At 38.8% G+C, this 206,649-nt stretch overlaps 1 long non-coding RNA gene across 1 annotated transcript; it reads left to right on the top strand.

Moving 5' to 3' along the window:
- The first annotated feature begins 54,102 nt into the window (after positions 1–54,102).
- On the top strand, positions 54,103–175,663 carry LOC100579340. Its single transcript, XR_001114203.1, has 6 exons — positions 54,103–54,233; positions 67,689–67,879; positions 68,969–69,352; positions 161,582–161,697; positions 174,711–174,928; positions 175,484–175,663. It is a non-coding gene; the product is annotated as an uncharacterized LOC100579340 (long non-coding RNA).
- The last annotated feature ends 30,986 nt before the right edge of the window (positions 175,664–206,649 follow it).

Here is a 206,649-nt window from a genome sequence, read left to right as displayed (position 1 = left end):
ATGTACCGATTTAGTCATGTTGATCAAAAAGTGAATTATTTGTAAAGCTATTATATATATATATATATATATTTTTTTTTTTTTTTTTTGAGATGGAGTTTCACTCTTGTTGCCCAGGCTGGAGTGCAGTGGTGCATTCTTGGCTCACTGCAACCTCCGCCTCCAGGGTTCAAGCAATTCTCCTGCCTCAGCCTCCCTAGTAGCTGGGATTACAGGCACCTCCCACCATGCCTGGATAATTAATTATATTTAAAATATGACTCCTAAAAATAAGAACTTTTTCATGAAAAAACTGATGACTGTTTTCATCATAAAGAGAGTTAGGGTTTTAGTAATTTTAGACTCTTTAATATTGTTTAAATAAATGATAAGGATAACACATGTGATTATTCAGGCCTTTACGATTTTAACATATCTTTGGTATATTTTTTCTTAACATATTTTATACAAGATATAACCTCTAAGTTCTATTTAAAATCCCCAAATTATTTGTCTGATTCAGTAAAAATGCATAGATAAGCACTGCCATAATACTCTTAATATAAAATAGTCATAAGCTGTTTCTATTATAAGATGGAGGTTTACCCAGAGTGACACTTTATCCTTTGTTCCTTCGTTCAACAAGTATTGTGGGAGTAGTTTCCAAACAATAGTGTAAGTCAATAAGTAGAAGAAATGTCAGCCTATAGTTGTTAGGCAGTATGCCTTTGGGATTTATTATCTTCATTGATACAGTTTGAAAGCCCTATTAGAGCTGTTGGAAATCCTTGCAAATACTGTGCTAATTCCATATGTTAAGGGGGGCCCAGTAATCTGCATTTTGACACGTCCTCCAGGTGATCCTAATGGAGGTGAATCCTGGACCTTTACTTTGAGGTCTCTGAAGGCCCTGACCTAGCACTACAGTGAGAAGATAGACATGACTTCAAGAACTTATGATCTATCAAGGTAAGCAGAGACATGAAGAGATTTCTGATACAATCAGGTAAGTGCTAACATGGACTATAAGGTAGTATGGCAAAAAGCTGCCTATGACAGTAGGATAGCTCTTAATTTTACAAAGTAGCCAATTTTCTAAATATAACTTGGTATGCTGGAATAATTGGTTACCTTAGTGAAATAGACTTCTTGATTGACACACTATGGATTAATCCATATGATGGTTTTGGCTCGATTTACATGCAGTGTTTGATGCTTACCAATGATACAAATAAATATTAGCTATTTACTTACCCTTGTTAGGTATTTTATCCTCTTCTAGTTTTGCAGACGAGGATCTTCTGAAACAATGATTTTCAAAGAACATTTTTGCTTTTCGTGGAATGGAATTGGTATGCACGATAAGAAGACTGGCCTCCCTCAAAGACAATAAGTGCTGTGGTTTTGATTATGCAAAAGCTAAACTTATAAAAATGCTACTCTAATTCTCCTTGTCTAGATTTTCTCTTAGCCTGCATTCCTTCACGTATGAGGTAGGGTACTGAACACGATTTATGCTTTATCTTATATGTCATCTGAAAAATAATGTTTCTGATTTTTAAAAATTATAGATTCAATGAATTAATTTAGCCTTGGAAAGTGGTTTCCCTAAAAGTTAGAATTTCTACCCCCTTGTGGTTCAGATAGGTTATTATATACATAATTTATTTAGTTTTAATTCTTAACAACTATTCAGTGAAAAGTAAATGGAAATATAAAAATGAAATCAACCAAATACTTTCTTTCCCATAAAGCAAAACATGACCTCTTCTGCAGTAGCACTGGAGAAAAATGCAGAAATAAAATCCTGCAAATTCAGGGAATGGTGGAAGAACGCTGTGATATTTGAGAGAAGGTCCATGGGCACCTCGTAGCCATCTTCCGGCAACATCCCTCCTTTCTTACTCTTTTCTTTGCTGGTTCTCTTCTTCTTTATTCAACCTCCCTCCATGGAGGCTCCTCAGGTCTCTGACCTGGGTTCCTTTCCCCCACCCCACCCTCTTTTCTTAGGTGACTCATTTATTCCCATGGCTTTTAACATCTTTATGACTCCAAAGTATATATCCACAGTCCAGACCTCTCCTCTGAGCTCGGAACTCAATTCCACTTCTTCCTTGACATCTCCACTTAGTGTCTTGAAACTTTAGCATGTCCAGGATAAAACTTTAGATTTTTCTTAAAAATTTTGTTTCCTTCAGTTTTCTGTGGCAGGAAATGGCATCACAATTTCCCTCACTGCTCCTTCACCTGCTGCACCAAATGCATCAGCAAGTTCTTTTCACTGTATCTCCAAACTACTTCCCCAATATGGCCCTTCTTCTCGGTTTCACTGTCACATCTTCACATCTCTGGGCTGCTGCTCCTTCTTCAGCTCCTGCCCTCCATTTTGGACTGTGAAAATGCTATGGCAGGACATGAGGGTGCAGCATTTTTTTTCCCTAAGTGAGAGTGTAAATGTCTCATTTCTTTCTTCTCTGGAAGGACTTGATATTAAGCCCCTCTGTCTCTGAGGGAAGGGACACTTGTTTTTGGATGATTCATCTTCTGCCACTGGAAGGGCCCACAGAGTCTACTGTGATAAAGCTGGAAGGATGGAGGAGGCAAAAGGAAGAACTTTCACAGGTGTAGACTAAAGGCTATAAAGAAGCGTGTGTGTGTGTGTTTAGGATGGGGAGAGAGAGTGATGCCTTTAGACATTCAAATAGAGGAAGACTTTCTCATTTTTTCATAGGCATATTGTGGCCACATAGAGTGTTTAGACAGACAGAACAAAAGTCTTCAAAATATTCCTGATCTCTCAGCATGGCACAAAACAGAAGCAGTAAGACCGATAGTGACCAGAGTGAGGGGTGGTGTTTGAGCACTGTTAGGGTTCTCAGAAACAGAAACAATAGGATGGAGATATACATACAGCTCCAAACAGAAACAGTAGGATGGAGATACACACACACACACACACACACACACACACACGTGTATATATATAGATACACATATAGATATACACACACATCTCCACATATATCCCCACACAAAGACAAATATATAAATATGAACATTATAGGAATTGGTTCACATGGTTATAGAGGCTAAGTCCCCAAAAGTCTGTTGTCTACAGCCCCGAGAACCAGGAAAGCCAGTGGTGTAATTCAATGTGAGTCCTAAAGCCTGAGAACAAAGGTGAGGATTTTGTCAGCAGCCTTGCCTGTGCCCAGCAGGAGTGTCACCCCATCAGCCTAGACTTTTTTGGTGTATATCTGTGGATGCCCCATTCCCAGCCTCTTTATTTGCAATGACATGACCTAACACATGTAAGACTTAGAAAAAGAGAGGTGGTTCCCTGGACACCTGGTGGAATGGTAGGGAAGCCTTTGTGCCTGCACTTGGGAGGCTGACCTAAACTAGCATGAGAACCCTGTCTGGGACATGAGAGAATGATCCTTTCTGCTACATGTTAATGGGATCACATCCCTCCTCTTCAAGCTTCTTTAGTGGCTTCTACAGCCCTGTCCACCCTGTTGCCATGCTCCCCCTAGCTCTATGCCCTGGATAAATTGAATTTCCTTTCACTTTCAAAATCTTACCTTTCTCAGAGCTTTTTTGCTTGCTGTTTTGTCTGCCTTGAACACCTTTCCTCTTTTTGCATGGCCAGGTCCTTGTCTTCCTTTGGCTATTAGCTTAAATGCCACTTCTTTGGAGAAGACTTTCTTGATCTTCTCCCTTCCCTTGTTCTCTGTGTTCTCGATTTCAGCCCTTGTTTGTTTCCATCATAACACATCGCTGTTTGTAATTATTTTATTAGTAGGCTTTCTATGCTATTCTCTACTCGAATACCATTCTCAGGATGGGATCATTTCTGTCTTTCTCACTGTCGTAGCTGCAGCAATTAGCATGGAGCCTGGTGTATACTGAACACTAAAAAAAGTTGTTGATGAGGAACTTCAAATATTTGTTGAATGCTTACTGAGTGTCCAGCACAGGAAATGGATCACCTCACCTCATTTTTACCAACCTTGAAGTAGGTAATGATTACCCCCACTTTAAAAATGAAAAAACAGGCCCAGAGAAATTAAATTATTTGCTCTAGGGCACGTATTTGGTTAGTGGCAAAGACAGGATTTGAACCTGGTTTTGAGTCCTGAATTCTCTCCAAAGTTGATTCTGTTAATATTCTACCAGAACAATGTAAATTGTACTAGTCACTTGACTAAGAAGGTTGAGTAGGGGATTAAAGCCCGGAGACCAAAGTTGTAGATTCAATTAACTGCTCTCTACAGCCTGAGTAAGGGAATAGCTTCACAGCAGTCAGGCCAACACAAAGTAGATTTAAATGCTTATGTGATGGATTTTAGTTAGAAATCATATGCTCAAGGACTCTAGTGATTCTTTAGGTTTGAAAATATTAATATTAGTAATTATTGTCTGGAACTTTTTAAAATACTGTGATCACTGGCGTAATAAATTCTTACTAGTATGACTTAAGGAAAAAGATTAAGACAAGAAAGGTCCTGAACATTTCTTGGAGAAGGAGGACGAAGGCTGGCCTTAGAATCCTTCCAAGCTTCTTCTGGTTAAGGTGATTTCATGGTTTAATTGATTTGACTTGGACAGTGGATATTTTCCTTTCTGGAGTCATTATTGTTTATGTTTCAGAAAAGGATGATTTCAGTGTTCTTTAGGCTTTTTTATGATGGTATGAAAGAAAATTTTAAGAAGTAGCAGCTTGTTATCAAATACTTTGTGTGCCATTTACCATTTGAAAATGGCATTAGCATTTGAGGTTTCATGGACCATGGAAGGTTATTAACTATTTATAAAATTCTGAGATATTTAAGTTCTGAGAAATGAATTGGGAAGTTATATTGCTTCAGAAGCCCACTTCTGGACTAAAACTCTAATTTGTATGCCGAAGGGGTGAGTTTGTAGAGATGATTCTAGATTCCCTTAATATATTTCCTACTCAGTGCTTTCCTATACATAAAGTCAGCCAATTTCAACATATTAACTTGTGAGTTAATGAATAAGGAATACTCATGAGGCTTCCCTCAATATTGAACTCAGACTGTAACTGTGTTGATTTAAAAAATGAAATCAATCATGTTCCTTTTCAGAAAATCAAATATTCATTTGTAATGGGGACATGTTTATTGAATTCCAGTTTGAATGAGGTCCAGGAAAATTCTGAAATAGGAAGATAGACTGAAATAGAGACAGTGGCATTTTAAAGAGGGCTTATTCTGAAATCCGATGGAGTGTGTCTGTGGTTCTCCTTTTCGACTTTTTTGATAAACATAATCACTTTGGTTCATTCTTTTAAAATTAAGTGGCTATATTCCAGAAAGGTTATTGCAGATGACCTAATGTTTATTTCACTAATTAGAAGGAGATTTGCCACTGTGTCACAACACCAAATGGCCTAGTATGGCAGAAGTTAATTCACTAGGCTATTTCTTTTTTCTACCTTGGCTGACCAGTAGGTGGCATTGCCTGCCCTGGCTGCCACTTCAAGTCTTCTGTCCGCTTGGGAACCTGAATAGCCAGTCAAGCATTTGTTATGTTCTTGTATCCATTCTGATTTGTCCAGTCTGATATTTGAATTCATTTGTGATCCTGCTAAGGATCGCCCCTTGACAACTAAAGTGTCTTTGATACCCAGATAGCTTCTTTTCCAAATCTTGGGGATTATAATCACGTAGTCCCAGATGGTATTCAGAGTGAATGACTAATTCTGCCTAACCAACCAAGGTTCCTCTAGACCTGAGAGGTGAAGAAATAACTGAGTGCTGCAGTGCTTCAGAGGTGGTTATGGTTAATATTCTATGAAAGTTACAGATGACTTCATATGAAGCATAAAATTAAATAGGTACATTAATAACTTTAAAACCTTATTCATGACTTTAAAACTTTTAAATGAGATTCAAGCAAACAGTTGATTGTGAATTAAATTGTCCTTTGCTTGGATAAAGTTGAACTTCTTTGCATTTAGTAATCAATGTTAGATGATAAATCATATCACAAAAGCCTTTATTTTATTGAGATAAAATTATGGCCAGACATCGACTCATAAGATGACTGTTTTGGCAGCTCTCAGTTGAACTAACTTTTTCTTCTTTCTGATTTTTTCAGATTCAAGTAAATTACTAACACTTTTGAGCTATAACACTGCGTACCCCTTTACTTATTGTATATTAGCTCTATTATCATCTGCTCTTACTTGGGAGACTCATTAGCTATAGTTAAATGACATTTGTTAGAAACAAGAGTTTTTAAAGTTAGAACCATAATGGTTTCTAAAAATTATAAAAATATAAAACTTCTTCCTAATTGACCATATTTACCAGTTCTTGATCTAGGGACTGTATGAATGACTTCGTGCTGCTGTATGAGGTAGAGTTGCCTGTAAGAGAAGAAACTGAATCAGTAATCAGTACCCTCAAGTTAGAATGATTTCTCTGAGCTTTATAACGGGATGTGGCATATTAGAGGATTACAGGGAATAGCAGAGACATAAAAGCAAAGGGGAAGTTGAAAGGAATCAGTGGCTTCTAGAGAGTTTCCCTTCACTACACCTACTGAAAAGACCTGTTGTAACTATTGATCTTATTTTAAATGTCTGAATTCTTCATATGGCTTTGATAATAAGGATTTCATAATTTCTGGAGCTTAGTAATTGGTTCCAGGAGTAGCACAGACAATTAGGTGGTGAATGTCAGACATTAAATTTTTGTTAGATTTATTAACATAGCAGATTTGTGGCTCATTTTTACACCACTGTTTGTTTTCTCTGTCCACAGTGTTTTATTAGGTATGGCATGTTCCTCCTAATTGGAACCAAATATCCCAACCAAACATCAGAAATGGATTTTAGTAGCCTGTGAGAAATCATCTTCTCCTAATGGACAGTCACAGGGGGCTATCTATGTGCCTCATTTTCTGTGGATCTGGAGAATTATGACTCATCTCTTTGAAGCCACAAAAAATCTCCACTTTGGGCATCAGTCTCATTGCCCTTGAGAGGGTATACTTCTTTTGATGATCTTGGGACCTCTTATTGTTTCTGGGCCCAATATACGGAATTGTATAAAAACCATCCTGTTAGTCAGGATTCAGTGACAGAGAACAGAATCTGCCCTGTTTTAAGCAGGAAGGGATTTAGTATAGTTTATATTAAGCAAACCCCGTAATTATTAGTAGGACTCAAGAGAAGATGCTAAGCTGAGAAGACAGACACTAGGATGAATTCCCAAAGCCTTACTCCCCGGGTGGGCTACTGAAGGAGCTGCTGCTCTGGTCAGGAAGCTTCTGCTGAAGTGGTACCAACTCTGGGACCACACCAGTTCTGTCCTGTCTGCATGAGCACAGGCAATGCCTCATACCTGACCTTTCTCATGATTAACTCACTTCTGAAGTCAAGTCTTGAGTGCATGTGACTGACAGAACTTTAATCATATCCAGAACCCATAGCTGCAAGGAAATCTGGGAAAGGTAAGGGAAAGAAAGGAATAGGTTTTTGGCCATGATTGTATAAGGATAACAGGAGGAGACTGGATTAGATGGTGAGCATGCCAATCCACATTTTTTTTTTTTTTTGCCATTACCAGTAGTCTGTATTTAAGTCAGACCAACTCAAACTTACTTTCCAAATTGGTAAAAATCTATTCATCCAGACTTTCTTTTTTGGCATGATGGATAGTAACCGGATAGCCAGAACATATTTATATAGGTTGGTGAACTATTCGTTCTTTAAATGTTGTTATGCTTCTCCTTTTAAATAAAATCAGTACTTTAGTGAATAAGAAATAGCTAACATCTCTTGTTGAGGCATATGTGAAAGTTGGTGAAGGTAACTATTGGACACAGGATAAAACAGTACCACCCAAGCAGACACCATTGCCTTAAGACAACATCATCTATGTTAGAGGATTTTATTCTTGAAGACATGAAGTAAACGTGAACTTCAAAGATTAATTGTTTTGGTGACTATAGCCTTAAGTATAGTTTGAAATCAGGTAGTGTGATGCCTCCAGATTTGTTCTTTTTGCTTAGTCTATCTTTGGCTATGTGGGCTCACTTTTGGTTCCATATGAATTTTAGAATTGTTTCTTCTAATTCCGTGAAGAATGATGGTGGTATTTTGATGGGGGTTGTGTTGAATTTATAGATTGCTTTTGGCAGTATGGTCATTTTTCACAATATTGATTCTCCCCATCCATGAGCATGGGATGTGTTTCCATTTGTTTGTGTCATCTTTGATTTCTTTCAGCAGTGTTTTGTTGTTTTCCTTGTAGAGGTCTTTCACCTCCTTGGTTAGGTATATTCCTAAGTATTTTATTTTATTTTTTTTTTGCAGCTATTGTAAAAGGGGATGAGTTCTTGATTTGATTCTCTGCTTGGTTGCTGTTGTTGTGTAGAAGCATGGTACTGGTATAAAAATAGGCACATAGACCAATGGAACAGAAGAGAGAACCTAGAAATAAACCCAAATACTTACAGCCAACTGATCTTTGACAAAGCAAACAAAAGCATAAAAGTGGGGAAAGGACACTCTTTTCAACAAGTGGTGCTGGGATAATTGGCTAGCCACATGTAGGAGAAGGAAACTGGATCCTTATCTCTCACCTTAATCAACTCAAGATGGATTAAGGACTTAAATCTGAGACCTAAAACTTAAAAATTATAGAAGATAACATTGGAAAAACCCTTCTAGACATTGGCTTAGACAAGGATTTCATGCCCAAGAACCCGAGAACAAATGCAATAAAAACAAAGATAAATAGTCGGGACTTAATTAAAAGAAAGAGCTTTTGCATGGCAAAAAGAACAGTCAGCAGAGTAAACAGACAACCCACAGAGTGGGAGAAAATCTTCACAATCTATATATCTGACAAAGGACTAATATCCAGAATCTACAACAAACTCAAATCAATAAGAAAAAAACAATCCCATCAAAAAGTGGGCTGAGGACATGAATAGACAATTCTCAAAAGAAGATATGCAAATGGCCAACAAACATATGAAAAAAATGCTCAACATCACTAATGATCAGGGAAATGCAAATCAAAACCACAATGTGATACCACCTTACTCCTGCAAGAATGGCCATAATAAAAAAAAAAGAAAAAAAAAAAACAATAGATGTTGGTGTGGATGCGGTGATAAGGGAACACTTCTACACTGCTGGTGGGAATATAAACTAGTACAGCCACTATGGAAAACAGTGTGGAGATTCCTTAAAGAACTAAAAGTAGAACTACCATTCAATCCAGCAATCCCACTACTGGGTATCTACCCAGAGGCAAAGAAGTCATTATACGAAAAAGATACTTGCACACGTATGTTTATAGCAGCACAGTTCGTAATTGCAAAATCATGAAACCAACCCAAATGCCCATCAATCAATGAGTGGTTAAAGAAACTGCGGTATATACATACAATGGAATACTACTCAGCCATAAAAAGGAATTAATTAATGGCATTTGCAGTGACCTGGATGAGATTGGAGACTATTATTCTAAATGAAGTAACTCAGGAATGGAAAACGAAACATCGTATGTTCTCATTGATATGTGGGAGCTAAGGTATGAGGATGCAAAGCCATAAGAATGCTACAGTGGACCTTGGGGACTGTGAGGGGAAGAGTGGGAGGGGGATAGGGATAAAAGACTACAAATAGGATACAATGTATACTGCTTGGGTGATGGGTGCACCAAAATCTTGTAAATCAACACTAAAGAACTTACGTAACCAGATACCACCTGTATCCCAATAACCTATGGAAAACACACACAGACACACACACACACAGATTGTTGAGTTGTGTGGCATGTGGCATCTTGTTGGTAGACACCTTTCTCTGCATTTCTCTTTGGTGATATGGCACATATCAGGGCTAGTTTTAGTTTGGGACTCAGTGGGAAACCATCCGCTGTGTTTTTGTTTTGTTTCAGTTGTATTTTAGTTGCCTTATAGGGTGATTGAAGTGTTCCAGTTTTCTTTTCTTTAAAAAAATCCTTTGTTCTGATACAAAGTCTTTTACTTGAAAGAATTTTATTAGGCTGACTTCGTTATTAGAGTATCTCAATGCAAAGGATATAGAAAAATCATATTAAAGAACTAATAGGCTTTTAACTGATTTAAATGAACAAAGGCCTTTTTTTGCTTCCTGCTTGTCCATGCTCAAGCATCTTCCCAATCCCAATAAATTACATATTTACTTTACAAATTGGATTTCACAGGCAATGGTAAATATTAGTGATATTTTCCATTATTTACTGTAAGAACTGATCCAGTTGAACGCTTTTTTTTCTTCAGTTATTCTAGACACTGTTAATTAGTGAAATTGTATCCCTGATTATTTGATTGTCAAGGCACTAGTTCAGCCGTTCTCATAATGGATATTTTCACTTTTGTTTTAAAATCCGTAGATAATGTAATGTTTTAAATGTCCTATACACTGAGAAATTCATACTGCTGTAAATCTCTTGGCTGTAAGATATAAAAGGAGCAGTGTAAGTGAAAATATCATTGCTATATCATTTAATGTACTACAGAACAAGCCCTGCACTTAGAATTTCATTTTGGCAAGAAAATGTTGTATAACATTTTAAAACTGAAAATGCACAACATTTTCAGTTTTAGGAAAAGTCTGGGATTTCCGAAGCCTATGCCTCTTGACACATTATGGTGAAGGTTTTGGTATCTTTTTTTTTTTTTTTGAGATGGAGTCTCACTGTCACCCAGGCTGGAGTGCAGTGTTGCTATTGGCTCACTGCAACCTCAGCCTCATGGGTTCAAGCAATTTTCCTGCCTCAGCCTCCCAAGTAGCTGGGATTACAGGTGTGTGTCACCATGCCTGGCTAATTTTTCTATTTTTAGCAGAGATGGGGTTTTACCATGTTGGCCAGGCTGGTCTTGAACTCGTGACCTCAGGTGATCCACCCGCCTCGGCCTCCCAAAATGCTGGGATTACAGGTGTGAGCCACCGCGCCTGACCTGGTTTTTGTATCTTATAGATTCCTCTTTCTGTAGGATCTGTAAGATCCTGTAGATCTTATAGAGTCCTTTTTCTTCTTTTTCAATTCAGACTCTTTCACCATCTGTTACAGGTGAGAGAAACATTTGTAAACATATCCAATTAAATAATACAGTGAAGAATGGCAGAGAGAGAAATGGCTCATAATGGGAGACAACATGGCATCACAGTTAAGGAAATGGGTTGAATAAATTACTTAACTCCTCCAATATTCCATTTCCTCAACTCTTAAATGGGACTAATACCACCTGCTTGTTATGAGGTTGTTGTAAAGATTACATTAGGTAATATACCTAAAGCTCTTAGCACAGTATCTGGAACATACTAAATATTCAATACATTTATTTATTACTGCTTTTGATACTCTCTGGGCAGACACTGAGTTTTCAAAAGCTGGTGGAGAGATTTCTGAATATGATGGCAGCTACCTAGAAGTGCCTGATTTGTCTTCTCCACCTTCTCATTTAAATAATCTTGAAATACATTGAAAACTAGAATATTCAGCAACAATCTGCCTTACTTGAGAGGAAATTTTGACCAATAAACAACAGAAAAAAGCTATAATTTTCTGAAAAATATCCTCAAATTGATTCACTGTGAGTAGAAAACCTGAATTATTCAATGACCCTGGGGGAATTCCCCCTGACCTTCCTAATGATGCTGTGTGCAAATAGTTAGAAAAATGGGAATTTTTAAGTTTTGGAAAAAGATAATCTTGTTTTATAGAGCTGTTGCAGAGCACAGACATATCATGCTGACATTTTATCAATTAATTTACAAATGTAGTGTGATGCTGACACAAAACTTGATAAAAAGGGTTTAGAATACTTGAACAGAAATTTGGGTCAAAGAATGATCACTGGGTTAGAATATCATTAAAATACTATGTTTGCAAGACATTTAATGTCATGAGAAAATGTATTATGTTTAGTGAAAAGGGATGGCACATATCCTTATATTCAACAGGATCCTTTTTGTTAGTAAAAAAAAAATGTAAATATTAGCTTGGTGCAAAAAATAATGGTGGCTTCTGCCATTACTTTTGCACCAGCCTAATGTTAACAATAGTAAAACCTGGGTAGTACAATTGTGAGTGACTTTTGTGTTTTTCCTTGTGCCTTTGTCTATTTTTGAAATTTTCTACAATGAGTATGCATTATTTCTATAATTAGAAAATGAATATTATTTAAAAAGAAGACTCTGGCCATATCAAGATGGAGGCAAGAATATTGCAAAATTAAATTATTTATGAAAAAAGATTGGTTAGACAATTTCCCATGGCTAACTTTGTCCTTAGTAAGCTTTGGGAGGTTTCACTTTTATTTCTTTTCTTCATTTTCGATTTAGTCCCTTAAAACATTTTTTTTTTTTAAATGGGTGAGTTCTATCTGCTCAAGTTGTGAAGGACACCTAATTAGAATGTAGCAGGCAGAATATTCCTAATTGGAATATTCCCTAGGTGGTGTTTTAGTGATGAGCTTTCTGTTTTAATTTTTTTGTCTTCTTCCTGTAATGGATCAAAAACGGAAGAAGGCTGGTTTATTGAACATTCAACAGCAAGTAACTTATAACAAAAGTTTAAGGTATATAAACAGAAATTCAATAAATTAATTAGAAAACACTGTTGGACTTTAAAAATAGGAAAACTTTACGTGCTAACTTGTATTTACATTAATATAAAACTAACAAATTGAATTTAGAACTGTAGAGGTCTCTCCCTGCATACAACAGATACTCAATAGTACATGAAAAAATGAATTTGTTTTTAAAACTTTATGAATTTGTACTCCACTTATCTCTCATGCCCCAAAGAGATTTCATCAAGGATTCTAGAGTATTCCGTCTCCCTTTTGCTCTTAGTCTTAACAGATTATATTCTTACTGTGTAAAATCATTGTACCATTCTCCAATGTTCTACATCTTCAAAAAATCCACTTATATCACCTGAATTTCAAAATAATGTAGTATTTTAAGGATTGCTTAAAATTCTACTAGGAATTTGTGAATAATGTTGGTCACATGTATTAATTAAATATCAGTAATACATATATTTTAGATATTGCTTTGAGAGGAGAGAAAAATTTAATTTATTAATTAATAAAGTATTCAAATTCTGAAAGTATTGTGAAAAGAAAGAAAAATCACTTGAGATTTTTAATACCCAATGATAAATGCTGTTAATATTTTGGTGTGCATACTTCTGGTATTATTCCTATCTGTTTGCTTATATATTTTAACATATTGGGATCACATTATACATATCATTTTAGATCCTGATTTTTTTCATTTAACCATATAGAAGGCATTTCTAATATAATAAATATTCTTCTACAGCATGATTTTAATGATTGAATATTATCCCATCTGATGACTGTATCATGATTTATAGTCTTCATTGTCTGGGCTTATTTGTAGCCATCCTTCTTGGGAAGGATTTCCACATATTGGAAAGAACTTGAGTGTTGTGATCTAAGCTGTTTCTCCTTTAGGGGCTACCCCAAGCCCAGTAATGCGGTGGTTCTTGCAGACTCGTGGAGGTCTGCCTTGATGCCCTTGGACAAGATCTGGGAGAATTCTCTGTATTACTAGGCAAAGACTCTTTTTCTCTTCCCTTTCTCCCAAACATACAGAGTCTTTCTAAAGCTGGGGGTGAAGTGACACAAGCACCCCTGTGGCCACCACTGCTTTGACTGTGCTGGGTCAGACCTGAAGCCAGCATAGCATTGGGTCTTGTCCAAGGCCTGCTGAAACCACTGCCTGGCTACTGTCTATGTTTGCTCAAGGCCAGGGGCTCTACAATCAGCGTCCCAAGTAGCTGGGATTATAGGCACCTGACACCGCACCTGGCTAATTTTTGTATTTTTAGTAGAGACAGAGTTCACCATGTTGGCCAGACTCATCTTGAACTCCTGACCTCAAGTGATTCGCCCACTTCAGCCTCCCAAAGTGCTGAGATGACAGGCGTGAACCACTGCACTCAGCCAACAGGTGTTTCCTCTGTGTAGACAGTTGTTAACTTGGTGTCCTTGTGGGTGGTGGGGGGCATAATCGGTGGAGCCTTCTACTCTGACATTGTATCTGCCTCTGTATCATGATTTATGTACACTGAAAATTTAGGTTTATAAAAATAGCTTGTTGGTATTACAAACGACATGGAAGTTTTTCCTTTTCCCACTAAAGGGATATAAGATTCCTCAGACATACACAGCCCCCCAGATCCATCAATTTATCATCATAAAAAGACAATTCTTGAATGATTTATTTTATCCCAAACTTTAAAGTGTAAAGCAGAACACTTGATTTTTATTGTATTATTTTTATAAATTTATAGACTATGAAGGAAGGGAAATTGCAGGCTATAAAAGAGGAGGACTGATGGTAAGGTATATCAGAGAAATGGAAAAAAAGGCTAATTGAAAAGCATGATGTGGTAGGCAGACTTCAAAGATGGTCCCTATCTTCTGATATTCATGCCCTTGTGTGATCTTCCATCCTTCATTGCAAGCTGACTTAATGACTTGTGTCTAGCCAAAAGAATATGACGAAGGTGGTGGAATGCTGCTTCTGTGATTAGGTTATAAAATATAGTGCCTTCTGTCTTGCTAGCAGATCCTCCCTGTTGTCTTCTCAGCTTGCATGCTTTGATGAAGCAAGCTGCCATGTGGAAGAGGTGCATTGTTAAGGAAATGAGGCAACCTCTGGCCACTAGCTAGCAAGGAAGTGAGGTCCTTTGCCTAACAGCCTGTGAAGAACTGACTGCTATGGACAATCACTGCGTGAGCTTGGGAAGTTGCTCCTTCCTCAGTCAGAGCTTCAGATGAGACTGCAGACCCACATCAACACCTTGACAGAGACTACAACCCAGAGGACCCAGATAAGCCATGCCCAGACTCATTTCCCATAGAAACTGAGATAGAAAATGTGTGTTGTTTTAAGCTGCTAAGTTTTGGAGGTAAATTGTTATGCAGCAATACACAATAATACAGATTTGACTAGAAGAAGGAGGCAAGAGCAAATTCAAAGGCCATGAAAAAGATGCATGTACTGAAGATTGTAGAAAATATTGAACTTTTACTTTTTCAGGATCTCTTTTGCTGACTGGATGATAGTAACTATTTTCTTTATGCAATTATTTTAAATCTAATAAAATAATGTTCTTATAAAAAAGCTAAAAATATGGAAAAGTTCAAAGTAAAAGTAAAAATTACATAATTTCATCACCCAAATATAATTATAATTATTAATTATTATTTTGGTTTATCTTTGTCTTCTCCCTGCCTTTTTTTTTCCTGCAAAATCAGGATTGTACTCTAATAGTGTTTTATATCTTTTCTTCTAGTCTACCACATATTACAGACAGTTTCAATTTCATATTCTTCCACAACATCTTTTACATGGCTGCGTGGTTGCCCATTGTCTGATGTTTTATAATTTATTTAATCACACTTCTATTATTAGACACAATACTATATTTAAATACACAAAATTGGACTACCCCAGAAAATCAAGGTTACATGGATGACAGTTGTGTTTTGTTTCAGGCTTTGCTTTATCTCAGAGACATGATATATTTTCAGAGCTGAAGGAAGACATAATTTTTAAAGCCAGTTCTCCCAGGTAGACTGCACATTACTGTCTAGAAAGTCTCATCAGGGCCATTTCTGTCTCGTGTTAGATGAAAGGACTCGATAATTGAACCAAGTGACTGACTAGTGGTACCAAGTTTGGGAAAATATTTAGCATCTATGACCTCATTATTTAAAAAGTCTTAGACTCCAGGGGAAAAGGTGTCACATTGTGAAATCTAGCTGTTGTAAAGCCAAAGGAAATGTCAGAATAAAATACCTGCCTCTTGTCTGCTTTAGTTGAACTTTAAGACTCAAGCAGTTGACCAGGCCAGTGGGACAGAGATCCCACTAGAACCAGGAGGGACACGTGCTTGTGACCATGATTTTCACCCTTTGACAGAGAAGTAATATACATGTGATATTTTTCAGTTTTTTTTCTGATTTTTAATCTTGTCTTTTTCAGTGTTATCTAAAATCAGTTTCAAAACAGATGTTTTAAAATTTAAAAAACATATATCAGAATTTCCCAAATAACTATTTTCCTAAGTATCATACTGTACCTCCTTGGGTTTTGGCAAGTAATTTTTAAATTGAAGTTGGATGTAAAATTGCCAGCAACTTAACAAATGCTAAATTCAGACTTTCTTTGCTTATCTCCAGATACATTTCATTAAACATAAAAAGTTAACAAAACATGGATAGTCAGGCACCTGATGCAGTGTTTTGCTCTAGAATCTAGCTGATATGTTAATGCCTGCCCAATTCTAAATTTCTGTGATTTTATAACATCATCAGTAAGAGTGGTTAGAAACATTACTGTGTGACACCTAAGGCTGGGGTTAACAGTTTTCATTCATCTCTGACCACACCTCAGTCCTAATGAAGTCTCCCTTTTTATATCTGCTCCTAGTGAGTTGACTTTGTGTCCACACAATTTGACTTTGATGATTCTTTCAAAAAAGAGATTTGAAGAATCTCAAGGCACTTTTTCCAGATGCAAAGTTCTGGACCCTGTGTCCTGGGCTAGCAATTGTGCTCTTGTTCTGAAAGCTTTGAGATGAAGACTTTATTTAATTGATGCTGTACATGTATTGATTGTGAAATTTTTGGATTTCTTCCCAGGAAATGTACCATATGAAATGGAAAGATTTTTGTATTGCCATAAATATATCTGCATGGGAATTCTTGTGGCTTTGAAGAGTGTCCGACGTCTGATTGCATCAGAATTCCCATAGTGCTATACATAAAGTAAAGCTGACCTTGCATTTCTAATTAGAACTGAGAGGAACAGAAATCCTAGTGTGTGTGTGTCTTAAAAAAGATTTTTCAAGCTGAAGACAAAGCCCAAATATTTGAAGGTGGTAGAAAGAAATGTCAGAAAAGGACAATTTGAAATGAATATTATTTTCTCCTAATTAACCTAGAAAGGTTACACAACTTTTTAGGGAAAAAAAATGCCAGGTGAATGGGGGATGTATGTAGTAGGGGTTCTTAAATATCCAATTTTTGATATATTCTATTGCCATAGGGAAGATTTAAGTATTTCTTGAGCTAAAGAAACATCAGGCTTTGAGAACTTGCTAATTAATAATCCAAAGATAAAATTTTGGAATCTCAGCTTCTGTGCCTACTAAGCCTGTAACCAAGCCACATGACATGCCTGGACATCACATGCCTTTCTTTTACCTTCTATTCCCTTCTGCTAAATTACCTTTCTAAAAGTATCCATTTTTTTTTCCAGCTTCAAAACAATTTAATGAGCACTTACTATGTAGGTTTGCATTATACCTCATGCTGGGGTCATAAATGTGTGATCCCTGCTCTCAGGGGAAACCTAACTCAGACGTAGACTTAACTCTAACTGTTAGCTCTGAATGTAGGATATGGTCGTTTGTTTTAGACATCACTTTTACAACCCTGAAGTTTGATTTCTTTTTTTCACCAGGCATTTTATTTGCTGCTGCTTGTAATTTTGGCAATAATCATCACTACCTGATGTAAGTTGTCCTTTCTGCCTCCTCAGTACTCATTTCCCTCACTCAGGCATTTTTCCTTTGTCTTTGTCAGTATGGTAAATACTTAAGTAAGATATTTTATCAGAAAGATTAACTCTGAAAGAATGAATGTCAAATTTATGTCTTAGTAAGTTAGAACATTCCCTGAGGACATAGTAATTGAAAGTCTACATTTAAATTAGACTTCAAATGTAGACTTTCAATTACTAACTTTGAAAATAAGAGATACAAATGTAAATAACATCCCTAATTGCTATAAAAGGAATTGTAGGTTCTTAAGAATTTGGGACTATAAAGTACTACTATTAAATTCCAGACTAGTAAAGTTACTATAAGAAAAAGAGTTGAGAGAAAAGTTTATTTTAAAATGTTATGTATGGCAATCTTGGCTCACTGCTACCTCCGACTCCCGGATTCAAGCAATTATCCTGCCTCAGCCTCCCGAGTAGCTGGGATTATAGGCACACGCCACCATGCCCAGCTAATTTTTGTATTTTTAGTACAGATGGGGTTTCACCGAGGATCCATTCCAAGATGGCCGAATAGGAACAGCTCCGGTCTGCAGTTCTCAGCGTGATCGATGCAGAAGATGGGTGATTTCTGCATTTCCAACTGAGGTACCTGTTTCATCTCAATGGGACTGGTTGGACAGTGGGTGCAGCCAACAGAGGGCAAGCTGAAGCAGGGCAGGGCATCACCTCACCTGGGAAGCACAAGGGGTCAGGGGATTTCCCTTTCCTAGCCAAGGGAAGCCGTGACAGACTGTACCTGGAAAAAAACAGGACACTCCCACCCAAATACTGTGCTTTTCCCAAGGTCTTAGCAACCAGGAGACAAGGAGATTCTGTCCTGTGCCTGGCTTGGCGGGTCCCACACCGATGGAGCCCTGCTCACTGCTAGCGCAGCAGTCTGAGATTGAACTGTGAGGCAGCAGCCTGGCTGGGGGAGGGGCATCCACCATTGCTGAGGCTTGAGTAGGTAAACAAAGCAGCTGGGAAGCTCGAACTGGGCGGAGCCCACCACAGCTCAACAAGGCCTACTGCCTCTAGACTCCACCTCTGTGGGCAGGGCTTAGCTGAACAAAAGGCAGCAGACAACTTCTGCAGACTTAAACGTCCCTGTGTAACAGCTGAAGAGAGCAGTGGTTCTCCCAACATGGCGTTTGAGGTCTGAGAACAGGCAGACTGCCTCCTCAAGTGGGTCCCTGACCCCTGTGTAGCCTAACTGGGAGACATCCCCGAGTAGGGGCCGACAGACACCTCATATAGGTGGGTGCCCCTCTGGGACGAAGCTTCCAGAAGAAGGATCAGGCAGCAATATTTGCTGTTCTGCAATATTTGCTGTTCTGCAGCCTCTGCTAGTGATACCCAGGCAAACAGGGTCTGGAGTGGACCTCCAGCAAACTCCAACAGACCTGCAGCTGAGGAACCTGACTGTTAGAAGGAAAACTAACTAACAGAAAGGAATAGCATCAACATCAGCAAAAAGGTCATCTACACCAAAACCTCATCTATAGGTCACCAACATCAAAGACCAAAGGTAGATAAAACCACAAAGATGGTGAGAAACCAGAGCAGAAAAGCTGAAAATTCAAAAAATCAGAGGATCTCTTCTCCTCTAAAGGATTGCAGCTCCTCGCCAGCAATGGAACAAAGCTGGATGGAGAATGACTTTGACAAATTGACAGAAGTAGGCTTCAGAAGGTCGGTAATAACAAACTTCTCTGAGCTGAAGGAGCATGTTCGAACCCATCACAAGGAAGCTAAAAACCTTGAAAAAAAGTCAGATGAATGGCTAACTAGAATAAACAGTGTAGAGAAGACCTTAAATGACCCGATGGAGCTGAAAACCATGGCATGAGAACTTCGTGATGCATGCACAAGCTTCAATAGCCAATTTGATCAAGTGGAAGAAAGGGTATCAGTGATTGAAGATCAAATTAATGAAATAAAGTGAGAAGAGAAGTTTAGAGCAAAAAGTAAAAATAAATGAACAAAGCCTCCAAGAAATATGGGAATTTGTGAAAAGACCAAATCTACGTTTGAAAGTGATGGGGAGAGTGGAACCAAGTTGGAAAACACTCTTCAGGATATTATCCAGGAGAACTTCCCCAACCTAGCGAGGCAGGCCAACATTCAAGTTCAGGAAATACAGAGAACACCACAAAGATACTCCTTGAGAAGAGCAACCCCAAGACACATAATTGTCTGATTCACCAAGGTTGAAATGAAGGAAAAAATGTTAAGGGCAGACAGAAAGGTCGAGTTACCCACAAAGGGAAGACCATCAGACTAACAGCAGATCTCTCGGAAGAAACTCTACAAGCCAGAAGAGATTGGGGGCTGATATTCACCATTCTTAAAAGAATTTTCAACCTAGAATTTCATATCCAGCCAAATGAAGCTTCATAAGTGAAGGAGAAATAAAATCCTTTACAGACAAGCAAATTCTGAGAGATTTTGTCACCACCAGGCCCGCCTTCCAAGAGCTCCTGAAGGAAGCACTAAACATGGAAAGGAACAACTGGTAACAGCCCCTGCAAAAACATGCCAAATTGTAAAGACCATCGATGTTAGGAAGAAACTGCATCAATTAATGAGCAAAATAACCAGCTAACATCATAATGACAGGATCAAATTCACACATAACAATATTAACCTTAAATGTAAATGGGCTAAATGCCCCAATTAAAAGACCCAGACTGGCAAATTGGATAAAGAGTCAAGACCCATCAGTGTGCTATATTCAGGAGACCCATCTCATGCAAAGACACACATAGACTCAAAATAAAGGGATGGAGGAAGATCTACCAAGCAAATGGAAAGAAAAAAAAAAAGCAGGGGTCAATCCTAGTCTCTGATAAAAACAGACTTTAAACCAACAAAGATCAAGAGACAAAGAAGGCCATTATTCATGGTAAAGGGATCAATTCAACAAGAAGAGCTAACTATCCTAAACATATATGCATCCAATACAGGAGCACCCAGATTCATAAAGCAAGTCCTTAGAGACCTCCAAAGAGACTTAGACTTCCACCTGCCTTGGCTTCCCAAAGTGCTGGGATTACGGGCGTGAGTCACTGTGTCCAGCCGGTTCTTAACGCTTATAACATGAAAATGTTTTAAAATGTAAACCTTTAAAAATTATTCCATCAACTGAGAAAAAAAATAGTGGAAAAGAGCTTCCAAGGTTTCAGGAACATTTTAAAGTGAATTTATTTAAGAAACTAAGGCTGAGTGCTGTGGTTCATGCCTGTAATCCCAGCCACTAGGTGGGCCGAGGTGGGAGGATTGCTTGAGGCCAGGAGTTTAAGACCAGCCTGGGCAACACAGCAAGACCCTATCTCTACAGAAATTTAAAAAATTATTAGCCAGGTGTGGTGGCATGCGTCTGTAGTCCCAGCGACTCAGGAGGCTGAGGCAGAAGGATCTCCACAGAGTGAGATCCTGTCTCTTAAACAACAGCTGGGCTTGGTAGCTCTCACCTATAATCCCAGCACTTTGGGAGGCTGAGGTGGGTGGACCCCTTAAGTCCAGGAGTTTGACACCAGCCTAGGCAATATAGTGAGACCCCATCTCTACAAAAAATACAAAAATTAGCCAGGTGGGACCCATGCCAGTAGTCTCAGCTACTTGGGAGGCTGAGAGGCTGGAGGATTGCTTGACCCTGGGAGGCTGAGGCTGCAGTGAGCTGAGATTACATCACTGCATTCCAGCCTTGGTGACAGAGGCAGACCCTGTCTCAAAAACAAAAGCAACAACAACAGAGAAACTAAAGTATTACTCAAGGTCCCCATCCACCTCAGGTGAAATTTGGCTTGAACTCCATTTCCAGAGCCTTATAACGCTATAGCATGCAAAGTGCCGTTTGTTTTTCTTTGTTTCCCACTTTAATTCCTTATATTTTGCTTTATTCCTACTTTTTCTTTTTTTGCTGTCTGGGAGAAGCCCTGTGTCAAATCCAGAAGCTCAGCCTTTTAACCATTTTCCACAAAAAATTTAACCATATACAGAATTTTATGATTGTGGAAATTTTCCTGAAGCCCTGAGAGATTCCATTGCTTTCCATACAGCCTTAGGCTGTCTTACTGGCTCTACCCCTCTCTCTTCTACTCAGGGCCTTTCAAAACCCATGCTCCTACCGTGATCCCTGCCATTGATTATGTGCCCCGCCCTGGAAAGTAAGGCCCCTCCCTCCCTCTGACAGCTTCTACCACAGAGTGTGTCCCTGGGAGATTAGCCTGCCTGGCTTCCCTAACCTGCTGACATTCTGTTACTCATCAGTAAAGTATCCACGTGTTCATGTCAAATGGTAGTACATATGAGTTAGGCATATCATGTGTACAATCCATAGACAAGGCTTGATGTGAGTATGTATTTCCAGGTCTTCTTGTAATAATTGCAGTGGCTTCTAGGCCCTAGAACCTAACTGATTTGGGATCACTCCCCCAAAAGTCTACTTTCAATAAATTTTTATGGAGACATTATGGATTTATTTATCTTTTCATTCTGGTTTGCTCTTGTCTTAGTTAACTAAATCCTAACATTTACCCAAATGAGACAAAATTTGTACATATTTTTATTTTCCCTAAATTTGTCCTCATTTAAACATTAAGTGTATTTCTCCTTCTTTATTATATTCCAGATCTTAGTAAACAAATTTGGTTTACTTCAATATTTTATAAACATTGATCTTTTCTACTTTTGGCTTTGGCCCTTCTCTACTGAATAATGCTGATTTGTCTATGTTTTAGCTTCCAGCACTCTTAAAGCACCAATATGGGAACATTACAGATAGTCAATATTTCTTCCCCATTCAGCTGCCTGAATGTTAATACTGTTTGCTAATGGTGTTGATATTAGAAAGGGAGGCAACTGCCCATTTTCCCCTTGCTGGATTTTGTAAGAGAATGCTGACATGATGTTAATAGAGATTCTTTTATAAAAGATTGTTTTGCAATAAAGAAGACTTGGAACTTTCAATCTCTTTTAATCAATAAGCTAAGATATTGGCTTATTGGACAGTTTTAATTTTTGTTATACAACTACACACTATTTGGAACCAGGAGTGTAGCACTATTTTTACTTTCCTTGTGCACCCTCACTTAATTCTCTTACAAAATTGCCCTCCTTCCTTCCCCAGGAAAACATCATATATCACCCAACAATGAAGCTCTTAGCCAAGGAGAGGGTTGCAGTGTTGTGTGTAGATTCAGTCTCTCCAGTGGCTTTTGAATTTTACATTCCGACATTCAGAAAATACTTACTGAACGTCTACCATGTACCTACAAATTGCTATACTTGATACCGGAAGTATAAGACAGGAATAGAAACACTCCTGGTCTTCAAGGAGCTTATGGTTTAGTGTAGAGATCAGACAAGACCAGCAAGTCAGAAAATAACTATGATGCAAAGCAGAAAGTGGTAACTTCCTCAGAGACGCAGAGAGAAAAGGAGACTCTAAAGAAGGGAAAAGATACACCCCACTGGAACCAGGGAAGATTTCCTGAGTGGAATCTTAGTGGCTCTGTAAACAGGGGTTAGCGATAGGTCAGGGAGAGAATTCGAGGCAGAGGACAAAACATGGAAGTGCAAAAGTGCAGGATAGGTCTAAGAGCAAGAAATCATGTGAAGAAAAGTAATGGAATTCCAGCCTGCAAAGGTAGGTTGGGTCCGATCAAGAATGATCTTCAGGATGAAGTTAAGAAAGTTCAGTTACCTCGGATTCTCTCTCAACCTCCATAGATCTAGTGAGTCCTATTTTTATAGTAGCATGTGCCCTTATGGTTAACCTGTTTATGTGCCTACCTCTTGCATTAATCTGGGAGCGATTTGAAGTCCTGGTTGATCATTTATTTTTCTTTTTTCTTTTTTTTTTTTTTTTTTTTTTGAGACGGAGTCTTGCTCTTTCACCCAGGCTGGAGTGCAGTGGCACGATCTCGGCTCACTGCAAGCTCCACCTCCCGGGTTCACGCCATTCTCCTGCCTCAGCCTCTCCGAGTAGCTGGGACTACAGGCGCCCGCCACCACGCCCGGCTAATTTTTTGTATTTTTAGTAGAGACGGGGTTTCACCGTGTTAGCCAGGATGGTCTCGATCTCCTGACCTCGTGATCCGCCCGCCTCGGCCTCCCAAAGTGCTGGGATTACAAGCGTGAGCCACCGCGCCCGGCGATCATTTATTTTTCTATCATAGGCACCTATCAGAACACCTGTCACACAGAACGAGTTTGGTAAATGCGGCCTTAATTGAAGCACCATTTCAGATTTTGTTTTGTTGCATGAATACCATTTATTACCTGAAAAAATATATATCTCTCTGATATACACATGCACACAAACACACACACACACAAACACACGTGCACACAGTTTCATGAAGAGGCAGATATTACACATTGGGAGTTTTTCTCTGATAGTTACTGATTTCTCAATGAATTTGGCAGGACTCATTTGATACGAGTTGCAGCTTTAACAGACTGCAAAGGTTGTTGTGAGCGTGGCGATTACATTTTTCACATTTTCAATTTTAGGGGGGCAATAGTGTGTGAAAGTTTAGATTTTTAATTGCTTTAGAAGAGGCAGATTACTGGCAGCATTTACTATAGCAGTTTTAAATTGAAGAAAAAACACTTTTTTAAGTGGTCCCCATTTTCTGTAGAATAAAGTCCAAATCTTTGCATGGCCTTCAAGACCTGCAGTAATTTTCCCAAAGGAATCCTTGAAGCTCATCTTCTGTCACTCTGTCCCTCATGTCTAGAGAAGTCCTCACTCTCGTCAGGCTATGTCATGAATTCCAGTCTTCCTGTCTTTACCCGTGCTTTTCATTCTGCTTGTATATAGATTAGGGTAACCTAGCGATAAACTCCCAAATCTCAGGGGTTTAATATGGTTAAAGCTGATTTATTTTTTGCCAGATAGTAGTCAAACGCAGTCACTTCTAGAGGGTGGCCTTTCTCCACCCTCAGGGACTCAGGTTTTCAGGGACCCAGATTTCTCCATCTTTGGATCAGCCATCTTCACACCGACTCCCAAGATTGTCCTAGCCATCTCCAGTGTAGCCACTGGAAAAGAGGGCACAGAAGGTCATGAGTCAGAGGCTAAGTGTACCAGGCCTGGTACATTTCACTGGTCAGAGCAGAGACACATAGCATGGCAGCTGCAAAGAAGCCTGGGAAGCGTAGTGTAGCAGTGGGCCTGGGAGAAAAAGGAAGTGGTTTTTGGAGACTAGCTAACCAGTGTCCTCCAAAGCCTTTCCTTCTGGTCACAAATGATCTGTTCTTCCTCTCTTACATAGAACACACTCACACTTTCCCCAGGGAGGCAAACCCAAGACCTGGAGAGGCAACCCCAAAACTCATGAGGTCAGTGCAGCTGCAGCAGCAGCAGCAGCACAAAGTTCAGGGTCTGCATATGATGCTCCGTCTTCTCCATGGTGTCTGGATGGGGCTTCTGGTGGCAACCTGTGAATAAAAAGACAGGCTATTCATCCCTTCCTCTCTCAATACACAGTGGTGGAGCAGGGGCAGGAGGACTATTGCAAAAACTATCTTTTATTTTTATTTTTAAGACAGGGTGTCGTTCTGTAGCCCGGGCTGCAGTGTAGTGGCAAAATCATGGCTTGTTGCAGCCTCGCCCTCCTGGGCTCAAGCCATCCTCCCACTTCAGCCTCCCTGGTAGCTGGGACTAGAGGCATGCACCACCATGCTGGCTAAATTTTTTCCATTTTTTGTAGAGATAGGGTCTCACGATGTTGCTAGGCTGGTCTTGAATTCCTGGGCTCAAGCGGTCCTCCTGCCTCGGCCTCCCAAAGTGCTGGGACTCTAGGTGTGAACCACCATGCCCGGCCAAAACTGTATTTTAGAAAAGAGAAGAATGAAAGACACTCAGCAATTACTGGTCGCTGGAACATATGGAATCCTATCAAGCAGGCATTATGAAGGCAGTCTATCCTGTGGGTGGGGAAGTTCCTTGACTAGATTCTGATTCTGCTTTCTGGGATGGACTCCCTAGCCCACGGCCCTTGGTCCATCCCTGGGAGGGTCTTCATGTCTTGTCCTCCATGGCCACATCTGAAGAGGCCCTTTGGGAGTGTATTCTTGAGGGCCTTCCTGTTTATGTAAGTGTGGGGTTCTGAGGATTGCTTTAATGCTCAAATAGTCAAAGACTTTTTCAGGTTGGGATCATATTTATTTGGTGTACAATTTACTCAGAAACTTGGGAAGTTTCTGACCTGTTGGCTTCCAGTCAGTTCCCCGTGCCGGTAAATATATCCAAAGTTTGGCTAGATGTCATTCCCAAGTCCGATTTATTTATTTGCTTCCTTACCCCTATGCCCTTCTTTCTCAATTTAATAGTAGTTACCTTGAGGCCAGTAGGTTCGGGTGGAAAGGCCACATCTTTAATGTAATATTTGCAACAATGCTGAGGTTTTTAAAAAATTTTAATTATCCTTATTTATTGCTAATTTTATTACAGAGAGTAATGCAGTATTAAAATATGTCATCAGTAAATTAGTATTTACTTAAAAATCTGTTACAGGTAAAATGTAGCATATAGAACGTTCATTAAACATAAATTTTAGGAAAATTTTAAGAGTTTTTGAGAATGGAAATTGTAAGTTTATGCTAAAGAGAATTCTACTTTTTGTTAAGATGTGTCTTAAAATATTATGAAAAATATTTTTATCCTGAAAACTGCGTCATGGAAGACTACCCAGATTCCTCTAAAACCGTGGTTTCTAGTCATCCAATTGCTGTTTTGGTAACATTAAGGAGAAAATGCATTTACAATTTTTATACTGCAACCATCTTTTGAGAAATTAGGATAGAATAAATGTTGAAATATACATCAGGCTTACCATTACTTGTAATTTTAAAAAAGAGATGCGTTTTCTTTCATTTAATCTTTAAAAATGCACAATTAAAATGTACACTTAAATCTTATTCTAATATTCCAAAATGCTTGGAAACATTTTCTTGTAGCACTGAAAATCCAGCTTAATTCTTTTAGTAATAGTCATTGTAACCAAATGAAGTTAGTATTTTGTGGGGTTAATAGTTCACAGGACGTAATATATTTGAAAGTGTGATGAAGTGGCCCATCTTTCCATTTGTGTTTATAGTCTGAAAATATGGTTCTGCACAATGGACATATTTTCTGTTAAACCAAGGGGCACTGGACTATTTATAAAATGTTTGTGAACTGATGGGAAGAATAAGCTTCTGAAATTCCACCTGACTATTGAACACATCTGAACAAGCCACTCAGTAACTTTGTTGCATAAAAAATATTCACAAAAACCTATTTGAAAGTTCCAGATAGCCAAAAAATCCAAAAACTTTAAAATGAGGTAGAATAAAGCTGGTCATATCCTGAAAATCTATCTAGTTATATTACCAAACTCTCCATAGCCAGTAAGGTAGCAAGACTACAGCGGTGTGGGAACAAAATTCAGTAATACTGACATGATTTTTCTAATAGGCATATACCAGTAAACCCTCGGATTTAAAAAGGCATGATGAAATAAGGCATCAATATTATTCTCTGTAATATGATTAGCAATACATAAAAAGAGCCTATAAAAAGAAATTTTAGAATGAAGTCTGTAATTCCAGTAATCCAAAGTACTTCCTAGACGCTCAAGCGATCCAAAGCAAGATATAGAAAGATTAAGCTGCCAGAAAGTGACTTGGAATGAAAGAGAACAGAAGGTCCTGCTAAGAATACCAGTAACCAAGCATGCTGACTTTGCGCACCTCTCCTTTAGAAAAGCCTGATTTACAGTGCTTTTGTTTGCATGCATAAATGTTGTTAGAAGCCGGTTCCAAGAGAAATTTCTTATATTTCTGGAGCTTGGATTCTCAGTACATTATTTAGGTGTGGAGTTTAGCTAGATACAAACGTCTCCAAAACTAAGGTAACAGTTTCACCAAATGTTTCGCCTGTGTATAATATGGGCGTTCATTTTTACAGCTCTGTTATAGTATCCTCTGTAAGTCTTGAAATCAAATGGTGAAAAGTCCTTCAACTTTGTTCTTTTTCAGTTGTTTTGACCAGCATAGGCCCTTTGCAGTTCTACAAGGATTTTATTTTTCTTATTTTTTGAGATGGAGTCTCGCTCTGTCACCCAGGCTGTTGTGCGGTGGCGCGATCTCTGCTCACTGCAACCTCCACCTCCCGGGCTCAAGCGATTCTCCTGCCTCAGTCTCCTGAGTAGCTGGGATTACAGGTAGCCACCACCACACCTGGCTAATTTTTGTATTTTTAGTAGAGACTGAGTTTCACTGTGTTGCCCAGGCTGGTCTTGAACTCCTGACCTCAAATGATCTGCTTGTCTCGGCCTCCCAAAATGCTGGGATTACAGGCTACATGGATTTTAGAATAATATTTTCAATTGCTCAAAAAAAAAAAAAAAACTGTGTTGGGATCAGGAAATGAAGCTGGGAAAGTAGGGGGCTCAGAAAGTAGAGTTGGTGAATCAAGGAGGAGTGACTAATAGCCCTCTTGAAATACTGGCCTGGTGTACTAGTCAGAGCTCCATGGAATCTGCTGGGCAGGGACTGCAAAGGGTGCCAGTGTAGAAGTCTACAGAAGCTTGTGGCCTGTCCTAGCTGTTGCCTCTGTGGGTTTGCAGTAGGCATCTGGTCATGGGTTCTGTTGGTCAGCAGGGTTGGCTGATGGGAAGAACAGCTGGGTGCAGAGGCAGAAGAGGATGTAGAGTTGAGAGGAAGATCAAGGACAGGTTGATCCCTGCTGGCACCTGTGTCTGTCTTTTATCACCTTTAACAGTGATGACCTTAAGAGTGTAATGGCTACTGTTTCACTTCACCTTACAAATCTTGTACAATTTTCTCTTTTGGCTCAACATAACCCAGATTCAAATAGGGAAGGAGATTCTAAAATGTAGTTCCAACTTAGCCAGACTGTTACAAAATGAAACTACCTTATCTTTGACTGCTGTCTTTGCCTTACTGTCTTCACTTAGTCATCAGTTCCTGTTGATTCACATCCTTAATATCTCTGGATTATGACTCCTTCTCTTCTTTGCCATCGCCCTCCCTTAGTTCAAACATTCATGCATTTTATGCTTGAATTACTGTATGCTGTGGTTTGGATTTGGTTTCTTTGTCCCTACTGAAACTCATGTTTTAATTTGGTTCCCAATGTGGCAGTGTTGGGAGGTGGAGCCTAGTGGGATGCATTGGTTATGAGGACAGATCCCTCATTAATGGCGTGGTACCATTCTTTCAGTAGCGAGATCTTGCTCTTAAGAGACCAGATTAGTTCTTGAGGGAAGGATTAGTTCCCCAGAAAGTGGGTTGTTATAAAGCCAGGAGCCCCCTCAGGTCTTCTGCTCTTTGCATGTGTCAGCTTTCCATTTGACCTTCAATGCCATGTTGTGAGGGAGCACAAAAGCCATTTTCAGAAGCAAGTGGCATGCCCTTGAACTTCTCAGCCTACAGTACCATGAGCTAAATAATCCTCTTTTCTTTATAAATTACCCAGTCTCAGGCATTTTGTTATAGCAACATAAAATGGACTAAGTCACTGTAATAGCCTCCTAACTTGCAGGTTCATGAAGTATGGCTATGTAGGTTGTGCACTGCATAGCACCAGGAGTTGCCATTCACAGACCGCAATTTAATGGCTCTTCCTAGAGTTGTACAGAATACAACATGCAGATGCATAAATAGTGGTCCTGTCTAAGGTCTGTCCCCTCCCCTTACCTCCAGTAGTTTGGACAATCCTTTAAAAAATAAAATTCGCCATGTCATTCTCCTACCTGAAATCCTTCTTGTTCTCTCGTCGCCTTCAAGGTAAAGTTCAAATTCCTTAGTGTAGCATAAAATCAGTTCATGATTAGCAGATGAGCCTAGGCTCTGGAATCAGAATTTCTAAGTTGTAATACTATCTTATTCACTTGCAAAATATATGACCTTGGATAAGTCACTTAGTCTCACTGGGCTTTTTTTTTTTCTTTAGCTGTAAAATGGGGAAAGCGAGGATAAGAATAATGCTTTTTCGTCATTTTTTGTCAGGATTCAATAAGATATAATGCACTTAGTAAAGTGGCTGGTACATGCTAAGTTTTCAATAATATACGTTGAAATAGTATTATTATTCTTTCTATAGTGCAGTCTCTCACCATTGTCCATCCCCAGCCCAACTGTACTTCAGCCAAAGTAAACTTCTTGTAATAGTTCTCCATATTGTGGCCCATTCTGCCTCTGTGCCTTCTACCTGAAATACCCTTTTTTTCTTCTCCTGTATAGAATCTGCTCATTCTCTAGGACCTAAGAACTCATTGTCACTGGCTTTTGGAAGACTCCTTTGATGTTTGGTTTCTCAGTCTCATTTAGTGGCTGCTACCTTGGACTGTCAGTCAGTGTTTGATGACATTACAATAAATTATATTTTTCTGTTACCTTCTTAATTCCCCCCACTATATAAATGTATTAGTCAGGATTCTCCACAGAAACAGAACCAATAGGATATAGATGTATAAGGGGAGATTTATTGTGGGGATTGGCTCATGCACTTGTGGAGTCTGAGAAGTTCCATGACATGCCATCTGCAAGCTAAAGAACTGGGACAGTTACAATTTAGTCTGAGGCCAAAGGCCTGAGAACTGGTGGGCTGCTGGTGTAAGTTCCAGAGTCCAAAGGCCTGAGAACCAGGAGCTCTAATGTCTAAGGGCAGGAGAAGATGGAGGTACCAGCTCAGAGAGAAAATTTGCCCTTCCTCTACTTTTTTATTTGAATCACCCATCAGTGTATTGGGTGATGGCTTGCCCTCAGTGGTGGGAGCATCTTCTTTATTCAGCCTACTGATTCAAATGCTAATCTCCTTCGAAAACACTTGCAGACACACCCACAAATACTATTTTGCCAGCTCTCTGGGGATACCTTCACCCAGTCAACTCAATCCCACAAAATTAACCATTACAATAAACTATAGACTATCTCTTCTACTAGACTATGAATTCTGGACAATGTTTTCCTTGAGGGTTAGAACTCTTTTTGTCTTTGTATCTTTAGCTCCAAAACTATACCACAAAGTTCTCCTAAATGTTTGCTAGCAAGTTCTTAAAAATGTTTATTGAATTAATGAATGGTGATAAATGATGAAGAATCTAACAGGCATTGATATACTTGTTGAGAAATATGAACACAATGCATAATGGCAGGAATTTTTAGAATTCTGAAATGTGATGATTTAGTAGATTTTGAAATATAATTGTTTTTATTAAGAATGGAAGTTCTCTTAATAGAAATAATTATTAAGGAGTTTTTTTGTCAAGGTATTGTTTATAGAATTTGTTCAATATCCATTACTTTAAGGCCTCTTACAAAAATATTGGATAATCCGTAAAAATTTCTCTAAGAATATTGTGTTTGTTAGTGGTCAATTTTAATACTTAAAAATATAAAGTTGCTATCCTTGGCAATCTGGATCAACATCTTGGCAGCTATCTGTTAATTATATAATATCTGTATGAGCTCAATATTTTGACAAGTTACCTTACCTCAGTCAGTAGTTTATTCTTGAAGTTTCTGATGATAGTCTTTTAATAAAAAAACAAGTAATTACTTTCTGAGGTATTTTTTCCCTCTCAAATGTCGATTTCCATGTACTGAATATGCTTGAAATAAAGTACATACGTAAGATGTTTTTATATTAAAAATGTCTGAAGCAAAAATCAGTAACTTAAACTCTGGAATAAAAATGCAAGTGTATAACTTGATATCAGAAGATATTAAGTCTAAGCACTTTTGTGGGCTGTAAATCTTGACCTCTTCTAATAACCTGTCTTTTCTTCAAATAGGTTCTTGCATTGGTAAAAGTTTAAAGAAATATGAATATATATGACTGTGACAATGAGAAAATTAAATCACTCTCAACAGCAGTACTGTTTTTTGTTAGGCTCAATGATTCTAACTGCCAGCCACCTAATGCATCAGAATTCTAAGATTAAGAAGAGTGAGTTGCGCGGGCGCGGTGGCTCACGCCTGTAATCCCAGCACTTTGGGAGGCTGAGGCGGGCGGATCACAAGGTCAGGAGTTCGAGACCACGGTGAAACCTTGTCTCTACTAAGAAAATACAAAAAATTAGCCGGGCGCGGTTGTGGGCGCCTGTAGTCCCAGCTACTTGGGAGGCTGAGGCAAGAGAATGGCGTGAACCCTGGAGGTGGAGCTTGCAGTGAGCCGAGATCGTGCCACTGCACTCCAGCCTGGGCGACAGAGCGAGACTCTGTCTCAAAAAAAAAAAAAAAAAGAAGAGTGAGTTGCTTAAATATTTTTGCATCTTACAAATGAATAAGAATAAATGAAAATCTCATTAGAGAAATGGGCAAGGGCATATCAAAGGAGTCAGAAAAGAAGAATAAAAATGGCCCATAAATATGTGAAAATATTTTATTTTATTTCTATTTTTATTTTTTAAAATTAATTTATTTTTATTTGAGACGGAGTCTCACTCTGTCGCCTAGGGTGGAGTGCAGTGGTGCAATCTCGGCTCATTGCAACCTCCGCCTCCAGAGTTCAAGCAATTTTCTTGCCTCAGACTCCCAAGTAGCTGGGATTACAGACGTGAGCCACCATGCCCGGCTAATTTTTGTATTTTTTTAGTAGAGACGGGGTTTCACCATACTGGCCAGGCTGGTCTCGAACTCCCAACCTCAGATGATCTACCCGCCTTGGCCTCCCAAAGTGCTGGGATTACAGGCGTGAGCCACTGTGTGCAGCCAATATATGAAAATATTTTAATCTTACTAGTAAAGAAATGGAAGCTAAAACAATGTGAGATAACATTTTTAACCCGATTGCAATAGCAAAGTGTTAGAAGACATGGACATTTGCATCCATTGCTTTTGGGAGTGTAAATCTGTAGTCTTTCTCTGCAATTTGATAGTATATATGAAAAGGTTTAGAAATACTGTTAGCTTGGCCTCTGGAATCTTCTAGAAATTTATTCAAAAAAAATAATAGGACAAATGCACACATGTATACATTATAAGATATTCACTGCAACATTGTTTATGGAATGATATTGGGTAAGTGATCTCCTTTTGTCAGGTACCCTGTTTCTGTGTGGAAGAATAGCCACTTCTGTAATGCTTCTGAGCCCACTCTCACCACACAATCCTCTTCAGGGGAAAAGAAGTAACTTGTTTCATTGATGAGTCAGGGCTCTGCTCTCTCCATTCTTCCACTTTGGGATCTGTCTGCTTGCAGACAGCTGTGCTCTCATGGACTCCCTGCAAAGTGAAGCTTTTATAGGGAAGGCCTCCCTTTATGGGAGAGGGCTGCAGTTTTCCAACTTTGCCTGTGCCTGTGTGGAAAACCCTGTTTCATTGCAGGTACCGTGTTTGGGCTGCACACCTGAGACATACCATCCATCCAACTTTTATTTAAAAAAAGGCTGATGTTTTGATTTCCATTCATCTGACTCCCCTCTATTGCTCAGCTGATATTGAACCAGGGCTTCTTGACACCCCAAGAACTAACCATAATAACAGCAAAACAAAAACTGGATATCCCAAAACATGGGATTGATTAAAACGGTATGTCTGTAAAATCGAATAGGATTTCTCACTTTTATAGGAGAAGAACTGGTGATCAGAGAGGTTAAGGGATTGTTCAGTGTCACGCAGGTGAAACTGAGTACATTGAAGTGAAATTGAAATTTAAATCAAAATGTGATTCCAAAACTTTGACTTGTTTCCCCTCTTCTGATGCAGATGATACTGAAATCAAAGCTAAGCCTAAAACTTGAACTTTGAAGTGAGATTTTATTTTAAATATGTTTGTTTTATGAAGCACAGATAAAAGTATACCTTGGCCGGATGTGGTGGCTCACACCTGTAATCTCAGCACTTTGGGAGGCTGAGGTGGGCAGATCACGAGGTCAGGAGATTGAGATCATCCTGGCTAAACGGTGAAACCCCGTCTCTACTAAAAATACAAAAAATTAGCTGGGAGTGGTGGCATGTGCCTGTAGTCCCAGCTACTTGGGAGGCTGAGGCAGGAGAATTGCTTGAACCCTGGAGGTGGAGGTTGCAGTGAGCCCAGATCACGTCACTGCACTGGGGGACAGAGCGAGACTTCATCTCAAAAAAACAAAAACAAAAACAAAACAAAAAACAAAAATTAGCCAGGCATGATGGTGCATGCCTGTAGTCCCAGCTACTTGGGAGGCTGAGGCAGGAGAATGGCTTGAACCTGGGAGGCAGATGTTGCAGTGAGCCGAGATTGCACCATTGCACTCCAGCCTGGGAGATAAAGCAAGAATCCATCTTAAAAAAATATATATATATACCTTATCATGAATAGAAATGATACTAGAGGGCGTTTTGGACAATTGGGGAAATGTTTTTGGCTGTTTGAGGGAATGCTTGAGACATTTAGTGGGCAAAGGCTAGGGCTGCTAGAATGTTGCAATTTGCAGGGCAGTCCTATACCAGGAAGAGTTATTTAATGTTCTGCATAACTTGAATGCATAGCTAGTGGCTCAGGTAAGTGAAAACTTATTTATAATTATGAATCTGGAATCTAATTACATTTTACAGATACGTCCACAGTATTTTTTTGCTTGCTTTAAAAATAGGCTGAATTTTCCGTGACTACTACTTTGTAAATTGATGAAAGTATATATTTGACTTTTATTGTAAGTTTACCAAGAGTTGTTCCCTATTTTGGCAAACCATATTACCCAAAGACCATGCTGCTTTTGGCATTCCAGTCACCAACGCAACACACCTAAATCAGTATGCATTTGTGGATGACAAATTCCCACTGATTCCATGTGTAGATGCATTGGCTACTTCACTGTGTCTTCTGGAATAGCTGTGCCTGAGCCTCTTGGCATATGTATTATTTTATCATAAATTCCATTCTTTTCATTTCTCATTTGTACTATAGTCAGGGCATTACACTGTTTTGTTAAATTATTTGTATATGCAGGTTACAGTGTTTTTTTTGATTCTCATTTTAGGACAGTAAAGGGAGCATTAAAAAAATTTGCTACAGAAGGGGATGGGGCCTCATTGACTGAGAACCAATGAGGTCAGAGACATAAAATTTGGAATCAGTGAAGAGCAGATTTCCTTTTGCAAGAAAACCTGGATTATTGAACTTTCCCCATAGGGCTTATTGGCTATGAGGGCAATATTCTTGGGCTTGATGTGAAAGGGTTACTAGATAGATCTTTCAAGAGATTATATTCTGTGTGTTAGGAGTCAAGATGCCTGACACAATTTACTCAAGGAATTGGACTTTTCAGGTGAACTCCTTTTTTTTTATATAAGTTAATTTTTGGTCTCGGCTGGACAAAAGAACTGTATTTTTCAGTTGAGGGAATAACCTTGGCAGAAAAAAAGAAAAAAACCTATTCTGAATTAATTTCTGGAGAAAAATATCCCTTGAGAGGTAAAATAACAACTGTGTGAAATATTCACATTGAAGCCCGAAGGGTCCCTGTTACTAATTGTGAGGAGGCTGAAATCAAAGAGCTTGGGGTAAGATGTCTGAATCTGCTGAGTTTCCTGCAGGACCACTTTCCTTATGTAACCCCAGGATTCTGTCCTTTTTGTATAAGGGAGCATGTTACTGCCTATTATTAACAATGCTACTTTTGCCAGTCAATCATGTAAAAAATTGCTGAAAAGAAGGTTAAGAAAACCCACAGTACTTTACTTTGGGTTTTAGTCACATCTTCCAATCAGGGGGTTAGTCCAACTCTAGAATGACTGCTCTGCTTGATTTGACTTAGTCACCTGCTTAAGGACAGTGAGTGTTACGTTCTAGAAACTTGGGGTCATTTTGGGTAGTGACCTCTGTAATGGTCATTAAGGAAAACTCTTCCTCTCCCTCCTTCGTCCCCTCTCTGTAGGATCTCCCCCTTCCCCACTTGCTGCAATGTCTCTTTGGGCCCTTGAATGCTTCCTTCCCCAGACACTTGTCTGTTAGTCATCTCAGTCTCTGGTCTGGGTGATTGGTCAATCTGGTTGGAGAAAAAAGTGGGATGGGAAAATGCCTGTGGATTTTTCAGGCAGAGTTTTTATGCCATAGTAGGCAGTTTAGTGTCATGTTTAAGAGCCCAGTCTCTAGAGCCAGACAGCCTGGATTTCAATTAATCTGGCTCAACAATGAATAGTTGTGTGACTTAAACTCTCTGTGCTGCAGTTTCCTCATCTATAAAATATAAATTCAAATAATACCTAATCCTAGCGGTTGTTATAACGATTAAATGTGTTTATATACAGTAACTAGGAAGCAAGAAGAAAACAATTTTTCTGTGACACTTAGACATTTAAACAGAGGAATGTTTTGTTTGCCTGTTTCCTAGTTGGTGTTTTATGGAAGATTTTTTAAACTTAATTGATTTGTTTACTCTTTTGGATGATGGGACTAGGAGAACAACGTGATAATGCAAAGTAGAAAGAGTAATCAGATTGGGCTTTAGATTTATGAGTTGGGCTTGTGAAGTCTGCACCCCAGGTGGACCCATCTTAGCCCAGATGAACTAATGATTACAGAAAATGACTGAGCTAGTGAAGTGTCATTCATTTTACTTGTTCAAAAATATTTATTGAGCATCTGCAACATTTCAAGCACTGTGCTAAGTAAGTCCTGTGGATACACCAATGAATAAGGCAAAGGGAGTAAACAGACCATAAATAAATACATAAAAAACTAAACAAGATAATTTCATGAGGTATGAATACTTTGAAGGCTATAAACCAAATTTATGTGATATCTAGTGACTGGGGATAGGTGGCTACTTTAATTATAGGGTTTAGAGAAGGTCTAATCATCCTTGAACTGAGTGGTAAATATAAAGATCTGGGAGGAAAACATTGCAGGTAGAATGAATACCAAGTGTAGACAAAGTCCAGTAGATGTGGGACTAGTCAGATTATTATTATTTTTATTTCCAACTTTTAGGTTTGGGGGCATGTGCAGGATGTGCAGTTTTGTTACATAGGTAAATGTGTGCCATGGTGGTTTGGTGCACAGATTGTCCCATCACCTAGGTATTAAGCCCAGCATCCATTAGCTATTCTTCCTGATGCTGTCTCTCCTCCCACCCCCGACCCTCTGACAGGCCCCAGGGTGTGTTGTTCCCCCAGTGTGTCCATGTGTTCTCATTGTTCAATTCCCATTTATAAATGAGAGCATTCGGTATTTGGTTTTCTGTTCCTGTGTTTATTTGCTGAGGATAATGGCTTCCAGCTCCATCCATGTCACTGCAAAGAACATGATCTCGTTCCTTTTTATGGCTGCATAGTATTCCATGATGTATATTTACCACATTTTCTTTATCCAGTTTATCATTGATGGGCATTTGAGTTGATTCCATGTCTTTGCTATTGTGAATAATGCTGAAATGAACATATACATGCATGTATCTTTATGGTAGAATGATTTATATTCCTTTGGGTATATACCCAGTAATGGGCTTGCTGGGTCAAATGGTATTTCTGGTTCTGGATCTTTGAGGAATTGCCACACCATCTTCCAGAATGGTTGAACTAATTTACATTCCCACTAACAGTGTGAAAGCATTCCTATTTTTCTGCAGCCTTTCCAGCATCTGTTTCTTGACTTTTTAATAACTGCCATTCTGACTGGCATAAGATGGTATTTTATTGTGGTATTGCCTTGTAATTCTCTAGTGATCAGTGATGTTGAGCTTTTTTTCATGTTTGTTGGGCACATGTATATCTTCTTCTGAGAAGTTCTGTTCATGTCCTTTGCCCACTTTTTAGTGGGGTTGTTTTTTTCTTGTAAATTTGTTTAAGTTCCTTGTAGATGCTGGATATTAGACCTTTGTCAGATGGATAGATTGCAAAAATGTTATCCCATTCTGTAGGTTGTCTCTTTACTTTTTTTTTTTTTTTGAGATGGAGTTTCACTCTTGTTGCCCAGCCTGAAGTGCAATGGCGCAATCTCAGCTCACTGCAACCTCTGCCTCCTAGGTTCAAGCAATTCTCCCGCCTCAGCCTCCTAAGTAGCTGGCATTACAGGCGTGTACCAAAATGTCCAGCTAATTTTTGTATTTTTAGTAGAGACAGGGTTTCACCATGTTGGCCAGGCTGGTCTCGAACTCCTGACCTCAGGTGATCCATCCATCTTGGCCTCCCAAAGTGTTGGGATTACAGGGTGAGCCACCGTGCCTGGCCAGTTGTCTGTTTACTCTGATCATAGTTTCTTTTGCTGTGCAGAAGCTCTTTAGTTTAATTAGATCCCATTTGTCGATTTTTGCTTTTGTTGTCTTCATTATGAAATCTTTGCCTGTGCCTATGTCCTGAATGGTTGCCTAGGTTTTCTTCTAGGGTTTTTCTAGTTTTGGGTTTTACATTTAAGTCTTTAATCCATCTTGAATTGATTTGTGTATATAGTTTAAGGAAGGCGTCCAGTTAAATTTTCTGCATATGACTAGCCAGTTCTCCCAGCACTGGGAGAATAAAGAATCCTTTCCCCACTGCTTGTTTTTGTCCTGATACATAAATAGTTGTACACAAGCATTTATAGTACCTTTATTTGTTAATGGCCAAAATCTGAAATAACTCAAATGTTCATCCACAGGTGAATGGATAAACACAATGTGAAATAACCTTTGTCAAGGATCAAATGGTTGTAGGTGTGTGGTCTTATTTCTGGGTTCTCTATTCTGTTCCATTGGTTTATGTGTCTGTTTTAGTACCAGTACCATGCTATTTTGGTTACTGTAGCCTTGAAGGATAGTTTGAAGTTGGGTAGCGTAATGCCTCCAGCTTTGTTCTTTTTGCTTAGGATTGTCTTGGCTATGCAAGCTCTTATTCAGTTCCACATGAATTTTAAAATAGTTTCTTCTAATTCTGTAAAGAATGTCAGTGGTGGTTTGATGGGAATAGCATTGAATCTATAAGTTGCTTTGGGCTGTTTGGCCATTTGCATGATATTGATTCTTCCTATCCATGAGTGTGGAATGTTTTTCCAGTTGTTTGTGTCATTTCTGATTTCTTTGAGCAGTGGTTTGTAGTTCTCCTTGAAGAGGTCCTTCACTTTACTTGTTAGCTGTATTCCTAGGTATTTTATTCTTTTTGTGGCAATTGTGAATGTGAGTTCATTCATGATTTCACTCTTGAGGTTATTTTTTTTTAAGTGAGCTTGGACAATGTGACTTTCAAGAAATTTTTCCATTTCATCTAAGTGGCTGAACGTGCAACCCAAACTATACTACAAGACTACAGTAACCAAAACAGCATGGTACTGGTACCAAAACAGATAATATAGACCAATGGAACAGAACAGAGGCCTCAGAAATAACACCACACATCTACAATCATCTGATCTTTGACAAACCTGACAAAAACAAGAAATGGGGAAATGATTCCCTCTTTAATAAATGGTGTTGGGAAAACTGGCTAGCCATATGCAGAAAACTGAAACTGGACCACTTCCTTACACCTTTTGCAAAAATTAACTCAAGATGGATTAAAGACTTAAACATAAGACCTAAAACTGTAAAAACCCTAGAAGAAAATCTAGGCAGTTCAATTCAGGACATAGGCATGGGGAAAAACTTCATGACTAAAACACCAAAGCAATGGCAACAAAAGTCAAAATTGACAAATTGGATCTAATTTAACAAAAGAGCTTCCGCACAGCAAAAGAAACTATCATCAGAGTGAACAGGCAACCTACAGAATGGGAGAAAATTTTTGCAATCTATCCATCTGACAAAGGTTTAATATCCAGAATCTACAAAGAACTTGAACAAATTTACAAGAAAAAAACAACTCCATCAAAAAGTGGGAAAAGGATATGAATAAACACTTCTCAAAAGAAGACATTTATGCAACCAATAAACATATGAAAAAAAGCTCATCATCACTGGTCATTAGAGGAATTCAAATCAAAACCACAATAAGATACCATCTCATGCCTGTTAAAATGGCGATCATTTAAAAGTCAGGAAGTGACAGATGCTGGAGAGGATGTGGAGAAATAGGAACGCTTTTACACTGTTGGTGGGAGTGTAAATTAGTTCAACCATTGTGGAAGACAGTGTGGTGATTCCTCAAGGATCTAGAACCAGAAATACCATGTGACCCAGCAATTGCATTACTGGGTATATACCCAAAGGATTATAAATCATTGCACTATAAAGACACATGTACACGTGTGTTTATTGCAGCACTGTTCACAATAGCAAAGACTTGGAACCAACCCAAATGCCCATCCATGATAGACTGGATAAAGAAAATGTGGCACATATACACCATGGAATACTATGGAGCCATAAAAAAGATGAGTTTCTGTCCTTTGCAGGGACATGGATGAAGCTGGAAACTATCATTCTTAGCAAACTAACACAGCAGCAGAAAACCAAACACCGCATGTTCTCACTAATGAGTGGGAGTTGAACAATGAGAACACATGGACATAGGGAGGGGTATATCACATGCTGGGTCTTGTCAGGGTTTCGGGGGCTAGGGAAGGGATAGCATTAGGAGAAATACCTAATGTAGATGACAGGTTGATGGGTGCAGCAAACCACCATGGCACGTGTATACCTATGTAACAAACCTGCACGTTCTGCACATGTACCCCAGAACTTAAAGTATAATAAAAAAGTACATATAGTTAGCAACTTATCTAAATAATTAAACATATTAAAAAACAGAATATAGACTTTATTTAGTGTCTATATGCAACATGCCACAGCAGCCATAGCATATGTTTTACTTACATTACCTCTTTTAGCCTCCATCACAATCTTGCAATATGGCTACTATGACCGTTTTACATATGAAGGTATATAAGCTTTGAGAGGTTAAGGAGTGGCTTCAAGTTCACTCAGCTATTGTATATTAATTTTCTTTGTTGCATAATGTGTTCCTACAAACTTAGCAGCTGAAAATAACACCCATTTATTAGCTAACAGTTCTGTAAATTAGAGGCTTAGTCATGGTAAGGGTGGTTTTTCTGTTCACATTCTTGAAAGTCTGAAATCTAGATGTTGCCCAGGCTGCCATTTCTTTTCTGGAGTCTCTGAAAAAGAATCTGGTCCCAATATCTGTCTTGTTGTTGGATGAATTAAATTCTTCATGGTTGTGGCTTGCTGTCAGCCGGGGCGACTTTCAAGTCCTATCTTCTGTGTTCCTTGCCACCTGGCTTCCTCCATTTTCAAAGCTATTAAGAGAGACTCTCCCTTGTGTTGAATCCCTCTCATGCTTTGAATCTCTTGCCAGGGAAAGCTTCACCTTTTTAAGGTTTACCTGATTAGGTTGGGCCCACTGAGAATAATTTCTCTTTTTGAAGGTCAAATGTGGTATGTAATATATACCAATTAAAGAGAGGCTATCCTATCATATCCCTAAGTCCCTCCTACACTCAAGGGGACAGGACTATGCAAGGATGTGAGTCACTAGAGGATCATGTTAGAATTCCACCCACCACAAAGAGGTAAAGTCAGTCTTAAATTCATATATATTGGATTCCAAGGCCCATGCTGTTTCACTAGGGTAGCCTGCATGCGAAGACAAAGACCTTTATTTTTTCTCAAAATAATAGTGATGTAGTCACAAACATGACTATATCATTTTGCTATTTTAAAACCTCTGAGGGATGTCTTCTTATCTTATTAATGTCTATTTAACATTGAATTCCTGGAGGCATTAGTATTAAAATAATAAATAAAGCAAAGATGCCTACTAATTACCATTTTAAAATTTAACATTGTTTTGGAAGTTATGGTGAATTTAATAAGACCTGAAACAGAAATTAGGGATGTATATACTGAATTGGATAATATTATTATATTCAGAGGATATTATTGTGCACCCAGAAATTCCAAGAGAAACAAAGTTGTAAATAATTGGGATTAGAGAGTGAATGTTTAGTACAGTAGCTAGACATATCTATCAATAGGTAAAAAATCCAACAGGAAAAAGCATCCCAACCGAAATAGTTTTAGAAGACATAAAAATATCTTGATGAATAAATAGAACTTGCATGAAATATATTAAAAACTCTTCTGAGAAAAATAAAAGACAAATAATTAAGAGATATACATTGTTTCTTGACTGGAGTACCAAAAACTTTGAAGATATAAATTACTTCAAATTGAGAATTTATAGGTTTATTATAATTTAAATCAAATACCACAATTGAAATTTTTAAGGAACCTTAAAAAAACTGATTTGTGGCGAGATGGCTGACTAGAGGCAGCTAGGAGGAACATCTGCCACCAAGGGTCAGGACGCGGGGAAGATTGTTGCAGTCCAAGCAGATCTTCAGAAAGGTGGCATTGAGAGTAGATGGAGGCAGGACACAGACACTGGGCTAAAGGGGGAGGAAGGTGTAACCCTGCATGGGGCTACTGTAAACCGGGACTCATTCCTGGCCCCGAGTGACTCCTGGGGTAGGGGTGAGTTGAGCAGACAAAAAGCGACCCACTCTCCCCATGGACCCTCTGGAATCTGGGCAGCAGGTGAGTCATTGGGTCAAAAACAAAATCTAGATGGAAATTAAAAAATTATTCAAACTGAATGACAATAATGACACAACTTATCAAAATCTCTGGGATATAGCAAAGGCAGTGCTAAGAGGAAAGTTCATAGCCCTAAATGCCTACATCAAAAAGACTAAAAGAGCACAAACTGACATTCTAAGGTTACACCTCAAGGAACTAGAGAAACAAGAACAAACCAAACCCAAACCCAGCAGAAGAAAGAAAATAACCAAGATCAGAGCAAAACTAAATGAAATTGAAACAAAAAATACAAAAAAATAAATGAAACAAAGAGCTGATTCTTTGAAAAAAAATAAAATTGATAGACTATTGGCAAGATTGACCAAGAAGAGAGAAAATCCAAATAACCTCACTAAGAAATGAAACAGGAGATATTACAACTGACACCACAGAAATACAAAAGATCAGTCAAGGCCACTATGAACACCTTTATGCACATAACCTAGAAAACCTAGAAGAGATGGATAAATTACTGGAAAAATACAATCCTCCTATCTTAAATCAGGAAGAATCAGATACCCTGAACAAACCAATAACAAGCAGTGAGATTGAAATGATAATTAAAAAGTTGCCAACAAAAAAAATCCAGGACTAGATGGATTCACAGCAGAATTCTACCAGACATTCAAAAAAGAATTGGCACCAATCCTTTTGACACTATTTTACAAGATAGGGAAAGAAGGAACCCTCCCTAATTTATTCTATGAAGCCAGCATCACCCTAATACCAAAACCAGGAAAGGGCATAACCATAAAAGAAAGTTACAGACCAATATCCTTGATGAACATAGATGCTAAAATCCTTAACAAAATACTTGCTAAACAAATCCAACAACATATCAAAAAGATAATCCACCGTGATCAAGTGGGTTTCATACCAGGGATGCAGAGATGGTTTAACATACGCAAGTCAATAAATGTGGTACACTACATAAACAGAATTAAAAACAAAAATCACATGATCATCTCAATAGATGCAGAAAAAGCATTTGACAAAATCCAGCATCACTTTATGATTAAAACTCTCAGCAAAATCAGCATACAAGGGACATACTTTAATGTAATAAAAGTCATCTATGACAAACCCGCAGCCACCGTAATACCAAGTGGGGGAAAAGTTGAAAGCATTGCTTCTGAGAATTGGAACAAGACAAGGATGCCCACTCTCACCACTCCTCTTCAACATAGTACTGGAAGTACTAGCCAGAGCAGAAAGAAATAAAGAGAAAGAAAGAAAGGCCATCCAAATGGGTAAAGAGGAAGTCAAACTGTCACTGTTTGCTGATGATATGATTGTTTACCTTGAAAACCCTAAGGATTCCTCCAGAAAGCTCCCAGAACTGATAAAAGAATTCAGCAAAGTTTCCAGACACAAGATTAATGTACACAAATCAGTAGCTCTTCTTTTTTTTTTTTTGTGAGATGGAGTCTCACCCTGTCACCCAGGCTGGAGTACAGTGTTGCACTCTTGGCTCACTACAACCACCACGCACAGCTAATTTTTTTTTTTTTTTTTTTTTTAGTAGAGACGAGGTTTCACCGTGTTGGTCAGCCTGGTCTTGAACTCCTGACCTGATGATTCACCCACCTCAGCCTCCCAAAGTGCTGAGATTACAGGCGTGAGCCACCACGCTCGGCCACAAATCAGTAGCTCTTCTATACACCAACAGCGACCAAGTGGAGAATCAAATCAAGAACTCAGCCCCTTTTACAATAGCTGCAAAAGAAAAATTAAAAAAATACTTAGGAATATACTTAACCAAGGAGGTGAAAGACTTCTACAAGGAAAACTACAAAACACTGCTGAAAGAAATCATAGATGACATGAACAAATGGAAACACATCCCATGCTCATGGATGGGTAGAATCAATATTGTGAAAATGATCATACTGCCAAAAGCAATCTACAAATTCAATCCAATCCCTATCAAAATACCACCATCATTCTTCACAAAATTAGAAAAAACAATTCTAAAATTCATATGGAACCAAAAAAGAGCCCGCATAGCCAAAGCAAGACTAAGCAAAAAGAACAAATCTGGAGGCATCACAGTATCTGATTTCAAACTATACTATAAGGCCATAGTCACCAAAGCAGCATGGTACTGGTACAAAAATAGGCACATAGACCAACAGAACAGAATAGAGAACCCAGAAATAAACCCAAACACTTACAGTCAACTGATCTTTGGCAAAGCAAACAAAAACATAAAGTGGGGAAAGGACACCTTTTCAACAAATGGTGCTCGGATAATTGGCTAGCCACATGTAGGAGAGTGAAACTGGATCCTCATCTCTTACCTCAAGATGAATTAAGGACTTAAACCTAAGACCTGAAAGTATAAAAATTCCAGAAGATAACATTGGATAAACCCTTCTAGACATTGGCTTAGGCAAGGATTTCATGACCAAGAACCCAAAAGCAAATGCAATAAAAACAAAGATAAATAGCTGGGACCTAATTAAATTAAAGAGCTTTGACACAGCTAAAAGAACAGTCAGCAGAGTAAACAGACAACCCACAGAGTGGGAGAAAATCTTCACAATCTATACATCAGGAAATACAGTCTTTTCTTGTTTTCAAGAAGAGGTGATGAGACTTGTGAGCATCTAGCTGGTCTGCCACAGTGCTTTATTACTACTCAGCCATAACTATTAAAGCCCTTTTGGAACAAATAGGGATCTTAGAATTTGGATCTTACCAACCTTCTTTATAGGTTAATTTTCCTCCTCTTCTATCTTTTCCCAACTTACTCCTCACGTTCCAACAAAAGGAGCTATGTGCTCTTCCCTGAACAATCTTCCAAGTATGTAGGATTTTATACTATGCCAATTTAGCTGAACTATAACTATGAATCTCAGGATTAACTTCTGTATGGTTCTGCATTAGAGTTGGTTCCAAGAGACATTTGTGCAGGATTTGGGAGGTGGAAGCAAAGCAGCAGGCATCACGCTCAGCAGGGCGATGCAAGGTCCAGAGCCAGCTCACCTGGAAGCTGTGGGACAACTGCTGGACCCACAGCTCCTCCAGCTCTTGCCACTCTTTCAACGTCTCTGAGCCCTGGGCCAGGAATAAGTATGTTTTGTGGTGAAGAATACCAGTTTCTTCCACACGGCACCTGCACTGTTAGTTAGAGACAGATGCTGGTTGCACTTTGTATGTTCCAACTTGTTTTTAAAGGTCTTCTTTGTCTTTGTACCTTAAGGTTTGTCCTTGCTGTCTCATGATTTATATCCTGTTTTTTTTTTTTTTAATCTTCCACACCTGATGACCCACAGCGACTTTAGACCAACCACTAGACACAGAGACAACCACCTTCCATTGCTTTTTCCATCAGCTTCCATTTTTGTTGTCTCTGATCAGTGACTTTTCCCTGACCCTCCATTCTTCCCCTTCCAGGCTTTTACATTCCTAGCTTCTCCAACAACTCTGTTAGGTTTAATTTCTACAATAAATCTCTTATTCCATACCTGTCATACTGCTTCTGCTTCCCTGATGGAGCCCTATATGAGGGAATGTCTCTGAGTCTTTGCATGTACTGCCTCCTCTATCTGGAATGTCTTTTTTCTTTTCTCGGTTGTGTTGTAATTCATACTTCGAGGTTTAACATAGATATCACCTCTTTTATTAGTGTGATACTGTTCCTCTTAAGGGACACTGTTACTTCTTCCTCTGAAGTTCTACAAGGCTCTGAACACACTTATGTTAGAAACTTCTGCTGTCTTATAATATCTTTATTAGTTCGATCGTATTTTTAAAAGAACTCTTTAAAAAATTCTTAAATTTCTATCCTTGAGAAAAAGCAGGTTTAAACAGAGAAAATAAAGAAGTAGCATTGTACCCAGGGTTGTAGAGTGGCTCTCACACAGCTCTAGCGACTTCCTGAGGTTTGCCTATTTTGTTGTTGCAGACGTCCCTGGAATCCTTGCATTTGGAGTTGTCCAGAAGTGGCATTCCTGACCTTTGATCCCCAGCCTTCCAACAGTGGTGTACATCTTCATTTCTCTATGTTAAACATTTTCTTATTAAAAAATTGAGTGTGGTAGAGGACTGACTTGGTAAAGGATAGGGGGACATTATGTATTTTGGTTCATTTAGCAGATATTTTTGAGCTCCTACTAACTGCTAGACACGGTGCTAGATCTTGCATAAACCATGATGAACCAAATAGCAAGATACTTACTAGCTTCGTGGAGCTAGTGTGGAAGTGAGTTAAGCAAATAAACTCATATGGGATATATCTTTGTAGAGAGTGGCCAATGCTTCAAAGGCAAAGAAAAGGGTGCAGTAGGAGAGCATAGTGTGGGAGATGGGCTTGACATTAGTGGTCAGGGAAGGCCTCTCCAAGGAAGTAGCACTCTTAGGCTGGGACCGGCTGGATGAGGAGACAGCTGAGTAGGGGATATGCTGGGGAGACTGAGGCAGATGGAGTGAAGGGTTTAACCTGAGAAAAAACTGGCACATTTGAGGAACCAAAATAAGGTCACTGCAGCTGGAATGTTGGAGTGAGTGGACTTTTTTTTCTTTTTTTAGTGGCTTGCAATAAATCAAGGTAGTCAGGTGGCTGGGGAGGGGAGTTGGGGAGAAAAGGCAAATCATAGGTAGCTCGAAGCTAGATTAAGAAGCACAGATTTATATATTAAAAATCCGACTCTTGAACATAATTTTCCCCCTCATGTAAATTTTGTTTGTATTACTATCTGTCATTTGATCAAGGAAAATAGTTAAATACTTTCTGTAGGTAAGTATTCAAAGATTATCTGAAGTCAAAATGCTTTCTCTGATTAATCTCGTTCAGTTATCTGATTGTGGCAGAACATTTTGTGTTGCACAGTTATTTGCATGCTAGTCACCTTCGGACTGGGTTATTTAATATTCACAGAAACGAATGCAAGACAGTTTGTGTGCTTGAAAAAAGTAAGTGGGAAAAAATGTTACAATTTTATAATTAACTCTTGGTTGTTGTGTAGCATTCTTGAATGAACTATAGAAATGATCCCTGAAAGTATAGTCTTTGTGTAGGATTCTCTTTGATTAAATAGTATCATACATAATTTAAAAATGTTCCAGAGATTTTTATTTATGAAGGCCTGTCTGATATTCCTAATTATTTTGAATTTATGATTCATTAAAAACTTGCACCATCATTGAACCAGAGTTGCAACATTTTGCGTTGCTATGTCTATCTTAACTGTCATCAAATTCCTTTGGTCAAAGGATTTTTTCCCCTCATTTTCCAAGGCTTACCTTTTTTTTAGTCTTGCCATCTTGTATTTTGAAGATATGTTTTTCATTCTTTCAAGTGTGTTCATTAGGTATATTGATAGAGCCTAATTTGAGGACCATGTAGTATGGTTAATGGTATAGTGGAAATAGCATTGGCATTGGAGTTAAGCAGACCTGGGTATGAATTCCAACTCCTCTATTTACTTAGCTATATCATATTTGTTTAGTTATATATATTTTGAATCTTAATTTTTTCATCTATAAAATGGAGACAATAATCTCTTTCTCCTAGGGTTGGCAGGACCAAGAGAGACGATGTACATAAAGCACAGCACGGTGCCTACCGCTTGGCAGGTGCTAGACTGTGTATGTAGTCTTTGGCAGATCAGATAGCATTTCTTAGAATTATAATTCAAATAGAAGAAATAGATCTGCACTGATTCTTCTGTGTTCTTTTACCTTTATCTTTATGTCCAAGGACACATACTTATTTCTCACTTGGGAAAAAGAAAAGGGTTACTGCATGGAACACAAGGCTGGCTGTGGCCAGGAGGGACAAGAGAATGTCACACTACCTTATTTCAGAAGGCTTTACAGCTGCAGTAGGCTGCTACGGGAAGCCCAAGCCAGTGTTTAAGCAAAAGTGTTCCCCAATCTTAGGAGAAGAAAGTGTGGTTAGAAGCTGACTTAAAAAGCAAGATCCAGGGCTATAGCCAAGAAGCCAGGTTATTCATTACAAAAACATTGATTGGGAAACTTCCATGTGTCAGGCACTATGCTAAACACTGGGTTTACTGAGTGGGGCACAGTGTGCCAAAGAGTTTATGATGTAGAGAGGAGTCCAGTAATTAGAACACAGGGTGGCAAGTGCTATCATAGTTATGTGAAGCAGGGAAAGGGCAGGAATCTGAGAACTTGAAGGCAAGATGGCCATTTTATATTGCTAGGAAAGGGCTGAGAGAAAGGGCTCAAGAAAGCCACATGTAGGCCAAGAATAAAATGAGAAGTTGAACAATAAGAAGATAAATTGTGGGTCACTTGGTGAAGAATGGGTTCTGAGCCACTGTGGTTTCTGGTCCCTAAAGGGGGCAAGGAGTAAAGCAAGCAAGGTAATGAGATTGATTCCGATAGCACCTATGGGATGCTCTCTGGAGGGCCAGACATTACTCAAAGAACAGAGAGATGCTGCCTGGGCCATAGGAAACCAAAACCTTGACCTTGCTTTCATTGACTTGAAGTAGAGATTATTTAAACAGTGCCTGAAATAGTTTGTATGTAAGTTCTGTTGGATGTAGCTGAAAAGCAGGATAATATTTACTTACAGGGTAATAAAAGTTGATATTGATTTTACAGGATGGGAGAAATGGCAGTGAACTACTTCTTATTCTGGAAATTATAGTGCACCAGTATATTTGGGAACATTTTTGAATCTTGGTTAAGCATTCTAAATCCTAACTGGAATCTCCTCATTAAGGATTTTTTTCGTGGTTGTGGGAGACTAAGAGATGGATTAAATTAGTTTATTTCTGTTCACCTTGCCTGGCAATGTCTGGCTGCACAGATGTAGTGCGAATGTGTCCTCCAGATGTTGATGTACAAGAGAACACATAGCTCCTCTGTGGGAATGGAAGGTCAGTCATTAGTTCAGCACTGGTTATTGTAATTCTATTTATCTTTTCTTTAAAATGCACTCTCAGGAGTCCTATCTCTATGATTGCCTGAGGAAAGATGCAGCTGAGAGAGTAATGGTATTTACCAGAAACTAGAGACATTTGGCATCTTTCTCTGCAGACAAAGTTTGTCAGGTTGATTTCCTAGCAAAGATTCACTTGAGAATAAGCAGGAATACTAACTTGCGTTTACATTATGAATTTCAGAATAACTGCATTCCAAAGTGTTCTCAGTATCATAATTCTGGGAAAGTGAGGATTTATATAGAAAATACTTGATCTACTTTTTACTACAGTCTATTCCTATAATTCCTATGGTTCTCCATTCTTACATTTTATAGACTACTATTTAAGGCAGTAGATATCTGGAAATTATTTGAGAGGTGAAGCACAGGTACTCACTAGTTGAATTATTAAAATCTCTAAATGTAATTTAAAAACCATTACGGGATCTAAAAGTCACCATTTCAGCACATCGCTTCTTTCTGATTATTGCATAGGGAACTCTGTTATCTGGCTTTTGTTTTAAGCCACCGAGTTTTGGGGTAATTTGTCATGCAACAATAAATAACTGAAACAGTGGATCAAATAGCACCTGGTTTATGATGGGTAGCTGGAGTCTCGTTCAAGCATTTTATTTCGGCTATGCCCAGTAGCAAGCAGGGGGCTATTTCTTAAAAGGTAAAACTGGAGTTATCAGCAGAGGAGAACCCCAGGGGTGCTTGCTGTGATTCCTTTATTAGGGATTGCCAGAGACTCCCTGCCACGTCTTTTACCACAGGCACATGGAGTTCCCCTGGATTTCCTGGTCATGAGGAGTGGGTAGCAGGATGAAGCGCCTCCAAGCTTGGACCTCCTGCAGAGACTTCTCTAGTTCTGGCCCCACTCAAAACTAGCAGTCTTAGGGCTATTCGGTAAATGAGTCAGAGCAACATATCAACATGTGAGATCAGTTGTCTCCTATACCCAAAACAAGGCTGAATTGCTTTCCAGGGGTTATAATTTATTCTCCCGCTGGCAGTTTATGAGAAACCCCAGCCCTTCACATCCTTACACATGCTGGTTATTGTGCTATCTTTTAATGTTTGCCAGTCTCTTGGGTGTCAAATAAAATCTCATTGTGTTGTTGATGCATTTTGCTGGTTACTAATGAGGCTGAACCTCTTTTTTACATTTTTTATTGGCAGTTTTATTTCTTCTTGTTGGAAACATCTGTTTATGAATTTTACCCCCTCTTTCTATTGGATTGTTCATCTTTCTTATAGCTTTTTTGATGTCATTTATATATTTTGAGTAGAATCCGCATTTGCTTACTTTCTCTTGGCTAGAAAAAATAAATGGTGAGCTACAGTGAAGAAGATTCCCTTGTCAAGGGATCTACTGTATTTTCCTGGCTGCTACTTCCCTTTTCCATCTACTTATTGCTTCATTGAGGAGATTAGTGAATTTTCCCAGGACTTTGTCACCTCACCTTTTGCCCCACGTATTGCTTGAGAATGGGTTTGGTGGATTGACGAGGTTGGGAGGAGAGTGTAGTGGGAGGAAACATAGCTTGATTTCTGGAATCTTTCTATTTCTCTTTGTCCAGTCATTGTTTTAAATGTTGCCTTGAAGTTGTGTCCCTTCTTTTGAGTGTGCCTGGTTTTTAACATGTATTTGGTATTCATTTTGTTAGGTTTGACTGGGCAATGGCCTGTATTCTGGCTTTATTCTTCCATTTGACCCTGGAAGTCTCTGGGACTACTTTTGAGGCTGCCCTTGATGTTAATTTTAAATGGACACTCTCAAGGTAACAATGTTGGAGAGAAGAGATTCCTTTTACCCTTGGCTCTGTGTTTCTGTAGTATGGCCCTGACAGTGGATGCAAGACTCAACTAGAAGATGTTGGGGTGGAGACGGATTTCCCATACCATAAACTTGACTGTGTAAAAATGAAACCTCTCCTTCCCTCTCTAACTAAAAATGTCTAGCCTGAACCCCTATTCTATCTGAGGCAGAAATCTTAATCCAACAACTTAGCAATAGTGTCAAGCACTTCTGACATTTTTTCTTACATATTTCAGGTTTAAACTTAGTTAACTTTAAGATTTTTAACACTCCTGTCTTCAATTTTCTTGCTTTTGGGGTTGATGCTAAGCTTGGCTTGGGGAGGGGTGCAAATGCCATCTCAAATAGGTAGGAGATTTCTGCATCTCCTTTAAAAGCATCTTGGTCTCTGTTGCTGTCTTCTGGGAATGTGCTGTCTTGCTGAGCCTTGATTGTCTCACCCAGGCTACCCATTTCCCATCCAGTGCTTAGCCCCATGACCCCATCTCTGCATTCTCATTCCTAGCTGTGTTTATTAGTTTTCTATTACTACGTAAGTGACTGCAAACCTAGTGGTTTAAAGCAACACCCCAATATTATTTCACAATTTCTATGGGTAGGAATTCTGGGCACTGTTGAGCTGAGCCCTCTGCTTAATGTCTCATAAGGCTGAAATCAAGGGGTCAGCCAGGCTGTGTTCTCACTCAGAAGCTCTGGGGAAGAATCTGCTTCTACACTCATTCAGGCTGTTGGCAGAATTTATTCCCTTGTGGTTGTATGACTGGGCTTTTTGTCTTCTTGCTAGGAGCCAGTTGGGAACATCTCTCAGCTTTAGGACAGCCTTCAGGGCCTTACCTGTGGCCCTCACAGGCTTCCTCACATACCACCATTGGCTTGTTCCAGGCCAGCAGAATAATATCTCTTACCTTCAGTCTTAGGGCTCATCTGATTACATCACACCCCCCAAGATAATCTCCCTTTTTATTAACTCAAAGTCAACTGATTAGGCACCTTAATTACATCTTCAAATTCCCTTCACTTTTGCCATGTAAGATAAGCTAATCATACTTGTAAAATCTTGTCACATTCACAAGTTCTACCCACACTCAAAGGCTGACACCAGGGGCTGGGAATCTTGGGACTATTTCAGAAGTCTGCTGACCCCACTGTTGGACCCTTGAAGTTATAGTTTTTCTGCTAGCTTTTATATCTCCCTTGGCTCTGGGGCATGGGAATTTCAGACATTGTGCTGTGCCACTCAGGGACTTGGAGGAAACTCAGAGCTCTTTATACTCCTCTTTCTTGTCTGTAGCTGAGAGAACTGCAGGGCTGGAGGCCCTCTCACTGAGGTCCATCTCATATCCTCAAGCTTACAGGAGAACCACCTCCTTTTAATCCCAGAAGTCTCTGGGTGGGGTGGGCAAAGAATAGGACTCATCTTTTGCTTTATCTCCAAACTCTTGCTACCTCCTCTAATTTGTAAAGGTTTTATTTACTCTTCCCATTGGGGGATGGGGAGGGACAGAAGGCATGGCTAGTTAAATAGTCTTTGAAATGTATTGCTTATGCCAAATCTTCATGTCTGGAAGCTTAAAAGCTAAAAATTAACTTGTTTTGCCTCAATTTGCATTCTCTATGGTCTAGCTTTTCTGGGGGCAGCAGAGGCCAGGATTAGTTTAAAGTGGGGGGTGGGAGCTACAGGGTAATCAAAGGGATTGCAAGGCTATCTCATGTCTCCCCCTCCCCTGTTGTTTGTGGGTTAATACTTCATAAACAACCTGCCACAATAGTTTTGAAAACAGTCTAGGTTTTCTTAATCATTTTGAGAACTGGATTAGTTCCATGTAAATGTTTATGCCTCATCTACTATATTCTTTATCTATGAACATTTTTTCCCTTTCTCAGAGAGAGTGGAAACCCCAGAGAAGGGCAAATTGAAACAATTCCAGAAATTAACAAAATGTTAGTTAAGTTTTCCCTTGCTGAGGGGAGAGTAAAGTTTGGCAGTGTTTCAGAGACGATAAAGGACTCGTGCTTGTACTAATTAAGAGTATTACTCAAGTGAAATAATTGGAAGTCAATAGAAACCCCAAAGCTTAGTAAATATAGAGAACGGTGTTGGGTTGGAATCAAAATGGGTAAAAGATATGTCCAAAAAGCAGTTGGTATTTTTCACCAGAATAGTTATGTTAGGGCAATTTTGCACTTAGCTACTAACCACTACTTCTCTCCATCCCTACCCTCATTACCCAGGCCTGATTGTCACATAAACAACCTGCTAATCTATAGCCATGATGGAAGTCATGGAAAAATCTCAAAGGAGCACACTTTAAACTCAGTTGGCTTGTTTTCTCAAAGCCACATAGGAACAATTTCAGGCTGTTAATTCACCAGGCAGAGCTTCCACGGCATTGCTCTTTTTCCTTTCCCATTTTCCTGCCCTCCTGACTACCTTCTTCATGTTCTTTCATCCAGTTTCTAAAAGTATAGGTTTATCCTGGGAAAAGTCTATCTCATTTCTACATGGCTCGTTTTAGAACCCTCATAGCTTTCTGATTTTTAAACTACATCTTTTTTTCCCTTCTGAATCTTTCTTTGCTTTACCTGGATAGTATTACCTTACTCTTGAGGAGTAAATTTTTATCTTTGTATCTCCAACATTGATATGAACATCTGGAAAATAGTAGTTGCTAAAATATTTGTTTAATATGAACTCATCAATGAAAGACGTATCACTTGTCTGACTGTCTCCCCACTAAACATAACCACTTTGAAGGTAAGGACCTGTTTTATTCATTTTTGGATCCCTAGTGCCTAACATAACACTTGGCGTATCATAGATTCTCAGGCAAAGTTTACTGAAAAAATGAGTAATAATCAGGAGTTTATACATGTATCTCAGTATACTATAAAACAATAATTAGCTCTGATGTTATAATTTCAGAATATACTACTGTAGAAGTAGGTAAGGAAAGGTGACTGCATTGGTCTTCAAACAATTGCTGTGAAGTTAGACAGAAAAGGGATGCAATGAGAAATAATTTTAAAGAGATTACAGGTGAGTATTCTCTCTCTATGCAATCTTTACAAAATCAAGCACATTTCTGATCCAAGGCAGAGAACAAATATGTCCTTTACTTTCCTTGAGATGAAATACAAACTTTAAATGCTTCCTTGAAAATTATGAAATCCTTTCAACCAAATGGCTGCAGGGAGTTGAAATCTGAGCTGGCGTCTGAGTCAGACAGTTGGAATAATTTTCATGAGTAGTACTACTTGTGCCATTGCTGACTTGGTAACCACCTCAGAGTCTATCCTATTTATTCCCAGCATGGACCTAAATCCACTTCAGCCAAAAATGAACAAAGAAATAATGAAGAACAGAGCCTGTTTCTTTCTCAGTGGTGTACTCAGGTTTGAAAATGAAGACAAAATGATTGTCTGCTTTTTTTCTGTTTCCCTCAAGTCTCTGAAAAGTCTTAACTCTTTCCTTTACCTTTTCCCGTAGTTTCCTATACATTTTAATTATCTGGATATAGCCATCGTCCTGCCATGTTGAACCTTGTAGAGTTGGCTTTTCTCTGATATTTCTAGATAATTAAGGTGGTAATCAGTTTGATTCCAAATGTGCTACATTTTTATGCTTATCAATCAAGATGTCCAAATTAATAACAACATATCCAAATTTGAATGGTTTCTCAATTTCTTTGGAGTAGTGTTACAGGAAGACTGTATGTTTTAGAATCATACATATCTTTTTGAATTCTGTTTTTGTTACTATAAGGTATGAAGTCTTGAGTATATTTCTTAATATTTCTGAATCAGAAAATGTGGAAAATAACTATATCATAGGAATTGCTTGAGATTTAAATAAGTTAAAAGGCCTTAATAAATGATACATGGAATTAGAAAGGTTAACAAGATGCAAAGTCCCCATAGACCCAGACCTGAGCTTTTGACTCCAAACCCAATGCACTCACCAATACTCCAGACAGCAGCTGGAGTGCCGGGGAGTGTGAGGTCTGTGGCTCCGCTGCATCTGCTTCCTGTCTTTATGATGCTCTAGTCCCAAGCTTATATAATAACCCCATTGGTATCAATTAATGAATTCTTGGCATCCAATGAAGCTGCCTGGAAGCCATGAGGGTGTTCTGCCTAGCATGGGTCCAAGCCGTGGGCAGCTTATCCAGTGTTCACGCTGGGAGCAGCCTCTTCAATTAGGAGAGGGGCCAAGGGATCTTTTAGGCTGATACAGAACCTACAGAAGCTCAGCCATAAAGTCTTATTAGAAGGAGCCCCCATGCCTCAGCCTGCTCAGTGGTCTGTTTTCCTGTCCTATGAAGTAGAAGTCAGATTCTCCAATAAGAAAACAACATTAAAATGTCCAGAGTTTGTTTTGCTTTGTGTTTAGTACCACAAAGTTGAGCAGAGGAATAAACACTGTTGTTGGGCAGAAAAACTTCCTTTCTTGCTTTGTACACCTAACTGCATGTTATTCCCTAATTATTCTAGGAAAATGCTTTTTCTTTCTTATACATTTTTGAACTTGTTGGAAACTTCCAAGTGACGTGAGAGCTTTTTAGGGATGAGGAAGCTCTGGCAAAATTGAGGAGCTGGTGATACTTGTTTCCTTGATTTGTAGTGTAGTGGAAAGACCGTGGTACTTTGGACCATGCAGTAAGAACATGGGCTGAGTTATTATCTCAGCACTTTCATTTTTTGGCTGTATCAACTTCAGAAATATGAGGACTTCCTTGAACCTCAGTTTCTTCAAAGGATGGTTGTGAGGATTAGAGGAAAGACAGGTAATACAGCAGGCATAGCCTGGCCAATAATTGGCCCTCAATAAATGGGAAATATTATCATGATGGTTAAATACCCTTTCTTCTGAGGAGTCAATACAAACTCTAGTATTTCCTCTAAGCCTGACCTTTCTGGCAACACTATTTCCTCTAGATCTTTACCGTTATCATAAATTTCTTGTTTTTTTTTTTTTTTTTTTTTTGTCCTCCCAGCTAGGGCATTTATGATTATTTAATCTACAAATACTAATTTACAGTCTAGCTGGAGAGATAGGATATAGGTAACAGGACAAAGTATAACAAGTGTCAATGAGTGACATAGACAATTGGTGCTATAGTATTTCAGATGAATAAAATATGACCGTGGGCTGGGATTTTTGAGGATTTGAGCAGATACAGTTGATAATTTACACTTGAATGGGTAGTTGGGAAGGGCTGGAACTGGAACGAAACCTATCTAGGTAGGGATGGTGGACAGGGGGATGAAAGAATAACAAAATTTTAGATATTAGTTTGCAAAACATGGTGTCTCAGTGGTAATGGAAATAGATCAGAGTCCTAGCAAGTAACTGGCAAAAAGGTCAAGATAAAGCACCAGGACAGTGACCAATGGTGGGGAGTTTGGGAATGGTAATATTCAAAAGTTGAGGTAGTCATGCACAGTAGGTCCTCACTGTCTAAATTACACTTCCTTTGGCAGGAGACTTGAAGGATTAGCCCAGCCATTGAAGGTTTTTAGGGTCCAAGTCTATGGTGGTAGTGGTGGAGAAGGGTAAGATACAGTGTAGATTTTTCCAAGACTCAGTGCACCTGTGGATCTTAAGATGGTATTTTGCAAAGTTCCTGGACCACATGCTTCAAAATCACCTGGAAGGCTTGTAATAAATACAGATTACCAGAATATCTGGGAATAGACTCTGAGGACATCCATTTTAAATAGGATTTTACAGAATCTTATATATGTTTAAGTTAAAGAACACTGGATAATTCATATTAGATTCCAGACTTCAGAGACATGCTGGAGAGTCCTGAAACAAAAAATCCCATGAAGAAATTGGCTTTTCCTTACTCCATAAAGAGTAGTTTGTAGGAAGTCTGGTTGTACTGAAGAAAAATTTGGGGACAGGGCTTTTGTCCTGGTAGTGAGATTGCAAGATTTGTCTGAAAAGAAAGTTGGGGTTTCTGAAACAGGAATCAAGGCAAAAAGAATCCCAAGAACAAGAAATGGAGCAGAGAGACTGGGAATTGGGCAAGATATGATGAAGGATTTGCAACAGAGTTGTTGTTTACCTCTTACCCTCCTCAACTAGACTGTGGGCTCCCTGAGGGCAGGGCTCTTAACTTCCTCATCCTTATTTCTTTTGTGCCTGATATAGGGTCTGGTGCAAAGTAGGCTTTCAGATGTTTTTTAAATAAGTTAATAAGTAAATGTGAGATTGGCAAGGGTGATTTGATGCTGAGCTCTGGAATGTGGGCTGGAATTACTTGGTCTGGGTGACTCAGTTCATACCGGGTCCTGGGATTTGGAACTGGAGTTGCACTTGTAGATTTGGAGTTAAGAGAGGGAGGAATCAGACTGATTCAAGACATTGGCTGAGGCTACAGTTAGGATAGTTTAGGGTGACTTCTGAAAGGTGTGATTTGAATCTGGCTTGAAGCAAGACAGATATTAAATAATTCAATCCAACTAAATGGACATTAGTTGGGCATCTACTCTGCACAATGGCTGGCAACCCAATGGTGAGTAAAATACAGTTCTTGCCTTGTAGGAGACCAAAAGGCAAAGAAATGACTGAAACATAGTGTTATATTTGGATGGGGAGGTATGGGATGTGAAAAGGAAAACTATGGAGGAAAATTGAGAGAAGGGATAATGTTTACCTGGGCCTTAAAAATTAGTCAAGCTTTGTTCTACAGTTAAGGCAGGGGAGGACTTTCAGTGGAGAAAACAGCCAGAATAAGAGTAGGTAGGCTTGAAAGTGAAGGTGACCTGGGAGGTGGCCTCTGTGGTTTGGTGGATGAGAGCACAGGTTGAATTATGGGTAGGGGGTCTGGACCTCAAATAAAGGTTAATGGGTTAACAAGGGGGGGTTTAATTGGGTGTTAATGGGTTAACAAGGGGGGATTTATTTTACGAACATTTAAATTTGTCAAAGTGTTTGTTTTAAGCAGAAGAATCACACAATTCAACTTACATTAGGAAGAGAATTTGGGCCAGAGGGTGAAAGAAGGCCTGCAGGAGAGGAAGGCCAGAGGGGGGAATCTGGGCAGGGCAGCAAGGCGAGCCACACTTCACCTAAACTAATTCCTGCTGAGATACTAAAGTAAATAACGGCTTAAGACAAACTCCCTCTGAGTGAGCTGTTTGCCTTTGAATCGGCCCCTCCTCACCTGGAGGAGGTGTGACTTCTAGTGGATAGACTTGCCAGGCCACTGGGAAGATTTGCCAATTTTTGATTCATTCTTCCCATGCCCATAACTGGCTCTTACTAGCTGTTCGGCCCTGAATATGAAATGCAGTTTTGTGACCTGGCTGAGAGTTCACAGGCCCTAGAGCCCAGATTGCTTTATGATTTACAAAAGAAAAAAAAAAAAAAAAAGTTCTGGTAAGAACGCTTAACATGAGATCTGTCCTTGGAACACATTTTAAAGTGTGTAATACAGGACCGTTAGCCATAGGCACAATGTTGTACTGCGGATCTCTAGAGCTTCTTCATGCTGCACAGCTGAAACTTCATGCCTGTTGACTAGCAACTCCCCATTTCCCCTTCTCCCCAACCTCTGATAACCACCATTCTATTCTCTGCTTCTATGAGTTTGACTATTTTAGATACCTCATATGAGTGGAATCATGCCGTATTTGTCCTTTAATAGAACTACTACATGATTCAGCAATCCTACTTCTGAGTATTTATCCAAAAGAGTTGAAATCAGGATCTCAGAGAGATATTTGCACTCTCATATTTGTTGCAGCACTATTCACAATAGCTAAAAGGTGCAAACAAACTAACTGCCCATCAATGAATGAATGGATAAAGAAAATGTGGTATATACAGCTAGCTCTCTGTATCCACAGGTTCAAGCAATCATAGATAAAAAATGTAGAATAAAAAAATCCCCCCAAAATAAAAATAATACAAATAAAAAATAATACAGTATAACAACTATTTACATAGCATTTACCTTGTGTTAGCTATTAAAAGTAATCTAGAGATGATTTAAATTATACCAGAAGATGTATGTAGGTTATATGCAAATGTGATGCCATTTTATATAAGGGTCTTGTACAACCTTGGATTTTGGCATCCTTGGGGCTCTTAGAACCAATCTGGGGTAGATACCAAGTGACAACTGTAAATATGATATTACTCAGCGTTGAAAAAGAAGGAAATACTGCCATATATGACCACATAGATGAAGACATTATGCTCTGTGATTTTAAAAAAATTGACCAACATATGGTGGGAATGTAAATTAGTTCAACCATTGCAGATGATAGTGTGGCGATTCCTCAAGGGTCTAGTATCAGAAATACCATTTGATCCAGTAATCCCATTACTGGGCATATACCCAAAGGAATATAAATCATTCTACTATAAAGACACTTGCATATGTATGTTTATTGCTGCACTATTTACAGTAGTAAAGACATGGAACCAATCCAAATGCCCATCAATGATAGACTGGATAAAGAAAATGTGGTACATATACACCATGGAATACTATGCAGCCATAAAAAAGAATGAGATCATGTCCTTTGCAGGGACATGGATGAAGCTGGAAGCCATCATCTTCAGCAAACTAATACAGGAAAAGAAAACCAAACACCACATGTTCTCACTCATAAGTGGGAGTTGAGCCATGAGAACACATGGACACAGGGAGGGGAATAACACACACTGGGGCCAGTTAGGGGGTTGGGGGCAAGGGGAGGGAGAGCATTAGGATAGCTAATGCATGCGGGGGCTTAAAATCTAGATGATGGGTTTATAGGTGTGTAAAACCGCCATGGCACACATATACCTATGTAACAAATCTACACATTCTGCACTTGTATCCTGGAACTTAAAGTAAAATTAAAAAAAAAAAGATTGAAGAAAATTGACCAACAGGTGTGTTTACTCTCTGTACCCTGAAGAGTGCTTCCTCACATCAAAGCCATTCCAAATGAGGATCCCCTAGAAGATCTCCAGCACACCAGTGCTGAGGGCACAGTCAACAACTTGTCTTTGCCCCAAATGGTGTTCAGCCCAGGAACCAGGACTTATAAGCCCAATTATTGTTACTACATGGATTCTTATCATCAAAGTTCTGGATGTCACATTTTCTCAACTGTAAGAAAAGCTGTTGTTTTTAGTGTTAGTAAATGCATTAGAAAGTTCTGTGAATTTACAATAGCACAGACATGGACTCCACCCAATCAATGGTGGACTGGATAAAGAAAATGTGGTCCATATACAGCATGGAATACTATGCAGCCATAAAAAAGAATGAAATCATGTCTTTTGCAGCAACATGGATGCAACTGGAGGCCATTATCCTAAGTGAATTAACAGGAACAGAAAAGCAAATACTGAGAGAGGGAGGAGGCCGGGGCTTGAAAAATTACCTATCAGGTACTATGTTCACTATTTGGGTGACAGATTCAATTGAAACACAAATCTCAGTATTACATAATATATCCGTGTAACCTGCAGCTCTAACTCCTGAATCTAAAATAAACATATAAAATAAAATACAAAAAAGAAAGTTTGTGAATTAAAAGAAAGTTAAAATGATATTAAAACTGCTCTTTTTTTCCATTCTTTCATTCTTTTCTACCTACTCCCTTCCTTACAAACCCAACAAACATACTCTCTCTGCCAATAAACTGTATGTTTTAGAATAACAATAGATAAATCCTATGGTTTGATTCTGTCCTGGTTGTGTAGTAATGACATACTAGAAGGAGCATGTTAGCTCAGAAATAAAAGCAATTGGGTATTATTCTTTTCAAGGGCACTAACTGATGTGTATCCTGGGGTGATTACTTCACTTTTCTATGCCTTCATTGCTGTAACAAGAGGGAGTTAGACTGGGCTCTATCTCCACAGTTCTGTCTGAGTCTAAGAATCACAGCTTCTCTAAGCAATGCAGGAGTGTTAGAATACTTTTTTACATAGCGGAAAAACTTGAACACTGCCTTGGAAAGTTGATTTACCTTTAAAATGGGTATTTGTTGATTGCTTCCTTGGTGTCTGCTTCTTCATTTCTTTAACAGACTTGAGTTTTTGTCTTTAAGGTTGGGTTCTGCTTTGCTCAGCTATGCATCTGGCATGGACTGGATACCACATCTGGTTCCAGCGGTGGATCCTGCCTGGCTTAAACCAACCAGTACATCCCTTTCTGGCAAACGGTGAGATACAGCCAGGCAAGGAACCAGATTCTGCCTGTCTTTGTGGACCACGTGAAGGAATTTGGGCTTTATTCAAAGCAGAGTGGGCGGCCTCTGCAGGGTTTTAAACAGAGGAGCAACATGATGAGATCTGCATTCCACTTGGACCACGTCTGGCTCAGGGTCGTGAGATCCCCACTCCAGTTTTGTTCCTCTGTGTGTTTGCACTGTTCCCTCAGCTTCCTCTCTATCTGCTGCCTCTTTGCTTTTAAAACACCCTTAAACTGACCGGAGAAAAGAAGGAAATGGGCACTGTGTGTTCCTAGTACTTGTTCCAGCACTCCCTTTGTGGCAATTTGTTTTTCCCGGTAAATATAATTTGCCCTTTCTTAATTATGATTTGAGTTTTTGGTAGCTCTGACCTGTAAATTGGCACTAATTTTCAGCTTTTTCAATCTTAAAAATGGGATCCAGCAGTGGAGGTGTGGGCTTTAATAACCTTGTCTGTGACTGGCTTCCCTGTGGCAAGCAGCTGCCAGTGGGGCTCATGCTGTGGCCCTTCTTTGGGATCTTGTTTTGTGCCGCCAGAGCACAGTCTCACCCAGAACTTATCCCACCAGCGAGGAGCTGCACAGACTGACTCGCAGATATCTCTGTCCTCACTCCTTCCAAAGGGCCTTCATAATGGAAATAAAATTTAGCTTCAAACAGGATCACTTGAAGCCCTTAGTCCCCTCTTGCACGTGTTGGTTACACCCCAGAGCAAGCTCATTCCTTTGCTTGCTTTCACTGTAAAGGGTTGAACCTTCTTTCTGGGTCTGCTTGTAAACTCCTGGAGGGGCTGGGGCCCTTCCAGTTGCTTCTTCCACAGAGACCTCTGGGCACAGTGAGTGCTGGGTAACACCAGTAGAATGAATGAAAAGGCAGAGAAATTAAAAAGTTCTGAGTCTGGATGTCTTTTTTTTGTTTTGTTTTTGTTTTTTTGAGACAGGATCTTGCCCTGTCACGGAGGCTGGAGTGCAGAGGTGCGATCTTGGCTCACTGCAACCACTGCCTTCCAGGCTCAAGCAATCCTCCCACCTTAGCCTCCAGAGTAGCTGGGACTACAGCCATATGCCACCACACCCGGCTAATTTTTGTATTTTTTGTAGAGATGGGGTTTCACCATGTTGTCTAGGCTGGTCTCAAACTTCTGAGCTTAAGCGATTCTCCCACTTCGGCCTCCCAAAGTGTTGGGATTACAGGCAGAAGCCACTATGCCTGACCAGTCTATGTGTCATTTGTTTGCTAATGAGGTAGCTGGGGGCCCCGAGGTAGCCTCAGAATGGGGCTGGTCACCCAGAAAGACCAAAGCATGATTAGAGGGTTGGGACTTTCAACCCCTACTCTCAACCCCCTGGTATGGTAGAGGGGCTAAAGGTTGAACTGATCACCAATAACCAATGATTTAACCAGTCATGCCTCTGTAATGAAGCCTCCATAAAAGCCCAAAGGACTGAGTTTGGGGAGCTTCCTAATAGATCAACTTGTGGGGGTTCCCGGAGGGTGGTATGCTGCTTGATCCATACCTTGCCCTGCACATCTTTACAATAAATGGGCAAATAAAGTGTTTTCCTGAGTTATATGAGCCACTCTAGCAAATCAATTGCACCCAAGGAAAGGGTTGTGGGAACCCTGGTTTATACCCAGTCAGTCAGACGTAGTGACAACCTACTACTTGCCACTGGCATCTGAAGTGAGGGGCTGTCTTGTGGTACTGAGCCTTCAACCTGTAGGATCTGATACTATCTATAGGTGGACAGTGTCAGAATTGAATTGAATTAGAGGATACTCAGGTGGTATCTGCTATAGAATTGCTTGCTTCTCATGTGGGGAAAACCCCCACAAATCTGATGTCTGAAGTGCTGTATTGAGTGGATGACAGAGATTAGGGAAAAGCAGTTCCTCCTCCCTTATCTCTCGTAATAGATTTTTCTGCTTTATCTTGATTATTATTCACCCTGGCTCTCTTTTTCCCCCCAACCTTGTTTTCTATTTCTCTATAGCACATTTCACCATGAGACAATATTGTATATTTTATATTTTGCTAATTTACTTGTTTATTATCTGCTTCCCTGCACTGGGGTATAAACTCCACAAGGGAACAGAGTCCGTTCTGAGCTGCATTCCCAGCACCACACAGTGCTTGGTACGGGTGCTCTGTAAATATCTATTGAGTGAATCTGTCCCACCTTTGAAGACGGTTTATTCTTTGGATTTTGCCCTCCTTTTCTCGACTCTTCTCTAGGGCTGGAGTTGTCTGGTAGAATGCTGTTTGGACTCATGTTGCTTTTCTCTGTCGTGATTTGAAGATCACACTATCAAGGTATCCAGGTACTTGGAAAGAAGGCAAAGTGGCATCAGGCCAGCAGCTCGCCAACAGTCTTGAAGATTTTATTTAGATGAGAGCTGTTTGGTTTATTTGGAACCCACTGGGGGTACTTTTTTTCAGAAATAATGACTTACTGGGCTTGCTGTGTACTGTACTGAATACCTTGCCTACATTTGCTTGATCCATTCTTACAATAAATCTGTGAGGTTCGTATTAGTACCTAAATCTTACAGGTAAGAAAAATGAGGCACAGACTGGTTAAGAAAATCAAAGGTCACACAGGGAGTTAGTGGCCATACTGGGAACTGAATCCAGGTCTTGCTGACTGCAATGCTCATTTACTTAACCGAGAGGCTGTTTGGACTTGCTATTAGGGGCTTCAACTGCATATTTGTACCAATTCTTTGATTTGTTCTCATTGGTTCCTGAGGCCAGAGGTTTTCCTGCCTTGCAGACATTCTTCACCTTAGTGATGGAGCATATTTTAAATAATAAAGGATGGCATACAGGATTTTATGTTCAATATCACTGTAATTACTTCCAATAATTTAAGTGATCAGATAGACACATAATGCTTAATGCAGTTAATGTTTGTTTCAAAACAATATATATTTCAAAATGATGTAGAACAGTAGTTCTCAAACTTCAGAGTATATTAAGGTAGAGCTTATAAAAATTGAACATGTTGACTCTTATGCCCAGGGATTCTTTTCTGTTTTGTTTTTTAAAAAAATATTTAATTTTTTAAAAAATTGATAAATAATATTTGTACATATTCATGGGGTATGTAGCAATGTTTTGATACATATAATGTACAGTGATCACATCAGGGTACTTAGCATATCCATCATTTTAAACGTTTATCATTTCTTTGTGTTGGGAGTGTTCAATATCCTTCTTCTAGCTATTTGAAACTATATAACATATTATTGTTAACTATTGTCATCCTAGTGGTGTAGAACACTAGAACGTACTTCTTTCTAGCTGAAGTTTTGTATCCTTTAACAAATCTCTTCCTATTCCCCCCTTTCCCCTACCCTTCCCAGCCTCTAGTATCCTGTTTTTCTTCTTACTTCTGAGATCAACTTTTTCTTTGTTTCTACAGATGAGTGAGAAGATGTGATGTTTAACTTTCTGTTCCTGGCTTATTTTACTTAACATGATGTCCTCCAGTTCCATCCATGTTATTGTGAGTGACAGGATTTCATCCTTTTTTATGGCTGAATAGTATTCCATAGTGTATATATACTACATTTTCTTTATCCATTCATCTGTTGTTGGACACCTAGGTTGATTCTACATCTTAGTTATTATGAATAGTACTGCAATAAACATGGGAGTACAAATGTCTCTGTAATATACTGATTTCCTTTCCTTTGGATAAATTCCCAGTAGAGGGGTTGCTACATCATACGGTAGTTCTGTGCAGTTTTTTGAGGAGCCCCTGTACTATTTTCCTAATTAGCTGTATTAGTTTACATTTCCAACAGTGTAGAAGAGTTCCCTTTTGTCCGCATCCTTGCCAGCATTTGTTATTTTTTGACTTTTTTGTAATAGCCATCCTAATTAGGGTCCTAATCTCCTAATTAGAGATTCTGACTCAGCTGATATAAATGTTTAACAAGACTGCTCAGGTGATTTTGATGTCAATGGTTCCTGATCACCATTTAAGAAATACTAACAGGTAAACATCAGGAAAAACACAGGATCAAGGAAGTCTTATACGTAGTCTCAGACAGGGGCTAACAGACTTCAGAGCTCTATTTGCATGAGAACTTGACAGGTGCCCTGAAAATATGGTAAAGAAAATTTGGAATTGTCGATTGATCCTCAAGATAAGGGAACTAAAATTCTCCAGTAAGGTGTTATGCAAGGCTGTGTGTGTGTGTGTGTGTGCACGCATGTGTATGCTTGTGTGTGTTGATGTGAGGTATATGTGGGGATATAAAATTGTCTCTCTTTATCTTTGGGGATCCACTTCCAAGACCCTCACCAGATGTCTAAAACTAAGGATAGTACTGAGTTCCATATATACTATGTTTTCTTCTATACATAAATACCTATGATAAAGTTTATCATGTAAATTAGGTACATCAAGAGATTAACAACAATTACTAATACTAGAATAGAACAATTATAACAACATACTGTATTAAGAGTTATGTGATGTGATCTCTGTCTTTTAAAATCTTATTTTCCGTACAGGCATATTTGGAGATATTATAGGTTTGGTTCTAGACAATTATAATAAAACAAATATCTCAGTAAAGTGAGTCACACGTTTGTTTTTTTTTTTTTTGGTTTCCCGGTGCATACAAAAGTTATGTTTACACGACACTGTAGCTTATTAAGTGTCTAGAAAAACAATGTATATATCTTAAATAAAAAATAGCTTATTCTTGGCTGAGTGTGGTAGCTCATGCCTGTAATCCTAGCACTTTGGGAGGCCGACACGGGCGGATCACCTGAGGTCAGGAGTTCAAGACCAGCCTGGCCAACATGGTGAAACCCCGGCTCTACTAAAAATATGAAAATTAGCCAGGTGTGGTGGTGCACCCTGTAATCCCAGCTACTTGGGAGGCTGAGATGAGAGAATCACTTGAACCTGGGAGGCAGAAGTTGCAGTGAGCCCAGATCACACCACTGCATTCCAGCCTGGAAGACAAGAGTGAGACTCCATCTCAAAAAAAAACTTATTCTTAAAAAGTGCTGACAGACATGAAGTGAGCACATGCTGTTGGAAAATTGGTGCTGATAGACTGCTCAACACAGGGTTGCTGCAAACCTTCAATTTGTAAAAAAAAAAAACTGCAATATCTGTGAAGCAAAATCAAGTGGGGTTTGCCTATAGCCATTTATCTTTGGACCACAGGTAACTGCAACCATGGAAGATGAAACTACAGATAAGAGGGTACTACTGTACAAAAAGTATAATGATACTCACGTATAGGGCGAGCTCAAGATGCCTAACTACCTCGGTGGAACAGTAACATCATCAGTGGGAAGAGACTCGTTGAGCAGGTTATTTAAGCTGCCACTCAAATATTTTCTGACTTTGCTGAGGGGGTTGCTTTTCTTGAGTTATTTGGAAGATAGTTTTGAAGGAAACTAACAGTAAGCTACCCTTTATGGGAGATTTATTAAAAAAGGGAGAGATCACGGTCACACTTAAAGGTCTGGTAAAAGGTTACGACAATGATAGAAAGAGAATCCTCCCTTCTATTTGAGAGAGCCACAGGATCAACTCAGGAGACTGAGAGGGCAACATTGAGAGGCTGGAGAAGGCAGTGGTGAAGGCATTCACATTATTAGGGTGGCATCACTAGCAAGACAGGGCAGCGTCAGCAGGGCTGGTGGGGAGTGGAGGGAATGACTCTTCAGTAGGAGGAAGGCTAGGCCTTGGGTTCTCAGTGATCTTTCTGGGTGGTGGCTTAGAGCCCTGTTAAACCAGGCTCTTAATAATAACTAACACTTAGTAGAGTACCTTCCTATGTGCTGATCCTTATCTAAATTGTTTGTATTATTACTTGAATGAGAAATTGTTTTTCTAGTTGATCTAGCAAGTGGCAGAGGTGGGAACTGAACCCAGACAGCTGGCTTCAGAGTCAGTGTGCGTAAGTGCTGAGCTATATGTTTTCTCCTATGTATATAATGCCAGTTAGTGTTCCCCATTCTGGATGTGCAGATCATGTAGGTGAGATCCTGGACAGCTGCTTTTCAAGCACGTGCCATTACTAATTGGTGAGGTAAAAGTAGGGGTTCATTATAAACTTCTACCTGGAAAATAATTCTCAAAGAACATCCCTTGCCCATACCAGACCCATAGAAGCTAGTTGATACATGTTTACTTGAATGAAGAATGAAAAAATCCTGCTTATAATGGTTTGAGAATGTAGTCTTTGAGTACTATACACTAAACAACTCATTCTAATGACAACAACCAGAGGCCATTCATATTCATAAGCTGAACTGCTTAATGTAGGCTGAAAAAAATAGACCTTTTTTATTTCACAGTCAGAAAAATGACTTTTTTGACAAAAATAAAAAACCCAAAACAATGTTTTCTTGAAAAAACAAAAAAGTCCAGACCCTGGTATTCTCCTCCTCCCCAGTTCTGGGAAGGTCTGATTTAAAAAGAAGCCCTTTACTCCCCTAACTGGGTTATTTTAATATTATATCAATATTTTACAATGAACCACCTATACTATGCTTCTGTCCATGAAGAACTTATGTTCCATTCAGAGGAAAAAATAAGTTTGTTTACTCACTTTTCCCTGTTCTCAGAGCTTTCTAATACTGATTCATTTCTTTTTTTGCTCAAGAAAATAGGATGCAAGAGTAGAAGCTGATCCTCGAGGCTTGCAAAAGTGGGGTTCTTTCTGAAAGTGAAGCCAGCAGCCAAGAGCCACCCTTCGGAAGATAAAAGGAAGAGCAGCTGCATGAGCGATGGCCACAGCAACGCATGGGTCCTGTCTGTCCACGTAGTCCTCTCTATCTGCCTGTAGCTTGCCAGGTCTCCTACCCACACTGGAGAAGTTCCAGCTGCCAGCCCTCTTTGGGTTGCACCTCCCCTTTTTGCACAGGGCTCTATTGGGAAGGCAGCTGTCATGTGTCTATTTGAAAGACAAGAAACCAGTCTAGTTATAGAAAAGAGATTTAGATTACATCAGAATAACAATGCAAATCATTTGTGCAGTTCTTAGTACAGAAAACAGATTTAGGAACAAAAATTGGGAGGGTTAAAGAAAGTGGTTTTTTATTCTGTCATCAAAATTGTTTTTTAAAAACGTCACAAAAAAACATATCTGTAGTAAGATAAATAATTGTGTGCTGACTTCATAAACAGAATGAATGATTGAATTCACACAATGTTATTTACTGTTTCAGGGCACACACACGTGGTTTCCAAGTGGTTTCTTGCCACTTTGGCCTTCAGCTGGCCTTGCTATTTTCCACTGAGGGGTGTCTGACTGTCTCCACCACAGCCCTGAGTCTAAGCAAAAGCCCATGGGTTGGTTGACTGGTGTTCTTGTTGTCCTTGGAAGTGGACAGACTGGCAGATGTGGGGCTAGTGGGGAAGATTCTCATAAACACTTTATTTGTTGTAAGAACTCCAGTTGGAATGTGGCTTCCAATCATGGGAGGAGGACTGCTTTAGAACAGGTTAGAGAGAGAGAGTGTGTGTGTGTGTGTGTGTCACATGCTTGGTGTTGCTGTTTTGTATCATTTCACCCTTTAGTCTGAAATAGAAACTTATTTATTGAGATTTGTTGATTCATGTTGCTGATGATACATGGTAGTGCCACAAGTATGGGAAGAACTTCTAAGTGTGTGGTAATTCAGCCTTTTTCTTTTTTTGGATGCTCTTTCCCTCTGCACCTTGGTCTTGAAAAGCCTGGCAAGGAGTTTGTTCAGAGACAAATCTTTAAAGGCTCTCCAGACCTCAGCAATATCATGTTGTAAATAATCCTCTTACTGGTGCTAAGCTTTTCATGAAGCAGTGAAGAAAATAAGATGTAAACCCCAATCAAATGAGGCCTTGTTGCATAGTGTATCAGAAAACAGCTGAGAACTCAAACAGCAGCTGCTTTTTCTTTTTCAGGAAACTTTCTATAATAATACCAATACAACCAAAGACTATTATTCTGAACGGAAAACAAGAAATACAGCTGGAGCTATTTCCTATCTACCTGACGAAGGGCACTACCAGGCGGTCACTCTGGCTCTGTCCACTGATGCCTGTGCCCACTTTGTGCGACGTAGCTTCCATGGAGACAAGAGCAATGGTAATGGAAGAAGAAAGTCTGGATGTACTCGTGCAGAAACAGAAAGCTTCATGGAACAATATTAATCTTCTGGTCATCTCTGTGCTGGTCTAGTTGTCCATAAAGTTGTCAGATTGACTTTGGATTTAAAGCCTGAAAATGAGTCCCAAGGAAATCCGTTGACACGAGGCCCAAGGAAGACAGTTTTTGGAAGGGGCAAGGTAGGAAGGATGGTTTGGTCACTGTGAGGAAGAGGATGGTAGAAAAGCATCAGGACATCAGAATCTTTAGGAAGTGGCTACTGCCAATCAAGCAGCGCTTTCTCCCTGTGGGTCTCTATCCATTTAGCGGCTTCTTGTGCTAAGCAACTCAGTGACTGCCCTCTGCTCCAGATGTGACCTTCAGTCTCCACTGCTCCTTTCTGCTGGCAATGCTCAGTGTAATTTCAGCCACAGAGGAAAGGAGGTGAAGTGAACATCAGTGGGAGCCTAAAAAGTTAAACAACAGACGTGTTTTCCCAGTGTGGAGAAAAGCTTGCTTCTCAACCCCAAGGACTTTGTGCCCTGCTCACCTGGAAGGTAAGCAGCAAGCTGCTGGGGCACGAGAAGCCTGTGAGTGGCTGAGAGCAATGACGAGCTCATCCCCTCCTTTAGGCACCTCACCTTCCACTTCAACCATTTGGGTTGTTTCTTAGATTGTTTCCCTGCCTTCTATTTTCTCTTCTCATTCAGAGTTCAGTCTGAGGACAGCCACTAAATTAGTCATCCTCAGGAAGAGCCTGGGTCATGCCTCGAACTCTGCAGAGGCTCTTGAGGGCTCACTGAATGATGCTCAAGCCCCTTGCCTGCCCCTCGAGACCTGGTACAGTCGGGCTCTGCTTCCCTTTCCCCATCTGTGCTGCTTACACTCCGTTGGACCCTTCAGGTGCATTCTCTGCCCTGCTCTGGGATTTGGGGGCCTGGCTTCTACAGGCCTCACTGGGGCTTCCTCACTCTCTGGCTTTTCATTGGGTTTGGCCACTGACAGAGGGAGGTGGATGTCTGGATACTTATTCCTCCCCTCTCTTCCTGCCAGTCCTTGATTCTGGCAGTAACCAAGTGTTTCTCTACCCAGGCCACGACTCCCATCAAGCAACCCCTCTTTCACAGGGTTCTGGTAACTCCACTTCTTTTGCCCCTTCAGATCCATAGGCAGAAATGGCCGCATGCTGTTGCTCATCTCTGTTGGCTTTGGCATCCCAGGGTGGATACTTTACCTTGCCCATTCCTCTTAAAGAATAGATTTATTCAATAATTTCCCTTTACTTTCTTGGGTGTGTCACCTCTTTCTTGCTGAAATCCTATCTCCATCCTGTCCTCTCTTGTCCAAGCAAAAGAGCCACTTGCTATTCCTCGAACATAGCACTTTCTCTTCTCTGTGACTTTTCATTTCCTAGCTTTCTTCATCTAGTCCCAAGGAAACTCAGGTTTGGAGGATCCTATTCAGCGGTCCAGTAATCAGATGCTTCAATTCTCTCTGCATCTCCCACTAAATGATTGTCTAGTCTTTGGTTAAATATTTGTAAGGCAGGAATTCATTGCCTCTTAAGGCATCAGTATTTATTCATTCAGTTCGTTCAGTGAATATTGTTGCTGCCTCCTACCATATGCCAAGTGCTATGCATGGTGTCTCTCCTCAAGAAGCTCAAAACAGTGAGGAGATGAATGTATGAATAAGCAATTTTGGGACAATGTGATATGGATTACTTTGGTATTATTCAGAAGTGCTTTGAGAGCACAGACAGCTGAGATGGGATGGAGTGGAGTCTTGCTGTGTTGCCCAGGCTCATCTGAGATGAAATGGAGTCTCACTCTGTCCCCCAGGCTGCAGTGTGGGGCACGATCTCAGCTCACTGCAACCTCCGCCTCCCAGGTTCAAGAGGTTCTCCTGCCTCAGCCTCCCAAGTATCTGGGATTACAGGTGCACACCACCACACCTGGCTGTTCCTTGATAGGTTTTTAAGCTCCATGAGGACAAAGTCCTTGTCTTGATTATCATGGAATCCCCTTTATTTAGCATTTTATGAGGCTGAAATCAAGGTGTCAGCCTGGCTGAATTTTTCCCTGAAGGAAAGTTTTTTTTTCTAGAGGAAAAGTCCAGTTCCAAGCTCATTTTTGTTATTGGCAGAATTCAATCCTTTGCATTTGTGGTACTGAGTTCCCCATTTTTTTAGTAGTTACTGCCAGCCAGAGAAGACTCTGCCTTTAAAAGGGTCATGCAATTAGGTCAGGACCACCTGGATAATCTCCCTTTCTAAAGTTAACTCTGCCATATAACGTGACCTAATCCTGGGAGGCAAATCCATCAAACTCCCAATCTAGGGGATTAGGTGGAGCATGTACATCAGAGGAAGGAGAGGGAAATCTTGGGGATAATCCTAGAATTCTGGTAGAAAGTGACGTAAATTGAAAATAGTATACATGTTATGTATACTATGTTGAATCAAAATAGTCACGCTTAATCAATGGTTTCAGAAATCAAGACAGTAATGACCCTTAGGGTCCAGGAGGGAAAGAAACAATAGCATATATGAAAAGGAAGTATTCAGTCAATGGGTACACACTCATTGCCTTCCAGATGCTAAAGAGAACCTAGCCATGCCATGCTGGACTTATGGCCTACAAAACTATGCACTAATAAGTGGGATTTTCTTTTTAAATGTTACTTTAAGTTCTGGGATACATGCGCAGAACGTGCAGGTTTGTTACACAGGTATATATGTGCCATGGTGGTTTGCTGCACTTATCATCTAGGTTTTAAGCCCCACATACATTAGGTATTTGTCCTAATGCTCTCCATCCCCTTGACCCCCATCCCCAACAGGCCCCGGTGTGTGATGTTCCCCTCCCTGTGTCCACATGTTCTCATTGTTCAACTCCCATAAGTTGGATTTTTTAAAGCTGCTAAATTTGTGGTAATTGTTGCTCATCGATAGAAAAGTAATACAAGACCTCAACTCCTGACCAGTCTGTGGGTAGTAATCTCATAAAATAAGTTGCCTCATTATATAAACATTTGCAGCTACTTTATTACAGAGGACTCATCAGGAAGTTACGTTGCTTAAAACTAGGCATTTTGTGGACACTTTCTTAAGATTGATTTATGGCCAAGATGACCTTTAGTCTATACCAGTTTTATCAGATTTCAAGAATAAAATGATTCCATCATAGTAGTGTTTTTTTTTTTTTTCTCTAAGCTTGACTATTAGCTCAAATGATTGTCAAGAGCTCTGCATTTACCTGGAAATATAGAAATGCTGAATTCTAGGTACTGGTCAGCCAGTGAGTTTGAAACCTGGCTTTGCTTATTAGTATATGTATGCCATGGACAAGTTACCCGCTTAAAAACTTAAGTTTTTCATTTGTAAAATGGGCATAGTAGCTCCCACTTTTCAAGCTGTCTATAAGGCTTGAAGATGGGGTATATAAAGTGCTACTCTACTTCTTCATATCCTCTCCTTCATCTTTCCTTGATCTTTATCCCTTTCTTTTTTTAAGATGCGATTTTACAGAAAGATACTAAAAATAAAGGAAAGAAAATGTTAGGAAAAGCCTTTTAGGTTTTATCGTTAACTTCTTTTGTGAGTTCACTTGTCTATAAAGTTATACTTGGTACCATAAAGAACACTGAGGAGAAATGTTTCCTGCCCGAAGGGGACAGACATTCTGAAGGAGACGGGATGGCTTCACATAAGCTATCTTTTCATTTTTGTGTTGGCTCAGTATTCTCTTTTTCTGATTACAAGGGTGTGGTTCTTTTAGGAAGTGGGATTGCTCTAGTGTATTTTATGAGACCAGTGAAGTAATCTTTCCACTGTGACCTATCCTTGGATGGGAGAATGGGAGGAAGAAATGTGGATTTTTTCAAGGTAGTGGCACATGAGCGACAGCCTTTGCTGCTTGTGGTGTACGGGATGTTTCCGTAACAGAGCATATAAACACAACATTCATGACTAAATATTTTGTAGAATGGAAAAATCAATGACTAGACTAGAAAGGAAACCATCATTATGGACAAATACCATGGCTGGTGTCAGTTGCACAGAAGGACCATAGATCTGATGCAGGCGCTGTTGAAGATGCCCAAGTTATTCAAAAGCCATTAAAAAATCAGTTTTAATTTTTCCAATTGTTTCCTGAAACACACAGATGAAAATCCTGTGTGGTTGACTTTGGCTGCTGTTACATGAAATTTTACAAAACTTAGGAGATCTTTTTTTTCCATAAAAACCAATGGAATTCTAATGTGACACTTGGGAATTGTGTTTGAATTCTGAATGTGTGTTTATGTCTCAATTTCCCATCAACACAGATGTTTACTTCAGAAAGACAGTCACTCTAGACATTTCCTGGACTCTCACCCAAGTTTTTCACAAGAATATTGTATCATTATGTAAGAGAGCAGCTGCTGGTATCTTTTACACTTTTTGGAAAGTTCTTTAATTTTTTTTTCATGGGAGTTTCCACAGGGGTGGAATCATTTTGTTTTAGTGTTAGAATCTATTGTCTTTGAAGGGAAGCTACTTAACTCCTATAAGCCGAGGGATGGGAAAGAGAGTGGATGTAGAACTGGTGTAGCTGATGTTGCTAAAATAGATTGCTGTCGTGGTCAAATGGGAATGAACATTGAAATAATAAAATATCATTCTTATTCCACAATAGAGAGAAGAGGGTTGGCCCCTTGGCAATGGAAAGGAATAACGGAGAAAAAACAGATGAAGGAGAGTGTGAAGTAGAGTAGCACTTTATATACCCCATCTCCAAGCCTCACAGACAGCTTGCAAGGTAGGAGCCACTGTGTCCATTTTACAAATGAAAAACTTGAGGTTTTTAAGGGAGTAACTTGTCCATGGCATACATATAATAAAAAGCAAATCCAGGTTTCAAGCTTACTGGTTGACAAGTACCTGGAATTCAGCATTTCTATGTTGCCAGGTTTCCAGTATCAGATGGAAATAACCGTGTCTAATCAGCAATAAATGAGACAAAATTATACTCCTTACCATATAAGGCTTTCTAAACATTAAGTAAATTGAGTAAACTGAGACTCTAGTAAGCAGTCTTAAAGCATTTGACTCAATATAATTCAGAATCATAGTATAGTTTACAGATATTTTTATCTTTCTAATTTCTTCATTCTCTTTGCATCAAGTTAGAATGAGAGGAAAGGCCTTTATCTAGTGCTCAAATTAAGAGTTTATTACAGAGAAAGTTGGTAGGCATTTTTGAGCAAGGCTTTTGGAAAGATTTGGAACAGAGCTGCGGTTCTGAGAAGAATGAAAACGGTGAGTGAATCCTGTACTGGCAACTGAGGTATCCAGGTTCTCTCATTGGGAATGACTAGGTGGCTGGCATGACCCACAGAGAGCCAGGAAAAGCAGGTTGCTGTGACAGCCCACCCAGGATCTGTAAGAGGCAAGGGGAGCTCCCATCCCCAGGCAAGGGATGCAGTGAGTGATTGTGCTACCTGCCCAGGAAATGGGCAAATTTTCCATGGATCTGTGCAACCTGCAGATCAGGAGATACCCTCATGAGCCAATGCCACCAGCACCTTGGGTTCCAAGCACAGAGCTATGCAGACCCTATTTGGCCGATCCACTGGAGACTGCCTAAGACTACTGAGTTCCTGGGAGGGTGGGACAGCCGCCATCACTGTGGCTACCTGCTGCCTAAGACGACTGAGCTTTTCGGGGGAGGAGTGGCAGCCATCACTGCAGCTCCAGTTTGCCGTTTTCCCCTGCTGGTGCCAGGGAGACTCAGTGGTTTGGACCCAGGAAGCATTCCCCACAGCACAGCACAGCACAGCGACTGTGGCAGATCACGGCCAGGCTGCCTGTTTAGGCCGAAGTTAGACCCATCTCTCCTCATTGAGTGGGGCCTCCCTGTGGGAATTTCAGCAACTCCAGCCTAGGGGTTTACAGACAGAACTCTGATATGCCTGGGATGGAGTCTGTGGGGTGAGAGGTGCCCATGGTCTCTGGATCAGTGAACTTAGTCTTTTCCCCTGCTGGCTCTGAGGAATCTGGGCAGTCCTGATGAGCAAGATTCCCCCAGTGCAATGTACCTCCTCTATCAAGGGGCAGCCAGAATGCTTTGTTAAGAGGGTTCCTGATCCTGTGCCTGCTGGCTGGGTAAGATTTCCCAACAGAGGTTGCCAGACACTTTATACAGGAGTGTTCCTGCTGGCGTCAGGTCTGTCTCTGGGACAGAGCTCCCAGAGGAAGGAGCAGGCAGCCATCTTTGCTGTTCTGCAGCCTCCATTGGTGACACATCCAGCTGCAAATAGGGTGTAGAGTGGACCCCCAGAAAACTGCAGCAGCCCTGTGGAAGAGAGGGCCGGCTGTTAAAAGAAAAACGAACAGAAAGCAACAACAACAACAATTGACAAAAAAGTCCCCACAAAAACCCCATCCAAAAGTCGGCAGCCTCAAAGATTGAAGGTAGATAAAATCACGAAGATGATAAAGAATCAATGAGAAAACACTGAAAACTCAAAAAGCCAAAATGCCTCTTTTTCTCCAAGTGATCGGAACAATAAGTCTGAAAAATAACCAGCTAGCATCATGATGACAGGATCAAATTCACACATAACAATATTAACCTTAAATGTAAATGGTTTAAATGCCCCAATTAAAAGACAGAATGGCAAGCTGGATAAAGAGTCAAGACCCACCAATGTGTTATATTCAAGAGACCCATCTCATGTGCAAAGACACACATAGGCTCAAAATAAAGGGAGGGAGGAAAATTTATTAAGCAAATGGAAAACAGAAAAAAGCAGGGGTTGCAATCCTAGTTTATAACAAAGCAGGCTTTAAGCCAAGAAAGATAAAAAAAGACAAAAAAAAAAGCATTGCACAATGGTAAAGTGTTCAATTCAACAAGAAGAGTTAACTATCCTAAATATATATGCACCCAATACAGGAGGACCCAGATTCATAAAACAAGTTCTTAGAGACCTCCAAAGAGACTTAGACTCCCACACAATAATAGTGGGAGACTTTAACACCCCACTGTCAACATTAGACAGATCATCAAGACAAAAAATTAATAAAGATATTCAGGACTTGAACTCAGCTCTGGATCAAGTGGACCTGATAGATATCTACAGGATTCTACACCCCAAAATGGCATAATATACATTCTTCTCAGTGCCACATGGCACTTACTCTAAAATCGATCACATAATTTGAAGTAAAACAATCCTCAGCAAATGCAAAAGAACTGAAATCATAACAGTCTCTCACAATCAAATTAGAACTCAAGATTAAGAAACTCATTTATAACCACACAACTTTATGGAAATTGAACAACCTGATCCTGAATCACTTCTGGGTAAATAATGAAATTAAGGCAGAAATCAAGTTCTTTGAAACCAATGAGAACAAAGAGACAATGTACCAGAATCTCTGGGATGCAGCTAAAGCAGTGTTAAGAGGGAAATCTACAGCACTAAACTCCCACATCAAAAAGCTAGAAAGATCTCAAATTGACATTCTAACATGACAAGCAAAAGAACTAGAAAACCAAGAGCAAACAAACCCTAAAGCTAGCAGAAGACAAGAAATAACCAAGATAAGCATGGAACTGAAGGAGATAGAGACATGAAAAACCCTTCAAAAAAATCAGCAAATACAGGTTGTTAAAAAAATTAATAAAATACACCACTAGCTAGACTAATAAAGAAGAAAAGAGAGAAGAATAGGCACAACAAAAATGGTAAATGGATGTCACTACTGACTGCACAGAAATACAAGCAACCATCAGAGGATACTATGAACACATGTATGCAAATAAACTAGAAAATCTAGAAGAAATGAATAAATTCCTGGACACATACACCCTCTAAGACTGAACCAGGAAGAAGTTGAATCCCTGAATAGACCAAAAACAAGTTCTAAAATTGAGGCAGTAATAAATAGCCTACCAACCAAAAAAAGCCCCAAACCAGACGGATTTACGGCTGAATTCTACCAGAGGTACAAAGAAGAGCTGGAACCATTTCCTCTTAATCTATTCCAAACGATTGAGGAGGAGAGACTCCTCTCTTACTCATTCTATGAGGCCAGCATCATCCTGACACCAAAACCTGTCAGAGATACAACAGAAAAAGAAAACTTCTGGCCAATATCTCTAATGAACATTGATACAGAAATCCTCAATAAAATACTGGCAAACTGAATTGAGCAGCACATCAAAAAGCTTATCCACTATGATCAAGCTGGCTGATTCCTGGGTTGCAAGCGTTGTTCAACATATGCAAATCAATAAATGTAACTCATCACATAAACAGAACTAAAGACAAAAACCACATGATTATCTCAATAGACAAAAGGCCTTTGATAAAATTCAACATACCTTCTTGTTAAAAACTCTCAATAAACTAGGTATTGATGGAACATACTTCAAAATAGTAAGAGCCATTTATGACACACAGCCAATATCATACTGAATGGGCAAAAGCCAGAAGCATTCCCCTTGAAAACTGGCACAAAACAAGGATGTCCTCTCTTACCACTCCTATTCAACATAGTGTTAGAAGTTCTGGCAAGGGCAATCAGGCAAGAGAATGAAATAAAGGTATTCAAATAGGAAGAGAGGAAATCAAACTGTATCTGTTTGCAGATGACATGATCTTATATCTAGAAAACACCATCATCTCAGCCCCAAAGCCTCTTAAGCTGATAAGCAACTTCAGCAAAGTCTCAGGATACAAAATAATCTGCAAAAATCACAAGCATTCCTGTACACCAGCAATAGACAAGCAGACAGCCTAATCATGAATGAACTCCCATTCGCAGTTGCTACAAAGAGAATAAAATATCTAGGAATACAGCTAATGAGGAAAGTGAAGGACTTCTTCAGGGAGAACTACAAACCACTGCTCAAGGAAATAAGAGAGGACACAAACAAATGGAAAATCATTCCATGCCTATGGATAGGAAGAATCAATATTATGAAAATGGCCATACTACCCAAAGCAATTTATATATTCAATGCTATTCCCATTAAACTACCACTGACATTCTTCACAAAATTAGAAAAGCCTACTTTAAAATTCATATAGAACCAAAAAGATTCTGTATAGCCAAGACAATCCTAAGTAAACAGATAAAAGCTGGAGGCATCATGCTACCTGACTTCATACTATACTACAAGGCTACAGTAACCAAAACAGCATGGTACTGCTACAAAAACAGACATATAGATCAACGGAGCAGAATAGAGAACTCAGAAATAAGACCACACATCTACAACCATCTGACCTTTGATAAACCTGAAAAAACAAGCAGTGGGGAAAGCATTCCCTATTTAATAAATGGTACTGGGAAAACTGGCTAGCTATATGCAGAAAATTGAAACTGGATCCCTTCCATATACCTTATACAAAGGTTAACTCAAGATAGAATAAAAACTTAAAGGTAAAACCCCAAACTATAGAAACCCTGGAAGAAAATCTATGCAATACCATTCAGGACTTTGCATGGGCAAAGATTTCATGATGAAAACGTGAAAAGCAATGGCCACAAAAGCAAAAATTGAAACACGGGATCTAATTAAACTACAGAGCCTCTGCACAGCAAAAAAAAAAAAAAAAAAAAAAAAAATATATATATATATATATATATACACATCAGTCCACAAAGATGAAAAAGAACCAGCACAAGAACTTTGACAATTAAAAAAGCTAGAGTGCCTTCTTTCTTTCAAACGACCTCACTAGCTCTCCAGCAAGTGTTCTGAACCAGGTTGAGATGGCTGAATGATAGAAATAGCATTCAGAATATAAATAGGAACAAAGATCATTGAGATGTAGGATTATGCTGAAACCTAATCCAAGGAAGCTAAGAATCACAATAAAACAATACAGGAGCTGACAGACAAAATAGCTGGTATAGAAAAGAATGTAACCAACCTGACAGATCTGAAAAACACACTATAAAAATTTCATAATGCAATCACAAATTTAAATAGAATACATCATGCTGAGGAAAGAATCTCAGAGCTTGAAGACTGGCTTTCTGAAATAAGGTAGTCAGAGAAGAATAGAGAAAAAAGAATGAAAAGGAGTAAATAAAACCTTCAAGAAATATGGAATTCTGTAAAAGACCGAATTTATGGTGCATTGTTGTCCCTGAAAGAGATGGGGAGAATAGAAGCAACTTCGAAAATATATTTCAGAGTATCATCCATGAGAACTTTCCCAACCTAGCTAGAGAGGCCAACATTCAGATTCAGGAAATGCAGAGAACCACAGTAAGATACTTCACAAGAAGATTATCCCAAAGACACATAAGGATGAGATTCTCCAGGGTTGAAATGAAAGAAAAAATGTTAAAGGCAGTTAGAGAGAAAGGCCAGATCACCTACAAAGGGAAGCCCATCAGACTTAACAGCAAACCTCTCTGCAGAAACCCTACAAGCCAGAAGAGACTGGGGGCCAATTTTCAACATTCTTAAAGAAAAGAAATTTCAACCCTCAATTTTTTTCTTTTTTTTTTTTTTCAAATTATACTTTAAATTCTAGGGTACATATGCAGAACATGCAGGTTTGTTACATATGTATACATGTGCCATGTTGGTGTGCTGCACCCATTAACTCGTCATTTACATTAGGTAGTTCTCCTAATGTTATCCCTCCCCACTTCCCCCCACTCCACAATAGATCCTGGTGTGTGATGTTCCCCACCCTGTGTCCAAGTGTTCTCATTGTTCAATTCCCACCGGTGAGTGAGAACATGCAGTGTTTGGTTTTCTGTCTTTGCGATAGTTTGCTCAGAATGATGGTTTCCAGCTTCTTCCATGTCCCCACAAAGGACATGAACTCATCCTTTTTTATGGCTGCATAGTATTCCATAGTGTATATGTGCCACATTTTCTTAATCCAGTCTATCACTGATGGACATTTGGGTTGGTTCCAAGTCTTTGCTATTGTGAATAGTGCCTCAGTAAACATACGTGTGCATGTGTCTTTACAGCAGCATGATTTATAATCCTTTGGGTGTATACCCAGTAATGGGATGGCTGGGTCAAATGGTATTTCTAGTTCTAAATCCTTGAGGAATCGCCATACTGTCTTCCACAATGGTTGAACTAGTTTACACTCCCACCAACAGTGTAAAAGCATTCCTACTTCTCCACATTCTCTCCAGCACCTGTTGTTTCCTGACTTTTTAATGATCACCATTCTAACTGGTGTGAGATGGTATCTCATTGTGGTTTTGATTTGCATTTCCCTGATGGCCAGTGATGGTGAATATTTTTTCATGTGTCTGTTGGCTGCATAAATGTGTCATTTTGAGAAGTGTCTGCTCATATCCTTTGTCCACTTTTTGATGGGGTTGTTGGATTTTTTCTTGTAAATTTGTTTGAGTTCTTTGTAGATTCTGGATATTAGCCCTTTGTCAGATGGGTAGATTGCAAAAATGTTCACCCATTCTGTAGGCTGCCTGTTCACTCTGATGGTAGTTTCTTTTGCTGTGCAGAAGCTCTTTAGTTTAATTAGATCCCATTTGTCAATTTTGGCTTTTGTTGCCATTGCTTTTGGTGTTTTAGTCATGAAGTCCTTGCCCATGCCTAAGTCCTGAATGGAATTGCCTAGGTTTTCTTCTAGAGTTTTTATGGTTTTAGGTCTAACATGTAAGTCTTTAATCCATCTTGAATTAATTTTTGTATAAGGTGTAAGGAAGGGATTCAGTTTCAGCTTTCTACATATGGCTAGCCAGTTTTCCCAGCACCATTTATTAAACAGGGAATCGTTTCTCCATTTCTTGTTTTTGTCAGGTTTGTCAAAGATCAGATGATTGTAGATGCGTGGTATTAATTCTGAGGGCTCTGTTCTGTTCCATTGGTCTACATCTCTGTTGTGGTACCAGTACCATGCTGTTTTGGTTACTGTAGCCTTGTAGTATAGTTTGAAGTCAGGTAGCGTGATGCCTCCAGCTTTGATCTGTTTACTTAGGATTGTCTTGGCTATACAGAATCTTTTTGTTTCCATATGAACTTTAAATTAGTTTTTTCCAATTCTGTGAAGAAAGTCATTGGTAGCTTGATGGGGATGGCTTCGAATCTATAAATTACCTTGGGCAGTATGGCCATTTTCACGATATTGATTCTTCCTGTCCATGAGCATGGAATGTTCTTCCATTTGTTTGTGTCCTCTTTTATTTCCTTGAGCAGTTCAACCCCAAATTTCATATCCAGCCAAACAAAGCTTCATAAGCGAAGGAGAAATAAGATCCTTTTCAGACAAGCAAATGTGGAAGGAATTTGTTACCACCAGACCTGCTTTACAAGAGCTCCTGAAGGAAGCACTAAATATGGAAAGGGAGGATTGTTACCAGCCACTACAAAAACACACTTATGGATTAAATAAATTTATGGATTAAATAAATGTTTGTGGGCTGACCTGGGAATCTAAGTTCCAGTTACAACATGTTTCTAGGTGAAAGCATTGTGGGATGCTGATGCTTATTTTCAGCTGCAAAATGTTAGTTCTGCTCCAAAATTCTGAAGGATCCATTGCACTCTTCTCAGATTGGCATAATTCCTCTTGGGTTCAGTGGAAGTCATATGCCCATGGGAGAGAATCTGGCTGCCTTTGAATAGAAGATGTTGGAGCAACACTAATAAATTTCAGAGTGAATACAATTTGCATATGCAATAGCCTATTCCCATAATTGAGAATTTCCTGAGTGACTGAGAGGCTCTAAAGGTAGAATACATCCTCAATCATTTCCACACAGTATTCAGTTGTTGCCAAGTTCTGACCCTTTAAATGTCTCAAACAACACCCAAAGATTTTGGGAAGAAAACCTATTCAATTTACTAGTATCATTTTGCAACGTTTATAGGTCATGATTCTTTAATGTAGGGGGGATATTGAGAATGTGTAGTTGACACATTTTTCTCATGAAGAACACCCTTATTTTTCTTTCCCCTTAGGTATGAATTTTTCAGTAGTGATGTTGTACTGGTGGGTCCAATTTAATCAAAGTTTTCCAGGATCTTTCTTGCTAAAGAGTGAATCACCAGGTTTTCTGGTAATTATGGGAGGAACATCTGTGCATTTTCAAGTTTGTGGTATGCAGTGAAACATACTGTAAGTCAATCAAGTGAGATTTATTTATTTATTTATTTATTTTTTAGAGTCAGAGTCTTGCTCTGTTTCCTAGGCTGGAGTGCATCGGTGTGATCATGGATGGCTCACTGCAGCCTCAAGTTCAACTATCCTTCTGCATCAGGCTCCCCGGTTGCTAGGACTACAGGTACATGCCACCACACCTGTTAATTAAAAAAACAACTTAATTAATAAAATTTATTCTTAATTTTTAATATTTTTAATATTTTTTGTAGAGACAGTGGTCTTGGTATGTTGCCCAGTCTGGTCTCAAACTCCTGGCTGCAAGCACTCCTTCTGCCTTGGCCCCGGCAAGTGTTGAGATTTTAGACGTGAGCCACTGCACCTGGCCAGTGAATGGTTTTCTTTACCAGTCCTTTGCAATCTGTCTTCGACATTTATTGAAGAGAGCAGCTTCATTTTTTTTTTTTTGCTTTTGCACGTTGAACTTTAATGCCATAGTACTTGATATGTCTCTTGAAACGTCATATATAGTGACTGCAGCAAAATTATTACATAGAAGGGGTGTAGGGTAGGTGATCTGGTTGGAATAAAGGACTAGATCTTACCTTGAAGTTTCATTTGTATAGCGAGCCTGCTGTTTGTACATAGAAGGTGTGTTTCTCCCTCGTGGTGACTCTAGTCTTCTAGTATCCAAGGTCAAGATCTTTGGGATTATCCTTGACTCATCTTTTTCTCACTCTGTGTCTTCAGCTGTTTTGTGGGACCCACCTTCAAATATATCCATAATCACATCTCTTCTCACCTTCGTAGCTAGCACCTTGGTCTAAGCTGCCATCATCTCTTGCTGAAATTGTTGCAATCATTTCCTTCCTAACTAATCTCCCTATGTACATCCTCCCTCATACAGTCTGTCTCCAACATATCTTTTTGAGTTTCATCTCTTGTTTTCACAATTGTTGGAGTGATCCTGTTAAAAAAGAATCAGATTATGTCATTCCTCTGCAGAAAACCCTCTGAGAGAGTCCCATTCTCACTCAAAATAAAAGCTATAGTTCTGAAAATGGCTGGAAAGGTCTTATACTATCAGGACTTCTGTAACTTCTCAACTCCTTTCTTACTTCCCTTGCTTGCTCTGTTCCAACCACATTGGCCTTCTTGCTGTTCTTTGAGCATGCCTGAAATGTTCATGGCCTTTGCATGTGCTTTCTTTTTATCTGGACTGCTTTCTTCTTGGTACCCCCCTGGTACCCCTCCAACTCTATCATCTGCTTCAATACTTTACTTATCTCACTTGTCCTCTGTGCTCTATAACATTGCTCATGGTTACCCACTTCTAAAAATGACTCTTGCTTCTGGACACCACATCCTCTTGGAATTATTTGTGACTATTTGACCATTCCTCCCTTTTAAAAAAAATTTCAACTTTTATTCTAGATTCAGGGGGTACATGTGCAGGTTTGTTACAAGGGTCTGTAGCTTGATGATGAGGTTTGGGGTATGAGTGACCCTGTCACCAGGTAGTGAGCATAGAACCTAATAGTTTTCAAACCTTGTCTCCCTCTCTCTCCTCCATCTTGTAGGCCCAAGTGTCAATTGTTCCCATCTTGTGTGTATGAGTACTTAATGTTTAGCTCTCACTTATGGCTGAGAAAATGTGGTCTTTGGTTTTCTGTTCTGTGTTAATTCACTTAGGATAATGGCTTCCAGCTGCGTCTATGTTGCTGCAAAGGATATGATTTCATTTTATTTTATGGCCATGGAGTATTCCATGGTATACATGTGCCACATTTTCTTAATCCAATCTACCACTGATAGGCACTTAGGTTGATTCCATATCTTTGCTATTGTGATAGTGCTGCAATGAGCATATGAATGCATGTGTCTTTTTGGTGGAATGATTTATTTTCCTTTGGGTATATCTCCAGTAATGGGATTGCTGGGTCAGATAGTAGTTCTAGTTTTAGTTCTTTGAGAAATCTCTGAACTGCTTTCTACAGTAGCTGAATTAATTTACATTCCCACCAAAAGTATATAAGTGCTGGCTTTTCTACACAGCCTTGCCAACATCTGTTATTTTTTGATTTTTTAATAATAGCTATTCTGACTGGTGTAACATAGTATCTCATGGTTTTGATTTGCATATCTCTGATAATTAGTGATGCTGAACATTTTTTCATATGTTTGTTGGCTGGTTGTATGTCTTCTTTGGAAAAGTGTCTGATCATGTCCTTTGCCCAGTTTTTATGGAGTTGTTTGTTTTCTGCTTGTTGATTTAAGTTCTTTATACGGCCTAGATATTAGACCTTTGTTGGATGCGCAGTTTGTGAATATTTTCTCCCATTCTGTAGGTTATCTGTTTACTCTATTGATTGTTTCTTTTTCTGTGCAGAAGCTCTTTAGCATAATTAGGTCCCACTGTCAATTTTTGTTTGTGTTTCAATTGCTTTTGAGGACTTAGTAATAAATTCTTTGACAAGGCCACTGTCCAAAATTGTATTGGTTTTCTTCTAGAATTTTTATAGTTTGAGGTCTTACATTTAAGTCTTTAATCCATCTTGAGTTAATTTTCATATCTGGTGATAGGTAGGGATCCAGTTTCATTCTTCCGCTGCATGTGGATAGCCAGTTAACCCATCACCATTTATTGAATAGGGAGTTTTTTTCCCATTGCTTATTTTTGTCAATTTTGTTGAAGATCAGTTGATTGTAGGTGTGCAGCTTTATTTCTGGGTTTTCTATTTTGTTCCATTGGTCTATGTGTCTGTTTTAGAACCAGTATCATGCTGTTTTGGTTACTGTAGCCTTATAATACAGTTTGAAGTTGGCTAGTGTGATGCTTCTGGATTTGTTTTTTTGGTTTAGGATTGCTTTGGCTACTTGGGCTCTTTTTTGTTTCCATATGAATTTTAGAACAGTTTTTTTCTAATTCTGTGAAAAATGACATTGGTAGTTTGATAGGAATAGCATTGAATCTGTAGATTGCTTTGGGCATTATGGATATTTTAACAATATTGAGTCTTCCAAATCCATGAGTATGAAATCGTTCTCCGTTTGTTTGTGACATCTATGATTTCTTTCAGCAGTGTTTTGTAGTTCTCCTTGTAGAGATCTTTCACCCCCTTGGTTAGATGTATTCCTAGGTAATTTATTTTTTCGTGGATATTTTAAATGGGATTATGTTCTTGATTTGGCTCTCAGCTTTAACATTATTGGTGTATAGAAATACTACTGATTTTTTACATTAATTTTGTATCATGAAGTTTTACTGAAGTAATTTATCATGTCTGGGAGCCTTTTGGTTGAGTCTCTAAGGTTTTCTAGAAATAGAATCATATTGTCAGTGAAGATAGATAATTTGACTGCTTTTCATTTATCAAGTCTAGGAGCCTTTTGGTGGAGTCTTTAAAGCTTTCTAGATATAGAGTCATATTGTCAGTGAAGAGAGATAATTTGACTTATTTTTGTATTTGGATGGCTCTTCTTCTTTCTCTTGACTGAATTCTCTGGCTAGGACTTCTAGTACTGTGTTGAATAGGTGTGGTGAGAGTGTGCATCCTTGTTTTGCTCTAATTCTGAAGGAGAACATTTCCAGCTTCTGCCTGTTCAGTATGATGTTGGCTGTGGGTTTGTCATAGATGGCTCTTATTATTTTGAGGTATGCTCCTTTGATACCAAGTGTTGAGGATTTTTATCATGAAGCGATATGGAATTTTATCAAAAGCTTCTTCTGCATCCATTGAGATGTTCATGTGGTTTTTGTTTTTAATTCTGTTACGTGGTGAATCTTATTTATTGATATGTGTATGGTGAACTAACTTTTAGAACCCCAGGAATAAAGCCTACTTGATCATGGTGAATTAACTTTTTGATGTGTTGCTGTATCCAGTTTGCTGGTATTTTGTGAGGATTTTTGTGTCTATGTTCATCAAGGATATTAGCCTATAGTTTTCTGTTTTCATTGTGTCTTTGCCAGATTTGGGTATCAGGGTGATGCTGGCTTCATAGAATGAATTGAGGAGGAGTCTCTCCTCCTCTATATTTTGGAATAGTTTTAGTAGGATTGGTACCAACTGCTCTTGGTTTGTCTGGTAGAATTCACCTGTGAATTCATCTGGCCCAGGGCTTTTTTTGGTTGGCAGATTTTTTTTATTACTGTTTAAATTTTGGAACTTGTAATTTTGACCACTCTCTCCTGATCTCTTTCATGAGCTTGTCTTCTTCTGTCCATCCCTTAACTGCCACTTGTCCAGTTTTAGTCCTCTGGAATTCTTGCTACCTATTTATTTTCTTGAGCAATATTATCTTCTCTGAGGTTTTAAATTACCATTTATATGCTCATAAACTCCCAAATTTCTGTTCTGAGCCTAGTTCTTTCTCCTGACATTCAGATGCATAGGACCCATTATCTGCTGAACATCTCCATCTAGGTGTCCCAGGTACACCTCAAACTCAACATGTTCAAAAGGTCGTCATCTTCTTTATTACACTGGATCTCTGTTCATGTTCTCTATCACAGCATATGGCACCATCTAGATACTTTAGTTATGTTACTCTTGACTTCTCTCTCTGCTTTGCTCTCCACAGCCAACTAATCATCAAGTTCTGCTGGCTATACCTCTCAAATAGTTCTGAGTTTTGCCTCTCTCTCTTTTTGTTTATTACTTATAATGGGTCGAGTGATAGTTCTTAAAAGATAAGTCCACACCAAATCCCTGGAACTTGTGTTCCTTATATGGAACAAGGGTCTTTACAGATGCCATTGTGAAGGATCTTGAGATGAGATTATACTGGATTTTCTGTGTAGACTCTATATCCAATGAGAAGAGAAAGGCAGAGGGAGAACTGTGGCATAGAGAAGGGGGGAAGAGACAGACACACGGAGGAGAAAGCAATGTGAAGGTGCAGACAGAGGCAGTGATTGCAGTGATGTGGGCATAAACTAAGGAAGACAAGGAATGATGACAGCCTCCAGAAGGCAAAAGAGGCGAGGAAAGATTTTCCTGTATGGGCATCAGAGTGAGGGCCCTGCCAACAGCTTGATTTTCATTTCTAGTTTCTAGAAATGTGAGATTGTGAGAGAATATATGTTCCTTGCTTTGAGCCACGTAGTTTGTGGTAATTTGTTATGGCAGCCACCAGAATCAAATGCACTCCCTTTGCCAGTTCAGAAACTTGTCATCCTTGTCTTGGATTAGTGAGAGAGCTGCCCAGTGGTTTCTCTGTCTCCAGTCTTAGCCCTTTTGTGTTACATGTTCTATTCTGCACCCAGAGTAGTTCTAGTCAAAACTCAATTTGGCCCTGTCCCTTCCATGTTTAAATCTATCTAATTCCCTCCACCTATCATATAGTCTCTCTTGTCCTGTAGCTTCAATGCTTGTTTAGCCTGGAAGCCTTGGCCCCATTTTTTTTTTGTCACTCCATTGGTCCTGCAAATCCTCAAACATGGATCAATCCCACTATGTACTTTGTCTACTTCTACATTTAGCTATTAGGAAAACTGATATAATTGTGTGGATTTTTTCCCTCTATACATTCATAGTCCCCAGTCTCAGGTAAGTCTTCAAAATGGTCCAAAAATCTGGCCAGCTCCCTCTCCTAATTGTCCCCAGTGACTCCTCCAAACCTTCATCATTGCCTTCTAAGCTCTTCCACTTTGTTTCATGCTGCTCCCTTCCTTGTCCTTAATGGGAGAAACTTCAAGGTTCTCAGGGATAAAATTCCTCAGATTCCTGTCCCCATCCCCGCTAAGTTTCATAGCTTTACCTCAGTTGTCTTCCAGTTTCTGAGAAAGACACACCCCCCTCATTCCTTCTGTACTGTTGACTTTTTCTGTCCATGTTCCTGAGGACTCAGTTTATTATTTCCTCTTCTATTATATTTTTAGCTCTTTCTATGGGATCCGTTCCCAGTGCTGATAAACATGCTAACATCTTTTTTGTTTTGAACAATACCAAGTACTCGACACTTTTAAAATTATGTGACCTGACCTGTTAAAATGAGAACAATTTTGTAGAGATAAACCAAGCTGTCTTAAAAAATGATACACCATCAATTGTCTTTGAAAAGAGTTCTGAACTTTCCTTTTTCTCTCTCTTCCATTTTGATCAAGGAGAAAAATAGACAAATTAGAAGCCCATGCTGAAAGTCTGCCAATGTTACTAGCTGCTTGCTGATAATGATTTTTCTTCTCCCCTGGCTGGAAGGAAGGGTACATTAAATATCTCTTAGTGACAATCCCCTACCCCTGCCAGGCTGATTTACTCAACACTGGCCCCTCCTGGCATCATCTGCTGCTATATAAAGCATGAGTTTGTAACTTGTCTTTGTCCAACCTGGTCAGAAAATGTGGACTCTCATCATGGTCATACATAGCATTTAAAATCTTTTTCATTTTTATCTTCAATAATTTATAGATGGAAAATCCTAGGGTATTCATACGTTTAATTAAATGTAGAGTTTCTTTTTATGCAATTGCTGTTTTTTTTTCTTTGAAGAAAATGGACTTTTCTCCTTTTCATATCTTGGATTGAATTCTTTTTCACCCTTTTCCTTTTCATGCTTCTCAGTTGAATTCCTGTGCAACATGAACTGCTGGCAGTGAAGCATTCCAGATGGAACCACCTATAGTTTTGAGGCATGCAGCCTTGCCCACAAAGACAGGGACTTGGAGAGGAAAGATGCATAACCAGTGAAAACAAAGGTAGCAGTGCTCAGCTGTAATCTTTTAGAAGTGACAGTGTTATACTTATATTCTAATTTTAACTGAAGAAAACCAATGGAAACTATAAATTATAATACAATTCTAATTTTCCTTTCCTCATTTGTTGTTTTTCAGATTCTTGTGTCATATTTCCTGTCACTGATAGAAAGTTTAACATTATATACTTATTGTTTCTATCAAAATTTGATTCAATTTTTAAAAATATTTTTTCTATGACTGAGTGTGATAGACAGAATAATGGCCAGCAAAATAAGTTTATGTCCTAATCCTGGAGCCTGTGAATCTGTTTGTTACCTTACATGGCAAAGGTACTTTGCAAATGTGATTAAGTTAAGACCTTGATGGGAGATTACCTTGGATTACCTGGGTGGGCCCAATGTAATCACAAGGGTTTTTTATGAAAGGGAAGCAGGTAGCTCAGAGTGAGAGCAAGTCAGAGAAGGAGATGTGATGTTGGAAGCAGAGGTCAGAATGATGCCATTGCTAGAAGAGGCCATGAACCAAAGCACCCAAGCAGGCTCTAGAAGCTGGAGAAGCAAGGAACAGATTCTCCCTGAAATCCTCCAGGAGGAGCACAGCCCTGCTGATACCTTGACTTTAGCCCTGTAAGACCCATTTTTGGACTTCTCTAGAATTACGAGATAATACATTTGTGATGTTTTAAGCCACTAAGTTTGTGATAATTTGTTAAAGCAGCAATAGGAAGCTAAAATGCTGGAAGTTTCAGTAAAAAAACACAACATGATTTTCATTCTTTTAACCTAAAACTTAGTGAGAGGTCCTGTCCAGGGAGCATTGTCACTTTAAGAAGCTATGATAGTCTCACCAAAGCAGCCGGGGGTTTGCTAACCCAAAAGCCACAAAGACTGACTCATTGTCTTATGGGTTTGATCTTGGGTCCCTCTCTCCCTGCCTTCTTTACTTCCCTCCATGTTCTCTGGCCACCATGCCTGGTCACTGACCTGCACCCAGGGTTATGATCTAGTTTCTCACTATGATTTAGTTAATGAGCCTTAGAATCCTCAGCTTCTCCTCTACCTGGTTTGAAGTGATGCACATGCCAGTCCTTTTTGGCTTACCCTTCCTGGCCAATGTGATAAGATGCCTGACTTATACATACAGGCCCTCAACTCTTGTTTGGGCAGTGTTCAGATGCATTTGTTCCTGCTTTGGTTTGCAGACGTGCCCGAATGTTTGGCTCTGTTCGCCTGCCTATTCACCTATTCTTTAATAGTAACTTTCTGAACAGCTACTCTATGCAAGAACTGGAGTAGAAACTAGGCATGAATAGATGAATAAGATATGGTCTGCATCTTCAAGGAGTTCATAGTTCATAGGAGACCAACATAGAGAGGTAATTAGTAAAAGAAAAGATAAAAATATGTATGGTCTTTTACTGATCCTAGGGGAGAGAAGATATTCTGGGGTAGTGCGAGTGGGGGAAACTTCCTAAAAGGAGTAGATGGCTGAGTGGGAAGTTAGAAAGAATGAGTAGGAATTATCCAGTGGCAAGGAGGTGTGCATGGGGGATGGTGTGAATGGAGGAGATGGCACAAAGTGATAGGAGTTCAGAAGAGGGAACAAATCAAGCAAAAGCATAGGAAGTAGAGGAGTATGAAAAAGAAAGTTGCAGGGAGAAGATGGAGAGGTAGACAGGGGCCAGACCTCAGAGTATCTTGCATGCCCTAGAAGGGTGCTTCAACCCTAGCATTCTGGCTGTTCATCTTATAATGCATAAGATTCATTCATTAAACTCATCAGCACTGTTCAAAACCCTGGGGATCAGATGTAAACAAGACAAAACTGCTGCCCTCTTGAAACCCAGTGTATCACAGGAGACAGATAACGTGAGTAATCACAATGCTAATCACATGGTAATCACAATGAGAGGAGGCATTAGGGGTAGCTCACAATCCAGATTGAAGGTCCAAAAAGATTTCCTTGAAGATACAATATCTGCTCAGGTGGCTGAGGCGCGCGCACACACACACACACACACACACACACAAAATGATATAATCTCTGAACTGAGTCTAAATAGATGGGTGGGATTACCCAGGATCTTTTTTTTTTTTTTTTTTGAGATGGAGTCTCCCTCTGTCACCCAGGCTGGAGTGCAATGGCTCAATCTTGGCTCACTGCAACCTCCACCTCCTGGGTTCAAGCGTTTCTCCTGCGTCAGCCTCCCCAAGTAGCAGGGACTGTGGGTGCATGCCACCACACCCAGCTAATTTTTTTTGTATTTTTAGTAGAGATGAGGTTTCACCATGTTGGCCAGGCTGGTCTCCAACTCTTGACCTCAGGTGATCCACCCGCCTCCACCTCCCAACGTGCTGAGATTACAGGCATGAGCCACCGCGCCCGGCCAAAGATCTTGTTAAGAAGGGAGATCTCTTTAGCTCTCAACCTTAGAGAATTTTATTGCCTAGGTCTCGGGTAGACTTAAAAATCTGCATTTTACAAGCCTACCTAGTAGTTTTCATGCAGTTAGATTCATAGAAGGGTTAAATTTTTTTGCTTCCACGAAATGAGTCTCACATGTTGGACTTCTATGTAACCTGATTCAGGAGGTTTGAACCATGAATAGCTTCACTGAGATGTGGTAATACTCCTGATACTTAAGAAAAACAGTATTGCAATAACTTAGTGTTGTTCTACCCACAACTAGATGGCTCTTGAATGATTCAGAGGGAAACTTTGGATGGGATATATTAGAAGCAGTTTGGGAAGTTCCCTTTGAAAAGTCGAATGATATGAGAACATGCTTCCATAGATGACTGAAGAATGGGTGAAACTTTCTTTAATTTCTCTACCAGCTCCCATCAACTTCCTGCCTCTGACCCCTAATGCTTTCCAAGAAAATGGGCTCAGCTACTTAATCCTTAGGCAGGGTTGAGCTGAGGATACCCACTCTTCCTGTTTAGAATTAGCTGCTCTGAAAAACTTCCCAGATTCTAAATCATTGCCAACGTACTTAGATCTTTTCATTCTAAGATGCAGGGTAGTATAAAAGAAATTTATAAGTAAAATTTGAAGTCAGGCTTATCAGTGAGTATTTACATGCTTTGTAAATATCTGAAGTATTGAATTGTTAGATACTCAGCAAACAAACAAACAAAATCCTGGTCCTGCTCCGTAGAAGTTCACTATCTAGTAAGGGAAACAGATAATATTTATAATAATGTAGTAATTGAAATGAGAGAACTGACAAGCTACTGTGCACAAGAGATTAGACATTTGGCTAAGCCTGGAGTGAGGGCTTACAAAGAAATAAGCCCTCAGTTAGGCAGCTGGGAAGAAATTAGCTGGGAAAACAAGGTGAGGTTAAGGCACATATTATTTCCCTCTCTTGAAGCCTTTCTTACCACAACATCTCATAATGGTCTATACACAGTAGATTTGTGGTCTGAAATAATCATCATTTACATATCTTCATTAACTTCTTATGAAGTGGAACGAAATAAGATCACTTAGTACTGGATTGGATGACCCAAATCAGCAGTTTACTCAAGGTTTCTTAGTGAATCATGTTCAAAGCAAAATACATTTATTTATAAGAGCCTTGTCCTTTGAGGCAATACCCTGTCACTGTATTAGATTTGTTTGAAGTCTCATCAGTGCACAGTTGGCTTTGGAATGCAACATGGGCAGGGTGCATAACCATAGGTGTGGTGGTCTATTTAGGACCAGTCTAACTGTTAGAGAATGGTAGATGGCCTTGCTCAGTTCCTAGACAATCACAATCTCTCCCCATCTCCCCCGACCACATTCTTTTGACAGTTATTTACTACCCATCAAACATATTTACTAGACACTTTGAGAACCTGAAAAAAAATCAAGACTCTTTAAGAAGAAAGAATGCATGAACTAGGACAAAAATGATTAATGTGGGAATGCTCAGAGATTTTCCCCACAGCTTCTCTGCCTAATAGAATCGTCAGTTTACGTGAAGCAATTTTTCTCTCTCTCCAAATATTTCTTTTTGCAGAAGAGAAGCAAATTTGATGTACCTGGTAAAGTTCTCAGAGAGAAAAGAAAGGGCTCTCCTTCTGATGGAAGAAGAAGGCAGTGGAGGAGTGATGGAGGAATATTTCTCTTTGGGGGTTTTGAGGAGAGAGATGCTGAAATATCTCTAGGAAAAGAGCAAAGTGAGCAGGAGAACAAAAGATTTTAGCAAGTGCTTTTATGGGTTTTCTGTTGGAATTCCTTTGAGTAATATGAGTAAACCATGGGATTTATTAATTAGTTTTTATTTATTTTGGCTATTGCACTGTGCTTCTTGGATATGATGGGGCTTTCAGACTAAATTACATTATGGGTACGTATGCATCCTCATGTGATTCTATAAATACAGCATGTCCTAACCTACCTGTGGGTTCCAGGTTAAGAATGTCTCTTTTGGGGTCTAGATTACTGAAATAATCTCCAAACTAATCTTCCCATCACCACTTTTCTTCTTCTCTATTTTTTTCTGCCATACTACTCTTAAAATGCATATTGGATTATGTCATTTTCTTGCTTAAATCCTCTTAATGGCTTTATTTGCATAAGTGTTATGGGCTCCATTGTGTCCCTACCAAATCCTTATGTTGAAGTCCTGACCCCCAGTACCTCAGAATGTGACTGCACTTGGAAACACATTCTTAAAAGTGGTAAACAAAATAAAATGAAGTCATTAGTGTGGACTCTAATCCAATATGACTGGTGTCCTCGTAAGGAGAGTTGGGACACAGATGGGTACAGAGGGAAGACCATGTAAAGACACAGGAGAGCACTGCAAAGAAAATAATCAGCAAAATAAAAAAGTAGCTTTCCTCCCCCAATTCCCAGTGGGAAAGAAACATTTGCAAACCATTTATCTGATGGGTGGTTAATATCCCAAAATTATAAAGAACACATACAACTCAACAGTATAAAAACAAATAACCTAATTAAATTGGCAAAGGACCCTAGTAGACATTTCTCCAAGGAAGATTAAAAATGTCCAACAGATGAAAGGGTGCTCAGCATCATTAATCATCAGGGAAATGCAAATCAAAATCAAAGATGTCACCTCACACCTGTTGGATTGCTAGTATCAAAAAGTCAAAAGATAACAAATGTTGGCGAGGGCGTGGAGACAAAGGAGCCCTGTACACTGTTGGTGGGAACGTAGATTGGTGGAGTCATTGTGAAAAACAGTATTGAGATTTCTAAGAAAACAAAAATAGAACTGTCATGTCAGACACTGAGAACAATGAGTATAAAAACTCTGAAACATCAGAACAATCCTATCATCAAGGAATGTCTAGAAGGCCGTAATTGCTGGCATTTAAAGAAGAAGAGAAATTTGGGCAGGACATAATCATAGGGTTTTGTAAGACACAGTAAAAAATTTGGATTTTACTTACTGTATTAGTTTGCAGGGGCTGCCATAACAAATTACCACTGTGGCTTCAACAACAGAAACTTATTTTTTCACAATTATGTGGTTGTTTTTTTTCTGAGGCTCTTTCCTTGGCTTGTAGGTGGCCATCTTCTCCCTGAGTCTTTATTTTTAAATAAATTTTATTGTGTATATTTAAGGTATACAACATGATATTAGGCGATGCATAGAAATTGCAAAATGGTTACTATCATGAAGCAAATTAACATATCCATCATCTTGTTATCCATTATGTTTGTTTTTGTGGCAAGAGGAGATAAAATCTCATTTTGCAAGAATTCCAAATACAGCCCAATGTTATTGCCTATACTCCTGATGTTGCATATTAGATCTCTAGAGTTATTCATTCAACCTATCTGGTATGATACTTTGTATCCTCTGACCTACATCTCTTCAATTCCCCCTCCCATCACCACTGTTTTATTCTCTAACTCTGTATATTTTACTTTTTAAAAAGATTCCACATATAAGTGAGATCGTGTAACATTTTTCTGTGTCTGGCTTATTTCACTTAGCATGTCCTCCAGATTCATCCATGTTGTGGCATATGACAAGATCTTTCTTTTAAAAGGCTAAATAATATTAGCCGTGTTTCCTTTATCCAATTATCCATCAACAGACACTTGGGTTGTTTCCATCTCTTGTTCCTACAGTAGCTTGTCAGTTCTCTCATGCTGATTATCGCGTTGTTATAAATATTATCTGTTTCCCATCCTAGATTGTGAGCTTCTAAGGAACAGGACCAGGATTAGGGGTTTGATTGTTAGTTTCCAACTGGAGAACATCTTCAGAATTTTGCTCCTGATGGGCACAAGCTAACTGCCATTACTATTATGGGCTATTAGTGTTATATGATACTTGCATTCTGTTGCTAGGGGATAAAATTACTTTAAATTCCTGATATTTGTCTGGTTTTAGCAGTATTTGATTAGATCAATAATCAGCCCATATCTCCTTGTATTATAATGAACGGATTTTTTTGTCTTTCCTATTTGATTGGGATATCTTTGAGGGTAAGAATTATATCTTCTGCATTTTCAATTAATTTTTAGTTGCAACTAGAAATGCTTTATTGCAGTTGAGAGTCTGTTGCTGGGTAGCAGTGTGATGCAATCGGTATGGGTTGACCTAGTTAGAGATTCTCGGCTCTGGCTGAGAGCAGCCTTTCCCCTGGTTTATATGTCCAGGCAAATTAGCCCTGACCTAGTGCCTTATCACACACTGCATTTATTGTCATTGTAACCTCTGTCTCCCCAACTGATTCTCAATCCACTGTGGGTGCTGAATACATGCTTTATGAGTGAATAAATGAGGGTGTGTGTGTGTGAATACCTAAAATACCTCTTGTGTTGGTTTTCAAATTTTCTGCCACTGTAGTCTCCTTTGAAATCTAAGCATTATCTGACAAGACCCAAATGAACATCCGTTATGTGGGAGAGACATCACTGTCTTTCATTAGCAGGTCAGCAGAGGGTACGTCTTGTAAAGAATGATGCAACTTAGAACAGGTACAATTTGTTATGAGAGGCGAGGATGGGGAACTAGAAAGGCCCAAACTGGGGGTCCTTCCTCAGGATGCCAGGCGGGAGTGGGCTGCTGGTGGGGTTGGTGACCAGGGAAAAATATGAGAATCCTGAGTACTGGAGAAGTTTAGGGTATTACTGAAAGAGAGAGAGTGAAGAGGAGAGGAGGGGTTGCTAAAGACTAATCAAGCTTTAAGGTTTCGCATAGGGAACCCTATTCATCCTGCCCATAGTGAAGCTTGTGTCTGTAATGAGATCATGAGTGCAGTGAAAACTTACTGAATTCAAGTCACTTGGTGGTCTGTGGGAGTCCCAAATGCCTAATTTACTCTCTATTTTAGGAACTTCTATAAAGAAGGAACAAGATAATTCTGGGAACAAATAAACAAAAAACCAGAAAATACCCCCATATCTAATTGTCAGCTTACTGGATACTCATAAACCAAAAACTTATGTGCTTTACTGTGTATGGAGCAGAATTGACAAACAATGCTGATACCTTACACACGGCACTTCATAGTTTATAAAGCACATTCATGTATATTATTTCAATCTTCCAGTAAAGCAGGTGGGTAAGTTGTTATCCCCCATTTACAGATAGGAACACTGAGACTTGGAGAAGTTATTTGACTTGCAGATGTTTATGTAACTGGTAAATGGTGGAGGTTAAGACCAGAACTCAGGCCCCCCTGGCTAATCTGTGTGGTCTTCTGTGCCAGCCTTTCTTTTGAAACATTCCCCAGGACAGTGGCTCAGGCTGAGTTGCCCAGGGCCTTCTATTGTCTAGCCATCCTGACCCAAACATTTCCAGAATTACTTACGGCATTCACTTATGATTTTGTCAGTATTAGTAATTTAAATAAAGATTGCAAAGTTTTGTCCTGGTAAGAAGTAAGTAAATCATCATTTCATTTTTATTTTTCATATCTGGTGATTATAAGTTTTCCTGGCCATAGCCAAGGTTATGATTTCTATACAATGTCTTAGTTTGGGGACAGAAACAGATTATAGTTCTGAGAGGCATTTATGCTGCTTATAGAAACTTGAATTCCTATTGTTATTTTGACCACGTTGTGCCTCTTGGATCTTTGTATTCTGGAAAAGAGAAGTTACCTATGGAAGTATATAGCACCGTTAGGTTGAAACTTGACTGTTGTCAGCAACTACTCAAGGGTGCTCTACAAATCAGGTGGGTGGCTCTCAGCATGGCCTCAGCATGGGATCAGCTCTGCTTACATCAAGTAATTAATATTATTATTACTACTAATTAATAATAATGGGCATTACTTATTGAACCCCATCTCTGTGCCAGGCATAGTGCTACACACTATATATACATTATCTCCAATTCTGAAAATCGTCATATAAAGCAGACATTGTGATCTCCATTTTATTGGTAATGGCCTCAGAGAGGCTAAGTAACTTACGCAAGTCCTAAAATTAAGTCAGTCAAAACCTTGTCAGTTTCATTCTTGTATTTGAAATGTTAGTAATGTATGATTCTATAAAAAGTTTTAAAAACATACAGAATTTTATTAATTCTTCTTGTACACCATGATTGATAACTTAAAGACCATTCCCGGTGAAAGTGCCTAATTATGGGGCCTTTATGAGCATGTGATTCTTTCCCAGGCCTTCTACTTTGGGGGTTGTAGGCACATGTGGTGGCCAGAGCCGGGAGCAATTCTTTGGCAGAGGCTAACTTTGGTGGGGACAAAGCAGAACTACCCTGTGCAGCCTGGACCTTAAAAGAACCCCTTTGAGCACCCCATTTTGGTTGGCTGAACTTTTCATTTCCTGTATCACTTCTGGATCAATGAGCTGGAAGTGTTCTTGTGTGTGCTAAAAGGTAGACTTAGATCCAAAGGATTTATTTGCCTTGGAGCACGCCCTTCAGGAAGGCATATCTGCTCTTTAGATGAGACTCTTAGAGTTGTTTGTAATAACTGCTAGTCTGCTTTCCTATATGAGTAATTTATCTCAGGAAGTGACTTGAGTCTTCAGAAATCTGGCGCAATGCACATCAACACATGTGGGCTTAGGAAAGGTTGTGTGGGCAAGGCAGCTAGGGTGGAGTGGACTTGACATGGAATGAGAAGACTAGGCTTCGGCCCTAGCTTTACCAGGGAACCAGGTGTATGACTTTCACCTAACCTGTATGCAAGGCCACTTACCTTATTAGTGCCTTGATATCCTTAATTTAAACTTGCGTATGTAACTATGTACAAGGTGGGGTGCCATGTGGGGTCTACCTTTAATAACCAGACAAGTTTGTTAGTGTGTTTTTCCCAAGGGAGAAAGAGCCTACTATGTGGAAGAAGTGTTTTTTGTTGTTGTTGTTGGTTTGATTTCATAGCAATTGGTCTACTCTATGAAGGTATTTACCTTGGTAATCCCCACAGTTGGTGCTTCATGCAGTAGGCAGAGGGACTATTCTCAATGCAAGTGAGGTTGTGTCTCCTCCTTTTCTTAAAACTTTTAATAGCTCAGAGTAAAATTCCAAGTTTCTTATGTGGCCTTCAGGGCCCTAACTGCTGCTGCTTTGTTTCCCCATCTGACCTCTGACCTCTGACCAGCCATGACCCTTCCCTCACTGTATTTCAGCCACAGTGGCTTCTTGGGACCCACCAAGCTCCTTACCACCTCAGGACCTTTGCATTTCCCTCAGGTAGCCTGTAACTGCTCTCACTTCCTGTGGGTCTCTGCTCAAATGTCTTGGAATCAGGGAGACTTTCTGTGACTGCTCTGTAAAATTGTACCTCTCCACTGTTCTTTGTACTAACATATTATTAATCATTTGTATAATTACATGTTCATTTTTTGTCTCCCCACACTAGAATGAAAGCTTATGGGACTAGAATTTACTTTTTCCTGACTTACTGCTCTTTTCACATATCCTATAATAGTACCTTGCATATAATAAGTCTTGATACATTATTTTTTGGATGAATGAATGTATGCATCCAACAGATACTTCTTGAGCACCTACATGTGCCAGAGTCTGTGATATCAATCTCTGCAGGTTATATTGTGAGAATTAGTTGTGCAAAGATCCTTTCTTAAAAGCAGAATGTTGCTCAGACGTGGGGGTGTGTTTAAAAAGAAAAAGCAGAGTGCCCCCCAAGGGTAAAGCATTCTTACTTCACTTTCCCCATTTCCTCTTTATTTTGTCCATGCCTCTAGGTGCTCAAGAGGCACTCTAGGTTCTCTGTATCAGGAATTGGTACACTTTTTCTATAAAGGGCCAGGTGTAAGTCTTCTAGGTTTTGTGGGCCTTGCCTTCTCTGCCTCAACTACTCAGCTCCACTCGGCTGTTGCAGCACAAAAGCAGCCATAGGCTGAAGTCAAGGCATGAGAGTGGCTGTGTTCCAACATCTCTGGCTCACAGACCATGGTTTGCTAACCCCTACTGGAAAGAATAAAAGCTCCTTCACAAATCAACCCCAAATTAGTTAGAATTAGAGCACAGTGTGACACCCTTCTTGCAGTAATTGACATTTAAGGAGATCCTGAGGGCATAGGTTTCTCTTAGCTGGAACCAACGACTTGTAGTGTAGTTTGTAGAATCAGCAAAATGTTAGAGGGAAGATCATTTTGAGGCAGAGGGAATTTTCCCAGCTGACCACAAATTATATTTGTTATGTTTAAGTAAGGCCCACCCTGTTCCTAAATAAGAGAACAGTCAATCTAAACAGATTTCATACTCAAAACAAATAGGACAACAACTACATCATTCTAACTTCCACTAAGTTCAAAGTGGTGTGAAAAGTAAGCAATGTTTTCATCTTTTGTGAACGATCAGATTTATTTCACGAAAGATCAGGTTTTAATACATTGTCTAGTGATGATCTGCATCATGGGACAACTTTAGGGCTCCATTTCCCAGGATTGTCATACCTCTCTTAGGAAGTGTGTCTCTAAGTAGCAAGCTGGACTACCATTCTGGCACTGGATGGCTGCATCTCAGGTTCAAGTTCCAAATTGTCCTTACAGTTTATTTTTCACAGCTTTCTTTGCCAGCAAAAGCTGTTTGGTGAGCCCGATTGATAATACTGTTCAATTTCAGGATCTGCAGATTGCCTCAAACCTTTGTAGCCATAGGAGAAATTATATTAATTTAGTTGTTAGGTGATAGGCAGTCAGTATGTTCCATATGTTTGCCGTCTTATGCCAACTCTTTTAATGGGAAACACACTGATATCTGGCAGAGCCAGATCAAATTTTTGGCTACTCAGTATGTATGTGGATATGTGTAGGGTTTCTTTCTTTTACAAAAAAATGCTAAGGGGAAAAAGAATTGATGAGTCAAAGTATTTCACAAAACTGAGTTTCCACATATAGGGTACAGAGAAAATGTACCTCATTAGTGAGATGCTGTTGTATTTTAGTGACCAAAATTAGAAACATATTTAAGAAATGTTCCATTGCTTTTTCAGGATTCCAAGTTCAGTCTGGACTATTTGTTACTTTTTTTTCTTAAATTTTTATTCTTCTCAATGGGATTGTTTGTTTTTTTTCTTACTGATTTGTTTGGGTTTGTTGTAGATTCTGGATATTAATCCTTTGTCAGATGTATAGATTGTGAAGATTTTCTCCCACTCTGTGAGTTGTCTGTTTACTCTGCCGATTGTTCCTTTTGCCATGCAAAAGCTCTTTAGTTTAATTAGGTCCCAGCTATTTATCTTTGTTTTTATTGCATTTGTTTTTGGGTTCTTGGGCATGAAATCCTTGCCTAAGCCAATGTCTAGAAGGGTTTTTCCAATATTATCTTCTAGAATTTTTATATTTTCAGGTCTTGGGTTTAAATCCTTCATCTATCTTGAGTTGAGTTTTGTATAAGGTGAGAGATGAGGATCCGTTTTTTTTTCTTGCTTGTGGCTTGCTAATTATCCCAGCACCATTTGTTGAAAAGGGTGTCCTTTTCCCACTTTATGTTTTTGTTTGCTTTGTTGAAGATCAGTTGGCTGTATTTGGGTTTATTTATGGGTTCTCTATTCTGTTCCATTGGTCAGTGTACCTATTTTTATACCAGTACCATGCTGTTTTGGTGACTATGGCTTAGAGTATAGTTTGAAATCGGGTAGTGCGATGCCTCCAGATTCATTCTTTTTGCTTAGTCTTGCTTGGGCTGTGCAGGCTGTTTTTTGGTTCCATATGAATTTTAGAATTTTTTAAAATAGTTCTGTGAAGAATGGTGGTGGTATTTTAATAGGGATTGCATTGAATTTGTAGATTGCAAATTTTTATTCTTCTTGAGTGATAATCAACTTTTAAGATGATGTCTCCCAATGAAACTTCGAACAACAATAATAACGTTAAAGATTTATTTTTTTAAAACTAATACAGAATGAATTTTCTTATTATGAAGCTGAATGAAAATACAGTTTGGAAGCACACATTTGGTTAAGAAGCAAGGACACTAGAAGGGCTATACCAGAAAAGAAAATTTATTTTGGAATATTGTCTTGTCCGTCAGAGGAAAAAAATTGGGGGAAGGTAGAGAGGACATTTTGTGGAAAGAAATTACTTTCTTAGCTTAAATAAAATTAGCAAACATTATTCCAAGGAGTTATATAGAGTTGTCTGTTGGCCTGATCTTTTTTCTTTGGCTTGTCATATTAGTTTGTAATAGTAAGTTAGTTTGTAGTTGTAAATGTTTCTGAGAAGAAAATACTTCCAATTTTATTTCTCAGGAAAGACATTTCTGTGCATTTCTAATCATGAGATTACAAATATATAAACGTCAAATGGGAGTTTATCTGTCAAACTGATTCACACACCACATTTCAAATCATTTTTACTTCTTTCTCTTCTGCTGTTTCTTCTTTACATCTTCTTTCCTTTCCCTCATCCTCTCTTTCTCTTTCTCCTTCTCCTGTTCCTCTCTTTTTGCTTGAATCTGTTATGAAAAATAGCAACATTAGACCAATATTTAGTTTTAGAATGAGATTTTAATATAACTAGGCAATTCACATAGTGTGGACATTAAATGCAAAGCCAAATAGTTCAGTTAACTTGAATACATGCCCTTCCTATTTCTGGAACAAGATTTATTACGTAAAACCCTGATTGTTTTTCCCTTTTACATCCAAGTTAGCTCTATTATGTTAGTATCTGCAGATGGGTTTAATTTGAGTACTTTTTCACTTTGGACCACCTCATGATTTTTCCTGGGAGCCAACAATGACAGTGATCTCATGGAAGAGATTGCATAAATGCTACTCATTAGGGTTATTTAAGAACTCAAATAGATATTTCCAGTTGCTTATAAAACTATAAAATAGGCAATAATTAAACATGGTCAAAAACTCTGCCAAATCTCTTTTCCATATGACGGGATATTACGATAAGAGCTAATCATATGTTTTGATTAATATCTGGAATTTAAATTTTAGAGCAGATTATTTTTTAACCAAATCTTACCTTTCAAATTATATGTATTTTCAACAACATATTCATTTTCATTCTGATTTAGAGATTTAACACCATTTTCATTTTTATTATTTAATTTGCTTATCAGGCCAAACTTTGAGACATACTGCCCCTGGTTTTCTGAACTAGCAGCCCCCAAGGGTTAATTCAATCACTTGGCTAGTACAAGTTAAATCAGAGCTGGAAACCAGACAGGACTGATACTCAAATGTGACTACTAGGTTGTGACTTTGAGTATATGTTGTGTTTTGTCTGTTTTATTTTAGAATGAATATGAGGTGGTTGCTTCTCTAGTCTAGATTTAACCTAATGAAAACATTTGAAATAGCTAAAATATTGCATTCCTATTACAGACAGTTACTTAATATATTACTAAAAGTTACAATGAAAAAAAGCTGATATAGCATCTTGCTTTCTTAAAACAAAGAAAAATAATTTCAGTGAAAACTTTCCACGTTGAAAACTATTTGTTGAGTCATGTTGTTGATATGAAGTTTGAAGACACCCATGTTAGACGTTTCGGCATGTGATTCTTACCCTCTCCCTCTGATCTTACAGGAGGGACAGTTCTCTGCTCCACTGAAGCTAGGTATGGCCATGTGACCCGTGTTGCCAGTGAAACAGGAAGAGAAGGGACATCTGGGTGGAAACATTTAAGAGTCAAGTGTATTTCTCCATACTCTCTTTCTTTGGCTTTGGCAGTGATGAAGGTACGTGTTGAGACGGAGATGCCATTAAACTGAAGCAGCTGAGAATGCCCAGCCAACATATGGAGGAAAGCTGCCCTGGAGAGCATCCTGGGCCAGTGATGGCTCTGCTTGAGCAAGAAATACACTTCTGTTTTTTACATCGCTGAAATCTTGGAATTATTTGTTACTGTAGCAACCTATCTAAACTGACCAATTCAAGATGAAACTGAATTTACTGAGTTAACATGGCTTATTTAATTTCTGAAAGGTTTCCATGGGGCCGTGTAATGCTATTATTCCCCCAACTTTTTCTTAGCATGCTCTTTTCCTCCTGCAGCACCCCCAAAATCAATATTTTTGAATATTGTGACCATAATATCAGAGTTATTGAATAACAAATTTGTAGAGTCTGGAATCATGAAAGACAAGTTGTTCAAAATCTCTTTTAAATTATTCTTTCAATAAGGTCAATCCAATTACAGTTGATTCTTGAACAACAGAGGTTTGAACTGTGTGGGTCAGCCTATACATGGATTTTCTTCTGCCTCTGCCACCTCTGAGACAGCAAAACCAATCCTTCCTTTTCCTCCTTCTCCTCAGCCTATCCAACGTAAAGATGGCAAGGATGAAGACCTTTATGATGATTCACATCCACTTAATGAACAGTAAATATATTTTCTCTTCCTTATGATTTTCTTAATAACATTTTCTTTGCTCTACTTGTTTTATTCTAAGCGTACAGTATATAATACATATATGATATGGTTTGGCTGTGTCCCCATTCAAATCTCAACTTGAATTGTATCTCCCAGAATTCCCACCTGTTGTGGGAGGGACCCAAGGGGAGGTAATTGAATTGGGGCGCCAGCTTTTCCCTGCTATTCTCGTGATAGTGAATAAGTCTCATGAGATCTGGTGGGTTTATCATGAGTTTCCACTTTGACCCTTCCTCATTTTCTCTTGCTGCTGTGTTGTAAGACGTACCTTTCACCTCCCACCGTGATTCTGAGGCCTCCCCAGCCATGTGGAACTGTAAGTCAAATTAAACCTCTTTTTCTTCCCGGTCTTGGGTATGTCTTTATCAGCAGTGTGAAAATGGACTAATACAGTAAATTGTTACCAGTAGAGTGGGGCATTGCTGAAAAGATATCTGAAAATGTGGAAGCGACTTTGGAACTGGGTAACAGGCAGAGGTTGGAAGAGTTTGGAGGGCTCAGAAGAAGACAGGAAAATGTGGGAAAGTTTGGAACTTTCTAGTGATTTGTTGAATGGCTTTGACAAAAATGCTGATAGTGATATGAAAAATAAGGTCCAGGCTGAGGTGGTCTCAGATGGAGATGAGGAACTTGTTGGGAACTGGAGCAAAGGTGACTCTTGTTATGTTTTAGCAAAGAGACTGGTGGCATTTTGCCCCTGCCCTAGAGATTTGTGGAATTTTGAACTTGAGAAAGGTGATTTAGGATATCTGGTGGAAGAAATTTCTAAGCAGAAAAGCATTCAAGAGGTGACTTGGGTACTGTTAAAATAATTACATTTTAAAAGGGAAACAGAGCATAAAATTACAGAAAATTTGCAGCCTGATGATGCAGTAGAAAAGAAAAACCCATTTTTTGAAGAAAAATTCAAGCTGGCTGCAGAAATTTGCATAAGAAGCAAGGAGCCTAATGTTAATCTCCAAGACCATGGGGAAAATGTCTCCAGGCCATGTCAGAGACCTTCATGGCAGCCCCTCCCATTATGGGCCTTGAGGCCCAGGAGGAAAAAGTGGTTTCATGGGCTGGGCCCAGGGTCCCCATGCTGTGTGCAGCCTAGGGACTTGATGCCCTGTGCTCAGCTGCTCCAGACATGGCTGAAAGAGGCTGGTGTACAGATTGGACTGTGGCTTCAGAAGGTAGAAGGCCCAAACTTTGACAGCTTCCATGTGGTGCTGAACCTGTGGGTGCACAGAAGTCAAGAATTGAGGTTTGGGAACCTCCACCTAGATTTCAGAAGATGTATGGCAATGCCTGGATGCCCAGGCAAAAGTTTGCTTCAGGGGTGGGGCCCTCATGGAGCACCTCTGCTAGGGCAGTGTGGAAAGGAAATGTGGGGTCAGAGCCCCCATACAGAGTCCCTACTGGGGCACTGCCTAGTGGAGCTGTGAGAGGAGGCCCACTGTCCTCCAGACCCCAGAATGGTAGATCCAATGACAGCTTGCACTGTGTGCCTGGAAAAGCTGAAGACACTTGATGCCAGCCTGTGAAAGCACCTGGGAGGGAGGCTGTACCCTGCAAAGCCACAGGGGCAGAGCTACCCAAGACCATGAGAACCCACCTCTTGCATGAGCATGACCTGGATGTGAGACCTGGAGTCAAAGGAGATCATTTTGAAGCTTTAAAATTTGACTGCCTCACGGGCTTTTGGACTTGCATGGGCCCTGTAATGCCTTTAGTTTGGCCAATTTCTCCCATTTGGAATAGCTGTATTTACCCAATGTCTGTAGCCCCCACTGTATCTAGGAAGTAACTAGCTTGCTTTTGATTTTACAGGCTAATAGGTGGAAGGGACTTGCCTTGTCTCAGATGAGACTTTGGATTGTTTGTTCTTTTGGGTTAATGCTGAAATGAGTTAAGACTTTGGGGGACTGTTGGGAAGGCATAATTGGTTTTGAAATGTGAGGACATGAGACTTGGAGGGGCCAGGGGCGGAATGATATGGTTTGGCTGTGTCCCCATCTCAACTTGAATTGTGTCTCCTAGAATTCCCATGTGTTGTGGGAGGGACCCAGGGGGAGGTAATTGAATCACGGGGGCCAGTCTTTTCCCTGCTATTCTCATGATAGTGAATAAGTCTCATGAGATCTAATGGGTTTATCAGGGGTTTCCACTTTTGCTTCTTCCTCATTTTCTTTTTCTGCTGCGATGTAAGAAGTGCCTTTAGTCTCCTGCCATGATTCTGAGGCCTCTCCAGCCATGTGGAACTGTAAGTCCAATTAAATCTCTTTTTCTTCCCAGTCTCGGGTATGTCTTTATCAGCAGTGTGAAACTAATACAGTATACAATATACAAAATATGTGTTAATTGACTGTTTATGTTATTGGGAAGGCTTCTGGTCAACAGTAGGCTATTGGTAGTTAAATTTTTGGGAAGTCAAAAGTTATATGTGGATTTTTGACTGCATGGGGGTTGGTGCCCCTAACTTCTGCATTGTTCAAGGGTCAACTGTAGTTTACTTTTTGAGAGTTAAAAAATTATATAACCAACTTATAAATCACCAATCACATCTTGCCATTAATTATCAACAATCTCCTTTAAGATAAAGTATATATGCCAATGTAGTGTAAAAGAATGGAAATTTTGATGCTTACAGCACTTGGCTCGTGCATTTGTATCAAAATTTGCCTGACTCTTTATGAGGGAGGCCTGCTTTTCACACCTCAGTTTATTTAATACAAGGCAAGTTGAAAGACAACACTCATTCTAGGTGATTCTGTGGTGCCATAAAATTTAAGATAAATTGGGAAAAAGGATTAGTCAGTTTTAAGCAAGAGTCACATCTTCTGAGCTTTTGATTATCAGTGTAGTACCTGACTAAAAATGAAGTAATACCCTTAACCATTTATAATTTCTAGTATTTCTCTGAAGGATCGTTTTGGGGACAAAAGTGACTTGACATGTACAATTTCATTTCAAAATAAAAAGCTAGCATCTTTAAATATCTCAGATTGCTTGCTTATAGATATAAGTAAGAATTATGGAGAAATGATTCCTTTTAGAGGATTACTTTTTTCAATTTTGGTTTTAGTAATCTAGGCTTTGCCTGTAAAGAATACAACGATGGATTTTAAATACTGTTTGTAGAATGTGTTTAAAGGATTGATTCTAGAACCTTTGTATATTTGATAGCATTTCTAACTTTCATTTCCTTACTGTTTGTGGTTAATGTTCATGTTCTGCTATGCAATCATTTATTTGCACATTTCTTTAATTTTTTAAGATTTTCCTGGATATATAGTTTAAACAACAAAAAATCTATTTAAAACTGCAGCAGTAGTTTGCAGTTCCAGCAAAGAGGAAAGTTGTGGGGTTAAACTTTGTATTTTCTTTCTTATAGAGGCTTCTAAAAAGGTATTTTTTATATGTTCTTTTTAACAAATATTGTGTACAATCTTTAAAACATCAATGTTTGGATCAAAACAAGACCCAGCTTATTTTCTGCTTGCTGTAAAATAAGCAAACATGCTATAATAAAAACAAAATGGAGGGAAAGAAGTATATATGCCAATGAACCAACTCAAAGCTGGTTATGTATCTTATATAAATACACTTATAGACATATACATGCATGCACATATATATTTGAGTATTAAAAGTGGTGAATAATTTTTTTTAAATTTTATTATTATGCTTTAAGTTTTAGGGTACATGTGTACAATGTGCAGGTTTGTTACATATGTATACATGTGCCATGTTGGTGTGCTGCACGCATTAACTTGTCATTTAGCATTAGATATATCTCCTAATGCTATCTCTCCCCCCTCCCCCCACCCCACAACAGTCCCCGGGGTGTGATGTTCCCCTTCCTGTGTCCATGTGTTCTCACTGTTCAATTCCCACCTATGAGTGAGAACATGCGGTGTTTGGTTTTTTGTCCTTGCGATAGTTTACTGAGAATGATGTTTTCCAGTTTCATCCATGTCCCTACAAAGGACATGAACTCATCATTTGTGATGGCTGCATAGTATTCCATGGTGTATATGTGCCACATTTTCTTAATCCAGTCTATCGTTGTTGGACATTTCGGTTGGTTCCAAGTCTGCTATTGTGAATAGTGCCGCAATAAACATACGTGTGCATGTGTCTTTATAGCAGCATGATTTATAGTCCTTTGGGTATATACCCAGTAATGGGATGGCTGGGTCAATGCTATTTCTAGTTCTAGATCCCTGAGGAATCACCAAACTGACTTCCACAATGGTTGAACTAGTTTACAGTCCCACCAACAGTGTAAAAGTGTTCCTATTTCTCCACGTCCTCTCCAGCACCTGTTGTTTCCTGACTTTTTGATGATGGCCCTTCTAACGGGTGTGAGATGGTATCTCATTGTGGTTTTGATTTGGATTTCTCTGATGGCCAGTGATGATGAGCATTTTTTCATGTGTTTTTTGGCTGCATAAATGTCTTCTTTTGAGAAGTGTCTGTTCATGTCCTTTGCCCACTTTTTGATGGGGTTGTTTGTTTTTTTCTTGTAAATTTGTTTGAGTTCATTGTAGATTCTGGATATTAGCCCTTTGTCAGATGAGTAGGTTGCAAAAATTTTGTCCCATTCTGTAGGTTGCCTGTTCACTCTGATGGTAGTTTCTTTTGCTGTGCAGAAGCTCTTTAGTTTAATTATATCCCATTTGTCAATTTTGGCTTTTGTTGCCATTGCTTTTGGTGTTTTAGTCATAAAGTCCTTGCCCATGCCTATGTCCTGAATGGTATTGCCTAGGTTTTCTTCTAGGGTTTTTATGGTTTTAGGTCTAACATGTAAGTCTTTAATCCATCTTGAATTAATTTTTGTATAAGGTGTAAGGAAGGGATCCAGTTTCAGCTTTCTACATATGGCTAGCCAGTTTTCCCAGCACCATTTATTAAATAGGGAATCCTTTCCCCACTGCTTGTTTTTGTCAGGTTTGTCAAAGATCAGATACTTGTAGATATGCAGCGTTATTTCTGAGGGCTCTGTTCTGTTCCATTGATCTATATCTCTGTTTTGGTGCCAGTACCATGCTGTTTCGGTTACTGTAGCCTTGTAGTATAGTTTGAAGTCAGGTAGTGTGATGCCTCCAGCTTTGTTCTTTTGGCTTAGGATTGACTTGGTGATGTGGGCTCTTTTTTGGTTCCATATGAACTTTAAAGTAGTTTTTTCCAATTCTGTGAAGAAAGTCATTGGCAGCTTGACGGGGATGGCATTGAATCGATAAACTACCTTGGGCAGTATGGCCATTTTCACGATATTGATTGTTCCAACCCATGAGCATGGAATGTTCTTCCATTTGTTTGTATCCTCTTTTATTTCATTGAGGAGTGGTTTGTAGTTCTCCCTGAAGAGGGCCTTCATGTCCCTTGTAAGTTGGATTCCCAGGTATTTTATTCGCTTTGAAGCAATTATGAATGGGAGTTCACTCATGATTTGGCTCTCTGTTTGTCTGTTATTGCTGTATAAGAATGCTTGTGATTTTTGTACATTGATTTTGTATTCTGAGACTTTGCTGAAGTTGCTTATCAGCTTAAGGAGATTTCAGGCTGAGACAATGGGGTTTTCTAGATATACAATCATGTCATCTGCAAACAGGGACAATTTGACTTCCTCTTTTCCTAATTGAATACCCTTTATTTCCTTCTCCTGCCTGATTGCCCTGGCCAGAACTTCCAACACTATGTTGAGTAGGAGTGGTGAGAGAGGGCATCCCTGTCTTGTGCCAGTTTCCAAAGGGAATGCGTCCAGTTTTTGCCCATTTGGTATGATATTGGCTGTGGGTTTGTCATAGATAGCTCTTATTATTTTGAGATATGTCCCATCAATACCTAGTTTATTGAGAGTTTTTAGTATGAAGGGTTGTTGAATTTTGTCAAAGGCCTTTTCTGCATCTATTGAGATAATCATGTGGTTTTTGTCTTTGGTTCTGTTTATATGCTGGATTACATTTAATGATTTGCCTATGTTGAACCAGCCTTGCATCCCAGGGATGAAGCCCACTTGATCATGGTATATAAGCTTTTTGATGTGCTGCTGGATTCGGTTTGCCAGTATTTTATTGAGGATTTTTGCATCAATGTTCATCAAGGATATTGGTCTAAAATTCTCTTTTTTTGTTGTGTCTCTGCCAGGCTTTGGTATCAGAAATGATGCTGGCCTCATAAAATGAGTTAGGGAGGATTCCCTCTTTTTATATTGATTGGAATAGTTTCACAAGGAACGGTACCAGCTCCTCCTTGTACCTCTGGTAGAATTCGGCTGTGAATCTATCTGGTCCTGGACTCTTTTTGGTTGGTAAGCTATTGATTATTGCCACAATTTCAGAGCCTGTTATTGGTCTATTCAGAGATTCAGCTTCTTCCTCGTTTAGTCTTGGGAGGGTGTATTTGTCGAGGAATTTATCCATTTCTTCTAGATTTTCTAGTTTGTTTGCGTAGAGGTGTTTTTGTAGTATTCTCTGATGGTACTTTGTATTTCTGTGGGATTGGTGATGATATCCCCTTTATCATTTTTTATTGCGTCTATTTGATTCTTCTCTCTTTTCTTCTTTATTAGTCTTGCTAGCGGTCTATCAATTTTGTTGATCTTTTCAAAAAACCAGCTCCTGGATTCATTAATTTTTTGAAGGGTTTTTTGTGTCTCTATTTCCTTCAGTTCTGCTCTGATTTTAGTTATTTCTAGCCTTCTGCTAGCTTTTGAATGTGTTTGTTCTTGCTTCTCTAGTTCTTTTAATTGTGATGTTAGGGTGTCAATTTTGGATCTTTCCTGCTTTGTCTTGTGAGCATTTAGTGCTATAAATTTCCCTCTACACACTGCTTTGAATGTGTCCCAGAGATTCTGGTATGTTGTGTCTTTGTTCTCATTTGGTTTCAAAGAACATTTTTATTTCTGCCTTCATTTCATTATGTACCCAGTAGTCATTCAGGAGCAGGTTGTTCAGTTTCCATGTAGTTGAGTGGTTTTGAGTGAGTTTCTTAATCCTGAGTTCTAGTTCGATTGCACTGTGGTCTGAGAGACAGTTTGTTATAATTTCTGTTCTTTTACATTTGCTGAGGAGAGTTTTACTTCCAGCTATGTGGTCCATTTTGGAATAGGTGCGGTGTGGTGCTGAAAAAAATGTATATTCTGTTGATTTGGGGTGGAGAGTTCTGTAGATGTCTATTAGGTCCACTTGGTGCAGAGCTGAGTTCAATTCCTGGATATCCTTGTTAACTTTCTGTCTCGTTGATCTGTCTAATGTTGACAGTGGGGTAATAAAGTCTCCCATTATGATTGTGTGGGAGTCTAAGTCTCTTTGTAGGTCACTCAGGACTTGCTTTATGAATCTGGGTGCTCCTGTGTTGGGTGCATATATATTTAGGATAGTTAGCTCTTCTTGTTGAATTGATCCCTTTACCATTATGTAATGGCCTTCTTTGTCTCTTTTCATCTTTGTTGGTTTAAAGTCTGTGTTATCAGAGACTAGGATTGCAACCCCTGCCTTTTTTTGTTTTCCATTTGTTTGGTAGGTCTTCCTCCATCCTTTTATTTTGAGCCTATGTGTGTCTCTGCATGTGAGATGGGTTTCCTGAATACAGCACACTGATGGGTTTTGACTCTTTATCCAATTTGCCAGTCTGTGTCTTTTAATTGGAGCATTTAGTCCATTTACATTTAAAGTTAATATTGTTATGTGTGAATCTGATCCTGTCATTATGATGTTAGCTGTTTATTTTGCTCGTTAGTTGATGCAGTTTCTTCCTAGCCTCGATGGTCTTTACAATTTGGCATGTTTTTGCAGTGGCTGGTACTGGTTGTTCCTTTCCATGTTTATTGCTTCCTTTAGGAGCTCTTTTAGGGCAGGCCTGGTGGTGACAAAATCACTCAGCATTTGCTTGTCTGTAAAGTATTTTATTTCTCCTTCACTTATGAAGTTTAGTTTGGCTGGATATGAAATTCTGGGTTGAAAATTCTTTTCTTTAAGAATGTTGAATATCAGCCCCCACTCTCTTCTGGCTTGTAGAGTTTCTGCTGAGAGATCAGCTGTTAGTCTGATGGGCTTCCCTTTGTGGGTAACCCGACCTTTCTCTCTGGCCGCCCTTAACATTTTTTCCTTCATTTCAACTTTGGTGAATCTGACTATTATGTATCTTGGAGTTGCTCTTCTTGAGGAGTATCTTTGTGGCGTTCTCTGTATTTCCTGAATGTCAATGTTGGCCTGCCTTGCTAGATTGGGGAAGTTCTCCTGGATAATATCTTGCAGAGTGTTTTCCAACTTGGTTCCATTCTCCCCATCACTTTCAGGTACAGCAATCAGACATAGGTTTGGTCTTCTCACATAGTCCCAAATTTCTTGGAGGCTTTGTTCATTTCTTTTTATTCTTTTTTCTCTAAACTTCCCTTCGCGCTTCATTTCATTCATTTCATCTTCCATCACTGATACCCTTTCTTCCAGTTGATCACATCAGCTACCAAGGCTTCTGCAATCTTCGCGTAGTTCTCAATACTTGGCTTTCAGCTCCATCAGCTCCTTTAAGCCCTTCTCTCCATTGGTTATTCTAGTTATCCATTCTTCTAATTTTTTTTCAAAGTTTTTAACTTCTTTGCCTTTGGTTTGAATTTCCTCCTGTAGCTCAGAGTAGTTTGATCGTCTGAAGCCTTCTTCTCTCAACTTGTCAAAGTCATTCTCCGTCCGGCTTTGTTCTGTTGCTGGTGAGGAACTGAGTTCCTTTGGAGGAGGAGAGGTGCTCTGCTTTTTAGAATTTCTAGTTTTTCTGCTCTGTTTTTTCCCCATCTTTGTGGTTGTATCTACTTTTGGTCTTTGATGATGGTGATGTACAGATGGGTTTTTAGTGTGGGTTTCCTTTCTGTTTGTTAGTTTTCCTTCTACCAGGCAGGACCCTCAGCTGCAGGTCTGTTGGAGTTTGCTAGAGGTCCACTCCAGACCCTGTTTGCCTGGGTCTCAGCAGCAGAGGCTGCAGAACAGCGGATTTTCGTGAATAGCGAATGCTGCTGCCTGATTGTTCCTCTGGAATTTTTGTCTCAGAGGACTACCCGGCTGTGTGAGGTGTCAGTCTGTCCCTACTTGGGGGTGCCTCCCAGTTAGGCTGCTCGGGGGTTAGGGGTCAGGGACCCATTTGAGGAGGCAGTCTGCCAGTTCTCAGATCTCCAGCTGTGTTCTGGGAGAACCACTACTCTCTTCAAAGGTGTCAGACAGGGACATTTAAGTCTGCAGAGGTTACTGCTGTCTTTTTGTTTGTCTGTGCCCTGCCCCCACAGGTGGAGCCTACAGAGGCAGGCAGGCCTCTTTGAGCTGTGGTCGGCTCCACCCAGTTCGAGCTTTTGGGCTGCTTTGTTTACCTAAGCAAGCCTGGGCAATGGCGGGCACCCATCCCCTAGCCTTGCTGCCGCCTTGCAGTTTGATCTCAGACTGCTGTGCTAGCAATCAGCGAGACTCCGTGGGTGTAGGACCCTCCGAGCCAGGCGTGGGATATAATCTCCTGGTGTGCTGTTTTTTAAGCCCATTGGAGAAGCGCAGTATTAGGGTGGGAGTGACCTGATTTTCCAGTTGCTGTCTGTCACCCCTTTCTTTGACTAGGAAAAGGAACTCCCTGACCCCTTGCGCTTCTCGAGTGAGGCAATGCCTTGCCCTGCTTTGGCTCGCGCACGGTGCGCTGCACCCACTGTCCTGCACCCACTGTCTGTCACTCCCTAGTGCGATGAACCCGGTACCTCAGATGCAAATGCAGAAATCATCCGTCTTCTGCGTCGCTCACACTGGGGGCTGTAGACCGGAGCTGTTCCTATTCAGCCATCTTGGCTCCCTACATCAGTGGTGAATATTTTATACATTGCTTATAATATTTAGACTGTATACAAATGACCATTGCAAGGGTTTTCTGCTTTTCAGAGGAGTGGCAGCAAACTAGATTATAAGCTTTATGCTTGCACTGGCCATACATATTTCAGCTCCTTATCCCTGAAGCTTACAGTGCCAAGCACATAGAAGAAACTTAAATATTTTTAGGAGAAATAGACCAATGGCAAGAATTTGTCTAATTGTGCCATCATAGAAAGTGAAAAGGGCAATGTGGATGCCTATAAGTCACTCCCACCTTTCTAAAACACCCTGAGAAATGAGGCATCAGAGCCCAAGCTACAGGTGAATGTATGTTTGTGGACAACTGAGATAACTCTGTGTAGATCATAGGAAAAGCATTGCATTTGGATTCAGAGGATCTGGGTTTGCATTTCTGTTAATCATGTCCCTACCTTAAGAAAATTCATTGACTCCTTTAAGGCTCATTTTTCTCATAGCAGAAGGGAGCTAGTAATCTATCTTACAGGATTTTAACTTGGGGTCTACTTGGAATCCCTTGAAATTATATGCAATTTTTGGATTTGCACACATATATATCAATTTTTCTAGGGTTAAGAGTGAATAGCTTGCAGTTTTCTCAAAGAATTTAACGAACCAAAAAGGTTAACAGTAATTGATAAAAGCTTGATATTATTAAACTTCTAAGTCCGAGAGTATAGAGTTTGGAAGTAACAAGGTATGTTTATCTCCAAACCTCATTTGTTTTTTGTATCTTTAGCGGCTAGTTCCAAGTACCAGTTTTAAATGTAGAATAAAGTCAATATAATTCATGAATGATGACATTTACAAACATTTGTAGAGTACACATGGTTTTTAAAGTCTTTACCTATATCCTGTTGTGGAGACAAGCCATAAGATTAGTCTCATGAGTTGCGTTAGAGATTGATTTAGAGCTACGTGATTTGAATTAGTTGGGCCAGGAGTCCCCTCTTCCTTCTGTGACAGTGGCTGTTTCTGACTTCAACTTCCCTTAGCAAGCAGTCTGATGTGGTTTTGCTCTGTGTCTCCACCCAAACGTCATCTCAAGTTGTAATCCCCATCTGTTGAGGGAGTGGCCTAGTGGGAGGTGATTGGATCATGGGGGTGGTTCCCCATGCTCTTCTCATGATAGTGAGGGAGTTCTCACGGTGTCTGATGGCTTAAAAGTGGCACTTTCCCCTGTATGTGCTCTCTCTCTCTCTCTCTGTCTCTCTCTCCTGCTGCCATGTAAGACATGCCTTGCTTCCCCTTCACCTTCTACCATGATTCTAAGTTTCCTGAGGCCTCCCTAGCCTTGCAAAACTCTGAGTCAATTAAACATCCTTTCTTTATAAATTACCCAGTCTCAGGTAGCATATTTATAGCAGTGAAAGAATGGACTAATACACAGTCCTCCCAGCTTCCCAAATGTTCTGGGCAGCCACTGTTTTCTCACAAACTTCCAACCAGCTGGCACCTATGCTCATCCTGCCTGCTGCCAGAGCCTTGGTGTTCATTTTCCCTATTAAGGATATGCTTATGCTTGTCCCATAAAAGGAGAGACATGGTGGGGTCCCACAGCAGCAGCATAGCTCTATGGTACATCTAGTTCTGTGCCAGTCCAAGAGTGTCACAGGAGGCTGCAAGAAAGGAGAACTTGAGACCCCACTGACCCTGAGGCCTATGCCTTCCAACCTGCTCCAACGTGATATTTGCTGGTATTTTCCCGAGATGATTGCCTGACATCTGTCTCAATTAAAAATGTAATCCTAACAACAGATCTGTGAGGGAGATATTGCCCTCTCTTCTCCAGGAAAGGGGGCTCAGGGTACTTAGCTGACTTGTTACAGTTTGTAACTGGCAGGCCAGAAATCAAATGCTAGCTATCCAACTCAAGCCTGGAATTCTCTGCCCCAAAGCCTGGCTCCTTCCCTCATTTAATAGTTTTGAGCCTTTTTTCCTCATGTGTAAGACATATTTGAAATAATCAGAGGACCACGATGAAAGGGATATGAGAAGTGTTGCTGTGCATTATGTATCAGATTCTTTTAATGTCCTTCAGGAGATGTAAGTAAATAATGGAATTTCTTTAAACTATTTTCTAAGCTCTTGGGCATATGCTATTTGAATACAACTTTGCTCAGGCACTGATCTGTAGGTTATGGGCTCAATAGGGTTGCAGATGGCTGTCATTTGTCAGAATTCTAACCAGAGCCTTGAAGTTAATGCTACCATGCCATCATTCTTCTCTTGTGCCAAGACCCTCAATTCAAGCCAATACAGTTGTCTCTGAAGTGTTAATGTTCATCAGAATACCACTGTGTGCTTTCTGCTCCCAATGCATATTTATTTGCTTCCATCTCTGGCAACTTTTTCCATTGTGTCTTTTAGAAATACCTTTTCTTTCATAAAATCTTGGCTCTGTCTTGAACATCTTTACAGCATCCTATCTCTATTTCTTGTTTTAACAGAAACCTACTTTTCTCACAGGAACGTTGCCTCTCATTTAGGGTCTCCCAGGCTGAGTATAATAATGTTCTCACTCTGCAGGAAACACAAGAGGTGATTATGACTTGCTAAAAGCTCAGGTGGTCACTAGCATTTTTTAGCAATGAAGTATTTTAAAATTAAGATATACATTCTTAGATATTAATTTAATGCTATTACACAACGAAGAGACCACAGTATAGTATAAACATAACTTTTATATGCACTGGGAAACTAAAAATTCCTTGTGATTTGCTTTATTGTGATAGTAGTTTTATTAGGGTGGTCTGGAACCAAACGTGAAATATCTTTGAGGAATGCCTGTATCCCTTTAAATCTCCCCTACATGTATCCCTCAACTCAATGTTCCCTTACCTGTATCTCAAAGTTCAGGGAACATATATTACTTTTATAAATTCTTACAAATTTTATGAAAATGTCTGATTCTGGAACAGATTCATAGAAGCTCTGAAAATTAAATGTTCATAGCTTTAATAATCTTCTTGAGCATCAGCAAAGACGATGGAGAGGGAGGGGTTAGGAAAGGAGGAAACAGAGAAATGGTGGTGAAAAGCTGAGGATGGAGAGAGTTTTAAGAAGGAAGTAGCCATCATTGGCATATTCCACAGAGAACCTAAGCAGGATAAGGACTGCAAAACATCTTGGTAGATACAAGGCCATGGCTGACCTCACTGTACATGGGGAAATATTTGATTAGTTTGTGTCTCCTCTACCAGTCCTTCTAGAATAGCTCCTGAAACCTACAAGAATAGAGAAGGTCATGCTTTTTGATGGCAAATATGATTAGCTGTCTTCAGATGGAAGAAGCTTCATCTGGCTTCTTGCTCTTGAGAATGTTCCCTAAGACGCGGTGGATCAAGCCTGTAATCCCAGCACTTTGAGAGGCCGAGGCGGGCAGATCATGAGGTCAGGAGATTGAGACCATACGGTGCAACTCCGTCTCTACTAAAAAATACAAAAAATTAGCCGGGCGTGGTGGTGGGCGCCTGTAGTCCCAGATACTCGTGGGGGAGGCTGAGGCAGGAGAATGGCGTGAACCCAGGAGGCGGAGCTTGCAGTGAGCCAAGATCGCACCACTGCACTCCAGCCTGGGGGACAGGGCGAGACTCCGTCTAAGAAAGAAAGAAAAAAAAAAAAAAAAAAAAAGAAGAGAATGTGCCCTAAGAAAGTTTGGGAAACAATTCTACTACAATGAAGACCATTGTCTCATTTGATAGAGAGTCCTGAGAGCTGCTATCTACATAAATGACCCCACTGGTTAATGTGTGACACCAGGTTTTTGTGGATTTTGCCCACAACAATTTTACTTGAAACATGTTGACTCCCTCCCCCACATATTGTGTTTTTCATCTCTAGAAGTCTCATTTGGATCTTTAAAAAATGCTCTCATTTTTATCTACCTCATGTTCACGTTTTCCTCTCCCTCTTGAATATATGAATCATAGCTTTAATAGCTAGTAGTTTAATAGTTATTTTTATGCTTTTTGGATCTTTAAAAAATGCTCTCATTTTTATCTACCTCATGTTCACGTTTTCCTCTCCCTCTTGAGTATATGAATCATAGCTTTAATAGCTAGTAGTTTAATAGTTATTTTTATGCTTTTTTCTTCTAATTTCATCATTTTATAATTTCTAAATTAGTTGCTATTGTTTGATTCTTCTCTTGGTTGTTGGTCATACATTACTGGGAGTTTTTGATTGGGTGCCAGACTTTTGTTTTATGTTGTTGCATGCTAGATTTTTGTCATATTCCTTTAAATGTTTTTGGGCTTTGCTCTAGTGCGCAGCTAAGTTACATGAAATCAGTTTGATCTTTCTCAGGCTTGCTTTTAAGTTTTATCGGGCAAATTGAGTGCAATATTTAGTCTAGGGCTAATCTGGCGATACTCTTCTGAGGACTCTACCCAAAGCCCTGGGTATTGGGACATCTTTCCATTCTGACTGGTGGGAAAACAAAATATTCCTAGCCTTGTGTAAGGTCAGGAAATTGTTTGGTCTACTGATTTTTTGCTTGGCCTGGGGCATTTTTCTCTTAGCCATGACAAGATGGTCGTAGTGCAATGGTCAAGATTGGAGGTGACCCCTCTACATGCTCTCCGTGCAGCTCCCTCCTCTTTAGTATTCTTTCCCACAAATTCTAGCTTCCTTCGCTTCCCTATACTCTGAACTCTGTCTCTTCAACCCAGCAATACCATCAGTCTCTGTGAGGGTCACACCATCTCTGCTGCAGCATGGGAATTCATCTAGGCAGTAAGTAGAATTTACCCCATTTGTTTCCATTTTTGCAGGGGTCAAGTCTCATGCTGCCTGTTGTCCAATGTCTGAAAACCACTTTTTTTTTTCATATGTTTTGTTTGGTCTTCTAGTTGTTTAAGGTGGGGCTGTAAACCAGTCTTTCTTAATCCATTTTGGCTGGAAGTGAAGGTTCCCCACGTGTTGATTTCTGATTGAGGGCTAAAAGTAATATGTTTCTGCACAAGTATTCTTAGAATTTATTGTTTCTTAAACATATAAATTCTAGGCCATGAAAATAACTCGTTTGCTACCTCTTTCCAGATCTAAACCTCCCACAGTGGAATATTTTTCTCCTTATTATAAGTGATTTTTTTTAAATGAGGTAGTTTTCAGGAAGATCTACAGGAAAGTAGATTAAAAGAGTAAGAATTCAGTTATGATAACCCTTGGCTTCTTGAAAGAAATATCTCTAACTAGTTTTCACTGCGGAGTAGTTTTTTCCTGCGAGATCTACATTGGTTGTAAAATGAGTTGATAAACAAATGCAGGCCTTTCATATGTCGCTTAGTTTATCCTGATATTGCCCTCCCATGTTATTGTAATCTATTAAACACAGACAACTCATCCAGCCAAATGTGGAATCATTTTCATTTTATGTGTTCACCGACTATGAAAGTACTGAAACACACTGTATATTACCAACCAGCAGCTTTCTAATCACCATTGTACCACTGTCACTGTTATTTGTACAAGCGATTCTGCTTCTGGTTAACTTTAGGGTAAGAAGCAACAGAATGAGAGATTTTAAAGCAGTAATCTCTGTCCAACTGCCAACACTGCAGATGTGTGTTTTGAAACTGGAATAAAACATCTCTAAAGGTTGAAATCTAAAGAATTATCCATGTGAAACTTAAAAAAAATTGCACCATTTTAGAAACATATTTAATGGAATTCAAACCTTCTGCTCTGGCTATTTTTATACAGAAATTTCAGAGTAAAAAATTTACTAATAATATAGTTTTGAAGAAATCTAAGGCAAGAAAGAGATTGGAATTTCACTGAGGAATCATGACAAAGAAATCTTATATTGTCCAGACACAAAACCGTCCTTCATTTATTTGCCAAATGAGTATTGAGGGTCAACTATGTGTGAGGCACAGTGGTAAGACTGGGAAATGAAAACCAACCAACCAACCAACCAACCAACCTTACTTTCTCAAAGAGAAGTGACTGTTTTTAATTTTATTGTATTTTGAGGTATTTATTTAATGCTAAACAGTATACCTTATTTTTTCCTTGATTTATAGAACCATGTGGGTGCTACAGTTTGAATGTCACCTCCAAAAATCATGCTGAAATTTAGTTACCAATGTAATAGTATTGAGAGGTGGAGTCTTTAAGAGGTGATGAGATTATGAGGATTCTGCTCTCATGAATGGTTTAATGCCATTGTTGGGGGAATGGGTTATTTATTTTGGGAGTGGTCTTGATAAAAGGCTGAAGTTTGGTTCCATTTCTTTCTCTCTGTTTCCTGTGTTCTCTTGCCATGAGATGACTTCCTTCAGGAGATCATGCAGCATAAGGCCTTTGCCAGGTGGCCTTGCTGTTGGCACCATGCTTTTGAACTTCCCAGCCTCTAGAACCATGAGCCAAATAAACTTCTATTCTTTATAAATTACCCAGTCTATCATATTCTGTTATAGCAAAAGAAAATGGACTAAGACAGTGGGACAGAAGGTAATTTATCATATGACAAATATTGATCTTCAAGGTTCTGTTTTCATCTACCACTACCATACTAAACTTGACTCTTTTTTGACTCTCTAAAAAGACACATTATTTTTTTTCCATTAGCCATGCTTGTTAAAAATTTAGGGCTATTTTTAGGGTTCAAATAAAAGATGGATTATATAACAACTTTTTTTTTTTTTTTTAAGATACTAGGTTTCCTTGCCTATTGTTTGGCATGGTTCTGCTGGGAAATACTGTTTCTCTACTGGCCTTAGCTTTCTTGTATCCTGATATCATCTCTGATCACCCAGTTTTGACCTACAATCCGTTTTTCCAACTTTTTATCTGCTTTTCCAGTTTGAGCCCTAGCTCAGTTAAATTCTTTTGGCTCTTGGATCTCCTGCATCACTTCCCAGTCAATGATTTCCTCACAGATACCTGCTACCATGCCCAGATAATTTTTGTATTTTTAGTAGAGACGGGGTTTCACCATGCTGGCCAGGCTGGTCTCGAGCTCCTGACCTCAAGTGATGTGCCCTCTTGGCCTCCTGAAGTGGGGGGATTACAGGTGTAAGCCACCACGCTTGGCCCTAAATTATTAAATTTAAATATGAGTTAATCATCTTCTTTATCTCCTTTGGGTAGGAGGATATTTCTTTGTTTTTACCTGAAATTGCAGATTTTCTAGTACTTTCATATTGGGAAGCCACAAAATGGCACAAAATGACACACTTTCAGATTTTATAAAACAGAAAAAGATTAATAAAAGGGTAAAAATGGTAGACTTTACTGTGTGTCATGATTGAAGGGAGAAAGGTAACTTAACTTTTTAAATTTATCTTTCCACTCACCATGCATAAAGATTGAAGGGAAAATGGTAATAGCTTTTTCCTTTATCTTTCCATTTAAATACTGTCCAGAATGAGCTTGCATGACAATGGGCCAGATGTCTGTTTTTTTGCGATTTAATCAGCAGTACAGGTACTTTTCTGCAGAGCTTAGGAACCCAAAATTTAATTACCTGCCACTGGAGTCCTATGTTTTCTTGGGAATTGCTTACGTTTATGTATCTTTAATTACCTTTGCATTTGGTAAGGTCAAGTCAACAACTGAAATACCAAAGTGTTTTCTGGAGTCTCAGGTAAATCCACTGTAGACTACGCCTGGCCAGCAATGTGTTTTACCTGAGCTGTCCAGTGTTGGGAAAAATGGAATTATTTGCCGATGTTAAAAATTATGTGTGTGTTTTTTAACCTCAGGTGTATTTTTGGCATCTCTTAAAACAGCAGGCTATTTGACAGTAATGGACCCACATTTTTGGGTCCCAATTATTGACAGGAGGTGAATCCTGGAATTACTCCAGACTCTGCCTCTTCATGTGATCTTCACACTGAGACTGAGCATGGGTCACCATTTACTAAGACAGAAGTGAAACATTTCCTGTATCCTGGTCTATAGCAACAGTGGCACAATAAAAGATAGACCAAGAAGGCTACACAGGCAAGAAAAACGGAAGAGAGCAAGACGGAATATTTTGTATGTGTGCATGTAAGGGAAAAATATTCCATGCCTTTAATATTGAAAGCACATCTGTTTTGAAAGACTACAACTCAAGAAAGTCATTAGGAAACAAACCATCCTAGGACTATGACTGATATAATTGATAAAAAAGAAAAACCTGACGCTCGGTTAAAGAAACTAAAATTTCAGTAGGGCTTGCTTTGGAATGTAGGTGCAGATGCCGTAAAATGTAATTATGGGTTAACTGAAAAAATTGACCAAGCATCAAAACAGTTGCAGATGGTGAATTTATAAGATTAACTACTGAGTGCAGCAGAAACGGTCTTAACAGAGGCAAGCACTTACAGAGAGAAGCCTCTTTAGAAATATCGTTTCTTGGTATGTTGAAGGTATGCATAGGACCATTTATAGAGTCCTTTTTAATTGTAGTTGAAGAGAACATAGATATAAATAATCCCACACAATATTCTATATTATCTTGGTATTGATAAAAATTTAGATGTGACTGAAGAACTTTCGGATATAGTGCCCATGACAAGTATATCATCAAAAAATGATGTATTTTGTATGTTGAGAATACTCTTCCAAAATTTAATATAGAATGATCAAAATTTGTTAAGTGATGGGACTCCCACACAATAATAATGGGAGACTTTAACACCCCACTGTCAACATTAGACAGATCAACGAGACAGAAAGTTAACAAGGATATCCAGGAATTGAACTCAGCTCTGCACCAAGTGGACCTAATAGACATCTACAGAACTCTCCACCCCAAATCAACAGAATATACATTCTTCTCAGCACCACATCACACTTATTCCAAAATTGAGTACATAGTTGGAAGTAAAGCACTCCTCAGCAAATGTAAAAGAACAGAAATTATAACAAACTGTCCCTCAGACCTCAGTGCAATCAAACTAGAATTCAGGATTAAGAAACACACTCAAAACCACTCAACTACATGGAAACTGAACAACCTGCTCCTGAATGACTACTGGGTACATAATGGAACAAAGGCAGAAATAAAGAAGTTCTTTGAAACCAATGAGAACAACGACACAACATACCAGAATCTCTGAGGCACACTTACAGCAGTGTGTAGAGGGAAATTTATAGCACTAAATGCTCACAAGAGAAAGCAGGAAAGATCCAAAATTGACACCCTAACATCACAATTAAAAGAACTAGAGAAGCAAGAGCAAACACATTCAAAAGCTAGCAGAAGGCAAGAAATAACTAAGATCACAGCAGAACTGAAGGAGATAGAGACACAAAAAACCCTTCAAAAAATCAATGAATCCAGGAGCTGGTTTTTTGAAAAGATCAACAAAATTGATAGACTGCTAGCAAGACCAATAAAGAAGAAAAGAGAGAAGAATCAAATAGACACAATAAAAAATAATAAAGGGGATATCACCACCAATCCCACAGAAATACAAACTATCATCAGAGAATACTAGAAACAGCTCTATGCAAATAAACTAGAAAATCTAGATGAAATGGATAAATTCCTGGACAGATAAACCCTCCCAAGACTAAACCAGGAAGAAGTTGAATCCCTGAATAGACCAATAACAGGTTCTGAAATTGAGGCAATAATTAATAGCCTACCAACCAAAAAAAGTCCAGGACCAGATGGATTCACAGCAGAATTCTACCAGAGGTACAAAGAGGAGCTGGTACCGTTCCTTCTGAAACTATTGCAAACAATAGAAAAAGAGAGAATCCTCCTAATTCATTTTATGAGGCCAACATTATCCTGATACCAAAGCCTGGCAGAGACACAACAAAAAAATAGAATCTTAGACCAATATCCCTGATGAAGGTTGATGCAAAAATCCTCAATAAAATACTGGCAAACCAAATCCAGCAGCACATCAAAAAGCTTATCCACCAAGATCAAGTTGGCTACACTCCTGGGATGCAAGACTGGTTCAACATACACAAATCAATAAATGTAATCCATCATATAAACAGAACCAAAGACAAAAACCACATGATTATCTCAATAGACGCAGAAAAGGCCTTTGACAAAATTCAACAGCCCCTCATGCTAAAAAGTCTCAATAAACTAGGTATTGATGGGACGTATCTCAAAATAATAAGAGCTATTTATGACAAACCTACAGCCAATGTCATACTGAATGGGCAAAAACTGGAAGCATTCCGTTTGAAAGCCAGCACAAGACAGGGATGCCCTCTCTCACCACTCCTACTCAACATAGTATTGGAAGTTCTGGCCAGGGCAATCAGGCAAGAGAAAGAAATAAAGGGTATTCAATTAGGAAAAGAGGAAGTGAAATTGTCCCTGTTTGCAGATGACATGATTGATTATTTAGAAAACCCCATCTTCTCAGCCCAAAATCTCCTTAAGCTGATAAGCAACTTCAGCAAAGTCTCAGGATACAAAACCAATGTGCAAAAATCACAAGCATTCCTATATACCAATCACAGACAAACAGAGAGCCAAATCATGAGTGAACTCCCATTCACTATTGCTTCAAAGAGAATAAAATACCCAGGAATCCAACTTACAAGGGATGTGAAGGACCTCTTCAAGGAGAACTCTGAACCACTGCTCAATGAAATAAAAGAGGACACAAACAAATGGAAGAACATTCCATGCTCATGGGTAGGAAGAATCAATATTGTGAAAATGGCCATACTGCACATGGTAATTTATAGATTCAATGCTGTCCCCATCAAGCTACCAATGACTTTCTTCACAGAATTGGAAAAAACTACTTTAAAGTTCATATGGAACCAAAAAAGAGCCCACATTGCCAAGACAATCCTAAGCCAAAAGAACAAAGCTGGAGGCATCATGCTACCTGACTTTAAACTCTACTACAAGGCTACAGTAACCAAAACAGCATAGTACTGGTACCAAAACAGAGATATAGACCAATGAAACAGAATACAGCTCTTGGAAATAATACCACACATCTACAACCATCTGATCTTTGAAAAACCTGACAAAAACAAGCAATGGGGAAAGGATTCCCTATTTAATAAATGATGCAGGGAAAACTGGCTAGCCATATGTAGAAAGCTGAAACTGGATCCCTTCCTTACACCTTATACAAAAATTAATTCAGGATGGATTAAAGACTTACATGTTAGACCTAAAACCATAAAAACCCTAGAAGAAAACCTAGGCAATTCCATTCAGGACATAGGCATGGGCAAGGACTTCATGAATAAAACACCAAAAGCAGGGGTGGAGCCAAGATGGCCGAATAGGAACAGCTCTGGTCTACAGCTCCCAGGCTGAGCAGCACAGAAGACGGGTGATTTCTGTATTTCCATTTGAGGTACTGGGTTCATCTCACTAGGGAGTGCCAAACAGTGGGTGCAGGACAGTCGGTGAAGCGCACTGTGCATGAGACGAAGCAGGTCGAGGCATTGCCTCACTCGGGAAGCGCAAGGGGTCAGGGAGTTCCCTTTCCTAGTCAAAGAAAGGAGTAACAGACGGCACCTGGAATATTGGGTCAGTCCCACCCTAATACTGCGCTTTTCCAACGGGCCTGGAAAATGGCACACCAGGAGATTGTGTCCCGCACCTGGCTCGGAGGGTCCTAAGCCCACAGAGTCTCGCTGATTGCTAGCAGAGCAGTCTGAGATCAAACTGCAAGGTGGCAGTGAGGCTGGGGGGGGGGGGGGCGCCCGCCATGGCCCAGGCTTGTTTAGGTAAACAAAGCAGCCAGGAAGCTCGAACTGGGTGGAGCCCACCACAGCTCAAGGAAGCCTGGCTGCCGCTGTAGGCTCCACCTCTGGGGGTAGGGCACAGACAAACAAAAATTCAGCAGGAACCTCTGCAGACTTAAATGTCCCTGTCTGACTGACAGCTTTGAAGAGAGTAGTGGTTCTCCCAGCACGCAGCTGGAGATCTGAGAACGGACAGACTGCCTCCTAAAGTGGCTCCCTGACCCCTGAGCAGCCTAACTGGGAGGCACCCCCAAGTAGGGACAGACTGACACCTCACGCGGCTGGGTACTCCTGTGAGACAAAACTTCCAGAGGAACTATCAGAAAGCTGAATTTGTGGTCTCATGAAAATCCGCTGTTCTGCAGCCACTGCTGCTGACACCCAGCCAAACAGGGTCTGGAGTGGACCTATAGCAAACTCCAACAGACCTGCAGCTGAGGGTCCTGTCTGGTAGAAGGAAAACTAACAAACAGAAAGGACATCCACACCAAAAACCCATCTGTACATCACCATCACCAAAGACCAAAAGTAGATAAAACCACAAAGATGGGGAAAAAACAGAGCAGAAAAACTGGAAACTCTAAAAAGCAGAGCACCTCTCCTCCTCCAAAGGAGCGCAGTTCCTCACCAGCAACAGAACAAAGCTGGATGGAGAATGACTTTGACGAGTTGAGAGAAGAAGGCTTCAGACGATCAAACTACTCCGAGCTATGGGAGGAAATTAAAAACAACAGCAAAGAAGTTAAAAACTTTGAAAAAAAATTAGAAGAATGGATAACTAGAATAACCAATGGAGAGAAGGGCGTAAAGGAGCTGATGGAGCTGAAAGCTAAGTATTGAGAACTACGTGAAGATTGCAGAAGCCTCGGTAGCAGATGCGATCAACTGGAAGCAAGGGTATCAGTGATGGAAGATGAAATGAATGAAATGAAGCGAGAAGGGAAGTTTAGAGAAAAAAGAATAAAAAGAAACAGACAAAGCCTCCAGGAAATTTGGGACTATGTGAAAAGACCAAACCTATGTCTGATTGGTGTACCTGAAAATGATGGGGAGAATGGAACAAAATTGGAAAACGCTCTGCAAGATATTATCCAGGAGAACTTCCCCAATCTAGCAAGGCAGGCCAACATTCACATTCTGGAAATACAGAGAAAGCCACAAAGATACTCCTCGAGAAGAGCAACTCCAAGACACATAATTGTCAGATGCACCAAAGTTGAAATGAAGGAAAAAATGTTAAGGGCAGCCAGAGAGAAAGGTTGGGTTACCCACAAAGGGAAGCCCATCAGACTAACAGCTGATCTCTCAGCAGAAACTCTACAAGCCAGAAGAGGGTGGGGGCTGATATTCAACATTCTTAAAGAAAACAATTTTCAACCCAGAATTTCCTATCCCGCCAAACTAAGCTTCATAAGTGAAGGAGAAATAAAATACTTTACAGACAAGCAAATGCTGAGAGATTTTGTCACCACTAGGCCTGCCCTAAAAGAGCTCCTGAAGGAAGCACTAAATATGGAAAGGAAGAACCGGTATCAGCCCCTGCAAAAACATGCCAAATTGTAAAGACCATTGAGGCTAGGAATAAACTGCATCAACTAATGAGCAAAATAACCAACTAACATCATAATGACAGGATCAAATTCACACATAACAATATTAACGTTAAATGTAAATGGGCTAAATGCTCCAATTAAAAGACACAGACTGGCAAACTGGATAAGGAGTCAGGACCCATCAGTCTGCTGTATTCAGGAAACCCATCTCACGTGCACAGACACACATAGACTCAAAATAAAGGGATGGAGGAAGATCTATCAAACAAATGGAAAACAAAAAAAAGGCAGGGGTTGCAATCCTAGTCTCTGATAAAGTAGACTTTAAACCAACAAAGATGAAAAGAGACAAAGAAGGCCATTACATAATGGTAAAGGGATCAATTCAACAAGAAGAGCTAACTATCCTAAATATATATGCACCCAACACAGGAGCACCCAGATTCATAAAGCAAGTCCTGAGTGACCTACAAAAGGACTTAAACTCCCACACAATAATAATGGGAGATTTTAACACCCCACTGTCAACATTAGACAGATCAATGAGACAGAAAGTTAACAAGGATATCCAGGAATTGAACTCAGCTCTACACAAAGTGGACCTAATAGACATCTACAGAACTCTCCACCCCAAATCAACAGAATATACATTTTTTTCAGCACCACACCACACCTATTCCAAAACTGACCCCATAGTTGGAAGTAAAGCTCTCCTCAGCAAATGTAAAAGAACGGAAATTATAACAAACTGTCTCTCAGACCACAGTGCAATCAAACTACAACTCAGGATTAAGAAACTCACTCAAAACTGCTCAACTACATGGAAACAGAACAACCTGCTCCTGAATGACTCTTGGGTACATAATGAAATGAGGGCAGAAATAAAGATGTTCTTTGAAACCAATGAGAACAAAGACACAACATACCAGAATCTCTGGGACACATTCAAAGCAGTGTGTAGGGGGAAATTTATAGCACTAAATGCCCACAAGAGAAAGCAGGAAAGATCCAAAATGGACACCCTAACATCACAATTAAAAGAACTAGAAAAGCAAGAGCAAACACATTCAAAAGCTAGCAGAAGGCTAGAAATAACTAAAATAAGAGCAGAACTGAAGGAAATAGAGACACAAAAAACCCTTCAAAAAATTAATGAATCCAGGAGCTGGTTTTTTGAAAAGATCAACAAAATCGATAGACCGCTAGCAAGACTAATAAAGAAGAAAAGAGAGAAGAATCAAATAGATGCAATAAAAAATGAAAAAGGGGATATCACCACCAATCCCACAGACATACAATCTACCATCAGAGAATACTACAAACACCTCTATGCAAATAAACTAGAAAATCTAGAAGAAATGGATAAATTCCTCGACAAATACACCCTTCCAAGACTAAACCAGGAAGAAGTTGAATCTCTGAATAGACCAACAACAGGCTCTGAAATTGTGGCAATAATCAATAGCTTATCAACCAAAAAGAGTCCAGGACCTGATGGATTCACAGCCGAATTCTACCAGAGGTACAAGGAGGAACTGGTACCATTCCTTCTGAAACTATTCCAATTGATAGAAAAAGAGGGAATCCTCCCTAACACATTTTATGAGGGCAGCATCGTCCTGATACCAAAGCCTGGCAGGGACACAACCAAAAAAGAGAATTGCAGACCAATATCCTTGATGAACATTGATGCAAAAATCCTCAATAAAATACTGGCAAACTGAATCCAGCAGCACATCAAAAAGCTTATCCACCATGATCAAGTGGGCTTCATCCCTGGGATGCAAGGCTGTTTCAACATACGCAAATCAATAAATGTAATCCAGCATATAAACAGAACCAAAGACAAAAACCACATGATTATCTCAATAGATGCAGAAAAGGCCTTTGACAAAATTCAACACTTCATGCTAAAAACTCTCAATAAATTAGGTATTGATGGGATGTGTCTCAAAATAATAAGAGCTATCTATGACAAATCCACAGCCAATATCATACTGAATGGGCAAAAATTAGAAGCATTCCCTTTGAAAACTGGCACAAGACAGGGATGCCCTCTCTCACCACTCATACTCAACATAGTGTTGGAAGTTCTGGCCAGGGCAATCAGGCAGGAGAAGGAAATAAAGGGTATTCAATTAGGAAAAGAGGAAGTCAAATTGTCCCTGTTTGCAGATGACATGATTGTATATCTAGAAAACCCCATTGTCTCAGCCCAAAATCTCCTTAAGCTGATTACCAACTTCAGCAAAGTCTCAGGATACAAAATCAATGTACAAAAATCACAAGCATTCTTGTACACCAATCACAGACAAACAGAGAGCCAAATCATGAGTGAACTCCCATTCACAATTGCTTCAAAGAGAATAAAATACCTAGGAATCCAACTTACAAGGGATGTGAAGGACCTCTTCAAGGAGAACTACAAACCACTGCTCAATGAAATAAAGGAGGATACAAACAAATGGAAGAACATTCCATCCTCATGGGTTGGAAGAATCAATATCGTGAAAATGGTCATACTGCCCAAGGTAATTTATAGATTCAGTGCCATCCCCATCAAGCTACCAATGACTTTCTTCACAGAATTGGAAAAAACTACTTTAAAGTTCATATGGAACCAAAAAAGAGCCCACATCGCCAAGTCAATCCTAAGCCAAAAGAACAAAGCTGGAGGCATCACGCTACCTGACTTCAAACTGTACTACAAGGCTACGGTAACCAAAACAGCATGGTACTGGTACCAAAACAGAGACATAGATCAATGGAACAGAACAGAGCCCTCAGAAATAATGCCACATATCTACAACTATCTGATCTTTGACAAACCTGACAAAAACAAGCAATGGGGAAAGGATTCCCTATTTAATAAATGGTGCTGGGAAAACTGGCTAGCCATATGTAGAAAGCTGAAACTGGATCCCTTCCTTACACCTTATACAAAAATTAATTCAAGATGGATTGAAGACTTAAATGTTAGACCTAAAACCATTAAAATCCTACAAGAAAACCTAGGCAATACCATTCAGGACATAGGCGTGGGCAAGGACTTCATGTCTAAAACACCAAAAGCAATGGCAACAAAAGCCAAAATTGACAAATGAGATCTAATTAAACTAAAGAGCTTCTGCACAGCAAAAGAAACTACCATCAGAGTGAACAGGCAACCTATAGAATGGGAGAAAATTTTTGCAACTTACTCATCTGACAAAGGGCTAATATCCAGAATCTACAATGAACTCAAACAAATTTACAAGAAAAAAACAACCCCATTAAAAAGTGGGCGAAGGACATGAACAGACACTTCTCAAAAGACATTTATGCAGCCAAAAAACACATGAAAAAATGCTCATCATCACTGGCCATCAGAGAAATGCAAATCAAAACCACAGTGAGATACCATCTCACACCAGTTAGAATGGCCATCATTAAAAAGTCAGGAAACAACAGGTGCTGGAGAGGATGTGGAGAAATAGGAACACTTTTACACTGTTGGTGGGACTGTAAACCAGTTCAACCATTGTGGAAGTCAGTATGGCGATTCCTCAGTGATCTAGAACTAGAAATACCATTTGACCCAGGTATCCCATTACTGGGTATATACCCAAAGGACTATAAATCATGCTGCTATAAAGACACATGCACACATATGTTTATTGCGGCACTATTCACAATAGCAAAGAGTTGGAACCAACCCAAATGTCCAACAATGATAGACTGGATTAAGAAAATATGGCACATATACACCATGGAATACTATGCAGCCATCACAAATGATGAGTTCATGTCCTTTGTAGGGACATGGATGAAACTGGAAAATATCTTTCTCAGTAATCTATCGCAAGGACAAAAAACCAAACACCACATGTTCTCACTCATAGGTGGGAACTGAACAATGAGAATTCATGGACACAGGAAGGGGAACATCACACTCTGGGGACTGTTGTGGTGTGGGGGGAGCGGGGAGGGACAGCATTAGGAGATATACCTAATGCTAAATGACGAGTTAATGAGTGCAGCACACCAACATGGTACATGGATACATATGTAACAAACCTGCACATTGTGCACATGTACCCTAAAACCTAAAGTATTATTAAAAAAAAAAAAGAAAAAAAAAACACCAAAAGCAATGGCAACAAAAGTCAAAATTGACAAATCGGATCTAATTAAACTAAAGAGCTTCTGCACAGAAAAAGAAACTACCATCAGAATGAACAGACAACCTACAGAATTGGAGAAAATTTTTACAATCTACCCATCTGACAAAGGGCTAATATCCAGAATCTACGAAGAACTTAAAGAAATTTACAAGAAAAAATCAAACAACTCTATCAAAAATTGGGCAAAGGATATGAACAGACACTTCTCAAAAGAAGACATTTATGCAGCCAACAGACACATGAAAAAATGCTCATCATCACTGGTCATCAGAGAAATGCAAATCAAAACCACAATGAGATACCATCTCACGCCAGTTGGAATGGCAATCATTAAAAAGTCAGGAAACAACAGATGCTGGAGAGGATGTTGAGAAATAGGAACGCTTTTACACTGTTGATGGGAGTGTAAATTAGTTCAACCATTGTGGAACACAGTGTGGTGATTCCTCAAGATTACCATTTGACCCAGCCATCCCATTACTGGGTATATACCCAAAGGATTGTAAATCATGCTAGTATAAAGACACATGCACACATATGTTTATTGCAGCACTATTCACAACAGCGAAGACTTGGAACCAACCCAAATATCCATCAATAATAGACTGTATTCAGAAAATGTGGCACATACACACCATGGAATACTACGCAGCCATAGAAAAGAATGAGTTCATGTTCTTTGCAGGGACATGGATGAAGCTGGAAACCATCATTGCCAGCAAGCTATCACAAGGACAGAAAACCAAACACCGTATGTTCTCACTCATAGGTGAGAATTCAACAATGAGATCACCTGGACACAGGGTGGGGAGCATCACACACCGGGGCCTGTCAGGGGGTGGGGGGTTGGCGGAGGGATAGCCAGTGATGAGTTGATGGGTGCAGCAAACCCACATGGCACATGTATACATATGTAACAAAACTGCACGTTGTGCGCATGTACCCTAGAACTTAAAGTATAATAATAAAAAAATTAAAAAAAAGGAAAATATAAAATATTTCTCTTTAGACCTGAGGTTATTTTTAGGCTGGCCCATAGAAACAGGTCCAGATACATTGTCTAAAAAAGCAAAATAGGGGTGGAGCCAAGATGGCCGAATAGGAACAGCTCTGGTCTCCAGCTCCCAGCCTGAGCGACACAGAAGACGGGTGATTTCTCCATTTCTGCTTGAGGTACCGGTTTCATCTCACTAGGGAGTGCCAAACAGTGGGTGCAGGACAGTCGGTGAAGCGCACTGTGCGTGAGCCGAAGCAGGGCAAGGCATTGCCTCACTCGGGAAGCGCAAGGGGTCAGGGAGTTCCCTTTCCTAGTCAAAGAAAGGGGTAACAGATGGCACCTGGAATATCGGGTCAGTCCCACCCTAATACTGCGCTTTTCCAACGGGCCTGGAAAACGGCACACTAGGAGATTGTGTCCTGCACCTGGCTCGGAGGGTCCTATGCCCACGTAGTCTCACTGATTGCTAGCACAGCAGTCTGAGATCAAGCTGCAAGGCGGCAGCGAGGCTGGGGGAGGGGCGCCCGCCATTGCCCAGGCTTGCTTAGGTAAACAAAGCAGCCAGGAAGCTCCAACTGGGTGGAGCCCACCACAGCTCAAGGAGGCCTGCCTGCCTCTGTGGGCTCCAACTCTGGGGGCAGGGCACAGACAAAAAGTCAGCAGGAACCTCCAGAGACTTAAATGTCCCTGTCTGACTGACAGCTTTGAAGAGAGTAGTGGTTCTCCCAGAACACAGCTGTAGATCTGAGAACGGACAGACTGCCTCCTAAAGTGGGTCCCTCACCCCTGAGCAGCCTAACTGGGAGGCACCCCCAAGTAGGGACAGACTGACACCTCACTCGGCCGGGTACTCCTCTGAGACAAAACTTCCAGAGGAACTATCAGACAGCTGAATTTGTGGTCTCATGAAAATCCGCTGTTCTGCAGCCACCGCTGCTGACACCCAGCCAAACAGGGTCTGGAGTGGACCTCTAGTAAACTCCAACAGACCTGCAGCTGAGGGTCCTGTCTGGTAGAAGGAAAACTAACAAACAGAAAGGACATCCACACCAAAAACCCATCTGTACATCACCATCATCAAAGACCAAAAGTAGATAAAACCACAAAGATGGGGAAAAAACAGAGCAGAAAAACTGGAAACTCTAAAAAGCAGAGCACCTCTCCTCCTCCAAAGAAACGCAGTTCCTCACCAGCAACGGAACAAAGCTGGATGGAGGATGACTTTGACGAGTTGAGAGAAGAAGGCTTCAGACGATCAAACTACTCTGAGCTACGGGAGGAAATTCAAAACAATAGCAAAGAAGTTAAAAACTTTGAAAAAAAATTAGAAGAATGGATAACTAGAATAATCAATGGAGAGAAGGGCTTAAAGGAGCTGATGGAGCTGAAAGCCAAGTTTCGAGAACTATGTGAAGATTGCAGAAGCCTCAGTAGCAGATGCGATCAACTGGAAGCAAGGGTATCAGTGATGGAAGATGAAATGAATGAAACGAAGTGAGAAGGGAAGTTTAGAGAAAAAAGAATAAAAAGAAATGAACAAAGCTTCCAAGAAATTTGGGACTATGTGAAAAGACCAAACCTACGTCTGATTGGTGTACCTGAAAATGACGGGGAGAATGGAACCAAGTTGGAAAACACTCTGCAAGATATTATCCAGGAGAACTTCCCCAATCTAGCAAGGCAGGCCAACATTCAGATTCAGGAAATACAGAGAATGCCACAAAGATACTCCTCGAGAAGAGCAACTCCAAGACACATAATTGTCAGATTCACCAAAGTTGAAATGAAGGAAAAAATATTAAGGGCAGCCAGAGAGAAAGGTCGGGTTACCGACAAAGGGAAGCCCATCAGACTAACAGCTGATCTCTCAGCAGAAACTCTACAAGCCAGAAGAGAGTGGGGGCCGATATTCAACATTCTTAAAGAAAAGAATTTTCAACCCAGAATTTCCTATCCAGCCAAACTAAGCTTCATAAGTGAAGGAGAAATAAAATACTTTACAGACAAGCAAACACTGAGTGATTTTGTCACCACCAGGCCTGCCCTAAAAGAGCTCCTGAAGGAAGCACTAAACATGGAAAGGAACAACCGTACCAGCCACTGCAAAAACATGCCAAATGTAAAGACCATCGAGGCTAGGAAGAAACTATCAACTAACGAGCAAAATAACCAACTAACATCATAATGACAGGATCAGATTCACACATAACAATATTAATGTTAAATGTAAATGGGCTAAATGCTCCAATTAAAAGACACAGACTGGCAAACTGGATAAGGAGTCAGGACCCATCAGTCTGCTGTATTCAGGAAACCCATCTCACGTGCAGAGACACATATAGACTCAAAATAAAGGGATGGAGGAAGATCTATCAAGCAAACGGAAAACAAAAAAAGGCAGGGGTTGCAATCCTAGTCTCTGATAAAATAGATTTTAACCAACAAAATCAAAGAGACAAAGAAGGCCATTACATAATGGTAAAGGGATCAATTCAACAAGAAGAGCTAACTATCCTAAATATATATGCACCCAACACAGGAGCACCCAGATTCATAAAGCAAGTCCTGAGCGACCTACAAAGGGACTTAAACTCCCACACAATAATAATGGGAGATTTTAACACCCCACTGTCAACATTAGACAGATCATCAAGACAGAAAGTCCACAAGGATATCCAGGAATTGAACTCAGCTCTACACAAAGTGGACCTAATAGACATCTACAGAACTCTCCACCCCAAATCAACAGAATATACATTTTTTTCAGCACCACACCACACCTATTCCAAAATTGACCCCATAGTTGGAAGTAAAGCTCTCCTCAGCAAATGTAAAAGAACAGAAATTATAACAAACTGTCTCTCAGGCCACAGTGCAATCAAACTAGAACTCAGGATTAAGAAACTCACTCAAAACCACTCAACTACATGGAAACAGAACAACCTGCTCCTGAATGACTACTGGGTACATAATGAAATGAAGGCAGAAATAAAAATGTTATTTGAAGCCAACGAGAACAAAGACACAACATACCAGAATCTCTGGGACACATTCAAAGCAGTGTGTAGAGGGAAATTTATAGCACTAAATGCCCACAAGAGAAAGCAGGAAAGATCCAAAATTGATACCCTAACATCACAATTAAAAGAACTAGAAAAGCAAGAGCAAACACATTCAAAAGCTAGCAGAAGGCTAGAAATAACTAAAATCAGAGCAGAACTGAAGGAAATAGAGACACAAAAAACCCTTCAAAAAATTAATGAATCCAGGAGCTGGTTTTTGAGAAGATCAACAAAATTGATAGACCGCTAGCAAGACTAATAAAGAAGAAAAGAGAGAAGAATCAAATAGATGCAATAAAAAATGAAAAAGGGGATATCACCACCAATCCCACAGCCATACAATCTACCATCAGAGAATACTACAAACACCTCTATGCAAATAAACTAGAAAATCTAGAAGAAATGGATAAATTCCTCGACAAATACATCCTCCCAAGACTACACCAGGAAGAATTTGAATCTCTGAATAGACCAATAACAGGTTCTGAAATTGTGGCAATAATCAATAGCTTACCAACCAAAAAGAGTCCAGGACCTGATGGATTCACAGCCGAATTCTACCAGAGGTACAAGGAGGAACTGGTACCATTCCTTCTGAAACTATTCCAATCGATAGAAAAAGAGGGAATCCTCCCTAACACATTTTATGAAGCCAGCATCGTCCTGATACCAAAGCCTGGCAGAGACACAACCAAAAAAGGGAATTTCAGACCAATATCCTTGACGAACATTGATGCAAAAATCCTCAATAAAATACTGGCAAACTGAATCCAGCAGCACATCAAAAAGCTTATCCACCATAATCAAGTGGGCTTCATCCCTGGGATGCAAGGCTGGTTCAACATACGCAAATCAGTAAATGTAATCCAGCATATACACAGAACCAAAGACAAAAACCACATGATTATCTCAATAGATGCAGAAAAGGCCTTTGACAAAATTCAACAACCCTTCATGCTAAAAACTCTCAATAAATTAGGTATTGATGGGATGTATCTCAAAATAATAAGAGCTATCTATGACAAACCCACAGCCAATATCATACTGAATGGGCAAAAACTGGAAGCATTCCCTCTGAAAACTGGCACAAGACAGGGATGCCCTCTCTCACCACTCATACTCAACATAGTGCTGGAAGTTCTGGCCAGAGCAATCAGGCAGGAGAAGGAAATAAAGGGGATTCAAATAGGAAAAGAAGAAGTCAAATTGTCCCTGTTTGCAGATGACATGATTGTATATCTAGAAAACCCCATTGTCTCAGCCCAAAATCTCCTTAAGCTGATTAGCAACTTCAGCAAAGTCTCAGGATACAAAATCAATGTACAAAAATCACAAGCATTCTTGTACAACAATCACAGACAAACAGAGAGCCAAATCATGAGTGAACTCCCATTCACAATTGCTTCAAAGAGAATAAAATACCTAGGAATCCAATTTACAAGGGATGTGAAGGACCTCTTCAAGGAGAACAACAAACCACTGCTCAATGAAAGAAAAGAGGATACAAACAAATGGAAGAACTTTCCATGCTCATGGGTTGGAAGAGTCAATATTGTGAAAATGGCCATACTGCCGAAGGTAATTTATAGATTCAGTGCCATCCCCATCAAGCTACCAATGACTTTCTTCACAGAATTGGAAAAAACTACTTTAAAGTTCATATGGAACCAAAAAAGAGCCCACATCGCCAAGTCAATCCTAAGCCAAAAGAACAAAGCTGGAGGCATCACGCTACCTGACTTCAAACTATACTACAAGGCTACAGTAACCAAAACAGCATGGTACTGGTACCACAACAGAGACATAGATCAATGGAACAGAACAGAGCCCTCAGAAATGATGCCACATATCTGCAACTATCTGATCTTTGATAAACCTGACAAAAACAAGAAATGGGGAAAGGGTTCTTTATTTAAGAAATGGTGCTGGGAAAACTGGCTAGCCATATGTAGAAAGGTGAAACTGGATCCTTTCCTTACACCTTATACAAAAATTAATTCAAGATGGATTAAAGACTTAAATGTTAGACCTAAAACCATTAAAATCCTACAAGAAAACCTAGGCAATACCATTCAGGACATAGGCGTGGGCAAGGACTTCATGTCTAAAACACCAAAAGCAATGGCAATGAAAGCCAAAATTGACAAATGGGATCTAATTAAACTAAAGAGCTTCTGCACAGCAAAAGAAACTACCATCAGAGTGAACAGGCAACCTATAGAATGGGACAAAATTTTTGCAACCTACTCATCTGACGAAGGGCTAATATCGAGAATCTACAATGAACTCAAACAAATTTATAAGAAAAAAACAACCCCATCAAAAAGTGGGCAAAGGACATGAACAGACACTTCTCAAAAGAAGACATTTATGCAGCCAAAAAACACATGAAGAAATGCTCATCATCACTGGCCATCAGAGAAATGCAAATCAAAACCACAGTGAGATACCATCTCACACCAGTTAGAATGGCCATCATTAAAAAGTCAGGAAACAACAGGGGCTGGAGAGGATGTGGAGAAATAGGAACACTTTTACACTGTTGGTGGGACTGTAAACTAGTTCAACCATTGTGGAAGTCAGTGTGGCGATTCCTCAGGGATCTAGGACTAGAAATACCATTTGACCCAGCCATGCCATTACTGGGTATATACCCAAAGGACTTTAAATCATGCTGCTATAAAGACACATGCACACGTATGTTTATTGCGGCACTATTCAGAATAGCAAAGAGTTGGAACCAACCCAAATGTCCAACAAGAAAATGTGGCACATATACAGCATGGAATACTATGCAGCCATAAAAAATGATGAGTTCATGTCCTTTGTAGGGACATGGATGAAACTGGAAAACATCATTCTCAGTAAACTATCGCAAGGACAAAAAACCAAACACCACATGTTCTCACTCATAGGTGGAAATTGAACAATGAGAACTCATGGACACAGGAAGGGGAACACCACACTCCGGGGACTGTTGTGGGGTTGGGGGAGGGGGAAGGGACAGCATTAGGAGATATACCTAATGCTAAATGACGAGTTAATGGGTGCAGGAAATCAACATGGCACATGGATACATATGTAACAAACCTGCACGTTGTGCACATGTACCCTAACACCTAAAGTATAATAATAATAAAAAAAGAATGTATTAGCCTCTTTTTCTATTTCTTTTTCTCTTAGTATCTCATACTTCTAAATTAGAATAACTCGGACTTTATCAATTCTGTTAATCATTTCAAAGACCCAACATATGACGTTGTTAATTTTTTTCTCTTTTGTCTTCTATTTTGTTTACCTCTACCCTTATCTTTATTATTTTTGTACTTTCCCATATTCTGGGTTTACTTTACTCTTATTACCCTATCTTCTTTCCATAGAATCTTAAGGCATTGATGTTACACTTTTTCTTCTTTTTTAAGATAGCTCTTCTGCCCTGGAAAACCTTAGCTAGTCACTGCCTCACAAACAGTGAAAGTTCAAACTTCATCATAGTTACAATCTCAGGCTTCCTGCCCTGCTGTTGCTCTTCAGCCAGGAAACAAGTACTTCAGAGAGAACTCCTTTAGCTCTTCTATCCTGCCTCTAGCCACCAGCATGTCACTTCTATGCACTTGGTGAATGTCATTGGAATAAAATGTGTGGCTGGATTCAGACTTGTTCTGTAGCCAGCCTTCTTGTGATTCTAATTTATTATGCATGCTGTATGTGCAATTCAGTTTGTTAAACGTTCAGCTGGTCTATCAGTTACCTATTGCTGTGTAACAAACTCTCCCTAAGCAGTGGCTTAACATACATATTCATCATGCTTCTGGTAGATGAGGCAGTTCTGCTTCATATTATATTGATTGAGATCACTTACGTGGTTTAATTCACCTGGTAGCTGGGCTGGGCTGGAAATTCCCAAATAGCTTGCCTCTCTCCTATTTCTGGGGCCTTCATATTTATTTCTCTGTATATGGCTTTTATATTCACATGATGTTTCATCTTCCAGGCCTCCTCAATATGGCCTCTGGATCTTATTTAATGGTAGCTGGCTTCAATACAGAAGGTTTTTAAAAGATAAGCCCCGTTGTGCAAGCGTTCTTCAAGATTCTGCTGGCATAACACTTCTAACTGGGCCTTGACCAAAGCAAGTCACATTCTAGCCTAGGAGGGTTGGTTCACTGTGAACCAGCATTGTGATTTTTTCCTTATTTCTTGAGGTCTATGGCATATTCCTCCGTTTCCTGCCTCTCAGCAAGGAATGAAACAACTTTAGGTATTGTTTCTCCTAGAGAGGGATATTTATTTTCTTATTTAGTCCTTTTAGGTTTCTTTGTAGCTTCAGCTGTGGGATGAGGTTAAAAAGCCAGAAAGCAAAGCTATGATTTTATAGATTATTATTTGCTGTTAGGGTTAGGGTGAGATCAAACATTTTTAGCAACTTTCTGCAACCAAACCCTAAAGTGGAACAATGCCCACTACTGATATCTCATACTTTCTCACCTGTACTTAATACTTCATGCCCTCGTAACTTTCCCCCTTCAAGTCAGTAGATAATATCATCTACTGATGGCACAGAGGAAACAGAAGCCAATAGGACGTGCTGATTTGTTTCAGTACAGAAATAATATCTGGAATAGTAGTTGGATTTGGAACCCTACCTTTTTAAGTTTATGAAAATCCATTGTCATCTTCCAAGACACATCTGTCTTCTGTACAGGTTGAATGGGGATGTGATAGAAATTACTAAATTACTACCTGTGCATCATTCATGTCCCTTGTGATGTAATTAATCTCTGCAATCCCTCCAGAAATGTAATACTAAAAATTTATATAGAAGTTGCTAGTTTTTGGCACAAGACAGGGATGCCCTCTCTCACCACTCCTATTCAACATAGTGCTGGAAGTTCTGGCCAGAGCAATCAGGCAGGAGAAGGAAATAAAGGGGATTCAATTAGGAAAAGAGGAAGTCAAACTGTCCCTGTTTGCAGATGACATGATTGTATATCTAGAAAACCCCATTGTCTCAGCCCAAAATCTCCTTAAGCTGATTAGCAACTTCAGCAAAGTCTCACGATACAAAATCAATGTACAAAAATCACAAGCATTCTTGTACACCAGTCACAGACAGAGAGCCAAATCATGAGTGAACTCCCATTCACAATTGCTTCAAAGAGAATAAAATACCTAGGAATCCAACTTACAAGGGATGTGAAGGACCTCTTCAAGGAGAACTACAAACCACTGCTCAATGAAATAAAAGAGGATACAAACAAATTGGAAGAACATTCCATGCTCATGGGTTGGAAGAATCGATATCGTGAAAATGGCCATACTGCCCAAGGTAATTTATAGATTCAATGCCATCCCCATCAAGCTACCAATGACCTTCTTCACAGAATAGGAAAAAACTACTTTAAAGTTCATATATAACCAAAAAAGAGCCCACATCGCCAAGTCAATCCTAAGCCAAAAGAACAAAGCTGGAGGCATCACGCTACCTCACTTCAAACTATACAAGGCTACAGTAACCAAAACAGCATGGTACTGGTACCACAACAGAGACATAGATCAATGGAACAGAACAGAGCCCTCAGAAATTTTGCTGCATATCTACAACTATCTGATCTTTGACAAACCTGACAAAAACAAGAAATGGGGAAAGGATTCCCTATTTAATAAATGGTGCTGGGAAAACTGGCTAGCCATATGTAGAAAGCTGAAACTAGATCCCTTCCTTACACCTTATACAAAAATTAATTCAAGATGGATTAAAGACTTACATGTTAGACCTAAAACCATAAAAACCCTAGAAGAAAACCTAGGCAATACCATTCAGGACATAGGCGTGGGCAAGGACTTCATGACTAAAACACCAAAAGCAATGGCAACAAAAGCCAAAATTGACAAATGGGATATAATTAAACTAAAGAGCTTCTGCACAGCAAAAGAAACTACCATCAGAGTGAACAGGCAACCTACAAAATGGGACAAAATTTTCACAACCTACTCATCTGACAAAGGGCTAATATCCAGAATCTACAATGAACTCAAACAAATTTATAAGAAAAAAACAAACAACCCCATCAAAAAGTGGGCAGAGGACATGAACAGACACTTCTCAAAAGAAGACATTTATGCAGCCAAAAAACACATGAAAAAATGCTCATCATCACTGGCCATCAGAGAAATGCAAATCAAAACCACAATGAGATACCATCTCACATCAGTTAGAATGGCCATCATTAAAAAGTCAGGAAACAACAGGTGCTGGAGAGGATGTGGAGAAATAGGAACACTTTTACACTGTTGGTGGGACTGTAAACTAGTTCAACCATTGTGGAAGTCAGTGTGGCGATTCCTCAGGGAATCAGAACTAGAAATACCATTTGACCCAGCCATCCCATTACTGGGTATATACCCAAAGGACTATAAATCATGCTGCTATAAAGACACATGCACACGTATGTTTATTGCGGCACTATTCACAATAGCAAAGAGTTGGAACCAACCCAAATGTCCAACAACGATAGACTAGATTAAGAAAATGTGGCACATATACACCATGGAATACTATGCAGCCATAAAAATGATGAGTTCATGTCCTTTGTAGGGACATGGATGAAACTGGAAAACATCATTCTCAGTAAACTATAGCAAGGACAAAAAACCAAACACCGCATGTTCTCACTCATAGGTGGGAATTGAACAATGAGAACACATGGACACAGGAAGGGGAACATCACACTCTGGGGACTGTTGTGGGGTGGCGGGAGGGGGGGAGGGACAGCATTGGGAGATATACCTAATGCTAAATGATGAGTTAATGGGTGCAGCAATGAACATGGCACATGGATACATATGTAACAAACCTGCACATTGTGCACATGTACCCTAAAACCTAAAGTATAATAATAAAAAAAAAAAGCAAAAAAAAAGAAGATGCTAGTTTTATTTATTTTTATAGAAAAACATATTTTTTGAGACTGGTTTTTGCTATGTTGGCCAGGTTGGACTTGAACTCCTGGGCTCAAGAGATCCTTCCATCTCAGATTCCTGAGTAACTGGGGCTACAGGCACACACCACTGTGCCTGGCTATAAGTTGCTAGTGTTTATGTCCTGGAATAACCTACGTCATTTTGATGGGCAATGCTTTTGAGGATGAATCTCAATTTTTTTGTGGTCATTCTCTGATCATTCACCACTTGTGTGTTGAATGTTTTCTGTGTGAACAGTGTAACAACTTCTGCTTTGATCTGAAACCGAGATAGAAGAGAAAGCCCTGTGCAGATTCTTCCTACATTCTTGACGGTGGTGACCTAACAACACTTACTTACATTTACTTCACATTGGTCCTGACAACTGCAGGGACCCTAAGAAATTTCTGCTACCCAGATCCTTAACCATCTAATGAAATTTAATCAGAGTTATGGCAAATGGCAAACAAATGCACACGAAATGAAATGCACTAAAATTCCAGGCTAGAACTGTTTGTGAGCCAAGATGGATCTGTGGTGTAGCTTAGAACCAGAAAACCCTCCTCAAATTTGAATATGAGCACAGGCAAAAATAATGAACAACCAGGTTGAAGAATTTCTTTCCCTTCTGACCAATCCAGGCCATTCCAGAATGACTTCCTGAAATATCCATACTTGCCTCTTTCTTCTCCACTCTTCAGATGAGAAGGACAAAATCTTTGTTCGAAGATAAAATCCTAAATCACTTTAATCTATCATACTTTTCACTTTATCATTTTTCCTTTTGACCTTCAAGACTACAACCTCTTTTCTTGTCTCTATTTTGAGTTAGTCTACAATGCGATCTAGGAAATTATCTTGTATCCTGGAAATACATCCTCATATTTCAAATGATGCCCACTGAGCTCAGCTTCTCCATGACCCCCTTCTCCGCATTTCCCTCTGACTTTTTCCCTTTTTAGGGGAAATTTGACAATTTTACCCTAGTCACACTGAGGTTGTGCCTGGGTCTGCTTTTAATGGAAAAGTATCGTCCCTTCAGTCAATCCAACTTGTCTGTAGCTGAGCAGATGGCACCTTCTGTCCACCCGTACCTTTTAGCTGCATTGTTTCTCAAATGTTTCTCATTGTTTCTTGAATGCCAAAAGGATAAAAACTAAGTCAATTTTTTCCTTACCTTAACTTCCTGAAAGTCACGTGGTTGCTACAAGTCTCAAGAAGAGAAAGAAACTTTTAGCATATTGAGTTGTGAGGACACAAAAACTTCTGTTACTCATGTGAGAGCTATTTGTTTAAACACAAATTTTGTGTCAGCAGTTTCAGCTATTAATATTTATGGTTTCAGGTTCATGACATTATTTTTAAATAATGAGACAAAACCAGATAAGCACTCTAACAACTAATGAGTATTTATTCCAAGTTGTAAAACCTGTTACCGAATTGATATAATTTAGAGACTTTCAAAAATGAGTTTGGATTTTAGTGCTTGAAAATGTCAAGTACAAGATGTAATAAATTTATTACAGTTATCTCATTCTTCAGGTGATAGTGGCTTTGGTACTTATAATATGGCTCATAAAATTTATCCCTGTCTTAAGGTTAATTGACTTCTGAACTTTTAAGAGGGGCACCTTCAGAGAAGCGCCTAACTGGAGTTGATAAATGTAGATTTAAACCAAGCGAATCAACCTAATCCCCCGAATACAGAATTTTAATGACAGGTCAATCAAACAGCACATCCATACTTAACTCATAAGACATTCTAGACATGAATCATTCAGTGGCATGTGGTACTGGGCAAAAAACGTTCTCTCTGATGAAGAGATTGTGAATTGAGGAGATGTTTTTTTATAGGAGTGGTGGTAAATGTGATAACTTATAAATATGAGTCTTAAAATGTTTTAAAACGTGCTATGGAGCACAAAGCTGAAATAATTAGTTTACAGCAACACAAAGACATGCCCCTTTCCCACCCAATATAAATACGTATAGTTAAAAACAGAATCAGTTAGGGCATAGTCGGAATTCATCAGGGAAGCCAAACCACTATGAATATTATGGGAATAAGAAATTTATTTTAGGAATTAGAACTTACACTCATTTAGTCCTTCTGAAACACTGGAGTGGGTAGAGAAGTAGGAGCCTGAAGGAGAATCTGAAAGATCTCATATATCCACCTGTCAAAGTGGGATCTCAAAGTGGGAGCTTGTAGAGAGGCCCACTGGTTTTCTGTGTAGATCTACAGCCAATACTGTGGTGTTAGGCTTGGGACTGCTATTGGGACCAATAGTTTGGAAGACAAACTGGATGAGGAGCAGATAAGGGTGAATTATAAGCTGGGCACCTCTGCATCTGTCCCTCACTGTGTTGAGTATAATGAACTTCTAGAAGTAATGTTTCCTACTTCATTTCTACCTTGCAATTCTTATACAAGTTCCCTTTCCCATACCATACTGGAAGATAAATCCGGGAAATGAAATTCGCAGTTTAACCAAACTGATAAGAGCACAATCCAGTTTAGTCCACCTCTTATTAAATTGCTATTTCTACAAACCCCTTTTCATCATGGTTAACATTCAAACAAATTCAATAGCAAAATCATTCTTCCAGTTAACATAATGCAGTCATTCCTCATACAACTAAATGCATGCTAACCTTTTCCCTAGCAGAGTATACACAAAGTCCAACTTTATCTATCTTTGGAAGATGTTCACTCCTCTTATATCTGAGTCATGCTTCTACCTTGATATCCTCTGTATTAAATACTAAAATTAATCTCTGTTAACACGTCTTATGTTCAGTATTAGGGAAGTAAAAAAGGGGAAAAGTGGAAAGAAAAATAGTTGATAAACTTTAGCTCGTCTTAGTTCTTTATTTGTTGAAGTGACTCAAATCTTTATAATGGAAAGGTCTGGGCATTAGTAGCCCTGCCTGCGTTGAGTTATAGTTTTCTACTGACTTTAATCATAGGACGTGGAACTACTAAGATGTACCCAAAAGGAATTTCTCCATTTTACTCCTTCCTGCTCCCATTGTGCAGTAGCAAAACCAGGATAAGTCACTCCAACTATCTCCATTCTGTCTGTTTACTGGCATGAGGAACCCAGAGTTGTCAGATGGCAGTTTCAGCTCCCACATTAACGGTATCGTTGATGTGTCACTTGGTAGAAGTGCTTCTCTTTTGGGAACTCAGATCTCTAAACTAGCAAAGATGCAGAAATGAAAAACATTTTTTGCAAGTGGATCATAGAGATAATTGTAAGAAAAGTTATTTCCATTTCTATCCCTTGATTTTGGAATTTGTGAACCATGGCTATAGGAGAAACGGAACCATACAGTGGTTACTGATTCAGAGAAAATACTGCATCCTGAATGATGTCACTCTAGAGACACTAAGTGCTGTCATCTAGCTTCCGCAATAACTAAGTCTTCAAAAGACCATCCCACAGCTCTATCAGGCTAGCAGCTTCAGAGTGATGGGGAAAAGGGTAGGAATGTTGAATTCTATGAGCATGAGCCTATTGGCATACTTCATTTACTGTGAAATGAGTTCCCTGATCAGAAACAATGCAGTGCGGAATATGATGATGGTAAATAAGGTATTCTGTAAGTCCATGGATTGGCAAAATCATTGAGGGCTGGAAAGGCAAATTCATATTCGGAGAAACCATTCCAGTGAGAATAAAGTTCTGACCTTTCTTTGATAGAATTGGTCCAAAGCTAATCAACCTGCTACCAGGTGGCTGGCTGGTTCACCTGAGGAATGGTGATGTACTGGGAACTCAGTGTTTGTCTCTGCTGTTGGCAAGCTGGGCATTTTCTGCAGTTGTGATAGCTAAATAGGCTTTGGTGAGTTCAAGTCCATATTGTTGACCTCATGTGAAATCTTCATTCCTTTGTTCATATGCCGATTGGGGAAAGAAATTGCCTGAGACCACATAATGGGTCATCCTGCTCATCTAAATACTAAGATTCTCCTCTGCTGAGGCTGCTCTTTGGTGAACATTCACAGGGTACACAAATATTTGCACATTCTGTGCCCGTTTGGAGACATATTTTTTTCAAACCCTCCATATCTCCCATTAACCAGTTTTCCAACTGTGTTTCTTCTTAGGTAGGGTGTAAAAGTGTGTTGATAGCCCTGCCAACTGAAAGAAAACTTCTAATGGTCTTCACTAACAAGTATAGGGATAAAAATATTTGTAGATCAGTAGCTGAATACAAGAGAATGTGCTGATTTGCTTCAGTAATGACACAATATCCGGAACAGCAGTTGGGTTTGGAATCACTGCTAACTTAATTTTGTGAAAATCCACTGCCATTTTCCCAGATCCATATCTCTTCTGTACAGGCAAAATTAGGTGAGCTGAATAGGGAGGTAATGGTAATCACCACCTGTGCATCCTTCAGATCCTTTATGATGTAATTAATCTTTGCAATTTCTCCAGTAATACAGTATTCTCTTTCAGGCCTTCTTAGTTTTTTTTTTTTTTTAACTTAATTGTCGATTATATAGCACTGCTATATAACAACTGATGAGCCAGATTATATAACAACTGAAGATCCATATTCTTTTCAAGTACTCATAAAATGTATATAAAGATAGACCATATGATGAAACATAAATAAATCATAAAAATATTTGAAAAGATTGAATTTTACACAATTTGTTCCCTGATCAAAATGGAATTAAATTACAAAGTACCAAAATATTACAACTAGAAAAGCCCCAGATATCAAAAAGTTAAACAACTCACATTTAAACAACTCATGGGTCAAAGAAGAAATCACACAGAAAATTATAAAATATTTTGTATCAATGATGATAAAATCACAACCCATGAACATTTTTGAGTTGCAGCTAAAGTAGTACTTAGGAGATTTTAGTCATTAAGTTCTTGTGTAAAAAAAGAAGTTCTGCCTTCATGATACTGATTCTTTTTCCATTGAATGTATCCCCAGAATTGGGATTGCTGGATCATATGGGGTTCTATTTTTAATTTTTTGAGGAAATTCTATACTATTTTCAATAATGGTTGTACCAATTTACATTGCCACCAAACAGTGTACTGGGTTCCCCTTTTTTCTACACTCTAAGCAACACTTGTTAGCGACTGTATTTTTGATAATAGCCCTCCCAGCAGGCGTGAGGTAATATCTAATTGTGGTTTTAATTTGCATTTCCCTGATGATCAGTGATGTTCAGCACTTTTACATATATAATACCTGTTGGCCATTTGCATTTTTTCTTTGGAAAAATGTCTATTCAGGTCCTTTCCCCATTTGTAAAATCAGGCTATTTGTTTTTGCTGAGTTGTGTATGTTTCTTATATATTTTGGATAACAACACTTTATCAGATATATAGTTTGTAAATGTGTTCTCCCATTCTGTAGGCTGCCTTTTCATTCTGTTGATTGTTTCTTTTGCTGCGCAGAAGCTTTTTAGTTTGATGTAGTCTCGCTTGTTTACTTTTGCTTTTGTTTCCTGTGTTTTTGGTGTCATATCCAAAACAGTTATGCCAAGATTGATGAATGGATAAAGAAAATGTGATATATATAAAATGTTTACATATATGTATATATACATTATTTATATTACATTATAAATGCGATATATGTGGTATATATAATCATATATAATGTAATAATATTTATAAATATTTATAACGTAATATGTAGTTACATATAATGTAACATAATATATAAATATATAATGTATATAAATAGTAATATTTATATATTTCTAATGTAATATATAGTATATAATGTAATATGTATTAAATGTATATAATATACAATGTAATGTAATGTTACATTATATATCACATATATTATGTGATATATAATTATAAATGTGATATATATACACATATTTATATAACATAATATTATTCAGCTCTAAAAAATAAGGAAATCTTGCCATTTTTGAAAACATGGAAACCTGGATAAACCTGGAGGACATTATGTTAAGTGAAATAAGCCAGACACAGAAAGACAAATGCTATATGATTTCACTCATATGTGGAATCTAAAAAAGTCAAATTCATAGAAGCAGAGAGTAGAATAGTGATTGCCAGGGTCTGAGGGGTCGGGGGAAATGAGGAGATGTTGGTCATGGAGTACAAACTTTCAGTTATAAGATGAATAAGTTTTGGGGATCTAATGTACAGCCTGGTGAATATAGTTAATAATCTATATTACTTACTTAAATTTGATGAGAGAGATTTTTATGCGTGGTGATGGATGTGTTAATTTGACTGTGGTAATCATTACATGATGTATATATATATCAAATAATCATGGTGTACATTCTTGAATAAATACAATTTTCATTTGTCAATTACATATTTTAACGTAAATAAAAGACACTTATGAGAAGGTCTTAAATCGATCTAATTTTCTCCACTGGAAACTAGAAGAATAGCCAATTACACTCAAAGCAAGTAGAAAGAAGGAAATAATAAATATAAAGGCAGAAATCAGTAAAATTGATAACAAATAACCAATAAAGAAAATCAATAAAGCCAAAGTTCTTTCTTTGAAAAGATTATTAAAATTGAAAACTTATACTAAGGCTAATCAGGAAAACCTGCCACAAATGATCAATACTGTAAACCAAGAATAAAATTCTAAGCCCCCAGCTGACTGATGGACCCCCCATCGGGGCAAAGGGTATGCCAAAGCAAACCTGAAAATCTAGTTTAGGCCATGATGGGAAAGAGGGGTGGTGGGTGCAGGGGTTGAGGGTGCTGGTCAGACATACCCTCCTCCTCTTGGCACAACTGACCAGCATTAATATTAAAACAGAGACCTTACAACTGACAAAGCAGACTCTTTGTAGCAATAAGATACCAAAATGACAGCAGGCTCTGAAAGCAGTTCAAGTATTTTACCCCCCAATATATTTCTTTGACACATTTTGAAATGGCCTGCAAAGCTGCCTCTCGTGGGGAAAATCTATATCCTGTAGAGAATCCCCTTCCCTTTCCAGTTCTTTTTCCTGATACAGGAAAGAATTAACTGAGAGTCTGGTACCTTTTTACACCCGATAAGAAACATTTACAATCTATTCTCTCTGAAGCCTGCTACTCGGAAGCTTCATGTACATGATAAGAATCTTGTTCTCCACAATCCGGCATCTTAACCTAGACGCTCCCTTCTATTGATTCTAGGTCTTTAGGTGATGACTTAACTCTTTCAACCTATTGCCAATCAGAAAATCCTGGACTCCGCATATGACCTGAAACTCCTCCCGACACCACACACTTAGTTTTCTTGCCTTCCAGACTGAACCAATGTAACGTTTACATGTATTGATTGAAGTCATATGTCTCCCCAAAATGTATAAAACCACGCTATAGCCCGCCCACCTTGGGCACATGTTCTCAGGACACCCTGGGGCTGTGTCATGGGTCATTGGTCCTCCTATTGTTATCAGCAGCGAATCCATAGGGGTCTGCAGCAGCATCAAATCTTGCCTCCTCAGAAGAAAGAATTCCACCGAGGGGCATAAGGCAGAAGGAGAGACCGAGGCTAGTTTTAGAACAGGAGTGAAAGTTTATTAAAAAGCTTTAGAGCAGGAACCAAAAGAAGGAAAGTACACTTGGAAGAGGGCTGAGTGAGTAACTTGAAAGACAAGTGTGCAGTTTGACCTTTGGACTTGGGGTTTTTTATGTTGGCATACTTAGGGGTCTTGCATTCCTTCTCCCCTAATTCTTCCCTTGGGGTGGGCTGTCTGCATGCACAGTGGCTTGCTAGTGCTTGGGAGATGAGCATGCGCAGTGTGTTTCCTGGAATTGTATGGGTGCTCATGTGAGGCGTTCTTCCCTCATCAGCCAAATGTTTCTAGGAGGTCACATACCAATTAAACTCTGCCATTTTGCCTCTTAACACACATGCTTGAGTCCACATGCCCAACTCCTGAGATCTTACAGGGAAGCCGCTGATTACCAGTTTCAGGTTTTTCCTATCTATTGGGAGACTGCCTTTCCCCCGTGTGGGCTGTGACTAATTATTACTTTAGAGAAACAGTTAACAACCACTTGACCATCACCTGATGGCCACCCAACACTACTGGTGTGTATGTGTGTGGGGTAGCCCTCTCCTTCTCTGCTCATGCCTGTGTAGCTAACTACTGTAACAATATTTGGCTCAGAATGAGTCTCTTATATTTTACAGAATTTGCCTGTTTTCAGTGACAGTACCAGGCATGAAAGAAATGAAATCACTACAGAGTTCACAGACATTGTGAACAACTTTATACCAATAAATTAGAAACTTAGATGAAATGAACAATTCTCTTGAGGTAAAAAACTAACAGAAAGTAAAAAAAAAAAAACTGACAGATTTGAAGAAAATACCTGTAAATCATATATCTGATAAGGTACTTGTGTATGGAATATAAAAACTACACTTACACTTTAATAACAAAAAGACAAGTAACTCAAAAAATGGACAAAGGATTAGAATAGATAATTCTTTAGAGATGATATATGTGAATGGCTAATAAGCACATAAGAAGATACTCCACATCATTAGTCATTAGGGAAATGCAAATTTAAACTACAATGAGGTGCCACTTCACATTCACTTTAGAGGCTATAATAAAAAAGAGACAATAATAAGTGTTGGCAAGAATATGAAGAAACTAGAACCCTGATACATTGCTGGTGGGAGTGTTCTCTACTGACTTTAACTTAGGCGTACTTTTCCAAAGAAAAGAGAATTGAGGCACTGATTTAGTTCATTGTACATAATTCATATTTACAGAGGGCTGTGTGGTTCTTAGTAAGCTTAGAACATGAAAATTCAGAATAGATAGTAATGGAGGGACATGAACTATGTCAAAACAGTGGGAGAAAACATCAAAAAGTGAGTTTTCATTTCCACTGTTTTTCCTGTTTTTTTTTCACCAATAAAGAAGGAAGCCTCAATCCTCAGCATCCATTGTGAGGTGTTTTGGCTCCTAATTCATCAAAATTTTTCAAGCCTTTTGCTTATGTTCTTCCCTTACCTGGCAGCCCCCTCTGCCCATCTGATCTTCTCACCTTTCGTTGATCAGCTATAAATTTGTCTCTTGATATCACAGTAACCTCACCAGATAAACACATTTCTTTTGGCTTTGTGATTCTAGAACGATTAGCATATACTTTTTTTTTTTTGCAGTGCTAATTGTAATTAGTCCCACAAAGATGTGTCTTATTTATTTTTTCTAGAGTTGATAACACATAAAGAAAGGAACTCAATATTTATACATTCACATGTATTTATGGAGCACTTACTATGTGGTAGAAGCTGAACTACATGCTGAATCTTCATTTATATGAGGAATTAAAGAGACTTTTTTTTTTCCCTCAAAACTGTTGACTTCAATGGTGCCAACTTTCCCTCAAAATATCCCAATGAAAGCTCAGTGAAATAGCCTATCTACTTACTAATTGCTCTCTTCCTGTAGCCTCCTTTTTCGTTTGTATGCTTTGGGGACAAGGATAAACTCAACTACACATTCATAATCACACCTCCCCCAGCTCTGAATCCTTGGATCCAATTTGGTCCAAACGCGGGATGAGTTTTTTCTCTCCAGAAGGCACCTTGATTTCCTAATATAAATAGACTTCTGCTGGGACCACCTAATCTTCCCAAACAACTGCATTCTAAACACATCTGAATCCTAAAGTCAATATAACTAGAGTTCTTAAGTTGAGACTCTGGAAACACACCTTTATAAATGAGAATGCCAAAACAATTTTCTTGAGATCTCTTTGAGAGCAGAACTATGTCTTATACCCTGAATGCTAAGTGCAGTTTCTGGTACTGCGTAAACACTTGTTGACTAAATAAATCAATTTAGGATCCTTTCCTCACAGAGATGCTTCTTTTCTCATTATAAAATCTATTTTGCTTCAAACTTTTTAAACCGTTGCGTAATTGTGAAGTACTTCCATAGACAGTCCACTAGGGGCGCAGCACTGTGTATGTGGAAGCTTTGCGTGTTAGTGTTCCCGGCACATGCTTTAAGAAATGTCAGCCCCTTGTGTGTAAATCTTCATGCTTATAGAGTTAACATTCTACTGTCTCTTTTATGAAGGATTGGGGAGGGAAAAATATTTATTTTTTGGTATTTAGTAGACGTTATGTATTTTAGTCCTTATGACAACACTGTAAGGAGGCAAACTCCTCTTAGCTTAAATGAATAAGAAAAGTGAAGCTCTGCCATGTAGGAAAAGTTGTCTCAGGTCTCACCAAAGCTCATAAGCAACTAAACTAAGATTTGGAGTCAGATCTTCCTCAATCCAGGGCACATGCTCCATCAATAACACCAGGCACCATCCACACAGCCATGAGGGATGGTGAAGGGCCCTTAAATGTACTTCCAGGAATGTATTTCTCCTTCTTTGAGTCCAGCACGGACCAGGAAGCTCTGGACTCAAGGAGCACTAGCTTCAAGGAATCAATTAATTCCAAACAAAATAATTCTAAATTCAGAAAATATTTGGTAAATATTGATTAGTAAATGTCTACAGTTCTAGATGATAAAAAATATATGACATAAAGGAGTGAAGAGGATATTAAAAGAAAGAAAAATAATTGAAATCAAATCATTGAAAAAGGAAGACTCATTTGGCATGGTGCCAACATAATTCCTAACTTAGTCTACTTTGAGACAGCATTGTCTTAAAAGTTATTATGTGTACTATGTGGATCATCATCCTATTTTCAGATTTATTGAGACCCTGAAGATGGAGGTGTTGAGTAGCTAATGGCTCTGTTGTATTTTGTACATTATTTTGCTGTCTGGCTATTGAAACTATGAAGTCGATATTGAAGGATGTGCAGCTTTTTGGTTTAAAAACATTATATTTAACACATATTCAGGAAAGTAAGTTTCAGTTATGTTAAAGTTAGGTAACTAGCTTGGAGATTTCAGCAATTTATTTTTGTCATGGAATGAAAGGAAGTAATGAAGCATAGAATATTAGATTATTAAATCAAATTTTCCTTTTCCTTTTTCTTTCTTCATTTCTTTTTTTTTTTTTTAACAGAGGTACAAACTGAGGCACAAAGTGGCTGAGTGGCTTAGTTGGTTACATAGTTCACTAGTACAGATCTGGGACTAGTTCTAACTCTTTTGACTCTTGATTCAGTGTACTTAGTAATTAGTAGATATATGTAGTTTTCAATTAAAGAATAAAATGTAAGGTAGCTTGTTCTTGCTTCATATAATTAAATGTTTAAAATAAAATTGTTACAATAAATTTCAAAAGTTTTTATACACTGAAAAGGAAGTATCTTTCATTCTTATGATTTGACTCCACAGATATTCATTAGCTTTGCTTCCTTTCCAATTTGGCCTGACCCAATGATCAATTACTTCAACTATTCTCAACCAACATCCTCAATTCCCTTAAGACACTCACTGTCCATATCACCTCGTTTCCAGGCCCCCAGCTGTAGATCAACGATCTGTTTTCTTGATTTCTACTTCTGGGTTTCTGAGAAGTGCTCAAGAAAGTTGCATAACCATGCTGATGGTGTCATTACTAGTGCAAATGTTCCAAACTCATTTAGGCCACCGATGATGCTTAGCAATTCTTTTATTCATCTGTAGCAGGGTCCCTTTTCCAGTCTTAAAAGGCTTTTGTAAACCACTCTTTTTTTCTTAATCCCTAGCCTCATCCTTGACCTTTAGCTGAGCAGATGGTGTTTCCTTCTTGACTCAGAACATCAAGGCCATCAGAAGAGCATTTCTTCAGTATTATCCTTGTTCATTTCTGAAATTAAATATACTTTCCTCATCTTTCTTTCCTTTCTTAGAGGAAGGAGAGTGGTCAAGAGTAGGGGCTCTGTAGTCAGACTGAGCATCTCAACTCTTCAACCTGTTAGTGTGTGACTTCAGGCAGGTTATTTACTTGTTCTGTGCCTAAGTTTTCTTCTCTGTGAAATGGGGGCAATAACAGTATCTGCCACCCAGGCTTGAGATGAGGAGTAATGAGGTAATGTTCCTAAGAGCATAATAAATTGCTCTGTTCTTCCCATAGTAAGCCCTATTGCTTCCCTCATTGGTTTTGAGCAACAATTATTTCCCATCCTTCTTCAATGCCATCTTCTCTTCAGTTTGAGAGCACTTCTAAGTGTCCCATACCCTAAAATGGTCAGTGTTTGCACTCTACCTATCTCTTTAGTTTTAATCTAACTCTAACTCTTATTGTGAACTTAATCTTGTCTCACCCTTGTTCTTCCAATTATTACATAAATCCACTGACTCCAAGATGCTATGACTCTATGAGTAAAGATGTAAGGTAGAATTGATTCCTCCTCATAACTAAAAAGAGTTTGTGTGACAACTATTTCTGTGAATCCTTGTGGGGCAAATTAGAAATGAAGTCATAGCAAACCTGACAAAAGCAAGCAATGGGGAAAGGATTTCCTATTTAATAACTGGTGTTGGAAAAACTGGCTAGCCATATGCAGAAAACTGAAACTGGATCCCTTCCTTACACCTTATACAAAAATGAACTCAAGATGGATTAAAGACTTAAGTGTAAAACATAAAACCATAAAAACCCTAGAAGAAAACCTAGGCAATACCATTCAGAACATAGACATGGGCAAAGACTTCATGACTAAAATGGCTGAAAGCAATGGCAACAAAAGCCAAAATAGACAAATGGGATATAATTAAACTAAAGAGCTTCTGCATAGCAAAAGAAACTATCATCAGAGTGAACAGGCAACCTACAGAATGGGGGAAAATGTTTGCAATCTATTCATCTGACAAAGGGCTAATATCCAGAATCTACAAGGAACTTAAACAAATTTATAAGAAAAAACAAACAACCCCATCAAAAAGTGGGCAAAGTGTATGAACAGACACTTCTCAAAAGAAGACATTTATGCAGCCTGCGAACATGAAAAGAAGCTCGTCATCACTGGTCAATAGAGAAATGCAAATCAAAACCACAGTGAGATACCATCTCATGCCAGTTAGAATGGCAATCATTAAAAAGTCAGAAAACAACAGGTGCTGGAGAGGATGTGGAGAAATATGGATGCTTTTACACTATTGGTAGGAGTGTAAATTAGTTCAACCATTGGGGAAGGCAGTGTGGCGATTCCTCAAGGATCTAGAACCAGAAATACCATTTGACCCAGCAATCCCATTACTGGATATATACCCAAAGGATTATAAATCATTCAACTATAAAGACACATGCACACATATGTTTATTGCAGCACTATTCACAATAGCAAAGACTTGGAACCAACCCAAATGTCTATCAATGATAGACTGGATAAAGAAAATGTGGCACATATACACCATGGAATACTAGGCAGCCATAAAAAGGATGAGTTCATGTCCTTTGCAGGGAAATGGGTGAAGCTGGAAACCATCATTCTCAGCAAACTAACACAGGAAGAGAAAACCAAACACTGCATGTTCTCACTCATAAGTGGGAGTTGAACAATGAGAACACATGGACACAGGGAGGGGAACATCACATACTGGGGCCTATCAGGGGGTGAGGGGCTGGGAGAGGGATAGCATTAGGAGAAATACCTAATGTAGATGATGGGTTGATGGGTGCAACTAACCACCATGGCACTTGTATATCTATGTAACAAACCTGCACGTTCTGCACATGTATCCCAGAACTTGAAGTATATATATATATATATATACACACACACACATACACACACTTTATATATATACACATTTCTATATATATACTTTATATATACGTTTATATATATATATATATATATGAAGTCATAGAAGTTCCTCTGTTCCTCTGTAGACAAGCTGAAAGTTTCCGTAGAGACCTTCCAGTACAAGCTATTCATAATATACTTGAAGAAATGGAGCCTTGGAAACATTAAATGACTTGATAATTAAAAATAGAGTCAGGCTTAGAACCCAGGACTTGAATTCAAAGGATGGAAGGTAGTGTAGTGAAGGTTGATCACTGAGTTTATCAAGTTGACTGACAATGAAAATACACAAATATACTTCTGTGAGAGCTTAGGCATAAGGATCATTTTCAGGAAATTTTATAGCTTTTGCCTATACCTCATTCTATTTGTTTGTGATGTAGTTGTATCTCCTGAGCCCACACAGAAGTTGAATTGTGCTTTTCAGATTATCCAAAGTGATGGAGCCTTGCTCTAATTTCCTGGTAGAGTCCAGGTGGCATCAAATTGCCCAGTAGGTTGATATGTCTTGAAGGATTTTGGTAACCAAGGTCTCTAGGATTGGACCCAAGACCAATCTACCTTTGTTACCAGAGGCTGGGCGTGAGGTGGGGTGGAGAGATTGGAGAGATGTTGGTCAAAGGACACAACATTTCAGTTGGACAGGAGTAATAAGTTCAGGAGATTTATTATACATCATGGTGACTATACTTAATAACAATGCATCATACTTGAAAATGGCTATGAGTAGATTTTAAGTGTTCTTGTCTCAAAAATAAGTATATGAGGTAACGCATATGTTAAATCGCTTGATTTAGGCATTCCACAATGTATGCGTATATCAGAACATCATGTTGTACATGATAAATATACATAATTTTTACTTGTAGGCCAGGCGCGGTGGCTCACGCTTATAATCCCAGCACTTTGGGAGGCTGAGGCGGGCGGATCACGAGGTCAGGAGATCGAGACCATCCTGGCTAACATGGTGAAACCCTGTCTCTACTAAAAATACAAAAAATTAACCGGGCGTGGTGGTGAGCGCCTGTAGTCCCAGCTACTCGGGAGGCTGAGGCAGGAGAATAGCGTGAACCCGGGAGGAGGAGCTTGCAGTGAGCCGAGATTGCACCACTGCACTCCAGCCTGGTGGTGACAGAGCAAGACTCCATCTCAAAAAAAAAAAAAAAATTTTACTTGTTATCTGAAAAATAAAGACTAATTGCAGAAGTAATGCTGTGTTCTTCTCACTGCATTCTATCACTTGGCATATCATGGCCATTTGTCCTACAACTAATCATTTTGATTACTCAATTTAGGTGATATCTGTCAGTCTTCTTTACTGTAAACTTATTATTTTTCTCTTTGCAATTAATAAGTTTTCTGTGGGAAGGTATTTTGAAACTATGTAAATATCCCTTTTCTAATCAATCTTTTAATTGTTTATTTATATCACTATGGCTTAATGGTTTTCAATTTTTATTTAATGGATTATAATTATTGCTATTATTTATGTTGATGCTCAAATTGTCACCTATTTGGTCAGTCTTTCTTTAAATTGCTTTTTGTATTTTCAGACCTGTCCCTATCATTCTTTGATTACTTCCTTGCTTACTTTGCGTATAATATTCCTGCCCCAATCCTATAATTAGCCATTTCTTCTTTGAGCCTTTATCCCTTTTGATGGAGGACAGTATCCAGAAGCCAAGATCTGGTTACTAGGAGTACTCACTGCTGTTGGGGTATTGCTGCTCCCAGTCCTTTGGGGTGGACAGAGGTAGGTGATGTACACACATACTTATATCCATATATTCACATTTATACATGCGTATACACGTTTATATTTTTTTTTTGATATATATCTAGATAATGAAAGTTATGGGTTTACACAGATATTTCTGTGTACATTTATTTGATCAGTTTTCTTGAATATAATTAATCTCCCATCTCAACCATTACTCCTTCCCTTGCATGGATGTTTTCCTAGCTCACTTGGGCTCCAACACCACGTGTTAGACACTTCCCCTCCATGGAAGTCCTGCTTTATCTTTCCATGGGCTCCAGTAACCGATGTCATGCTATATGTCCAATCCCCCCATGGATGCCCTCTCCACCCTGCCCAAGCTCTAACTTCCCACACTGGGACACCCTGCATAGACACCCTCCTTATCCTCCTTGGCCCCAACACCTATGCCAGTCTGCCTTTTTTTAATTGATGCCCTGCTCGCCTTGCTTGAGCTTTGAAATCTCATTCCAGGTCTCCCTCCAGTCTAGATGCCTTCCTCATCTCATCTCCCCATCATGTGGTCTTCCTCCCTACCCTACTCAGGTTCTCATACTCACAGCAACCTCCTCCTCTAGGTGGATCCCCTCCTCACCCTGGGTGAGCTCTGATAGTCTGCTCAAGGTCCCCATGGCTGCCTCCTACTTTCAGCAAATACTGTATGGCTATGCTCCCACAAATGGCTTTGGAACTGAATTGTTTGGGAAGGGAAAGAAACTGATAGGGAAGTTGACAATTGGAATTTGTCATTGGAATTTATCCCTAATTCCAGTTTTCGCCTCCAGTTCTGACCATTCCTAGCCCATCTTGCCAGCTCATTGAGTGATTTGTCTTGCCGGGTCATCTCGGTTTCTTACTAACTCTTGTTTGCAGTTTGCTTGACCTTGATGTGCGTCCATTAAGACATGCAAAGGCTTAGCCTCCCAGGGCTGCATCACCACCTCAGCTCCAGGCTGCCAGATGACAGTTCAGGTTCAGGCTGACTCAAGCTGCTTCTGCAGCAACCACAACTGTTCTCAGAAGAAAGAGCTAGAGCCAGCAACCACAACCGTTCTCAGAAGAAAGAGCCAGAGCAAGTGATACCAAAGAAAGGGTCATCTCTGAGGGGTGCTTCTTGAAACTATAGGTGTGGTAGAAGTTGTCCAAGAGAAAAGTGAAGAAAAGGAAAAGGAAATTAAAGAGTATCTTGTGAGGAATGTTTGTGTGTTTATATTTAAGATAAATAAGGAGAAAAGGAAAAAAGGAGTTAGAACAGAGATATTATGGACTAACCTACAACCTGGAAAAATTGAAGTAGTTGCCGTAGGTGACTAAGTTCTTTTTGAGAAGAATTTGACTCAATGCTGTGTCCTCAAACAATTAAAATGGGAAAAATAGCATTATTATAAAACCTGAGTAAACTAAGAAATGTGACATTATAGAATGCCTTATTACAGTAAAAATGACTCAGTAGGCTGAGTCAAAGTAAGTGATTCATCTATGCAGCCTGTCAGATCATCTGACAATTATTTTGCCTGACTTTGGAGTTCAGGGTCAGTTAAAAGAGGCTTGCCTTTTCTGTTTTAGTCAACTTTTGGGGTGGATAGTTTGTTCAGATAATAGCACCCATGAACTTATTATAAAAAACCTTGTGGGAGAAACCCTTCAAAAAGCATAGAGCTGTCACTTGGATAGCTTGGGTGAAGTTACTTACCTAGGTGACCTTGTTCAGATGGGCAGATTCTCTGGAAATATAAATAGTATGTATGTCTATCTTATTCACGGATATATCCTCAGCACCTAATACAGTGCCTGGCACATTGTACATGCTCAGTCAGTAGCTGTAAAGTGAATGAATAAAGGAAGATTTGTCTATACTTCTTTAAGAAGTCATTATCTGATGGTGGAGAGGACTCACCTCAGAAATTTTTTTTGGATAACAGTGGGAAGATGGTCATGCCCTAAAAATTTTTCAAGACAGTCATCAAGGGCCAGGCACAGTGACTCACGCCTGTGATCCCAGCACTTTGGGAGGCTGAGACAGGCAGATAGCGAGGTCAGGAGTTCGAGACCAGTCTGGCCAACATGGTGAAACCCAGTCTCTACTAAAGATACAAAAAATTAGCCAGGCTTGGTGGCAGGCACCTGTAATCCCAGCTACTTGGGAGGCTGAGGCAGGAGAATCACTTGAACCTGGGAGGCGGATGTTGTAGTGAGTTGAGATTGCACCATTGCACTCCAGCCTGGGCAACAGGGTAAGACTTTGTGAAAAAACAAAACAAAACAAAAAACAAAACAAAACAAAACAACAACAAAAAACAATGGTCATCAAGGAACATCATTATTTGGTATATTAAAGTTGTTCTCTGCAACAAGGCTTTATTTACTGTCAATTTCCTTCATAGAAATTGATGCTATTCTTTGGTGCTAATAATGTAAAACTTTCCCAGAAGGTCAAACAGTAAACCACCTAAGAAATGAGTGTCTAGATTGTAGATGACAATGTAACATTTGGAGGTTCTTTTAGAAGCAAGTAGCTATCTGGGTTGAAACAACTGAGGAATAATGTGTAATAAGCTTATTGGGCCTGAAGCACCCAGAAAGGCAGTTGTGCTAATTGGGTCTTTTCCTCATATAGCAAAATTTCCTGTAATTGTGGTGACAAAACCATGACCATTTATGAGAAAGTTATTGCAGTGATTAAGTAATATGTCTTTGAGATGGCTTAATAAAAATTATTATAAAGTGGTCTCCTCCATCACAATTATTTTTCATTTTTATGTTTACCAGACCACTGCAATTTATGTATGTATGTATGTACGTATTTATTTATTTATTTATTTATTTATTTATTTGAGACGGAGTCTCGCTCTGTCACCCAGGCTGGAGTGCAGTGGCGCGATCTCAGCTCACTGCAAGCTCTGCCTCCCGGGTTCACACCATTCTCCTGCCTCAGCCTCCCGAGTAGCTGGGACTACAGGTGCCCGCCACCACGCCCGGCTAATTTTTCTGTATTTTTAGTAGAGATGGGGTTTCACCGTGTTAGCCAGGATGGTCTCGATCTCCTGACCACGTGATCCACCCCCCTCGGCCTCCCAAAGTGCTGGGATTACAGGCTTGAGCCACCGCGCCCGGCCTATGTATTTATTTTTTAAGAGATGGAATCTTACTATTATGCCTAGACTGGACTTGAACTCCTGGCCTTAAGTGATCCCCCTGCCTCAACTTCTCAAGTAGCTGGAACTACAGGCACGTGCCACCGTGCCTGGTAAAAGATAGTAAAATTTAATTAGCATATACTCTATGCCTAGCATATTTAATACTTAAAGATTTATTTAGCTGTTTAGTAAAACATAGCTAATGATTAATAGCGTATGCTTCACTTAGAGAAATCAGTTATGAAAACACCCTAATGGTTAAGAGCTATGACTCAAGGGTAGACAGATATGAGTTTAAATTTTGGCTTCTTTTTTTTTTTTCTAGCTGGGATTTTGGGTGAGTTATCAAATGCTTCTTTGCTTAAATTTACCCAGCAATAAATGGGATTTACTAATACTATTTACCTCATGGAGATGTTTGGAGCATTCAATGAGATAATGTATTTAAAGCATTTAGCTTAATATCTGGCAAATACTAAGCATTAAATCAATACTAATATTCTTTGTTATGGAAGGATTTGCCACAGATTTCCTTCAAATGCTCTGCTCCACTTAAATGTATCAATTCACATGGAACTTCCTAGGAGCTCAGATATTAGCTAAGATAAACAACAGATATGAAAGGATAGTATTTTTCATTAAATTTAACTCAGGGACATGTGGTTCTCAATGGGAGTAGGATGGGGAGGAGGGCGCTGCTTCCCAGTGTGATGGCTTTTGGAAACGTATGAGCTGTCTTTGGTCCACATATACTAGTTAAAGATCTCTGGGTGAGTGACATTTACCTTTCATAATATAAAGAACATTGCTAGTTAGTATTATCTATATATAAAATGTATAGAATATTAACTGATTTCAAAAACGGCAGCAATGCTCATTTTCACATAAGCATTTAGAATGAAACATTGATGAGATTTGTGTTCTTATGCAATTACTATTTTTATTCAGCATAATGATTTGGAATGATGCCTAATAAAATAAATGGTTGACCAGAAGATTAATAATGTGTTGGTTTCTCAATAGAAGAGGAGGAAAACATGTTTTTAAGTATTCTTACCAATAGGGTAAAGTATTCCTTCAGGTTGTTTATTCATTCACTCTATTTATTTATTCAGCAAACATTTAATGAATGTCTGATATGTCCATTCTGCTTTATTTATTTATTTATTCATTTTGTGTTTGTTTTAATTTTATTCCTTTTTTATTTTTGATTTTTCCTGTTACCTCTTCAAGGGAGGACATTCTGCTTTATGTAATCTGCATCTAATACAATGATTGATAGATTGTTAGGCACAATAATAGGTGCTTAGCAAAAGAACATTGGATCATGGACTGATGAATGAGTGGTAGTGGAATAATAAATACATGATCCCTGCTCTGTAGAAAGTTATACCCCAGTGGGTTAGAGAGATGGTTTGGGAGACAGAAAAGAACTGTCTTTTTTTTTTATTATATTTTAAGTTCTAGGGTACATGTGCACAATGTGCAGGTTGTTACGTATGTATACATGTGCCATGTTGGTGTGCTGCACCTATTAACTCGTCATTTACATTAGGTATATCTCCTAATGCTATCCCTTACCCCTCCCCCAACTCCACGACAGGCCCTGGTGTGTGATGTTCCCCTTCCTGTGTCTATGTATTCTCATTGTTCAGTTCCCACCTATAAGTGAGAACATGCGGTGTTTGGTTTTTTGTCCCTGCGATAGTTTGCTGAGAATGATGGTTTCCAGCTTCATCCATGTCCCTATAAAGGACATGAACTCATCCTTTTTTGTGTCTGCATAGTATTCCATGGTGTATATGTGCCATATTTTCCTAATCCAGTCTCTCATTGATGGACATTTGGGTTGGTTCCAAGTCTTTGCTATTGTGAATAGTGCCGCAATAAACATACATGTGCATGTGTCTTTATAGTAGCATGATTTATAATCCTTTGGGTATACACCCAGTAATGGGATTGCTGGGTCAAATGGCATTTCTAGTTCTAGATCTTTGAGGAATCACCACACTGTCTTCCACAATGGTTGAACTAGTTTGCAGTACCATCAACAGTGTAAAAGTGTTCCTATTTCTCCACATCCTCTCCAACACCTGTTGTTTCCTGACTTTTTAATGATTGTCATTCTAACTGGTATGAGATGGTATCTCATTGTGGTTTTGATTTGCATTTCTCTGATGGCCAGTGATGATAGCATTTTTTTCATGTGTCTGTTGGCTACATAAATATCTTCTTTTGAGAAGTGTCTGTTCATATACTTCGCCCAATTTTTGATGGGGTTGTTTGTTTTTTTCTTGTCAATGTGTTTGGGTTCTTTGTAGATTCTGGATATTAGCCCTTTGTCAGATGAGTAGATTGCAAACATTTTCCCCCATTCTGTAGGTTGCCTGTTCACTCTGATGGTAGTTTCTTTTGCTGTGCAGAAGCTCTTTAGTTTAATTAGATCCCATTTGTCAATTTTGGCTTTTGTTGCCATTGCTTTCAGTGTTTTAGACATGAAGTCCGTGACCATGCATATGTCCTGAATGGTATTGCCTAGGTTTTCTTCTAGGATTTTTATGGCTTTAGGTCTAACATGTAAGTCTTTAATCCATCTTAAATTAATTTTTAATAAATCCAGGAGCTGGTTTTTTTAAAAGATCAACAAAATTGATAGACCGCTAGCAAGACTAACAAAGAAGAAAAGAAAGAATCAAATAGACGCAATAAAAAATGATAAAGGCAATATCACCACCAATCCCACAGAAATACAAACTACCATCAGAGAATAGTATAAACACCTCTATGCAAATAAACTAGAAAATCTAGAAGAAATGGATAAATTCCTGGACACATACACCCTCCCAAGACTAAACCAGGAAGAAGTTGAATCCCTGAACAGACCAATAACAGGTTCTGAAATTGAGGTAATAATTAATAGCTTACCAACCAAAAACAGTCCAGGACCAGGCAGATTCACAGCCGAATTCTACCAGAGGTACAAGGAGGAACTGGTACCATTCCTTCTGAAACTATTCCAAACAATAGAAAAAGAGGGAGTCCTCCCTAACTCATTCTATGAGGCCAGCATCATCCTGATACCAAAGCCTGGCAGAGACACAACAAAAAAAGAGAATTTTAGACCATTATCCCTGAGGAACATCGATGCAAAAATCCTCAATAAAATACTGGCAAACCGAATCCAGCAGCACATCAAAAAGCTTATCCACCGTGATCAGTGGGCTTCATCCCTGGGATGCAAGGCTGGTTCAACATATGCAAATCAATAAACGTAATCCAGCATATAAACAGAGCCAAAGACAAAAACCACATGATTATCTCAATAGATGCAGAAAAGACCTTTGAAAAATTCAACAGCACTTCATGCCAAAAACTCTCAATAAATTAGGTATTGATGGGATGTATCTCAAAATAATAAGAGCTATTTATGACAAACCCACAGCCAATATCATACTGAATGGGCAAAAACTGGAAGCATTCCCTTTGAAAACTGGCACAAGACAGGGATGCCCTCTCTCACCACTCCTATTCAACATAGTGTTGGAAGTTCTGGCCAGGGCAATCAGGCAGGAGAAAGAAATAAAGGGTATTCAATTAGGAAAAGAGGAAGTCAAATTGTCCCTGTTTGCAGATGACATGATTGTGTATTTAGAAAACCCCATCGTCTCAACCCAAAATCTCCTTAAGTTGATAAGCAACTTCAGCAAAGTCTCAGGATACAAAAAAACTGTCTTTGAGAATGTATTTTATGCTTTCTGCCTTAGCTTCAAATTTTAGTATGTAATATATGAAGCAGCAAATGTGCTGATTTGAGTCTGATATACAGAGATCTGTCTAATAGGGATGGGAGAGAGCCCTGGAATCTACAGTATTAGGAAGAATTCCAGGTAATTCTTATGTATGTGCTCCATGTTCCGATCTTTTGAGAAATAATGTTTTAGTCCTCTTATTAGATCCAGAGAAAAGGGTCAAAATTATTGTCAAATTACCTTTACACTTAACTTTTTATTGCTGCTACCACCACCACCAAGAACAACATAGCAAAGCAAAGAAAAACGAAATAAAACAAAACACACTTAGATTGCTCCAGGGAAGGGAAGCACTAGGAGAAGCAATTTGAGTAGCAGTGTGGGCATCTTTCTGAGTTCAGGGGAGTATGGCTTCTAATCTCCTCAGTTGGATTTCCCTGGTGGATGAGTGTGGGCAAGCAGCATTCTGAACCATTTCTTTATCCTTTGCTGCAGTATTTTCTTTATCTTTTGTGGGGAGAAGTTACTGCTTATGCTAATTTTTACAGAACTGATGACTGTTTGGAAAGGGCACTGAAGGCTGGCTTATCTTACCCACTCCTGAGTTTCTGTTAACTATAGCTGTGGTTAACATTAGGGCTATTTGATGTTGGTGACTGTAAATGTCATAAAGGTATTCATACAAGATGCGATATTCTCATAAACAGCTTCTGCAAAAAGAAAGATACATACTTACACAAAGCAGCAGGCTCAATCAGTTGGAGAACTGATAGCAGAAAAAGACTTTGACTACTTTCCTGTCACTTGGTGTCACTATACAGTCTAAGCATAACAATGTCTTTCAATTTCCAAAGTGCAAAAATTTGACGACCTCACACATTGGAAAGAAGATGCAATCAAAAAATTCAAGAAGCACTTGTCTTTTTGAGTATCTTGAAGGAGAAACTGAGTCTTGTTCTTTTAAATTTTAACGTGTAGCTTTAGGCAGAGGGAGTGGTAGTAGCTGAGCAGAAACTGGTTTTGGGGAATCCTGGCCTACTGTGGACTCAGCCACAAGTGCTAGAACATTCATCCAGCTGTAGTTGATCGTTTGGAGGATGGGTTTCCCACATCCCCAGTGTTATGGGGACAAAAACAAGAGGGCTTTAAAGGTTAGAGTGGGCCACTGGGCACCACTTTTTGGCCAGCTCAGAAACAGGGCAGTGGATAACTCTCTCCCATGGAAGATGCAAAGCTACTCAGGATGGTGGTGGCAGTTGAATCTCTCCACCAGCACTGAGCCAAGGAAGACTGCTTCTAAAGCTAGTTATAAAGTTTGGGCCAGGAGCACATGGCTAAGATGATTAGATCCTTCACTTCAGTTGCTTCCATAAATGTTGGATGGAGGCTAGTGAGAAAAGATATTCCCTTAGTATTAATACTATATTTCACTGTGGAACCTTCATGCTCTATCAGGCATCTGCCCAGGGCCCTGCCTGTTAGTTTTTCAGTTCAAATTCAGTCCCATCCTAGGGAGCAAGCCAGTCCTGGGGTGCTGGGCTAGGACCGGTTTTAAAAACTAGCACTTTATGGATCCAAAACCATTGGCTTCCCTGTCTCTTTCGGCATCAGGTTCCTAAGTGATGAGGCAAATTTTCTATTTTTAAAAAATCGTCTACTTTTATTCTTATGAAAGTAACATTCACATAACATGCATTAGTTACCATTTAACCATTTTAAAGGGTTCGATTCAGTGGCATTTAGTACATTCACAATGTTTACAACAGTTATCACTATCTAGTTCCAGAATATTTTCCTCACCCTCAAAGGAGACCCCATACCCAATAAGCAGTTACTCCATTTCCCACCTTCTACCCTCTCTGGATACCACTAAGCTGATTCCTCTCTGTATGAATTTCTCTATTCTGGATATTTCATATAAGTGGAATGATACAATATGTGCTCTTTTGCATCTGGCTTCTTTAACTTAGTATAGAGTTTTCAAGATTCATTCAGTTATAGCATGTATCAATACATCAACAGTTGATGAACATTTGGGTTATTCACATCTTTTGGTCACTGTGAATAGTGCTGCTGTGAACATTTGGGTGCAAGTTTTGTCTGAATACCTGTTTTCAGTTCTTTTGATTATATACCTAGAAGTGGAATGGTTGGCTCATATAGTAACTTTATGTTTAATTTTTTTGAGGAACCACAAACTATTTTCCACAGTGGTTGCACCATTTTACATTCCCAGCAGCAATATAAGGGTTCCAATTTTTCCATATCTTTGTCAAAACTTGTTATTTTCCATTTTTTAAAAATGATAGTATCATCCTAGTGGGTCTAAAGTGGCATTTCATGGAAATTTTGTTTTGCATTTGCATAGTAACTAATGATGTTGAGCACCTGAAATGTACTTTTTGGCTATTAATGTCTTTTTTTGAGAAATATCTATTCAAGTCCTTAGCCCAATTTTTAATTGGATTTTTTAAACTTTTTGTCATTGACTTGTAAGTTCTTTATATATTCTAGATATTAGACCTTTATTAGCTATATAATTTTGAATATTTTCTCTCATTCTGTGATGAAAAAAGTTTCACATTTTGACAAAGTCTAATTTATTTTTTTCTTTTGTTGTGCATGCTTTCAGTGCTATATCTAAGAAACCATTACTAAATTCAAGGTACTAAAGATTTACTCCTAAGTTTTCTTTTAAGAGCTTTATCGTTTTTGTAAGTTTATTGCGGCTGTATTCTTTTTTGTGTGTGGCCGTTGAAATCTGTTCTGTCAGCTAGTGACTTGAGACACTTCCTTAAAAACTGAAATGTAGCAGCTTCTTTCTTCATTAACCATTTCACCAGATGTTGTGCATTGTTTATTAGATTCTAGAGTTCCAAAGTGATTCAAAAAATGACATCCTTTGTTTTTGTGGAGGAATGGAATATTGGAGTTCCTTCTCTGCCACTTTTGGTGATGACACCTATTCCTACTTTTCTTTGTTAAACAGGAATTTTTTTAAACATCCTATATTACTCTGAATAGTGACATTCAAAGATATAAGATTCTAATCCCTGGACACTGTAAATTTTGCAATGTAAGGAAAAAGGGTCTTTCTAGTTGTGATTAATGATCTTGACAAGAAAATAATATCTTGAATTATCCAGAAGGACTTTAAATGCCATCACATGTATCCATGTAAGAGGAGAACAAAGGAAGATTTAAAAGACACACACAGAGGAGAAGGCAATGTATCCACAGAGAAGGGTATTGAAGTGATGTGGCCACACTCAAGGAATGCCAGAGCCACCAGAAGCTGGAGGAGGCAAAATCCAAATTCTTTCTCAGAGATTCCTAAGGCAGTGCTGCTCAGCCATAACCTTGGTTTTGGCTCAGTAAAGCTAATTTCAGACTTCTGGCCTTTAGAACTTTGACAGAATACATTTCTGTTGTTTTTAAGATACCAAGTTTGTGGTAAGTTGTTATAGTAGTCCTTGGAAACTAATACTCCTTACACCATAGTACTGGGCTATTTTATTTCGCCTATGGCTGCCTGTCAAAGGAAGCTACCTTCAGTGATTTCAAGGTGACTTTTTGACCTATATGTAATTTACTTCACACACACACACACACACACACACACACACAAAATCAATGTATGTATACAAATATATATATATAAATATATATATATATATATATATATATAGTGTTAACTGGTATGTCCCTTGCAAAATAAGAGAAAAGGAAACAACAAAACCCCAGGAATTTAATCTTTGGCTTGGCATGTGTTCACTAGAGCATTCCATTACATACCCTATTTATTTTCCACAAACTAGAAGGAAGATGTAAAATATTTATTTGGCATTCAGCCTCAGTGAAGAGGAGCCCAGCACAAATATGAAAACCTCTGTATTTCATAAAGGCAATATATAGAAGAATAATTATAATTCAATGTGATATTATAATAGTATATTAGCAAAAACTCATGGAATCTCAGAGAAGGGACTTGATTATTAGGGATACTAGACATTACTTCTCGAGGATGTCCCATTAGGTCAAGTCTAAAAGGATGACAGGATTTGCTAGGCAGGGAATGCATAAATATGGAATGTCAGATATAATCAGGTGAAGATGAGGTCATATTGGATTAGGGTGGGTCCTAATCCAAGCTTATTGGTATCCTTATAGGAAGAAAAAAATTTGGACACAGATAGTCACAGAGACGACATGTGTGTGCCTTTTTAGTGTAAAGACTCATGTCTTCCTTCAAATCTCAAAAATGTTAAAACAAGGTTTTTCTAATTAATACCTTTCTGCCATTCACCATATTATCTTCTGAAACTTCCATTGGATGCATGTTGAAGCCACTCAATCTAACTTTCATTTATCTTAAATGGATTTTTATATTCTTAAACTTATTTTTTCTTTTTATGAATGATAAAATTTCAAAGTAGGCTGATATGCAGACTTTTCTTAATGATAGAAAACAAAGAAATATAATAAAATTTACTGTGGACTTGTTATGAGTTTGGCACTAAACAAATGCTTCATTTAACCGTGGAATCTGATGTGTAGATAATGTATAAACTGTGTTTTAAAAATAATGGTACTGAGGATTTGAAAGGTTAAATAATTTGTCCAGCATCTTAGGGATCATAAATGGTGAAACCAGAATTTGAGCCGAGGCCAGACTCCACAGTTCCTGATGGCACCCACTCGGCTGTATTGCCTCTTCGTGGATCACAAAGATTATGTGAGTTGTGCACTAAAAGTTTTTCTTTTTTTAAAGTTAGCATTACAAAAGCTTTTAAATTAAATTAAATAATTCACCCTTGAGAAGATTTCCTCAGGAATAAGTCGTGGTTCTCAAGTCATTTTAATTCTCTATTCGCTTTCTAATAAAGTTATATTCAAAGACTCTTCTCTTAAGTACACACATGCACACCCACGTGCATGCAAATACCCATACAGTTGTCCCTCAGTATCTGTTGGGGATTGGTTCCAGAACATCCTATGGATATAAAAATCCAAGGTTGCTCAAGTTCCTGATATAAAATGGTATAGTATTTGCTTATAACTTATGCATATCTTCTCGTATACTTTAAATCATCTCTAGATTACTTATAATGCCTAACACAATATAAATGCTATGTAAACAGTCATTATACTTTATTGTTTAGAGAATAATTACAGGAAAAAATCTGTATATGTTCAATACAGACAGAGCATTTCCTTTTTTTGGGTAGGCAAAATCTGCAGATGTGGAATCTGCTGATATGGAGGGCTGACCCGATATCCAAAACAAATTTTAAAACATTTTTATGGCCTCATTATCTTTTTCAAATATATATTCACCCATTGTAAAAAAAAAAGCCAGTTACATTAAAAAGCGCTTTTATATGAAAATATGTAATAAAAAAATATTGCTGTGCCTTTCCATTGTCTTAATGATTGTTGTTGTCAACATAATCTAATGATTAGAAACCGGTCTTTATGAAAGTCAGGAGAAACATTTTGCTTGAAAAATAGTTGTTTTTCTATATGCAAATAGATACGGTCTTCATGTGTGTGTTTGTTAAAATTTAAGAAGGGTTAGGAAAATTTTTTCGGAGTGTCCCTTTGGAGAGTGAAGACCTGCCCATCTCACTTTATGGTTTTCAACTGAAATCTAATTGCAAGTAAAACCACTTTATTTCTTGCATTTTTAGTTTCTGGTTTTCTATAGTGAACATCTCTGTGGTTGTTTTTTTTTTTTATCAGAAACTTGCCTAATTTATCAGGGATATCTATTATCTATTTTTTTATGTGACTTCCCTTGCACACTTTTTTTTTTTTTAAGACAAAGTCTAGCTCTGTTGCCAGGCTGAAGTGCAGTGGTGCGATCTTGGCTCACTGCAACCTCCGCCTCCTGGGTTCAAGGGATTCTCCTGCCTCAGCCTCCCGAGTAGCTGTGCCTACAGGTGCATGCCACCATGCCCAACTAATTTTTTTTTTTGTATTTTTAGTATAGATGGGGTTTCACCATGTTGGCCAAGATGGTCTCAATCTCCTGATCTCGTGATCAGCCCACCTCGGCCTGCCAAAGTGCTGGGATTATAGGCATAAGCCACCACGCCCGGCCTGCACACTGTTTTTGATAGTATAATTTTATCCATTTTTTTCCCTTTAATCTATACTTTCATCTTAGATCACATCTAAGTAATACTAGTTTTGGCCATTTTCAGGTAAGGGAAAAATCTAAACTTTTTACGTAAACTTATTTTGTAGTCTCATAGTTCTACGGCTTTATGGCAAATTCATAGAGTAGTATGTTTGAAAGGCACAACAACTGATGATTCACTCTATCCTTCTGAGCAGTGATTCCCAAGTGTGGAAAAATAATATCAAATTCTGTGGTGAGATACATATATAGATTGAAAAAATACATTCAGTATTATCAAATAAGTTTATAACTGAAAATGAAAAGGAAACCTGTTTTTTTAATAACACAAATAACGAAGAAGTAAAATTCAGCAGCATCTTGGTTGGTATGGATACAGAGAAGCTACAGTCATTCTCCACTGGGATACTCTTTCCCAAGAGGGACAATGTCACAACCTCTGGAGATGGGGGCAGAAATGGTTAGTCAGCTCTGCTCTAGGGGAAGTTCAAGGTATTCCTTCTTTGCTTTCATTTCAAAGCCACCCCAACCCCTCAAGAAGGAGAAGCTCTGGCCTAATCAAGGAGAAAATGCAGTCATCGGGGTCACAAAATGGATTTTTAACACAAGGAAGTACAATACAGTGGAGTGAACATTCTTTCTTTTTCATGCTTTACTCTGTTGCCCCTCTTCTTTTCCATGTTCTTGGTGCTTAGGGAGCCTACATATTCCTCCTGCTTAGGATGATCAGAGTGAAGCCCTAGGAAAAAGAATATTCTCTCTTTTTCATTCTTTTGCTGACATCAGAATAGAAAGATCCTGACACTCAAGAACCATCACTAGATGGCTAAAAGTACAGGGTTTGTGGAGAAGGCTGCTAAAGGCCTGTGTTTAGTCTAGACCTTATTATGCTAAATGGAACAGAGAGGTCCTTGAAGCTTACAAAACACAGCTTAGCTCACTAGAGAAAAGGAGGTGATAGAAATTTGGAGTTGAAACCTTAGCTAAAATAGACATACATTTACCTAGAATATCCTTGAGCAGTTTGTAAAGTAGAAGAAGTGCAAGATTTATTCAGTCCTGAAGTTGAATTACAATTCAGCCAGAGTACAACTGGGACACTAAACAATTACCTAAACTCTCTGAGCCTTAGTTTCTTCATTTACACCATCAACATAAAAATGAACATCTTCAGGATTGTTGACAGAATTCAATGAGAAAATGAGTGTGATAGCTCTTAGCACATCTGCTCCATAATAGGTACCCAACAAATTGTTGCATTATTACTATATTTCATGTTAGTTCCTAGCGAAGTTCTCTCTTGGAGTCAAGAGAAAATGGGACTTTCAGGCAATAAGTGGAATAAAAGATTTTATAAATCAGTATAGAGATAATATATAGTGAATACCTATATAGAAACAAAGAAATAGGAGATCTCAATTCAAAAGGTGTACCTTAGTGAGCCTTTCTTGTAGAGTAACTCTTCTGGGTCACATTCCATGGTTGATGGAGGAAATATTAGGAAGACAACATTAGAGTAAAATCAGGAAATTTTGCTAACATGTCTGGTTTGATATAAATCATTTCATGATCTTAGGAATAAGCATAAAATGACATCAAGGGACACTTCTCTCAAAGAAGTAGCGAAGCTGTATATATAAATGTGATTATATAAATAGACACTATAAACAAAAAGATGTTTGGTAATGCTGCCCTATTAAGGTCCTGAAGAGTGTTAGAAGACATTGTAGTAGTTGGCACACTTTTCAATGGAGTGGCTCCTTGGATGTTGTAGGAGAAATTACTAGATGCCTACGAAAAGCTGTTCCACCTCTAGTAGCAAGACATAGAATTGCACAGCTACCTTGTGTTTTCCAGCCTCCTTTCCAGTCTGTGGTTGGGTATGGTCCTATGACCATGTTGTCTCCAATGGGATATGAGAAGAGGTAAGGTGTGATACTTCCAGACTTGGCCTGTAAAACCTTTCATGTGGCTCCTCTGTGGGCTTTTTCCATGGGATTCCATGGGATGGTGACATCCAGAAGGACTTATGGAAGATTTATGTTGAAAATGCCAGTGTATCTGGCAGCCTAGGTCCCAGATTAACTGGGTGGAGCGGACTTATCACCCTGATGCCTGCCAACCTGCCCATTCTGGATTTGAATGAGAAAACAAACAAGAAGCAAAAACAAACTCCCATTGTGTTGGAATCATTATTCAAATGAATTTATTTGAATCCAATCATTCTGGATTTATTGGTTTGTACTTTGCACTTTGACCTACTTTGGACTTTTGGTTAAGATGGTGTTTTAAGTTCATTCTTTGAAGTTTGACATTTGCTTCAAATATATAACAAAGATAGAGGAAATACAATTAATGTGTTAAAAGACACCTTGAAACAAAACAGGCAGTAATGAGAAGGAAGGATATATAAATATGAAAAGGAAACCATTAGAAATCCTGAAAATAAAACATGTAATTATTGAATTAAAGACTCAATAGAAAGGAAAATGTCTACATTGGCTTAGTTAATAAACAAATGGACTGGGATACAAAAGTAAGGAATTTAACTAGGATGATGAATTGTAGAGAAACAATGAGTTAAAAAATATAAAACAGTTTAAGATAAATGAAAGTTAGATGGAGTGGCTTCAGCATGCACCCAATAGGAGTTTCAGAAGATAATAGAGTGAATTCTGGAAAAGCATTAATTAGAAAAACAATGAATAAGAATTTTTGAGATTTGAAGAAAGATACTAATCTTTACACTGAAATGACACTCTATCCATTACCAAACTGGATAATAGGAACAAATTCACACTTGGAGACATTATGATGAAACTGCAGAACATCAAGTACACAGAGAAAACTGTCAGAACTATCAAAGAGAAAGCACACTTAGAAAAGAGCAACAAGTAAATCACTGGAAGATTTCTCCTCAGGAACAATAGATTTCTAGATTACAATAGAGTAATAGCTCTAAAGAACTGAGAAAAAATAACCGCCAACCTGGATTTTGTATTGACTTAGCTATCCTTGAGGATGAAGACAATATAGGAATGTGTATTACCCACACACAGTCATGAAAAAAATTTACACCTTAACAAGTAGAAAAGTGAAGCCAGAGAAAGAATATAGGATACCAGAATCGATAGTGATAACAAAATTTTCTTAAAAATACACTATAAATGCAATTAATTAATGACTGTGAAAATAATTTTATCTGTTAAAAGCAATGTGAGAAAAGCTCTATAAAACAATTTATGATGAGAGAGGGATATAAAGGGTAGTCATATCATGCAAAGTTCTTGTTTAAATGACAAACAGATACTTAACTGGTCTAATTTTTCAAAGAAAATTTATAATGAAGTATTAATAACTTAGCTGCTGAAACTCAGTAGTTCAGTACATATTTCTTTCCCTCTTTTCCCTTCCTTTCCCTTCCCTTCCCTTCCCTTCCCTTCCCTTCCCTTCCCTTCCCTTCCCTTCCCTTCCCTTCCCTTCCCTTCCCTTCCCCCTTCCCTTCCCTTCCCTTCCCTTCTTCCCTTCCCTTCCCTTCCCTTCCCTCTTTCCTTCCCTTCCCTTCCCTTCCCTTCCCTTCCTTCCCTTCCCTTCCCTTCCTTCCCTTCCCTTCCTTCCTTCTCCCCTCCCCTCCCCTCCCCTCCTCTCCTTTCCTCTCCTTTATTTCCCCACATCCACTGACTAAAATAACAGTGTTCAATGTGGCAAGGAGTACTCTTAAAAGCATTTTTTATACATGTATTTTTAAACGTTTCATTACATGCAATACAGTGGCAACTAAGTTTATTTCCTGATGATGAACCTACCTTTGAAAAATTATGACAGTAGAAGAACTCTGCCATAGTTGACTCCATCTTGCTTCTAACCTCCAAGCTGCCTTTGGTCATTCCTGGGCATAGGTCAAGCTCACTTTGGGAGAAATTTAGTTTATAGTTTAACCTTAAAACAAAGATGATAATAGCCCTGTCCAAAACTAAATTACCTTTGTAAAACTAATGAAAGTTCACAAAGTTAGGATTATGAGAGGGGCCTGAATTATGCTAAGATGTAGGTGTAGTTTCTATAATTACTTACTACTTAGGAGTTATGTGGCCAGAGGTCACAAGAATTGTGACTTTTCCAATTGCTCCTATAGATAACATCACTATTGCAGAACCAAAGATTGGTCTTTTGAAATGGTATTCAGGCTCACTCCACCCAGTCCTGTGACTCATGACTCAACTGGTCCTGTGGACCCCCAGTCAAGAGATGGATTCAGCTCATGAAGACCATTTTCCATACCCCTATGACTGCATCCACAACCAACCAGCAACACCCATCACCTAGTCATACCTTGGTCACACCTGCCCACCATACTATCCTTGAAAATCTCTAATCTTCAAGCCTTTAGGGAGACTGATTTGAGTAATAACTCTATCTTCTTTGTGACTGGCCTCGTGTTAGTTAAACTCTTTCTTTACTGCAATGCCATGGTCTCAGTGAACTGGCTTTGTCTGTGCCACCAGAAATAACCCACTGGGCAATTACAATAACCTATATTTCAACTGGTGGGTGAGCTAAGTAGTGGTGATGGTGTCTCTGTTACATGCTATTATTCAGTCACCCAGGCTGATAAATGCTCTATCCTCAGCATAGGGCTTCCATTGTCCCTTAGGACATTGACATACAGCTGGCTAGGGGTGGAAGTAGAGGGAATGGAGGCTTTAATGGGCCAGGCTTGGGAGTGGCATTCCTCACTTCGGCACATATTCCATTGGCTTGACTATAGCTCAGTCCTGCAGCCATATCTATCCAACTTCAGGGGAGGCTGGGGAGTAAAGTTCAGCTTTGTTCCCAGGAGAGAAGGAGAATGGGTTTTATGAGCAGTTAGCCAGTCTCTGTCACAAGTATGTATTTTCATAATTAAAAGTAACACCCAAAGAGTAAAGTCGCTATCTATAATTTCCAAATTTGCAGAAGAACAAAAGGGACCATAGAAATCTTCAGCCATCCAAAAGAAGGCAAAAAAAGGAGTATCAAGGAAAGAGGATGGCAAACAGAAAATGTAAAAGAAGATGGTAGAAATCACTTCAAGTTGGTAATCACAATATATGTAAATATGTTAAACACATCCATTAAAAGGCTGTGACTGGATTAAAACAGTGTAGTTCTATGTGATGCTTATGAGACACATGTATAAAGCAAACCCAGACATAAAGTTGGAAAATTAGAGGCATACAAAATGATAGATTGGTCCAATATTAACAAAAAGAAAGCTTGGGTAGCAAGTATTGGTATTATATAAAAAAAGAGGCAATTATTTATAAGAATAAAGAAGAATCTGTTAAATTTACTTTTACTGTCCTATTGAAAGAATCATAATACTCTAAAACTACAGCCATGCATTGTGTAATGATGAGGTTACTTCCTGAGAAATGTAACGTTAGGCAATTTTGTCATTGTGTGGACATCATAGAATGTACTTATGCAAATCCAGATGGTATAGCCTACTACACATGTAGGCTATGTGGTATAGCCTATTGCTCCTAGGCTACAAACCTGCACAGCATGCAACTGTACTGAATACTGTAGAAAACTGTACGTAACACAGTGATATTTGTGCATCTAAACGTAGAAAAGGTACAGTAAAAATACAGTACAAAAAATAAAAACTAATATACTTGCAGAGAGCAGTTACCCTAAATGGAGCTTGCAGGGCCAGAAGTGGTGTGGGTAAGTCAGTGAGTGAGTGGTGATTGAATGTGAAGGCCTAGGACATATTCCCATACTTTGCTCAATAAACATTATTACCTATAAAAGGTATAATCTAAACAGAAGCCAAGAACACATTAAATGCAGATCCCTTGTCTAAACTTCTTCTCACATGTCTAATTTATTCTCTGACTTTGGTTAGAATGAAGTGATCCCAATTAAAAAAAATTTAAATATCACCCAGAATAAATATTTCCTTTGGTCATAATCACAAACTTATTTGATAGAATTCATGTTTGTGTTTAGAAAAAGCCAATGGAAAAGTTTTGGAAAAAAAGCCGCTTTCCTATTTCTCCTCCAGGGGTCTGTTACTCATCTGGGGGCAACATAAAACTATATTTAAATATGCATATTATTGATTTTACTAAGTAGTTCACTTACAAGCTCTGATTGAGCACTTATGATATGCCAAGCACTGTTAAGAACTGGGCTGCAAAGACTATGAGGCCTGACTCATTCTTTTCAGGCACGAGCATACCAATACAGGAAACAGAAAAGTACAAGTTGCAGGAGGTGTTATGTAGGAAATGCCATGAGAAGAAGCCTGTGGTACTATGTGATTGGGGACAGAGAGGCAAGTGTTTCTACAGGCAGAAGCCAAACCAGCTGCTGAGTAAATTTACCAGATTTGCTTGATTCTTGTCATTAATTTTCAAAGGAATAACTAATAAAGGAAGCTAAGTGGTCCATGCACAAATGTGTAGGGAGTTGTCCATACAAATTTCTTTGATTAGCTAGATTAAATCCGGTCAGTTTAAACATCCTCTGAAGAAACACCTCTGTTGGTAAGACTTTTCAGAAGGCTTCAGCTACAAATGGAAAACAGGCATCCTGGGAATAAACTGCCTAGTACATGTGAGCATCTCTTCAGTTACTTAGCTTACTCATTGTTTCTAATGTTTTGCGGTCTCAAAGAACCATGTGAATCAACAAACCACATATAACCAAGAACAGAAGGTTCTGGCTGAAGGCTATTGTTTTTTTCTTTCACAACATTAAAACAAAAGATTGAAGGACAGAACCTTACAGATCAGAGATAGATAGATAGTTAGATAGACAGAATTTCTAGAGGCTAAAAGTTCCTTCCTCCTTCAACATTTACCTACTTTCAAAAGTGCTTTCCTAACATGAAATGTGCTCATTTTGCTAGAGGGCTGTTCTGGTTATTTATCACTGTGTAATAAACCACACCAAAACTTGGTGGCTTAAAATAACATTGTTCATTCTGCCTACAAATCTGCAATTTGAACAAGGCTTGGTGTAGGATGACTGCTTTCTTTTTCACATGATTTCAGCTGGGGCACTTTGACTGTGGCTGGTGGATCCACCTCTGAGATGGCTTGTTCAACGGCTAACAAGTTGGTGCTGATGGTTGGCTGGTAGCTCAGCTGGAAAACAAGGCTGGAGGCCTTGAGCTTCTCCATCAGGGTGCTTGGACCTCTCCACTACAATGCTTGGGTTTTCTCAAAACATGGTAGCTGGGTTCCAAGAGCAAGTATTCCAAGATCCAGAAAAAGAAACCATGCCAGTCTATTAAGGCCTAGGCTTAGAAACTGTCACAGCATTACTTCCATAATCTATCAGCCAAAGCAGACACAGAGCCCACCTGCATTCACTAGACCTCACCTCTACGGGAGGAATGTGAAAGACTTTGTGGACATTTTTAATCTGCCACAAAGGCCGAAGCTCAAGCCTATTTCTGTCATTAGTAAGCACAATGAGAGTATTGGGGCCAAATATAGAGGAAGGGGAGTATCACACTAAGAAATAGAGGAGCTAGACAGATAAATCCAGAGACAGTAGCCTACAGCTTCTGTAAGTGATTTTGCTGCAGTTTGATTAGTTCTACCCTTCCCAAAGAGTGCTAATGCTTTCCTAGTTGTAGGGTATATTAGTCTGTTTTCACACTACTAAAAAGAACTACCTGGCCAGGCGAGGTGCCTCACACCTATAATCCCAGCACTTCGGGAGGCTGAGGCAGGCAGATCACCTGAGGTTAAGAGTTTGAAACCAGCCTGGCCAACATGGTGAAACCTCGTCTCTACTAAAAATACAAAATTAGCCGGGCATGGTTGTGTGTGCCTATAATCCCAGCTACTTGGGAGGCTGAGGGAGGAGAATCGCTTGGACCAGGGAGGCAGAGGTTGCAGTGAGCTGAGATCCCACCACTGCACTTCAGCCTGGGCAACAGAACGAGACTCCATCTCAAAAAATAACAAAAACAAAAAACAAACAATCAAAAAACAACAACAAAAAACCCTACCTGAGCCTGGGTAATTTAGGAAGAAAAGAGGTTTAATTGACTCACAGTTCCACAGGCTGTACAGGAAGCATGGCTAGGGAGGCCTCAGGAAACTTATTATCGTGGTGGAAAGTGAAGGAGAAGCAAGCACATCTTACCATGGCAGAAATGGAGAGAGAGAGAAAGCAAAGAGGGAAGTGCCACACATGTTTAAACCATCAAATCTCATAAGAACTCACTATTAAGAGAGAAGCCAGGGGGAAATCCTCTTCCACGATCCAATCACCTCCCACCAGGTCACTCCTCTAACCCTGAGAATTACAATTTGACAATTTGACATGAGATTTGGGTGGGGACACAGCCAAACCATATCACAAGGATATACAGTCAGACGTAAAGGATGGTAAATTTTCCTGTCAGGTCAATTTTAGCAGACTCATTATTCTAGAAGTTGTCTCCTTTTTTTTTCCTTTCTGTGCTTTTTTTCTTGGGATAACTCTAGAATCCAATTTTGTTTCCTCCAATTTGCTACTCTAATTTTGTCCCCTTAGATTTATTGCTCTGTGCTCATTTCTTCAACTGACTATTGTATTTTCTCAATTCATTTAGTCCAAATAATGAACTGTATCCTTTCTCCCTTTCTTTTATCTTATCTCCTCATACCTACTTCTCTGTAATTTAAATAGATTACAGAGGTGATGGAAAATTTTTGGCTACCTAATTTGATTCTCAAAGAACATATTGAGAAAACACATGGTTGATTTCAAATGCTTTATTATAGGGCAAAACCAAATGGAAACACCTTATCACCTTGAGTCCAAAGCAGTTCTTGTTAAAATCATTTATTTTATCAGGCAACATGATACTACTGTGATAGTTAGATACATTAAACATACTTTTAGCTATTTGCATCTTAGAATATTTTGTCAGTTTTAAATTTATGAAGATGTTAAGGAGCATCAAAGTTAATTGATGGTTAATTGCATGTGGATAGAGGTCTTCAATCAGTCGACATAAAATCAGACTAATTGATCATCAATTATTCTAGATATTAAGAAAGCCTTTAAAACACTGAATAATTATCTTAAGGTTTTTCATTGAGAATGTGTACATTTTTGAATACTTATTTTGGTCTTAATTTACCAAAAAGATTTTATGATTCATTTCCAAATAAGAAAAAATATTCCATGCTCATGGGTTGGAAGAATCAATGTCGTGAAAATGGCCATACTGCCCAAGGTAATTTATAGATTCAATGCCATCCCCATCAAGCTACCAATGACTTTCTTCACAGAATTGGAAAAAACTACTTTAAAGTTCATATGGAACCAAAAAAGAGCCCACATCACCAAGTCAATCCTAAGCCAAAAGAACAAAGCTGGAGGCATCATGCTATCTGATTCCAAACTATACTACAAGGCTACAGTAACCAAAACAGCATGGTACTGGTACCACAACAGAGACATAGATCAATGGAACAGAACAGGGCCCTCAGAAATGATGCCGCCTATCTAACTATCTGATCTTTGACAAACCTGATAAAAACAAGAAATGGGGAAAGGATTCCCTATTTAATAAATGGTGCTGGGAAAACTGGCTAGCCATATGTAGAAAGCTGAAACTGGATCCCTTCCTTACACCTTATACAAAAATTAATTCAAGATGGATTAAAGACTTAAATGTTAGACCTAAAACCATTAAAATCCTACAAGAAAACCTAGGCAATACCATTCAGGACATAGGCGTGGGCAAGGACTTCATGTCTAAAACACCAAAAGCAATGGCAACAAAAGCCAAAATTGACAAATGGGATCTAATTAAACTAAAGAGCTTCTGCATAGCAAAAGAAACTACCATTAGAGTGAACAGGCAACCTACAGAATGGGAGAAAATTTTTGCAACCTACTCATCTGACAAAGGGCTAATATCCAGAATCTACAATGAACTCAAACAAATTTACAAGAAAAAAACAAACAACCCCATCAAAAAGTGGGCGAAGGACTTGAACAGATACTTCTCAAAAGAAGACATTTATGCAGCCAAAACACACATGAAGAAATGCTCATCATCATTGGCCATCAGAGAAATGCCAATCAAAACCACAGTGAAATATCATCTCACACCAGTTAGAATGGCCATCATTAAAAAGTCAGGAAACAACAGGTGCTGGAGAGGATGTGGAGAAATAGGAACACTTTTACACTGTTGGTGGGACTGTAAACTAATTCAACCATTGTGGAAGTCAGTGTGGCGATTCCTCAGGGATCTAGAACTAGAAATACCATTTGACCCAGCCATCCCATTACTGGGTATATACCCAAAGGACTATAAAACATGCTGCTATAAAGACACGTGCACACGTATGTTTATTGCGGCACTATTCACAATAGCAAAGACTTGGAGCCAACCCAAATGTCCAACAACAATAGACTGGATTAAGAAAATGTGGCACATATACACCATGGAACACTATGCAGCCATAAAAAATGATGAGTTCATGTCCTTTGTAGGGACATGGATGAAACTGGAAAACATCATTCTCAGTAAACTATCGCAAGGACAAAAAACCAAATACCGCATGTTCTCACTCATAGGTGGGAATTGAACAATGAGAACTCATGGACACAGGAAGGGGAACATCACACTCTGGGGACTGTTGTGGGGTGGGGGGAGGGACAGCATTAGGAGATATACCTAATGCTAAATGACGAGTTAATGGGTGCAGCAAATCAACATGGCACATGGATACATATGTAACAAACCTGCACATTGTGCACATGTACCCTAAAACCTAAAGTATAATAATAAAAAGGAAAAAAAAAGAAAAAAAAAGAAAAAATAATTTTCCTTCTGTCTCTATTTTCCCAATTTTTCCCCTTAAATAACAAGTTACACAAAAGGAAAAAGATAGTAAGATAACAAAGTTGTTTCACATCATTATTTGCTGAAGACCAGGTCTGAGAAGTACATGTTCCTATCTTCTTGTTACTTATGTACAAGATGAAAATCCTTAGATTAGAATCTCCTAACAGATTTAAGATCCCTATTAGTTAAAAACACATATTATTTTTCTCTGGATAGCTGATACACTGGCAGCACATGAAGACACAGTTGATTGGCTGAACAGAAGAACAACATTCTATGGCTAAATCTATTCCACACACCAAAAATTGGATCTGGGCCTGAATGCTAATTCGGGATTTAGCACTGAGCACTTGTTGTACAGGAACTTACTGTAATAGGCAAAGTTCACCATTCTCTCCAGCTAAATAAACCTATGTTAGAATATAGAAAAAATGTATTTCTTAAACCATATATCTTTCCAAATATCATGAACAGAATAAGAATTTAAAAAAATATATAGAAGTTGTGACTGGAGTGAGAGGATCATTCATTTATTCACCCACTTAGCAAACTTTTATCATATATCTATTTGAGTTAGTTTTGGGGTCTCTGATGGAGACCAATAAATATTACCTTCTTTCTTGACCAGGTTCTGAACAAATATGTTCAACAAATCATCAAATATTTATTAACTGCCTATTATATGGCAGGCACTATTTTAGAAGCTGGGATATAATCATTGAGCAAAACTGACATAAATTCCTGGTTATGTGGTATTTAAATTCTATTAAGAATAGGTATAATACAATGAATAACCTTTATCAATAACAAAGGTTAGTTGGAAGAAGTAGGTCAGTGCGAGACTCAGATTGTCTTTAAATTAAATCTCCGGATTTGTCACACTTTCCCATCTATTTCCCAGTAATACTGGGCTAAGACAGGCCTCCTCACGTTGGGGCAGATCTGTGCCAACAACTAGCACCTGAGAGGAAGAAAATGGAGAGAATGCCCAATTATTACCAAATCCATCAGTTGGATAAGCTCTTCCATATCCCCTGGGGAGAAGTGAGTAAAAGGGAGAAAAGTAGATAAAGTTTCATGGAGTGTTAGAGGTGTAGGGTAACCATATTCCCTTCTACATAGAATTGCTGGGGATTTTGTCCTTCATTGCTCTTGATGGACCATGGGAACTCCAAGGCCAGGTAAAAAGCAAGGGTCAGCAAGCTTCCACTCTGTGGAATCACAGATAATAGCAACATCCAACACAACACACCTTGTTTCAGGTGAGATCAAATCTACAGTGTTTGCTAAGAGGCTATGACGGGTATCATGACAAGGTATTATGCTGGGCATCAAAGGGGAACACAAACATCACAAAGACACACTATAGCCCTTTAGGAGCTTTTATCTAGTAGGGAACACCGACAGATGTTTACCAATAACAAAGATATATAGAGTGTGGAAAAAGTGTCTCTGGGAAGTATTTCAGCGATAGGAATTGTGAGAGTTTTCTATAAGAATGTATTCGACCTAGGCCTTAAAGTTCCAGATCAAATGCTCCCTTTCCCACCTGTGGGTATAAAACAGCCTTCTTTTATACCCACAGCAGGAATCAATTTCCTCTTCCTCACAATTCCCATGGCAATTTAACTATCATTTCTTCCACCCGAGTACTAACCAGGCCCTACCCTGCTTAGCTTCCAAGATCAGGCACATTCGGGGTGGTATGGCCATAGAACTTAACTAACATTTCTTATTGTGCTTATGATTCTTATGCCTTATCTACTAGGTCATTGTAATGAATCTGTTATTTCTCTTTTATGCCACAAGCCATTAAAGACAGGAAACATGTCTCACCTGCAGTAGGTATTGGAGAAATGTTTCTCAAGTTAATAAGCAGTAAACCTATAATGGAGAAAATTTGTTGAGGTGGCTACTAATATTTCTTTTCCATACATTTTTTTCCCTTATGAAAATTGAAGTGGTGGCATCTCCATGCCTCACCCTGTGTATGATTACAACCACATAAGGAGAGGTGGCCCCGACCACTTCACTGCTTTGTCCGTACATTCAGTCGTCCCTTTAAGTACCCTAGTTGCTTACTTTCTGAGTGTTTGCCATTTGTGGCTTTTCTCATAGGAAAGAAATTTCTGCCAGAATAATTATACAGACCTGGATCCAGAGGGCGACAAATAAGAGCCGTATGTTTTTGCGATTGCCTTCTACGAACAATTTGGGACTATGGAGCTCCATTATGTTTTTCTAGTCTTTTTAATTTATTGTAGCTCTTTCTGAGATTTTATGGGCTATGCATGGTTTGAATAGCACACATATAATGAGAAACAGATTATAATAGTGCAACTAAGTTTTTTAGAGAAAAATTATCTGTGGCTGTTCTTTCCAAGTTTTAAAGTCTACCACCATGAAGATAACTATGAAAGATTTGCTGAGATATTTACTCAGTGGCCTGAATTAACAGATTAGCAATGTATGAATGGCACTTTAGAATCCTAAAGGATTCTATGTTCAAGAGCTTAAATTGGCAATACTAATTACCAGTGCCCGCAAATGCGGAGTGCTGAAAACATCATTTCCACACCACCTTTTGGATTTGTACGTGTCGCTCTGGTCTGAGCTGGCAAGGCTTCTCTGAGTTTCACTTTACATGAAGTTGAATGTTTCAGTTGTGTGGTTTGGCTCCTGCTGAACTGCATTGAAAGCAGTGGATGAAACTCCTTAGGTCTGAGGCTATGCGAATCAAATCTGATGAAAGGCATATTGATGGGATTTCACTTATTTCTTCTCAAGTTCCCCAGCCCTGTGGTATCTTTAATTCCAGCTTGTTAGGTGTAGTCTTCTATTCTTGTTTTTGCTAAACACTCTAAAATTCTTGTTAAAGAGATTTGAAATTTATTATGTATGCACGGCCTCTTAAAAAGATGCCTTACTAAGGTACCTTAAGTCATGACGGCGTGGAACTTAAATACCATTTTTCAAAGCAAAGTGAACATTTTCCGAGATAACTTAGAATCCTGGATAATTCTGTGGGACATTTAGGAAAAGTCATGAGAGTGGATGTTATCAGTTAGATAGTAAAATTTAGTAGGTCTGTGGTTTGGCTATGTTAAACTGCTCCAAATAATAAACACAAAGAAATGTACTTCAGGATTCTCAGAGTTCTAAGTGATCCCCTCTTGCATTCATATTACTTAATGGGTATCATGGGCTTGCAACTTGGCATGCTCGAGAGCAGTGCTTCTCCATCAGGGGTGATATTGTTCTCCCTTCCCCCACCCCTGGGGACCTTTGCAATGTCCAGGGACAGCGTTGGTTGCCACAACTGGTGGGGTAAGGGGTGGGGAAGGTGACTGGCTGCAAGTGGCATCTACTGGGTAGAGGCCTAAGATGGTGCTAAACATTCTACAGGGCACAGAGCAGTACCCCTCACAAACAAGAGTTACCTGGCCCAAAATGTCATTCCCGCCCTGTTTAGAAACCCCGGTCTAGAGATAACTAAGAGGTAATTCTGATAGTTGTTCTTTGTGAGTTTTTACATGTAGGGCACAGAGCAGTACGCCTCACAAACAAGAGTTACCTGGCCCAAAATGTCATTCCTGCCCTGTTTAGAAACCCCCATCTAGAGATAACTAAGAGGTAATTCTGATAGTTGTTCTTTATGAGTTTTTACATGTATAGGAGGAAGGGAGAGAGGGAGGGGGGGGAGAGAGAGAGAGAGAGACAGAAATTTTGCTATAGCAGTCATTTAAATGGGATTTACATTTCTAGTTACAATTTTCAATGTAAATATACATTCGTGGGTTTTATTTTTGCCTTAAATGCCACTGTGATTAAAGAAATCTGTGAAAGGTGAGAATTCTCCCAAAGGTGACAATTATCAAGTTGAGAATTGATTTTTCAGGTCTTGGCTCTTGGGCTACATATGACTTGTTGCCTAGAGAGATGCTCTTCTGGCGATATTCAGGAATATTCAGTACAAAACTTGGGGCACTCACAGTGGGTCGGACACTGCAGGGGCTCTGCTGGGTTTTAAATCCTTGTGTTTTAATGATGATTGACGTACTGTACATCCCCACCTATATATGGCACTGTGGCCTGAATAAGCAGGTGCTAAAGGAGATGAGTCATCTGTAGAGCTCGATCCTGTAAAGCTATATTAGCTTAAAGGTTAAAACATCATGTCTTTGAAATCTTCCCTTTCCTCTTTATTCCCACTGCTGCCTCGAGTCTTGTCTCTTATTAACTTTTGTCCACCACTAGAGTTCTACATCGTTTCTTTTTTGGTCTTCCACTTCTATTTCTGCAACCCAATAGCAATTAGCATTTTTGACGGTTAATGTTTAATTTTGAACCCATCAGTCCTCTGCTCAAAATCTTTCAATTTTCACTGCCTACCCAATAAAGCCTGAATTTTTATCATTTTATAATCTCTCTATGCTGTCCCTAATTTTTCTTTCAAACATGTATTTTGATTGTTCTTCACACCTCCTATTCCCCAGCCAGACAGAACCACCTGCCATCATGTCCTGCACTCTCCTGCCTTAGATGTTTTCACTTACCGGGTTCCCTTTGCAAGAAACAGCTCCACACTTCCCATTACTGCCTGTGTATATCTTACTCTTTCTTCAAAGATCAGGACAAATGCACTGAGTTCAAATCTCTTCAGCTGGAAGTTCTCTGCCTTCTCTGAACTCTCCCTGCTTTGAACTTCTCTTCTTCTCTTAAGATACAAAGTATTTTTGTTCTTTATTTATAAACCCTGTGTTATTCCTTCAGGGTCAAAATAGAAACGTGTGAAAAGGAGAATGGCAGTATGATGTAGAGCAGTGATTCTCAAACTTTCTTATGTGTGCAAATCACATGGAATCTTATTAAAAGCAGGTTCTGAACATGGACACAAGGAGGGGACCATCACACGCTAGGGTCTGTTGGGGATTTGGGGGAAGAGGAGGGAGAGGAGCATTAGGACAAATACCTAATGCGTGAGGGGCTTAAAACTTAGATGACAGGTTGATAAGTGCAGCAAACCACCATGGCACATGTATACCTATGTAACGAACCTTCACATTCTGCGCAGGTATCCCAGAACTTACAGTCAAATAAAATAAACAAACAGAAACAAACAAATAAACACACAAAAAACAAAACCCCAGGTTCTGATTTAGTAAGTCCGGGCTGGGAATGACAGCCTGCATTTCCAACAAATTTCTAGGTTGCTGCTGCTGTTGCTGCTCCACAGACCACATTACGAGTAGCAGGGGTGTACAGGATTTGGAATACAACTCCACTTGTAACTTGCTATCCTGCTAGCTCCTAAAGCCACAATCCTGTTATCCTAAAGCCACTAGCCAGTTAGAAGAAGAAATTCGAGATCTTGGTTGCGAACTCCCTCTCAGTTATTATGAATGGCTTGATAATGATGCTCTGTGACTAGTGTCTGGGTTGGGAGAATCTTGGTACAAGTGGCACTTAAGTGAGTGTCAGACTTCAGCCTTCTTACCCAACCTTTATCATGGGTGTTCAAGTTTCCCATGATCTTCTGCGCTGGTACCTGGTTTTCCCTTACTCACCTGCTAGAACTAAGGCCCAACTTCTAATTTCTGTTGGCTAGTGCGGCCCATCCCATGCCTCCAGGACTAGCTCTTTTCCTGCTCTTCTTTGTATCACCTGAAATATATTTCCTGGCTTGGATGCTGAGGTCTTAGTTGCCTGCCCCTCTCTATTTCTCTGCCCTTCCTCAGGTAGCCTTCTGTATTGTTAGGTCCCAGTAGGATTGAGAGTATTGATGCATTATTTCGATGTGTATTTGAGTGTTTATAATGAGCCAGCACTATACTGTCTTCAGCCCCAATTAGTTTAATCCATTTCCTTGTCCAAATCCCTATTTCCTGCTGAGAACTTCCTGACCTGGTTCATACTGCTTAACAGCATTATTTACATTACGAACTTCTAATGATTGTGAGGTTTAAAAGGATTAATGATTGTGAAAGCCCCCTTTAAGCTAAATGCTAAAATGACGTGATTATTTCGTATTACAATGTATATGAGTACACACAAAAATGTATATTAAATAAGTAATATATTTTTTGACTTCATGTAAGCCTAAAAGGATATTTCTTGTATGCAATAAAGACTCACAGGAGGAAAATATTCAGTAATAAATCTCTGATCTAGGAGTATCAATACAACTAAGTTTGGCTTCATGCACAGGTGACTTGATGGACATCTACATGTATTTTCACCCAAGCATGTCTTCCCAGATAAGTTGTTACAGTACCTGAAATAGTCACCATTAGGGATTCTCTTCTTGCAGAAAATAGCTGTGCTAGTTTCTACCTAAAAAGAAATGTTCTTATAAACAGGTAGTTTTTATGAGTTGTTAATTCCTTTGAGGGGATCTGATAATCAGATCAGTCGCTATCAATTTTGGTAAAAGAAAGCAGGACCCAAAAGGGAAGAAAGACTAAAAAGCAAGGAGATCTTGAGGCAAGAAAGAGAGGAAAATCTTAGAGAATAGGCCTCGGCATTCTAGTTGGCAGGGCAGGACAGATCACCTTTGAAGTTGTGCCTGGCACGATAGGTGCAGCAAGCCTGTGCTTGTAGAGGGAGGAACCAAAAATTGGAACATCCTTTGGAAGTGTTGTCTGAGTCAGCTCGGGGTGCCATGACAAAATACCATAAACTAGGCTTAAATAACAGAAATTAGTTTTCTCAGTTCTGGAGGGTGGACGTCCAAGACCAGGGTCCCAGCAAGTTTGGATTCGAGTGAGGGCTCTCTTCTTGACTTGTAGACAGCTGTCTGAAAGACACTATCTTCCTCATTCGCTTCACGTATTTGTGTTTCCGGTGTTGAGAAGGAGCTGTGACTTAACTGAGCATAATTAAAATCTTATTTTACAGTAGATGGTTTTATCAATGCAACACATAACTACATCACTTTTTTTTCTTTGCATCCTTCTTTGGCTTGCTCTTGCTGGTATTCCCTATTCTATGGGCAACTAAATAACTTGCTATGTGGTCTTATAATGTTATATGCACACAAAAAGAACTGACCCCTCAGTCTTTCAGCTTAAGATACACACTCTCCCACGAAATAAGTTTTCATTTAATAAATTGTTTATTTCTTCTTCGTAATCTGCAATAAATTGATGACAATATTTTTAGCTTCATTTTTGATTGTGGTAAAATACACAAAAAATTTTACCATTTTAACCAGTTGAACTGTACAATTCAGTGACACTTCGTATATTCACAATATTGTGCACCAATCATCACTATGTAGTTCCAGAACATTCTAATCACCCCAAAAGGAAATCCTGTACCCACTAAGCAGTCACTCCCCATTCCCCACTCCTCCCAGTTCCTGGAAACCACTAATTTATCTGTCTTTATGTATTTGCCTCTTCTGGATATTTCGTATAAATGAATCATACGATATGTGGCCTTTTGTGTCTGATTTCACTTAGCTTTCACTTAGCGTAATGTTTTCGAGGGTCATCCACATTGTAGCATATATCAGTACTTTATTCCATTTTATGGCTGAATAATAATAGTCTATTATATGGATATACCAGATTTTGTTTATCCATTTCTCAGTTAATGGGCATTTGGGTTGTTTTAGTCTTCTGGCCACTGTAAATTATGCTGCTATGAATATTCATGTACACATTTTTTGTTTGCACATGTGGTTTCAATTTTTTTGAGTATATACCCAGGATTGCATCTGTTGACTCATATGGTAATTCCATGTTTAACTTATTGGGGAATCACCAAATTGTTTTCCATAGCAGCTGCTCCTTTTATGTTTTCACCAGCAACATATGAGGGCTCCAGTTTTTCTCCTCTTCCCAGCGTTCGTTATTTTCCATTTATTTGAATATAGCCACCCTACTGGGTATGAAATAGTATCTTGTGTGGATTTAATTTGCACTTCCCCAATGTCTAACGGCATTTAGCATCTTTTCATGTGCTTGTTGGCTATTTTTTATATTTTTGGAGAACTGTCTGTCCAAGTACTTTACCAATTTTAAAAACTGGGTTGTGTCTATTTTTTGTTGATTTGTAAGAGTTCTTTATATATTCTGGATACTAAATTCTCATTACACATATAATGTGCACATATTTTTTCCATTCTGTGATTGTATTTTCACTATCTTGATAATGTTCTTTAATGAACAAAAGTTTTAAATTTTGACGAAATCCAATTTACCTATTTTTCTTTCTTTGCTTGTGCTTTTGATGTCATAGCTGAGAAACCATTTGCCAAATCCAAGGTAATTAAGATTTATTCCTATGTTTTCCTTTAAGATATTTATGTTTAAATAAAGTTTTAGTGCTTAAATTGAGGTCTTTAATCAATTTGGGGTTAATTTTTGTGTATGGGGTCCAACTTCATTCTTTCGCATCTAGTTGTCCCAGCATTAGTTTTTGAAGATTATTCTCTTCTCATTAGATGATCTTGACGACCATGTCAACTACAAATTGACATAAATGTGAGGGCTTATTTTTGAATTCTCAATTATGCTTCGTGCATCTATATGTCTGTCCTTATGCCAGCATGCTAGCTGTTTGACTACTGTAGCTTTGTAGCAAGTTTTGAAATCAGGAGATGATACTGTCCTTTGTTTTTACTTTCTTTCATTGAGTAAATTAGTCTCGGTTCAGACGCTACTTTCCTTTCTTTCTTATATTGTATGTGGTGGGACCACAAAATTGCCAATAGCTGTGTGAGAAGGGTCTTTGGGTGCATACATGAAAAGGAAGGAGAGCATTTGTGATATTACTTGCAGTTCTCTATGCTTAAAATCTTCAAGTGAAAGCCAAATGCAATGGGAATTTTATAGTTCTGCATAGGCATGTTTTTGCTCCTGTATATTTACGCAGCCATGCTGCTATTTCTATAAGATAGATTCCTTGAAATGTGATGGCTATGTATCCTTAAAAATGTGGTAGGACTTGCAATATACTGTTATCCGTTCTTATTTGGGCTAAGGAAATATGAAAGACTAACAGCAATGCCAGCAATGATGTTGTAAAGGATTTTATAAAGAGAACACTAAGTCACAAAGTGATAGAATGAACATCATCATCAGCAATCATTTCCATGTGGTGTTATTCTACACACAAATGAGAACTGAAGCCATGCCTTTGCTCATGCTGTTTCCTCTCTTCCTGTACAGTCTCCTGGTGAATAATGATTTACAGGAAGCAAGCCTTGTTTTTCAGGTAAGTCTTCTCACTGTCTCTAGACTGCCTTCTCTAATTCCTTTTACCCCCAGCCTCACTCTAGAATAAAAGATTCTCACTTTGGTGATGCTTTCTCCCTTTGCCCTATTGTTTTTAGAGATGTCTATCATAACACCTGCTTCTTTTATTTGTTCCAGTTATTTGCTTGCTTGTTGTTAAGTAAGAACATATTTCTTACTCATCTTTATGTCCCCACTTGTTGAATGACTGAATAAGTGAAGGAAATAGGACTGCATCAGATTGTCCAGTGAGGGAATGGAGATTGAATGAAATGGGAATGAAAATTTAAATAAGATTACTATAATTAGTGGTAATTAACAAGATTACTATAAATTATAGTATCTCTAATTTCTAGAATTAGCATTCAAATAGTATATTATTCAAATGCATCTGTAAAGAAAGGAAGGCTTGGCTCTTTCAGGGATGAATATGGTTTAGAAATTTTGTTGTTTTCACAGAATGGAAGGGTTACTGAAGGAAATAGCAGAAGCATTAGTGGAGAGATAAGATAAAATATCATTTCTTAAGCTAAGACTTAAGGAATACTCTAAGGTTCAAGTTCAAAAACCATCAGGGTTTCTGGGAATTCACTAGTGGAGTGACAGGAGTGAGACAAATGTAATTTTGAAGTAAACGTCAGTAAAAATAAAATAAGAGAAAATAGTTTAAAATACACTTCTATTATATTTCTATGTATGCAAAATAGTCTTCTTTATTATTATATATACTTACAACTATGCAAAATAGGCTCTATAAGTATATCTTCCTCCTTTCTCTTTTATCAATTCACATACTTAAATGTAGCATAAATTGGATGACATATTTTTACTAGTAAACTGATAATATATTATTATTGAGTTACATTTTTTAAGAAAAATTTTTTTATTCAAGCCACCTATTCCCTGGGTGCCTTGTCATAGCTGCTAACATTTCTGGTGCTATATGTTAATATCTGGTTGAAAATTATCACAGAACTTCCTTGAACTTTGATGTGAAAGTCACAATTGGTGCAAGTGAGTGCTGAGGTGGTCCAATGAGTTTCTTATCAAATTGACCACATCCACGGATGGGATGAGGTACAGGCTGGGGAGACAAGCAAAATTATTGATCACTTGCCATCATGAGTCTTACTGTAACACAGGGAAATTATAAAAAGTCAATAGAGGAGAAAAAAACTTTAACACTAAATCTCAACCCTAATGTAGAAAATAATTATCCTGGGAGTATACAAGGTTAAGTGCTCTTTAAATAAAAGAAGTTGAAGACAGTTACCCTTACATTTGCCGACTTGCTTTAGGGCCACTATTGCATTAATTTCATTTGCTGAGGATGGTAGCACTAAGACTAATATATAACAAGTCCTCTGACTTGCTGAACCAGCTCATGGCTCTAGATCTGCTATTGTGTGAATTTATGATGCGATCTTGTTAGTTTGGTCATATCCCTGAGACCAAAATGACCCTTCTGCTCTGTCTTGTGTAACTGTCTGAAGTGCTAGATGTTTGTGTAAACATATCAAATGGTGAGGGCTGAGCCAATTTAACATGCTGTTTGCTCCCTCAAGCATTGGAGAAGTTTGGCTCAACATTTCAAAGTGATTTCCCTGAAGTATTTTGGATCCCGTGACAATGATGCAGTTTAGTGTTTTCATTAAATAGAAATTTATCTTGACAGGTGGATACAATTTTATTCCCATTGACCTATTTATAATCTTTTAAGAGTGTCTTAAAAGTGCTTCTTTCAGAAATTTGGAATTTACTGCAAAATTAAAGAGCTCCTAGCCTCTCAAATTACTTAAGACTGTTCAAAGTACTCAAGACAGTGCAAACTCATCAAGGAAGGCTTGGATCTGCGGGTGCATTTAGGGGTGATGTTACTTCTATTGGAAGCATGGATTGGGCAGGATTTCCAGGGATTGAGTAGGAGTGGTTGCCTAAAGGAATACATGTGAAACATATATCCATTTTAGTGTTCAATAAATACTGTTGGTTGAATGAATTATATTTTTGTGTTCTTCTTAATGAGATTCTACATATAACTTTTTATCAATTTAGAGGGAGGGCATAGGGAAAGACAGGACATGTTACTGCAATAACACAAAGGCTTATTGTTTTGCGTTTGAGTAACAATATTGCACCATCCACAATGACATTTTTCACTCTACTTAATATTTACATTGTTACCTAGTGTGTGTAGATGTGTTTGGGACCAAGATTATTCTATCTATAAGTAATTTTTGAATCGTATTATAATCTTACTGATTCATAGTTAACACTGGATGAATAAATGATAGATTATCTGAATTGTCAAGAGGTAGGTACTAGTGATGTAACATGAGAGTGTTTGTGTTGCTTTTTAATTTGTACTCTGAGGCGAAGTTAGTAGTTAATATATGAACATGATCTACTGTTAGGTTGAACATCTCTGGTTACATTGGATGCTTCAACGGGGCACCAAACACATGGCAGGTGGTTTACTGGATGACTAGCATAGGATAACTTATTAATATTAGTATATTAAAGTCCACATTACTAACAACTGAAAGTGATTTGGAGAAGATGATAGTTTTTACTACATGTGCTTTCCGAAATATGCTTGGGACATCCTTTTATTTTAGTAGAAATTCTAGGACCTCAATTGAACTTATTGGAAGATTTTGAAGGAAGTAAGCTAAAGATCAACTATGAAATGAAGACAAACTCATGGTAGAGATGTCTTAGAAGGTATACTTTTCACTTTACTTAAGAAAATATTTAGGAAAATAAAAATTTATTTCATTTAGGAAAGAGTTCCCACCAGGAGAATAAAATATCAAATATCATTTCTTCTTAGATGACGAAAATGTTCTGGAATTAAATAGTTTTGAAGGTTGCAAAACTTTGTGACTATACTAAAAACCATGGAATAGTACACTTGAAAATGGTGCCTTTTATGGTATATGAAGTATTGCTCAATAAAAAAGAATATTAACAAATATGTGAGAATAGTGTTATATACTGCATTATTAAGGGTTAAAGTAATGCATTAGCCCTATAAGATTCAAATTTCATGCTGTTTCTAAGTGCTTGAGAATGAAATCAAGGGAACATTGGCTTCTTATTAGAGGTGTCTTAGCAATCTTAGTGAAGGAAGAGCATGCAAAGATTAAAGTCAGGTGACAGTCATTGTACTATGAAGGTAGGTATTTTGTTAACGTATTTTAAAGCTAACATTCAAATTGAACAATTGCCTTTAAGCAATACAGTCCAATAGTTGAGGTACCAGTAGTTGAGAGACCACAAACCTCTAGAAACTAGAAATAGTAATATTTTAATTACAAAGTTTCCATCTACTAACCACAGTGGCAACATTCTTTGTAAAAAGCTGTGATAATCAGAGTTAAAGGTATCTATGATGACATTAGTTAAGCAGAATTACTCAAGAAGGAAGGGAAAAGACTCTTATAATTCATAAGAATAATTAAATGTTTAAGAAAACAATGAGAAATTATGATTACTTGAAAAAAATTTTAGTGAGAGAATAAAAAATCATTGCGTATACTTCAGAATGCCAATGGCATACTTTGCAAGAGTGCTGTTTGAGGTGGAAATGTAGAGGTCTGGTCCAGTAGTCTAGTCATGGCAACACATCTAAGTGTTGGTATGCTTTTGGAAAATTAATTTGAATTCCCTGAGTTTGCTTATCTTTACTTGGATACTTACTTGGATAGCCTTACTTGGTTACAGGACAGAGAGACCAGATGATCAATACAATTTCCTTCCTGCTCTAAAATCCTATTCTTTTAATTAATCAAGAGACAATGATTGATAGATGTATACATTTAAAGTTACCTCTAGATTACTTAGCTAGAAAAATAAACCTGGAAGTTGAATTAGATTTAAACAGCTATAAGCACCTTTAGAAACAATAAGGCAATTTAATAATTGAGTTCTTTTATAAATCAAAATTGGAATTAAAAATATGTACTTTAATGCCCTACATTTTAACTCTCCAGCTAACATTAGAAGCACTTCAACAGAGTCAACTCAAAAATAGTGTATCTATGAATGCTTAATGTTAAAAGAGGCCATCCCCTTCATCATTTAGCAAATACTTGTTGAGCACCTGTGATAAACCAGGCACAATTCCAGGCCCGTCCTTGCCCTTATGGTGCTTACATTCTTGTGGTGAGAACAGACCATAAATGACAAACATAATAAATACATAAATTATGTTATATGTTAGAAGGTGATCATTATGGAAAAATAGTTAAAAGAGTATTTTTATTTCTGGGGGTAAAGTGCAATCTTAAATAGGTGGTTAGGTGTAGATAATATTTACTTATATCCTCAGAATATAGGTTTAATATACTCATTTATTCAGTAATTTAACAAATATTCATTGAGCACTTACTATATTGTAGTGTTTGTGTCAGGAGCTAGGAGAAAGCGAGTATGGTGCATGATTGCATGGAGCTTCTATTTTAGTAAGGGAGACAGATGTTAAATAAATCCACAATACATGTGCAAGTACACATTGTTTTAAGTGTAATGAAAGGAAAGAGCTGGAGGGAGCCTATTTTATTTGAAGGATTAGAGAGAGCCAGTCTCTCTGGGACAGGGACCTTGAGTGAAGATACATATTTGTGAAGAGTATTAAGGAGAGCAGTAGGTTTTACATTTTATTTCCAAATTCAGCAAGCTCTGTGCCTTCCTTTCTCTAAAAGCAGTCATGCTGAGAAACAGACGGCTTGTCTATTGGCAGCCTGCTTTTGTTTTGGCCTACAATGAGGTTTCTTTAAAAAGGAAAAAAAAAAAAAACTTAAAAAAATCCTTCTTTCCACTGTTGTCCATTAGAAGAATTTGAAAAATCCAGGTTCTTGCTCTCTTAGGATCTTATAAAGAATCTACGTGCTGAGAAGATGTGGAAAGTTCTGGAACATTTAAAATCCTTTGGCTTAATGGTGTATTGTGACTTTTTTTCTGCACACCTTTCTGAGGTAGTAGCTGCGTTATCTACCATGGAGTACTCACCTTTCTGGCCAGTAAAATTCAGGCCTCAAATATCCTTCTCATCTCATCTTTTGTAGAATTTGTTTGTTCATTGAGAACAAAGGGGACTTATTTAAAGCCTCATAGGAGGGTGTTCTAACATTCTCTTTAAAATGTCTAACAGTCCTTGTCAGTATACTTGAAGTTTGTGATAGATATGGAAAAGTGTGGCTGACTGTGCTTGATCCTGTTTTTGCTGCTTATATAATTCCTAAGGGCCACTTTGTTGTAGTTTGGCATGGTTTGGCATTATTATCAGTCAGTGCTTATGTAATACTTTATAATGGAAAAGTGCTTTCTGGCCATTTATCACGGAAACCTCTGTTATCAGTGACAAATAGTTCTAGGAGGCTGTTCATCACACAGCTTTGTCTGCTTTATAGTTTCAGCTAAAACACTAGAGAGTGTGCCAACACTAAGAGGAGGATTCAGTACAATAACTTTTCCAGTACAATAATTCTTTCTTTGGATATGAGGTCATGGGATTTTCAAAACTCTTGGTAAAAAAAATTTGGCTCTTTTGGATGCATTTTTGTACTGACAGAGAAATGATGTGGAGATAATACTAGAGGATTTGTTCAAGTCTAGAAAAGAAAAATAATAAAACGCTTTTAAAAGTCAAGCATCTAGTTAAAACATGGATGATCCTAGAATTATTTAGGGATGTTCCTCCCAAGGTGGTCCTCTATGACTCATCACAATAGCATAATATTTAAGTTTTGGAGCAGACAAGGCTGGCTTCAGATTCTTATTTCCACCACTTACCAGATGACTAGGTGAGGGAGAGACCATCAAAAACATTACTGACATTGAATTTCTCACTTTGACCTTGGGCAATCAAACCACTTTAAATCCCTGAGCCTGAATTTTCTCAATTGTCAGAGAAGGGTGTTGTTATCTTTCCTGAAGGTTAATCTTTGTGAGAATTCAATCAGATAAAGCCTAGAACAGAACAGTCCACATTTGTTCAATGATTCCTCTTTTTACTTCTCCTCTTTCCCTTCTTTTACCATCTGCCTTATAAAGAAATAGCAATAACAATGAGGTTAAATGGGAGATGATCTGAAAATAATTTCCATACTGGCTAATATGGTGGTATGCTTATATTTCCTTCATTTAAATGTTGCTAAGAATAAAATTTTATTGGAGACCAGTACATAAAGTAACCTATAATTAAATGAAAATAACATTATCCCTTAGGAAACCGTTTGGAAAATTGGATTAAAAAAAAGTTCAAAGTGGCATGGCAAGGTCTGTCAGTAATTAATTGAATTTAAGCAAAGGGTTTACCATAATCAATAGCTGGTTGATAGGCAATTACATGAAAAGTAATTGTGTCTGATTTGAGTGGCATTGCCTGTGATGTGAGTTTTGATAATGCATGGCCCATTGGATTATTTAATTATCAAAACTTCTGGGGGAACCATGAAGGCAAATTTCTCTTCAAATTGCTTTGGAATTCTGGGGGACTCCAAACTGCTTAATAGAATTCTAATGCGTGTAAATGTATTGCTTTATTTAGGTTTGCAGTAGAATTTAAGGTTTGTTTGGTTGCAGTATTTGTCACTCCATCATGGCATGGATTTGTCTGATCCGCCTAGCTGGGTTTGTATCTTCTTTCTCTATCTTTTTGTAAGCATCCTTTCAAAGTTTGTGTTTAACCAAAGGGAATGAACCTCCATACAAGAAAAAGACCCTTTTTTGGTATTGTATTTGAAAAGCTGTACTCTCTTGCTAGAATTAGTGAATAACTCACTACAAAAACAAATATACCAACAAAGGGACATTATACCAGGGCAGGATAAAAAGACTGAATCAGGGTTTCAAATTTGTTAGTAGGACGGCCAGAAATGAATCCTGGGGCTGGGTGCGGTGGCTCACGCCTGTAATCCCAGCACTATGGGAGGCCGAGGCAGGTGGATCACGAAGTCAGGAGATCGAGACCATCCTGGCTAACATGGTGAAACCCCGTCTCTACTAAAAATACAAAATATAAGGGTGTGGCAGCAGGTGCCTGTAGTCCCAGCTACTCGGGAGGCTGAGGCGTGAACCCGGGAGGCAGAGGTTGCAGTGAGCCGAGATTGCGCCACTGCACTCCAGCCTATGTGACAGACCGAGACTCCGTTTCAAAAAAAAAAAAAAAAAAGAAATGATTTCTGGGCAGCTATATGGACTAATGAGACTGGGTCTAGGTAGATTTGTGAAGAAACAGAATTTAGAAGTGGAAAGACATATTTAGAGAGATTCTGAGATAGGCTACTGAGGATTTAGACTTAGTTCACCTCTCACAATTTATCATAATCACTTGTGTAATAAATGGTTGCAAATTGTTTGTGACACATAGGGTGTAAGTAATATCATATTTCTCTCTGTTAAAGTCTGGCTTCCAGTCCCTGTTCCATGGTTGGCAAGAGGAACAATTTCAGATATTTTTTGAGATTCCTTCCTTCTCCTTTGGGTTGAGCCAAGGCCCTGGGGCTTATGCAGTATAGAATGGACAAAGGAGAGGTCAGGAATTTGTTAGGGTCACTACTGCAGGCTCGTGTCCAGCCTCTACCTGGTCCTTTCAAAGGCAGAGACTTGGCTGGGTTATCCAATCCATTCATTCCAAGCTCAGTCTTTGAAGCTAAGGTGCTCCGTGCTTAGCTCAGGCATTCTTGTACCCATCTCCATCTAAGTGTCCCGTCACATCCAGGTTTTGGGTATGGACTGACTCTAAGCATCTCTTTTTTCCTTCCTTATTCCTTCTGTCCTCACTACCTCCCCCAACACACACACACACACACACACACACACTCTCTCTCTCTCTCTCTCTCACACACACACACACACACACACACTCTTTGGGTTTGGACTATTGCCCTTCTCTGGGAAGCATCAGCTCTTATCACCCTGTGGAGCACAGAGATCTTCCCTAAAAAAGAAAGATCAACATTAGTTTTACCAGCAAATCCAAAAGAAGAAATATAAATATATGTAAAATCTATATCAATTAATTTCTCATTAACTCATCTTGTTAGGCTTGTTTAATCATATATCCTTCCTGTTACTATTAAGTTTTCTGAAACAGGAACTATATCTTCACACACACAATTGTTTCTCTAATATTGAGCCCATAGTAGATACTCAAAAAATATTTGCTCAAAAAAGAATAAATAATCAGATAAGTTGAGTGGGGTCATAAAGTCATAAAACAAAAAAATCTTTTCAGGAAGGTGTTGGGAGAATTAAAGTTTTACTGAGTTCAAGAAGTATGAAACCTAAAATAATGAAGAAGGATCTAGAGACCTAGGCAGAGTCAGAAAAGAATTCTGCTTCTCGAAGGATCCAGGAAGCTGAAATCAAATGTGACTTCGGTACAGGACAGAAGAGTAACTTACTAAGGAAGATAATGACCTCAAATTCTGAGGTTTAAGGAAGGTCTGATATTCAGCAGGATAGAAGAATGGGGAAAGGTTGAAAGACATGAATTTTCATTTCAAACACTTGACAAGCTAAGTGAGTAATTTTTCACTTCTGTCTGTTAGCTTATCTCTATAAAAGTGTTGCCTTCTGTAATCATTCACTGCAGTAAAATGGAGTACACTTCTATAGCAGATATAGGACTAGGGTAGAAATCAATTACAGAATCCTTTTATGGTTAATGATGACTGAACAGTGACTATGGTTGCAGAAAACTACCCAGATAACTTCTATTTGTTCTAAAGGAACACCTTTTGTCATTTGCTAAATTTTCATTTTCTATTTGAGATTCTTGAGGAACTAGGCAAAAGAGTAAGCATTAAAAATCTCACTTATTCACATATTCAGAAAATATTTTGTGACATTATATTCAAGGCAGCAAAAGAATTTAAGATGTCATTGCTGTAATCTATAGGTTGTGCTGGTGGTGAAGGTGTGTGTCATAACAAGGAGCTAATCCAAGTGTAGGATAGGAAAAAACAATAAAATAATGTTTTATGATAAAGGCCATATTGTGGGATATACAATAAAGCTTTCAGAAGGGAGATTATATCTAATAGGATGATCATGAAAAACTTCTCAAAAGAGAAGATGATGATTTGTACCTTGAATGATTTTAACAGGAGAGAAGGCAGAAAGATATTTCAGGTAGAAAGAATGAAATAGCCTTGTCTCTAGATAACAGCTTTGTCTTCTTCCTGGTAATCAATTGAGTAAGCATATTGATGGTAGTGTGTGGTTTCCCTGCTGTGATTATTATCTTGTATTTATATACTGTGAATCTCAAAGCTTGATTGGCATAATTCTCCTGCTATTATGATGTCTTAGAAGTGGTTTGTGGTCTTTTGGAAGGATAAGATTTCCCAGAAAAAATAGTGGTGAGATTCTTAGATTTGGAAAGTACTGGGTGTGCATTATTTTCCTCTGGTTCCAAGTGATTCCTTTTAGTTAACCGAATGATCTGGGAAGATGTCTGTCATTCTATCCCATACTTTGGACTCTACTATTTGAACCTCATCTGGCAGAAGATCATGTTTTAGGTTTAATTACCCTGTGTAAGTCAGAGAAAATAAGATCTCACATTACATATGTCTATTTTTTTCCCCAAATGAGCTGAGGGGCAGGTTAAAGTTGCTTTTTAAAAATACATTCTGCTAGAAAGTAGGAAGTTGTACTGATTTGAATTACATAAATATTTAAAACAACCTTATGTGCTCCAAAAATAAAAACAAAAATACAATTACAAACGGGGAAATATTTATAACAAATATGGTAAGGTAGTATTATTAATAATAAATATGTAGTATATTTAGAAATCTATGATAGAACGTCCAAGATTGTGAATGGTTAAAGGGCATAAACAGAAAAAATCTTCTCAAGAGAAGAAAGGCAAACAAACCTGTTTCAATAAACATATGAAATCATCTTTGGTAAAGCTGATAATCAAATGAAAATGAAAATCAAGACAAGAATGATGTTTCACTTTCACCTATTAATTTAATAAAATTTAAAAAGGTAATATTTTGATATCAAAGGGAGATAGAGTAAAAGAAGAATTTGCCTGCACTTTTAAAGGACAAATTGATAACATACGTGATGTTTTTTGATCAATTTCTAATTTATGGTCCATCCCTGGCTTCATATTTTCCTATTCCTAGAAACATGTTTTAAGGAAATTATATTTAAAAAACAAAAAATAAAAATAAAAGTCTTATGCATGTCCAGTGTTGTGTTGTCATTTGGCATTGGATTCGGAATAGTCTGTAGTATAGTTTAAAGTTAGATAATGTGATGCCTCCAGTTTTGTTCTTTTTGCTTAGGATTGCCTTGGCTATTTGGGCTGTTTTTTTGGTTCTATGTGAATTTTAAAATAGTTTTTTCTAGTTCTGTGAAGAATGTCATTGTTAGTTTGGTAGGAATAGCATTGAATCTGTAAATTGCTTTGGGCAGTATGGCCATTGTAATGATACTGATTCTTCCTATCCATGAGCATGGAATATTTATCCATGTGTTTGTGTCATCTCTGATTTCTTTGTACAGTGTTTTGTAATTCTCAAAAGGTCTTTCACTTCCCTGGTTAGCTGTATTCCTAGGTATTTTATTGTTTTGTGGCAATTGTGAATGGGATTGTGTTCCTGATTTAACTCCCTGCTTTGTTGTTGTTGGTGCGTAGGAATGCTAGAGATTTTTTTTTTTTTTGAGACAGTATCTCTCTGTTACCCAGATGGGAGTGCAGTGGTGTGATCGTGGCTCATTGCAGCCTCCGCCTCCTAGGTTCAAGGGATTCTCCTCCCTCAGCCTCCTGAGTAGCTGGGACTACAGATGTGCACCACCATGCCCAGCTAATTTTTGCATTTTAGTAGAGATGGGGGTTTCACCATGTTGACCAGGCTGGTCTTGAACTCCTGACCTCAGGTGATCCACCCTCCTTGGCCTCCCAAACTGCTGGGATTATAGGCATGAGCCGCCATGCCCAGCCGATTTTTATATGTTGATTTTGTATTCTGAAACTTTTCCGAAGTTGTTTATCAGCTGAAGGAGATTTTGGGCTGAGGCTATGGGATTTTCCAGATATAGAATTATGCTGTCTGCAAACAGGGATAGTTTGACTTCCTCTCTTCCTATTTGGATGCCCTTTATTTCTTTCTCTTGCATGATTGCTCCAGCCAGGAGTTCCACTATGTTTAATAGGAGTGGTGAAAGAGGGTATCCTTGTCTTGTGCTTGTTTTCAAAGGGAATGCTTCCAACTTTGGCACAGTCAGTATGATGTTGGCTCTGGGTTTTAATAAATGGCTCTCTTTTTTTGAGGTGTGTTCCTTCAATACCTAGTTTACTGAGCCTTTTTAACACGAAGGATGTTGAATTGTACTGAAAGACTTTTCTGTGTCTCTTGAGATAATCATGCATTTTTTGTCTTTCATTCTGTTTGTGTGTGAAAATTCTTTGCATCAATGTTCATCAAAAATACTGGCCTGAAGTTTTCCTTTTTTGTTAAGTCTCTGCCAGGTTTTGGTATAAGGATGATGTCTCAAAGAATGAGTTGAGATATCTCTCCCCCTCGATTTTTTGGAATAGTTTAAGTAGGAATGATACCATCCCTTTTTTGTACATCTGGTAGAATTCAGATGTGAATCTGTCTGGTCCTGGGCTTTTTTTTGGTTGGCAGGGGATTTATTACTCATTTAGTTTCAGAGCTTGTTATTGGTCTGTTCAGGATTCAATTCGGGAGTAAAATGGTAACATCTACTCCATCATTTCTGAGTTTTTTGGATCTTCTCTATTTTCTTCTTTATTAATGTAGCTTGCAGCCTATCTTACTAATTTTTTCAAAAAAACAACTTCTATATTTATTGATCTTTTGAGTGGTTTTTCATGTCTCAGTCTCCTTCAGTTTAGCTCTGATTTTTGTTATTTCTTTCTTGTCTTCTGCTAGCTTTGGGGTTGGTTTGCTCTTGCTTCTGCAATTCTTTTAGTTGTGATGTTAGTTTGGTAATTTGAGATCTTTCTAACTTTTTGATGTGGACATTTAGTGCTATAAATTTCCCTCTTAACACTACCTTAGCTGTACCCCAGAGATTCTGGTATGTTATTTTTGATCTCAGTTTCAAATAATTTCTTGATTTCTGCCTTAATGTCATTATGTGCCCAAACATCATTTAGGAGCAGGTTGTTTAATTTCCATGTAATTGAATGGTTTTGAGTTCTACTATTATCATGTAGGAGTACGAGATTCTTTGTAGGTCACGAAGAGCTTACTTTATGAATCTGGGTGCTCCTGTGTTGGGTGGATATATGTTTAGGATAGTTAGGTCTTCTGGTTGAATTGAATGCTTTACCATTATGTAATGCCCTTCTTTGTCATTTTTGATCTTTGTTGGTTTAAAATCTGTTTTTTTTTTCTGAAATTAGCAATACAACCCTCATGGGTAGGAAGAATCAATATTGTGAAAATGGCCATACTACCCAAGGTAATTTATAGATTCAATGCCATCCCCATCAAGCTACCAATGACTTTCTTCACAGAATTGGAAAAACTACTTTAAAGTTCATATGGAACCAAAAAAGAGCCCACATTGCCAAGTCAATCCTAAGCCAAAAGAACAAAGCTGGAGGCATCACACTACCTGACTTCAAACTATACTACAAGGCTACAGTAACCAAAACAGCATGGTACTGGTACCAAAACAGAGATACAGACCAATGGAACAGAACAGAGCTCTCAGAGATTTTTTTCTAATTTCTATTTGCTTGGTAGATTTTTCTCCATCCCTTTATTTTGAGCCTATGAGTGTCTTTGTGTGTGAGATGGGTCTCTTGAACACAACAAACCATTGAATCTTTCTTTGTATCTAGCTTGCCACTCTGTGCCTTTTAAATGGGGGCATCTAGCCCATTTACATTCAAGGTTAGTATTAATATGTGTGTATTTGATCCTGTCATTGTGGTGTTAGCTTGTTATTAGCTTGTTTGTGTGGTTGCTTTACAGTGTCATCGGTCTGTGTATTTAAGTGTGTTTTTGTAGTGGCTGGTAACAGTCTTTCCCTTTGATATTCAGTGCTCCTTTCAAGATCTCTTGTAAGATGGATATGGTGGTAAAAAACTCCCTCAGCATTTGCTTATCTCAAAAGGAATTTATTTCTTCTTTGCCGAGGAAGCTTACTTTGGCTGGATATGAAATTCTTGGTTGAAGATACTTTTCTTTAAGAATGTTGAATTTAGATCCCCAATCTCTTCTGGCTTGTAGGGTTTATACTGAGAGATCCACAGAACCATTTGAAGGTAATCTGCTCTTTCTCTCTAGCTGCCTTTAATATTCTTTCTTTCATTTTGACCTTGGAAAATCTGATAATTATGTGTCTTGGGGATGATCTTCTTTTGTAGAATCTTGCAGGGGATCCCTGTATTTCCTGAATTTGACTGTTGTCTTCTCTAGTAAAATTGGGCAAGTTTTCACAGATGATATCCTCACATATGTTTTCCAAGTTGTTTGCTTTCTCCCTATCTTTTTGAGGAATGCCAATGAATCATAGGTCTTGCCTCCTTACATAGTCCCATATTTCTTGGAGGTTTTGCTCATTTCTTTTCATTCTTCTTTCTTTAATTTTGCCTGTTTTATTATTATTTTTTAAAATTATACTTTAATTTCTGGGGTACACGTGCAGAATGTGCAGGTTTGTTACATAGGTATACGCGTGCCATGTGGTTTGCTGCATCCATCAACTTGTCATCTACATTAGGTATTTCTCCTAATGCTGTCCCTCCCCTAGCCCCCAAACTCCCAACAGGCCCCAGTGTGTGATGTTCCCCTCCCTATGTCCATGTGTTCTCATTGTTCAACTTCCATGTAGGAGTGAGAACATGCCATGTTTGGTTTTCTGCTCTTGTGTTAGTTTGTTGAGAATGATGGTTTCCAGCTTCACCCGTGTCCCTGCAAAGGTCATGAACTCATCCTTTTTTATGGCTGAATAGTATTCTGTGGTGTATATGTGCCACATTTTCTCTATCCAGTTTATTATTGATGGGCATTTGAGTTGGTTCCAAGTCTTTGCTACTGTGAACAGTGCTGCAATAAACATATATATGGATGTGTCTCTATAGCAGAATGATTTATAATCCTTTGGGTATGCTGCACATTGATTTTGTATTCTGAGACTTTGCTGAAGTTGCTTATCAACTTAAGGAGATTTTGGGCTGAGATGATGGGGTTTTCTAAATAATCAATCATGTCATCTGCAAACAGAGACAATTTGACTTCCTCTCTTCCTATTTGAATACCCTTTATTTCTTTCTCTTGCCTGATTGCCCTGGCCAGAACTTCCAATACTATGTTGAATAGGAATGGTGAGAGATGGCGTCCTTGTCTTGTGCCAGTTTTCAAAGGGAATGCTTCCAGCTTTTGCCCATTCAGTATGAAATTGGCTGTGGGTATGTCATAAATAGGTCTTATTTTTTTGAGATATGTTCCATCAATAACTAGTTTATTGAGGGTTTTTAGCATGAAGTGGTGTTGACTTTTATCAAAGGTCTTTTCTGCATTTATTGAGATAATCATGTGGTTTTTGTCATTGGTTCTGTTTATGTGATGAATTACATTTATTGATTTGTATATGTTAAACCAGCCTTGGATCCCAGGGATGAAGCTGACTTGACCATGTTGGATAAGCTTTTTGATGCGCTGCTGGATTTGGTTTGCCAGTGTTTTACTGAGGATTTTTGCATCGATGTTCATCAGGGATATTGGCCTGAAATTTTCTTTTTCTGTTGTGTTTCTGCCAGGTTTTGGTATCAGGATGATGTTGGCCTCATAAAATGAGTTAGGGAAGAGTTCCTCTTTTTCTATTGTTTGGAATAGTTTCAGAAGGAATGTACCAGCTCCTCTTTGTACCTCTGGTAGAATTTGGCTGTGAATCCATCTGGTCCTGGGATTTTTTTTGGTTGTAGGCTATTAATTACTGCCTCAATTTCAGAACTTGGTTTTGGTCTTTTTCAGGGATTTGACTTCTTCCTGGTTTAGTCTTGGGAGGGTTTATGTGTCCAGGAATTTATCCATTTTTTTCTAGATTTTCTAGTTTATTTGCATAGAGGTGTTTATAGTATTCTCTGATGGTAGTTTGTATTTCTGTGAGATCAGTGATGATCTCCCCTTTATCATTTTTTATTGTGTCTATTTGATTTTTCTCTCTTTTCTTCTTTATTATTCTGGCTAGCAGTCTATTTTTTTAATCTTTTCAAAAAACCAGCTCCTGGATTTATTGATTTTTTTGAAGGCTTTTTCTTATCTCTATCTCCTTCAGTTCTGCTCTGATCTTAGTTATTTCTTGTCTTCTGCTAACTTTTGAATTTGTTTGCTCTTGCTTCTCTAGTTCTTTTAATTGTGATGTTAGGGTGTCAATTTTAGATCTTTCCCACTTTCTCCTGTTGGCATTTAGTGCCATAAATTTCCCTCTAAACACTGCTTTAAATGTGTCCCAGAGATTCTGGTATGTTGTATCTTTGTTCTCATTGATTTCAAAGAACTTATTTATTTCTGCTTTCATTTTGTTATTTACCCTGGAGTCATTCGGGAGCAGGTTGTTCATTTTCCATGTAGTTGTGCAGTTTTGAGTGAGTTTCTTCATCTTGAGTTTTAATTTGATTGCACTGTGGTCTAAGAGACTGTTTGTTATGATTTCTGTTCTTTTGCATTTGCTGAGGAGTGTTTTACTTCCAATGATGTGATCAATTTTACAATAAGTGCGATGTGGTTCTCAGAAGAATGTATATTAATTTGGGGTGAAGAGTTCTGTAGATGTCTATTAGGTCCACTTGGTCTGGAGCAGAGTTGAAGTCCTGAATATCCTTGTTAATTTTCTGTCTCATTGATCTGTCTAATATTGACAATGGGCTGTTAAAGTCTCCCACTATTATTGTGTGGGAGTGTACATCTCTTTATAGGTCTCTAAGGCCTTGCTTTATGAATCTGGGTGCTCCTGTATTGGATGCATATATATTTAGGATTGTTAGATCATCTTGTTGTGTTGATCCCTTTACC

The sequence above is a fragment of the Nomascus leucogenys genome, chromosome 12, assembly GCF_006542625.1.
Source record: "Nomascus leucogenys isolate Asia chromosome 12, Asia_NLE_v1, whole genome shotgun sequence".
NCBI classification, from domain to species: Eukaryota; Metazoa; Chordata; class Mammalia; order Primates; family Hylobatidae; genus Nomascus; species Nomascus leucogenys.
Note: the sequence above shows the minus strand (reverse complement) of the source record. Positions and strands in the feature narration are given on the sequence as shown.